At 48.6% G+C, this 280,243-nt stretch overlaps 6 protein-coding genes and 1 long non-coding RNA gene across 25 annotated transcripts; 6 read left to right on the top strand and 1 right to left on the bottom strand.

Annotated features, from left to right (window-relative positions):
* Nucleotides 1-57,318: 57,318 nt before the first annotated feature.
* PSMG3 (proteasome assembly chaperone 3) lies at nt 57,319-59,864 on the top strand. Its single transcript, XM_062588157.1, has 2 exons — nt 57,319-57,580; nt 59,314-59,864. Exons 1-2 carry the CDS (start codon nt 57,365-57,367, stop codon nt 59,464-59,466), a joined length of 369 nt encoding a protein of 122 aa, XP_062444141.1. The 5' UTR covers nt 57,319-57,364; the 3' UTR covers nt 59,467-59,864.
* A 6,012-nt stretch (nt 59,865-65,876) lies between these two features.
* On the top strand, nt 65,877-70,159 carry TMEM184A (transmembrane protein 184A). The gene is made up of 7 exons (XM_062588245.1): nt 65,877-66,042; nt 67,271-67,361; nt 67,453-67,528; nt 68,162-68,253; nt 68,880-69,049; nt 69,168-69,365; nt 69,909-70,159. The coding sequence occupies exons 1-7, from the start codon at nt 65,883-65,885 to the stop codon at nt 70,157-70,159; spliced, it is 1,038 nt and encodes a 345-aa protein (XP_062444229.1). The 5' UTR covers nt 65,877-65,882.
* Nucleotides 70,160-74,839: 4,680 nt separating this feature from the next.
* On the bottom strand, nt 74,840-89,536 carry MAFK (MAF bZIP transcription factor K). 6 transcript variants are annotated; one of them, XM_062588754.1, is made up of 3 exons: nt 89,474-89,536; nt 80,890-80,969; nt 74,840-79,661 (listed from the first exon to the last, which is right to left on the bottom strand). In XM_062588754.1, exons 2-3 carry the CDS (start codon nt 80,923-80,925, stop codon nt 79,227-79,229), a joined length of 471 nt encoding a protein of 156 aa, XP_062444738.1. In that variant the 5' UTR covers nt 80,926-80,969; nt 89,474-89,536; the 3' UTR covers nt 74,840-79,226. The 6 variants fall into 6 exon arrangements, with proteins under 6 accessions (XP_062444738.1, XP_062444741.1, XP_062444742.1 ...); XM_062588757.1 differs by lacking the exon at nt 89,474-89,536 and adding an exon at nt 88,586-88,604; XM_062588758.1 differs by lacking the exon at nt 89,474-89,536 and adding an exon at nt 83,604-83,720.
* Nucleotides 89,537-92,340: 2,804 nt separating this feature from the next.
* On the top strand, nt 92,341-104,431 carry LOC134147540 (lysosomal alpha-glucosidase-like). Of its 6 annotated transcripts, none has more exons than XM_062588750.1 (20): nt 92,341-92,373; nt 93,637-94,174; nt 94,379-94,524; nt 95,396-95,561; nt 96,095-96,191; nt 97,348-97,467; nt 97,659-97,777; nt 97,848-97,979; nt 98,846-98,956; nt 99,982-100,095; nt 100,505-100,589; nt 101,146-101,263; nt 101,545-101,678; nt 101,863-102,014; nt 102,096-102,244; nt 102,565-102,706; nt 103,046-103,144; nt 103,354-103,518; nt 103,646-103,792; nt 104,036-104,431. In XM_062588750.1, the coding sequence occupies exons 2-20, from the start codon at nt 93,647-93,649 to the stop codon at nt 104,096-104,098; spliced, it is 2,787 nt and encodes a 928-aa protein (XP_062444734.1). In that variant the 5' UTR covers nt 92,341-92,373; nt 93,637-93,646; the 3' UTR covers nt 104,099-104,431. The 6 variants fall into 6 exon arrangements, 5 of the variants coding, with proteins under 5 accessions (XP_062444734.1, XP_062444733.1, XP_062444736.1 ...); XM_062588749.1 differs by having other exon boundaries at nt 92,354-92,377; XM_062588752.1 differs by lacking the exon at nt 92,341-92,373 and adding an exon at nt 92,527-92,595.
* A 505-nt stretch (nt 104,432-104,936) lies between these two features.
* On the top strand, nt 104,937-133,890 carry INTS1 (integrator complex subunit 1). 5 transcript variants are annotated; one of them, XM_062588242.1, is made up of 47 exons: nt 104,937-105,019; nt 105,100-105,390; nt 106,156-106,352; nt 106,569-106,706; nt 107,439-107,598; nt 107,965-108,070; nt 108,370-108,556; nt 108,684-108,829; nt 109,092-109,233; nt 109,615-109,791; nt 110,034-110,142; nt 110,762-110,882; nt 111,328-111,405; nt 111,940-112,097; nt 113,306-113,402; nt 113,799-113,890; nt 114,209-114,269; nt 114,646-114,843; nt 115,097-115,226; nt 115,412-115,591; nt 115,687-115,836; nt 116,417-116,596; nt 116,815-116,919; nt 117,910-118,077; nt 118,468-118,579; nt 119,016-119,174; nt 120,042-120,188; nt 120,582-120,680; nt 121,055-121,179; nt 121,885-122,139; nt 122,800-122,959; nt 123,580-123,720; nt 124,131-124,311; nt 124,397-124,520; nt 125,098-125,216; nt 126,175-126,265; nt 126,903-127,129; nt 128,128-128,251; nt 128,705-128,838; nt 129,215-129,407; nt 129,689-129,816; nt 130,423-130,535; nt 131,081-131,194; nt 131,962-132,032; nt 132,555-132,646; nt 132,756-132,865; nt 133,303-133,890. In XM_062588242.1, exons 1-47 carry the CDS (start codon nt 104,962-104,964, stop codon nt 133,416-133,418), a joined length of 6,564 nt encoding a protein of 2,187 aa, XP_062444226.1. In that variant the 5' UTR covers nt 104,937-104,961; the 3' UTR covers nt 133,419-133,890. The 5 variants fall into 5 exon arrangements, with proteins under 5 accessions (XP_062444226.1, XP_062444225.1, XP_062444224.1 ...); XM_062588241.1 differs by having other exon boundaries at nt 119,013-119,174; nt 126,178-126,265; XM_062588240.1 differs by having other exon boundaries at nt 119,013-119,174.
* A 9,860-nt stretch (nt 133,891-143,750) lies between these two features.
* Nucleotides 143,751-176,531, top strand: MICALL2 (MICAL like 2). Of its 4 annotated transcripts, none has more exons than XR_009959970.1 (18): nt 143,751-143,893; nt 150,492-150,540; nt 154,620-154,761; nt 157,484-157,644; nt 158,352-158,473; nt 158,951-159,583; nt 159,796-159,971; nt 160,799-160,874; nt 161,194-161,309; nt 161,788-161,937; nt 164,419-164,474; nt 165,096-165,219; nt 165,827-165,917; nt 166,310-166,383; nt 166,732-166,846; nt 167,817-167,863; nt 167,955-168,228; nt 171,865-176,531. XR_009959970.1 is itself a non-coding variant. In XM_062588205.1 (17 exons), the coding sequence occupies exons 1-17, from the start codon at nt 143,751-143,753 to the stop codon at nt 168,035-168,037; spliced, it is 2,358 nt and encodes a 785-aa protein (XP_062444189.1). In that variant the 3' UTR covers nt 168,038-169,518. The 4 variants fall into 4 exon arrangements, 2 of the variants coding, with proteins under 2 accessions (XP_062444189.1, XP_062444190.1); XR_009959971.1 differs by lacking the exon at nt 171,865-176,531 and adding an exon at nt 168,280-169,518 and having other exon boundaries at nt 167,955-168,171; XM_062588205.1 differs by lacking the exon at nt 171,865-176,531 and having other exon boundaries at nt 167,955-169,518.
* A 38,190-nt stretch (nt 176,532-214,721) lies between these two features.
* On the top strand, nt 214,722-222,357 carry LOC134147493 (uncharacterized). Of its 2 annotated transcripts, none has more exons than XR_009960018.1 (3): nt 214,722-214,888; nt 221,354-221,630; nt 222,190-222,357. It is a non-coding gene; the product is annotated as an uncharacterized LOC134147493 (long non-coding RNA). The 2 variants fall into 2 exon arrangements; XR_009960017.1 differs by lacking the exon at nt 214,722-214,888 and adding an exon at nt 219,215-219,288.
* Nucleotides 222,358-280,243: the final 57,886 nt, after the last annotated feature.

Below are 280,243 nucleotides of genomic sequence, written 5' to 3'. Positions count from 1 at the left end.
GGAAAGCAACCACCACTGGAGAGAGCAGTCAGCACACAGAAAGCAGAGAGGAGCAAGCAGGATGAGGCCTTGCCTCTGGGCAGGCACCAGTCCCAAGCCCCAGCTGCTAAGACACTGATAGTTTCCCCACTGACTAGGGGGCAACTTAAATCCCCTCCGTTACTCGCAAGTGCACAGAACTGGACACAACAGGCATGTTTGCTTAAGAGCTTCAGCCCCCGTTAGGCAAATCCCACTGACCCCAGCCTGGGGAAGCCCAGATCCACAGGGATCCATTTGTGAGGAAATAGCTGAGGTGAAAGGTAGAACGACCGGGAGCATCACTACCTTCCACCAAGGAAGGGATCAGAGCGCCCTAGGCGAGGTCTGGTCTCAAGCACTCCATTTCCTGGACATCATGACAACTCCTTTCAAATCTAACACTTTAAAATAAAAGCCAAAACAGAGCCAGCTGCAGCCACAGTGTGGCTGGAGAAGAGGGGGGGAGAGTCACAGCGCCCACAGGTGACCCTGGCACTGGGGGCTGACAGTGCTGGGGAAAAGCTGTGCCCTCTCGCCAGCACAGCCTCAGCCACTGCACTGCTCACTCGTTACACATCACTGTATACGATGAGCCTCTTTCAAAACTTTTGCAGATGAAATATTTAAATGTTTTATACATTAATATCTATTTTAATATAAATAAGCTGTGATTAATTGCTAGGAATTGACTTGATCTTTCCACTACTTTTTTTTTTTAATACATTTTCCACTTGCAGTTTCAACAGTATGGGCCATGATCCAGCAAGACCTCAGAGGTTCAGCAGCACAAGCTACATTGGTAAATGGATGGGAGACCTCTGGGGAAAGCTCAGATGTCAGAAGACAAGACTTGACTGACATGTAATTCCCTGCTGAAATAATCAGACAGTACCTGAAACCTCTAAGGGTATACAACTGGGAGGAATTTCCCAGACTGTAGGGTCTAGAGAAGATCCTACTCCAACACTCAGGCTTTCACCTTGGCATCTTGGCCAGCTCCCACAGGACCGAAGAAGCTCTGCACAGACATCAGCTTCATTAGCAAACACATCAACTCTGTCCTTTTTGATGGATGATGATCAAAGCACCCAGCAACTCTATCCAAACTTCACTGGCCAAGGGGCAAATTTATTGCTGTGGCATCAGCAGTGATTTTATGGCATACAAGCTGTTGCATGCTTTTAATGTGGAAAGCCCTGAGGAGCTTTTGCTGTAGGCTCTACTTTCAGCTATTTTCTGCAGCTCTTCATCCTTGTTCCTGCTCTCCTTTGGCAAAACTGAAATCTCAGCTCAGCCCTCTGCCACTTCCTCTGAGGAGCACAGGTATCGGTTCGTGTCAGCATGGCTATAACAAAGCTCTCCTCCTCCCCCAAGCTGCCCCACTCCTACCTTTCCCTGTCCCCACAGGTAACACCAGCTGGCAGTAGACTGCCTAGTATCTTTGACCAAGGATCCTCTCTGCAACCTTGACCCAGGCGATATTCAGTTTGGCTGAGCCTTTCTGCAACACATCCTCAAGCTCCCACCTTTCCCCCCATCCCCACAGGGGAGCCTTTTGCTGAGACTTGCCACCGAAGGACCAGGACGGTCTTTCTGCCAATGGTGGTGAGAAACCAGCATGGCTCAGACTGACTCAGGCCATCGCTGCAGAAACCCCAGCCTGTCTCTATGACGATTTCATCTCTCCTTCCCTTGCCAAACGCCAGCTTGTAACCTTCACATTCAGGGCCTCTCAAACCAAGTCTCTCTCATTCAGCACCCAGACTCTCTGCATGGCTCCTTTCACTCCCCAGGTATCCATGATCTTCCTCTCACACTGCTATCTGAGCCCTTGGGACAGGACTTGGCCTTGGCTGGGGGGTTACACAGCACCTAGCGTACCTGGGGCTGGGCACTGGGGCTCTGGCATGCCACAGGGATGTAGGGTAGATTCCAATCCAATACCGGACAGAGTAACCATGCTGGCCAATGTTCATGGCCTACGGTGACCAGGTCCCTAGCCACGGTACAATAAATTCACACCCATATTCTAGGTAACACAGGATCTCTAGGATTAATGCAGCAATAACCAGAAAGCCTTTGCTCTCATCTGAGCTCCTCAGAAGCAAGTAGGGCACAGTGCTTAAGAGTATATTTAAATGAGAAAAGCGTCATGGGAGTCCTTCATGTCCTATAGATAAGCAAATCTCAACACAATTCACTCCATATTCTTGCACTGGAGGCCAGCAGATCTGGTGCTCCTGCCCATGGTGGCAAGGGGAAAGAGGACACATATCCATGGCAAGGGAGGGAAGGGCTCTCATTTGGATTGCAAAAGCCTAAAGATGGAAAGCACGTACAGCTGTGCATGTACAGGAACATCCATATGCATAAGAGAACAGGCCCTGGTCCAGTGCATGCTTACATCAATCTGACGTCACCAAGACTTAAGAGTACATTTAAAATTAAGCACAAGTTTCCTTGCGTTTGAAAGCTAGCAACAGAGAAGGCAAATAGGTCTAGCAGAGCAGAGACAGATGTCAAAGGACCTAGTTTCCAGCATAAGCTCCAGCACCGATTCCCTTGGTAACTCCAGACACACTACTTCAGCTTCAGGTTTTTCCACCAAAAACAACAGTCTACCCTCTAGGTATGATTCCCTGTAATGTTATAAAGGGCTCTCTGATGGTCACCAGTTTTGAAGGCTATCTCTTTGCATGCCATTTGCAGAAAAGCAGATCAGCTGTAACTCAATGGCTCTGAGGATCCCCCAGAAGGCTTGGCTCTGAGGAGCTGCTCATAGCCTAATCCACAGAATAAAGTCAGGATTTGCCATGATAATTAGGATTTTGCCTGCTGAAAATAAAGGCACCAGCATTTCAAAATAAATGGGGAGAAATGTGAGATCACAAGTGAAATGCCCTTATTTTCCAACCCAACCAGAGCTAATTAAAAAGAAAAGCCTATTACTCTGTTTGCCATTAAAAAGTGCAAGGGTTCTCCAAGCAGCAAGAGATACACAACACTGCTATTGGTTTTGTTATTAAGGTTGAGAAAAAAAAATAAATCAGAAGAGCTACTAATTCTTTCAATGAAAGAAGAGAAAAAGCCATGCAGAAAGTTTGGGCTTTTTCTTAAAGCAAATGTAGAATTTAAACTACAATGATTCCTCATCAAAAAAGGATTTTGCTTTAAGAGAGAACTTTTCTGCAAAAGCATCAGCGAAGCTCAAGATTAGCAAATTGACTCAAACAGCAAACAATGTGGAAAAAATTACATCTCCAGCCTTTGATCTGGGTGGCAATGCTTGCTTCGCTCGTGAGCGTTTCCTGGGAAGTTAAGAACTGCTGCTCACAGATTTATTTTTCCTTCTTTCTTTAAATGTGAAGCAGTTACACAAACTCCACAGTCTGTTTTCTGCTCCTTTGTGAGTTGCAACAGCTGTTGAAATGCAGTGATTTACTGAAGTTTTCTTTTCTTCCTCCGTGGTAGACAGTCTCCAGAATGGCTGCGTTATTCCTGGGCCTGACGCTTTAGCATTTTCCTAGACGACGTAAATAGAAGCCAGGCCAAGCGAGTGACACAGTCCCCTTCCAGCCAGGGAACAGCCCAGCTCATTTCTGAGCATCAAAAGAGACAGGAAAGGCAAAGAAGTTGCTAATGTGCTCAGCATCTCCAAGAAAGCTCTCCCAAGGGAATTACATCAGCAGGGCAAAAAGGACCAAGCCCCAGGCACAAGGGGGGGTCTGGACCACAGCAGAACACAGCAGCTTCACTCTCCTTTCCCACCATGCACCCCAGCCATGAAACCCTGGAGGGAAGGTTAACCCCAGGTTAGCTGTTCAGAAAATCCTGACAACAGCACAGAGCTGCCACTCTTGCTCTCACTAAGTAGTGAGAGACACAAGCTTCTCTGAACCAGGATGGTGAACAGAGATACCAAACCCCACAAGTCCAGGGAGACACCTGGAAGAGTCAGGCTCAGACTCACCAGCTGTCCAGCCTGGAGAGGGAAGAGTTAATTAAGGGTCACAGGGTGAGCACTCAGGTGAACTCGTTGTATTTAATAGAAACCCACAATGAGATGAAGCAAAGACATTTATTCTTTGCAATGCTCTATTGCCACAACTTTATTTTGACGATACCAGATGATTAATGCTTACTGCTGCTGTCATTTTGTTTGATAGATTTTGGTGCGGTGGAGTAACATTTGCTCAAGGCACCATTCTTGAAAAGCTGCACTCATACGAGCATAGGAGAGAGGCCCGGTGCATCTGGCACTCGGCAGCCAGCCACTTTGCAAGCAGCAGGTGATCATGAGAGTTACCAGCACTTGGAGGAACAGGGGGTTGCTGTGTGGCAAATTCACCCAGCAGAAGCTATGTGGTGAGAGGAAGGTGCATTAAACAGCCAGTGCTGTAAGAAACGGCAAGAGTTTGTCTTTTCTAGCAGAAAGAACAGGCCGCAAGTTATAAAAATAAGAGCTGAGAGCTGTAACAGCCCGTGCTCAGTTTTGCCACAAACACGCTGGAAGACAGAGCAAGTTGCACAGCTCAAAGCCTGAGCCGAGGCGCTTCAGAGCTGTTTCAGCCACACAGAGCTCTCGCAACCGCTCTTGAAGAGAAAAAGCACCCAAAAAACCCCCAGATCTAACAGTCAGTAAGAGACACAGACAATAGTCTTAATTGTAGCACGCACTAATGGCAGAAAATTGGAAACCTTGGTCTTAACCTTTAAGTCCTCCCCGTCTTTGACACGAGGGCAGCAGTCTACCTCGCCCGGATCAGGTAGGGCTTTCCCAATCCCTCAGCTCCTCAAGTCACGCAAAGCACTGGGCAGGCAGATGGCTTTACACGGAGTCTGTCCTGCAGCGAAGCGCGTCCACGCTGCGGCCTGACCCCTCGTCGCACGCGGGTGCCGGGCCGGCTCGGGGACGCCCGCGAGGCCGCGCGCCGGAGCCTCCCCGGGTGCCGGCCGTGCCCGGGGCCGCGGGGGATTCCCTGCCCGGAGCCGGCCGGCGACGCAGCTTCACGGGGCTTCTTGCGGATTTGATTTTCCATCTTGTCATATTTAAAAGCTGTCTCAGAAGCGCGATGATTTTAAATTCGCTCACCGCTGCGGTCAATCAACGGAGCAGCTGCCGCCGCCTCGCGCTGGCGGGCGGCGACGAAGGGGTCTTCGGAGACGGCCCCGCTCGCCTCCGAGCGGAGCGCGGGCAGCGGGAGGAAGAGAAGCAGGCCAGGAACAAGAAGTAAAAAGGCAGAAAGGAAGAGGGGGGCGGTAATCCTAACCTACTCACTGCAAACATGGGACATGTTCTCCACTCCTGAGAAGCACAGTTGGTGGCAACTGTTTTTTGCCTTTACTGACCATCGGACATTTGTCTCTTTCTGGGGTTGGGTCAGCATGCTGCAGCCTGCTAGCATAAAAATATTCATAATATGCAAGTCCAATATTATCAAAGAAGCTGCGATTCGTGGTCTGAACATCACAGCTGTGCACTACGCGTCTCCCAAGGCAGAGAGGGGGAAGAATCAAAAATGAAATCCACGAAATAAGCAAAATAGAGGCAGTAAAAGTAAATTAATGGTGTTGCTCTAATTTGAGGAAACGCTAATTAAGGATATGTAATTGCATTAATGTATTACTTAGAAACCTAGCAAATCCTGAGCAGGGATATAAATACCTTATAGGGTTCCTCTGACATCACATATCTTGCACCTCACTGTCCATAATTTATTTTAATGTCACCAGAATCTCCAAATACATTTATATCCTTGTCACTCACAATCATTTTGTATTTATCCTGCATATCTACATCCTCTCCGCAACATCGTGCGCCCGTATAAGCCATATGGGGCAGGAATGGCCAGATAAGCCACAAAGCTGCATGATGAGCTAGTTCAGCCCTTCAACCATCTCCCCTCCGTGTGCCCAGTAACCACCATCTGGGCATTATTCAGAGCCCGAAAAAGCTTCAAATGCTTCATTAGTAAGTCCAACTTCTAGAAATACGTTCTTTCTGTAGTCTCAAGCATCACTTTGCCTCCCATTACACCGAAAAACACCCAGTGCAAGCAGTATCTAAGCCTGACCCAGAAGAGGCCAGTAAACTGGCGTGGTCACACCTTGACATGGGGCAAGGGGCATCCCAGGAAAAGAGGAAAACAAAAAAAACAGAATAAACTTAAATCAGCCCCTCAAAAGGTCTCACAGCAGCTGCTGGTATCCGTGAAAGGTCCGGGATAGCGCGCTTGCAGCTGGGGTAGTTTACGAGCACTGAGTATTCAGCGAGAGGCTTTACATACATTGTTCTTCTCTCCTTTTGAGTCCTCCACTGCAAAGCTTATGGTTTTTACTACATCTGGGTTTCTAGGAAGAGATACAAACAAAAATACCACAAAAGGAAAGAAGAAATACAGTAGGATTGTTCAGCTGCTAGAGACGCTTATAAGAAAAACAGCATGTGGAAATAGCGCGGACATATCTAAGCTGATGCATGCACACAACTGTAGGAGAAAAGAGGCAGCATTAAAGTGTCCTATGCTTAGGTACAAGCATATACTGTAGCAAAATATGTGCGCCATTTATAAAGCATACTGAAGTCTTTTCCATAAAAGATGCCATATAAAATTTTATACTTTTATTATCTCTGCCTGTCCATTTTACAAAGATATACACAGAAACAAGTTGCCAAATCTGCCTGCAGTTTAACTCCATTAAATCCAATGAATGAATTTGGCCCACAAAAACACCCTATGCACTTACTGTAATAAAGCTAGAAGCTGATAGCAGCTGATACAGTAAAACACATACATTTCCATACACTCATTACTGCTGAGTTCAAATTATGAGAGCCCTAGAGAATGTCCTTGCCCAACTCTTAAAGAAATGCAAAGGTGCAGGGGAACAAACAAGAGGTCCCACACTAAGAGGAGGGTGAAAGCACCGGCGCTGTGCACCCTCCTGGGACACTCGCTGCATCCCAGGGCTTGCTTCCAGGGCTGCCCTTTCCCATCCCACCACTGCTCTCTCCCCAAAGGCCCCGAGGCAAGAGCGTGCCCCAGGTCCCCCAAGGAGGGATGTGCAATGTCACACCCCCAGAGGCACCCCCTAGGCATTTCCACCTAGGGCTTTCCTCCTAACCTGCATTTCATAGGCCACAGTGTCATCTTGACTTATACTTCGGACAGGACGTTGCAAGGGGAAATGTGCCAGGCTGTGCAGAGACCTGACCCAAACAGCAGACTGAAAATCTCCCCTGAGGGATTTTTTTTTCCCTCCCCCTCCTAAATGCACATGGCTTTCTCTTGGGCTGCTGTCCTAATTAAACCAGCTCCCATCTCCACCTCCCAGGTCTCCTCCCCCATCTCTCCAGACCCTTACAGGCCCTCTGCACCACCTTCTCCAGCCCCAGCTCCTCATGGTGCAAGGAGGCTCCAGCTCCCCACCCTGGAGCTAATCCTTGCACCTCCTTTTCTAGGAGGGAATTTATTACCATTACAAGGATAGCTTGGGGAATCAAAACCTCCTGGTGCTCTATACTATACATATATTCACCATCTCACATATTCCAAGTTTTTCCACTCCAATCTCCAAACAGCCCAGCTGACAGCACTCTCCACAAGGATGTAGCAGACACAGTAAGTTTCCACTCCAACCTCTTCACTTCAAGGTCCCTGTTGCTTGTGTCACCCCCAGCAACCCCCACTCTGGTTTCACAGCTCTGCACTCTTTTTTCACCTGCAGACAGCTTCAGGCCACTCTCCCCACACAAGGCTCTGTAGCCACTGGAGCTCCTCAGACCCTAGCACCACCACCTTGCTGCCAACCAACACACCACCATCTCACCCACCACACAAAGCTGGGGAGAGCCAGGGCTCTGTCCTGGGGTCTGCCACACAGGATATCCAGACTCCAGCCTCACAGTCCCCAAGAAGAAAGCTTTTTCCCCTAGCAGCCATACAGACTCACACAAACCCCACACTGGGCTGCGCTGCCTGCCCATGCCCCCTCACAACCTTTTCCCCTTCACCTCCCCAGCATGTCCCAGCCCAGCCAAACACTATGCCAGCTGCCCCCATGCACCACCAGCTTCATCCTGCAAACAGCTCAGGGAGGCAGAGCCTACCTGCACCAAGCCACCAGCCCCATATCCATGCCTCCCCAGGCTCTCACCTGCCTTGCACCAGCTCCTTTTAAGTCCCTCTGCTCCACTGTATTTCCCCTTGCTGAGCAACGATGTAATCCCAGGCTTTAGCTACACCTGGGATTAACACTAGCTCCGTAACTGAGTGCCGGCAGCTGGGCGGGCTGTGAGCTGTTGCTGTGCTGGCTGTGGTTCTCCTCACCAGCACTGGAGGTGAAATCCTGGCACCGTGGTGGCCAGCAGTGAAACTCCAGGGCTCAAAGCCTGGAGCAGCACAGCTGTCCTGGGCTCTGGCCACCTGGTTCTGTGTTGCAGAGGGAGACATGGCTTCAGTGGTGCAACCCATGGCTGTCCCAGTGTGCCTAGCACATGCACAAGGAAAATGAAGACTCCAGAAAAGTCTTTTTTCCAGAATAGCCCTGGAAAAAATTACCTGAGAATGAAGTTAGGACAGGTGGAACAGACTTCTCAAGAACAGCTCTGGGCCTTCCCTGGCCAGTGGCTGAGTGTCCTGTCATCGTCCTAGCAAAGGTTGGAAGTTTCTCTGACCTAAGCGTTACATCCAGAGTTTGACTCAGAAATCTCAGGAGCACTGACCATATCTTTCTGTTTGCATGCACTGTGCAATCCTATATTTAGCATAGGATGGGAAAACTGAAATAAATAATCCATTGCTCATAATAATAAACAGTGCACCTTGAACAAGTCAAAAGCCTGACCTTTCATAGTTAATCTGTCCTAGTGAGAGGTTAGATCTTGTGTTTTCTGATCATCAAACAGAAAAGCATTAGCCAGACAGGGAGAACAAGCTCTTATCTAGACCTGATTTCTCTCCCCTCCAGGGGATCCTGTAGGATATTTCAGTTCTCTCTCGCACGCTGTATGACTCTTCCCTCCCCCGGTTGCTTGAAATCAGCCAAATTCACAATCTAATCTGGCTGGGAGTCAAAGGGGAGAAAATCAAGTCCTAATGCAGTGACTACTTTGAATGGGGAATTGAAGCCAATCAGAAAATCATTATTGATCAATGCTCAGGGTGCCTCGGTCAGGACGAGGAAAGCTGTGCGTAGCCGCAGAGCTGCCCTCCGCAGCCAGCCCTGCTCAGCCCTGCCAGGCCTGCGGCTTTCCCCGTGTTAACCCCAGGGTGGGAACTGGTGGAAGATGAGAGACGTGGCCGTCCAGGATGACCTGTGCATGTGCACATGTATGTACAGAAAGCGCATCCCTCCGCGAGCGTGCGCGTGCTTCAGTGTGCCCACAGCAGAGCCTGCCTGGCGGGCACGAGTGGGCATGAGAGCACAACTAGCATGTTACCCACTGTGGCGTGCACGTGTGTGTGCAAACACTGCCTGCACGTATTACTTAGGAGCAATGCGTCTGCAAGAGCAAGGCTGTTACATCAAATAACCCGTGTGTGTGTGTGCATGCCTGTGTGTAGCGAGCAGTTACAGGCACAAGCGTTAGTGCAAGGTAGCTCTGTGCGAGAGGCAGAGCGCAGGATGCAGGGCAGGGGAAGGGTGCGTGAACGTGTACGTACGTGTGTGTACCCCCTCCACCTGCGTGATGTGCAAGCACCATCCCTGCAGCAGGCAAGGGATGGCAGGTGGGAGAGGAAGGCACAGGACAAGCTGTGCCTCACCATGGGCAGCAGGGCCAATGCAGCCGGAGAGCTGCCGGCCCGGTCCGGCACAGCTATGGGCTTCCCTTGGTGAAATCCCCATCCCTCAGCCATGTTAGCACTGGCCACACACACCTTTGCCTTATGTAACTACGGCAGCGACGCGGCAGCAAAGAAGGGACCAAGACGGAGCTCCCCACCGCACCCCCTCTCTGCCCCAAGGCAAAGGGGGCCGGAGCTGAAGCGGGGTCCCCGGGGATGAACCTCTCGGAGGGTCTAGATGCCAGGCCAGGGAAGTGGCACTGCCACCCGGCTGGCTGGGCCCTCCTCGGGGCTGCCTCCATGGCCCCCCGCAGGTGCCGGGTCAGGTGCCACTGCCGGCGCCGGTCCCCGCCGGGGGAGCAGCCGCCCCGCTCGGCTGGGGAAGGACGCCGCTGCCCTGGGCGCTGCACCCGGCTGCAGCGTGCAGCGCCGAGCACAGCCCGGCCGGCCTCTGCCCCGGGGGAGGCTCTCGGACCCGCTGCTGGCGCCGCTCGGACCCGCCCCGGCGAGCCCCCCCCCGGAGCCGCGGGACACGGGGCCGCGGGGAGCGGCGTCCCGGGCAGTCTGGGAAATTCCGCCTCTTGGAGGGAGGAAGGGAGGGAAACACACACACACACCCCCCCCCCAAAAAAAAAAAAAAAAAAAAAAAGCCCCAAAGCAGGCGGGGGGGCGACGCTGCCCCGAGCGCTGGCGCAGCCCGGCCGCGGCCGCCCCGGCGGGTCCTGCCCTTCCTCTGCCCCGACGCCGGGCTCGGCCCCGCGCCGGAGCCCCAGCCCCGCTCGGCCGTCGGGAGCCGGCGTCTCCTTACCTGCCGGTTTCACGTTTGCTGCCTGCCCTGCTCCGGCTCTTCCTCTCCTCCTCCTTCCTCCTCCTCCTCCTCTCTCTCCCTCTCCCCGCTGCTTGGGGCTCTTTATGGAGATTCATTCATTCATGCCTTCCCATCGGTCCCTCAGCGTTTCCCTGCCTCCCGGAGGCAGAGCGTGTGACGCCTCGCCCCTTTCCAACCACTTTCTCATGTCAGAGAGAGGCGCTGGCCCAGCTTGGCGGGGCGGCCGGGCTGGGACACGCGTGGGAACGCAGCCACGGCGGCTCTCCCGTCGTGGGGGCGGCGTGGGGAGGGCACCGGCCCTCCTGGGAGAACCCTCGGTGCGCGGGTGGGCAAGCTCTCCCCCCGCGCCCATCACCGGAGTGTCGGGTCTCCCTTGGGTTTTTTCGTGTTTCTCCCTCCGCACTCCTGATGCGGGGCGTCCCTACCCGCCCCGCGCCCCCTCATCCTCCTCGCGGTGCCGTTGCCCATCGCATCGGCTTGATTTCTCGCTCTCAGAGGATTTTGGAGCCCGCCGTGTCCCGCGGCCCTGGCCCGCCGCCCCCGACAGCCCGAGCCGGCCACGAAGGGGCTCCACGCCGCGGGCGCGGGCGGACCCGCTGCCTGCCGCTCCCCGCCCGGCCAGCCTCCAGCTCCCTCTGTCCCGCTCTTTCACTTTCTGCCCCCGACACACACCAGCCCTCGCCCGTTCTAATCCCCAGCCTTGATTTCTCTGTACCCACGGCACGATCTCAGCCTCTCTCTACGAAGCAGCCGGCCGACTCCAGCGGCATACGAAAGAGCTGCCTCAACCCGGTGACAGCGAGCCCGGCGAGCCCCGGCCGCGGCGAGCCGCGCCGGAGCCACGCACCGGCTCCCTCGACGGCTTCGCCCCTCTGCCCCCACCCCGCCGCCCGCCCTCCCCAGCCGGGAAGGGTGCCTTATCCCGGGAGGCGCTCACTTCTCCAGGTCACCCGCCGAAGTTTAACTCCGCTCCGACCTTTCCTTTTAACCACGCCAGCCCCCCAGGACCGGAGGGGGGGGGTCTCTCCGCCTCCCCTCCCCCCTCCCGTGGTGCTTTCACTCCCGCTGTGGCTGGGGATCGGCTCCCGGAGCCCCCGCAGGGCGCTGCCGCTGCCCCCGCTGCCCGCACACCGCGCTGGGCCGGGGGCCGGGGCGGCCTCGGGGGCTGCTCCGGGGCTGCCGGCAGAGACTCGGCAGCAGGGAGGAGGGGGCAGCAGGCCGAGGGGCTAGTTTAGGTGCTAAACTTCAACTGAATTGGCGAAACTCCTCTCTGCACAAGGCACGGGGTTATTATTTCCAGCCAGGCAAGGCGGCTCGATCTGTTTTCTCCGCTTAAAGACATCGTTGGAAATTTGAAGAGCAGCGTCTGGATTTGGGCGCTGCCGGAGCCACCAGGGTGACAAACCATTAATTTGCGGTGATATCATTTAAAATGCTCCCCGAAGGGCCCTGCCCGCTCCCTGGCGATCCGTGCCGTTCCTATAGGCAGTGACGCCCCCTTTGAAATGTTGCCATCTGTTTATCTTAATGACCGCTTTATTCACCACTGCAAACTTCTAAATATTTAATACAGTGCAAATTGGCAACGAAATGCATCTTGCTAGCAGTAGGAGGTTAGTCCTCGGCTAGGGGAAGGCGTGTGCGGCCGCCTCCCGGCTGAGCCCGGCAGACCAGGTGCCCCCGCACTGGGGCAGCCTGTTGATACCGAGTCCGTTCCCTGCTCTGGGTTTTCCAGTGGCCGCAAATCGCAGCATGGGGGCGAGCGGCCCAGCGGGCAGCATCGCGGCCGAGAGCTTCCTCCAGCCTCCCTCAACAAGAAGCGCTAGGGAACGACAGCCGGCGCTGGCCAGCTCCGGGCTGGCGGAGGCAGGTTTCTCCTGCTCTGCCAGGCGCTGGGAAGAGCTGGAGGAGAGGACGGCGGGGGGACATGGTGTGCATGCCTCCGGCGCAGCCGGGTCCGGGTTTGGCGAAGGTTCCCGCTCCCGCCCCGTCGGAGCTGGCCCCACATCCCTCTGCCCCACCGAAGGGACGGGCCGGTTCCCGGCGGGGTTTGGGCTCGCCGGCGGGCACGGACAGGCGGGCAAGGACCCGGCCGCCTTCGCGTCCCGAAGGTCACCGCCGCTCCCGCAGTGTCCGGCACTTGGCTCGGCCAGGACCCGGCTCCTGCCCGAGGGACCCCCGGGAAGGAGGGGCAGCGGGGCAGCCCCGGAGCGGCGCCGGGCGGCAGGGCTCGCATGCCGGCAGCGCCGAGCCCGGCGCGGGGCTGGCGCGGCCGGCGGGATCCCTGCCCTGCCCGGCTCCGCCGCAGCCCCAGCCGTCTGGGAGGGCGCCGAGGGGGGCGGGGGCAGCCCCGACGAGGGCAGGGCGCTTCCTCCCTGCCTTCTCCCTCCTCCTCCTCCTCCTCCTCCTCCTCCTCCTGTCGGGAGCCGGCACAGCCGCCGGAGCTCCTCGGCATCCTGGCTGACAGCATCCCGGGCCCGTCTCCCCCCCCCCCCCCCCGCCCCCAAAGCAGGGAGAGGAACCGCGCACCCCTCCTCGCACCGCCCTGCACACCCCCGGCTCCGGACCGGGGGAGGGCTGGGGAATCATTATCTGCGCTTCATTAAAACGCAATCAAGAAAATTCTTTGGCAACTCCGGCTGCTGTTTAACAAAGGCTCTGCCTGTTGGCAAGTGCCCCCGTCCTCTGGGCTTAGCAAAAATTTGGTAACTGAGACGGAACTTTACAGCAACATCTGTCATTATAATTAACGCCGCCACACATCCACCGGGCAGAAACATGCTTCCTCCTCCCGTCCTCCCCCCACCCCCCGCTTTTTTTTTCAAACCACGAAAACGGCTCAGACTTACAGGCGAACATCTACCCCCCCAACTCCCCCGAGCAATCAGTGCGATGGGAGCCCTCCATCTGTCCGGTTCGCATCAGCACCAGCCCCGCATCCCCCGCCCAGGACGAGGATGCGGGACCGGGGGCTGGTCCAGCGCGGAGACTTTTCCCACGGGCCAGCCCTCGCCTGACCGCGCCGCCGGGCCGGGTGGCGAGCGGGCCCCCCGGCCGCCACCGCCCTCCTCCACTCATTTTCTTTAATTAAAGCTCTATGTGCAGCACGTTTCGCGGGGACAAAAATAGCCGATGAAGAAGAGCATGTGGGGAAGCAGGTCCACATTGGCGGCGTGGGAATTTAGAAGCGATCGGCGAGACCGGGGAGCCGGGGATGGGGGGATAGCGACCGAGCCGGGAAGCGGCTTTGCCACAGCCCCCCACCCAGTCCCCCGCCATCGCCCAGGGCCACCCTGGCTCCCCCGGAGCACCCTGCGAGAGTGCTCTCCCCGCAGCGCGGCGTGCGCCGGGGGCGAGCCGCAGCTCAGGGAAAGCCCCCTGCCCGGGGCGGGGGGGGGGGGGGGGGAACCCGGCCGCCTGGCATCGGCACCTCCGCCGCAGCACAGGGGCTTCCCGGAGGCAAAAGTTGCACTGAAGCTTTCCAGCGGCGGGCAGAGACTCTGCGGGCTGCCCCGGCGAGGACGCATCCCTCGCTGGGCGGGCGGCGGCCTCACCCCTAGCGGGGAGCCCCGACGGGCAGGGGCGCACGGCAGCGGGGCTCCCCAGCCCGGCCGGGGGGAGCTGCTCTGGGCCTGCCCCCCCGCCCCGCGCCCTGGGGAAAGAGGGACCGCGAGCGGGTCCCCTCCAGCCCGGGACCCCCCCGCCGGACACACACAGACACCCAGTCTTGCCCGCCGGAGGGGCGCCCCGTTCCCACCCGTCAGCCGCCTCGCTCCAGCCTCCGCCGAGTCCCGGGCCAGGCTACAGCTGCGAAAAGTTTGGCGACACGGAGCGGCCACCCGGGGCTGCGCGGGGCTCTCCGGGCGCCCGGTGCTCCCCGGGAAGCGCCGGGCGCCGCCGCGGCCCGGAGGCACCGCGGGGCCGCGCTGGCCGGAGCGCTGCCGCCGGCGGCGGGGTCGGGCGGCGGTGGGGGCGGCTCGGCCGGGCCCGGGGCCGCGGAGCCGGGGCCGCGGGGGCCGGGCCGGGCTGCGGCGGGGCTGCGGGCGCACCTACCTGCCTCGGCGGCGGCTCCCGGCGCTCGGCGGCGCGCCCAGCCCCGAGGCGCGGTGAGGGGCGGCGGGCGCACCCGCGGCTGCGGCTCCGTGCGCCCCTCCAGGCGGGCGGGCCGGGGGCAGGAGGCGGGCAGGGAAACGCAGCCGGAGCCGAGCAAATCCCAGCGCTGGAGTCGGCCTCCGAGAAGAGAAGGGCTGCAGCTCCTCACTGCGTCAGGCGGAGAGCCCTGCCCGTGCAGGCGGCGCCGGGCAGCGCTGCCAGGCCCGGGGGCTTCCATCGGCGCGGCGCGGCATGGCTCGGATCGGCACGGATCGGCACGGCGCAGCTCGGCCCGGTTCGGCACGGATCGGCGGTGTGGGTCGGCCGCAGGTGCGCGGCGTGGCTCGGCACGGTTCACTGCGGCCCGGCTCGCCTCGGTACAGCCCAGCTCGGCTCGGCCCAGCACGGTCCGGTTTGGCACAGCACGGCTCACCTCGGTACAGTCCAGTCCGGCAAGGCTCAGCTCGGCTCAGCCCGGGTCGGTTCGGTTCCTCTCAGCTCGGTAGAGCCCAGCTCAGCCGGGCACTGCTCAGCTCGGTATGGCACGAATTGGCTTGGTGCAGCCTGGCTTGGCCCGGGCCGGTTCGGTTCGGCACGACTGGGCTCGGTTTGAGCCAACTCGGGTGGGTCCAGCTGGGCAGTCACAGCACGCTCACTCCAGGAGAGCGGGGCTAGCACCAGGGAGAGCAGGGGAAGAGCCGGGGGCGGTGGGTGTGCATGGGTGGGAGTGGGAGTGTGGGTGGGTGGGAGTGTGGGTGACACTGTGTGTGTGTGTGTTTGTATTTGAGACACCTTGTGGGACTGGGGGGGTGATGAGGAGTGTGTCTGCATGTCAGTGTGTGTGAATGTGTGTCTCCGTGTACGTGTGTGTGTCTGTGTGTGTTTAGGAAGGTGAGTGTGTGTAGCTGTGCCTGTAGTGCAGGAGTCTGTGTGTATCTCTATTTACGTGTGTGTGTGTGTGTCTCCATATGTGTGTGACAACACCCCCCCACCCCCAAACTGGAACTCCTGTGGGCCAAACTTGGCCCAGCCAGGCTGAAACATGCCCAGCCAGGTCATGGGGGGACCGCACATGGCTGGTTCAGCCCTTCTCCAGGGTCCAGGAGAGCAGGTTGGGCAGGAAGTGGAGAACCGGGCCAGTGATGGGGCTGAGCCAGGACCCTGGCCCACACCACCTGTAGCGCTCAGGACCCTCCAGCCTGGGTGACTGCCGGGATCCCCTGCACTTAGCCCTTCCCAGACCCCTACACCTCCATGGACCATCACTCTGCCCTTCCTGGGGACCCTCCCTCCCCAGGCCATCCCTTCCTTGGCCCAGAGACTTCGATCCCAGTCCCTGCGGATGTTTGTAATGCTATTTAAGCAACACAACATGGAACTTCAGGGTGATTAAACTATGGCTGGCACTGAGCCGGCCCTTGGAAAAGTGTTCTTCCCTCTTCCCTAGCAGTATTGTTTCAGGAAAGGGCTGGCCAGCGTGGTTCTTGTGATAGCCTGAGGCCTCGAAAACCATCCCCAGCACTTATCCAGGTCTGTGAGTGCCTCCCTGCAGCTCCAAAGGGATGTGTGTGGGGGGAGACAGTGGAGGTGGGGTGAAGGAGAGAATTTTCACTCCTTTCAGCCTAATAACCACAACAACAACAACAACACAGCCAAAAAAACCTGAAGCGTGAAGTAATAGAGCTGGGAGACAGCCTGGGAACAGGCAGGGCCATGGCCCCTCTCCAAACGGCAGCTGGCAACCTGGCGCGGTGCTCGGCTGTGTTAAACACACAGCCCTGGGGAAGTGCCTGAGGAAACGCAGTAGCAGCCCGTGAGCGACGGGGAGGACGGGGCAGGGAGGGATGCCGCAGCGTCTTCTGCTGCGCAAGGCCCTGGCTCGGTTTGTGTGCGAGTTGGTGGTTCTGCAGGTTTCTCTCCCAAGTACTCTGGGGTCCAGAGTTACCGGGGGCAGCAACCCATTGGCCAGGGTTTGTCCAGTGTCAGGAGCTGGAGGCCTCGTCCAGCCCTGTGGCTCATGCTGCGCAGCAGTGTTGCCCGGCCAAAAGAGCACGGCTGGAAACCAGGCAAGTAGTCAGGGACACGGGCCTTTGGGTAGGAGCAAGGGCAGCAGGTGGCTTCTGATACAAAGGACAACTGGGAACAGGAGGGTTAAGGCCTGGGGCAGCACACATTTTTCCCTTCTCTGTTCTTTTCTTCTTCCTCTTCTCCTCTCACCACCTGAGCTTATGCCCATGAAGCATGGGAAATGCCCTCCAGCCCTGGAGCAAGGATATCTCATTTCTCCCATATCCCATGGGATGTGCTAAAGTCAAGGAGTTCCTCTTGGAACTGCTTTAAATTAATAAAGAGCATTAACATGCTATATGCAATTACAAAAAAGTCACCAGGCCTCGGAGACCATGAGGGTGGCTCCAGGGTCAGATGTCTTACCGGGAGGCTGGAGGTGTGAGATCTGATCCTTCCTCTGCCTTTGCTGGAGAAGGAACTTGAGCCCAGGGTTCATATTGCTGAACTGGTGTTCCCTCCCTTCCCGGTAAGTTAGGCCAAATCCCTCCTAACTGCAGGACAAGGGTGCTCCGCCGTGCAGCCTCTGTCCATGGCATGCTGGTGTGCAGCAGGACACAGCTCATGAGGCAGCCAGGCAGCACCAGGACCCCAACACACCAGGCTGCTCCGAGGAGATGGCTCGGGCTCCATGGCACCGCGCTGCGAGCTCGTGCCAGCCGTGGAGCTGGCTCTGTCTACTGGCAGCTAGAAAAAGAATTGCCTGGAGGGGACAGGGATGCCACTGGGGCTGCGCTCCGATCCAGGCCTTTGCCCGTGGAGATCAGCAGCGTGGGGAGGGAAGGTTTCCAAAGGCTTTTTGCAAGTCTCCTGCCCACCGGTATTAATGCTCAGCTCCCCCAGGGCTGCGTCGGGAGAGGCAGCCCCCCAAACCGCCAGGCTCTCCTGTACCTCAAGGACATGCTTTACAAGAGCATTGTCTGTAGAAGCTGCCAGGCCACCAGGGGCGGGGAATGGGGCTCCTGGTGGAACAACCTCTTTGCAAATCAAGATAAATGAATTTTTTTAAAAAGTAAGAAAAAGTAAGTATTTCTAAGGAAGCTGTTCACTTTTGTCTAGGAGGAAGTGATGCCACCACAGTCTCTGGCTCTATATTTAGTAAAAATCTAAACCAGACATTGATAATATTATTAAAGACAGGAAGGAGTAAAAGATGTAGTCTTGCTTGAATGACTGATCTGCTTACATGAGATGGTGGGAGGAATGCTGTGATAAAGGTGTCCGAGGTCAGGAGAGTCTCCGCTGGCAGTTCCCCTTTACCAGCAGAACAAGACAACTGACACAGCAGGTTCGAGAAGTCCTAACCTAGTTTAACAAGCAGTAAGAGAGAGAGGATGGTTAATAAAACATTGGCTGCTTCTCCCGGGGATGTGGAGGTGGTGTGGGAACGAGAGCTCTTCTGCTGCCTTTTGTAGCATCACCTGGTAGAGGAAACGCTGGCCGAAGGACAGCCTGTTTGTTGGCTGGGCAGCGCTCCATTTATCTGTGCAGAACCGCGGGGATGTTAGGTAAGATAAGGACATAAATGAATCTGAAATGTGGTGTGACCTTGGGCAAGCAGCGTTCCTCTTGGCCTGGCTCCTTTTCTCTTCAAGGCAGGGACTGAGCTGCCCTACGTGCGGGGCCCAGTGTGGTGGGACTTGACACCAGATTTGGTTTGTGTCGCAGCGTCCCGTGATCATGATGACCCGGCATCCCCCACAAAAGGAAAGCATCCCCCGAAACAGAGTAGTCCAGGAAGGAAAGGTGACAACATGAAAGCTTTATCTCTGCCACTTTGCAGGGCCTGGGTGAGGGTCAGACACCCCCACTCCAACATTAGTGGGACCTCCATGGAAGGAAAGGGCAGGAAGGAAAGGTGACAACATGAAAGCTTTATCTCTGCCACTTTGCAGGGCCTGGGTGAGGGTCAGACACCCCCACTCCAACATTAGTGGGACCTCCATGGAAGGAAAGGGCTATACCACATTTTTTCCCCAAAAAGCAATGGCTTCAAATCTCTTAAAAATAAGTGCCTGAAGCCATCCGAGTGAGGCCTGTTACAGTAAACTCTGAATTGAAGTGAAAGTCAAACCAGCCTTGCTCCATTTAGGGCTCCTGAGAGGTTTACGCTTGCTGCTCCCCTGGTCCTACCGCAGCTATGTGCAGAGGTGGCCACAACAGAAAAAGAGGGACAACTACTCCTTGCGGTAAGTGCAAAGCAGCCTGAGAGCAACTCTGGCCTCTCCAGTGACACAAAGCGGGGCCTCACAGCTCCACGCAGGGTCTCTGGTAGGCACCATCAGCACCGACTTCACACCAATTTCCGCTAGCTGCCATTTGGACTGATTCTCCTCCCTTTGCATCCCTGCAGCGAGATGTGCCCAGAGCAGGTGGCTTTCTCCAGCAGAAAGGGTGACTAAAGCCTGCCCCGCGGCTGAATTTCCTTCTGGCAACAGGAGGGGCTGCTGCTCCGCCAACCGGCTGCCGCGCAGCTCCCAGCTGTGGGTGACTCGCCATCCAAAGGATAATTTTTCGCAGCCTTAGATGCTTTTTAGTTGTTGTTGTCAAATCCTATCTAAAAATCGTCAGGCTAATTAGAAAACAAAAAATGACATTTTACGGACTGTTAGTGCTGTAAGTGGACTAAGGCCTTATGGTATTTAGAGAATGTTTGGAAAACAACTGCGGTATTTACATCTGGGGAAAGAGTTACTGGGATCAGGCAGAAGCATTTCAGAACATTTTTGTTCAATATACCCAGCCGCGGTGACGACAATATTACTGCACATCATTGCCCCAATTTTTCAAGCTGCTAATACCATATCCATTGCAAATTGTAACTGCTATAGACTTCACAGCTTGGATGCATTTCTATAGATTTCCTTCTTTTTTATTATTTTATTTTATTCTTCATTTCTGCCTTTGAAACTTTGAAAAAGTCAATTTTGTGCTAGCAAAAGGTATCAGCAGTGGGGTGGGGTATTTCTGGCTGCTCACAGGTTCGGTGCAGGCAGGGTGTGCATCATGAGTTGCCCTGATTAGAGCTTCCTACATGGAGCCAGGGCAGGCTCCTGGCCCCTGGGAGACCTGATGTTGTTGGTGACCACAGCCCAGTGTGACTTGGCTCTCTGGAAGAGAAGGCCCGTTCCCGACACTACATGCTTCTTTCATTGACCATTAAAGTTTGAAAACGGGCTTGGTTTGGTTCTGCTCCTTCTAGCTGGCTGATCACTATTTCCCTACCATACCTGCTTCCCCGTAGTGCATGGGGGATCCTCACCCTTCTTCTCCCTATTCAGTGCAGCAAAGGTTGGATGTCCTCCAGAGGAGCTCTCTGGGACTCATTACACTATCACTGAAATCTGTGGTGGTGTCTTTTAATCCCTCTCAACACCCTAACATGCTAATCACAGATTATATAGCCCCTTCCACCTGAGGACCTCCAAGCAAGTAAACGGAGTGAATAATTCACAATGAATAATTTATTTAATGAATTTACTCTTTTTCTCCCTCTTGTTCCTCACAGACATAAATTGTCCGTGAAGAGAATGAGAAAAATCTCCAGTGTGTTTATTCAAAGCTATTCACAAATTTCTTCAGTGAATAACTCTTGGCTTGTGGGAGCTTTCAAACCAGGGACACTAATATCAAATCTCCAAATTGGAATTTGGGTTGTAGCCTAACAATACATACATTTCATACTCATGTCAGGGCAATGTCCAGAATCAAACCCACCTGCTTTAGTCAACTGTGAACACCAATGAATGTACAGAAAGGACTTCTCTCCACCTTTCTTACCACTGCAGAGATCCAAGCACAGACATTTTGACCTTCATTTTCACAAGTGGCCACTGATTTTGGGCCTCATTTAAGACATTAAAGACATGCTCCCGGTATTCAGAGTTTAGCCTTCTTTGGGATAGTGATGAAGGCAAAGTAGCCCGAGTCTGAAGGTCTTCACAGCAAAACCTTCCCTCTGCTGCTGTGCCTTCATTTCTCGTGCACTCCTAGTGTCCACTTAGGACATCTCCAGCAACCCTTTGCTGACCTAGTCTCACCTTGTCAAGCAATGTGCACGCATTTCATGTCCCTGAAAGCTGATCCAGAGAAAGAAGGCTTGAAAGAGAGCACATGCCTGCCCGAGAGACAGGTAGATGCAGCATGACTTTCTTTTTATTTACAAAGCATCAGATTGCACATTCCCTAAGAGCTCTGATTCATCCTTCCCCAAACCCTAGAACAAATAATCCAAAAATCAGCCTACAGTGGGGACAGGCTTTGTTCAGTGCTTTGAAAGAGAGCAGGTAAAGTCATTACCCTCAATTTGCATAGCAAAAATGATATGCATAAAACTGCAAAGAACAGCCCTGCAAAGCTCAAAGGAAACAAATGGGCAACTTGCACCGTGAATTTCAATGGGACTTTGTGCAGCCAGGATAATAGCCAGCAAGACAGTGAAATATTGTATAGAGAGACATTGGGCAGTAAAAACAAGTTCAACTTGCTAATGCAATAGAATATCCTGCAATATCGCATGGGGGAGATTGCAGAGCAATTGCACGGTGGCCTGCAGATCACCCTGAGAGCTAAAGCAGTTTCTGCAGGACATGTATGGGCACAGGGCAAGAATAGCTTGGAGGGTGTTTCTTTTAAACATGCCCAGTTACCCTGCAGTTTGTTGCTGGAGCTTTCCCCACTGGCTTGAAGGGCTCTTTACCCAGGAAAGCTTGCCTTGGAGCCAGCACTTGGTTTTAAGAGAGGTGTCCATCCAATTTTTCACATGGTTTAGCCACAGCCCTTGGAGCACCTGACCTGCTGGAGGCCAGCAGCAGCTGAGTTACTCTGCTGGGATGTGATCGCAAGTTCATGGTGCCATCTATAATCAAGTTCCTTATTATTCCCAATAACTGCCTCCACCACACATCCCTGTCTACCAAACAGTCTTGCCCCAGGTTCCTGCTCTGTTGTGGTTCCAAGCAGGACAGATGCAGCAACCTCTTGTCATTGCTGAGAGATGGAGCTGGAGGAACGTGCTGGCTTCCCCCTGCCCAGTTCTGGTTGAGCCCCAACCAGCCCTCCATTTCTCCCAGCATCCAGCCTAATTTACCTGCAAATGGATTTCACTTCAGACATTTGCACCAAGTATCTCCACCATCATCTCCCTGCTGCACAGTCCCCTTCCTAGTCTAGAGTCAAATAGTCCCCACCAAGATTCAACTGTTCACAGCTCACACACAACCCCTGCACTTCCCAGGAGACTTTACATTCTCCCACATTTTCTACTTTTCCTTCCAGCCCCAATGAGCTCTGCACCTCTCCTAAATTGCTTCCCTCCCCTTCTACACCTGGCTTAAATCACCTCCCTGCTCCCAGGCAAGAGCCTGGGCTCCTGGCAGGGAACGCTAAGGGAGATGGCTGGCGAGGAGGCAGCACTGAAGGGGATGTGATAGGCACTACGGAAAACAAGAAGCAACATGCAAATTGCCATGGCTCCTTTTTTGTCCATTTTGCAATGCAAATGCAAGCTCCCCTCTGCTGCTCCCTTCCCTGGGCCTCTCCGCGATTTCAGGAAAACTCTGAAGCGGAGTAGAAGGGCTATCGGAAGCAGGTATCGCTGGCCTCGGCCAGCCCCGCCAAGGGTGCACTTGGAGGACAAGTGTCAGTCTGACAGTGAGGGATCGGATCGTCCCCCCCTTGGCTTCGTGTTGCCTGTGATGTTATTGGGGAGCAGGGTGGCAGAGAGGATGCTTGGAGACGCGGGGCTTGGAGCGTGCTCAGGCCTCGTTTCTGTTTCGAAGGGGCTGCAGGAGCAAACCACGAGCAAACAGCCAAGCGAGTGCAGCTCTGAGCTGGGAAACCGAGCGAAGCCAAGCAGTGAGCTGTGGGGGGGAAAAGAGCTGCGCTGGGTTTCTCTCTGCTCTCTGGGTTCTCTATGCTTGTAGCAGCCTCACCTCTACCCAGCCTCGCTGCTCGAGGTGGCAGGTATTTTCTATAAAGTAATTGTGGTGAAAAAATCGGTTACTAAAGCTTCAGAGAGCAAATGAGAGAGGCTAAAAATATGTATCTGTTCTCCTGCCTGTTTCTTGAGCTGCTCCACTCACAGGGCCTGAGGCTGTTGCAACTAAGACCACATTTGCATCAGTATTTTCTCATACAGTCCCATTTATAACCTCCCTGGACTTTGAGGACTTGAGCCACAGGGCTCCCTGTTTGTAACCTTCCGGGTTTGAGATTAGCTGAGTTTATTCTCAGGAGAGAATAAGAGAATTCTCGGACACTAACAAGCGGCTTGGCTTTCCAGCTCGGGCTGCTCTGGAGGGGATTGAGGTGCTCTGGCACTGTGTTTCGGAGCAAAGGGGAGTAAGGTGCAGGTTTGAGTCCTGTCCTGGCCATCCTGAGCTCCACCCCTTGCATTTGCCCCACGCCACCCGCAGGCTTTTGTCCCCAATACAGCAGGACACATGGTGCAGCTCTGGCGGGGTGCGAGTGCTGCCGGCGTGGGCGAGTGGTGCAAAGGGGCTGACCCCAGAGAGGGCGGGGGAGGTAGCTCGAGGCATGGCACCATCCCAGCTCTATCCTGGACCCTCTGTCCCGAACCGGCTCTTGCTCCTGTGAGTGCTGCCCTCAACCTTGGCAGGATGCTCTGGAAGGCAGGTACTCACTGAAGTCTCTAAATATTGCCCAAGGAAATCATCCTCCCATTTTACATGCAGTGAAAAGGAGGTTTGCGAGTATTCAAATAACTTGGAGTGGTGCAAATTAGCATGCCTTAAATTAAAGAGCTGTTTCTTCAAACAATATCTTCTCTCCAAACTCCAACTATCTCCATTTCAATAATTATGACAAATACCCTGCAAGCAGACTTAGAGGAAAAGCAGCAAGAGAGATGAGTCCAAGAGGACAGGCAGTGCTCCACCACGAAGGGAGGTGGCTGGAGAGCGCATGGCCATCCCAGGAGCAGCTGCTCTGCTGTGAAGGCAAACACTTTAAGGTAAGCAATTCCCTAAGGTGCCCTGAACTTTTATAGATTGCTGATGATGAAAGCAATAAATGAAAGGACACCTTTGAGTGAGCGTTCATGTATTAAAACAGTCCCTGAGGATGTCCCTGAGCAAAATAGAGTGTGTCTTTCAAGGCTATGTAACTCCATAGTTAATGCGTAAACAAGGGATACTAAACCCAGAAAGGGAAATCTTACTATATTGCATTTTTTAAATACCCACAAAAAAACACAGACTAGGAAAAACATCAAGGCAATAGTCTGGTTGCCACCATAGAGACTGGCTCCATGGGCTGGTTCATGCACGTGGCCACAAGGTTGTTTAAGGGTCATTTGGGTTTCAGGCCAAAGGGAGAAGGGATAAAGAAGAAAACTGAGACATAAAGGAGAAGTTACAAGACAGAGCTGATTAGGTCACAGCTTTGGGTACTTAAACTCAGCTTCCTCTCTTATTTTAGGACTGATCAGAGAAACAGCCCAACACTGACATGTTCAGGAGGAGATCTGGAAATTCACTTAGACTAGGAGTCACACAGTATGACTCTTTCCCTCAGTTTTCCCCCACAGGATCCATGGATTGGAGACTTCCAAGATGTTAATCTTCTTTATTTGTCTCAAGCCAGGCTGACTGTAGTCCTTAAATAATAGTGTGGGGAGTTACTCTCTTTCCATCAACAGAAAACTGAAGTGCCAGGCTCTGAATACAGCGCTCGGGCAATTTCCTTTTTACTGACACGGCGTTCAAAATAGCAGAGCTCAACACGGCTCCCAGCGCTGCTGACTCAGAGGCGTGCAGGTAGGGAAGGAGATGCTGGGGAGGCTGGGCAGACGCCGAGCAGATCCCACGACCAGCCCCAGCCAGGCGGTGATGACGCGGAGCTAAAATAGCACTTTCTTTCCCAAGACTCGCAACCCCCTTGGGAAGGGAAGTAGCTGCTATTCACACCACTAGCAATGCTATCAGACCCTGGGGGGTCGTTTTGCCTGGAGAAAGGGAGTTCAGAGGATTTCTGCAGCCTCTCTTCCCAACCTTGATTTACCTCGCCAAATTAAAAGCAGTGTGGGCTGAAAATGATGTTAAAAGGAAAATGGAGACAGAAAAATCACACTGAGTGTATTGTTCTGGATAAATAAGACATAGGCACGTTGCTGAAGGTAGCTAAACCCATCCCACAAATGGTCTTCTCCTGCCAGGAAGATGTGACAAAAATAATTACTGGGGCTATACATAATTATTGTGCTGCTTTGAGCAACAGCCTGCCCCCAGAGCACCTAAGGGAGCCTTACATTAATCTACATTAACCATTAGCCCAACAATCTCCTGACCTGTAATGGAACCCAGCAGGGAGCAAGTAATGTAGCCGGGTCACCCCTCTTACTGCCTGTCCCCTCCACCTGCCCTGGGGATGCGGCTCCCCCTCTGGCTGTGCCCACAGCAAGGGGCTCTGCCAGGCGTGGGCAAGGTCAGGTCTTGAAAAACTCCTTCCTCCCACAATCCCAGGGCAGCAGCATCGCTCAGCTGTTTTGGGAGTGATGCTCCTGGTTGCCAGTCCCAGCCACACCAGCCAGTCCTTTCCCGCAGGTGGGGAGACCTTCCAGTTTCAGTCCAGCTGCCAGAAAGGGACCTGTTTCATGGGTCACTTGGGGAATCCTCTCTGGGATAAATTAAATGCTCTTCATTTAATTCTTCCAAAGGAAGAAACAAGTTTTACAACCAGCTGTCAAATGCTCTGCTGCTAAAATATCAACAAAGTATGACAGAAGCAAGATGGAAAAAGCCTCTGAGGTTTCCTTTCATTAACTGGGAAGTCTCTGTTTCTTATCTTAATATCTTTCAAGCTAAACAGATACGAACTCTACACAGGAATTTGAATATGCTTATTGGCAAAAACCATCCTCTCCCCAAACCAACAGTACTGATGAATACCTGAGAAGACCCACCACTCCCACACGGTGGGATTTAACAGAACAGTGTATTTGATCTCTGTCCTCCCAACCCTGTCGACAGAGGTGATGGAGACCCAGGCATCCTGCATTGCTGATAGAATTATCTAGCAATAATCTAACACTTGGGTCACATGAAGTCAGGTCTCTGATTTATAATCGCATAGTTGAAGATCACAGGCTATGAAAATTATTGCTGTGCTGGCTGGAATAAATTATGCAAAGCAATGCGTTATCTGGAAGCCTGCAACACGCACACACACACGCACACACACTTCGGTGATCTATCGCTCTCCATGCAGATGTTCTGCTGCAAAGACATTTTAATTAATACATTGAAAATACATTTCCTGCCTTGTCTGAACTGGAGATGAGCCGGGAAATGACACTGAGTGGGGGAAAAAGCCCCCACCACAAAATACAATGAAGACAAATGTGGTGGCTTCAAACCAGTCAGGACCAAGCGGCATCTGAACTGCCGCTCTTGCTCTCCTGAAAGCATGGTCTTGGCTTCCCCCATGCTTCCAAGCACTCACTGCCTGCCCCAGCTCAACACCTGCTCTTCAAAGCAGAAACTCAGACTTCCAGCAGGAAAATGCAGCTCTTTCCAGAAGTGACACTGAAATGGAAAAGCCCGGTTGAGACATCATCTACTCCAGCAACATCTGGATATAAAATCCTTTCCAGTCTTGACTGGAATAGAGAAATAATTTGAGAAAACCTCCAAACCTCAAAGCAAGCTGGATGGATGGGACACTTGGCTTCATTAAGGAAAGGTTTTCTGCCTTTCTTTTTCTCCTTCTCCTCTCCTTTTTCTTTCTTTCTCTCTTTTTTTTTTTCTGACTCTCCTGCCTTGCTCAGGAGACTCTCCCATATGGGCCAGTCAAGGACTGTAGAGGCAGTAATAAATAAAACTAGGTGATGATTGACCATCTGTCTGCAGCGTTTGTTCTCTAGCAGAGGCCCAACCCTGAGTCTTCATTAGCTATTCTCTCTCTGAGCTGCTGCAGATGCTGGAGGTGGCTTCATCCACTGGATCATGAGGAGGAAGCTTAAACCACTCCAGCAGAAGATGGAAGAATAGACCACACAAAAGGATGGGAGAAGAGTTGGGGAGGGGGGAGGGTTAGGCACCTACCAAACACCAGTGGTGATCAGAGCGAAGAGAAGGGCCAAGGGATGTAGGGATGAAGAGTGGGAATGAGGTAGGACAAGCCAGACAGACGCCGGCCTCTGCCAGGTGATAACGGGACACCTTTCCCCTCGCAGGTGTAGGGTCGCTGCTCCAAGACATTGCTTTGCGGGTGCTTGTGGTGAATCAGGGCTGGGTGATCCCTTCCTTCTCTGAAGCAGTCCTCAATGCAGCAGAGAGGAGATGTTCAGCGGGTGGAGGCCATGACCCAGCTCTGTTGTTCACTCTCAGTCTCTGGCCGCAGCACAGAGTAGAATGGAGGAAACATCTGCAAAGTGGCTGCTGCAAGAAACTTTGCGGTACTTTCCAGCCCCACACAGCCCTGGCAGGACTCGGCGCGCTGTGCTTGGGCTGCAGGGACCCGCCATGATCCTGCTGGCAGAGCCATTTCACACCTGTGACAGCAGTGCCAATCCCCAGGAGAATTCCCAGAGTCCAGCACGAAACGAGCTACCAAGGGACAGCCAGGATCCAAGCAGTGTGGGAATGAGACAGAGGAGAAATGTCCTTCAGGGCTGATGCTGAAGAGGTAGCGATGTCCCCAGGGCAGGTGGTATAGTCATAGGATCAGGCAGGTCATAGGCCTCAGGAGCAGTAGCCCAGGAGCGCAATTGTCTCCCCAGATCGATGTGAATGCTGAGACCACTGTGGAGACATCAAGGATGGTGGAGGCTTAGGCCATGTCCCATGGGCTGGACAACCTCAGTGAGCAGTGCAGAAGGGAACAGGACCCAGGATACTCTGCAATGGGCAAACGGGGACAACTGGAGCTAGGACACACCAACACTGTGCCCAGGCTCACTGCTGACATTTCTTTGGCCACAACGAGTTGGTGCAATGACTTGATGTTTCCATCTTGTAAAGCAAAGCTTGGCCACAGGCCAGGATTAATCTGAGCGGGAACCCGGAGCTGTGTTTCCCAATGGGGAGGAAGACATGCCTGCAAAGGCAAGTCAAGCAGGAGAGTAGCGGGATCCAATGCAATGAGACAAGTTGCCACCACTCTCTGCATTCTGAAGGGAGAAGTCCTTGGCAAGGTGATTCACAGCCTGGGAGGCATGCGGGACATGGTGCAAGCAGAACCACACTCTAGCACACCTCACCGTGCCCCACGGACAGCAATAACCAGATAACTCAGGATGAGTGTAATCAGTCTGTGAGGGCTCCAGCCTCAAGCAGGGAGAAGCCCAGATGTATTCCTGGGAGAAAGCAGATCTGCAATTAGCCCAGCCAGGCTAGGGAGTGCTTTTAAATTGCAACAGAAACACTTGAGAGAGAGCTCTGCTCTCCACAGGAGCTTCTCCCTATCCTTGGGATTTAAGTCTGTTAATAATAGAATATAATGATATTATCTGTTTACATTGCACTTTTTATCACAAAGCAGTCCCCAAGCGATTTGCTATCACATCCTCAGAGAGCCACTGAAATACAGGCCCTGCTGGGAAGCAGCAGTAAACCAGCCAACTTCACACTTAGGGGGTGGGGAAGAGAGAAATTTGGACCAAGGAAACCACGTTCTTGGTTTGTCAAGCCCTCACAGACCAGAAAAGATGTGAGGTTTTGTGGTCTTACTCAGGATGCCTGAGTACAAGAAACGGCACCCTGTTTAATCTACCTTGGGGAACGCAGCTGACATCTGCCCCACCGGCCGGCCATGGCACCATCCCCAGCCCTTGCGCGATAACCCACAGAAACGCGTCTCTCTGCCCCTCCTTGCTGAAAGACACTCACATAGCAAAGCTTGGGGGTACTCCGACAATCTCTGCTCAAAAACCCGTCTTATCTGCCAATATTATAACGTACATGTGGGAAAAGCTGTGTTAGTGGGGAAATGGAGATGCGAGGTAGAGAGAGAGATGAGCAGGAGGAGAGAATAAGGTGGAGGAGTGAAACTAGGAGAAGGAAAGAGAAGAAAAGGTTTACACTTTGTGAGCAAAGGCCAGGAAGAGCAGGAGAGGGCAAGGCAATCATTTCAGCCGCGCTGCCCCCCCACTGGCACGTTGGACTAGCCAAGATGGGCACGTGGCTGGGGAGGATGCATGCAATCCATCTCTCTCCAAGGACTGCTTTCACCAAAAAAGCTGCAGGCAAGATCCTTGCAGCTGCAAGCAGAAGTAGCAGGATAAAATGCAACAAAAGCTCTCTGCCAGCTGGGCAATTTCAGCATTTCTCATTCTCAAATTGACTCCGAGATACTCAGGTGTCGGCATTTGCTTGCTAATTCTGGCCTAAAGAAGGGAGGATTGTGGGGGTGAAGCTCTTTGGGGGAAAGCAGAGGCTCGTTACTGAGTTTGACCTTCTCCTGTTGTGGCTGATGGTGCCCCAGCTCTGCAGCCATGGAGCTTCTTGCTCCATACACGTATCCAGATAACCGTCTCAACCTGTGTCCAGACATCCTGATTCTGCATATATGCACTTACTGCTTTTTGGTAGAATTACCCTTGACAGCCCCCATGCCCCTGCCTTGCGTAGGGACGTTGCCGCCCATGGCACTGCCGGGGACGTGCTCAGCCTGCACGCGGCTCCCAGCGTTGCAGCGAGAGCACCGGCGTGCCCTGCACAAGGTCTGGCAGCCCTCCTGCATCGTCCCCCACTCGCCCGCGGGGGCAGGTAGCGCCTGCCACTGCGCATTTATCGCAGCGTGAAGAGCAGCGGGAGATGTGCCAGGCACCTCCGTGTGCGCGCGGGGGAGCGCGGTGTGGCTGGCGCTGCAGGTAAATCATTCCTGGGGGCACCGTCGTGACATCACTCGAGACTGCAGGGGCGAGAGGAGCCAGGCATGCAGATCCATGCCTGCAAGGAGGAGACAGCGGTGGCTGCTAGGGAGGGGAGATGTTCCATCCCAGGGCCAGCCGGGAAGGTCCGGCCAGTCTGCAGGAGCTGCAGGGGGCACCTGCTCGGGCTGTGGGGATGGAGGCCTCGACACAACAAAAATGGAAATAAGTTCAGTGGAGGAGATGGGAGAGGAAAAGATCAGGTTACCTGGGCTCTGTCTGAAGCACCTGGACACCAAATTTGAGGGGTACAGTGTAGTTGCCTGCAAGCATCATCTGGCAATGCATGTAATTTGGACAAGTATTAGTGTGTATTTAATGCAGGAAGACAGGGAGCTGCTTTGCAGAACTGTTTCTGCCCTTACGAGGAACTGCAGGTGCTGTGCCCAGTTCTCTTTTCCACAGCTACTCTCAAATCAGATGCTCCGGGCACACACAGACCTCAAGAAACGGCTTGGCAAGGAGCGAGCCTGGAGCTCCATGCTGGGAATATCGCTGGAGAAGCAAAGCGCTTTCGTTCGCAGCCACATCACCGGCTGATTGACACCCTATAATAAAGAGATTCGCCACATAATTATCATGCATTCGGGATGCAGCACCATTATCTTTTTTTAACCTAGTGACAGCTTTAAACAGCAGTTAAAGTATGTGTTTATATTAATGTCATTAGTTATTCTTGTGTATTTAACTAAAAAGGCTTTTCCTTGAAATGGTGATGCAGTAAACAACAACTCGGGTGTCTTCTGGAGACATTTCTGCCTCTACTTTAAGATGAACTGTTTAAGTGAATGGGAGGGGAAGGAGCTGAGCTCGCGTTAAGAAAGCAGCCTCTCAACTTGATGATAAAAAGAGGCCTCCAAGCTGGGCAGGTCACAGCAGCTCTTCATGTCTGATCTCCAGCAGCAGCAGCCGGCACCTTCCACCTTGGGTCTTCCCACACATCCTGCTGGCCGTGAGCTGAGACCTGACCTCTGTTAGCACACCCATGGCCAGGTGCAGCCAGCACTGGAACATGCATCCTCATGTTCAGACACCTATTCCATCCTCGCCCCAAAAGACACGAAACTAGGCTTATAACAAATGAGACAAGGAATTTGACATTTACTGAAAGGGAAAGATTGTAATAAATGATGGTTTTTTATTAAGAAATATTACCTAGAAAGTTTATTTTTATTCCAAATGCCTCCAATAACCAGAAATGTAATGCAGCAGGAAAAAAAAGAAGGGAATGAGAAAATTAGAATAATGAGGATGATTGAATAAGAATACACAGATATACGCTTTAAATCAATAACATCTAGATTTCGTGGTTGGGTTGCATTTTTCTGCGGTGAAAGAAGAGCCACATTTTGTAAACTGATACAAATTATCCTGGAACCAAAATGAAAATGGGTATGAAAGAGAGGTGGTGAAATATTACCAGTCAAGAATGGGAGAATGGGTCCCTCCATCACTGTCACCAGGACGTTCCTGGGCCGAGGGGGCGAGCAGAGCTCACGTCGGGGCCGGGGCCTGCTGCTCCGCCGCGAGGGTGTGTGTGGCCAGCCAGACGCTGGGGAGGCCCCACGCGTGGCTCGCTGGGTCCCCGGGTGCCTCCAGATCATCTTCCCGCAGTGCCTTTCTGCAAATCCCATCAGCGCCCCAAGGCGATCGCTGCCGGCCCCGTGCGCCCCTCAGCTGGCAGTTTGCAGGCACAGGGCTGCGGGTTGCACCAGGGACAGGTCCCAGCCATGGCTCGAGGGATCACATTTTTACTGCTACCACCAGACATGAGTTAGAAATGGCCTGACTTGGAGTTTGTCTCTGGGATGTCTCTTGCTGAAGTCTGGGCTCCTGGCCGAGGAGCGGCTCTTTGCAGAGACAGAGCCTTTTGAGCCAAAGAAGAGCTCATAGGACGAGGTGACTCAGCTCCGGCACCGTCCTGAACATCCTATCAGAGCACCTCATCTGCAACGGTTGGTCCTTGGATGTGGTCTTGGTCTCAGTCTGAGCTCTCTGTTGTGCTTGGGTATCGTCTGCAGCCCAGCAGCGAGGCTGGCTGCTGCCAGGCACAGAGGCGCGGAGGAAGCAGCTGCCGCATGACCTGCCTCAAGGAGGGAGATTTCCCCCCATCTGCAAAGTGAAGCATTTCCTAAGACATGCCTAAGTGCCCCTCCTTCCAGATACATGCAGTGCAGATGCAGCTGGAGCCATCAGAAGGTGCTTTATACCAGTGCTCCTATTTCCATAGGGGAAGAACAAAGAACAGCATCAATACAAAGCTAGGATCCAGGCTAGGATCAATTTATCCATGCTGTGACTTTGCTAACAGAGTGCTCACAGAACATTTCTCTGAATATTTCCAGCTGCCAGTTGCTGTCCCGTCACACCCTGTCCTCAGAGGTACCAACATGGTGGCCCCAGCCCTTTTAGGGACCCTGCAATAGCGTTTGGTGGCACCATCCACAGTGTTCCTACACCTCCTGCCATGGGAACATTGCTCTGCTGCTGCTCCTGGGAATGAGTCTCCATGTCCTGCTTTGATGTCCATCCACCTCCCGCTGCAGTACCAGGGGCCTGGCAGACCCCTCTCCACGGCTGGGCCATGTCTCCACAGCAGTAGTCACCCATCATTAACGTGCTCATTCAGACATGTTTCCTTGGCTGACGAGTCCCCAGCTGATAGCAGATATTCTCGTTATCTGTCCTTACATGTGCGACCTTGCACTGTTGGTGCTCTTAGATTTAATCACTTCTCTGCTACTCACACCAAGATCACCCAGGTCTTCTGGTATGATGTTATGTGCCTCTGTTTTGAGGATACTTCTCAGCATTCTGTCTCCAGGGCATTTCATTAGCATAAGCCTAATTTTTATACCAAGGTCATTAATTAAAACAGTATTTGATAAAAACATTGTCATTCTTGAAACCTGCCCTTGAGAAACTTGGTGAGCAGTCAGCCCTTTGCTCTGTATTTCCCTGCTGCACACCACTCAGCCTTTTATCCCATTTTATTCCCATCTCTCAGGATACCTGATCGGTGAGGCAGCCTAGGAGACTGCCTAGAGAGGGGAGTGCATTTGGGGGTAATAGCTGAAAAAAGATAACGCGGCTTAGGAAAGAGGCTGGGCTGCATGAACAGATCTTGCAAAGTTCCCAGGCCCCGAAGCCTCATCCTCATGGGAAGGAGGAGACAGTGCAGCCAGTCTGCAGCGCGGAACCAAAGCGTCCATCCCCGAGAGCATCCTGGTGATGGCCAGGCACAGCAGGACCTCCTGTGCCCGTGTCCTGCTTGTTGCTCCCTTCATAGGCGGTGAGACTGCATTAAGGACCAAGTGTCCCAGAAACCCTTCTCTGTGCAAATACCCTTCCACGATAAAGTCCACACTCTGCATCGCGAGCCTTGGAGAGATCATCTTTCCTGATGGGTTTTACTCTGGAGAAGAAAAGTATTGGTGAATAGCAACATCCCAGAGGGATGTCACTGTTCACACTGCTGGGACGTGGATCACTGAGGTTAATATCTATATAGGTGAAAAAAGGAGGCCTGTGGAGAGGATGCTGAAGTGCATGGTACAAGAAGGAGAAGGTCTCCAGCTGAGGGAAGCTGCAGTGTCCGCTAGGAGCAGCTCTGGCGACAGGAAGGCCAGTGCACCCCTCCGCATGGTTGAAGCCCACCCTCGCTCCTGGCTTGGGCTGAGTGGCAGTCACGCCAGGCAAGAAGTAACCTCAGTGATTGCATTTCTTTGTATGACCCCATCTAAAACTTTCAGCATCAGATAAACAGCTCCCAAGGGTCAATTAACATGTCTTGAGATGATTAGAGTCTGACACTGATGAAACCCAGCAGTAATTAGCAAATTAAAAAAAAAAAAAGCCTTTTGATTAGTACTCAGCATAATTCCCTCCAATTATTCAAAGTTCATGACTACAGGGGGTGGAATATCTCCAGGAATATTTATTTATATCCCTATTTTTTTCCAATCAACTTTGTGAATCTAGTTAATCATCAGAACTTGAACTTGTTAACTTGGAGAGTTTCAGAGCTGTCACTCTGTCTGATTGCTGGCCTAGGGAAGAGTTTGGGGAGCAAAGAGAATCCAAATACCTGTCTCAGGCAAAGAAAAAGCAACAAAAAAAAATTCCCCAAAAGCAAAAAAAAAAAAAAAAAAAAAAAAAAAATCCAACTCACTGCAGCAGCAGAGAAAATAAAAATACAGTGTTTTCCCTCTCTTTGTTTAGAGTCACAGCTTGGTGCTGGCATGTTTTGCATCAGCCTGTCACACAGTGCTTCGCAAAGGCAAGCAATACACCGCCTTCTGCACAGGGACAAAGCTGTCTTCGAAGAGACACTTGTGCCAGCAAAGCCCAAATATCTGGGCAGGAGCAGCCCAGGCAACGAATCTTGCCCTGAAAATACGAGCCACAGTAATGCCAGCAATGAATGGCCTCCAGCTATGAAGCTCCTTGGCTGTAGGCACTGCAAATCAGCCCCCAGGCGCCACGGTTCATGCTGGGCCAGGGCTGACTTTCCCACCGCGGTTCCATCCTCTCCGGTTGGGAAGCAAGGGCAAGCCACTGAAAGGCCACGGTTGCTCTGTAAGTCCTTGTCGCCTGCAGGGAAGCTCTGCTAAAGCATTTCATCCCAGCCTTCCCGGCATGAGAGCAGCTCTCCTGCCTTAAATTCTCCCACGTCCCTCGCAGCCAGCAGGGCAGGGATGAGGACCACATAACCTCTCCTGCCACTATGCCCCCACCACGCCACCACAGCAGCCAGTGCTTGCGGCTGCCCAAAAGCAGAGGTGGGGGGTGGGTCCAGCATTTCCCCCCGCATCCTAGCCCACGCTGCAGCCAGGGCAGGCACATGGTGACTCCATCCTGTGGCCCCTTCCGCCCCAGGATGGCCTCTGTGTCCTCCTTGGCACTGATGGAGGAAGGGGAGAGGAAGGGAGATACTAGATGCCAACACTGCTTGGCACCTCCAAAGATCAAGGTGGTCAAAACCGAGCAGGAAAACCACCTCCCCTGCCATCAGTGCGCCACGGTCCTCTTCTGATGAAAGCCTGAGCAGAGCGGGAGGAGAGGGCTCACACATCAGCCCCCTGCGACACTCGCAGAGAGGACGGACAGCCTCTCATCTCTGCTGCTTTCATTCCCTAGATGCCCCATTGCTGGTGCAGAGACCTCGACTGTTCCGGTAGCACCTGGGCCTCACCAGCCTAATCAGGCAAGCGTCAGGAAGCCCGGAGATGTGCCCTGCTGCGGGAACGGGCTTGCCAGGCTCTGATCTGCAACTTCGCCACCCTTTGCTTCATTAAAACCTTCTTTCCTGCCTGAGCGAGCCCGTAGGGATGGAGAAGACTAGTGGCAGATAGGAAGCTGTATGCTTAAACCTTTCAAAGCCATTTTTCATTGGACTTTTCTATATTCATCACTGCAGACTAACAGAGATTTTCTCTCAAGTTTAGATGATTTTTTTTTAATTTAATCCTATCCAGCAAGAGCCCTCTAGGGAGCTCCTAACCCTGCTTTAATAACATGCTCATTAGTGAGGTTATTCAGGGAGTGGTTTCTATCTGACACTCCAGCATCTTTCCAATTAATGTTGCTTTAAAACAAGCAAACCCTAAAAAAGAGAGAATATCAAACAGTTCAGAGCCAGCACTACAGGAAGCCAGCAATTTCCTCTGGATTTTCATCTAAGTTCTCTCCAAAAATTGGTTCTTAGTTGCTCAGCCATCTGCTGAGACAGGACTAAATTAAGAGAAGAGCAGGTCCTGGCACTGGGGCAGCTCGGGGTCCTCGAGCCACCAGCCAGCGCAGACAGCCGTCGATGGGGACTGAGCATGGCGTTGTGGAGCTGGGTCAGTGTGTGCCTCAGTTTCCCTTCCACGAAAGGGAGCTCTACACACAGGCTGGCAGCCGGGTGCCGAAGCATCTTTCCTTTGAGCTTGAGGAGGGGGAGAGCCTCGCACGGCAGCTGCCGCAGAAGCCTTATAACACCAGGAAACGAGTTACCGAAAGTGGAAACGCGGTCAATTTGCCCACAGTAAACGGGACCAAACTGCTTCTCTCGCTGCCCACCGCTTCCCCTGCTGCAGGAATGGGGCCCATTAATTTCATTTTAGATTTAGAAAATTGAAATCTGAGTTGGAAGCAGGAAAAGCAGAGGCACACACAGTCCAGCTGCAAAGCAATACTGCTGTTGGCAAGGCGGCAGCTGTGAAGGGAGAGCTACAGGGCCAAATCCTGCCCCGTCAGAAGGCCAGCACCACCCTGCCACCTCAGCGGGGCTGCAGCCATGGGCACCTGGGCTGAGCCTGGCCCGCGGAGGCTGCGCGCCAGCACGACCCACGTCGGGAAAGAAACGAAAGCGGTAAGAGGCGAACTGCACAGGGCATCCCTCTGTGCTGTCCTCAAGTTGTTCCCCACGATCTGGGCTGGAATATACGGATAACTGTGTCGTGCGCCGCAGCTTGCCGACGTCTCTGCCTGTGATGCTGGGATTAACGTTGGCATTACCCATGTGCATGGACAGCTGAAGCCTGAGCAGGTCTGCTGGCATCCTTCGCTAGTACCCCAGTCTCCCCTAGGCTCTTCTCTTCGCCCTCTTCACTCTTCTGCAGAATTTTGGCTCTTTCCTCATTAATTAAATGACAAATGTCTGCAGCCAGAGCTTGAATTACACCTGTCTAAAGCAATCGCAGTGATTGGAATTGTCATATTGTTTTGATTGCAAAGATTGCCATCCAAGTCAAAACGAGCGGGGAGCGCAGGCATATGCTGAGTGTTATTACCAGCGCTGTGAAACGGCTTTCCGTCCGCTGACACGAACCCAAGGCCTGTCCCAAGCTTTCCTCTGCACAGGCTTAGGAGCAAGGCTGAACAGAACGGTTCTTCCCTAGGGCTGCGGCTCCTTGCAATGGTGCGAAATGAATGTTTGCACTAGGAGAGGAAGCTGCTGACGCTGACCCAAGCCGTTTTGGGAGCCCCAAGGCTGTGCTAGAGATGAGGCACAGCTCACACACATCCAGCTCTGCCATTTCAGGATTATTTCTTTACATTAAGCTCTAAGCAGCCGGCGTTTCCCTGTCTTGGTTTATGGCTGTAGTGGAACAAGAAAAAAGCCTGTGAAAGGGATATAACTGAAATAGGGTAACTTAGAAGCAGGCACATAAAGATGAAAGAGCACGGATCAGTGAGGCTCCCCATAGCCCCAGATAAAATATTTTCAATAAATACCAGGTCAGACACTGAACAGGCATTCCAAGAAGCAAAATCAGGATGAATTTGGGAAAATTGCAATGAAAATCCCCAGGTGAGGCAAGCCAAAGGAGGATATCACCCTTTTGCAATTACCCTTTGGTTTCAGGAAGCAGTTTCCCTTGAAAACCAGCCCTCCTTTAAAAGTGAGGCAGAAAGAAGGCAGGAAAAGTTTTTGACAGGCTGAACAACCTAACGCAAAGCATTTCAATCCAGACGCAACGAGCCAGCTGTGGTTCCCATCTGAAGCATGAGGGGAGACAAGAGGGTGCCCTGAATTAGATTTCTTTTGCCCTCTGATTTATTGGATCAAATATCCATTACAGTGGCACCACTCCGTGACTGCAGGACCCTTTGCTGCTGCTGTAGAAGCAGCCATGATGCCATCACCAGTGGATGAGATAGTGGCAGGAGCTCCTGGGAAGGGCAGGGAGGTCGGGCAGGATCACAGCCTCCTGCCAAGGTCAGGCTCGCCAGCCTGGAGCACGCGGAGGTGCAGGCAAGAGCTGCAGGGAGGAGGTGAATGGCTTTGGGTCCTCACAAAGCACATTTCAAGCTTTCCCTAAGGAATACTGAAAAGCCACATTTTTTTGGTGGTCTGGAATAGATTCTCGGATGTGTTTGTTTGGAGCAATAATGACATCCAGTGGCTGCTTAGCTCAGTCCTCACGGGGAACTGCGGACGAGCCTCCCCGGGGAGCGGTGCCTCTCTGTACCCTGCCGGTGCATGACTTCTTCGGGGATGGTGGGACAGGCAGGAGCAGGCAGAGCTGTTTTTCAGGATACTTCTGGCATCTCTAGCAGCTGGAAGTTACAGCAGCTGGCTTAGTGCAACACCTCCCGCCACGTCGCGCCCTGCCGCCGCTGCCACGGGCACGCTGCGGGGAGGCTGGGGCAGCTGCCGTGGGCTCTGCCTCACGGGTGTGGGGCAGATGTGTTCCCATCTGCCCCTCGCTGGCTTGGCGCATCGCGGAAGTCAGAGCATCTCAGGAGCAGCTGCCTTTGCTCCAGATGATTGGCACACGGAGCCACTCGTCTCAAAGGAGCCCCGGAGAACAGCTAAGTCGGTTACGGTGGTACTCATTGCAGAGGGCCTACGGGCACCTCTCCCTGCCCTGGAAGATGCACAAGGCCCATGAATCGCTAGGGTGCCCCACAAAAGCAGTTGATTTAAGGAATCAGCTGTTAAAAAACCTGCCAGAAGAGCCTCATACTTAGCCCAGAAGTAAGGCCCTGCCTTATCATGTGATCTGTGCTTTCCACGGTGGCTTATGTTTCCCCAGGGCTGGTTGAGCAGGTATCTATTGCAACCTGTGAGCAGTCATGTACCTTTACATTTCAGCGAGCTAAATACCCCAGCAGCTTGCTCATGCTCCTTACTCCTCAGAGTGCCCTGGATCCGATTAGGATTGCCGGGGGAAAGTGCCACGGCAAAAGCCATTAACGTTAGCAGGTGAAGCCCATGGTTAACAACTGAGCAGGCTGCAAATCTGCCTTTCTGCGGCTCGCTGGGGAAAGGCACGGGGTCGATACGGTGCTTCTCCTTTGAGTGTTTCAGCCAGGTGATTAATGAGCAGGCTTGTTGTTTTTTTCTGTTGTTAAACCAATATAAAGAGCTCAGAGTTGCATCTGCGTGGGAGATGCACTGTAGAGTTCAATGTGCCTCTCTCCGGCTGTTTCTGCCGGGGCAGCAGTGCTTCAGCAACACTGGGAGCACAGAAGCCCTGGGGCTCCCACCTTGAAGCGCCACGTGCTGCTGTGCACGCAGAAACCTCTGCCGAAACAGGGGAGGTGGTTGCAGCCTGGCAAGGGGCCGTTGGCAGGACTGAAGATCGGCCACAGCTGGACTGGTCCTTACCTTGGCTAATGCGCCAATGGGATGGGAAAGAGGAAAAAGGAGAGAAGGAAAAAGGAATTAAAAAAAAGGAAAAGAAAAAGGAGGGGGAAGAAAAAAGAGAAAAGCTATTCAAGACCCAAAGGACCCTTCCAGCATAACATTTAATAGGCTTTCTCCTGTTACATTAGCACTAGATGATCTAACTGTTCAGCACAAGGTTATTTCCCTTCAGGATAGAGCAGTGACTTGGCAAACGCTTAAAGAGATCTAACAGACACGTTATTACATTCCTGAAGGCTATGGGATCGCCAACGACCCACGCTGGTCTCTAAATGCCTCTGGGCTGCCAGGCTGGGAAGAAGATGTGAACCAGATGCCTCAGCTGCAGGGCGTCCTGCCGCTGCCCGGGCGGCCCCGCGGCGTGGCCAGCCCCGACGTCACGCAGTCCCTGTCGAGCCAGCACTCCTCACCCCCAGGAGGCCGGTTTCCTAACGCCCTCCATCGTGTCGCCAAGTGCCTCAGGAATACAAAATACGATGGCTGTGGCCGCTGGGCACCCGCAGCAAGGCACTGAGTGCCGGGCACCTAGCGAGCCCACTGCCAAGTCCTGTGCTGCTCCCAAACCCGGGCTGGTCTGACTCCTAAAAGCTTATGCCCATTAGCTACAGCTTTTTCAGTCACTAATTAAGGAAAATAACTTCTTTCCTTTAGGCGGTGGTCCTTATAGCCTTGCATCCTATGTTGAATCAACTCTAGTTTCCTGCAGACTTAGCTTCTTTAATCTTCTGTCCTGTAACTTCTCATTACACCTCCCCACTCCAACGCGCTATTGCTATACCCCAACGTGAGGCAATTCCCATGCAACCTCCCTTGTGCTGCCACATTTCCTTCCTTCCTTCCTTCCTTCTTTCCTTCCCTTTCTTTCCTCTCATACCTCATTTGCTTCAGACACTCTGAGCTCAACTTGCAGTCATCATTTCAGGTCTTTTGTGCTACTGGCCCCCCTCTTGCTATTTTTCATTTCAAGCCTCTAATTTACCCGTATCGAGTTACACTATCCAGAAGAAAAAATGCCCATGTAGTTAAAGCTCTGGGTCTGAGAGATACGGGTTTAATTCCTAGTCCTGCCACACTCTGTACAGCAGTGAGTCCCATAGAAAATCCTTCCTCAGCTTATTTACAGAACTGTAGGATGCAGTGCATTTGAACAGCTATTCGCTACAGGTGCACAGATGCTAAATCCCACGTTTTCTTAGGTCGTGGCTCTTCTGGACAGTTTAGAGACCTCAACATCCTCCCAGCCTGGCATTGCTATGTTGCTACCATAAATCCCAACTCCTCTGGGCAGCAGCAAGCCATTTAGAGTTCTTTTAAGTGGCATTACCTTGTCTTTGTATATTTTTGATCCAAAGCACAGGAGAAAGCTAACAGAGAAAAATCAGCATTTTAACTGGATGACATGGCAATTCATAAGCAAGTCAGCTTATACATGGGTTTGTACAACAAAGAAATTGGCTAGTGGGAAGAATATTTACAGGAATCTTTCCCCAGCTTTGGAATTAGAGAAAATAATCCTGCTAAATTAAACAGAAGTGGTAATAATATAAGAGAGTGCTTCTTAAATGTAACAGCTTCCATCCTTGCCAGCAACACAGAACTCAATGTTTTCAACACTTGTATAATGCATTTTTAATGTAAACAGCGGGAGGCATAATTCCAGCATAGGATGTGAAATAGAGAAATTGTTCAGGAAGGGAACTGGGGAAATTGCTAACACCACGCACAGAATGAAACTTTCTTGAACTCCCGAGCTCTGTCTGTAGGGCATTACAGCATCAATACCTTTATCACCACACACCACGGACAGCTTATTGCTATTAATTATGTTAGCAAAATAAAGGATCTTCTGTGGCTGGACTGGATGGACAATGTTAAGCCATGCTGGAAGAGCTGGATAAACCTCATTAAGGAGAATTTGGCACTGGGATAGATAACACTGCAGCGCTTGTAGAGTTCAGGATATTTCAGAGGAAAAAAATGGCCCGTGATAATGGATTTCTCAGGAGTGAGGACATGACTGGACATCTTGCTCATCCTGCAGGCACATGACCACAGAGGAGGGAGGTCTGCGGGGAAAGAGCCCTTCACTCCTGGTGTCTCCCTCCCAGCCACATGCTGTAATGGGTGCTGCACCGCAGCCCTGTGGTTATGAGCCTCTGCCCCTTGTTTCGGGGCCCCTCGGTCAAAGAGCATGTGGGGAAAAGGCTTGGCCTGGGCACATACACAAGGGGGTGGGAGATCCCTGCGGAGCGGCTCAGGGCCCATACCACTGGCTGGGCTGAGCGCTGTCCTGCCTCCAGCTCCGTCTGGTGCTTACACAAATGAAGGATCAGGTTTATTATGCATGCAGACAAGTGCTATCAGGGAGGCAGGGCAAGGGCATTTTAGGGACAGGGCTAGAACTCAAAATGATTTAGACCAATTGTATAAAATTGTATGAAATGATCCCCAAAAATGAGGTGAACGTGAGCTGGGGACAACAGCAAGACGATGCATTTCAGCAGGAGGCACTGACTGCACAAATTCAGGATGGGAATGAACGGAGGCACGGCTTTTTCTCCAGAATGGAGATAGGATGACGGCAGACTTGGGGCAAGGGTGCTACCTGTTATGAAAAGACACAAGTCCTTGAGCTCTGCACCATTCAAGGAATGAACACTCCCTTTACTTAGCCTAAGAAGAAATGGCAGAGGAGGGATGTTAGCCCTGTCTCTCCCCTAGCTTAACAGCTAAGTCTCTAATGCCTTTAAAAGATAACCTCCAGGAGGAGGGGAACAGTCTGAACTCCACGGCCCTGGCAGAGAGGACAAGATGTCAGGGGTTTAAATTGTACTAACAGCAATTCAGGTGAGACACAAAGGAAAAGTTTTTAACAGGGTTTTGGAATAGATAACGGGCACTGGGGTGTCTCCATCAAAAGGCTTAACAGCATAAAAGTTGTAAACTTTTCTCTCCCGCTAGCGGACAGATCTTTTTTTCTTTCTGTTGTATCAAAAATGCGAGTGAGAGGAAAACATCTCACTCACCCATCTCTGGCAAATGATGCTGGTTTGGGCTCCCCTGAAGCATTTTCCCTAGCTTAGCAGAGGCAAGGCCAGCCCATCTTTCTATGTAACTAATACTGCTCTGAATACTGCAAAAAGATGTAAGCAATGCTATTTTTGAAGGCAATATTAAACATAAATAGACATGGCAAGGCGCCAGTTTCAAAACATCACCATTTCCAGTAGAGCTGGGAGAGCTGTTCAAAGAGTCTTTTGAAAAATCCATTAAGGTTCCACCAAAACAAGGAGCTTTTCATGATGTCAGACACATAGGTGCCTTCTTCAGCTCATTCATCAAAATAGAAAAATCAGGCACATTTTCTGCTCATTTTCCCTCATTCAGATTCAGCCCCTTCAGGAAAAAAGTCATTACAGTTTCCATCATGGAGAAGAAGGCAGCAGCACTTCAAGTTTTAACAGATCTTTTACAGATTAGGCTTAAACCCACTGCATGTGGCCTTCACTGAAGTCCTCGGCTCATCTGCGCTGTTGCTAACATCGAAAGGACTTAGGCAAGCGCAGAGCTCACCAGACCACGACCCTCATTCAGTGTTCAGAGCTTGCATGTGTAGAAGCCTTTCAAGGCTGAAAAGCCCAGGCTTTTGCTTTTCCACCAGTAAGTCTTTGAACACCTCTTGGTCTTCATAATAGCAACTTCTGCTTCATCATTTCAATTTCGGCATGAGTCACAGTTCCCCTCGTGTACTTTTTCTTTCTCACTCTGCCTGAGTGATAAGCTTTCACCATGTCCCAGAGCAGAGATTTGAGAAACCTCAGGCAACAGATTCATGTCCAGAAAAAAATGAATCTTATCTATGACAAAAACAAAAAAAGGAATGGGGAGAAAAAGGAAAAAATGGGTTTGTAATAATATTGTTAAGAGACCAAAGCGGTGCTTCTTAAGGATTCCCTAGGATGTAAAGTACCAATTCATGTGCACATGATGTGAAATATGAATAGGCCAGAGTTTTGACTCATCCTTCAACAAATACCAAGTGAAGAGCTTCAGCGGAGAACACAAGAAACAATTTCAAGAGGGAAAAGGAAAATCTTTCATCTTAGTCTGGATGTACCTCCAGCCAGAGCTGAGGGACATAAGAAAAAAATACAGTCAGGAAGTGCCCATATCCACAGAAGGGAGTTGAGAGTGCCTCAGACGCATGCTGGATGAAGCCCTGTGTCCCCACAATCAGTTCTTTCCTAGTCATGAATCCAACAATTGTTGCAAATTTGTCCGTATAACCAAGGACCTCGGACTGAAAAGGAACAGCAACAAGTTTCAGCTGCGGATCCCCAAGCATCGCACAGCACTAATCAATCCACTCTGTGCCTTTGGCGTTGAGGTATTTTTAAAAGACTGTATTAGGAGACAAAACATGTGCCAAATTATTGAGGAGGCCACCAGAATCGGTCATTTTTTAGTTCAGAAGATGCTTGCTTCACAGGCTTGCGAGGGAGCTGAGCACTGGGGAGAAGATGCCCTCCGTGGGCAAGGCCCTCAGGCTGTGCCAGGCCAGACAGCACCAGTGCCCACGTCCTGCCTGGCAGACTGATGCTCTGCACCCAGCAGGGTTTGTACACAGGTGTGAGGACAAACCAAAGCCATTTTTGGTGTCTTCTCTATTTACAGCTGCAGTACAATTACATCCATCAAATGGGAAGAGGAGGTCAGCTGTCACTGTCACATTCGGGAGGAAGGCTGGCCTGACTCAATTAGAAGACATAGAGGAGTATTGATTAATGTCAAGCATAAATTGTCCTTCTCTCAACTATGTGGTACGCTGGTGGCTTTTTTTGCCCCCTCCAGGTTATTCTTAATTTCAAATAAACGTGATCCTTGCTGTTCCAAATGTACAATACAAATTGACAATATAATTCTGCTTATAATACTGCAGTCCCTACTGGCCTCTGATGAGTTAGTAATTCAGCCATCTGATTATCTTGTTTTATTTTCTTAGTGCTTGTGGATTCCATACTCTCTGAAAATGTATTTCTTGTTTATGTTCAAAGCAAAGCCATCTCACGGCAGCAGGCTGCCCTATAGATTTTTCTTGCTTTTGGCTCCACCATAGAGGAGGCTGGATGTGCTCCAGAGATCTCCTCCTGCAACAGCCGCTATCAGTCGTTTATCTCATTCCCAGTGCAACTTGTAGCTGAGGCATCAGTGTGTGGTGAGAGGGGGTTCCTAGGGCCTGACCCCTCTCTGTGAGCTGGGAGAACTTGTTCAGAACGGGCAGCAGAGCCAGGGAGCTCCCTGCCTCAGTCTGCCTGTAAAACACGCACGCTGTTCCCAGGCGAGGAATGGCTGCAGCAACCTCAGGCCTGCCAGGGTAAACCGAAGAAAGTGTTAGATCTTCATCAAATGCATCTGACTGCAGATCTGTTTCTTGAAGTGAGAATACATCACCACTGCCTCTGGGAATCAGGCCATTTGAGAACCTTGCTATAGTAAGGTTATAAAGCTATAACCTTATAAGCCTCAGCAGGGTCTCCCACAGCTGAGAACAGACATCTCAAGGGCCTACAGTTGAATCAGAAAAACAGAAAGGGTCAGCTTTCTACACAGGCATTGGCATTCTCTTCTGCTGCTGCTGCAACTGGGGAGCCAAACTTCTACCGCATTTGCAGTTTCTTGCACAGAATTGGTGAAATACAGCAACTGCATTGAATAAATCTGGGCACTCAGAGGTCCTATGATCTCACTAGAAGATATTAAAATTCTCCATCTTCCTTTTGCCTGATGGAGGAGGGATAAACTGTGCTTGGGCCAGTTAGAAATTAAACCATTTCAAGTGTACCACATCTATTGCTCTCCTTGGGGATGATTCAGGATGTAAGCTACGCAGCTCTGGTGGGATGGCACTAGAGAGGACAGAAGGGCCAGCATTTCAGCTCTGTATTTATGGGTATCATCAGACGAGCTTTATTGCAAACATATTTTGCATCTCTCTCTCTGGAAGATCCAACTGACTTTCACAATATCTTTGTTCAGTGGCAGGAGATTGTATGTGTGTGCATGTATATGTATATATATATATGTGTGTGTGTGTGTATGTGCACATATATATATATATATGCATTTGTATGTATATTATATGAGGAGGATTTTGATAAGACTCCCTCAAAGTATAGAGAAATGGAGGGTGTTTCCCATTTGACATAACCCACTCTGGCTGCAAGATACCTGTGATGGGGAAAAGGTCTTCTAAATAGTTACTTAGAGGCTTCAAGTGGTCGAAAGCTTTAAGTTTCTCCAATCAGAGTGGGCTCTACAGAGCACCATCATTGTGGCATCCAGAAACATGAGTTGCCCTGCCTCCTTCATTCCTTGCCACATAGGAAATGACAACACTTTCCTCTTCCTTGTTCTACCTGGCTGTTTTACTGTTTATTTTGTGTGCCCACAAGCCCAGTTTACAAGGTGCCCTGCTTGGGTGATGGATGCTCTCGTCCATACCTTGCAGACACCTTCCTCTAGCCAGCTCAGTGTGGACCAGGACCCAAGCCCTCAGCTCGGAGCAGAGTCTCTCCACAGCTGCTTTTCCACCTGCCAAAGTGGGAGAGACATCTTCTCTCCCCAGCTCCACACACAGCACCAACTCCTCCCTTTGAGTTCAAGGCTTTTCTCCAAAGACGACCATGTCCATTTCTTGGAAAATCATAGAATCATAGAATCAGTAAGGTTGGAAGGGACCTCTGGAGACGATCTAGTCCATACCCCCTGCTCAAGCAGGGTCACCTAGAGCATGTTAGATAGGGTTGCATCCAGGTGGACCTTGAAGATCTCCACAGAAGGAAACTCCACAACCTCTCTGGGCAACCTGGTCCAGTGCTCCGTCACTCTCACAGGGAAGAAATTCCCCCTCACGTTCAGGCGGAACTTCCTGTGCTTCAATTTCTGCCCATTGCCTCTTGTCCCGTCACACGGGACAACTGAAAAGAGTTTGTTCTTGTCCCCTTGGCACCCTCCCTTCAGTTACTTGTACACATTGATAAGATCCCCCCTCAGTCTTCTCTTCCCCAGGCTGAAGAGGCCCAGCTCTCGCAGCCGTTCCTCAAAGGGCAGATGTTCCAGCCCTGTTTTACAGCATAAGCCTGCTTCTCTTCCTTCAGCGGAAACCTTGTGGCTTCCCTGCCTCTGAGACCTCACTTAAACAGCCTTCCTCTTCCAAGTAGTTGCCTCTTGGGTGAAGACAAACCCTCAGCGGGGCCTGAGGCACAAAGCAAATCAAGGGAAGCATGGAGAAGTGTAAGAATGGCTCATCTCTCATCTGTGAAAGCCACATAGGGTTTTAGGGAGAGAATATGGAGCTCCAGCCTTGCACCGAAGGCCAAGGTGGCTGGACTGAATCCACCCCTTCTACCTGTTACTGCAATATACTTCCTTCTTCTAAAGGAGAACTGCAAAGCACCTGCCTTGCACAAAGGCTGCCTACCAAGGCTGCCTTTTCTTCCAGCTCCCTGCCAAGATATGCTGCTTTCTCCATTTAAGACACCTGTCAAAGGCACCTGAGTGCCCTCCCTGAGGATTTATTGCAAGAAGTGCCAGGTTCCCTGAAGGCTAAATGCCAAGACATACTGCCTCTGCCAGTGATCCCTGTCAAGGCGTCCTGTGTTGTGTTTCAGAGGGCATAAAGTCTTCAGCGTGTGCTCCCCAAGGCCTGCCTGTCAAGTATGAAGCACAGCTTCCCCCAGGGACAGTGGTACTGGTTCACGCCATGGCATGACCAAGACATCAGAACAATAGTCTGAACAAGAGACCTTTCTGTATTCAGGTATAAGAGGAGATGATTCAGTAGCAGCCCTGGTTCAGCACCTTGATTTTGGCCTCAGTACCAGACGGCCTCATCAGAGCTCATTCTCCATTCTCCAAAAGGATGAGAAATTCCATTTTTTCCCCTAAATAGGAAAAAGGAACCAACATTTTGCAAGTTTTCACAAAACTGGTACATCCCCTGGGTAGTCTAGGTGAATCAAATGTTTTCTTTGCTTTCTGTTTTTCCAGGTAAAATAAAGTGTGGATGGAAAAATTGACATGACATGACAGATTGCAGCTTTGTTCCAAAAGTCTTCAAAGCAGGACACTGCAATCTAAAAACTACCTTTGAAAGGGAGTGATCAAAATAATATAGCCTGATTTGTCAAAATGACATTTCCAACACAAATCTCTGACAACATTTTTCTCAATAGCTCCTCACTGTACCATCCCCAAAGGATTGGTCCTAGTGACAGTACGATACGATCATCTGGGCATTTTCCTGTCTTATATTGCCTCTGATAGCAGAGGCTAAAGGCTGTGTATGGCCTCTCCTTTTCTATTCCTGTACCATCTTTGAGACTTTAAGCCTTTTGTTCAAAGGTCTTGTGACTAGTTTTGGACATGGGGAGGATGTGTGTGAAAGGCACAACACTGCAGATTTCACCACTGTACCATCACTACCTGCAATAACAGAGTTTTGGGCTTTATTGACACAGATGGCCTCAAGACAGCAGTGATTTATCAGAAGCATGGGCAAGTGAAGGGAAGTGAGCCTAACATGAAGGTTGTGCTACATGTTTTGGTCCATTCATATTCACAAAGACAATGTGCATCTGTTCGCTGATGCACATGTATATATTTAGATATGACGGTGTCTGCTTACTCGCTCGTCAGTACAGCATTGGGATGGCCGGCACACAGTAGAAATACATATAGGAAATGAAAGTTGGAGCATGACTGTGCGAACTGTCTCTGCCTGAGATAGTACACGCCGAACTCTGTCCACATGCCTAGAACGGTACAGACCTGAACAGAGGATAACGAATGCCCTTTCTCATCACACAGGTGTCAATCTCCTGACCCAGATTCAATCACACTTGTGGAGCTGGTTGTAGATTTCAGCCGACTCTTGCATATCAAGAGCATATTCAACGTTCCAGGGACTCGATGAAACAAAATGTCAGCACATGGTCTTCCTTAGAGCCCCAGCGTCTGGTTCATCCCCAGTGGAATTATACACAAAGAATGAAACTGGCCCATTTGATTAGAAGCAGGGATATCTGTATGTTGAATCCTTTATGTCAGGCTATCTATCTCTCCTCAGCAAAATGCATCTGTGATTACTTCTCTGTTTACTGTTTTTTTTTTTAATACAGAATTATACAATAACCCTCAAACAGAAGGAGGGGAAAATGAAAATGTTTAATTTAAAAGTTTATCTTGTCAAAGTAAAGTTAGGGAAAGCATTGAGCATCTCAGGAGCCGGCTAACCTATAAATGGAAAACAATGAAGACAGGGAGAAGAAATATTAAATGATTGAGGGAATCATGTCTTGGCTCTTATATAAGTCAGAGGTGTTGTAGGAGAGGAATGGGAAGGTTGGGCTGGGGGAAATGGGACAATCAATGGCTCCCATGGAAGACGAGGGAAACCTGAGACATTTCTAGGCTCAGATAGGATGCAGAATAGATCCACTTATGAAACAGCCTAGGCCAAATTCACACACACGTGCACACACACACACACGTGTTGATGGGTTTTTCTCAAAAATAAACAACAAAGCACATCCCATACTCACACAGAGCTTAACTGCACATGCAGTTGACATACAGCCTTGTAAACATTACTCCTTTAGCATGGAGCTCCTGTCTTACTGCAAAGAAGTGGCTGCAGAGCAAGGGAATCACTGTTACAGAGGGAGTTACGCACTGCTCTTTTTCCTCCAGACACAGATCCTGTCTCTTGGGAACAAACACTAGCTTTTCCCACATGCAGCACCTTTCATAATTTGTAGCAGCCTCAGTGCTGAGCAACAGCTCCTATCACATGACACCTTGATGCCTTCCTTGTGCCCATGCAGGTATGAGAAACTCAGGACCAGTGCAAGGAACGCCAAACCGGCAGCAGGCCACCTGTCCGGCAACAAACACAGGTACTAACATGTCTTTCTTGTAGTCCAGTCTCTCCAGCTTCCGTGTCAGAGCTGAGACCCCTGTTGTACTGTTGGGTAGGTAAGCAGAAATCTCTTCTAAAAAAGCTCTGACTGGGCTTCCAAGTCAACAACAAATAAACTTCTGCAATGAATGTTGAGCTGTAATGCATAACGTCCCAGCAGGTTTTGGGAACATTATTCTGTTGGAAACCGTATTTCACAGTATGCAACTGTGACAGGAGGTTCTGAAGAAAGCCAAAGATGTGGGAATATTTCTCACTCCTTGAAAGTTAATGGTTGCTCCTCAAAAAAGGGTTTAAACTTAATTGAAAAATGGAGAGCAAGAGAAGAAATGTGGATTAATGCTGCTATTAATCATCAAAGCTTTCACTGGGCACCACCTAGTTCAACCAAGCCATAACCTGTATTAGAGAACTGTCTGTAGAAACATATAGAGGGGAAAATAAACCAAGGAAGAAAGAGGTGAACTCTCATCTTACTTGCTGAGAGTAATTATATGACATAAGCAACTATTTCACCTTTATGCGGCAGCAAGAGCTTGGCTTGGCCCAGTGCCATCTCCGTATTGAACATTTTTTCCTGGCTTCTAATCTTAAGGACCTTTCCCCAGCAAGCACTGCTTCAGGCTCCTATTTGTAATGTTTGCATGATATCACAGGAAACATCTAATCACAGCATGTCTAAAAAGAGACATCAGTCTATGGCATAGAATCCTCACTGGGAAATTATTTGCTGTGCTTCAGGCTGTGAAGGAGAGATCTGTTACCCATTCAAGAGCTGCCCAGTTCAAAAACTGCTGAAGCCAATAGCAAAAATTCTCTGAGTCAACCTTGAACCAAAGTCCCAGCCAATATCAGAAAGCCCTATTCTGTAAGAAGAACCTCTTTTCAGATAAGACTTTCATCCAAGGTTATCCAAACACTTGCAATCAAGCGGCATTTTGTGCTAACATTAATCCTGGTGTCCTGGCCATGTTCCAGCTCGAGTAACAACATTCTACCAACCTAAATTCCTCCAGAGATTTCAGCAGGATGCGATTTTCTTCTTCCTTCTTGTCTTCCATTTCGGCATAGTTAATTCTGGACAGAGTAAAAGACTGACTGTGTTCCACCCCAGAGCTGGCAGCATTTCACTGGTGGCGAAAGTGGACCTTGAAGTGAATAGAAGCTCTCTGCAACCAAAATATTGTAAGCCTGGATTGTTAATAAAAAATTACTTTTTAAACATATTTGTACTTTTAACTCTAATATCAATTTAAACTATAGAGCAGGAATATTACTGAGATCCCCAAGTAAGATTATTCGCAGTCCCAGCAATCAGAACAGAGAAGTATATTATAAGTTGTAATCAATACACTTATGACACAAATGAAAGGGAGATATTATATAAGGATTTTTTCCACTGGAGAGAGCCCTGACAGCCAGTTATTGCAGTGAGGAAAGGAAGTCATCCACATGGACTCTCCGTCACACTAATGAAGCCATCTCATAACTGTAACAGAGACCTCATGTATCTGCTGTGACACTTAGCAAATCCGGGCATGAATAAATAACCAAAGTCCAATTGAATTAACCTCCAGCTGATCAGCACTACTAAACAAATTATCCTAAACTCTGAACAAGATTAGAAGGACTGGCACAGGTCAGAATCATGTGGTAGGAGTGTTAATTCAGTTTAACAAGTTTAAACCTAGTCCCCCAGAATTCTCTGATCTCATGGTTTCAGGGAAAAAAAGTGGTTCCAAAATGCTCTTGAAGAAGCTAGGAAAGGAGGCTTAGATCAAGTTAAGAACAACAACAGGAGCTCAGCCTAGAGTCACCTAGAGAAATAAAAGAAGAATTGTAAGTAGAGTGCAGAGGATGAGTTATGCAGGACACTTCTTACAGAGACACAAGAGAGAGCAGGAAAATGGCATTGATTTCCTTATGGGATATTCAAACCTTATTTCCAGGATGAAGCTTAAAAAGTTCATAACTTATCCACTTTTCTTGATGATCATCTTTTTTGGATAGAAATAGGAGATAAGTACCTGCAAAATAAGAAACAACGCTTTATTCTAATGCCATTTATTTTAATGCCATTTTCCTCAGTATATAATTGTATTTTTCTCCTAAGAGTACATTTGTATCGCCCATCAAATGTACAATTCAATTATCACAAACTTCAGTTCATTACTTAGAATGGTACTTATAAACAATTTCAGTACTTTTTCATTTTTATGTTGGTTCACAAAATTCGTTATGCATTCAATTGAAATTAACTTTAATTTAAACCTCAGCTTTAACCGACTCAACATTTTGTCTGCCTCCAAAAGAAAATAGTTATTCTATTACTCTCTAGAGATAGGAACAGACATAAACTCTACAAATTTTAAGAAATGGAGATAACTAGGATTTGCAGATAAATACTGAAATATTTCTAAGTACAAATTCCTGGAGCATTTATGCAAGCTTCACAAAATCTTTCAAATTCTTCATCAATCTGTTTCCAATCTTGGAAATGTCATACATGTCATACATAAGTTCCTCAATAAGGGTTCTGGTTTCCTAAAATCTCACATTTTTTTCAGAGACAGTAACTGAATCAAGTTAGTGTAGGCAGATGAAGACAGGGATCTGACAGCTTACACGTACTGCTGAAGGAGATCTGTTTACATTTTTTGCCTTGCCATGGTATGTCTTTATGCAGGCCTGGCGTGTATGATCAATATGTTGTTCATTCTTTGTTTTGGTTTACAACATAATTAATGTTTTATAGTCTAACTTCAGCATAAAAGAGTATTTTAATTTTGACTAGATGACAAAAAAATTAATGTACTGTGAAAGACAAAGCATTCAGATACCAGGCATTTCCACCATAGCCATCTTCAACATTCATAAAGAACTTAAAAATCAGACTGGGGCAATCTTCACCTAATATGCAAAAGTAATTTCTAATACCCCAAATCCTTTTGCTATTGTTTCATTTGAAAAGCAAAGAGACTCTCACTTCACTGGGAAGTGCCTAAATGTTTCCACATATTTAAGTGTGGCAAAACAATTATCTCCTGTAATTCTGAAACTTCTGTTACACAGCCCTCAAAATCAAATCATGACTTTTCTAATGCGTACTTTGCTGTTATTTATGCAGTATATGAACTAGAAGCAAATATTTATTCTCATTTTCCACTGTGTGCGCTGACTGATATCTCCCGAAGTTAACAGTAGCATTATCAACTGCAAATGATGATCCATTGTCAAAGTTGAAAACATTTGATTGTAGGCATCTTACATTTTCAAATATTCCCAGTGCAATCTCATAACTGTCTTGAACATAATGAGACAATGGATTTTTCCTCTTTCAACTGTGTAATAATGAACAACTATCAGAAACACTTTATTACTTCAAGAGTTTTAGGGATCAGTGGCTACAGAGAAAATATGCCCTTTTCAACCAAGTTTTTAATTGTTTTCTCAGTTGAAAGAGGAGCTAATATATTGCTGGCAGTGCACAAAGCATTTGTCTCATCCAGATACATCATTTTAACTATGGGTGAATTCTCGAAAACAACACTATTTAATTTGTTGTCACAATTAAGTGATTTATACAACCGACTACACTATTAATATTATACTAATATCCTGATATTCTCTTGTTGTTTCTGCAGCAGCTTTGTTGTCATTTTTTGTATTTTCACACATCTTAGCAGAAAGAATAATATGAATTCTGTTCTCAGAAGCTATGCTACAATTATTTTTATGATCCACTCCATTTGCATGCTGCCTTTCATCAGACAAGACCACCACGAGCAGCTGAGAAATTCCTGCACAAACTGCAGTAAGCTCTGTGGTGATTACTGTTGCCTTTTCTGATCCGTAGAAAACAATTCCTTCAGCCATTCCAGAAATGCAACGCTTCTGCTGTTCCTAGGGTGGATCTGTTGATGGATGATACCATCCATAGGCGCTGTCATGGTCATGATCAACGCAGGACTGTTACTTGACAAACAAAAATTATGTAAACGAGGCTCAAACTTAATCTTGGACTGTGATGACTGTCTCTGCTCTGTACCCCCTGGCTACAACGCCCAGTACAGCCAGCTGTTATCTTACGATAATTTCGAGGATAAAATTATCCTTAGATAGCAACAAATTGAGCTCACGAGGTAATCCTGACTCTTTTAGGTAGCTGGTGCTCTTTTAGTTCTTTTAGGTAGACTGGAGCTATTCTGGAAGTATATTTCACCTATTTCAAAAATGTCATTTTCATTTCAGTGTCCGTTGAAGTCATTTCTGGGTACCTTTTGCTAGGAAATACAGGATCCACTGGTTTTAAAGGCACTGAATAAAAGTAAACTAGATGTAGATCAAACACCCAGGAAACTGTTTTCAGCGAAGTCTTCGTGCAGGTGTGACTGCCTCACTTTTGCCAGGTACTGCAGTCCGAGCAGCAGCTCCCTTCCGAAACTCAACCCAGCATCAAGGCAGCCCATTTCTCATCCCAGACCTGTGGATCTGAACTCCTCCTTCCCCAATCTGCACAGCAGCTCAGAAAACACAAATGACACAGCACAACAAAGTTGTGTAAGAGTTGGAGTACTCCTCTATTTATAGACTGCTAGAATTGAAATAAAATTTCCAAAGAGCTCTAGTCAAATTACTACTTAGATACTTCCAGGCCCAGCCAGAGCACACTGGCTTACTGCCATGTTTCAAAACCCTACCCTGCTTTTGCAAGAAAATACCTTAGTGACCATACATGGGCACTTCTTATTTGCACAGACAATAACGACCATTTTCATACGATTTCTTTACTGAATCGCAAATGCAGGAAAATGAGACAGTAGCATGATTCGACAGTCTCAGGCACACAACCACATTCAGGATTTCAATTTCAGATGTGTACGTAAGGGCAGTGTGAAGACTATACAGAAAGGGAACAATTTGGTTTTGAGCTTTGTGTTTCGTTTTTGTTAAAAAATTGGGGTTTTTTTTCATGCTGAATCCTACCCCCAAAACAAGGTTTAATCAACAGATAAAATAGGTTGGAGTGGATTTGCAATGCCTGATTGATCGGCTCAGCCTTCCTCTTACGCAGCAGATGAAACAGATGTCCCGTACAATAAGAGACTTGTGGCCAACCTAAGGACAAAGCAAAGCTCTTAGACTGGTCTCTTAGAGTAAGAGATGATGGTAGGCACAGAAGAGGGCCCAACGCACAGAAGAGCAAGAAGCCCCTCATCTTCCCTCAAAATAGGAGCACATCAAGTGAGAGCCTGAGCTTTAACTCTGAAATTGCTGCTCCGCACACACCTAACCCTGGAGGCGCCCAGCTCTTCAGTCGCTCAGAATTTGACCTCAGGCTTCCTGGAAGCCCGACATCCTGTTTCTGTCCATGTGCAGCAACCGTTCAGTTTGGGTCTCATTTGGCAGTCCCACACCTCTGTCAGGCACAAACCTCACTGGGATCTAGAAACCAGGAGACATTCACAACAGTCGGCTTCTGCCCTGGCAAGCTTTGCTCCTGCCTAGATAGAGACAGATGCAAAGCTGTGTTTCTGCTCTGCATCGAGCAGTGACAAAGCAGCTCCCTGCTGCCCGCAGAGAGCCAGCCAGGGTGACCAGGCTGCAGCTAGGCTTTGGGAGCAGCTTAGGACGTGCTCCTCTGTTTCCCTAAGAGTAGCATTTTCTGAACGCAGCCACTCTCAGACTCCACTTAAACACCGTGGGAACTGCTCGAAAACCCCATGAGGTGAATTTCTGCCATCTCTCCTTCCCCGTTGAAACAACAGCTCCGCAGAGAGAGCACTCACCTCTGAAGCGAGAGGCACAGCAACCCCACACCACCCACGTCCTCCAACCTTGTTGTGGTATTAATAATAAGAGAGGCACTCTGCTGTTCTCTAGCCAGAGGAAAGTACTTAAAGGCAGCTCTGCTTCACGTAACTGATTTACAACATGGGCCAAAATAATTCCCTAGCAGCTCTTGCATCAGGGAGCAAACTAATTCCTTTCCTCTCTCCTTGGCTGCACAGAACACAGCCCGCCTGCACCTGAGCTTCCAGCTCATAGTCTATATTCTGCATCATAAAAGATACAAGAGAGAAATCTAAACTAGAGAAGTAATAACCTGTAAACTAATAAACCAACCCAGCACTTTGATAGCGAGGCGCTCCCAAGAGTAGGGATTATTAATGGATGTCCTGAAACAGTGTGTCTAGTTTTCGAGAGAAGTGGGAAACATTTCTAATGCTCTGCAGATCTTACGCATTTTCTCTACAAAATCACTTCAGATAAATACAATTATTATAAAAAGCAGCCTCCTTTCAGTCTACACACAAAGGCACTTAAGCATTTTAAAAAAGAAAGAGTACTAAGAAACTACCCAAATAATAATAAAGGTATAAAACTGCAATATTATGGGCAGTTTTCCTTGTCAAAGTATTGGTTTGCATAGCCATTGATTTTTCACAGTAATTGAGATTGTGACGTGCACATGACTTACATTTCTTTACTAGTGAGTGCATGAGAACGGAAGAAGCAATCCTGGACTCCTGCACAATCTCCAGCCAAGGATTTGACAGCCCCTGAATTGCTGGTCTCTGTTCATTTTTCCCTCTGACCACAAAATGGGATGTATTAATAATTTCCTAGGTCAAAAGAGAGTTTATGAAGTTAAATGCAGTAATGCTTGCAATGTGATTAAGGATCTCTGGATGAAAAGCACTATAGACAACCAGGGCGTAGGTGCAGATACAAGTCCTTCTCAGCCAGAAAATGATCAGAAACAGGTGGCAAGCAGAGAGACCCCAAGAGAAAAGTCCCGTTATCTGCCATGGTGCATTCTTCTGCCTGAGTCACACGGACAACGGGAGCCTTTGCCTCAGTAACAGCTCATAAACATTTTTAATGTATTTATTCTTGGTGATGAAGATGCAGTGTTCAGTTGCCTCCTACTGTCTGCTTGATGTAGTCAGTTTGCTACACTCTACCTCAAGTCCATGCCAAAATGAGACTTCCAGTTGTTTGAAGGTGTTAAAAATAACTCCTTGGTCCCAGGCTAATGAATAACACTGAGGTACAGGCAGTGGAGCTCTTTCCATCTAAGGCTGAACTCAAACAGACCCTCTTCATCCTCCTGCCATATAAAAAATAAAATGGAGGTTGGCAAGCATGGCAGGAATAATCTGGCCCTTTGTGTTTCTTGAAGTAAAATTATTCTCCAGAGAAGGTACAGTAGGAATAAACATCTTTAAGAGCCAGGAGGCTTTAGTGACTAGAGCTGCCATTATCTCCGTAACACGCAAAGCCTCAAATGATGATGGTGAGCCAGAAAGAGGAAAGTTGGTTTTTCACAGTGCTGGAAAACGGTATTTGCGAGATTGCAAGGAGTGCTGAAAAGGGATCAAGCCTGTCCATTCGTATTAACCACCGGAATAACCTGTGCTGCTAAAAGCTTTTCCATGGACCTCTGCTGCTCTCTAATGGTGCCTGAAAGCATTCTCAGCACAAAGTTTGTGCGCTCTTCCTAGAACCGTAGCTAGAAGTCTTAAAGTGTTTAATGCAAAATCAGAATAAATTAGGCAGTCTTTAAAGCGATTATCCGAACAGACAACCTGAAATTCAGGTCGCTATTGCTGCAGCCTGAACTGGGACTTTTTTACCTACGGTAGACAGAAGGTAAAGCAGAACTAATAAAAATGAAGGTTTGGAGCGTATTTCTTTTAGACGCGTTCACAGTACTTGAAAAGGCGCAGAAAGTCACACAGCCCCAAGAAATCTCAATTTTCATCACTTTTGACAACGTGGCCAGAATTACTTATTCATGACTGTTTTAAAGAAAGAAAAGAAGAAAAGAAAACAAAAGAAAACTCTTCGCATCCGAGAGGTGCTCGCCCCCCCCGGCCAAGCGGCGCGGGACGCTCAGGCGCGCAGCCGGAGCGCGTTTCGGCGCCGCCTTTCGCAGCGGCCGCGCACGGGCCCGCCGGCCGCGGGCGCAAAGGCAGCTCCGGCCCGAGGGGCGGCCCGACCCCTCCTCCGCCGGAGCCGGCAGCAGCTTGACCGGGGGCGGGGGCGAGCGCGGGGCCGGCAGGCCGCAGCCGCCGCGCTCCCCGCGGGCGCTGTGCCGGGAAGCGCTTCCGAGGTGGAAACGGGGGCGGCGGGGCGACAGATAGATAGATAAATAAGTAGACAGACAGACAGACAGACGGGTTAAAGCTGGCCCCGAAGTTCCCCGTCCGCCCCCCGGCTCGGCCCGCGGCGGCCCGCTCCCGTCAGGGCAGGCCGCGGCGCCGCCGCCATGTCGGCTGCGCCCGGCGGAGGGAGGGGAAAGAGGCGCCGCTTCCGCCGCGGCGGGGCGGGCGCGGCGCGGCGCAGGCGGCGGGCAGGGCCGGCGGCGGCGGCGGCGCAGGAGGCCGCGGGAGACCCCTGCGCGCACGCTCCGGGCCGCGGCGGCGGCGGGGCCTGGTCTGTCTCCCCCCAGGCGGCTGCAGCGCGGCGCGGCCGAGCCTGGCCGGGCGGTCGGCGCGCCGCGCCGCGCCCCCTCGCGCTCCCCGGGCAGCCGCGGCGTCGCCTCGCCGCCATGGCGGCCAGCGCGGCGGTGAGCTCGAGGCAGCGGGCGGCCGTGGTGCGCGGCGTCCCCACGGAGGTGGTGTGCACGGCCTTCTCCAACGCCGTGCTCGTCGTGGCCACGCAGTACGGCAAGATGGGCACCCTCGTCTACGTGGAGCCCGCGCGGGCCGGCGGCGGCCTCGCCCGGCCTGCGCTCGCCACCAGAGTGCTGCTGGGCCAGGACGAGGTAACGACCCGTGGAAGCGGCTTGGGAAGCCTGCGCCGAGGGAGGACGCGTTGATCCGGAAAGCACGCGCCCTCGCTCCCCAGCGCAACGAAAGTCCGGCCAACTGCGCGCCGCGCGTTTTCGGGGCCTGCTGTCCGTGCCTGACGGGACGCGGCGTGCTGGGCCACGGTTGCGGGAGCCTTCATGCAGCTCCTGCTGATTTAAGAGCAAACACGCAGCCTTTGATAACCCTTTTTGGGGCTCCTGTTCCAGTCGGTTTCCCTTTCCCAGTCCCCTTTCTCCTCTGCGTTTCACTGTGCCAGCCCCATAGTGGACTTCAGTTGCCCTCTCCCAAGTGTGCTGCCAGCACCTGCCTTTGATGCACTTTAATTTGTTTGCTTCAACAAAATGAGTTTTTATCGACCATTTCACGAGGCTGGAGAGAAAACAAAAGAAAACATATTTTGCAAAGCGTCAACTAGTCAAGCATTAAACAAAAAGTTATAGAGCTGCAGGATTATGAGGCTTTCCATCAGGGCTGGAGCTATCAAATATTACTTGCTAACTTTAACTAGAAAAACTCTAGCAGCACAAGTTCCTGATTCTGTGTGCAGCTTCTCTTTATGGAGTTTTTTTTCTTCAGTATTAGCCTTCCTTCTTTGGATGCGAGATGCTTTGCTTTCCCTGGTGTGATGACTGTTAATTCAAAAAAAAAAAAAAAAAAAAAAAAAACAGAACTCCAGCCTGCCCCAAGCTGTTTGTGTTGTGTTTCATTGGAAACAGGAGATGCCTTAATTACTTACTTTGTTACATAGTATTTTAAAATAATTTTAGCAAGTTATTCAATCTAAACTTTAAGAAAAGGCTTTTACTAGTTAGCTAACTTCCTGCTTTTTGTTTGGGATGCTGCAAATTCTGACCCATGCTGGTAGCTAAAATCAAACAACCTAATCCTTCAGGTAAAATGTGTAAGAGTGTGAGTGTAAGTGAAACCTGAACAAGCTGTATGTTCTTGTTAAAGAAACCTCATTAAGATTATATCCATTTTCTTTCTTCCTTTAGCCTCACTGCTTATTTCTCATTTTCATTATTCTATTAAAATCTAAAACAAAATGGATTTCACACATGGTGTCCAAAGGCTGTGTATATAACACCATTCCATGGTCTCTAAGAATTGCTAAAATAAGGTAATTTTTTTTCCTGAGTTTCTCAGCAGAACACACCCTCTTCAGCAATAAATTTTTAAATGAAAGTAGAACTTAGAGACTTCTTCATAAATTAGTTTGTGATGGGAATAGAAGTTTTGGATCCATGGTATTTCATGTAGTTTGATACTTGGTGCTGAAGTCTGGGGGGAGAAGGATTAGCAAAAGGAAAAAATCTCCATACTGGCTTTCCAAGTTTTCCAGACTGATGCAAAACTTGATTCAAGTGCAACTCCAGTTAAATTGTTTCAGGGTGGTTTGGGTGTCTATCAGTCATGGGCCCAAACTGTTTCATTTTAAGCTGGCTGAGGATGTGCTTTCTAAAATGTCTTGTACCATGATTTGGCTTTGCTGACTGGCTAGACTGTGAGTCTGTTTCAAATCATGTTTAAACTGTTCAACAAACTTGAATGCTAGGACTGAGTCCAGGATAGACAGGTTCTCTATGTACTTCATGAACGAGTCATTGCAGGACTTCTCATCTGCTGGCTAATGTGGGAGGGTTCTCCCAAGTGTAACAATACCTATCCATATACTCTTGCTTTTCAGCCCCTCGTCCATGTTTGTGCTAAAAACCTGGTGGCGTTCGTCTCTCAGGAAGCTGGGAATAAACCTGTCCTTCTTGCCATGGCTTTAAAGGACAAGACCATGGAAGGAATACAAGCTCTACGGGAAGTGATCCGAAGTTGCCAAGTGTGGTGAAGTTGTGCCATCTGGATTCAAGGAAATGAGTCCATGACTCATCACCATTTTTTAAAAAGAACAAAAAAATGAAAATGATGGAATGTCTTTATGCTGGTTTTGGACATGATGAGGAATTTCATGAATTTTTCTCTACTGTGTAGAACACTTGAGGGTTTTGTTATTGTTACAGGTTTGCAGTCCATACAGACAGGGATTAGATGAGAACAATTGTCTCGACGTACAAGAGAAATTTTATTTTTATCACATTGGGTGGGATGAATATTTGGAAAAGTGCACAGCTCTGCATTTGTGTCCTGATAAGTGATAGATTCCAAACTCTGTAGCTATAAAACACTGTACTGCAAAGGGGAAACACCCAGCGCGGAGCGAATAAAAGAAACATTGATGAATACTGATTTTACCGTGGTATTTTCTTTTCTTTTTTTTTTTTCTATGTGAAAATCACGTCAATTGAAATATAAGCCTCAGTCGCAAATCAACAGCAACTGCATAATGGGAAAGATTTTGTTGCTTGTTTTTTAAGGAAGTGAGTCCTATATGACTGCCTTTATCCTTGGGTCAGTCCCTTTCTAATGCATTCTGAACCCACTCTCCAATTTCAGTCAGGTTTTAAAGAGGGGTAGATAATTACCCTCTACAAGTTTCATGAAAGCTGACATCAGGATAGAAGAGAGGAAAACATATTACTGTAAGGAAAAATACGAGAAAATCTCATCTGTTTATGTATTATATACTACCAGCCCATCAGAGAGTCAGCACAGGCACAGCACCTGCCACGTGCTGCCCCTCTGCTGATGTACCCGTCACTGGGCTTCTCGGGAGGGAACCACGGGGCAAGTTACACAGTGCTGTTTCTCCAGAGTTCGTCGAAAAAGAAAAAAAAAAAAAGCGTCTGCATGAGGTCATGTGAATTAATGCAATGTTGGCTATTCCAACTTTTGTCTGGAAAGCCCGTCTGTTTTTACCTCTTGTAACAAGTAACACCAAGTAGTACGTTTCTGAGTAACTTATTAAACACTTTTGTCACTTATGAACTTCACTGAGCAAACAGAGACCTGCCCTTGCATCTAGATTCTGAGCAATGAAGATCTGTGCTGTGTTTAAGACCTATTCATAAAAGCAGAATTAAGAACACGTGTGTGTCCTACACAGACCCAGTTGCTGGCTTGTTTCTGTTGCTAAAAAGTCCCCGAAGAGTGGAATAGCAGAGAAAAATTCTTTTCTCTGAAGTGAGGATTATTTACATTATTTAAAGCATTATGAGAAATGAAACTTTTTAAAAAAGCAGTTCAAAAACTGCAGGCTTGCAGCTGCCCTTCACAAGAAATTTCATCTAAAAATAATTTTCCGAAATGTGCTTCCAAGAATCAAAGATTTGCATCTGTCAGAACTCCAAATTTTCCTTCTATGATTCTATGATTCTTTTACACTTTTTTTTTTTTTCAGTCTAGGAGGGTTGGAAGAGGCATATTGAATCTGTTAATGTTGATCCTGGTTTGCTGGTAGAGATTCTTTCCTGACACAAAATGAAAAGCGTTTCGCCAGCGCCTGGTGCTCTTACGTTGTCCGTAGCTTCAGCAACTTGTGGGAATCATATGTTAACTAGAAAATTGAATGTAAAGCACGTCTTAGACCATGGCGTTATAGTATACTACCTGTGCCCCAAAGACTAAGAGAGTGTTACCACTGAAAAGCCGACCGGGGTGACCGCTGTCGTTTCCTGGTTGTGTCACCGGATCCGCGCGCGACGGCGGGTATGGAAAGGACGCGGAGATCTCCCCTGCCTGGTGCTCTACAGCCGACCTGCCTTGCTGCCTTTCTACGGGCAGCAAATAAATAACGCAGCAGACACTGGACTTGACGCTTAGCTTCCGCTCTGCGGTAGATCTGCCCCAAAAAATAGACATCCGAGCCTGGCTGTTTGTACGACCAGCTCTCTGCCTTTTAACCATCGTCCTCCTCCTGCGGAAGGATTAGTTTGCAATTACAAGCGAAAAGCCAGCTTTTGCCGCCCGGGCGGGCGGCGGGGCGCGGACCCAGGGGCGCGGGGCGGCCGTGGCAGGCGGCGCCGTGGCCTCCCGGCTGTGCTGACTTTCCGGGTGCCGGTGCCAAGCGCGGCCGACTGGAAAGGTAGGTTTGGTCACTTTTCCATCGGAAGCGAAGCCCGAGCAGCCCTGCGGGCCGCCGCGGAGCCCCGGAGGCAGCCGGGCCCGGGCGAGGGTGAGCCGGGAGCACGGGGACGGGCCACGGGGGGCCGCGGGGAGGGAAGGCGGCCGGAGGAGGAGTCTGCGCCAGCGATGCGGAGGCAGGTGCACAGCGGGCGGCAGCTCCGCCGGCTCCCGCGGGGGCCAGGGCGCGCAAGGGGAAAGCGGAGATCGCGCCGGGCGCAGCGATCAGCCCCGTGCACCCAGCCCGAACCCCGCGGGAGGCTTTAAGGAGAGCTCGGTGCTGCTCTGCCTTTGGTTTTTTTTATAGGTGTGTGCTCTGGGGTTGGCGCGGGGAGGCTGTTGCAGGTAAGTGCCGTGTGGCTGGGCTTTGTCCGGCAGCAGTCAGGAGGAGGGTTATGCCTCCTGCACCGGCAGGGCTGTACCCGGGCCGGGGGGAGCCTGGCCGCTCGCTCCCTGCACAAGCTCTCCCCCGGCCGGGTGCAAGCCTGGGTGCAGCCAGCGCAGGGCTGGAGAGCACTGGGGGGGGGGGGCAGAACATCATGACTGGGCGGTACTGGTGGGTGCCTGCAGGCACCTGTGGTTTCTTCCTGGCTGTTTCCAGCCGTAGCTCCGTCCTGCCGAGGTGGGGGAAGCGCTCCAGGTGCTTTGCAAGGAGCCCTGGGCGCAGGCTGCACACGGGGAGGGGACGGGAGCCAGGAGTCCGGGCGGGCCGCTCTGTGCTCTGGCAGCCTGCCCGCCAAGGGGAATCCCTGAAAGGAAGTGAAAAATCCAGTTTCCAGGTGGCCTTCCTAAGTAAAGGTGTCACCGCTTTGGTTTGGCCCGTTTGGGGCTCATTTAGCATCTCTGCTATCACAGAGATGTACCCGGTATAAGCAGCCAAGCTGCAGCCCCAGCGCAGCCCCACCGAGGGGCTGAGTTTTGTAGCTAATATTATTCCCCTCCGCTTTCGTCTGGGAAGCAAACGGGCCTTCAGCTGCACTGAACCGCCCGGTTACCTTGCACAGCCGGGATCCGGTTACCTCGGCAGCGGGGCCCTGTCTCCGAGCGGCCCCGAGCCTTTTGTTTTTACTGACTCGCACGGAGGCGTCCGGAGCCCCGCGGTGCCGGAAAGGCTGCCGGCCCGGGCTGCCGGTGCCAGGGTGGTCGTTCCCGGAGAGCCGCAGCCGGGCGGTAAAAGCCGCCGCGCGGTCGGTGCGCGCGTGGAGCCGGCGCCGCGGGGCTGCAAACGGAATAACAGCGTCTAGCGGCTAACGCGGAGCACGGCCTTCCCGGCCACAAAACTTCGGCGGCGTCTCCGTATTTTAAATGGCCTTCCCGGTGGGAAGGGCCGGCCGAAGGCACGAGGCGAGGCGAGGGAGGGCGAGCAAGCGGGGCGGCGCGGGGCCCTCGCCCCGTCCCCGCGCGCTATCTCGGCCTCCGGTTAATGTTTACACGGCAGGTCCGACGCCGCGCGGATCCGTCCAAAGACCGGCGCTGCCCCGCGCCGCGGCTCTGCCGCACGTCCCGCTTCCACGTGGCTGGGGGAAAAGGCCCCAAAACCCCACGGGCGGCTCCGGCACGGAGGGGGAAAAACAAAAAAAAAAAAACAAACCCAAAGACAGCTCCGCCGTCGCCCGCCGCGGCTCTGCCCTCGCGGGAGCGCTGGGGGCTCGCCAGCGCCCGGCAAGGTAGGGACTAGGGAGGGGGTGGGAGAGGGGCCGGGCGAGGGGCCCCGGGCGAGGAGCCCCGGGCGAGGAGCCCCGGCTTCGGTTTGCTTTCTGCGTTTAACCGGATCGAGGTCGTTCCCTGCCGCCCTTATCTGAGGCAGATATTTTTCTGCCTCTCACCAGGCCGAGTTTACAGCTCTTCCTCCAGGCGATAGTTACCCGGCAGCTAAAATCTGTGTTTATTAACAACGCACTGAGAAATGTCTATTTTGTTAGAGAATCAGTCGCAGGTTTTTTTCTTTTTTTCTAATAAAAAAAAGAAAATAAAAGTAGTGTTACACTCTAGAAAAAGCAGCTTTCCGTAGATCGGCGGAAGGAGAGGCCAAACACGGCAGCTTTGGTGTGTCTTTGGCCTTGAGATACGAAGCTGCCCTATAAATGAGAGCATGTTATCGGGTCGTTCCTCGCTGCCCGCGGATGCGGGGTGTGCGGTGGCTGGTGCGTCCCGGCCACCCTCTGCGCCAGGCTTCGGGGCAAGCTGCTTCGAGACGGGCGAGTGCCTGCTTGGAGGTGGCTCTTGAGCCCACCAAAGCCTTGTCCTGGGGGCTGCTGAGATCCGAAAGGGCTGCAGGATGCACCAGGTGAGCAAGCTGGAGAGATGCTGAAGCACCTCGGTGTCCCTGGGGAGGCGGCGGGTGCTGCCCGGGTCTTGGCTGCTGGCCTCCTCCTTCTCTCCCCGAGTGGTCTCCACCGGCAGGAGGAACGAGGCAAACGGGACCCGCGTTTAATTCAAGCGCAGTGGAGGGAGGAACCACTGGCTGCCTCTGCCCTTTGGGGTCCCCGAGTTGGGTTGCTGGGGCTGTTGGTGGACGCCGCGTCTCCCACAGTCCTGAAACGGCTGAAGTTTGCCTGCTGGCTAGAAGCCCGGGGTGATGTCGCAGCTCAGGCTTCTTGAGCAGCCTCAGTTTTTACCACTAGCAGGAGACTGACCATGACAAAAGGAGCCAAAATATGGGGGGACCTCAAGGGTCTTGGTGTTTTCTGGGCTTTCTAGGAGACAGTGATGTGTTCACGCTCAGTCTGCAGGGTCCCCATGGGTACAGCAGCGACTTGATGGCTCATTGATAAGAGGCTCACTTTGATCATGGACAAGGGGTGATTTTTATCCCTTAAATCTCTGATTCTTGATGGAAAAGGGTCCTGAGACACAAGTATGAATTCAGAGGAGCACAACGGCATGTAGATCTTTCCCTAAGTTAAACAGAAGGAGAAAGGCTGGGGAGAAGTGTGTGTTTTGAGGGATGCAAGGACCACATACAAATCCTTGGAGAAACGAGGGTTCATTCTCAAAGGATGGTTGAATTTTCTCGTCGGGAAAAGCGGACCTGGCTGTAGTGAATAGTTTGGTTTGTGAGGAGCTCTGAAGGAACCAGAGGCGCCCTGCAAAAAGGTGTGGGGAGGAGAAAACCGGTCGGTACCTCTGTGCTACGGCGGCTGCCGCATTCACCTTTGCTCTCCCCTCCCGCAGATGAGTAACGCCACGCATGCCCTGCCCTCCACCGTGGCACCCGGCCCCCTGGCCCTCACCGTCTCGGACGGCTCCCTGCTCGCAGCCGCCCGCAATGACTCCCAGGAGAGCAGGCAGCTCTTCCTGACCACCGCAGCGGCACAGGTCATCTCCGGCCTCTTCGTGTGGTCAGCGCTGATCATCACGTTCCACCAGGTACCTGCAGCCCTGCGGGTCTCAAGCCCTTAGTGCTTGGATTAATATTAGCGTAAAACCTATTGACTGCTTGTGGGCTCATTGCAGTTGCCGTTGTCCCTCCCTCAGCCCCGGATAAGTATTTCCTCGTGCCAGTGCTGGTGGTCTAGCACTGCTGGCTGCAGCCAAGGCAGTCCCAGGCCAGGTTGCTTCCTGGAGGGGTTGTCTCCGCTGTCAGGAGGCAGGTTTTTGCAGCTCAGGAGGGTGCACTTTGCCCAGCGGTGCTGCTGCAGGAGCTTCCTCAAGGCAGGAGATGATAGCCAAGGCCTCAGTGCTGCCGGGAGATATGCACCAAGCCTGAAGCTCTGCTGTGTTTCTCCTCTCGTTTCCCTTGCCTGCCATGTGACTGCGTGCTGGATCTGAGCCTCTGGGCTCCCTCTGTGGGGTGCCCTGAAATGTCATGCCAGATTGCAAGTTTTTGGTATCGCTGTGGATCTGCACGCTGAACCCAGCAGGACTATGCCAGAGCAATGTGGACACCTCCAAGAGCCAAACTCAGCCTGGACACTGCAGTGGCCAGTCCTTGGGATGGGGCTGCCCTGGGGTTGGCACCAGGGGTGGCACACGCTGGTCCTGGCAGCTGCGAGACACTTCCCTCCCTGGCACTGCATGGCTCTGCTCCCTCCTGGCCTCGTGGGCAGTGCTCCAGGGCAGGGATCACCCTGGGGACTGGGATGGAGATGAGCTTGGGTGTCTCTTCCCTGATACAGGTCTGAGGTGGAAAGCTAGCCAGAGGAAGGCAGCATGAGTGGAGCCTCCTGCAGCCCTGAGGCTGAAGGCAGGGTATTCCTCCTCCTCTCTGCCTGCTGGACGTGGTCTCCTTCTTTGCAGATCTACATGCACCTGAGGAATTACACCATCCCCAAGGAGCAGCGCTACATCATCCGCATCCTCTTCATCGTGCCCGTCTATGCCTTTGACTCCTGGCTCAGCCTCCTCCTCCTTGGGAGCCACCAGTACTATGTGTACTTTGACTCGGTGCGTGACTGCTATGAAGGTGAGCATGGGGGGAGGCCACTGTGGCAGGAATGCTTACAGCAAAACAGGAGTCATCTCCTTGATGCCACTGCCTGTGTCTCTGGTGCATCCAGGATTGCACAAAGTCTTCTTCACCTCTCTTACTTCTTTAAGTCAGGCTTTTTCCATAAGGAGGCTTTACCCTTCCTTGCCCCTCAGCAGCATGTCTGATGGTGCAGGTGTGGTGAGCTATAAGAACTTCTCCCTCAAACTCCTGTTCTCACAGTCCTGCCCAAATGTCTTTTTTCACTATACAAAATTGAATCTCTGGTGGCATTTGGGGCAGGGAGGGAGGCAGTCCGTGGACAAACACAAGCTGCTGTCTCTCAGCTGCCTGCCCACAGGCTTGAGGGAGTGCAATGTCTGTTCATGCCCTACAGGGAAGGGGTTTTCTGGCTCTCCTCGAGGTAGAAAAATCTAAAGCAGAAGGCAAAGTTGTCTGGAGATGCATAGCTTTATCTAAGAAATTGGGGCAGCTGAGATGTTTTGAGGTGCAGGGGAAGCTTGTGAGAGTTGCAGCTCTTTGACTTTGTTGCCCTCCCACTGGACAACAGAATGTTGTGGGCATGTGTATTATGTTGGATTTGGAGCAAGGGATCATGAAAAATAAATGATGGGGTCTAAGAAAACTCTGTTGAGGTCTCTGAGCAGGAGGAGAAATGAACTAACTGCAAATGAGCTGTGGAGAGCATCCCAGAGCCAGTTTCTCGCTTCCCAAGACCACACCATCTGTTCTTTGCTGGGCACTAGCTTCTCAAGCTGCCCTTTGGCATTTCTGAGGTTCTTCCACAAAGACTGTCTCTGGCAAGCGGGTTTCTGCCTTGCTTTGTGTGGCTGTGCATGAGGATTGGCACTGCCGGAATATCCAGCTAATGCATGTGCACAGCATGAAGGGTCTGTGCGCGCAGGGCAATGCTGCTGTGTCTGCAACACAACACACCCACTCTGAGCACATGGGGCTGTGTGTCTGACCCTGCTTGGAAGAACTTGCCTTGCTGAGCAGGTGCCGCATATTTGACCTGCTACTCCTCTCACTGAGTTCCCACCCACGTGGAAACACTGACCAATGTCCCAAATCCTCAAACTGCCAGGAGGTTGTGCTGGGGCGGGTGAGAAAACATCTGAGTAGAAAGGGATGTGCAATGTAATGCAATAGCTCCCTGGTTCTCCATCAGCCCTGCTGATCCTGTCTGTCTTTGCCTTGCCAGCTTTTGTGATTTATAGTTTCCTGAGCCTGTGCTTTGAGTACCTCGGCGGGGAAAGCACCATCATGACAGAGATCCGAGGGAAGCCCATTGCGTAAGTCACGGAGTGCCATGAGTTCCCTGGCCCTCCACCTGCTTTCCCCTTCGACCAGCCCCCATGGCTTCTCTATGGGTTTTCCTTCCAGGTCCAGCTGCTTTTACGGGACTTGTTGCCTGCAGGGCATGTCCTATTCCATTGGGTTCCTGCGCTTCTGCAAGCAGGTGGGTACCTGGCAGCGAGCTCTCTGGGTGAGGTACTTTGGGCAGCTGCCTCCAAGTGAGTCTCTTTCCTGAGACCTTACCAAGGGGGTTCTGCTGCCCTGCTCTTTGGAGCTCTTTGCTTTTTTTTCCCGCTGAGGGAGGCAGCTCACCCAGCTCCGCAGGCACCTGGCCAGCAGCAGGACACTGCACTGGCTGTCCCTGCTTCTGACTCACTGCTGAGTCAGGGTCTCCTCCCACTGCAGAGCTGAGATTTTATCTCTGTCCAGGCTCAGGTTAGCCCTAACAGCTCTCCAGAGCTCTGCTGCAAGCCAGATCCTGGCACGGGTCTATCCTCAAGCCACCAGGTCTCACCCCTGGGACTGGATACGCTGCCCTTTGTGGCAGCTCCAAGGGTATAGCCCTGCTCCTTCGCTGCAGGGCTGCACACCAAAACTGGCTCGTATTTCCCACTGTATGTAGCATTGGTCACTCCTGCCCACTCAGTCTAAGGCAGTGGAGAACCCATCTTCTCTGTGTCTTTCTGTCCTGGGAGTAAAGATGTTGGCTGGTGGGTAGCAAGCTCTGCTCCCCACTGGGAGCGCATCAGCACATCTTCCCACCCAGGGTTGTTCAGTGTCTCTCTCCTCTGTGCAGGCCACACTTCAGTTCTGCATTGTGAAACCCCTCATGGCCATCATTACCATCATCCTGCAGGCGTTTGGGAAGTACCACGATGGGGACTTCAAGTGAGGAGGCTGGACCTGGGGGGTCGGGAAGGAGGATGTTCATCTCTCTTGGGTGAAGGGGAAGGATGGGTCCTTGATGTATCCCCAAAGATGGACACCCTTCTGTGAGCACCTCCCTGGGGAGCTGCTCCACCACTGGTGGAAGCACAAGCAGTGCAAAGCACAGAACACTCTCCATCCTTAAATGCACCAAGGACCAAACTCCCATGAGCTGTGATAAAAAAGGCCCCTCTAACACAGGAAACATCTCCTGCTGCTACCTCCTGTCTCTTCTTCCCTGGTTAAGCTGTGCCCTCCCTCCAGTCCCTGGAATGAAGCCATGCACTTCCCAGAAGGTCCCTGTCCTTGGCACAGTGTCTGATCTTCTATTGGCTGAGAGAGCCCCAAAAGCCACCAGGGCTGCCCTGCCTTACCCTGGCTCCTGCTCTGCAGCCCAGCCCAGCTCTGCGTGGCTGCCAACCTCGAGGAGATGCTGTTGCCAAGCTTGACCAGCATGTTTGTGCCTCTCACCACAGCTGCGGCTTCTCCTGCCGCTTCCTCCTTCTTCCCCCTTCCACTTCCAGCGACTTGGCCACCAGTCACAGTTGCTCTCTGCAGCCCAGGACAGCAGCACTCTCTCTTTGCAGTGTCCACAGTGGTTATCTCTACATCACCATCATCTACAACTTCTCTGTCAGCCTAGCACTTTATGCCCTCTTCCTCTTCTACTTTGCCACCATGGATCTTCTGCGACCGTTTGAACCAGTCCTCAAGTTCATCACCATCAAAGCAGTCATCTTCCTCTCCTTCTGGCAAGGTGAGTCCCTGCCACGGGTGTCCAGTGCTTCTCCTCTTGTAGCACTATGCTAGCTGGGATGCAGCCTGCAGCCTAGGGGTGCACAACCAGAGCTGATCCCCTTCCCTCTGCCTCACAGGGACACTACTGGCAATCCTGGAGAAATGTGGTGTAATCCCTGAAGTTCAGGTTATTGATGGAAAGGAAGTGGGAGCTGGGACAGTGTCTGCTGGCTACCAGAACTTCATCATTTGTATTGAGATGGTTTTTGCCTCGGTTGCTCTGCGTTATGCGTTTACTTGTCAGGTGTACAGAGAGAAGAAAGAAAATTCAACAGGTAACGCTCCCTCTTTTCCTTCCTTCCCTGGTGAATAAGGAAGGAGGAGAATCTCCTCACAGCATGGTAAAAACCACTAGAGGAATTTCCTTCTCCTGCACTCCATGAGATTCCTCTCCTTCCTCCTTTGTGACATTTGTGAGCCACAGTGAATGGATAAGAAGAGAGCCCAGAATAGGGGAACTGGTATTATGGAACATGCTGCTGGAGAGGGTTCATCCTCTTAAAAGCAACTCAGAAACATGGAGCTAGGGTTGCCTTGCCACTCCTCTGTGCTTGCCACCTCTGTCCCATAGGGAGACATGGCCCTTGATGGGGCTTTGATGTCCAATTTCTAGAGAAATTAGGCTAAAAATGTTCCTTCGGTCAGCAGGCTTGGAGTACTCAGGCTGTTACATGCTCCTCTCTGACCGTGTCCCAGTGCTCTGATGTATCCCTGTGTTCAAGACCTGTCTTCATCCTCTCCTGTACTCTAGCCACCTATGGCCAGCGGGCAGTGTCTGCTCTCTCACCACTGGCCCTTCTGCTCTCCTTGTTTTTCAGCAAACCTTGCCCCAATGCAGAGCATCTCGAGTGGGCTGAAGGAGACCATGAGCCCCCAGGATATCGTGCAGGATGCAATTCACAACTTCTCACCCACATACCAGCAGTATACCCAGCAGTCGATGCAGGAGTCAGACCGCAAAGTGCCTGGAGAAAACGGGCACGTGGTGTCCAAGGCAGAGGGACTGAGCAGCAGAAAGAGCAAAAACATTGAGAAAAGAGTTCTGATCCTATCAGACGAGGAGCTGTAGGAGACACCAGAGGGGACAGCGACACTGGAGAGGCTTAAAGCCATGCAAATGGAAACTGTCTCGAGGCTGAGACAACCTGATCTACTCAGAGCACAAAGAGAGTGAAAGAGGTAGGCCAGGATAGCTTATTAATCTCCTCAAAAAGCCAGTCTCTTGAAGTTAAGATGAACCAAGGGAAAAGTTAAATCAAATTGTGCCAGCTTCTACTGTCCCACCTCTACTGGTTTCAGAGATTTGGGCTGTCTTTGCTGCTATGGCTGTGACTGATCACCCACACCTTGGTCTGTTTTGCCTGCCCTACTGTCAGTATTTTGTTGTCAGTCTCATGGACTCGCTGCCCTCATCCTCCTCTTGTCTACAAAGAGTGTTGAGGCCTGAAAGAAATGCTTTTCTCAGCACAGTTCTGCTCTAGTTTCTCTTGATTTCAGTAAAAATGATCTCTAAGGACCTTGTGGAGAAAAACAGATCAGGAAGGTGACTTCACTTCACCTCAAAACCTGGTAATGTTTTAAAGATGTTATTCCTTACTTTTATATATTCTGCCTCCCCCCTTCCCCCAGAAAAGTCTGAGGAGCTGTGTAGAAGACCTTTACCGGGGCTGGGGGTGGGGGAGGGTGAAGAGTTGATCATCCTCTTCTCTCTCCTGATGGGGATGCAGCTGCCTGAAATAGTAATTCCTCCATGGAGTGGTGGTAGGACCATGCTCAGGGCTAAAGCAAGGTCTTGCAGCTGCATTTGAGGGCTGTTGGTGACAGAACCTCTTGTTTATGTCTAAACTGACTTATCTCCGAAGCGATCAGAAGTTAAAAGGGATTCCAGTTGCCTTATCAGCGTGGTTATTAGGGAACCAGACTGTGACTGGTGGTGGTAGGAATGTACTTGCTGGAAACTGTCTGTTCTTCCTAACCTCTTTCTAAATAATGTTCCTATCCCTGCGTTCAGAAAACAAGCACTGCAGCTAGATGCCTTACAGCCATGCATCTGGGCTGAGCGCTAGAAGAATTAGCTGATGTTGGAGAAACCTATGAGTGCGGTGGCACTAGGGCTGCACATGAGCCATTCCTCAGCCTTGGCACATCTGTGCACCTGTGAAGGAGGCTTCGCCCAGCTGAGGGGGGCCAAGACCAGCTGGGCTGGCAGCGGCAGGGACAGGCCCGGCTGCTGCCACCACGACTCAGGGGCGCACTGCTTGCAGGGAGGGAACTACACACTGTGCTGAAGTGCTAGAGGGGTTCCCCCCCCAACAGTGGTAAAGAACACACATTCTGTTAAACTTCCTCTGTGTGGGTTTTTCTTTTTTTCTTCAGGCTAGTCTAATACGTGATACTGTTAATCAGGTGATTTCTGGGAACTCATTTGAGAATGGGCTAGAGTATTGTTTGGGGGTGGGCGGTAGCTGGGTAGTGAACGGACAAGGGCAAGTCTACAACCTCAGATTTGCAACCATGTGGCAAACAAACCTATGGGTAAGGCTTATAGCCATTTTACACTCAGCTCCTAGTGAGTTTTTTTCTCCCTGCTCTTGAGCTGCAAAGTGTAAATTGTAATCTGAAATTATTTTATTTATGAATTTTTTTCTAATAAACAGCAATTTCTATTGTGGACTGAACAAGTGTTTTCACTTTCTTAGCTCAGAGAGCAAAGCCCATCATCTGCCTGATGCTCTTAAGCTCAATATACTCCCTGCCTCTTGATGCTGGGGCAGCAGAAATACCTGTACATGCAGTATCCTGCACATCTCAGCATCCCCGAGGGTTTTGTGCTCTTCTTTCTCACTCCACAAATAGTAGTGTGCTCTCTCTTTCCCTCCTTGCATTGCACCCAACCCTCTCCTAATCTGTGGATGCAGAAGTTCAGAGATGCTGAATCCTCTTTAGCCAGGCTGAGCACAGATTCTAGCAGCAATGAGACAAATCTATCTATTATTATTGGTGAAATCTTATAATGCCAGAAGACCGGGATCAACAACACTGGCAGGCGGCAGCTAAGCCAGTCTTACAAGTCCCTCTGCTCTGAAAAGCCACTATTCATACCTGCTCAGCCGGTGAGGCTGCTCTCACGTTTTCTGTGACCGGATCTGTAAACAAGAGTCACGCACTCTGTAAATCCAGGGTCTGGGAGCAGGACCCTACTGCCTACGACACGCAGCTTCAGTGCTTAGGGATGAGGCTGCTTGGCTTTCTAACACAGCCATCAACAAAACAGTGAAGTCTCTGAGCTGAGCATCTTGGTCTTCTCTATGCCTCCGGAGAATTTGCACAGCTGCAGGGAACAGAGGCTGCTCCATCTCATGGGGCAAGGACAGATTGCAAAGGTGACGATGGCACATCTGTCGGTGTGCTCGCAGCCACCGAGCTAAAGACTTGCACAAGAACACAGCAAGAAATGTAGTTGTACTTCATTGCACAAATGTTCAACTCCAGTGCATAATGGGCCGCATTCATTGCTCTTGCCAGCAGGTGCAATTCCCACTGCAGACAATAACAATTGCCTATTTATGTCAAGCACTGATTACTGTGTTATATGTAAAACAGGTCTTTCTCACAAGCAAAACATGGGGGAAAAAAAAAATCAACTGTGACTCATCCAAGGCAGCAGTGTGATAACAGCCTGAAGGAGCCGTGTTGAGCTGGACACCAGCTGGCCGCTGTGCTGTGCAACAGCAGGCGAAGCTGCCGTCTCCAGCCGGCGCCAGCTTGGCCGCCTGGCTGTTCTGATTCTGGGAGAGGTGAGAGCTTGCAGACCAGCCTGGGCACCGCCACTGCACTCGGACTGTTCCACGGCCATATAATGCATCAACAGAGCACAGAAATACTAAAGGTGTCTTAGGCTGAATATATCCCCTAGCAGATAGGGGAAACGTGTGTTCTCAAACTAAAATGCTTCCTTTTAGCTATTTTTATTAAACTACAGCAAAAGCCGGAGGTAGCACATGCGGATGACCTACACACGTTCGCCTCTGTGCCTGGCACCAGGCCAGCAGGCAGCTTTGGAGGAACAGGCTTTTCACGCTGCCAGCAGCAGGCTCTAGTGGTCAGCAGATTTGTTTTCCAGTTTTCACTCATCCTCTGCTTTTCCCTGAGGGCTGGGCTGTGGCTGCTGGTACTTCCTACCCCAGCTCCAAGGCAGGCAGCTTAAGAACTCGCTCACGTCAGACCTGCCATCGGCCTGCGTCCTCTGGGGCACATCCTGCCATCGGTACCCGCGAGATTGGGCCGACCACATTTCCTATGCATTTGAGCACAGAGGAAGGCAGCCGCTACTGCCGCGGCAAATCCAGCGTTTTCGCACCCCGGCTCTTGCCTCAGACTGGGAGCTGTGACGCGGAGACACTTCTGGTTTTGGGGTGTTTGGTACCTACCAGGAATCCCTGGGCCAAGCTGCTGGTGGTCCCTTGTGGGGAGCAGGCTATCAGACCTGCAGCTGATAGCGAGATTCACACTTGCTCAGGCCTATTTACCAGGGCTCTTCTCACCCCAGCTACAAGATTTTTCCTTTCGTAAGCACAGCGAAGGTTACTTTTCCTTTCACTGAAACTTTCCGCTGGCTGATCACTACTGCCCGTTTCCTCCTGAGCTAACACTCCTCCATCTCTCCAAGGGTCACAACTGTCCCACCTCCCCCTCCTCTCTGCAGTCATTGGCTCCTCGCTGCCTTTTCTCAGCCCAGCAGCTGGAGCAGATGATGTTAATTTTCTGTAACAGGCTAAGCACAATGGACTGCAATCAACCCCCAGGCTGCCTCAGTGTCCCTGCTTACCTAAGGCCTCCCAGTCCCACTTCTGGCACCCACCAGCCATCTATTACCTGCTTACATGTCCACCATCTCAGTCCTGTTTCTCTCCAGTTAGAAGTTATATAAAGAAAAACTCCAACTTTGGCCAATGTACCCATCTCCAAGATCCTCAGCTCGGCACAGGCCAACTATTTTTCCCCATCAGCTGTCCCCTGAAGAAACCGGCCACTCAGAAAGGGGATCAAAGATAACTTGGCTCCTAGGCTCTCTCTGGCACATGGTACCACCTCTTTAACAGGCCCTGAGTAACAAATAGGGAGAAACAGAAATATTGATTTAAGGGGTGTAAGCAGTTTATTCACAAGTAGTTGCATAGGAAAGCAGTGAAGGGATACCTCACGACCCCAAAGAGGAGCGGGGAGTGTTTCTCTCAAACACTGTGAACCCACAGCACAAGGTTTTCAGGACAAGAGTAATTTTGCACAGCAGGCTCTTGGCATCATGACTGCAGGTAGGCACCTACTGAACTACCAGCCCCTGCTTGCTCACAGCAAGTTATCGCAAATACCTAGTGATTACACATTAAGATGCAGTCTGGTTCAGAGGAACAGATATACGTGGTCTAAACACAAGATCCACTGGACAAGCAGTTTGGACAAGAGTTATCAATCGAGCATATTCCATAAACATCGAAGCACCACCAAACTAAGGCTTGGAGATGGACGAGCTGGCTACACGCACGCTGGACTAGTTCATACACTTCTAAAACCCTGTGCCGGCACCATGCTTACCTTAGCACAGCTTCCCTTCCAAAAATACATCTTTCACAGGAAGCATGGCAGCAGACAGCTAGCCGTACACTACGCAGGCTTCAACAGACAAAAGACAAGGAAAATATTCCACTGAAAATCAATTCAAGCTCCAAAATGCTGACCATACACCAGGGCAAGTCTGAAACCAGAAAATGCTTTATTGGAAAGGTACAAAAAAAACAGTCACTGCAGCTAAATTTACAGCAATAAATTACGTTGTGGCTGTCAAGAGAAAATAATGGACACATACACAGGGCTACTCGCCTTACAAACAGGAATCCACATTGCTTGGTATATCAATAATTTATTTTATAATAAAAAAGCAGCACAAAAATAAATATTGAAATGAAATTACTGAGTAACCACAGAGGATAGAATGAGCTGGTGATAAAAAAACAACTTTAAACAGAAGACCTCTATCATTAAAAAAATGAAAGCAAGTATCCACCATCTACGGAAACACCCCAGCAGACTGAAATACAGACAAAGGAAAACAAATCCACATTACAAAAGTTTTTGTTTTGTTTTTAAATAAAAACAATCATGACAATGAAGTTTAAATGATTTGAGAGAGAAAAAAAAAAATGCCTTCTCCTCCTCCCCAGGTTTGAGTTGTTCAGTAGCCTGAACGCTTCTACAGCACGACACCCAGCCCTGCCACGGCTCGCCCCCGCAGCGGCTCGCCCGCCAGCGCTTCCTCCCCTCCCCGGCTGTCCCCGGAGCTGCGGCATCACCCGGGCCTCTGCGATGGCATTTGACAGCCTCCTTGGGCAGACGAAAGAGCTGGGCAAGAGCAGAGATGCTGCCTTGCTTCGAAGGGATCTGGAGCTGCCCTAGAGGGAAAGGTTCCCCGCTCCCAGCAGAGAGCACAGCAAATGCATCTGTAAGGACAGAGACGCCCCTCCTGTCGCTGCCCTGTCGTGCCCAGGAACGTGCTTCGCGCCTCTTCCAGCTTCCCACCCGGCCCGCGGTTCCCACGTCACACTGTGGATGGGGAGCAACCAAAGAAATGCCCAGGCCCAGGGGAAGAGTATTTCGGTGTTCAAATACCCTGCGCAAGGGCAGGGGGACAAATTAAGAGGGGGAGAGATGGGAGTCCCAGCATCCAAACTGCTACAGCAAAAAGACAAGCGAGAGGTACTGCCGCAGAAGAGCGCCGTGAGCCAAACAAGCGCTCCTTACCGGGGCTGCCCTTGTGGTTGCGCGGGCAGTAACCGGTTCCCCACGCGATGCTTGCCCTGGGTGTCACACTTGCAAGTGCAGGACGGAAAGAAAAAAAAAAAAACAAAACAGGAAAAAAAACGGACCCCAGAGGAATGCAATGTGATAACCCCAAGCTGGAGGGCCCTCCAGTCCGGAGGGTGGAGGAGCTGGGTCTCCAATGTGGTCAACAGCTTTCGGGTCATTCCTCCCTCCACGTTACCTTGCAATTCTGATCCCTCTGTGGAAGTTTATCCAGGACATTTCATTCCCCTCCAGGTCACCACCCAGGGAGCCCTGGACTGGCAATTTCTTTTAATAAAGATTTACAGTATCAAACTTGGAAAAAAAATTATTTTTTTACGAAAAATCTGTACGATAAAATGTATATAATTATATATTTATATATATATTTCTCTCTCTTTAAATATTTCCACGTGGTCCTTATGGATATCCAATATGGATTACCTACCATGGCTATGGTATCAACAGCTTTAACAACACCCAGGCCTCTTGTTCTTTATCGAGTGACCAGAGATTTAAGTGCCTACCAGCACAGAACTAGCAATCACTTGGACAAGCCTTTGGCACCCTTTCAAGAACTGGAAAAAGAAACTTGGCCACAAGGGAAGTGCCACATAAAGATATGTTCCTCAACTCATTCCAACAGCATGAAGACCCCCCACTGAGCAAAGTTCTACCTCCATCCCCCTCTGCACAATTGATCTGAGTTCCCTGGCAGGGAATGAGGACAGTCAGAGGGGTGTTCCTATCTAGCTAGGAATATTATGGAGCTCTGGAGCTGTTTTAGAAACTGGAAGCATTTGGGCATTTTCAAGTCAACTGGCCTTTTTCTTTAAAGTTTTAATTTAAAGCCCCAATGGTGCCAGAAGTCTCCATTTTGCCTGTTTTGGGGGGCACCTGTAAGGTCTGGGAAAGTTTCCAATGTTTGCGAGTTGGAGAACATGAGAGGACCAGGAAATGACAGTAACATCTTTCTCTTCCTCAGCTTCTGCTGTGGGAGTCAATAACTGGTATGATACACAGGACATCAATCTGCCTGTTAGGAGATAGGGAGGGAGTGGAGGAGAAATGAGGTAACACTAAGTGTTGTCCAAACTCTACACGTTGGAAAAAAAAAAATCACTTGAAGGAAACTCCCTGCTCCCCTCCGTAACACGTGGATCTGGCAGGAGTAACAAGCCTTAAGGAAGCGTTTCATTTGCATCCTTTCTGGCTCAATAAGGTCACGAATGTAGATGTTGAGGACTGAACGAGAATCAAATCTGAGGTTTCTCTTTTCATTAACCTATTTCACAAAGGACCCTCTTGGGAAATCCTGAGACTCCAAGGACAAGGTGGGGGGGGGGAGGGGGGAAAAAAAAAGGCAAGCTGACAACTTCTTCCAGAGATAAATAGGGCTTCACTAAAATTTAAACTTAATGCCATTCAAGACGAGACAAAGCCTTGAAAAACATAGTATACTGAGCCTTGGATGCCGGTTCACTGTCCTTTAAAACAACAGCAGAACTTGATTATTCTCTTTCAGTCCAGAACACTCATGAATTTTGTTTTCTGTTCTAGAGGCAAATCCTCCAAGTTCTTCTCACCTTAAACTTCAACAATCTCATTCTCTTCTCACCTGTGTGACAACAGGCATCGTCTATTCCACAAGTCTCTGACCTGCCCTGCAAAACTCACGATCCCTTTTCTTTCCTAGTTCAAAAAGAAAACAGAACAAAACACACAAACACCAACATAGCTATTTTTACAGTGACCTGGAAACATTCGTCTTTTCAGTGCTGTTGCAGAACAGCAGAATCTCTTTTTGGCTTCCCACTTCCTGCCCATTGCTGAGCCAGAAATCCCTCTTCTAAACCACTGCTCAGAGCCATACGTACGACTTCTCAATCCCAATTTTACCATCCCCTATACACACTGATTTTCATCCTGCCCTCTGTGCATCTCTTGGGATAATTCACAGATTCCCACGAGAAAGTGTCAAGTTTCAGGATCACATTCACACAGGTTGTCTGAACACTGAGGGTTGTAGACTGTACTCTTTGGATCCCAACTTCAGCGCCTGACACACTACAGAGAGGAAAGACTCTTACAGCTCCTATCCAACCACCCCATAGCCCCTCTCTGGTCAAAGACTGGTGATCTCTCCAGCTGGGATAGTCATTGCTTACCTACCAATGTTTTTGTCAAAGAGGAGGCTCTACAACTTCTCTCTTCCTGTCTTTATGCTATTGCCCTCTAGTTACACTTCAGTGCTTTAAAAACATCTTTCTAAAATACTCTGTATAAACCCCTTACCATAGTGCTGATCCCAGCAGTATGCTCCTACCTTCTTGCAGTCAGTTCTGCCTCCTCCTAATACTACTTCCAGCACTTCTCCTCCTCACCTCCCCTACTCCTCCCCATCACACAGTTCTTCACAGCATTTACTGTGCCTCCTTCCCTTAAGCTTCAGGGAATCCACAAAGAAAAGCTGCTACTTCAAGACTGTGGATCATTTGGAAGAAATAAACTGCATAAATATATCCAATTCACAGGCACACCTTAGGGAAGGAGCTCTTGGGGAACTTGGTTTGGAATAAAGGAGGCTGCAATGTAGTTTTCATAGGCCACACAGGTAATGGGGCATATTAGAATACGTAAAATATATATTTCTCCATATTTTAACAGCATGGATTGAAAACAAAATGTTATTCCTAATGGGTGTGATAAGACTCAAGCATGAGTCTCCATCACCCTCCTAGTCGCATCCATTCATGGCAGGATGAAATCCACTTCAAAAAGCCTATTTCTCTGCCCTCATAATAGCAGATGGAAGTAGGGAGGGGAGAGGAGATCTTTCTTACAGGGAGTAGGATGCCACTACAGGAAACTCTTTTCCATACATTCATCTCACATGATGATTTCTACGGTCCATCTGTTTCCTGCCTCTTGAGCATCATTCAAGACAACTCCGGAGGCTTCTCAGGTATCTTCTCCCAGATGGAAAGCTGCCCACAGCCTAGAAGGAGTTGAGGAGGCAAGGGAAGGAGGAAGCAGATCTTGCTATTTGTACTGCATATGGAGCTCAAATCCTGGACACGAGAGGTTGATGGAGCCACCGAGTCCAGGGAGAAGCAGCCAGTTAAGTTCCCTTTGTAGATTATTTTTTCTTATTTTTTCTTCTTTTTTTCTTTTTTGCACTTTTGGAAGAGAACTGTTAAAATGCCAATTCTTGACGTGACCGAGGACTCTGGAACAATGCATAAAAGCCTTTTCCCCTCCCCTCTGAAAGGCTGCTAGTTCCCCCACCGAGAGCACTAGGATGCTGCTGAAAACGGCACAGAACTGGATGAGATTTCGGCTGATTTCACGATGGTGATGACACTGGTGGTGGCAACTTTGGTCGGGGTAATAGGCCCTCGCGCCACAGTACGAGCAAAGGTCTGGAGTGCTTCGTACTTGGAGCGCAAGGCGTCCAGCTCGAGCTTCATGCTGCTGTTTTCTCTGGCCAGCTTTTCCACCTCTTGCTGCAACTCAACCCGCTGCCTCTCTAACTCCTCCTTCTGAGTCACACGTTTGATGCGGCAGCTGGCAGCGTAACCCCTGTTCTTCAGCGTGCGTCTCCGCTGCTTCAGACGGATGACTTCCTCTTTGGTGAGACCCCTCAGGTGCTGGTTCAGCTCCCGCACGGACATTGACACGAGTTCATCATCACTCAGCACTGGGGCATTCTCTCCTGACTCCTCCTTTACCTGCAAATACCAACAGCACAGGAGTAACAGCAACCCTACATGAATGGCTAATCTGGACAAAGGAGACAGGCTACCTCAGCAACATAACCCCCCTACCTAGAAAAAAGCCCCCAAAGGACTTTACAGACCACATGCTCCACTAAAGCATAGCCACAGATGGTTAGAACACGGCAGAGATCAGAGCACTGTATCTCCTGGCTTTAAGAGAACCCTCTTAAGTTAGGAAAAGCAGTCAGCCTTATGCATCCAGTCTGAACTGACAGACAGATGAAACAGTACTTTTATCTCCTTCAAAATCTTAAAGTGGACTGAAGTGCTCTGTGTCTCTTGTGTCAGGACACAGAATTTATACTGAATCCTAAAAATGACACCTTTTCTCAGCGCCATGCTGGGACACATCATATGCCTATTATATTCTGGTACACCTTGACACTCTCAAAAACAGAACAGTCATTTGCACACAGGGTTTAATTAAGCATCTGGTAGCTTTTCATTGAAGATGCTCATCCAAGCACTGACTAAAACCAACCCTGCTTAGCTTACAGGCCAATAGCCTGATTTGCTTTTCTGGAGCAAAGTCCAGACAAGTTGCATGAGAGCAACATCAAGGAATTGTGCCTTCTTATGAATGTTTGCTGGCACAATTATTTTCAGAACCTTTAAGACATCTCTCTCTCTTTTTACTTTTCCCCCCTTCATTTCTTCACAGATTGCAGGATACCTGGAATGAAAAGCCAAGACACAAGAAAGAAACTGCAATGAAGACTGAACAAAGTGTGCAGGGACAGCCACAAAGCAGGTGTGTCCCAGATGTTTACCATCTCATGCACCTGTCAGAAAGCAGCTTGAACCTTCTTTGCCCCAAATCATCTTAATTCTGAGAGCAGAAGTAATGCATTCTCAGGCCTGGGATCACAGGTTTCAGGATGCTGCCAATATCTAGTATAGTCAAAAGTCTCTTGGGTAACAACTGGGATACTCTAGCATTCATGCAATCCCAGAGTCTCCAGACTTCTGTCTAGATATCACCTGAATTCTTCTAGCCTGTCTTCTCAAGAACTTTACAGTAAATAGTGGGAAATTATATTGGCACGCATTTGCGAGAGTCTCTCTGAAGGAGGGGAAAATTATATACACATATTTCATATATGACAGTCTTCACACGGAGTATGGCTCCTTGACATCTTCCTCTGCCATCCAGCATCACTCACTCAGTTTTTCTCCCTACCTTTAATGCCTTGTTCGGTTTGGGATTAGTCGTCATAACCTGAGCACAGTCTTCTGGACAAAACTGCTCAGAAATTGCAACTGAAAAACAAAACAAGATTTTCAGGTTTTCAGTAATCTCAGAGATAACAGCAGGAAAAGAGACATCAATGCAGTCCAAAACCCCAACTCTAAAATACCATTGAAAGAAATAACATCACACAACTTTTCAAAATGCTGGGAAGGATTCAGTCATTAGTTTACCCTTTTCAAACAGAAGGAGAAATTTGCATTGACAACAAGCGCCTTGCTTTTTAATGTTTAATACCTAATATTTTGCTTTTAAGTTCATCAAGATCAAGCAAGGAAGACAGGGCTAGGAAGGGGGAAAGGATACCTGCTCCTGTCTGTAAACAACAGTTTTGCTAATAACTGCATACTACCTTGCAATATGCCACCTCTTCTCAAGAGAAGAGCAGAGTTTGGCCTCCCAGGCCCAATTACTTGTTCACCTCCCTCTGGAAGAATCCCAGACGTACAGAACGGCCTATTAGGGACTGAATTAAGAGTTACTTCTGCTCATAAAAGGCATTAAAAAGCCACAAGACAACAACTCCCTTCATTCTTATTTTGATTATTATTAACTTAGCTTAAAATTGAATCAGCAACTCAGAAATAAGCCGCCTAGTTTGTAACCTGCTTTCAGAACTGTCCCCACCCAAAAGAGACGCTACTAGAAAACCCAAACTGCAGAAACGAAAGCCCCCAGATAACAAAGCAAGGCAGGCATTTGCCTCTCCCAACACATCAAGGCTGTTGCTTCAGGATCCTCTCGGCTCCAGGCTGAGAGCACCGACCTGTCTGATATTTGTCACGACGTGGATGCATGTCCACTGACAGAGACTGTCCTCTGTCGAGACGCTGCCCTTTTCTCTCAGCTTAGCTGGCGACTACACCCCTCCGACCAGCGCTTTGGAGAAAATCTACCTGCCTGGACTTCCATCAGAAACCTTCACCCCACAGAAGGGCCAGGACTGAGCCCGGCATCATCGCTGCCTGCCAGGTACCTACCACGAGAGAGGCGACTGCAGCTGTGACACCATCACAGCCTCTGTTTATCGCTCCCCCAGCATCTCGGCTACCCCTGCAGAGAGGGCGCAAGGCACCGGCTCCCCCACCGAGAAGGTGCGCCCGACGCACAGCCGTGGCGGCTTCAAGGGCTGCGCACCCAGTGGCACCGCAGAGCGCGCAGCCTGTCTGTCGGGAGTCCTCTCCCCCCACCCCACCCCAAACCCTCCCCATTCCCACGTCTGCATCGTGTCACACATTCTAATCATTCATGAAAAATCCAGCCAAAGCATCCCAAGCATGATTCCCTTCTGATAGTTGCCATGGTGACCTTGGGAAAGTAGCCAACCTTGAGACAGTCACCATGGAAACAGAGAAGCCCAAAAGCAATAATGACTTCAGGTCATGTCTGTGCAAAGACATCACGAGGTCGTCAGAGAGTAAACAAACTCATTCATATCTGCAAACAAGGGGTGGAGGGACTTGGGGGGGACAAAGGTGGGATAGGGGAACAATAGGGAGCCATGTGGATAAAGGTGCTGGCTCAGCCTGCGCTGCTCTCACTTGAATTTTACCAGTCAAGACACCTCTTTGTCATATGACTTGCAGAAAAATCACGATAAAACAAAGAGAACAAAACCCAAATCCCGTAAACGCAAAGCTACAAGATACTATCCTAGATATTAGGGTGTGTATTTAGGCGCCTCCTCTATTTTTAAGTCTGAGACAGCACAGCTTTCCATGTCTGCTGGAGGAGGGACAAGGACAGCCGCACAGCACACAAGCCAAGATGCTTTGTGATGAATGGACCACTCACAGCAACTGGTGTGCACTGCGTTTTCCAGAGCATCACGCAGAATCCTTCTCTCCCCTCCTCCGGTACCAGACCCCACCCTGGGCGCACTTCCAGCAAGCAGCCCTTGCCTGCACCACGGCAGCAGAAGCAGGCTCGGCAGAGGCAAGGAGAGCACCCTTAGCAAAACGCAGTCCCTCGCTGTTAGCGCAGCCCCCACCTGCCCACGAAAGCGTTCTCAGTCACCGAGGGAAGAGGCCGCGTCTGACCTCTGGCTGCCGCAAAACTGCGTTATTTCGCACGGGAGTCGACGGCAGGCAGCAACACTCTCCCGCGAGCGTGCAAACGCGGAGGCGCCTTTTCAGATCTCAGCGCTGCCCTTTCGCTGTCCTCCTCTCCATCGCTTCCCCTGCACGCTCCACGTTCACCGCCCGCCCCTACCTCCAGGCCAGAGGCACACACATACACGCTAGCACGAAGGAGGAAGGAAAAGCTCCTCGTCTTGGCCAAACGGTCCCAGCGAGTTAAGGAGAGCAGAACGCTGCCAGTGCGTAAAGGAAACGGCCTGCAGCCCCCTCCCTCCACGCGCACAGAGCCGCGGGCCTCGCAGGCAGTTGGTGCCATAGTTATGCAGTGAGTCACCAGCTGTTTACAGAGTTTGAGAGCTCACATTCCCACAGCATCAGAAACTCTTCCTTCCCTCGGCATGCCCCCCTCCCTCGCCGCCCCCATCCCTACAAGGAAAGGGGCACACTACAGTCCCTCCGGCGGCACTTTGCACAGCTAAACCGGAAAAGGAAAGTCAAAAAGGAGGGGGAGGCCGAGGACAGACCAGTCACACCCACCGATTACACAAAAAGCCTTTTGATCCTCACCCAACGTGTCTTCAAAGCACTTTCTACACCAGCCGATGGAAAAACTGAACAGGCCGCTTGGCTGCGCAGAGGTGGAAAGAAACGTAAAATATTGTGGAAAACAAGTGCCGAGGGTTGAGATTCCCTCCGGTGGGGGTCACTGTCTGGGCTCGCCTGCCACCCAAAGCAACGCCGCTACGGCGTTAATAAGCTGCTCCGACTCCACGTGATGAATCCACTTCTGGTCACCTGTTGCTCTGTGTCGCCAAAGCAACATCTCCTTACACTGCACATTCCTCTGCGGACAACACAGGCTCCTCCACGTTTGGTACAAGCGCACAGTTGGTACCTGAATTAACTGGGGTCTTGTGCTTTATGTATGGCTTCCCTCGTGTACGGAAGCACAGGCTGGCTTCCCTCTAAAATGAGATCGATGCTATTTCATCGGGGCGAGACGCCAGAGCCCTTCCTGGCTCGGACAGGAGGAAGGAATTCAAGCCACCATCGGGAATTACAACGCCTGGCCACCTTCAAAGCGAGCGGGATCGGGGCCACCCCTATTCTTAAGGTCAAAATTTGGTAGTATAAATAGAAATGCTCAAATAGACTCAAGTTCTTCACTCCAACATGAATGCCAGAGTGAGGCTTACCGCTGTACCAGGTGAACCCACAGGTGTGGTCTGAGCTCAACTCGAAACCGATACACCACCACTTGCAAACCTCATTGACTGCGGCCTTGGGCGTATTACTTAAAATCTGACTCCACCTCCCATCTGTACAACCCTTTCTGTCAGTACTATATAGGACTACTCAGCTAACAACTAGAAGTAAATATAATTGGTGCGGCACTTCTTACAGATAGGAGGCAAAACCCCACAGTAAAATAGTAAATACTACCGCAAACTTGTCGTATTCAGTGGTGTCCCCTAAACATGCTGCACAAGGGTTTTCTGAGACTCCAACTCTGATTTGATTACTAGAACCCTTTTAGTCTTTACCCTATTTCTGCCCTTCTTTTCTTAATTGCATTTGCTGCATCATGTCTAAAATTAGGAGCTAAGCTTTTTGGAACAAGGACTGCATTACATCTTTATTCTGTAAGCAGTATGACACACTTAGGATGCTACATAAATAAAACAGTGAGTAGTAACATACCAACGGTAAGGGGCAAAGGCTTTCACAGTTCGGCTCCTTGCTTGTACTTAAAGCAAATGTTTTGACTGTAGGTTACACAAAGAGCCCTTGTAATTCTACAATAAAGTTATCCACTGATAGCCTTGCCAACGCCCTCATCCTCTCTGAGGCAACTCTTAAGTCACTCACAGCATCTTCTCAAAAACCTGGTGTTCTCAGGCTGACTTCTTGTTCTCCACTGGGTCCATCTAGCCATCTCCAATTCCTTTGCTTTGAAAGGGAATACCGGAGAAAACCTGGCCAGTGCTCTGAGGTAGGATAGAGGTTTCTATGTAAAATTTGCAACCAAGAAAACACGCCTGGACGAATTTCTACGTTACAGGGCTCTCAGAACACGTTACATGTTAACAAATTACTATAAAGTCATTGCTAACACCCAATAACCGTCGATGAACTCACATTTTAAAATCCATTCTGTATCGAAGACAAGCCTGGCCAGAACATAAGTATCTGGCAGACAGCCCTAACAGTATCGAGCTTCCATCCTCAGACAGCTACAGCAAACTGAAAACATGCAACTCTCACCTTGAGCCAGGCCAGCAACGACTTCTAAAGGGTAAAAACACAACATTCAGTTTAAGCAGTGAGAGCATCTCAGCCATCGAGTCTTAATTCAGCAAAGCTGTTTAAGCAGGGAATACTCTACTCAGATATTCCAAAATGCAGTATACAACTCCCCAGCAGCTGTTTTAGCAAGTTGCCTAAATTTCTAGTTTATCCACAAGTTATTCCCAACTCCTGAACAGTAGCCAAATGAATATGCTTACCAAGGATAACATCAGATCTGACAGGTGAAGGGAACTACAGATGCTTAAATGTTGATCTCTGTGCCTCTGTCCCTCGGAGGCATGACACGGATTTCCAACATATTGCAGCATGGTATGCAGAGCACCAGCCCTCCCCCATCATTCAAAGACCATTTTTCCTGCTCTAACAATCTTCACACGTCCTGAAAGACAGACTGATGCTTGTCATTCATTTGTAATTTATAATAAGAGAGGGGAGGGACAGGCTGATGGTGTGAATCAGAGTAGAGGCATATGCAAGGCAATATATTTGACAGGAACAGAGAGAAGACACAGAGGAGGGGGTGAGTCACTGTTTACTGTTCTAGAGGAGCTACACACAGCCCTCGCCCAGCTGGCCAGCTTTCCATTTCCCTTATGGATCGGAACCAGCATCCAGCAGCAAAGCACAGACTCAGGAACCTTCAGACCGAATTTGAGAGGTGCCAGGACACAGCTCTCTGAGGCGCTCTCTGGGGAAGCCTGGACAGAGATCAGACAGTCCTCAGTGGTTTGGTAAACAACCTAGTCAGATGCTGCAGAGAGCCTGTGGTTAGAGAGCAGAGGATACGGGAGGCCACACTTGTGTGTCACATCAGAAACCCTGGACTTCTGGGGAAGAGGTGGCTGCAGGAAAAAGGTACGCTAAAGACAGATAGCTCAGGCACAGCATACACCACTTCTTTCCATTATGCACTTATAAAACACAGTGACAGAACTACATCAGATTTAGGTCTCAGCATCACTAGCCTAGAGATGTGTTCTCCCTCAAAAAGGGAAGTTGAGTGACAGAGCCACCAGTAACTGTCAGATCTAGGGACAAAGCTCGGATCAGGATTCCCGACTTCACCGGTCCTGATCCCACGTGCCAGCCGTTAAGTCAGATATCTTCCCTGATTGCTACTAACGGAACACAACAACACTGCTATTCAGGGTCCTGTAATATTGCAAAGCAGTGGGATTTGCTATGCAATCTGTCCCTCCACTTCAGAGCTTAGCAGCAGGGTAATTGCTTTCATTACCACTTCCCTCTCCCCCCCCACTCCCCGTTCTAGTCTTTACAGTCACCCAGTGCTGCATTGCTTTGTGCTTGCTTCATGCTTGGAAGACTCTTTGCCCGAGTTTGAAGATAGCCTGAAACAATAGCTCAGACAGAAGTGGAAATTGCCTGCTCATCTCAACAGGGTGCTGAGCCTGAAACTTCCTGATAATTGAAAGTGCTAGCGCTGCTCAAGTATTTCACAGCTGGATGTTTACAAGAATGATCAGCGAGCGAGCTTATCCCACAAACCCTAACTGCCGTGGGGGCCCGCACTCCCAGCTGTCCTTTCTTCGGTTCCCAAACATCGAACACAGCTAGAGACTTTCAATACCAAATTCTGCAGCGCATTCCACACCATTAATCATTTTTCAATGTTGATGGAAATAAGAGTGCATCAAGCTGATGTGTATTTTTATTCTTTCAGAAGGCACACAGTCATTCTAAACTCCTTGCTGCAACAGATTGCCAAGATGGGAAAGAGCACAGAAATGAGATAAAACACGACAAAGCACGCTGTCCTTGACAGGCAAGCAAAAAAAGCTAGTGAGAGTCTGTCTCTGGCTTAGAAATACTTTCAAAGCAGGGTATGAGCCCGCCCTAATATAGCCAAGAACATTTAACACAGTAAGGCTCAAGTGCAAAGCCTTGACAAGTTGAGAGCCTGCAAAGACTGGGAGGATGTCCTGCTAACGAAAGTCACCACGTGTCCCAACCTCGCAGCAATCGCCTCGTGAATAACATCTTCCAAATCGTCATCGTCCAGCACATCTTTCAGGTACAACGAGAGTTAATTCTCGTGCCGCTCAGCCTGCCACTGCTGTGCACTGCTATTGGACAACAATAGTGTCCATCACGTTTAGGAAGTGACTGCACGAGGAAGGTTGCTCTGCATTACAGTGTGTACACGGAAGGAGAGAGAAAGAGCAGACCAACAAGCACCGGTTTCATCAGTGCGAAAATAACAAGGTAACTTAATTTGCTACTAAGCCATGACAGTACCACACTGGAACGCACTGGCCGGGCTGGGGTGCTGGGTTATGCTCCTCTACAAATGAGACTCCCGGGGACTCAAAACACAACACACGACTTTCCACCTTGTAGATAGGAGCGTTTTCTTCCTAACAGCTCTGCCTGTCTTTCCAGCCCCAGTGTGGCTTTAGGACCAAGCTAGAAAAGAAGGGGATGGCCAGGTGAAAATGAAAACAGAGGCCTTTCCATTTTCTGTAACATAACTTTGCCCAAAGGGGGTTTGGTCCTAATTTGAGATCTCATGGCCTGCTTTCAGCAGAACCGGTAAAATGGATCCCCTCCTCCACAGGGCAGCACACGAGGGAGGGGAGCAGACTCGCAGCAGCCTTGGCAGGAGCAGGAGGAGAAGGAAGGTCTGTTTCAAACCGACTGTAAAACACTTTTAGAGTTCAGAGATCTCAGTTCCCCTCCCTTGCGGCCTGGACATCTCTCTAGCTTATGCCACCTTCTTCCTTGTCTTTGAAAGGAGTTCGGAATAGGGTTTCCCCACCCCCGTTTCTGACTAAAAATCCAAACTGATCTGTATCCACCAGACAGTCACGTGGCTGCGGTGCCAGCAGAGCCGATTCGGAGAATGTCACGGTCCCCTTTCCTCCCACAGGCGTGGTCTCCGGCCGGCTGGAGATTACCCTTCTTCCCCCCCCCCCGCCGCCCCCCATGTTTCCACCCTGCAAAGAGAGCCCTCAGCAGAGGCTCGAGACCAGCCAGAGGGCCACCGCGCTCCTGCTCCTCTCCGAGTCCGCGGAGAAGTTGTGCTGTTGGGAGATAAGCGCTCCCTCCCCGGCAGGGCCCTCGCCCTCTGCCCGTCTACCAGGGACGGGAGTAAGCAGCGGAGCCTGCGTTTCCCACCGCAGCACGGCGCGCTGCTGGTCGCGCTCGATAACCGCTTCTGGGCGCCCAGACGCGCGCAGGGGCTGAGAGCCGGAAAGCTGCTAGCTAACGCGAACAGCCACACCTCGTTACCGTGCACGCTGTTCCCACACGCTAGAACCGTCTTCGGACCGACACCGACTTCTCCGTAGTTCCCGAGGCTCCGTCAGTACTACAAAAGCAGCTATTTTTAGCACCCCAGGCGCACAGCGTCACAACAGGTTTCCTCAAATGTATTTTAAGGACCGCTCAGAGCCCGGCACGGGCTGCACGCCGATCGTCGGCAGAAGCACCGCTGCATCGCTGACACGCAAACCCAGCATCCCCTCCCGGCGCGGCGCGGCCGGCAACTTCTGGCGAGTTTTAGCCAGAGGGCTGCGAGCGCGGGGCCGGTGCGGGCGGCGATGCGCCCCCCGCCCCAGCGCCATGCGAGGACCGGGGGGGGGGTCCCGTGGGCAGCGCCGCGAGCGGCCACGTGGGAGAGGGCGATTGAGCAACGCTCCGCGCTTCCGCGCGCCCAAACGCCCGCGGCGAAGGTGCGACCGCCTGCCGCGGCGCGGGCACCGCGGCGCCCGCCGCCCCGGGGCCCCCGCCGCGGCCAACGCCCCGGGCTGCGGGCTGCCCCTGCCGCCGGGGCCCGGCCGCAGCCGCCTCGCCCCACCGCACCGCGCGGCGCGGCGCGGCGGCCCGGCGCGGCCACGTGCGCGCGGAGCGGAGCGCGGGGCGGGCGGCGCGGCCCGGGGCGAGGGGCGGCGGCGGCACCACGTGCCCAGGGCGATGGTGACTCAGCACTTTTACCTCAGCCGCGCCGCTGCCGCCGCCGCCGCCGCCCCCCGCCCGGCCGGACCGGACCGAACCGGACCAGGCCGGGCCGAGCCGAGCCCGCCGGCAGCGGCGGCGCGGGGCCCCGCGCGGCGCGAGACGGCACCGCCCCACCCCACCGCCCGCGCCGCGCCCAGGCGGCTCCTTACCTGGGAACCGGCGGGAGCGCGCGCGCGCGCCCGGGGGAGGGGGCGGCGGCGGCGGCGGGCGGCGGCGGCGGCGGCGGCGGCGGGGGGGGGGGGGCGCTCCTCAGCCTCCCTCCTTCCCTGCGAGCGAGTCCCGCGGACAACAACAAGCGCGGGGCGGCCCCCCTCCCCCCCGCCGCGCCGCGGACCAACCAGCGCCCCCGCCGCTTCCGGCATGGCGCGTCACGCCGCGCGTCACCCCCCCGGCCCCGCCCCTCCGCCGCCGCGTCAGCGCCGGCCACGCCCACGCGGTTCATTCATGGGGAAGGGCGCGGGAGGGGCGGGGCGCTGCGGCGTCACGTGGCCGCCCCGGCTCGTCTCCCAGCCCGTGCGCAGCGCCGAGCACCGCGCCGTAGCTCCGCGCTCCGGGCGCGCCGCGGGGCCCGCAGCCCGCGCTCTGCGGGCCCGCTTCTGTTTCGTGCCCCCTCCCCCACACAGCGCAATGCTGTGGCCTCCAAAAGCAGCGGGCGCGGTTCCCGTCGCGCTGATATCCATGAGCTCGCTGAGGGAAGAGGAGGCCTGCCCCCCTCTCCCGAACCTTTCAGTCCCGCCTGTTGAGAGCAGCCCTGGTTAGGGGTGGACAAGACGCAAGGCTGGGAGGGGAGGCCGTGAGATTTTGCACGTTGCAGCGTGGTAGGTTTGCGGCTGCGATGTGCCTTGGTGGCCACGTGGGCTGAGTCAGGTGGCAGAGGTCGTGATACTTTCCCCCTTTTCCAAGCCCCACACTTTTTTCAAGACAGGGAACGAGTCTTAGAAATCATGAGGTTCTCTATGATAATTGCAGGCTATTTTGGTTCCCTGTTTTGATTACAAGTGTGGTCGTTGTTGGCAAGATTTTCTGCTGTCTCTTGAGCTACACAAGCAGCTTTCACCCAGGGCAGTGCCCGGGTCCCAGAGCCTCCCATATGCTGAGGCAGGAGTCGAGATGCTCCAGATATTTGCTGTTTGCAAATACGATTTTGAGGATGGCTATAAGTGCCATAATCTCGATGGCGCAATTGGTGTTTGAGATACTAGCAGCATCCAGGAATGATGAAGAAGATGTACTCGACTGAAGTAACACAGTCTTTTGACCAAAACACACAAAGAACTGCTTCTGTCAAAACCAGACTTTGCCTTTTCTTGCAGCGGAGTTCATGACTATATTAGAGCGTACGCGTCTGCCCAGGCCCAGCACTCTTTATGTTTTGCAGCCCAAGGGCCAAACACCTCCTTTGAAGCAATCCCTGCTTCAGTACCAGGGGTATCAGTACCGGGAGTGAGATCCCTGCCGTGCGGCTCCCTTTGCTCAACGGGAGCTGCAAGGCGCAGGGTGGCTGCCCACAAGGTTGCTGCTGGAGTTCCCTCAGGAACAGGCAAATCTCCAGCGGGTGCAAAGCTGGTGTAACCAGCTGCTTCAGCCCTTGCCGCGCGGCTGAAGGGGTGCCGGGTCGCGCCGAGCCCTTTCGTCTCCGTCCCCCTTCCATGTGGAGGCTCTGCACCCCCGTGCCTGCGGCTGCTGGCGCAGCTGGCCGCGTTCGCGTGGCGGCAGCAAGCCCTGCCGTGCCTGCCCGGCCCCTTGCTGGAGCAGGGATCTGGGGAAGCACACCTCACCGTCATTAAGAAACCCGGTATTTGGAACCGAGCTAATTACGTTGGTGAAAGCTCCCAGGTTACAGACGTGAAGCTGCCACGCGGTGCGACTGCAGTGCTGTTGGCATTCACATCTCCAAAATTTGCAGATTCTGCTTAAACAGCTGCCCTAGACCCTGGGATGGGCTATGAAGCGAGGCTCGGGGGTCGGGGCGGGTTTCCACCATCCCTGTGGTCCCTGCTGGTGCATTGGAGGTTCAGCTCCAGCACGGCTGGTATCTGGTGGCTCAGTGAGCCATCGTGGGATGGGAGGCCCCAAGGGTGCCCTGGAGCCACTGGAGCATTCCTGCAGCGCCCACGGCTCCTCCTCGAGATGCTAGGTCCCACCACCCCTCTCCACTGCCCCCTCACGCAGCCACGGTCCAGCACGGGGAATTTTCCTCTGGCTTTGCAAGGGCAGTTTTGGACCTGTCACATATGGCTTGGTGGTGGGGTTAGCCTGAAATTCTATTTCTGTGTGAACTAACCTGTTCACAACAGCTCCCCCTTTTTGTTTTCATCCCCTGGAGAAAGAAACTCTGCTCCAAAGGTCTGTTATCTTTTACTGCTGAACTTTAGACTCTGGTGGCCTTTGACAGTAAACAAAGAGAAGCTCTCACTCCCCTGAGAGCAGGAAATCCTGGGCAGGGAACGTGCACTTATATGGATTTATTTAAACAGGTGAACAGGAGTGCCTGGGAAAAAGAGCTCTGGTGGAAACCTGGACGTGAGTAAGCTCCTGCTTAAGGAAGCGTTGATCCAGAGTTTGGGGGTCTGGCCCACCCGCTCCGCACCCACAACACATGACGCAGCACGGTTCCCCAAAGACACCAGTGCAGGATTCAGAAACCCAGCTTCTCTTCCGCTCACAGCTTTGGATAAGGGGCTGCAACTATGAAAAGGGGGATAGAAGCATTAATATGTGGTGTTTCGAGGTGCCTGGTACACCCAGATGGTGGAAAATCTCCTAAAAATTCATTGACATCCCCTCCATTCTGCACCACAGGGCTTTATAACAGCACTGATCATATAAATATATATATATATATGTAGATAGATGGGGGAGAAAAATAAAAAAGTGGAGTTGAGCAAAACAGGGAAAACAGGCAGACGCGGCCCGGGAGAGGCGGGTGTGGTGGCGCTGCTACTAGAGAGGAGCGGTAGGCACTGGGCGCCTTGTAGGGTTTTTACGGCGGAGCGGCCGCAGCCTGGGAGCGCCGCCGCCGCCGCCCCAATGTCAAGAGGAGACACGTGTGTGTAAGCGCCCGGCGCGGGGCCGGGCCGGGCCGGGCCGGGCCGGGCCGGGCCGGCTGCCCCCCGCTCCCCCCCCCTCCGCGGCCCGCCTGCGGCGGGGAGGTGGGGGGCAAGGCTGGCGGCCGGCTCCCGAGCGGCCCGCGGCGGGGAGGGCCCGGGCCGGCGGCGCCCGCGGGTGCTTGCACGCCTTGGGGGGGACGGCGCTCGCCCGGCGGCCCCGCGTGTGCGTGTGCATGCGTGTGCATGCGTGTGCATGCGTGTGCATGCGTGTGCATGCGTGTGCATGCGTGTGTGCATGCGTGTGTGCATGCATGCGTGCAGCGGCAGGTTGGCGCTCCTACCCCGGGGCCGTAGCGGCTCCGGGAAAACGCACCGATTGCATAAGGCTCTTTCTGTGCGTGGGGCGAGGGCTGCCGCTTACGGGGTCATTTCACAGCCCGGCCCGAGCAGGCCGAGCCGTTTTGGTGCGGGAGCCAGCGGGGGTGTTGGCTGCCGCTGAAAGCCGCTTTGCGAGGAGAGCCGTTCTGCCGTGCTTTTGCAGCGTGCGGGCTGGAGGCGAGATGGGTCTGAGTGTCAGTAGGTTCAGCAGGAAGCGGAGGAAAGAAAGTTGTGTCTGTTATCTAAGGTGCTAGAGGTTGCTCCTTGCAGTCCGCACGGGGGGGGGGAGGGGAAGGGGGGAGAGCTGCTTGGCTTACAGGAGTCAGGAGGATTTTTGCCCGAGAGCTTTCTAAAATCGTATTTTAGCAGTGGGAGGCAGAGGGTAATGGCAGGTTCCTTGCAATCCCACCACCCAGCCCTCCCCGGGGCTAAAACCTCAGGGTTTGAGTGAGAGCGGAGGATGCTCAGCACCTCGGCAGCCGTGCCGCGGCTCCTGGAGCAGCAGCGCTGCTGTGGCAAGCAGAGGGGCGCTCGGTTTTGCTTGCACCTTCTGGAAGCTCTGCAGCCCATAAATTCAGATCTGGCCAAAAACGGCTTGAGGGGGGTGCTCTGCCACCCCCATTGTGGCGGGCAGGCTTCAATCTGCTGGCGCTCTGCCTCCTCGGTGCTGCAGGGGAGTTGCATGGCAGCGTCTCCAGAGTCCTAGCGTAGGCAAATACCAAGCAGCGGGTCCTGGCAAATCCATCTTCAATGTCAAGAGTTTGCAGCGCGAGTCGCAGCTGCGAACGCGGGGCCGGGCGCTACGACGGCAGCGGGCCGAGGCAGGGATGCTCTCACCCCTCGTGGGTCCCTTCATTCGTGCCTCCATCTTCCCCTCGCTGTAGCGCCAGGAAGATGAAGTCGTACCAGAAGCTGACGACGGCCGTCCCGCAGCCGGCGGGGTGCAGGGCGGAGGAGGAGGGGGCCACCCCGAAAGCCGCCTGCCGCGGGAAGCTGGCCCCGTGGTGGGTGGGCAGCGGGCTGCTGGTGGCGGCCGTGCTGCTGAGCGCTGTCACCGTGTGGGTGCTGCGGCAGGTGTCCCGGGGCTGGCATGTGCCCGCGCCGCCCCCGAAATGCCTCCTGGTGCCCGAGAGCCACCGCTTTGACTGCTACCCGGAGAGGCGCGTGGTGGTGACCCAGGAGCTCTGCGAGAGCCGGGGCTGCTGCTTCATCGAGAGCCCCTCACCGGCGGGCGGCAAGCGCGGGGTGCCCTGGTGCTTCTACCCCCACGACTTCCCCACCTACACGCTGCAGAGCCTCAACCAGACCGCGCTGGGCATGGTGGGCCTGCTGGTCCGGAGGGAGAAGGCCTACTACCCCCGGGACGTCGAGACGCTGCGCCTGGACGTGCAGTTCGAGACGGACACGCGGCTGCGCCTCAAGGTGAGCTGCCCCCGGCTCGCTGTTGCTGTCACCCTCCCTCGGCCAGGCTCCTTGTCCTCCTGTCCCATGACGCTGGTGACTGTCCTCTGCTCGGGCCGCGGCTGGCAGCAGCTTTGCTCCTGCCGTATGTGGCTTGGTTGCTGTCTTCAACACTCTGCCCGCCTGCTTTGCTGGTCTTTGAAGCATGTTTTCTCCCTTTTGCAGATAACCGATGCTGCCAACCCTCGGTACGAGGTTCCCCTCGAGGTTCCCCAGGCGATGAAGAAAGCAGAAAACCCCATCTACAGTGTGGAGTTCTCCCGGGACCCCTTCGGGGTGCTGCTGCGGCGCAGGGCGACAGGCACGGTGCTGTAAGGACCCTCCTTTGCATCGGGGACATCTCGGGGGACCCTCTTTCCTCCCCAGATAGACTCCCGCGTGCTTTCCTTAGCCTGGCGTGGGGAAACCTCTCTGGGCAATAGTCACTCTTCATCACTGTCTGTGCCACAGAGACCAGCACCAGCACAGTGCCCGGGACCGTGCAGCTCCCAAACACCACGTGTGCACTAAGGCAGAGCCGCGGGGTGCAGGTCCCCGCAGCGGTCACCGATGAGGGACCCGTGGCTCTGGGGAAAGGGCTGCCTGAGGGCTGCAGCTTTGCTTCTTTTTGGCAAAACTCCAGCAAGCACTGGGCTCTGGGCATTTGGGGGAAAGGAGCCACGTTTAGCCTGGCTGCACTGCTCTGGTCACTTCTGTAGCTTTGTCCATGCAACGTCTTTGGCCAGCTCTAGCAGGCCTCTCTGTCTATGGATGGGATGTTTTGGCAGCCTCATGCTATCACGCTGCCTTCCTGCTCTTCTTGCCCTCGGTTTGCTACGGCCTGTGGTCTGTCCTTTACTTGGAAGCCGTTTATCAGCAGCAACAGGCTGAGAAGCTTCACCGCTGTATTGCTTTGATGGTTAACAATAACCTTGGTGGAAACTTCTGGTGACCACGGAGAGGCCGTGCTGTCAGGCTGGCTTTTAGGGTCAGGCCATGCTTTGCACTGAGCCAGATCCAAGCACCCATCTGCTCCCCACCTGCCTCCTCAACCAGGCCGACGATGCCAGTGGGAAATACACTGCTTTTGCTGGCCCTCGAGGCACTCCTGGAGGGAATGGATAAATTGATGATAGACAAATGGACTAACATCAGCCCAATGCCCTCTCTTCACCCTCTTTTCCCCTGTGTCACTACTGCCAGGCTCAACACCACCGTGGCTCCCTTGATCTTTGCCGACCAGTTTCTCCAGATTTCTACTGCTCTCCCATCGCCGTTCCTCTATGGGCTGGGGGAGCATCGCAGCAGCCTCCTGCACAGCCTTGACTGGAGCACCTTGACGCTGTGGGCCCGGGATGTCTCTCCCACGGTACCCTTTCCTCCTCCTCTGCAAGCATGGGGCAAGGATGGGGCTGGAACTACCCAGCCATGGGACAAGTCCTGGGAAAATGGCCCCGGGGCTTGGCGGTGGCACTGGGGAAGTCTGGGGCCAGCACGGCAGCTCGTCCTGTGCCACTGCGGGCCATGGCAAAGGGCTCAAAGCTGTAGTGTGTGGATCCTGCATGATTCCCCAGGCCTGTCACGGCTGCCCTGGCAGAACCAGCATCCCAGGGAGGACGCTGAGCTGCCACAAGGCTGGCAGGGAGATGCATACCAGGAGAGGATTTCAGAGCAATTGCAAAATGCTCAGGGCCCTGAAGGCCCCAAGCACCTTCTGCTCCATCCTGACATTCATGCAACAGGTTGCAGTGAAGCTGCTTTTGGGCAGGAGGTTTTCCTCATGTCCAGCACAGCTCAGCAGCAGACCCTGAGCACGGACTGTCCAGGCAGGAGGGTCTGATGCAGCCTGCAGGCATTATGGCTGGGGAGCTGCTCCCTCAGCCAGGCAACTCTCGTTTGCAGGAATCGTTCAACCTCTATGGAGCGCATCCTTTCTACCTAGTGATGGAGCAGGGTGGAGATGCTCATGGTGTTTTCCTCCTCAACAGCAATGCAATGGGTAGGTGTTTTGGGCTCCTCAGTCACTGATCTTGCCTTGCCTTGTCCCTGGAGAAGGGCCTTGGTGGGTCACGGAGCATGGCCTGGCCAGATGAGGGGCTGACCTGAGCGGGTGGTTCAGGAACTTGGGGCAAGAGGAAGCCATAAAAGGGAAAGATGTGGTTTCATGGCTCCGTTATTGAGCTTAGCCATCTGTTTCCTGGCTAAAGTGAGGCTCTTTAGCAACTGCCGAGCAGTTTAACCACATGCCCAGCTGCCGAATTGCTGTCGGAAAAGCAAGCCCCTTGTGTGCTGGTCTCTGCCTATTCCCTGCCCTCATGAAGGGGCCTTGCCTCAAAGCTTGATGGCGTGCCTTGACCCTGGTGCAGGCAGGGATAGCAGCCTCAAAAGCCTGCTGTGCCCTGCCAATGCCAGCTGTGGCCTGTGCAATGTGCCACTGGAAAGCAGGGGCCTGGCACTGCCAGGTGGGATCCAGCTGCATGTGCGTCCTCCTGCGGGTAACGCGGCAGGACTGCACTCCATTAGGGTCCTGCCGTATCGGGGAGGGCACCAGTGCTGTCACGTTCCTCCCAGCAGCCGCTGCGTAAAGCCATCTGGGTCCGCACGGCTGTGAGTCTGCTCACACCAGGGTGCTCAGCTCCAGCTGCACTACGTTTTATTGCTGTGATGCTCCCGAGGATGAGTCCTCAGGAGAGTCTTGTGAAAAGGCATCAGCTCTAGCGGAGGTTTGAGGACTCATTCATGCAAAAAGCCTTTTCCGGGAAAGCTCTTGGTCCCATATGCTCTCTCATACAAGTAGCTCTCAATTTAGTCTGCACTTAGGAAGGGATTTGGGGGAGGATGTGAAGAAAAGCAGTGCACAAATGTGGCCTTTAAGTGGAAGTTGGGAAAATGGTACAGCTTTCAATATATAGAACAGATTTTTAAAATAGAGAATTTTCTAACTGTATAAACCAGAGGTATCCACAGGTTGCAATATTTGAAGCCTCCATGCACCCATTCAGCATCTGAAGAATCCAAGACAAGGTTTTCTCCTTGTTTCCTGTCAAAGATTGACTTTACCTGAGACACTGTCTGATCCCAGCCTGTGCCTCAGGTCTCCCATTGGTGCTGTTGCTCCCCTGGGTCTCACTGTCTTTTTCTCTCCTCCTTTGAAGAGGTGGCTCTGCAGCCTGCCCCAGCCCTAACCTGGAGGACCATTGGGGGAGTTCTGGATTTTTACATCTTCCTGGGGCCTGATCCCAACATGGTTATTCAGCAGTACCAGCAAGTGATAGGTAAGTGACCATCCTTATCCCCATCCCAGCCCTATATCACCTCTGCCTTGCCACCTTCACCCCATCTCCTCCCAAACCAACCCAGGACCTCAGATGTAAACGGCTGCCCTCTCTTTCACTCTTCCTCTTCCTTTTCTATCCCTTCACAACACTGCTCTTGGCCTCCCTTGGGTACATCTGTCTTGCTCCAGGTTTCCCGGCCATGCCACCCCTCTGGGGACTAGGTTTCCAGCTCTGCCGCTGGGGGTATGGATCAAGCAATGAAACCTGGCAGACTGTGAAAGCCATGAGGAATTACCAGATCCCACAGGTAAAATCAAGGCACACTGCAGGAAAGCTGGGGCTCTGCCCGTGTGTTGCTGAGCCTCTCTTTCCTGCAGGATGCGCAGTGGAACGACATTGATTATATGGACGGATACCGGGACTTCACCTTTGATTCCGAGAAGTTTGCCTCCCTCCCCTTGCTGGTGGAAGACCTCCACAAACATGGCCAGCGCTACGTTATGATTTTGGTACTCCAATTAGTCTCCCCCTCCTACCGTGTGTTAGGGGATGTCTTTCACTTCGGAGCCGGGCTGAGTGATCAGGCTGCAAATCAGACCAAGACAGTGGTATAAGTACTGCTCGTGGGCCCAGCTGGCATCTGCCGGCGTAGCATCTGCGCTGTATTAGCTGGTTCTGGGGCCAAGGATTTTTATCTGTGGCTGAGCCTGGTGCTCGTGCCAGTGCTTGGCAGGAGTCTCTAAGCTGTACAAGTGGAAATCCCCCTAATGGTATGGGCCACTTGAGACACAAGCCAGGTTATCCTGCTGTCTTCACGTGTGGTTCAGGAATAAAAGAATCTCAGGGTCCCAGTTCCCCAAGGACGGACAAACAGGACTGTGGGTCGGGCTGCTTAACTCCAACTCAGGAGTCTCTATTTCCCTGCAACTGTTGGGATCTTGTGACCCAGCTGGGATTTCCCGTGTTTGTAAGTGAGATGTGGGTTCTGCATGCTTGTGGCAGCAGAGACCAGGGGTGTCTTGAGGTGGAAAAGGGTTCTCGAGGCAGGAAAAGTTGGGTTCCCTGGGTCTGTTTGAACGGCTCTATTCAAGCATTGCTGTCACCTGACATTTCTTGCACAAGTGCATGATTTCTTATATTTGTCCCCCCCTCCCCAAAACACTGTAACGAGCCCTCGGTACTTGCAGAAGTGACATTTTAGAAAGTATGCCTGGAAGTGCTGAAGCAAGTTTCTGTTCCTCTTGGTCAAAACAGCAGCCGTGTGTGAGCCTCGGCTGACCTTAATTTGTTCATCTTCTCTGAATCACGTTGGTATTGCTGGGGGAAGGGGCCAAGATCTGTCGGGGAAGACATTTTCCTTCTATTTTGTTTTCAGGATCCCGGTATCAGCAGCACCAACCCTCACGGCTCCTACTGGCCTTTTGATGAAGGCTTGAGACGAGGCTTGTTCATAAATACCACCCAAGGGCAGCCGCTAATAGGGCAGGTAAGAAAATCTCTGGTAAGGAACAGCTGGGAGAAAGCCCAGTCCTATCAGAGTTTGGCATTACCAGTGCCAAGTTTTCTTCCTTAATGCAAGAGGAAAAGCCAAGTGGTTGAGGGACCTTGCTGGGCCAATTGCCAGAGCCTCGCTCTGTCCTGAACCCTCCCAGCTTTCCTTAGCTCGGGGGCGTATTTCATCTCATGGCCTCTCTACCACCTTCCAGAGTCTGTTCCTGCCCCAGTGGGAGTCTGCAGGGACCCGTGGAAGTCATATGAGCTTAACAGATCAGAGCCTGTGGTGCTGACTGTGGCTGGTCATCTGATTTCTCTCCCTTCCTGTTTCTGGGGTGAGGAGAGGTTGTCCGTGATGGACAAGTGCCTCAGGATCTGCTCCTAACTATTCCAAATTCGCAGCAATGCTTCTCCAGTTTGCTCCATCTTCTAAGCTATTTGCTCTTTCCAGCTGTCTCTTTCTGTCTCATGACTTTTAACAGAGGCTAAAAACACTGGGGAAAGTTAATTGTCTCTGAAGCTAAAATTCCTGGAGTGAGGCAAAGCACAGTGAAATCACAGCTCTTCACTGATTCCCAGCACAGCACCAGGTTAGATTGTGTAAGTGATTATGCAAGTGGAAGGCACTGAAGAACCAGCCCAGGAGAGCTGGGCTTGTTCAGCCACAGGCTTCCTGTGTGCCCCAAAGTGTGTGCTCACTTTTGTGCCTCCGTTCATCCGTTTGTGGCATGGAGATGGCCTCAGAGGGACACCGAGGGCACCTGAGCATGGTGACATCCTCAGATACCGCAGTAGGATAAGGAACTTGAAGTAGTCATCCCTGATCTGCTGTTTTACTGCTTGTCTTGCTCCCTGATCCTTCAACGTACTTACAACCCTGCATGTGTAGTAGGGCCAGGAGAGCAAGGGCTGCTCTTCCTGCAGCTGGACTGGCCTCCTCACATGCACTCTGTCCCCAAAGCAGTGACCCATGAGAGGTCTGTCTGCTGAGCGTGCTGTTTCCTGGCCTTTCTGCAGGTGTGGCCTGGCTTCACTGCGTTCGCAGACTTCTCCAACCTGGACACCCATCAGTGGTGGCTGGAGAATTTGCAGCGTTTCCATGCCCAGGTGCCTTTCGACGGCCTCTGGATCGTAAGTCCCTCCTCACCTCCTTAGGTTACCTCCAGCTAGGAGCTCACTGTGTGCAGCTCGCAGCCAGTGCATGTTTCTTTCACCAGTCCTTGGAGGATCATATGTCCCTCCAATGCTGCTTCTCCAGCTTTGTTGCATTTGGAAATTTGATTTATTGTGGGTACTGGATGGACACTCACTTGCATGTGCCCTGGGCAAAGAGGAGCTCAGCTGTTTGCTGCTCCTTGAATGGATCAATGATGCCTCTAGCCTTTTAAATGTGAGATGGATTGCAATCCCCAGTAGTTCAGACAGGAAATACAACATCAAGTTGAATTTGGGTTGTGCCATCTTTAGGGTTGGAGGGGACTGAGCAGTGTCTGCAAATCCTAAAACCTCCTACCTGAAACTGCACCTTTAATTTTCTTAGGACATGAATGAGCCATCCAACTTCATGGATGGATCTGCAGACGGCTGCCCCCCAGGAGACCTTGAAAACCCACCGTACATGCCAGGTAAGGACAGAGATAAAATGAAGGCTGTGTTGATAGGTACCACATGCCATGAAATTGCCAGGAGCTGAGCACTATGAGGGAACAACTATTTTTAAGAGACATCACATCTGTATTTTACACCCTGAACATGTCCATCCACACTTATGTGGACAGGTATCCATACACAAGTGTTGTATGCTCACAGTCTCATAGGAGATTTCTTTTCTCCAGCATATTTTCCTGTCTGTCTGGCATTTTGGGGAATCTGTGGGGTGCAGGTGGATTCAGGCACTGTGCACCTTCTGAGACACCTCCACACTCCCATCTGGTTCTCAGCTCTTAAATCAGTGCTTGCGCACAGCAATGTCAGGGTGAGGTAAAGGACCAGCGCTGGCAGTGGGAGCTCAGCGAGGATTGCCCCCATGCCGTGGTGAGCCCTTGGTGCTCTGCTTGGAGCCGTGGCAGGTGGAGGCCTGGCCCAGGGCTAGCAAGCGTGGGAGCCTGTGCGTGTCGGTATCATATCTGTCCCCCCGCCACGTGTGACACCTTGTCAAGGGTGTCTCTCCCTCTCTGGCAGCTGTGCTGGGAGAGTCACTCTCCGCAAAGACAGTGTGTGCCTCAGCCAAACAGAGCGTTTCAGTGCACTACAACCTCCACAACCTCTACGGGCTGATGGAAGCCAAGGCAACAGCGAGGTACCCACATCCCTGCTTGAATACCCTTGTCCTGCCAGCTCTGAGGCTGGAACGAAGGCAGATCCTGCTGGTCAGGGGCTATCACAGCCAGGCCTATCTGAAAACAGCTGGATTTGAGTGCCTGACCCAAAGGGGAGATGTTCTGGCTGCTCCCAGCCTGTGTGATGGGTCAGAAGGCTGTGGTGGGGTTGGTGGGAGCCATAGCTGTGCACCAGCCTTTGAAGGGTGAGGCAAGCCCCTGAAGTCTGCTCTCACCTCCTTGTCTACCCCTTGTCTTCTAGTGCCTTGGTCCAGATCCGAGGGAAGCGCCCGCTCGTTATCTCTCGCTCCACCTTCCCCAGCCAGGGCCGCTACTCAGGGCACTGGCTGGGCGACAACCAGAGCCAGTGGAAGGACATGTATTACTCTATCCCAGGTGAGTGCACAGTCTCACAGCACTGTCCTTCCCCTCTGGAGATACCCCGACAGTGCCTAGGACTTTCTGCTCATCCTGGGCAGACGCCCTGACATCCGGAGATGTCCCCCACCTGGGAGACTGGGGCAGAGAGATCCCCAAACTTCCTCAACCCTGCTGAACATCCCTGCCTGCATGCTTGTAGGGGTGCTGAGTTTCAGCCTCTTTGGGATCCCACTGGTCGGGGCAGACATCTGCGGCTTCTCTGGCAGCACCTCGGAGGAGCTGTGCACCCGCTGGATGCAACTTGGCGCCTTCTACCCCTTTGCCCGGAATCACAACACCCAGAACGAGAAGGTGGAGGGGAGCGTGTCCGGCCCCAGGATGGGAAGGGGAGGGTGCAATGGGGTGGCTGTTAACTCCCCACATCTCCTACAGGCCCAAGACCCAACGGTGTTCAGCCCTGCAGCACGGACAGCCATGAAGGACGTGCTGCTGACCCGCTACTCCTTGCTGCCCTTCCTCTACACGCTTTTCCACCGTGCCCACCTACAAGGAGACACTGTCGCCAGGCCTCTGTTCTTTGAGTAAGAGCCAGGGCATGTGGGAGCCCAGGTGCCCCCTATGACCATGGTTTGGCTCTTGTCCTTATTAAGCCATTGGCACCCCCTTTCATGGGCCAATGGGTGCCACTTCCACCAACCAGTGGGAGGGTCTGTGCCCCTGCCCCATGGCTGTCCTGGGGCCCACAAGCCAGGCCCTTGGCTGTTGCAGTTGCAGACATGAACACGTCCTCCAGCTGAGAGCTGGTGAGAAGCTGGCTTTGGCTAGCAGTTTGGAGGAGGTCCAGATTGCAGCTGCTGGTGGAGAAGTGTCTGATCCAAGTAGCGTTCCTGTCCCACTGCAGGTTCCCCCAGGATGTGACCACATACGGGATGGACAGGCAGTTCCTGTGGGGACGGAGCCTGCTGGTAACACCAGTGCTGGAGCCCGGAGCAGACTCAGTCATGGGCTATTTCCCCCGAGGCGTGTGGTACGACTTCTACACGGTGAGGAGCACCATGGGCTGAGCCAGCTTTTAGCTGGTCCCAGCACTGCAAGGAAGAAGCTGTCTTAGGCTGTGCATTGAAAGCCCCAGGGAGCCTGGGCGATTGGGGAGATATGGCAATGGTTGAGCTCAGACAAGATCCGGAGGAAAAGGGAATGGGGGAAAGGGGCGGTAGGAGGTGCTGGAAGAACCTGCCACTCTCAGAGGCTGCAGAAGGGTTAGAGCACCTTTTCAGCGAGATGTGGTGCTTGTGTCAGGGCTGGGAGCCCCTGACCCATGCCTGAGCTGTCCCAAATGCCTTCGCCCCTCCTCATGCCCGTGTCTCCTGTTGCCTGCCCAGGGCTCATCCGTGAACAGCAGCGGGGAGATGTTGAAGATGTCGGCTCCCCTGGACCACCTCAACCTGCATGTCCGGGAGGGTGCCATCCTCCCCACCCAGGTGAGGCTCCGTCTTGCCCAACCTGGCTGCCCAGTGTCTGGGCAGGTGTGTGCCCTACATGGGATGTCTTCTCTCCCCCAGTGGGGACCAGATCAGGGATGTGATGTCCCAGCTAGTGCCTCCACTTCCCTGTCCCATCACGTGGTCCTTCCCCCTCCTTCTCTTGGGTGCTTGCCTGCTGTAACAACACCTGTTTCTTTGGACCCCAGAAACCCGGGATAACCAGCGAGGTGAGCCGAGAGAACCCCCTTCGCCTGATCGTGGCCTTGTCCCAGAGTGCCACTGCCTGGGGTGACCTCTTCTGGGATGATGGTGAAAGTCTGGACACCTTTGAGCGGGGCAGCTACTCCTACTTAGTGTTCAACGTCACACAGGTAGGACCCAGCTAGGAGGGCAGCGGGGCTGATGTCCCACTGCAATACCCATGGCAGAGATGATCCCTGGCTGGCTCTGCCAGGGGCACCTGGCCGCCTCGCACTGATGTCTTCACCTCCACTCCAGAACATCTTCATCTCCACTGTCCTCCATGCCAGTGCAGAGGCCACGTACGTCACCATCGACACACTGAGCATCTTTGGTGTTCGGGAGCCCCCCAGCAAGGTCATCCTGAATGGCCAGGAGAAGCCCTTCTCCTACCTGGACAACCAGGTATGGTCTAGGGTCTCCATCCCTTCTCTCCCAGCCCTTGTACCAGGGGTTAGAAGAAGGATGGGCAGCATGGAGGAGGGTTGGGGACTCCTGGGTCTTTTCCCAGCTGTGGCGATGGGGAGCTGGTGTGAGAGGCACCAGGATTAGCTCAGTCAAGCTCGATAGGGTAAAGGATGCTCATCCCAGGCTGTGTCCGCATCCTCCCGAGGCCATGGCTCATGGGCCTCTCTTCTCACCCTGCAGGTCCTCACCGTGAGCGGCCTCGGCCTCGGCCTCAGCCAGGGCTTCTCCCTCCGGTGGCTGTGAGCGCCGGGCGTCGGGGGAGAGGAGATGCTTCCATCCCGTCCTGCGCCATCGCCAAGGGCCGCCCGCCCGCCGGGCTGCCCACCAGGGGACACTCACTCTTTGCTTCGGCCCTCGAGGCCGGGCTGCCACCGCGGAGGAGGCAGCGCCGGGGACTGTGGCACATCACGACGCTTCCACGCGAGCACGGGGGGGGGGCCGCCGAGGGCCTCGGGGCTGGGCGTGCAGGGGGACGGGCGGGGGGGGGGCATGGCCGCCGCGGCGTCCCCCCACGCGGCCCGCGGCGAGGCCGAGCCGCGAGGCGCCATCCACAATAAAAGCACGTGGAGAGCTTGAGGTGGGAGTGGTGACGTGGGGCGGCCGTGCGGAGATGGGGACGGGGATGCGGCCGGGGTGGCGGCGGGGAGGGGGGGTTCGAGCCCTGGGCCCCGCCATGGCCCCGGGCACCCGCAGCCCCGAGGGCCGGTGGGGCAGGAGACCCCCCCCCCCCCCCCGGCCTCCGTGCGGGCGCAGCGTCCGATCGCGGGTGCCCCTATCCCGACGCCCCAGTAGCAGCCCCAGGACCCCCCAGTCCCGACCCCCATCCCGGCCTCCCCATCCCGGCCCCCTCCCCCCGCGGGTGCCCTTCCCCGCCCCCCCCCCCCCGCGCCCCCTGCGCCGCGGCCTCCCGCCGCCAGGCGGCGCCGCCGCTCAGCGGTGGGGGCGGGGCCTCCTGCGGCGATGCCGCCCCGCCGCGGCAGGTGGCGCCGCGCTTCCGCCTCGCACCAGGCCGGGGGGGGGGGGAATAACTTCCGCTTCCGGAGCGCGGCCGGAGGAGGGGCGGGCGGGGGGCGTCGGTGCCGGGGGCGGCTGTGCTCGGCGGCGCCATGAACCGGCCGAAGGCGGCCGCCGTGCGGCGGCCCAGCGCCGTGCCCAAGCCGTCCGGTGAGTGCTGCGCGGCGGCGGCGAGCCGGGAGGGGCGGCCGGGCCGGCGGGGCGCTGTCACGGCTGGTTTCCCCTTGCAGCTCACCCGCCGCCGGGGGACTTCATCGCCCTGGGCTCCAAAGGGCAGAGCAGCGACTCCAAAGCCGCCGTCACCTTGCTCAAGCCGGCCCCGTCCGGGCTGCCCTCGGAGCGCAAGCGGGAGGGCGGCGCTGCCCTCGGGGGCGCCGCGGGGCTCACGGGCCTCACCAAGCGCCCCAAGCTCTCCTCCACGCCGCCGCTGAGCGCCCTGGGACGCCTGGCCGAGGCGGCCGTGGCGGAGAAGCGAGCCATCTCGCCCTCCATCAAGGAGCCATCTGTCATCCCCATCGAAGGTGAGAGCCGGGCCGGGTTTTCTCGGGGGGCTCGCAGGGCAGCCAGCGGCTTGAGAGAAGACGCAAACTCGACGGCTCGTTTCCTCAGACAGAGCTCTCCTCTGAGTCTTTACGTTGCCATTTACGTGCCAGCCTTAAGGCTTTTCAAAGCTTTCCCTGTTTTGTTCCTGGCAAGTGAGTTACGAATTTTTAGCAAAGCAGATGGTGCTTACAGCAGGCAAGTGCACGTGCAGCCTTTTGCAGCCTTTCTGGGCACTTCACAGTGATTCTCCTGTGCTGGAATTCACCTTCCTGCAGCAGCTCTGGCCCTTGCCCCACTCCGTACAGGATCAAAGACACGATTCTCTCTCCTCTCGTTCCTTTCCCATCTGTATCAGGTTGTTGTGCTCGGCTTGTCTGACGACTGCCCAACAGCAGCATTTGAAAGATCTTTTTGAGAAAATCTTTGAAATTTAGATTGTGGTCATATATCCATATACCTTTAGCAGTCTCTGCGTACCCATATGTTTGTCTTCTCAACTGTTGCTCAGTTTCCTGGTGTTGGATGTATTTGCGGAAGGATGTTCTAGCAGATACCAACTAAAAAAAGGCGTATTGTCAGGCATGAAACAATTCTTAATAGCGTTTTAGTTGGGGGAGGGGGAGCCATTGGAACAGGTAAAGACAAGCAAATGTATGCTTTGCTTTCCAGATAACCGACCCCAGAATGCCTGAAGTCATTTTGCATAAATGTAGAAACTAATGCCTATGTATTGGCTACTGCAGTTGTCCCGACAGTGCTGCTGGATGAAATTGAGGCAGCAGAGGCAGAAGGCAATGACGACCGTATCGAGGGGGTGCTGTGTGGAGCAGTGAAGCAGCTCAAAATGAATAGAGCCAAACCTGATACTACGCTGTACCTGAGCCTCATGTACCTGGCAAAAATCAAACCCAACATATTTGCAACTGAAGGGGTTATTGAGGTGAGAGCCATCACATAGGACGCTTGGGCTTGCTAGCAGTATGGTTTTTGCCAGCCTGCAAGTATAGTTGTGATTTTTTTCAGGCCAGAACATAACCTATATGTGTCTGTAAATATCTTATTTGTGTCAGAAATTACTGTAATTTGTGTATCTTCTGATGTTTTTCTGTGTAATTTTCTGGTAGATGGTCTGACTTTCGTACGTGTGATCTTGCAGGCATTGTGCAGTCTACTCCGAAGAGATGCCTCCATCAATTTCAAAGCCAAAGGGAATAGCCTGGTGTCTGTCTTGGCCTGCAACCTTCTCATGGCTGCTTACGAGGAGGATGAGAACTGGCCAGAGATCTTTGTCAAGGTTGTTGAACCAAGAGTGCTTCTGCTGGATTGGGACAGTGGTGGGCAGACTGGGTGAAACTGGCCAAGGCTGGGAAGTGTGTATGTGTTTGTGTGCTGGGTGCAGGATAAGAGCAGAGGATTTATTCCTACTGCAAGAAAAGAGTGTCTAGTGACCTGTCACCAAGCATGGGTGAGAAGGAATTAAATATCTAGAGTCTGTCTGTCTTTTTCTTTCTTTTAAGAAAATTCTGCACTCATGATTGAAATGCTATGACCTCTTTTACCTTTTGCTGCCTTATCTCTGCTTTTCTCAAAAGTTCCCTTGACAGTGTTTACTGATACAGCAATACTCCAGACTTACTGGAGTAGTCTTACTCTCTAGATTGTCTGTAGGAACTGAACACTTAACCTGTTGATTTAAAATGAGTGAGCTTTTAACAGGCCAACTTCTTTATGTTGGAGGTGGGAACTGTTGTAAAATCTTTGCTGAAGTAAACCAACTGTGCTCCCAGATAAGTTCAGTGCCCAGCATAGCTTGGGATGTTTGTTAACCTGCTCTTATGAGACTTGCCTGCACTTACATGGTCTTAGTGTCTAATCTTTGCAATGCAGATGCTTTTTTCTTACGTCATGGCAGTATTTTAAGAGCAAACAAATAAAAACTCAGCAAACTCATGAATACTCTTGTCATTAGCCTGTACAAAACAGACTTTAACATGGTTTATGTTCTCTACTGCTTCCTTTCCTATAGGTTTACATTGAGGATTCCCTTGGGGAACGCATCTGGGTGGATAGCCCTCACTGCAAGACATTTGTGGATAACATTCAAACAGCCTTTAACACGAAGATGCCCCCTAAGAGCATGTTGTTGCATGGGGAAGTGGGACGTAGCGGAGGGGACCTTAGTGCTGGTAAGATGATGTTTGGGAAATATGAACAAAGCAGTAGGGAGAGGATGGAGCTTTGCAAGTTTATTAACAGATGAGTGATTTATTACAGGATGAAGTGACATAGACCAGGTGTAAGAGTTCCTGGCATTGCTTTTTTTCCTAAGAGAAATTTCTCAATGTCCACCAAGGAGGACATATTTCAAGGCATACAGTGAAAGGAATTCGAAGCTTTGTGCCTGTATGTGATACAATGAGAAGTGACTGGTTGTAGCCTCCAGTATCGGTGAAGGGATCCTTGAAAGAAGCTGAAGGTTTCAGAGTAGAAGCGAGAGATCTTTAGGAAAAATAGCGGACTTATGAAGTGTGCTGGGTGTTGGTCTATTGCAGGGAGTAGCCCGCATCCCTCCATGACAGAGGAAGAAGACAGCCAGAGCGAGTTGCTGATTGCAGAGGAGAAAATGAGCCCAGAGCAGGAGGGCCAGCTCATGCCCAGGTACAGTGCCATCTCTTCTCCTGACCTAGCCATGAAGCAGATCTGTCTGTGCTCTTCCACTGTCAGTAGACCACTGTCATAGTGCAGCAGCTGGGAGCTCCTTCTCTGCACTAGCTGTTTTGTGACACTGAAGGATGTTGAGCATCAGATGCAATTGGCTTTTAGAAACAAGAAGTATGAGGAGGAAGGGTTTTTGTAACCATATTGCAAACAAGAAAGGATGCCGATCTCTCTACACAGTGAAATGTGGCCTGGCTGGCTTGTGCAGAAGTGAACAAAATGTCGTTTGTATGGCCCAGGTACGAGGACCTTGCAGAGAGCGTGGAGGAATACGTCCTAGACATGCTGCGGGACCAACTCAACCGCCGCCAGCCGATGGATAATGTCTCCAGGAATCTGCTTCGTCTGCTGACCGCAACCTGCGGCTACAAAGAGGTCCGACAAATGGCTGTGCAAAGGCTGGAGATGTGGTTGCAAAATCCAAAGGTAAAGATAGCAGCTGTTGGGCCATGACTGGTCTTGGACTGGAGTTCTGCCAGGAGGGCCACATGGATACAGCCCAGCTACCTGTGACAGTAGGTGACTGTAGAGTCTTTCTGTTTTTCCCCTGCAGTTGACCAAGCCAGCACAGGACTTGCTAATGTCAGTTTGCATGAACTGCAACACCCATAGCTCAGAGGACATGGAAGTTATCTCCAACCTGATCAAAATTCGTCTCAAACCAAAAGTGCTTCTCAACCACTACATGCTGTGTGTTAGGTAAGGCCTAGGTCCTTTACTGTCTCAGTGCTTCTGCAAAGTCTTTCCCAGCTCTGGCCCTGAGATGTTTTGAGTACATCTGATTTATTTTCATTCATCTGGAAACCTTTCAGTGGTCCTTTGACACTGCTGGGCATACATGCTGCCTTACTCTCTTCACTTTTGTATGTTCAATATTTTGAACTGAAATCAGAACAATTAGAACAGTGGTTATAGCTGCAATGAAAACTGAAGCTCTGATACTTCTGGTCTTCCTTTGTAGAGAGCTGCTGAATGCGCACAGGGATAACCTGGGCACTACAATTAAGTTCGTAATTTTCAATGAATTGTCAAATGCAAGAAATCCCAACAACATGCAGATCCTGTACACTGTGCTGCAACATAGCTCAGAGCAAGCTCCAAAGGTAGGTGGAAGGTCTTGCATGACTACTGGTGTTCCCAGACCCTTGCCCAAGAGATTTAGCTGAACTGAGGCTCAAATGAAATCTCTCCCCTAGAAAACTGTGCAATCTATATTGTACTATTTTGAAAATCGCATTACTGTACTAGTTAGAAAATGCCTGTGCACATTATTCTTAACTCCCGTGTTCTGGGTGACTGACCATGCGGTAATGAAGTTTCATGAGAAGCATCTGTTAGAGCTCCCCAATGTAATCACGCTAACATTGCTGGGGATCTGAAGGACAAGGATGTTGCTGATATTGTTCCTCACGCTTTTTCTTTTATTCTGTGGATGCTAATATATTACAATACATTGAAAACTTTCTCTTTCTGTATGGCCTCAGTACCTGGCAATGGTGTTCCAGGATCTTTTGACTACTAAAGATGATTACCTGCGGGCTTCGCGGGCGCTGCTCCGAGAGATCATCAAACAAACAAAGCATGAGATCAACTTCCAGGCCTTCTGCCTGGGACTCATGCAGGAACGAAAGGAGGCCCAGTACTCAGAAATGGAATTCAAGGTACCACTTTTTTTTGACCAGTATGCTGCTGGATGTACCAGAGGTGTACTGGGATTTTATCTGATTTTCTGGTAATTTTTTCTTTTTTCCCCTTTGTCATTTGAGTGATTCATTGTTTGTTTTGCTTTTCATAGCTATTCTCTCACATCTCTGTTTCCAAACACTCATGACTGTCATTTTTGATGAACTCCTTTTTGAGAAAGCACCTTAGGATATTGCTGACTCTGCTGACTTCTTTTCAGGAGCGGTTTGTTATCCATATTACTGATCTATTAGCTGTCTCCATGATGCTTGGTATCACAGCGCAGGTGAAGGAAGCTGGAATTGCTTGGGACAAAGGAGAGAAAAAGAGTAAGCAGAGCAACCTGGATCCCCTTTAAAAATGAACAGCTTGGGTAGACATCACCTGGTAGTGCTGAGACTGGGGGAGTATTGTGGATGTGATTAGGAAGAGGTGTAACTCTCCATTCTGATTAGTGGCATGGGAGGGCTTAATTAACAGAGTTGTGTGATGTGGCTTTTGCATGGCTGGGTAATGATACAGGTGCTTTTCATGTCTGTGGAAGCAGTGGGCGAGACCCTCAAAGGGGCTGTGTGTGGAGGGCCTCAGAAACAGGGTTCTATATGGAGGGATAGCTTTAAGAATTACCAAATACATCATGCTGAGAGGGCAGACTTTTGGGGTAGCGTTGAAGAGACTGCCTAAATGTTTTCTTCCCCTAACCCTGACTTTTCTGTATTGTATCTCAGGATTTTGTTACACTTCTCCAGTGTGTACCATAAAGCCAAGCATGCGTGTGTTCAGGGCTGGAAAGCTGAAGGCTGTCTGGTTTACGTTTCCCCTCTAGGGTTCTGGTTACCATATGCTCTTGAAATGGCCTCATATGCCATTTTTTTCCTCTTTTTCTCACCAGCTTTGTCCCCAGCAGGGCTCTGACATGTGCGTGTTCTTAATCTGACTCTCTTTCAGACCTGGAAGTGCTGCGCTCTTTCCAGAATCAAATTGCTGCAATCCAGCGAGATGCCGTCTGGTGGCTTCATACGGTTGTTCCATCTATCAGCAAGCTAGCTCCAAAGGACTATGTGCACTGGTAGGAAAGTCAGCTTGGGAATCTGCCCTGCATATCCAGCCCATTTCCCAACACTACATGATGTCTTATAAGGACCCTAGGTATACGCCAAGGGTTAATTAGATCTCTCTTCCCCCTATAAGACAGGCAGCAGGAAAAGTGTTTTCACAAGGTACAGGCTGGAACTATTTCCCCCTTAGGAATCTGTGCCTGATGCACCACATTACCAGAAATAGGTGATAATGTAAAATGCTTTTGATATATATTGTGTCCACCATTTTAGTTCAATAGGGAGTTTTGCTGTTACTTTTGCTAGACTAGCTTCTTAGAGGCTCTTTCATATGTAGGATGGGAAGCATTAGCAGGAGTTTGGGGTTTTCTTGTGTGGAGGCTGACTGTGAGGGGACAGGATTAAATTTGTTCCCTGGTCTCACTCAGATTGTTTACTGTTTTCATGCCTCTACAGCCTCCACAAGGTGCTCTTCACTGAACAGCCAGAGACGTACTACAAATGGGACAACTGGCCCCCTGAGAGTGACCGCAAGTGAGTGTGCACCACCACTCGCAGCCAATTGCCTTGGCAGAACTGCTGTGGCCAGAGGCAAAGCAAATTAGTGTTTTCTGATGCTCCTAATACAACTGTGTGTTGAAAGTCTTGGAATTGTGCTTAGACTTTCATTATTTGTCAGACTACCTTTAAAATCAGAGGATGTTGCTCCAGTCTCCATCTGTTCCTCTTCACTGATTCTTCTTCCCTGTGCTAAGCTGTTCTGTATCTTGATGCTGTAATGTAAGATTGGCAGCCCTGCACTGGATGGTTTGTCCTGGGGTAATATTACAGGGCTCAGACTCAAGCAATTAGGTCTGAATTGCATTTGTGTAAGGCAATACAAGTGGTATTCTAGAAAAAAACTTGTTTCAGGCATTTGCAGTTACAGCTGAAGACCAGAGAAGTGGTTGTAAGCTGAGCTGTGACTTATTCTCTGCTCAAATGAGCTTTTGGGTCTATGGAGAGTTTCTGCAGCCATCGTGCTGCTGTCAAAAAAGAAGCATAACTGATGTCTTCTTTCTCATGCAGCTTCTTCCTTCGCCTCTGCTCTGAGGTGCCCATCCTTGAAGATACACTGATGCGAATCCTTGTCATTGGTTTGTCACGGGACCTTCCTCTTGGCCCTGCGGATGCCATGGAGCTCGCTGACCACTTGGTAAAGCGGGCTGCGGCTGTGCAAGCAGATGGTAAGTCTGCATAGAGCTCTAGGCGGCAAGTAGTTCCTTCTGACTACGTACCCTCTTATTGCCACCCAGGGCTGAAGCAATTTTACCCAGTACCCTAGTGTGCCAGCAGCATGTACCAAAGAGCCCTAGCATCACTCAAAGCATATTGTAATGTTGATGACCAAGCAGAGCCACACTGATGTTGCTTTCTCACTTTTGAAAAGCTTTCTTTTTTTTCCTGCACTTTCTCCCTGTTCCTTATTATTGTCTATTGCTGAGCATGGGAAATTACTGGTTGTGTTAAGGATGAGGAGCTGTGATTAGCCACCTAAAGTTTTTTGAGTTAACATCTTCAAATCAATAATTTAGTCTGGATTTTTTATTTATGGCTATATAAAGGACTACCCAAAAATGAAAGGGTTGGAAGTAAAAATAATTTACCCACTTTTCTATGGTGTGTCTCAGTTCTGTTATTCAGTCAGTGTTGGAGACAGAACTTTTAACTCTGACCCCTCTTACGAATTCATTCAATGCTTTCTCAGATTCGTGCATGTTTGGGAGAGTATATTGTTTGGCAAAGCTGTGTGTGTTTATGTCAAAGTTAAGGGGGTTGTTGGAGCATGACTATAAAGCGTCTTACATGCTTTTACTGCTGACTGATAAATAGTAAAGTTGAATCCAGATCTGGTCAGTGCAAGTGAAACAAGCTAAGTTTTGCTGTTGAATATCCTCTGAAAATGTGCCTGACTTCTCAGTGTAGTGTTTTAAATGCTGCACCATTTCAAATACTGGAAGATTCAGGGTTAAGTTAGAGGGAGTCAGAAAGCTTGCAGCAAATTTGAAATGTGTTTTTAGTTCCTCTGAACTAAAGGAAGGTCTGAACAGATATACTCCTTCAGATAAGCAGTGAATTTGCATACTGAAAAAGATACAGCTATCACGTTGGGTATATTTGGAAAAAGAAAACAAAACCTGCCCTTACAAAGAATTTTAAAAAAATAACAAGACAGGATATAAGGATATATTGAGCTTTTCAGCTGCTAATTGCTTTAAGTGTTGCTTTTTTTTTTATAGCTGTTACTGTCTTTTGATCCTGTGTTATCATGAGAACAAACCCACAATAATGTAGTTACTTCAAGTTGAATTTTTAATATACTTTGTTTTTTTGAGAAGGACTTTCAGCCAGGTAGGCAGGTCAATAACTTGCTTCATCTTTCCTATTCCTCCAGATGTCGAGGTCCTGAGGGTAGAGAGAATCCAGCTGATTGATGCAGTCTTAAATCTGTGCACTTACCACCATCCAGAGAATATTCAGCTACCCCCAGGGTAAGGCTTATCACACAGACAATATCAGTGTGATCTAGCTCATTTTCTCCTTGTGAGTAACAATACTAGCCTGTAGATTTTAAAATGCTTTTCTCTGTATAATTTTTAATAACTGTGTCATGAGGAGACTCTTTCAATGGCATGCTGAGAATGAGTGAGAATTTCTCCAGGGCAAGTAAGACCTGAGTCATGGAATGGATTTTCCTGTGTAAGAACTGGTGTTTCTGCTCTAGAAATTTTCAGCTGAATCCTACTGTGCCTCCTGAGAAGGATTCTCTTTTGAAGGCCCTTAACCACAGTGGCTGAATCCACACAATGAACAGTTAAAAGAAAAAACAATCTTGAGATGAGCACAAGTAACCAAATCCAACCACTTTCTCTTGATGACTTTTGCAGTTACCAGCCTCCAAATCTAGCCATTTCTACCCTCTACTGGAAAGCCTGGCCCCTTCTCCTTGTAGTGGCTGCATTTAATCCTGAAAACATTGGTAAGTGTGGACATTTCTTGAGACATCAGTTCTGCTGCAGATGGGGTTTTCTGTGTTCAAGGCATGTGCTAGGATGGCAGGATGCTGCTATTGCCTAATGATGCTCTGATGCATAGTCACTGTGTGAGCAGAAATACACCGCGTGGGAGTTTGGACAAGAATGTGGCTGCGATCAGGGAGCTTGTACTCTGTTTAAATGTGATGGGCTGTTCCAAAGTGAAATTAGTGTATCTCCCCACCTTGGAATGTTTTAGAATTTCTGCAAATATTATGACTTTTTTGCTGAATCTCTGACTGCCTTTCTCTTCTTTTTTGCAGGCCTGGCTGCGTGGGAAGAGTACCCCTCTCTAAAGATGCTCATGGAAATGGTCATGACCAAGTTAGTATGTTTAAATCCCTCCATAAGTCAGATGGGCCACTGAACACACATTTCTGAATGAAGTAGATGTCAGCTGGCACCTTCCTTTCTGTTGGGACTGATGTAAAATAAGCTGGCTGGCTGGCAGTTAGAGAGTAAAAGGAGTCTTCCCCTAACAGAAATATTACCAGCAAGGAAGTAGAGATAAGAGGGAGTGGAGCAAGGGCTGACTACTGCATGACTTGCAGTGAAGGACTCAATCCCCCTGTCCCTACTGGGGAGCTGTCATGCTATTTCTGTGTTGGCCAAGGAATTGCGGTCATGAGGACATTCTGCCTGTTTGTGGTTCGTGAATTTTGAGTAGGGCAAGATAACCATTTTTGACTTGTTTTCTTAGTAATTATTCATATCCTCCATGTACTTTGACGGATGAGGAGAAGTGCACAGAGATGATTAACCGTGAGCTTCAAATCTCCCAGAGGGAAAAGCAGGAGATTCTTGCATTTGAAGGTCATCTGGCTGCTGCCTCCACAAAGCAAACAATTACAGAGAGCAGCAGCCTCCTGCTGTCCCAGCTGACAAGTCTGGACCCTCAGTAAGTAGCCCTCTGCGGTCTAATTCCAGCAAGAAATTCCAGTTGATCCTAGTTGGGAGACCCTACTGCTGGTAGTGCAGTTGATGTAAAGGGGGAGAGCATGAGATCTGGTAGCCTGTGGGATGGATGTGTCATATTTGCTTCCTGTCCTTGTGCTGTAGGCATCTGGCCCTTTTGCATTACTGAATTGATCCTTATTAACACCAGGATGAAAGTGTGTCTGACTGTGGATAATTTCTTGTTTCCCTGATAGGGGTCCCCCACGCAGACCTCCGCCACATGTCCTCGAGCAAGTGAAAAGCCTGAATCAGTCATTGCGCTTGGGCCACCTACTGTGTCGCAGTCGTCATCCTGATTTTCTTCTCAACATCATTCAAAGACAGGTAGGTTCCCTGGTGGCCTGGATAAGTTAGGATTTGAGCCCTAGTCTCTGAAACTTGAGTGGAGTAGGGACAGAAGGGAACTGAGTAAGATGCAGGGGAGTGTGGCTTACAGCTCAGGAATTAAGTGATCAGTGTGCTGCATCTAGGTTCTGCTGGTCCTGCATTGTCATTCTCCTGCTTCCTAGGCCTCGTCACAGTCGATGCCATGGCTGGCAGATCTGGTTCAGTCCAGTGAGGGCTCATTGGATGTCCTACCGGTGCAGTGCCTTTGTGAGTTCTTGCTTCATGATGCTGCTGATGAGCCAACCTCAGGTGAAGAGGAGGAGGAGGGTGAGAGTAAAGAGCAACGTGCCAAGAAACGCCAGGTGAGTGGTCTCTTGTGGTCAATTCTGTTGTGTGCTTTCTGCACAGTCCAGTTCCGATTTCATTTCACTGGAATGGCCAACTTCTCGCTTCACAGAGACAACAGAAACAGCGACAGTTGCTTGGACGTTTGCAAGATTTGCTCTTGGGTCCTAAAGCAGATGAGCAGACAACCTGTGAGGTGCTTGACTATTTCCTGCGCCGCCTGAGTTCCTCCCAGGTTGCTTCACGGGTCCTGGCCATGAAGGTGAGGAGAACAAAGAACCTCTGACCAGGACTTACCAAAAGCTGAGGACTAAGTCAGCTAGGTTGATCCAAGTCCAGAGCCAGTGCTATGAAATAGTTTCATGTCATCCTTTTTCGGTAACTTGTCTCTATTTCCAAACCCCATCAGATACATTTCTACTACTTGCTGCTTAAAGGCCTTTTTTGTTCAGCAGCCAATTATTCCTTTTAAGATGGAGCTGGATTTTGCTATGTCTACTGTGAAGTTCAAGTATAGACATAGCAGATCACATATTGCATGAAGTAGTTGGCACCAGGTTTTTCTGTAGGATGTAAATGAGTATATGCCTCATGCTCCAGAGCATAGTTAAGGCAGGCAGAATTGCGAAGAGTCCAAATGGACTATGCTTACAGAAGACTGAAACTTTAAGCAGGGTAACTGTCAAGTAAACATATAATGTGGTCTGAAGTCTATTGTAGGATCCTTGTGTTGCATTTGGATTGCTCCATAGTGTTTGAAGCTTGTTTCTTTTCAATAGTACGAAACTGGTGGTTTAGCTGTGCCTTCATACGCCCAGACTGTGTCCGTTTGCTTTCTGCAGGGCCTGTCTTTGGTGCTGTCAGAAGGGGGAATGCGTGATGGAGAGGAGAAAGATCACCCCATGGAAGAAGACTCCGGTGATTCTGAACTGCTCCAGGGATATCAATGGCTGCTAAGAGACCTCCCAAGGCTGCCGCTGTTTGACAGTGTTAGAGCAACAACAGCTCTTGCCTTGCAACAGGTAGATGTCAGTAGCTGAAAGGAATTAGTGGCCAGCTCTGGAGCAAGTTCCTGTTCATCCTACTTGTGCTGAAACAAATCTGAGCAAACTGTCTGTGGGTGCGATACAGACCCACATATCTTGTGGGTTATAATATGCTTGCAAAAGAAGAATATTCCTTAAACAGGTTCTTGTTTTTATTGCCTCCTGATTTCTAATGAGAAGAGCTCTCATTCCAGGCCATCCACATGGAGACAGATCCCCAGACCATCAGTGCTTACCTGGTGTACCTCTCCCAGCATGCCCCAGTGGAGGAGCAGGGACAGCACAATGACCTTGCTCTGGTGAGAGACCAGCTGGCTAGGGCAGTGGGATTGCATGGGGGAGACTTGACACTGACCAGTTGAACTCTTTGCTCAGGACTCTGGTAGGCACGTGACTTGCCACACCAGTTGGATGAGGCTTTTAGGACACATGAATTCAACAACTGTATGTGTTCCTGCATTTCACACATGCATATGTGCTGGAAGGCAGTCAGTCTTGGGTTTCATATCTTTCACACAGAAAGCTAGACAGCAATAACCTTTAGTCCAGGGACAGAGCAGCCAATCTCAAATGGTATGGGGAATGAAAGAGTAGATAATGGTTTGAAGAAAATTCCACCGCCTGGTAGTGTTACTTGAATGAGCAAGTGTTAAACCTGCAGTCAAACATGTCTGGGGAGAGAATGGGGGGAAGTCAGGAGCCCTAATGGTGAGATATGCAATTTCCCGTAACCAAAACTGGATTCCTGATTTTTATTTATTTATTTTTACATTTGGTCATCTTGAGTATTTGACTCGTATACAGAGATTTTCTTTTTTTCACTATTCTCTGACTCAGGGTCTTTTCATGGCTTTTAAGTCCATTGAACTGTATCCTTTCTAACAGTCGTCTTGAGATTCAGATGCACTGATCTAGAGGCTCCTGTGCTCTTTCTACCTGCATACATGAGTTTAGATATGTAGAGAATGTTAAATAAAAATCAATAAATCCTGTATCCTCAGAAATGCAACTTTCACTAGGAAAATACCTACAAATGCTCCCATTATAATGGGATGTGTCAGAAAGCAGCTATGCCACAAATAGAGGCACTGTGGGATGTAATAAGAAAGATGCATGCACAGTACTGGCTTTTTTCCCCAGTGTGACAGTTCTACTCTTGAAACCTACGGACTGATCTCCAGAGTAGGATTAACTGGGCAGATGATGGACTGGAACGTGTGACACAATGCAGCAAGAGGGCCTGTCTGTGTTGCTCCGTGGAGAACTTATGGATCTTTTCTCCCCTGCAGTATGTGGCCCGGCTCATAGTGGAGCGCTCTACCATCATGTCTCACCTCTTCTCCAAGCTTTCGTACTGTGCTGAGTCGGATGCAGTGCTTGTTGCTCTCCTCTCCATCTTTTCTCGCTACATCAAACGTATGCGCCAGAGTAAGGAGGGTGAAGAGGTGTACAGCTGGGTGAGTGCCTGCTGCCTTTTCTTATTAAGTAGGTCAAAGAAGAAGCTGGGCAAGTTCACAAGAGACCTATTGTGGGTTACTAAATATATGGAAGAAAGAGTCTTGTTCAAGAATTCCCTAAGCTGAAAATAATTGGAGGTTTTAATATTAGAGCCAAGTGGTGTGTACGCGTGCATGTGTGTATATGTAATATTTATATAATGCATGCACGCATGCACAAAGCATTTTTTTACTCTTCCTTAGGCATCTTTTGTGGCTGCTGTTGGACATGCCAGGCTAGAGGGGCCTTTGGTCTGACCCAGTTTGTCCATTCTCATACATTTGCACCTCAAAGACTACATTTTTCTTTCTTTCCACACACTTGTTGATCCTTTTCTATCATTCTCCTAGTCGGAGTCCCAGGATCAGGTGTTCCTTCGCTGGACTAGTGGGGAAACGGCCACTATGCACATCCTTGTGGTTCATGCCATGGTTATTCTTCTGACATTAGGGCCACCTCAAGGTTAGTGAAGTGTGCTTAGATTGATTCAGTGGGTTTTGGACCAAAGAGGGAGCCTTCCCTATGTCTGCCATTCCCTAACTGGTCAGGCTGGTGTTAATCCTCCTGCTCATGGCTTTGTCCCTTGCAGTTTGTGTTTGTGTCTATAGGAGCCATCAGAATATTGCTGCACTAAGTAAAGGAATTGCAGGCTTATTCGCTGCCTTCTGTAGGCAGCATAGAATAATAAAATGATGGTACAATGAGGACTCAGAGGCTTATTGTGATGTTAGAACTGGGCACTCAGATATGTAGTTCACGTTTCCACTTGATAGCTTGCTTATTCCTGGTTGTTTCTAGCCTTCAAGCAAGGAAGTGTTCTAGTTTATTGATTTGTAAAAGAGAAGGGTTCTAGGTGCTTATAAATGTAGGAGATAATTTTTGTATCCCTCTTAAGCAGGCGATGGTGATTTTTACACCTTATTGGATATATGGTTCCCGGAGAAAAAGCCTCTGCCTACTGCTTTTCTGGTTGACACCTCAGAGGAGGCTCTGCTGCTCCCTGACTGGCTAAAGTTGCGCATGATCCGTTCTGAAGTCCCACGTCTTGTGGATGCAGGTGAGCCTGTGCAATGTTTGCTGGAGTTACCTGAACCATCAGTCCTCACAGGTTAATCCCCACAGCGTTTAAAGCACCATTCAGTGAAAGCTGAGACTGAAGAGGATATCAGTGCCTTTAGCATAGCTCCTTATTGCAATCCTGGCAGCAATTCTTCCCCTGATTCAAGTGTTCAGTTTTGCTGGCTTCACTCAGCAACAATTGTTACTTTTGAAGTAGTGCAGAGGGCCTGCATGACTATATATCGTTTTATGTGTATTTTAAAGGAGTGAGGGACCATGAATTGTCTGTCTTTATGCCCATTCAGATTGAATTAAGCTATGCAGTTATCAGATGACTGGCACAGCACTTCTTCCATAGTGTATGGTATTCTTGCAATTTGGAGAGCAGTGCCTAAAAGATGTAAACTATAACTGTAGTTACTGTAGTTACTTTCACCCTTGCAGAGCTTGTCGATTGCTTTTTTTTTTTCTTTGTATTCATAGCTTTTGTCCCTTTCTTACTAATTAAATGACAGCTCTCTATAGCTAGTGATTGAATTATTCAATAATTCCTGCCTGCAGCCATCAACAGATAGGGTGGAAGTTATTTTTAATACAAATGATTTGGTTCCTGAGGTTTTGATCAAATTAAACAGAAGATCAAATTAAGCAGTGAGTGAATTAACTGGAAAATGCAATAAGAAAGCAATGATTTGCAGAGCAAAGAAAACATAGTAAGCAACTGTCAGACTTCTGGCTTTAGGCTATCTACAGCCCTGTCGTTCATGTGTCACTATCAATCCAGTCAAAAGCACAAAGATCAGGTAACAATAATGACCCTTTGTGAGCAGTTCGGAGGTCTGAGAATTCAGTGTTTGTGTTTCAGCCTTGCAGGACCTGGAGCCACAGCAGCTGCTTCTCTTTGTTCAGTCCTTTGGAATCCCAGTTTCTAGCATGAGCAAACTTTTGCAGTACCTGGATCAGGCAGTATCTCATGACCCACAGACACTGGAGCAAAACATCATGGACAAGAGTAAGAGCTCCATACTATATTGACGAGGCATTTTACTCTTTCTCGAGCAGTATTCATGTTTGCTTATTTCCTTGGAAAAATCCAAATAGTTCAGTGAACTCTGTGCCCAGGCTGCTTTGGCAGCTTCTCAGTCTCTGTAGAGACCTCCTCAAGGCTTGTTTTGATGGATGTTGTCTGCATTTCCCAAAGATGAGAAGGATTTTCTGGGTTGGATTGTGCAGAGTGCAGAAATAATTTGGAATCTAACTAGCAGAAATGAGGTGTGCTCACATCATATTTGCAAAGTCTTTTAGAATAGTCCCTCCACTGTGGGAGCTGTACAGACAGCAACCAGTCTTCTCCTGCTTTACTCGAGAGAAGGAGGTGATGTATTCATATCTTGCCCTTTTTCAGACTACATGGCTCACCTTGTGGAGGTTCAGCATGAGAGAGGAGCTACAGGAGGCCAGACTTTCCACTCCCTGCTCACTGCATCCTTACCAGCCCGCCGAGGTACTGAAAAGCATGGCCTGAACTTCTGAATATCAGAGTCCTTTTCTGAACCTCCTTCCTCTGCTTTTAAGGAATAGAGAATACTGTCTTCCAAACTGTTTGTTTGTGCAATGATATATCAGCAAGTTGTGGATAAACACCAGTCCTTGCCAGAGTGCTTTACTCCTGGTCAAGGGAGGTATTGCCATGTTCATGGACTTTGCTACAATGACTTGTTCTGAGGGAGATAGGATTGGGTGGTCTTTGGCTTAGGAAGAAAAGCTACTTAACAGTCTTCAACTTACGAGAAATTAAGCTGAAGGTAATCCATTCTTGGGGCTCCACGTGCCATTTGTTATAACAGCAGTGTTTTGGTTTTTTTACTCTCCTTGCAGACAGTGCTGAGACAGCACGATCAAAATCTAGTCCTGAGAACTCTCAAAGCCAGAGCCGAATACGGGCCTTGAGTCAGATTCGGGTTCTGGGCCCAGAAGATGATTTGGCAGGGATCTTTCTGCAGGTACTAGTATAACTACTATCATGTAGAGCAGACTGTCCATCACTTGCTTCCCTGCAGCACCTTCACAAAACCCAGAACATTTATACTTACATCTTCTGACCCCTTCTTCCTACAGTGTTTGGAGGCAATGAATAAGAAACCTGTGTATGCAATCAGGTTGCATATTACAGTCTGGGAGAACTGATATGGGAAGGGATTTTCTTCCCGTGTAGTTTGGACATGGTGTGATTTATCATACGCAATACTGACAGTGCCTGCTAGTAGCTCACCCTCTCTGCACCCTGTTTGTTATGTGTATGGTACTGTTCTTTTCAGCATGGAGGATTTGTAAAATGCTTGCAGGGCCTTGATGGCACAGCTATAGGTAAGTAGCTTTTGTACACTGACTTGTCTACTTGCAAAGTCTCTCTCCCTACTGACTCCATAAAGAGCCTGGGGGAGTTAATTGGCCGGGATAGTTGCTTGTATCTGAGTAGTGAGATGATTCTCCCATGGTCTTAAGTATTGATAGCCATATTGGAATTAGGTGATTGCTCTGCCTGCTTCTGCATCAGGCACTAAAATATTGAAAAAACTGTATTAGAAGACTGCTAGTCTATATAATTATTCAAGATGAAATAAGTTCTCTGTCTCAGAAATGTTTATGATGTAGCAAGTCTTCTCATTTGCGCTCTCATAAACGTGTTCTCTTCTATCTCCTATCAGCTCTTCCCACTAAATCCAGACCCACGGTGGCAGAACTCAAACCTACGCCCACTTGCCCTGGCATTGCAGCAAGCCCTAGGGCAGGAACTGGCTCGCATCCGCCAGGGGAATGCTCAAGTGACTGGGATCACAGCACGACTTCTCCAGGCAGTGGCTGCGCTGATGAACTCCCCACACAGCGGTGCGTTGGTGATGGCAATGCATCGCAACCACTTCATCTCCTGCCCTCTGATGCGCCAGTTGTACCAATATCAGGTGAGTAGTCTAGGACAAGACTCTTACTCACAATCCTTTTGTTCACTGCTAGCAAACAGAAAATTCGAGGTGTGTCTGCTCTGCTCTGTGCAGACCCTCTACCTGTGTAATGCCAGAAATACAGCATGGGGAGTGTGATGCATGGGCATCTGGATGGAGGCTGGCTGCTTTAGCTCGGCACTGATGAGGGTTGGGGCTTACATGCAGGGTTGGGTGTACCTTACCTGTATGGTAGCCATGTGGATTTGCAGCTGTTGGTCTCTGCTGACTTTGGGATCTTTAGGCTATGCCATTTTGAATGTGGACATGCCTTGCAAGCCAGGGCACTTGCAGAGAAATTGAGAGCAGAAGTCTAATAATTTCTTAAAGAGATTTTCAGAGCAGACTGAGACTTATCTGGTGAAATACCTTATTTCTTTGTTCTCAATGAAAGAATGTGCTGAATTGCCTTTAGCTATGCTTGAAGAGATATTTTATGTGCAACTGAGCTTTTGGCTTGTGTTGATATGTTACAGGCTGCTGCCTTGAGGTCAGTGAGCCACGGCCCATCAGAGTGGGTGTGCTCTCTATGCAGTATGTGCAACTACCTGTATCTTTCCTGCTGTCTTTACTGTGTTCTTGAAGTGTGCGTAAGCAGATCTCTTTTGCTGCTTTCCTTAGCGCTGCATGCCACAGGACACTGCCTTCTCCTCACTCTTCTTCAAAGTTCTCATGCAGATGCTGCAGTGGTTGGAGAACCCTGCAGTGGAAGAAGGTCCCCTGCGTGCTCAGCTGAAGGCCTTTGCTGTGCAGTATTCCTCACGGCACAGGATCAATGATGGTACAGTCATTGCTACATTGTGCAGCTTGTGGGAGACAGTGGACCATGTGAGACAAAGGCATGGACCCAGACCAGAAGGTGGGGTGGGATGCCCTTTTTAGAGATATGCTCAGGAACAGTGAAGAGAGGAAAACTTGAGTTGTACAAACTCCATGAGGATGCAAGAAGTGATTTGGCTCTGGGCATCTACAGTGGAGTTTTGGTAGCGTCTCACAGAGCAGATCTCAGGAAAACTTGCAATTGCTGAGAGTAGAAATACTGTGCTACCTCTAGCCTGGAAGATGCATGTGCAATAATGATTGAACAAAGTCACAGCATGACTTGTGTGGCTGTTATCTGCTGTCTGTTGGGAGAAGGGGAATATAAAAAAGAGCTTAGGCATGAGAATGGGTTTGTAGTTACAAAGTAGTCTGTTAGCCACATGTCCCTGCAACATACATAAGAGATATCAAGGTTTTCAGTGGGAGTGAACTGTCAGTAGAGAGTAGTGAGTTCATATGCTCAAGTACTTGTGCCGTAGAACCACGTGGTGCATCTGTAAAAGAGAAGAGAAAGAGAAAACTCTGAATTTGAGGAGGGGGCTGACTTGGCCCTCTGCCATTGTTGTGATTTCTTTGCAGTTCGAGGTGGCTTTCTGCACCTTACAGAAGCACTGACTTTCCGTCGTGACACTGACTTGATCAGCTCCACAGTACGTGCCATCATTGCAACCCTGAAATCAGGAGAAAAATGTAATGTGGAGCCAGAGCTCATCAGCACGGGTATGGTGGTTCTTCTGCTCTCCTCCCTCTCACAGCAGCAAACTTAATTTCCAGCCTAGCAAGTGAGTGCCTGGTTTGCAGGGTGCAGGAGACTGCCTTCTTCCTGGACCAGAAAATGTTAACTGATCTAAACTCGGTTCCAGCTTGAATTGCCTCGTACATTGCACTGATATATGGGTTTATACACTGTGATCTGGCACTTGAATCAAGTCTCTCAGCAAGTTGCTGGTTTCTGCTAAATTAGTGAGTAGCAGAAGCCTGTTATCCCGGATAAAGAGGGCTTGCCCCTTCCTTACTGGGCCACATTTCAGGAATGTTGGGCTGAATGCATTCATGATACGTTTGTGAAGTTCCATTGCATCCTCACGACCTCTTGAAGTTAGTGCATGACATCTTTTTCCTTCTATTAGTCCTTCAAGGTCTGATTGAAACTCACTCTCCATACTTGGAAGAACTCCTGACTGTCCTCTTCTCAGCTACTGTTGAGACTACCACCAGGTTTCCTGCCATGAAACCAATTACTGTGGTGAGCTCCTTGTTGCTCCAGGACAAAGAGGAGACACCAGTGAAAAAGGAGCTGGATAGCTGCAGGTGAGCCTAGACAGTGATGAGAATTTACTGGTAAGCCTGGTTTCATGGCATTACCACTGATACACCAGCTTTGTTTTCTCCTCAGCACTGAAGCTACTTGGCTAGGACCCTCTTCTGGCCTTCTCAATGACTGGCTGGAGATGTTGGACCCAGAAGTGATCAGCAGCTGCCCTGATCTCCAACAGAGGCTACTGTTCTCCTGGAACAAAGTAAGAGTTGTTAGGCAGAGGGACTTCTGCACTGAAACCGCCTTCCTTGGGTACCAACTTGCACCTGGAAACAGGGCAAGGGGAGAGTTTATGCTTCGCTGCATATTACACCAGTTCTAGGGAAGTGCAGACTGGCTGGGAGGAAGATCCTGGTGCATTCTTCTCAGTCCAAGGCTTACATTTCATCTGATCTTTATACTTTTTCAGCCCTGTTAATTTCAGGACTTTAAAGCACATCAGAGGCACAACGTAGTCCCATGAAGGCCCAACTAACTGAATTTTCCTTAGTGATTTGCAGACAAGATAACTGTTTTGCCCAGAAATATTGTGCTAAAGCTAAGACTGAAGTTGAGTTTTCCAGCTTATCTAATGCTGGTTAGACATGTACTGTATTGACATACTGTACAATACTCTCTACTAGTTAGATGTAGGGTTTGAATTGCAGTACTGTCTGTGTGTTGTCTGCTTTGCTGTCTTGTCTTGGATCTTCACCATCCTGTAATATATGTGATACTTGCTACTTCTGCCTCACAATATGGGTCTATTGATACATGTCTTCCTTGTTTGGTCCTTCCAGGCAGGGTCGCAGGTGCCCTCCTTCCGCCCATATCTCTTGGCTCTTCTCACTCACCAGTCCAGCTGGACCACACTGCACCAGTGCATCAGGCTTCTGCTTTGCAGAAACAGGGAGCAAAGGTGAGTCTTGCTATTCAGGTAGAGCAAGGGGTTTTGAGTAGGGCAATTCACTGTGTCTGAGAGAGAAAAAGAAGAAGCTGAGAACAAGAGTTGCCATGTTTCACAGTGGCAGGAGATATAACCTAGCCAAAAACAGGCTTTGGGAGAATGCTGACTTCAATCATGTCAATTTGGGTACCATGATACAAGTATTCCTTGCTGTTTAATGGAAGCCGCACACAAAGACTTAGCTGTGTTCTAAACAGGAAGTGCTGATTTCTGGGCAATCCAGCTAGCACCGACTGCCCTTGTTGAAAATCTGTATGAACATGAGGTTTGAAAGATGGCTTAGATAGAGAACTGACAGAAGTCTCCATGTCTAGGCAGGTTCTGCTCAATCTTTTGATTTTTACTAAACTCCATTTCCAATCTTTCATGATGCCATTTATGGTGTTGTCTGACCAGTTCTGATCTGGAGCAGCCTCAGCTCTCAGCTGCTATACTACAGTAGTGCTTTAATATTTGAAAGCTGTGTATCTTGCTTAAATTTATTACACTTGTAGATCAGGGCCAACAATATTCCAGTTTGCATATTATTTTATTATTAATCTTGTGCTCATAACAATTCCATTAATTTCTGCAATCCAAATATTATACTGAGACAGCAAGGTCACTGCTCTGATTCTACCAATTGGTTGTGTTGATGGCCTTGTGGCACAAAACTCTTTCCAGCCAAACACACTCTTGAATGCCGTTCCTTGAGCTCCATATTGTGCACTGTGCTTGTTGTAACAAATCATTAGTCGTAATCTGGGAACAGAACCAAATGCATTCTCGGGACTTAATGGATCCTATTTTTACATTTACAGATTCTTCTTTCTTCACTGTACTTGGGATATTTAGAGACATTACCTTGTTTGTATGCTGCAGAATGACTGCTTTGACTCTAATTGCAAATTTGTAATCTTTTATCTCCTAGCAGGTTTGACCCAACTGCATCCTTGGATTTTTTGTGGGCCTGTATTCATATCCCTCGGATTTGGCAGGGAAGGGACCAAAGAACTCCTCAGGTAGTGGTTCAGTTCCTCCAAGGTTCCTGTCTGGATGTAGTGAAAGGTGATGCTTTCACAGTGCCTAACTTTCCACAGCCAAGGGGTGGCTGGAGTATACAGATGCATCATGCCAAGCTTGCTGCCTGCACCTCAGCTTGTTACTGAGCTGCTCTACTGAGTTACATATTACAGTGACAGTTTTAGGTTCAGAAAACTGATACCAATACACATAGATCTGCCTGCTTGGCATTTCCTCTGCAGCTCTTGCAGCAGTTGCAACAATGTACATCAAAGATCTAGTAATATGGCTACATCGGTGGTGGGTGCACTAAAACTCAGTGTGGGGTAATTTCCACTTTACTAAGAAAGGGTTGTGTTTCTTTTCTGCAGAAGAATTTCTTTTGTTTGACTGAATTACAAATTTTGTCTCAGCACACATATGGGGTTGGAAGCAAAAGAGTTCAAAAGTAGAAGAGGGGTGAAAAGGCCTCATTTGGGGTTTGGGGTGTATGCTTTCAAAGCTCTAGATATTGGGCAGTTCTAAACTCTAGTCTCGAGAAAGATGTTCCCTTAAAATTGGGGAAAATGTGAATAAAGGAACTAAGGATCTAGGGATCTGGTTTGGATTCGTGTTGAGTGTCTTCCTATGTTATAGAAGCGTCGTGAGGAATTTGTGCTCCACCTTAAGGCATCAGAGTTGATCAGCATGGTGGAGCTGATCTTGGCTGAAGCAGAAACCAGATACCAAAACACAGAAGAGGCCTCCTGCACACTCATCCAGTCACGACTGCCCTTGTTGCTCAGTTGTTCTCATGGGGACCTTGAGAACATCAAAAAAGTGACAGAGTATCTGACCAGCTGTATCCAGCAGTGGGGAAGCAGGTGGGTGTCCAGTTGGATCATGCATATTCTAAATTAGATACTCAGGAGCAAGCAGCTACGTAATGATGAGACTTGCCAGCATATCTTTAACAGCATTGTGTTTCAGGGCCCATTTGATAAGTGCATGCTATCCTCTCAGATTTGAGGAGGAAAAATGTCGTGTTAAGTGCTGCTGGAATCAGAAAAGAGACTTTAACAGTGACATTGCAGAGATTTTTTTAAAAAAAAAGTCAGGATAAACTGTAGATGTGGCTTTTTGTTGTTGTTTAAGCAAATGGGTTATTTTTCTTACTGGTTCCTAATTTGGCACTTCTATCTTGTACTCATTCTGTGATTCATCATCAGTAATGCTACTGTTAACCATTTTGATTTACTCTTGAAGCTGAATGGAGGTTAGACTATTTTCTCATAGCTATGTTAGCACTGCAGAAAGAGGATGTTTCAGTCTGTGAAACAAACTGACCTAATCATAACCTCATCTACAGCGGTGGTAGAAAAGATTTACCGAGTTATGTACTCGGGTGCCCTTGCACCATATTACCTTGCAGTACGGAATATGGCTGGGAATTAACGCACGTGTGGGCGTGTGTGCCATGTGAGAATAGAGTGATTAGTCTGAATAGTTGTGCTTTTGACTACATTTGCACTTGAGGTAAGAGATTAACTCAGCATCTGTAACACTCCTGGTGTTGGAGGAACTCTCCTCGCTGGCAATATAAGAAAGCTTGGTGCTCATATGCCTAGGGGTAACTTTGTCAGTGTAGTTTTCTAACTCCCGCATTGAATATGACTTAATGACAGATTGCCATAGTCTGTGCATGACTTGAGTACCTTAAAAAAAACAAAGACTGGAAAATGCTGATTCAGATTAGTAGTTGTCCCTTTCCATATCTCATTTTCTGAGAACGGGCTGGCTGTTACTGATCTCATGAGTCTGGGATGTTTGCTGGTAGAACTAAAGCAATAAGCAAGGGCTAACTTCTCCCTTTCTCCTTCAGCTCTGTGGGAAAATGCTGCCAAGACCTTCTCCTGCAGATCTACCTTCAGCTACCTGAGCTGCTTGTGCCTATGCCTGAGATGCTTCTGACCAGTGAAGGAGCCAGAGATAGCAGCACTTGCAAGGTAAAGTAGAGGGACAGGAAAGACCCCTTCTAATCCTGCACCCAGGGTGCGTGCTACCTTGGTGCATAGAGTGAAGGGAAGAGTTCAGGCAAATGCTGCTTGGGTCATTTTGGCTGCTTCACCTTGTTCTTCTGTTGCCCTTTCCCTACCTGCGTTCTCAGGAGCAAAGAGTTTGGATGTGGTTTATTTTGCAGTGTCCTTTTATAAATACTGTACATTTGCAAACTTTGTGCTAAAGGCTTCTGGAAAGCTCAAGTGTGCAGACACCTGTGCTGTCTATAGGGACTGTGGACTTCAGATCCGTGCCAACTGGAACACTGCATCTGCTTGCAGGTTCTACCTGAAAATAATTTCTGTTAACAATCTGTCTTTGGAAAGGAATTGGGAAGCACAGCTGAAGAGCAGGGGGTTCCACTTTAAACCTTTTAACTGTTTACCCACTGCTCTTTCTAGCTCGATGCCCTGGTTCACAGATTCATCACCCTCCTTGCAGACACCAGTGACTCCAAGTCATCAGAAAGCCGTGTGTGGGATGCTAACATGGCCTGCAGGAAACTAGCTGTAGCTCATCCCATCCTACTTCTTAGGTACTGCTCTTCCTTTTCACCCTCTGTGTGACTGGAGTTCATTGAAAATCATCCAGCCTTGTCCAGAAGGGGTGCTAGTTGGGTGCAATTCTGATAACTGCTAGAGTATGCATTTGTATACAAAGGTCAAGGGGCAGTGAAGTGTCTCCTCAAATGAGGCAGCACCTCTTGGCTCCTTTTGTCTATCAGCTCTCTTGTAGAGCAGAAGATAGAAAATAGGTGGGAAATGGGGCTTACTGATTCCTTGGGTACAGGGATCAAACCTAGAACTCTGGGAGAGGATAAGGGAAACTTTCTTCCAAGGATTGATGGGTAATAACCTGTAATGTTTCTGAGAAGAGGCTGGATATAGATGTTCTTCTGCTTGATGTTTCAGGCACTTGCCAATGATTGCAGCTCTGCTGCATGGCCGTGTTCACCTCAATTTCCAGGAGTTCAGGCAGCAGAACCACTTGACCTTCTTCATCCACGTCTTGGGGATCCTAGAGCTACTCCAGCCGCAGGTCTTCCAGAACGAACACCAGGCGGCACTATGGGACTGTCTCCTGTCTTTCATCCGCCTGCTGCTGGTAGGAAAGGCCCCTATTCCCTTTCCCTGTGCAGGCTTGCCAGCCACTAGAGGGAGAAGCTAGTGTAACATAGGGCCAGCCTAGCTCTTTCCGGTCAGCAGCAAACCAAAACCTTCACATAGCTAAGAGCCAAAAGGTGCATCACTTACCTTAGAGCTTGGAGGGCAGGCTGGATATGAAGGTGTTAGTCTCTGCTCACTGGTGTGCTCCCCCAACAGTGCAGAATGGGGCAGTGCTTCACCATGTTTTTGGTAACTCTTGTCTTCCCTATCCCTTCTCAGAACTACAGGAAGTCTTCACGGCACCTGGCTGCCTTCATCAGCAAGTTTGTCCAGTTTATCCACAAGTACATCACATGCAACGCCCAGGCAGCTGTCTCCTTCCTGCAGAAACACTCGGATCCACTCCAGTAAGCTTCTTGCTCCAGTTAGCCCGTAGTCCCTGCCATGCTCTCCTCCTCTGATGTTGACTGCAGGCTGGCATGAACAAGAGCTTGCTCAGGCAAAAGGCTGCTGTGAGCTAATCAGACAGGAGACAGCAAGAGGATGTGACAAAATAGCTGTTAATATGCTCTTCATCCTTAGCTCCTTTTAAATCTGTATTGACATGATGAGCAGCATTTCCCTTTCACAGCTAGTGAAACTGAGCCCAGGGAAGTCAGGTGATGATTTCAGCTCGCATAATGACCCTAAGTGACCCTATGAGACATTGTAGTATCCTGCACTCATTTCCAGAGAGGCACCAGCATGCATGATCATTTCCCTTAGCAGTGGCTATAGGGTCCCACATGCAGACATGAGGACAAATGAATTGGATTCCAGCTACAGTGAAAAGGAAAATTGGAGTTTCTTTGGCTGCTTCAGGGAGGGAAAAAAAAATCAGCTGTTCCCATTTGTCCCCTATTGTTTCTGCCTCTGAGGAACTACAATATTCTCTTTCTCCTCATTTGTGTTTGGATGCATGTCCTCATGCCCTTATTGCCATTTAAAGCTAAGCAGGCTTTCTCTTCTGCTAGTGACCTGTCATCAGACAACAGTGACCTAGCAGTGCTGAAGTCCCTTCTGGCTGGGCTGAGTCTGCCTAGTAAGAGTGGCATCTTGGACAGAGGCTCTGAAGAAGAAAAGGATGGTGAGTCTGAGTGGCTGAGTCTGATGGTGAAAGTTGAACCTGTGATATGTTTCAGAGCACAGATGTTTTTAGCACAGCACTGTATGCTGTGCTCACTCCATTCCTGATGGCAGCCCAAAGGAAACGTGTTTTGAATGGAGAAAGTGGTGCTTGTATACTCAGTATATTTGAAAAGAGTGTCTGGGATTGGTTAATTGTTTTCCTGTCAGTGGTATCTTGAATGGAAGAATAGCTCTAAAAAGGGAGAGTTTCATTGTGATTTTGTCGCCTTCAGCCTCAACTGAGGATTGACATAGCAAGAGACCCTGCACATATATCCTGTTCTTCACTGGTTCCTTTACAATGTGCATGGGGAGATTATTTGATATGAAAACAGCTCAGCTGAGGGGATCCAGAGATGCAGTAAGGCTGGAGACAGTTTAAGAGCCAGGAAGTGCATGACAGATCTTGTTGGCTCATGCTATGTGATACGCTATACTGGTAGGGAGCACTGGACCTGTCTCCACACAGACTGTCAGGAGTGAGCTGTCCTCTTTCTGTCCTAGATGAAGCAGCTGCTGGCTCTCTCCCTCTTGTCAGTGTGTCTCTCTTCACTCCTCTCACCCCAGCTGAAATGGCACCATACATGAAGAGGCTTTCCAGAGGCCAAACTGTTGAGGGTAAGTGAGGAACCGCAGAGCTGCATGTGGATGCAGGGTAAATACAGACAGGTAACAGCTACAGATCACTTTTCCTGTTCCGGAATCTTGGGTTTAGATGTATCCAGCAGTTAGGATGTGGGTTTTATTATGGCTGAACTTGTCTATAACCTTCTGACAGAGGCTTCCTGTGATACAGTTGTCACTCACAAATTCAGCAGTGCTGTGTCTCCTGCCTGGGAGCTCTTCAAGGATCTTTTAAGTGTTTTGGGAGATAGTATTGGTGATTCAGGGAGTGCTGCAGTTCATGTTGAGCCAGCACTGACCAAGTGCCCCAACTTTGTAGTGTCAATGGGAATGCCTTTTAAGATATAAAAATACTGAAATGATAGGAAGGAGATTTTTTTTTTAAATCCCTAAATGGCCTTCATGAAAGTAAGTTGTGTTAACCTGGCATATGGGAACAACATGCTGCTTCTCTGAAGGTCTTCTGAAATCACAGGTGCGAGTGGTGGCACTGGGGTGACAGTTTCCTTCATTTCCTCCCCCTCTCCCCCTCCACCTTACCCCTGGCAAGAGAGTGCTGGTGGCCTCTGCCAGGGCGATTTGGTATGTGCTCATTCATCAAGTGACCTACCTGTTCTCATTGTTTTTCAAGAATTGCCTTTGTTACTTTAGTTTTATGTGCAGCTTGGAAAACTTGATTGTTTGAGAGGCTGGATCAGCATACCAAATCTTTTGCTGGATTAGTGAATTTTGGTCACCCTCTTCAATCTGTCTGCTTTCAGACATCCTGGAGGTGCTGACAGACATTGATGAAATGTCCAGACGGAGGCCAGAGATTCTATCCTTTTTTGCTGTAAGTATGGAGTGTCTTGGAAACTGCCACTGGAACTAGGAGATCCTTCACATCAGAGTCCATGCTGAAGGATAGTACTATCCTTCAGGTTGTTGTTGCAGCATTTTAGGAGAGATTTGACATTTTTTTAGGCCTTCTGACACCAGGTGGCATTTATTTCCCTACCATCTTTCTACCACAGAGTCCCTTTTGTATACTGAATCTGTCATCATCCAGTTTGAGAGGAAGAACTAACTGTCTACAAGTATTAGGCCATGGAGAAAGCAGAATGGCTCTGTAGAAAATACTGGAGCCTAAGGAAAATTCAGCTGTCCTATGTGGAATAAGATTAGAAAAGAGGGTGCTTTAAAGCATTCAGAACAGGATAATCCTTATTACAGAGAAGGATTTCCTGGCTCAGCCAGCACCTGCTGGATGTGTATAGTGCTGGATTGATGTTGGAAGGGTAATAATGCAAGTCTGAGGATTTTGTTATCCTTGGATGGCCCTGTGATCTTAGTTAATTTGTGCATCCTCTCTCAGACAAACCTGCAGAAGCTGATGAGCTCATCAGAGGAGTCTTGCCGCAACCTGGCCTTTAGCCTGGCCTTGCGCTCCATTCAGAACAACCCCAGGTGAGGACAAAAGGGACTCAGGCTGTCCTGAGTCACTGGTAGGCCCTAATTGCCTATCTTGATCACTTGAGTGATCTGGACTATACTGACACTAATGCTTTTCTCTCAGTATTGCTGCAGACTTTCTTCCCACCTTCATGTACTGCCTTGGTAGCCGTGACTTTGAGGTGGTGCAAACAGCATTGAGGAACCTGCCTGAATACACCCTTCTCTGCCAAGGTAATTTGATATTTGCCTTCTCCGGTGTACCTAGTCTTGCAAGGGTCAGAATTGGTCTCCTGGGCTAGGAACAGCTTCCTGGAAAGTTGCCAAGAGTCAGTGGTGCTTGCCTAGAGTATGCTGTCAAATATGCAGGTGACTATCAGTTACAGCTTGGGTCTGAACATCAGAGAGGGGACTTGCCACAGAGACCAGGAAGGCCTCCTTGAAAGATTTGCTCCTTTAAGATTTTCCTCTCTTGGCTGTGATCCTTCACATGATCACATACCCACCTGGGCAACTAAAGGAAGGACTGTGCCCTCCCCTTATAGAAGGGCAGAATGTCTGGCTTGCACAGCACAGCTGCAAACATTCATCCCAGGACTTACTGGTGGATTGCTCTTGCTTGTATGCTGGAGCACTCAGGCCAGTCCTCATGCTCTCTTTCCCTTTCACAGAACACGCAGCAGTGTTACTGCACAGGGCCTTTCTGGTTGGGATGTATGGCCAGATCGACACTAGCTCTCAGATATCGGAGGCCTTGAAGGTTCTGCACATGGAAGCCATGATATGAACACGTGGTCCTGAGAGCTCCACTTTGAGAGGAATTAATTTAACTGGACTCATCAACTACACTGAAGTTCTGTGAGAAGGCACTTGTGTTTCAACCCATATGCTGGAGGATCTAAGAGATGGAGATGATGTAACAAGGCAGACTGTGCTGGAAGAGGAGGGCACTGACCTAAGAGCTGAAAGCTGCAAGGATAGATCTGGCTAAGATGTAGGAGAAAAATGGCCCAAATATTGTGCCGAACAGGGACCAGTTCCTTCATGGGGTCTCGACCACAGTGTTGGGTAGTAGCTGTCATTCTCTTTCCCTCCAAGAATGCAGAGCTGCTGGGAGAAAGCTGAAGGGAGCATTGACCCTTGCACTTGAAGTCTATGGACCCTTTGTGTGTTGGAGGGAACATGTGGATCTGTCGGGGCAGAGACTTGGGGATGTCATTTCATGATTTTTTTAATTAAACTCCTGTTTTTCACTGGTACCTTTCTCTGCTCCCTGCTACTTTGAGTGTGAAGATTGACAACCCTTTCTTGTTCTTCAGCCTGTTGTTATTTGAGAGAGTGCTTCTCTGGAAGACCTGCTTCCCTGGCCAAATATGGCCAATGTGTGTGTATCTACATATTCTTGGCCTTTTACAGTACATGCAGAAAATGGAGAAGAGTTAGAAGGGTCAATGGGGTATAACAGATGAGTTTGGTGCTACCAAAACCCAATCAACAGCTGCTGACAGGATGACTTCTAGGAGTGAGGATGGTAGATTTTTCTTTGTTAAGAAGAAAATTCTTGGTACCTCCACGAATAGCCCCAGCAGCTGGCCACTGTCACAGTGGAGTCTCTGAAAAAACAACTGAGTTTCCTCTTTGGGATCTGCCAGTTCCTCCTGATGTTTCTTCTGCTGATCACAGCTCTCTTTCTTGTCTGCTGATAGAGATGATGGCTTATTTGCAAGCTGTCTATCAGAGGACAGAAGAGGTGCCTGCCTGCCTTTTTCTGCAGAGAAATCCCCTTCATGCTGGTTCTCCAGTCTTATTCTAATTTTCAGTTTGCTTTCATGTCATTTGTCCCTTTTCATCTCATGCTTTACTTGTTAGTAGAGAGTCTTTCCAATATCTTAAAGATCATGGAGAAACTGTGCAAATAGCTCTAGATAATCCTGTATGTTGTTGCTGGGGAAGGGGCAGTTGAGACTTGATGAGTGGCTGGGTGGAGAAATACTGTCCATTTTTGCAAATAAGGAATGCCACAACAGAGCACTTTTGCTAGTGTGTCAAGATATGAATGAAAACCATTTGCAGAGAGATGGAGGAGCAAAGAGATCTGAACCTCCCAACAACTATAAGTAGTCTCATCTTGCCTTTAAATAAAGAGACTAGAGCCATCACTTAAGGATGCAATATGCTCTTTTCCTCAGCAGCATCTGCCTCGCATTCGGAACCAGTACTGTGGCAATTAGCTAGGTATAAATTATGTGGAGGAACAGCTGAAGAAGATCAAGCCAATGAAATGGTTTTCCTGAGGGTCTCAGTGACAGCAGGATTAACGCCTGTCTAAAGGGTTCCCAGTGAGATTACTGGCTCCTCTTACCTTAGTCCTTTTTCAGACATCATTAAGGTGCTACTCAGTCTGTCAGAGCAGGAAGATATTTCTTCTAGTGCTGCACTGAGCCTGGAATAACTAGGACTTGCTGTGAAGGTTCCAAGTAGAAGGCAAAATGTCTTCAAACTGTGATTGTAGCAGGGACAGTGTGTCAAACAAAGCAGTGGTGCTTTGGTGAAGCTTTTCCCTATAGATGGGGCTTCCCAGAAATCCTGCTCTAGCATTGCAAACAGAAATGCTTGTGTGCAGAAACCAGTTGTGCTATTGGCCCCAAATTCTACTGTCTGCTTTGAGATACCTGCTGTGAGCAGGCGAGGTCCAAGAAGCCCTGTTTGGAGGAGCAGAGGATGTTTGAATGTTGGCTGGAACTGTTTAGCCACCTATCACAGCAGGATGGCAAGGCTTTGCAGAGCAGTAGGAAAAGAGGTACATACGAGAAAGGTGGAAATTGCATGTCTATCACCACCACCACTTTGGGGGAGAATAGGAAACAAAGGTAAAAGGACAGAGTGAGTGGAAGTTGCCCTATAGAGTAGGGCGTTCCCATAGATCTCTCAAGAAAAGCATAGTCTATGATTTGCTAATTTCTTTGCTTTCTGCTGTTTTGAAGGCTCTTTCTGTGTGTTTATTCCATTACAATCCTCTGCTTGGACTCAGCGGAGCTGAGCAGGCTGCCTTGGCTTGGAGCTTGCCACCATTTTCAGATCAAGACTGTTAAGAGGCACATGGATGTGCAAATACAGGTCAGGGCAGGAAGTGCCATCCTAGTGCTGACGGATGAGGCTGATGGCTTGGAGTCTGTCCCTCCTGCCTGGGAAGGCAGCTGTGACAGCTCTGAAATGGTTAGCAACGGTGTTACTGATGCTCAGATACTTGCCTGCCTCTTAATCAGCACTCTAACTTTCATTGCTGCCTGGCTGAGCACCTTCTTCCCTCCCTCATCTGCTGAGCTAACACTGTTATCATTCATAGGCCTGCAGGACTCCTCCCCAGGGCTGGGACCTTGTCTTCAGTCTTTGAGGAGAGCCATTGACTTGCTTGGAAAAGGAGCAGTGAAGAGATGTGTAGGGTAGTTCCTGGCTGAGCTTGCAGGGCTCTTGTGACTCATCCTAGTGAAAATCACTGCTGCTGTTTGTGTGCCGGGGGATGCTTCCTAGAACAGTGCAGAATCACTGCTTGGACGCTTCTATCTCTATTTGCTGTGGTCTAGAGCTTCTCCGAAGAGGCATAGGCCAGCTGACCTACCTGTCTCTGGTGGTATGCATCTGGGGCTGGGCTGCTTACTGGCTTATTGGGAGGCTTTCAAGTGGATCTCAGTTTGCTACTCTGTTTTGCTACCCCTTGCAGCCCAGTCCTTTTTAGACTGTTTCAAGCCAAACTGTCTTGTTCATTAGGTTGATCTCTGCATGTGACTGGGGACTTGAAGCTATCAGGTTGGGGGAGCAAGATGGATGGGATCTGATTACGGACATCTAGATAGCACTCTTCTCTGCTGGAGTGCTGCAACTCTGGTACCTGGCACTATGTCCAGGAGAGCCCAGGGCATGCTAGATGTGGGAATGGATACAGAGCTCATCAGGCTGCGTGCTCTGAGCTGATGTCTCGCTCCCTACTGCGCTGAGTTCAGAGCAGGCCTAGCGAAAGCCCATGCCCTGGATAGTCTTGCCTTAATGCTGCATTACTGTGCGTTGTGGAGGTGGCAGAAGAAGCACAGAGAAAGCTGGGTTGTGGGAGCATGCCTGGAGCAGCCAGAGGGCTGCCGGACACCCTCACATTGGCTGGCAGGGACAGAGAAGGAAGGCAGAAATAACCTGATCCAGGCTGGGAACAGGCCATAGCTTGCCTGCGTGGAGGTGATGGCATGGCTGCTTCAAGGTGGCATCCCCTGTGACTGTAAAATGCTTCCCCCCACCTTGCCTATCTCCTCTGTGGCATGATGGTTTTCATGCTGAGCCCGGCTGCTTTCCTGCAAAGATGACGAGGTCCCACTTCCACACCCCGCCAGCATCACCAGTTGACAAATCTCCCCTGCGAACACCAGGTACTGCTTGTGACAGTTTCCTATAGCAAATTATGTCTTCTGAGAAAGCCTAATGTAGTTCATAACACGAGAGGAGGTGTGTGGCAGAGCCATCTCTGGGAAGGGTGGGGTGGGAGGTGGTGCCTCTCCTTCAGAGTCACTGTATTAATGCAATGTCAGGCCTTGCCATGTGTACCCTTGGCCTGAGACAGCATCTCGTGCTTGCAGCAGCACAAGCGGCGGGTAGTAGCTCGAAGCCATGGGGTCACTTGGTGGCTAACAGTAGTTTCTCAGTGGCCAAGGCAGTGGTATTGGTACAGCCATGAGCAGGGCGTGAGTACCCCGGGAGGCATCGGTGTGCTTGTGACTCAGTGGCAGCTGACCCTGGGGCATTTGTTCAGTTAGGGAACAGGAAAAGAGGTCACCTGGTTCCAAGCTCAAAGGCAAGTCTACCTGACCTGCTATGTCAGCAGCAGGAACGTGGAGAGAGAGACAGGTTTTCCAAGCAACTGCTAACAAGATGGGATTTCATGGTCAAAGGCATCAACATTTTGCTACCCAACAGGGAACGAGAGAGGAGCCTCATTTTGCAAGCAGCAGCATGCAGGAAACCTCATGCGGAAAAAAGAGGAGAGGAAAGCTCCCTTTCAAATCTTTCTTCCTCTGTGTGAGTGTATAAATGTGGGCTGTGGAGTCTATTCCAGTGACTTCTCCCCAGGGCCTTGCTATCCTCTTTCTCCAGCCAATTTCATCTGTGACCTCGGTCAGTGACAAATACAATCCTAGCACTGCCTGACCTCAATTAACTTCCTCCTGGTCATACCACAGCTTAGGGTGGAATGATTCACACTCACTGGGGGAGTTGTTCACCAAAAGCTAGAAATGTTAAGACTTTTGCTAGCTTTTGGTATGGTCTGAGGCAGATGCAAACCAGCTAAGTAGAGCCAGGCTTCTCCAAAAGTAGTACTTGCCTAAGATAGACTGATTTTTAACTCTCTACATTGCCTCTCCTTATACTTAGATAATTTAACCCAAAGGCAGCAGGATACAGAGCCTGCATTTTCTTCTCCTTTTAAATCCAAGAGATCCTAAAATAATATATCTGCCTGCCCTGGGTAGCTGCTGCTGTTGTCTTGCCTTTGGCCTTACCCAGCTTCCTGGGTGCGTGAACAGCATCTCTAACGTAAGAAGATATTGGGCAGAAGAACATCAAGACCCCCAGCAACAATTAAAAAAATTAATTAAACTACAATAGGCCAATCATTTCTGGGTAATTATTAAGCTGTAAGAATTGCTAATTGTCTTATTAGCATTAAACAATTATGCAAATAATGGAAAACATACCATAAAAGTAATAAAATTGCCTCCCTTTCTTTTTCTCTCTCTCTTTTTTAAACCAATAATGAGAGTCTAAATTTAAAGGGATGCTTATGGTTTTACTTCCCAGGTTTTTTTCTGGCATATCTGTAGAGAGGAGGAAGACCTCTGATGACACTGCACAGGGTGAGTAGGGCATGCTGAACCCTGGGGACCGTGACTCTTACTGCACGCTTTGCAGTGCTGCGGCACCAGGGTGCTTCCCTTTCTGCGCCCACGGCAGCCACCCAGGCAGCAGCGTGGGGATATCTGGGTACCAGTGGCTTTGGAGAGCAAGGACAAGGAATCGATCGTGGTGCTCAGCCAGAACTGGAGACAGAGGATTTGAATCTTTGCACTATCACAGACTTTTTATGGCATGTCCGGTCCTGTTTGTCTCACAGATCCCCACCCTCCCCCAAATAAAGCACATAGTGCTTGAGGTTTGATCTGGGTGAAAGCAAGGCAAAGTATAGTTTTTCATGTGAATTCAGAGCTAAAGTGGAAAGTCCTGGGCTTTAGAGTTATTTTATCTCAGAGATTTTTATCTCAGGTTAGTAACCTGAGGTAAGAGCTGGCCTTTCTTCCTTGTAGAGATCTGCCTGGATGTCAGGGTTCAGCTCTATGACGAATGCTGAGCAAGTGGCTTTGTGTTGCTGCGAAATAAGGATAAAAAGTTGTTTACCCACATCAGCAGGAAAAGAAAGCTTAATTTATTCATGTCCACAGTGAATTTGGAAAAGGCAAAGTGCTTCTTTGCTTTAGAACATTATTATGGTTAATCACTAACAAATATTAGCAGTTTCCAGGCTTTAAACTCTGCTCTGCTGATAAGATGCAGCATTTCAAAGCAGCCAAGCCAGCTCCAGCTCTGGGGTGTGTCCTGCTCCCATGGTGATGCCATGGCAGATACGGGTCACTTCACCCAATCTGATGAACTAAACAGGTTTTGATCAGCAAAAGGCACCTTCACTTTTGCTTTCTGAAGCAGCAGTGAAGTTTCTGGCTCGTTGAGGAATGAAAGGCACATTCTGCCACAGCAGGGCACAGACCAAAGATCACCACTGGCCTGTTTCACCTGTATCTGAAGAGGAGTGGAGGTCACTTTCTGAAACAAACGCTTTCCCCAGATCCCCTTGGCATGCTGCTTTTTGCTCCCTGAAATTCTCTGGTGACCCACAAAACAGTTGTTTATGGCCTTTTCATTTGCCCTGCTCACCTGCTCTGTAGGATGCAGGATTTGAGCAGTCTCCCATCTTTGTAGCCTAGCAAGAAGTGACTTGACATCGATCTCCAGCCCATCCTGCACCTCACTGCTGAGGGGACAGTCTCACCAAAAGGTGAGAGGGACAGAGATTTTTCTTTTATGGTCAGGCATATACCTATGTGGCAGGACATACTTTGCTTTGATGCTCACCATTCTTGGTCCTTCAAGGTTTCAGCATAATTGATTTACTACTTAGGAGCTTCTTTGAGGTGGCTATCATGGACAGGTTTACAAAAGTGCCTCTTTCAGTAACTTCACGTTTCACTTTCATCTTCTTTCAGTGGAAATTCATGTTCAAACTTGAACTTTGTTCTAACTTTCTGCTGCTGCTTTGCTGGTCATATGGCAGCCAGGCTGAAGACAGGCTGACATCATGCAGAAGCATTTCTGTGTGAGTAGCTGTTAAACTGTTGGGGCTTTCCTTTCTCTGACTTGGGCCTTTCTGTGTCTGTGGAGTCAGCCTGGCTGCCTCCTGGGAAGAGAGCTGATGAGGCATGTTACTGATGAGACACACACAATTTTTCCGTCTTGTTTTGAATCCCTCAATTTAGTACAAGCCATTGGCATGGGATTGTATGAGAGCTCTTGGCTACAAAACACACTTCCTATTGTTGGGAGTGAACAGCACTGTGTACAGCCTACAGCAAAAATATGAAGTAGCTCAGTTTGATCAACTGATTTCCCAACAATAGTTAAGACATGACTTTTCTGTCTGTGATGTTGCATTCCCTCTCTTATGCAAAAACTGTGTTACTTGATTCTCAGTTTCATGAGGCCTCACACTTTCAAATGTAAGGAATTGACCCTTCCCCTTTCTCTTATCATGCTAACGAAAATTGGTTTATTTTTCTATTGCCTTTTAGGGTGGTCCTAGTCATACACTTAAGCTTTTCTCTACTAACAATAATATGCAGGTTACTGCCTGTGGGAACCACGACAAACTTCAGAGATAATGGCAGACAGTGATCCATACTACTAACCACAACCTTCAGAAAACATTCAACATTTCTGCACTACAGATCAGTATCTAGAAAGAGAGCTGAGAAAGCCTATAGGAGAGAGAGAGAGAGAGAGAAAAGGGAAGGTGTAAGTATAGGAGAATATATCACTTCACATTTTTGCCCTGTTGTTTTCCTAGTTCTCCAATAAGCTTCTGAACGTGTGTCAGAAAGGGATCTAGGCAAGCAGGCACCGTGCTCACAGGACGTGCTCTGCTCCATGAGCCTGCAGTGTGCCACAGATTGGGAAGCCCGACAGTGCACGGAAAAGCAAAGTGAGTGAGGGCAAGGTGCTGAAAATAGGCATGTGGATGTATAAGATTCTTCCAAGGGAAAGATGTAAAAGAGAGATACGATTCAGGGTTCATAACGATCACCCCACAAGGAACATCCTGGGAGAACAGCAGTTGTTGGTAACAGGTAAGCAGCTGCACAGATAGCTCTGTCTCCCTCCCTCCCCAGTTCCTTCCTCTAATGCTTGTTAGTTTACTTTTGGTGCATTAAAGACTCATTATGGCTATAAACTCCTGCAGGGCTCTCCTTAATCACCAACTAAGAATACTGCACAAGTTGCGGATTCCTGCATTCTGAAAAGCCATTACTGGGCCACTAGTGATACTGTTACTGTGTTAGCTGACTTGTTCAGCAACGCTGCTCTGGTCACCTTAGTGTATAACGGGGACCTGAGCCTTCCTGTGTACCAAAAGTTTAGGTTGTCTCCAACCTAACCTTCTCTTGGAACATACAGCATGGAGCCAGCCACTAATAGATTTTTCTTCCGGTGTCTTCAACCCTGGATGCCTTTCTGATATGGTTGTCTCGGTCAAACTCAAATGACTGGGCTCAATACCAGGAGGAATGAGGTGAAATGTAGTGGCCTGTGATATACAGAAAACAGCAGCTGCTCTCATAGTCCATCCTGTCTTTCTGCTCTGTGGATCCATGTCCCCTGCCACCCAGCCCCAGCTGCCCCTTCCCAAAGTGCAAGGTAATGAGAAAGGGCACAGCACAGGGGAAGATACTTAGTTTTTTTAGAGAATATATATTTGTTTAACATGACAATCTTTATTCTAACAAATCTGGCTTAACAAATCAATGTGATTAGTCCTATCTGGGCCATTAAATCTGAAAGTGGTAACTACAGATGTGTCAAAGCTAGACTCAGAAGCTGATTTTTCACTACTTGTACTACTACTGTTTGGCAACAACTCAATTTCTAAACATCGTTTGTTGTTTTTCCCAGTGCTGCACTATTTAGATTGCAAGCACTGCAGGGGGATGCATACTGCCAAACAAAACGGTCTTCGTGACTTAAAAAAGAAACCCCACAAATGCATTTCCTAAACCAATCACATCTTTATTTCCGGTGAAGGCCTCTTCCCTAAGTTACCTGATGATGGAGGATGGAAAGGGCTATTGCCCATCATTAGCCAGTTGGCTTTTAGAAACTTGCAAGTTTTATCAATCTAATTAGAAGATGGTGTGAAAATGGACTGGGATAGCTGAGCTCTGTGGGTTACATCACACCTGTGGTGAAAGTTTCCAATACTTGCAGGGAAAAAAAAGGATCTTGTAATGCATGTTTTCTCAAGAGGAAAAACTAAGTTTAAATTAATCCAGCTTTTTCTTCCTTTTTTTTTTATTGTTCCCTTGATAGTCCGATAAATTTTGAGTGCATGTGTTTATCCCTTGCTTTACAGAATATGTCCAATATTCAAGAGCAGGTTTACTGAGCCACATTTCCTGCTTGCCCCACCATGCTGTTATTGTTATGGTTGTGCAGCAACATATGCTAAGGCCTTATTACAAGAGATTCCTATAAATGGCATAAAGGATTAATAATGTATTTATAACACAACTTTGTTTTAGTATAAAGTGATCTATAAATTTGTAATAAATGTTTTATAATGTTTTTGTAGCCTGTTATAAATGATAAATGGGAGGCTATAGATGCCACATCAAATATTCATGCTGCATTGTGTGCATTATTATGCCGTTACTGTTCAGGAAACCATTAATAATAAAGTGAATGGAGATGTAAAAGTTGCTGACATGCCCAGCAAGCCATTTATAATGAAATGTATAATCCTTACCATAAAGTAAATACATTGGCCAGTGCTTGTTGATGAAATGAAAACACACTGAATTATTTGTAAGGTGTTTATATATTAATGTATATTATCCATATCGTGCCGTAGAAATGCTATTAATATATTATATGTATTATTAATTATCTTTACCTAATTTATAGGCAGCTTTTAGTGTTACCTTGTATCTTCTGCGGCTTTGTCAGCCGAACAAGAACGTATCTGGTGAGTTATTTTGTTCTGATGCGTGTGCAGCGGGGTGATTGCATAAATTAACGGTCCCTGAGCTCTCCCCGGCCGCGGCTAAGCCGTCCGGGGCGGGCGCGGAGCCCGTGCGGTCGGCTGCGGGCTCCCATCACGTTACGCAGCTCTGCCCGCCGTCGGGCTCCCTTGGCCGCGGGCTCCCTCCGCGCCGGGCACGCGGCGCAGCCCCGCCTCGTCCTCTGCGCCGCCGCCACCGGAGAGCCGCCGGGTCTGGGGGGGTTTATCGCGCTCAGACGACTCCCTTCGTCGCGGCGCCCGTCGGAAGGGGCGCAGCAGCGCCCGGCTGGCCCCGTGTTTCCGCCGCGGCGCGGGAGCCCGTCGAGGGGCGCGCGGGAGGCCGCGGCCTCGTCGCTCCGCGGCGGACACGGGGCGGCTGCCGGCCGGGGGGATCCGGAGGGATCCGGGGGGGATCCGGAGGGATCGGGGCGCCTCGCGTGGGCAGCGTGGCCGGCCGGGCTGCCCCACGCGCACGCCTGGAGCACGAGTCCCCTCGGAGAGAGCGCAAAGGCGAGCGGCCCCCCCGCGCCACGCGCGCGCAGCCCGCGCCGCGGCCGGGCCCGCCTCCCGCCCGCCCCTCTGCCCGCCTCCCCGCCGCCGCGCCGGCCCGCGCCCCCGCACGCCGGGCAGCCTCCGGCTCGGCTCGGCTCGGCTCGGCTCGGCTCGGCTCCGCTGAGGGGCTCCGCGTGGCCGCGGCGCGGCGCAGCGCGGGTGAAGGGGCGGGGGGCGGTGGGGTGGGGGTGGGGGGGTCGCGTCATGGCGGCCATCCAGAACCTGCAGCTGTGGTGCAAGCAGCAGTGCGAGGGCTACCGCGACGTGAGCATCACCAACATGACCACCTCCTTCCGCGACGGCCTCGCCTTCTGCGCCATCCTGCACCGCCACCGCCCCGACCTCATGTGAGTACCGCCGCCCGGGCGCGGGGCCCTCCCGCCCCGCCGACCCTCGCTCCCGCCGGCGACGGAGACGGGCCCGTCCCGGCTCCCGCCGAGAAGGTGCTGCGGTCGGGCAGCCGTCGCGTGAGACGGGAGCTTTGCTAGCTGCCAGGCGGAAAACCTCCAAGCAAATCCCCGCTCTCGCTCTTCGCTGGCCTCCCCCAGCCCCGTTTTTCAAGGAGTTGTGGAAGGCCGTGGCCGAAGCATAAACATTTGAAGCATGTCCTTGCTGTTGCAAAACGAGTTCAGACAGCAGTTGGGAAATGTTTCCTTCTTCGCTGTTTGTGTTTGTTTTGGCTCCGCTTTGGTTGCAGAGCCAAATGGCAATTCCATCGGTTATTAGTTAAGGAATAGATGCTATTTAAACAAAGTACGATAGAAGCGCAGGGGGTTTCCAGGCAAGCTGCTCTGCGAAGTGTCTAACAGGAGCTGTTCAGGAGAAAGCTTGCGCCTTCCCCGCAGCCCACTCACTCTTCCATGGGAACGGGGAAAGTGTCGTCTTTTCAGAGGAGCTCGTTGTGAAGGCAGGAGTGCGGTGGCTGCCGGATTCCTACAAATTGCTGGTTTTGCGTTTGGAGCCTGGTCCGTGGGAGGCAAAGTGCCTTGCATTCCTTGCTGGCTTCTTTGCTCATCCTATAGGCTTTGACCTGTCTCTGCCCAAATGTAAGATCTGGGTAGGCGTAATACCAAAAGAAGACACAAATTCTGTTTTCTTGGGTTTTTTTCTGGTCATTTTCACTTTGAGGTGGATCGAAAAGGGAGATCAAGGCAGGGGAGCAGCACAAAGATTTCCCTACAATATTGATTTAAGCGTTAAACGTCTTCCAGTCAAATGTAGTTGGCTCGTGGAGGATCAGATTGTGTTTTCTGTGCTTCACTTTTCTTCCTGCTCCTTGAATTCTGCCTTTTTCTTTGGGTTCTCAAGGCAGCCTGTCACATGTTTTTTTTTATATATGGAGATCTCGGTTGCAGATGTCTCCCTTCCTGTGGAAAGCCAAGGAGAAGACATCCTTCTGTTCTTGCCTCCCTTTTTTTTGAAACTTCTAAGAAACAGGAGCTGGCTTGAGCAGCATGCTAGGCAGGAACTTTAGGCACGCTGTCTGTGTTGTCTGCTCTTTGCTGGTGCTTGTGCAGTCACCATGGTGTTGCCGCATATGGTTTCCTGACATGTTGTCATTTCCATGTGACTCCAAATGTTTCTTTTCCTTCCTTTGATTCATAGTCTATAAGATATGAAATACCGGGGCAGAAATGTTGACGTTACTGGGAGGTGCTTCTAGAAGGACGGCAGCCACTTCCTGACAACTGTGCAGTTGGCCCATCTGGGATATGGATGTAAACAGAGGCTCAGTGACTTGAGAGCTTGAATAATCTTGCTGCACAATTTAACGAGTTGTTTATAATCCTTAAACTGTGCTCTAAGGGTTGTGGCTAGATTTGTCTTAAATGCCTCCCTGCTGTAGAGGGAAACCTTCCTTGTGGCATCTGTCTGTTAGTGCTGAATTGAAGAAAATCCTACCTGACTTTATTCAGGACCTTACAGAAGCTCTTTCTGATACAGAGCAGCTCAGTGAAGAGGGCATAAAGATTAAAGTAACAGAGAGTCTTTTATATGTAACTTCCTTTATCAATGATTGTGGTGTAAATGCAGCAAAACGCCAAGTGTATATATTTGGATGGTCAAAGTCCTGCTGGAAGGGAACCACACTTTGAAGTGGCTGGTGGACAAGGCTGCAGGGTGTCACATGTACCTTGGCTCCTCAGGCTGGATACTTGTGCTAATTCTCTGAATCTTCAAAAGACACTCAGAGTTTGTGGTGCACAAGCTGCTAGCAGGGAAGTGTGGCTATGTGTGTGTGTGGCTGTGACTCTGACTTCGCTGGGGACTTGAAGTGATTTATTCTGAGCTCCAGAAGCTTGCTTCTAGCAGAGATCCTAATTGGAGATTAAAAGCATCATACTGAAAGTAAAGCTAGAATAGAATAACTGGTGTTTGGAGAGCTCAGTGTATTTACTTGCAGAACACAATTCTGTCATGGCATCAGAGTTTTGCAACAATGTGTTTTCTGTCTTGGTTTACATAAGTGACATTCTTGGGCTGAGGAGTGAACAGTATGGAGAGGGGATTCTTGTTTGAGGAGGTTGGAGATGTTCTCAAGAAAATTTCAAGCAATTGCAACACGTGATCATAATCATGTACTTCTCTCACAGAGCTGAGAATACGTGGGTCAGAGTATACGCTGGTATATATCTCTTTCCTCTTTCCCCCTTCTAGAAGGCATATGGAGAATAGATAACTTCTTTCAAACTCGGTTTATGTCAGCCTGTGTGTTACCGGTGCATAGGGCAGGCTGTGTGAAATCAGAAATGCACTTCCCACTCACCCAAGAATTCGCAAATAGACTGGGCTCTGTCAGAGTAGGAACGCACAACCAAATTACTATGGAAATTCGTTTCTCTTTCATTCTAGTTGAAGAGTATTTCATACCCAACCCCAACAGGCATGCTTGCTTTATCAGGCAGGTCTGAGGCTGTTTGCTGGGATGAATACAGAGCACTGAAGTTTCTCTTGTCAGAGGAATGTAAAACTTCTTAGCTGTATGATATGGGCTCTGTTTTGTGGCTGCTGTGTGTGACGGTGTTGGCTGTGAGAGCTCTGACCAGAGGCTTTAGTGGTCTAAGTTTGATAAGTGAATTAGAAGAAGCAGAGGAGCCATGGTCTCATGCTCTTTCAGTCTGAAATAAGTGCCAGATGTTGAGGAAAGGTTTTGATTAAGCTCCTTCTGTTCATCCTGGATCTAGCTCTTTCCCAGATTTGTTAACTAGTGTTTAACTCAGCATTCTGGGAATTCACTGGTTGTGAAATCCCCCTTGGCGGCTGTGCACTCAGACACATTTGGTGGCTGGAGCTGAGCAGCTGCCTCCAGCAATGTTTCCTGGGTCATTGTCAGCCCAACTGGAGAGGAGGAGGCCATGAGCCTCAAACGGGCAGAAAGGGTGAGGAGCACCAGGTCTCCCAGCCACTACTAACCCTATGCTTGAGGTGCTTGCCTTGGCTGCGTTGAAAATAGGTTACCCGGGGTCTCCACCTCCTCAGCAAAGGGCTGAAGTGAAGCAGAGCTGCCTCCTGCTTGGCTTCTCCCAGGCTGTGTTTCCTGGGGAGGGTGGCTCTGGGATAAGGGAGACTCATCCTTTGTTAGTCACTCCCAGCAGCATGTCAGCCCTCCAGTGAGGTAAGCTGTGGAGCAGGAGTTACTGAGAGGAGGAAGAGAGCATGGGAGGTGTCCTCTGCTTGGGATTCCCAGCCCTCTCCTCAGGTTGTCTGTATCTCCACAAAGCAAACTGCTGAAAAGCGCTGTTCCCAGAAGAGCAGACTGGACTGAACCCTCTGTTTGAGGACGGTGTGCAGGTAGAGGATGCTTTTCTGTTTTTCAGTCATCCCTGGTACCGTTAGAGGCAGTGAGATTCTTTGGGACCTGCTTTGCCTACTCTAGCCTCTGGGCCATTTTCTGTACAGTCTGCTCCAAGGTAGCATTTGCCATGGAGTTAGTGCTCCAGAAGCAGCAGAGATCCCTCCCCGGGAAGCGTGTATGATCGGGAAGGACTGTGGCATGCTGTGTGAGCTCTGGGTCTGTGCAGCTGACGCAGGGGGTGGTCACAGAGATTTCTGGACATGGGAATTCCTTAGCCACTTTTTGCTAAAGAAGGACTGGAAGCTAAAAACTTTTCTTCTTGTCCTGTGCTAGTGAACATCGTTCTGCTTTGTTTCCAACACTGAGGCGCTTTCTTGAGTCAGATTTATGTTACCTCTTCCAATTAATTCAGTTGTGCATGTTTTCTCGGTGGAAAACTCCTACTTCTCCATTTGTATTAACTTGGCTTTCTTAGGATTACATTGGTGCAGAAAGCATTTGATATTCCAGGATAGGAGATGCACTGGCAAGATTGATTTCCTAAAGAAATATATGTAAGCTGTTCACCTGACTAGCCAGGGAAGGAGTGATGCTGGGGGGTCAGGAGGATCTTTAAATGGCTGTTTGCACCCTCTTTTGGGAACAGAAGGGGATTTAAAACAGTCACTATCAGAGTTTTAGGTTTTTAGGACTCTGTTCCATGCCACACAGCTGTGAAGCTGAACACTCACTGCTATAGCAAAGTGTTCAGCAGTGCAGGAGTGAAAGGCGCTGATGGGTGATAAATAGGTAGGCTCAGTATTTTTTGAGAATCTGGCACTGATCGTTTTCATACTCCTTCTGCATTTTGACGTGTTATTGCAGAGCAAAGCCTGGACTTGTCGTGGCATTGGATACTTTTCCAGTGCTCAGCCCAGTTTCACTGTGCTCACATGTGACTTCTTCCATTCCCTGTGTTCCTCAGCAGGGAACAAGGAAGCTGGATTTTCCCTTTGCTCTTCCAGGTGTTTTCCTATGTTTCAAGATATCCATGCTATGGATGTGCAGAATTTGGGAGCAGGATAGGGAGTGAGGCAGAAAGCTGCAAACAGCTCTTTGACCTGGCTCTTAAAAAAAAAAAAAAAAAGCTATTTTTCTTGCCTGATGCCCATTGTTTCACTGAAGCTTTTTAACTTGTGATTATTTTCATTGCTGTTTTTAATCTGTTGTCTCAGGGAAGGGAGATCTCCAGGCAGGAGCCTTTCTAGAAGAAAAATCTCTTAAATCCTTTTTGATTTTGCATAGGAAAGAATATGTGATTTAGAGCTGGGATGTGCCTTGTCTTTACATGCTTCTTGGAGGAGTGACTTTGACTTTGAGTCTTCTCCCTCACTTCCTGTTCACTCTCTCCTTATCCGGCATAGTGGTGCCTGCATCTAGATATGGAAAGCAAGGAAGGCGCTGCAGCCTGTGGCACGATAAGCAAGCCTATATTAAGGGGCCTCTTTTATTTATAATATAATGTGCCACTTTCTGTAGCAAGTAGATAAAAGACCTAGCTTGCTTCATAGTGTTACAAGTCATGGAAAAAGCTCCCCTGCTGCAATACAGATCATGTGTTTGCCTCATGAATAGATCACTTTGAGTCAGCTTTACCCTGGCTTTTCACACTGTTATCCTCCTCCCTTCAGAGCTGAGGGCACAAGGAGAAATCTGAATTTATTATAAAAATGTTGTTTGCAAAAACAAAAGTTAGTGGCGTGTTGTTTTTCTATTTCCTAATGGGAATTTCCAGTCAATGATACAAGCCTTTTGCTCCAGAGTTTCTGGCCTCTAGTTTTTGCTCTCTGCCAGCAAGTGCAGGGACTGTAAAGTGAAACTAGGTTATCAGAAGGAATTGACCCTGCCTGCTTGCTTGAGAAGAAGGAAGCAGTGTTGGGGAACAAGGCTGCCAGCTGATAGTTGGCTTTATAGTCCCAGTTTATCAAGCCATGGTCAATTTAAAAGAAATCGAATGGTAAATATTTCCTAAGCAAGGAACACTCCTTGCTATGGGTGAGGGCAGACCGAGGAAGCCAGAAGTGCAGTTTTGTGGCTCTACCTCCAATGGCATGAATTCGCTTTCCCCCTATATTTTTTTGCCTTTCCTTCCAGGTCCCAGTTCCTGTGTTCCCAGGATAGCACAGTGCAGAGCAAGAAGTGGCACCTGGGTTGGGCCAGAGAAGAGGAGAGCAAATCTGAGGAGGAGAGAAACATGGGGAAAGGGGAAGAGAGTAGGTGATGTCTGGGGACAGCAGAAGGGAAGAAGGATTGTTGACTTTGCAATCAGTAACTGGCTCTTTGTTTTTGGTTATTGGTTATGATTACAAGCCAAAGGTAACAGCCACAGGGAAAGGAGAATTAGATTTTTACAGGCAACTTTAATGTTATCATTTGCTACTACAGCTGTGTAGACAAAGGTGCTTTTCATGCAGGTTTTTGGTACAAGTTTTGTGGAGTTATAGCAGAGGAGGGAACAGGATTTGAAACCAAAACTTGGACCTGCAGCTTCTGGGATCAGAGGATGCAAGTTCATCAGAGAAATCTGTGATGCTTGTGAAGTCTGATGTATCCAAACCTACTTTGAGTCTTGAGATCTCTTTCTGAGCAGGCAACTTTGAAGAAAGGAGAAGGATATGGATGTGACTCTTTAGAAAGTACTCAAAAGTACTTTCCAAATTGTTGCAATTTGACTGACAGGCCTCAGTTAATTCTTTTGATGTGGGAGCAGAGCAAGGATTTTGTAAAAACGTGAGTTAAAAGTTGCTCCTTGCTGTCACTACAGGAGTCCTGAATCTGCATGCAATATTTTTGCATCGACTTGTCCTGACTGCAGGAGGCTGCAGAAGTCATCCCTGTGTGCTGAAAATGTGCTGTGGTGCCCGTCAACAGACAGCTGTGCCTGCTGGGTCTCCGGCGCATTTATGTCCCAGGAGATGCACCAGGGCTGGACTGTCTGGAGGCTCAGATGGGATCAGCTGTGGTACTCCCTCCACAGCATCTCTGAAAAAGCAGGGTGGAAGGAGGTGTTTCCTTAGCCAGTGAGGTTCAGAGAGGTTTGTGAAGCTGGAAATGAAGCAGCTTGCTCTGTATCAGCAACTTTATTTTTTTCTCCTCTTTCTGTATTTCAGAAACTTCAACTCCCTTAGTAAAGAAAATGTGTATGAGAACAACAAGTTGGTAAGTGAATTTACTGTTTTACCTCTGGTCTGCTGTACAACCTGGCACCTTACCTGCATGGTTTAGCAAAAGAAACCTTGCAAATGCACTGTGTTAAGTGTGCCATGTTCAAATCATTTGACTTACTGTGCATGCATCCAACCTTTTGACTTGAGTAGTAATGTCCAGGCTTGTTGGCTAAGCTAAAGCACCCTTAGACTGCTCACACTTCTTTGTTGGCTGTACAGAGATGGGTGTTTATGACTCTAGTGTGTCTGGTTTCCTCAGGGACCAGCTTTGTCACTGTCTCACTTTGTGCAGATCTGATCGCTCTGCTCAGAGAGCCCCTGTTCCTGTGCGTTGTTCCTCACCTCTTTGGTAAGCCTATATGCTCCAGTGCGATCTGTGAATGGAAGGTGCTTTTGAAATCCTGTCTGATCTTGAAATGGGCATAGACTTTTTCCAAACGGAGCCAAGGAAGAACCTGGGATGTTGTGAAGGGATACCAGGGGCGAGGCTGGTGCTTGTGTTGCTTCTCCGTCTGCTGTTGTGATTTTGAGCTGTGCTCAGGTTAGTTGTGGCTGGAATAGAGCGGGAGGATCAGTATTCTTATAACACCAATCTGGTCAGGCCTCAGCTGTGGGAATAACAGGGTGCAGAGAACTGGCTTTGAAGGAAGTGCTATCAACAGAAGAGAGAAAAGGGAACTGACTCCAAGCAATGAGTGTAGTCTCTCCCTGATCTAGCTGGAGGCAGCAGCAGTAACTGAGGTTAAAATGCTGGAGGTCAGGATGCAGGCATTAACATATTGAGTACATGCCACTTTCAAGGGATGGAGCAGGAGCTGGGAGGTAGCTGGTGTGAGAGAGGAAGTATAGAGAGTCTCCCTCCACTTCCAGTCTCTCCCAGTGCTGGGAATGAATGCTTCTGGATGCTGGAGAGGTCTTAAAACCTTGTCCTCCCTGGACTCATCTCTCCAGGACATGATTTGGGTTTCTCTCCTTCTTTCCATGAAGGAACTAGAAATTGGGCAGGCCAGCCCTGTCTCTGCCCTGGATTCAAGCAGGGGCTGAATGCTTCCAAGGAAGGATTTTTTTCCTCCCACTCTCCCTCACAAAGACAGAGGCAGCAGATCAAAATGCTGCTCTTCCCTTGGCATTGTTCCACGCAGCTTCATGGCGACTTGGCAGGAGCCTGGGATGTGAGCAAACCACCACAGCTTGCTCTTGTCTGAACTGGAGAAGTGATATCCTCTGATGCAGTGAACTGTTTGAGGTCATCCTTGCCTCCAGGAGAGCTAAGCGTGGTGGTCTTGGGCCCCCTCTCCCTTTCGGCCCTGGCATGGGTCACACCTCCTGTGGCGGGTTCTGTGCAGTTTCCCCTCTGTCCCCAAACTGGGGCTGCAGCATATAAGCAGTTATTCAGACTCTCTTAGGTTCAGCCCTGCATGTTCCTCTCTCCTAGGTGAGATTCACACTGAGCTTTTTGCCTGCAAGAGCTTTGGTATTTGCCAGGGGTCAGGGCCTTTCCATCATGGACTGTCACCCTGGCCAGAGTGCTGTGAAGCCCTGCGTGTTTTTCCTTCCTTGAGCCTGTCTGATAGTGTTTCCTCCACATGTGACTTTGCTTTTCTCTGGGCGTTGAACTGTACAAGCCACCTCTGCTGCTTTAACGAAAAACTTCTCTGAACCTATCATTAAAACAGTTGCTTCCCTCCCTTTTGTCAGCCTGTGCTTCCCTCCCTCCTTTTCCTTTGTTTCTTAGTTTGTCTTTTATTTCTGTGTACTTTCTCTTCCTTACTTTGTGTTGTAGGGTGATTTGTCCATGTTGCTCTGTCAGTGCTGGTATCCTTGTTGGTGTGGCTCTGGTTTAAGTGGAGCGACATCTCCCTCTCCCTGTGATACTGGGCATTCTCTACCTGAACCACTCTTAATCATAGGCTTTTTCCGTCTGAATGTCCTTGGGACATGAATGGGTCTGATTGCTCCCAGGGCTGTTCCTCTGCTACTATTTAGACCATCTTTGATGCCTCACTATTCAATAACTTCTCTTCAGGAGCTGTATTACTCAACTAAAAAAAATATCTTGTACAGGCTGCAACTTGCCATATAAGGTCTTTTTGCTGAGGAAGAATGTGTCACTCCTCAAATGCCAATAATAACAATAACAAAAAAAAAAAAAACTAAAAAAACTGTGGGTGGCTCTTTTGGTGAAGGTTTCAAAAATACATAAATACAAGAAAAATTTATAGAAGCCTTCGTTCCGGTTCACTTGGGGGAGTGGCGGCGTGGTGTAGCAGATGCAGCAGCAGCCTGGCATCTGGCCTGGAGAGCTGTGCCCGACCTGCTCAAAGGGCCTCGAGCATACTGCTTTGCTTCCTCTGTGCCTCCCTTTGCAAAAGGGGAGCAGGGGCACTTACCTCCCTTGTAACTGATGAAAAATGTGATGCAGAAGTAAGGTGTCCTTTCTTTAAAGGCCAACCTTCCCAGACGGGTAAAGGGGGACAATTGGCCCACGTTAGGTGCTAGTTTGGTTAGGTCTCCAAGCAAGAGCAGTTCCCAGGAACACAAGGCAGCTATAGGCAGCGGTGACACTAAGTCCTAGTGCTACTATTTGCATTGCTCACCTGGTCCTGGCCAAACCAGGTGTGTTCACAGGGCACCTTCTTTGTGTCCAGGCCTCCCCTTGTGCTTTTTCTGTGCCTTTTGCGATCTGGTATAGTACAACCAGTGGCACCATATGGCAGAAGGTGATGTGACCCGTGTTCCCGCTAGGCAGCACACTGGGAATGCCAGCAAGAAAACCTCACTGGTCAGATCAGTCGTGCAGCCAGTGCAAGGGGGAACACTCCAAGGAATATATTAACTGCTCGGTTACAAATAGGCAAGTACCATGCTGGGCTGGCAGCTGGGATGATGCAGCCAGAGGTAATTGACTGAAAGAGTACTTAGTGTCCATTCAGTTACATTTTTACTGGGATACTCAATGGAAAAAAATGGTAATTATCTTGCTAAAAAATAATGGCTGTTTGTTTCTCTTAAGCAGGGATAACTGGCTTGTACACCAGCTCTGTTGTGTGTCTGTGCCAGAGGTCAGATGCGGAGGGTTTTAATGTGTTCAAATCTTTCTTTAACTCTTTCACTGTGGGTTTTTGTGGCAGCACTCTTGCAGGTGCTATTTTCCTTTGCTGTGTTGGCATTTCAAAGGGGATGTTCCAACGGCAAAAGAGAGAGATTTGTTCCTAAAGTCAGGAAGGAAGAAAGCTGAAGAATGTCTTTAGCAAAAGCCCTGCAGTGAGTTGAACAAAGGCAAAGTTGTTCTAGGGATCTTGCACTTTTTTGCCCTCTAGTAAAGGGTCTTGTTCAGAGGCAAAAGAAAATACCTATTTCCTTCTTTGTCTGACTTTGCTCCTGCAGTTCCAAAGTAGAGGACATTACAGAGAGGAATCTTTGCTCCAAAAACATGTTATGTTAGATGGTGCAGAAATGAGTAACCTGGAAGGGAGTTGTGTATCAGGAAATCTTCTGTCTTATTCCTGTCTTCCCGCTCTCTAGTCTGGGAGAAATGGTTCCCTTTTGCAGACTGAGATTTCTCACTTTTCAAATGGAGAAGAGCAGTCAGAGGCAGGAATCGTTAACATTTGCACAGTGCTTGGAGAAAGCGGCATGCAAACACCTAGCACTGCACTGTTAATTGGGGAGCACTCCAGGTTGGGCTGGAAGCCTGGAAGTAAGTCTGCCAGTCTGGACTGACGCATCCCCTTCGGTTGAGCCTCACTCTCCATCTCTGCAGCTGTGCATATCCAGATAGAGACAGATTCAAGGAAGAGCAGGGGAAGCCCAGGTGAGTTCTATGCACTGAATTATGACCAGCTTGCCAGGCCAGATTTTTGACTCCCTGCCTGAATTTTTCAGCACTGTGGCTGGAAGCCATGACTCTGTTGGTTCCTGTAACAGCCATATGATGTAGGAGTTAAACTGGTGCAGCTGTTCACCAGTAGAGCTGTTATCTGAGCGGGTCTGTTTGCTCTGGAGTTTGAGGAGGAACGGCTCTGCTGCCTGGGTTGGACTAGACCCCTTTTTCTTTTCTTCTTTCCCTAGGCATTTCGAGTGGCGGAGGAGGAGCTGGGTATCCCAGCCTTGCTGGATGCAGAGGATATGGTTGCTCTCAGGGTACCAGACAGGCTGAGCATCCTCACCTATGTTTCCCAGTATTACAACTACTTCCATGGACGGTCGCCTAGTAAGTACTGTTTTTCCTTGAAAGGGTGGGCAGGACTGGGACTTAATTTTATGCTTTCGCTTGCCTCCTAACAAACTTAGAGAATCAAAACAGGTTGCACAGAGGTTTTTTGTTACCAGAACTATTTCAGTGGGGGATCTCACCTCTTTGCACCATGGCCTGACAGTAGCATCAGTGCTTTTGGAAGGGCACGGTGCTGTCCCTTGCCTTTAGTGCCTTAAAATTTAGAATTCAAACTAAAATTTCTTAAAATGCGATCTAAAATTCAAAGAGGAGTACTGAAGGTTCCCCTCTGTACCTCCCATCGATCATTTCCTTTCTCAAGCCCTTTCTGCCTCCAAGCCTGTTGCTGTCCTTGCCACACTAGGAGGCTAGTGAGAGCTGGTGAGAAATGCTGCTGTTTGCACTGCGTACTCTAGTCCTAGAGAAACCAGGCATGTTCACAGAGCACCTTTTTCTTTGTGGTCCAAGCCTCCCCTTGTGCTTTTTCTGTGCCTTTTGTGATCTGGTATAGTCTGACCAATGGCACCACAAAGCAGTAGGTGGTATGGCCTGTGTTCCCATTAGACTGCACACTGGGAGTGCCAGAAAGCCTAGGGCAGCTGAAGCTTATCCATGAGGCTAGTTACACCAGGATAACAGCATCTGTGGTAGGGCTTGTACAGCAAATCAGTACTGGTATAAGGAAGTAGAAGAAAACAACCCGCTAACTGACATAATGGTCATAGCAATTCTTTCAGACATAAAACAGGCCACAGGGCTGCCAAGACATTATATTCATGTACTGGAGAGTTTATCTGGGCTCACAGGAGCATTATTATAGACTTGGTTTATATTTGGCTTTAAGCTCACACTAAGTGAAATAATACGATAAGCCAATTTCACAGATTCCTCCAGAGGAAACTTTAGAAAGTGGGACAAGAATGACTTAACTGGTTAAGGTGAATCTAGATGGAGAATGCAGATTCATGTTGAAAATGCCCTACATCTTAGAAAGGAAACACAATTCTCTGAAAGTTGCCTCTAGTACTTAAACTCTTACCCCTCCTCCACATCTTCACACATTTGAGCACACTCTCTCTTCCATTCCACAGCCTCCTCCCTCCCCCATCCTCATTTTTTTTTTATTTCTTATTTTAAATCTATGCTGATTGAACTATAACTCCATCATGTTTGTGCCTGGTGGTGGGATCTGGGTCAGTTTGGAGTCTACCCCTTCCCACAAACATCTCTTCTACTACATCATCAAGAACTGTACATTTTTATGCCCTCCAGTGTCCTTCAAAATGCTTTGGTTGCGTTCCTGTTGCTGGGGTGAGTGTGTGTGTGTCTGAAAGTGAGTCCAGCTAAGAATGTGCCCTCTGACACTGAGCAGACTCCAAATACCAAACACCATAGTCCTGCCCTTCAAGTGGACTTCAGCAGGACCATGAAATAAGCAGGACGCAGAAGGCTGGAGAGGGAGAGTGGCTGATGTTTTATTGATGTCATGCATTTACATAGGAGTAGAGTTGAAGATACCCATCTTAGTGGCTTTGGAAATTTGATAAATGGAACAAGTGGGAAGTGAAGGCACAATCTGAGCCTAAACAGTTTGCAGGGTCAGATGTCACCAGTCCACTGGTCCCTGTAGTGAAAGAGCCCTGGCTGTTTATTTGGATAGCAACTTTTCATGAGAGAAGACTGCTGGGAACTGAGCTGCCTCTCTGCTCCCTTCACCCTGCCCAGACTCCTCCTGTATTTGCTTAGAAGGGTATAATCTCTTTTCAGATGGATGGTCATTTAGTTGGTTGTACTTAGAAGTGAGGCAGTGGCTCAGATAACTCTGAGTTCCTGTAAGGAATGCAGAGAAGTCTAGTTCAGAATAAGAAGAGGCATAAAAATAGCATCCTCGTGAGCTGTATGGGATCCTGTCTATCATAGTTGTGCATGAAGTCTTATTTTCTGGGAAAGCCTTCTCCTGTACTTCCCAGGGCATGGAGCAATCATTCCCTGCTCTTGACTGAAGTATGCTGGGGATTCCCTTTTCTCTCTTTCCAGCCTTCTGTGACTTTAGAGAGATTCTTTCTTCTGCAAAGAAAAGAGGACTGAGCATTTCTAGCCCTTCCGTGGGGAGTCCTGTTGGTTTCCGCATCAGCGCCACCATGGTACCACAAAGCGCCTGTCATATAATTGCCCATTTTTTGTGATTATTTCTGTTTCTTGACAAGCCTGTTTGCTCCAGGAGGATCTCAGCTAGGAAGTGGCTAGACAACTATGTCAGTGAAGGTTCAGAGTCTCTAGGGAGCCTGGAGCACAGTATATTGAAGCAAACCCTTTTTTACTTCAGTTCCTTAGCTGTGATACATAACAGCAGTGCCTGTCTCAGTGCTGTTCAAATCCAGCCAGACTGTTGTCCAGATACATACTGAAGTTTTCATCCTTACCATTGAGGCCTGATGTTTTGTATTTTTGTCATGTTCCCCCCACTATGGGATTTCCTCAAGAAGGAAAAAGCAGCAGTTTCAGCTGTCAGCTGCTTCCAACATACATTGTTACAACTCACCTGTCAACTTTTGCCCCTTATTCCACTGCAGAACTGCTTGTGAAGGAAGTCTGTGTCTCCTTGTATGTTTTGTACGATACCCATCAGGACCCTCTTGATCTTGTAAAGTAAATGACTCCTAAGCCCGTGAGTTTGCCTTGTGTTCCCTTAAAATCCTCCATTTGTCCTTTCTTCCAGTTGGAGGCATGGCTGGAATCAAGCGTCCATCCTCCGAACCTCGGGATGAGCCTCTTGGGAAGAAAGCCATTTCAGAGCCTGTTAAACCAGTCCCTCCAAAACTGCCTCCTGCCCACCCACCAGCCAGGGCTAAGCCAAAAGAAACATCTCCAGTCACCACAGTAAGAAATGGGGTTTAGGGCATTCTTTATGTCTTAAATTTTTACAACGAGCTGGGGAGTATTATGCTAGTTCAAAGCTTCCTAGTGGTAAGAACTCAGTCTCTGAAGTTTCTGCTCCCTGGTTATAGGATTTAATCCAGAGGTCTGGTTGACTGCGCAGCTTCGGTGGGAGTCATTGGAAAGACAGCAGCCAGCTAGCATTCATCTAGTGGTAAACAGGAAATGGTTGTTTGGGGACATGGCTGTGTTGTTCCTAGTCAGTAGATCTTGGGAATGGAGGTTGTTATTTAACAGAACTTATTATTTTTGCTGGAAAGCATTGATTAAATTTATGGAAACGGTTTCAAAGAAGAGCAGGGATGAAAACAAGGTGGAAGAAGGGAAGCTCCTCTCTTAATCTTAGAAGGACCCTTACCAGCAAGTTCAAATCAAGGACCTCTGAACCTCAGTTTCCCTACATGCAGACAAAATACTCTGGTTCTCTGGCTTTGTGTGAGAGAGTCTCCCTTGGTCTGTCCTGCCAGGGGCTGTTGCAGTTTGTATGATCTCACAGGTAGCTGAAACAAGTGTTTGCATATCACTTCTGTATGTTACTAACTGACTTTGTACCTTGAATGCCCAGCTACCTGGGAGGTTCAAAGCTGTATGCTGGGTCCCGTAGGGCATTGCATGCATTGCCTGTTCACCCACTGCTTCCTCCCCCACAGAAACGGATCCTGGCAGAGAGTGGGAATATCCGCAGCAACAGCTGTGCTATGTGTGGAAACCATGTCCACCTGGTGCAGCGCCACTTGGTCGATGGGAAGCTCTATCATAGGAACTGCTTCAGGTACATCTCTTCAAAGTGGAGGCAGATGCATGTGTGTTTCAAGGGCTTCTTTGGGATTGGAGGGGGCATGTTGCTGCTCTTTTCAGCTTAGAGCCTGTAAACTCTGGGAGTCTGCTTTTTTTTAACCCATAGCCAGCTCTCGGGAGCTAGGCTGACTGTGTCCTGGACAGCCAGAAAGTTCTTCAGAGGGGTTGGAGGCACATGTGCTGCTGGAGATGTTTGTCAGAGAGGAGGCAGGTTGGGCCTCATCTTAGCCCATGCTTAAGAGGAGGTCTTTGCCCAGGTCTGTTCTCATCTACACCTTTCATACTTCAGGCCGTGCTATTAGCAATTCCTATTCTGGTGCCTGGAGAACATGCATACATGGGCTGCTCACTGCCAGTGTGGTATCTTTGTGCTCCCCATGTTGGCAGCAGAAGTGTCCCTGCACTCTCCTAGTGCTCTAGAGGATATTTTCTGAGATTTTCCTATTCACAGGTGCAAGCAGTGTTGGAATGTGCTTCTGTCTGGGGGCTACAAAGCTGGGCCTGAGCCAGGTACTTTCATCTGTACCAGTCACCAGCAGCCAGACAATGTCTGGAACTCTGGACAGCAGACTTGGAACAAACCTGAGAGCACCCCAACTCTTACTCCTGCTACAGCAGTCCAGAAACCAGCAGAACCCAAGAAGCTGGAACAGGTGTTGAAGAAACCAAGCCAGGAAGGCCTTGCTAGTTCAACAAAGCTATCTGTTTCATCTTCTGGAAGTTCTGGCTTCAAAAGTCTAAATATGCCATGGTCCTCTTCAACTGTAAATAAATTGGATCACCATGAAGGTACCCCACCAGGACCTCTTTGGATCACCTCCACAACAAAAACACAGCAAGCTCGAGCAGAATTTTTTCACTCATTGGAGTCCCCCAGCAATAAAACCCCTGACACCAAAAAACAAATCCCTTCTTCCCATGGCTCTGCTAGAACTGCCTTTGCCAGAACCACTCCTGTGGTCAGTCCAGTGAATGCTACGAAGGATCAGGCACGTAACCATATCATGCAGGCTTTGGCTGGATCGAACACCTCTCCAAATAAACCAGGAGGACTCAATTCTACTGGCTCCCCAGCATCCAGTAGGTAAATCCTATTTCACTTTCCCTCTTTATTCCTAAGATGACCCTTGGGATAATTTGGAGAAGTCTCTGCATCTTTCTTCCCTTCTCCCTGACTGCTTTTGTGGGTGCAATTTAAATACAAGTAGAGGGGCTCATCCAAATGTTTGGAAGAGAGGTCAAAAAAGGTCTGTCCTTTCAAAAAAAAAAATTTATGGGAACTTTTCTTTTTTGCAGTGGCAAGTTTTCTCCCGTCAGTTCTCGATGGCAGAATCCAGATCCAAAAACACAGCCCAACAGAATAGGGTACACAGCGCTGAAACAGGAGAAGGTCACAGAGCCTCTGCCCAAGAGCCAGGCTGCAAGAAAACCTGTTGACTCTGTGCACAAACCGGAGTCTAAAGTCTCCAAAGGTAAGGATGGCAGATTCACATGTGGTTTTGTATGGATACAGTACACCAAATTTATGTCCTCCTCTTGGGCTGGTACAATGAATGTATCAGTGACTGCTGTACTTTCTATCTGCATAGGGGTTTTCTGAGTTTTGGGACTCAACACAGCTCCATCAGTCCCTGTGTAATTGCTTCCTCCAACATGGAGAGTTTTTATTCTCTGAGGTTCTCTAGGTATTTGAAGCAGTTCTAGCTGTCATGAAATGTTGAAATCATGATGGATTTCAGAGGCTTAGGTAGACCTAAGGAGACCTTCCTAGGGTGGTGGTTATTAATAAGGCTTACTTAACAACCCTATTTATTTTGATCTGAGCTTACATCATGGTGACCAAGCACGATGAGGGATGGCATTCTGGCAGTACACTATGTCTCAACTTCCTGGCTGCCTGGTTCTTTCAGACCAGGAATGCTATCTATCTGGTGCTCGTTGTGAGCTTGTGTTCCCCTCCTTCCCCCTGCCATTTTGGCTCCAAGATCTGAATTGTTTGTGGTGGTGCCAAATGCATGTGTATGTTCATCTCCACTGTGGCTGTTTCTCCCGTGTCTGTGTAGGGTTTAAGATGTTTGAGTTGAAAGGGGCAAAATGCCACCAAGGTTATTTACTATCTATTGCACAGGAATCTGTCCATCTTAAGCTTGTTGAACTGTGGTTTGCTACATCAACATTACTACAGTATCTAGCCCAATGCATGGCTTTTGTCCCCCACCCCAAGATCTTCCTGAAATGCAAATCTGGCTTATAGCTTTCTATCAGATCTAATATTTTTCTGCTATGTCTCTTCCTTTAGGAAGCATGAATGTTACTGAAGACAACTCTGAGAGCCCAGCTGACTGGAGATCTCTGTTGAAGCCTGTGGCCAACAAGTGAGTGTCTTGGAGTCAGCATGTTTCCATGAGAAGTAAACAGATATGTCCATGTCTGCAACCATGTTGCTGCAGGCCTTTGCGCATGCAGGAGACGAGCTCTTGTGTTTTGATGCATCTGTTTTAAAATATTTGATGGAAAAGACAAAGGCTTTTGTTTCTGGGGAAGGAAATATGCTTCAGATTGGTGGACCCTGATGAGAAAAGTGGTGACTGTTCTTTCTTCTGGATGGAAATCCCAGCCCTGGATGCCTGGATTCCTATTGTGGACTAGTTTGCTGGAGGGATGGTTTTCTATCTTTGTTTTTCCTCTTTGTAGAGACCAAGGTGGCTCTAAGAAACCTTCTGAGAATTCCCAGATGAGAACAGAGAGCCCAGCACGGAAGGAGATAAAGCCAAGTCCATCTGTTGTCCCATCAACAAAGGAAGACTCTGGTATGAAGGATATAAGCTTTGCTTTGTTTTGCAAGACAGGCAAGGCACAGGCATTAGTGCAAGATTAGGATTATGCGGGTGATGCTTGCTCCTTGCTTTGAGGTATTCTTGATCTCTGCACCCGCTTTGGCCATGCAGTGCCTTTATTTGGAGAGCCAACCCTCACTGAGAAGAGGGATTCAGCCTTCATAGGCTGTTTCCTCATCTACAAGACAGGAGGCAAGATTTTGCTTATGTTGTCTTGCATAACTGTGTAAAGGTGAGAAATTTTGGTCATTGCCCTCAACCTTTCATTCTTCTCCTTAACCCTTTTTTCATACTCTTGTACTGCAATTGGTGGTTTCTCTCACTGTAGTCAGGAGAGGAGAATTAGGACTAGGGGTGAGGGTGTCTGATGGTGAGGGTCAAAGACTCTGGGATATGAAGGGATTTTTTGTGAGATGAGTTATCCAGGACCTATCTGTGCTTCTTAATCTAGCTTCATCTGGTGGGTTCATGAAGAAGAAGCTGCTTCCCAGCTCAGATCTTGTCAGGAGCTGTCAGAATTTGAGAAAAGGCTGGGAAGACTGTGGAGGCTCTTCCAAGAAGAAGGAAGAGGAGGACCAACAGAAACAGAACACTGACACATGTAAGGTCATTTCTACCTCCTCAGAGCCGTTGTCTTCTGCACTGTCAGATGATCAGGACTCAGTGTGGGAGACATTCATCCCAGTTTGCTGTGGCTAAACTTGTAGTTGTTGTCATGGGGGGAAAAATCTGTGTCCTTAACCCTTGTTAACTGAGCTGGGTGAAGCAGGAGCCAGCCAGGGAGTTCAGTGGGTAAACTTATTCCAGGGTGGAAAGGGAAAATTTAAAACAGGGATTTGTCAAGATCAATCCTTTGTCATTCTTTGACATAAAACGGTGAAGAGGAACATTTGGGGAACTGGGATCTAGTTAGGGCTCTGTTCCTCTTCAGTTGAGTGGCTTTGGAAAATGAAAGGAATATAGAGAACTGTCAGCAGAGACTTTGCAGCCAAAGCTGCTTCTTGGACATTCAAAGAAGTTCTGAACAGTTTTGACCAGTTCTGTCCTTACCCTTAAACCATTTTTTCGTACTTCTGTCAGTTCAACCTTACCTTTGCTGTGTACCACTTCTCCTTTGCCCAGTTATCTTGCTCCTTTCCCTCCTGCCTAGCCCACTGCAAAGCAAATGAAATGTCATGGAACTAACCTGATGTTTACTGCTGTCTTGTTTGCTCAGCTTGTTTATTTTACCCCTTCCTCACACCATCTGGTTCACTTCTTCCAAATTGGACTATAAGCTCCTCACAACAGGGCTCAGCCCTGACTCTGATGTTTGTATTGGAAGAAGCAGGATGGGCCCCCAAGATTGGATGACCTCATCCTTTACTGTTAGCTGTTTCTTACCCTGCACTTACTCTTCACCTTTGACAGCTGATAAGCTTTCAAACTCCAATCACCTTGTCTGTTTTAAGTTTAGCATGCTTCTGCTGCCATTATTTTACCAAAACTTTCCATCCTGTTTTTCCTCAGACCTAATCTTGTGTGTATTTCATGGGCTGTGGATGGTGACCATTTCTGTAGATTATTAATTTTCTCTGGCATAGGTAGTATTTTCTGTTGGGAAAAGGGACTCCAGGTTGTCTTGCCACCTGTCCTGTTTCAAATTTTCAGGCAATCAGCCAACTCGTCTTGGGTCTGATGAGACAGAACCTGAGAATTGGATTGTGATGCTGAAAGAAGGGGATATCAGCCCCTGAGTTGGTCAGGAGAGTGCAGTTTTACTAGCTATTCCCCTCCAGGCACCTCATTATTCTTACAAGCAATTATGAAGCTTTCTGCTTTGGTTGGAAAGATGCAGACATCACCCAGAAGGAGCCTGGAGATGCAGGGCCAAGCTGGAAGAGAGAGGTGTTGCTCAGTAAGCAGCAGGCTACCTGCAGCAGGCCAGTACCCTGTGAGAGGAACCTTTAAGAAAAGTGAGAGTCACAGGCAGCATAGAGGCAGCAAGCCACCTATGCTCAGAGGGGAGAGTAATTTGGAGACCAGCAGTGCACAGACAACACCCAGCATCTCTTCCTTTTGCACTTGTCATAGAAAACTGTTACAGCAAGGACTGGGCAATTAAGAGCTGTCCTTGAGCTCTTCCATGAATTACTCATCAGCCACAGTCATTGTGGTTGCCAGAGACTCTCAGGAGGCTCCCCAGTCTCTCTCTCTCTCTTTCTCCTTCTCATATGTGTGCTGAGCCTGCACCACTCCTGCCTTTCTTACAGCCTTGCTCTTTTGATACTATAGATTTTCCTTCTTATCACATCATCCACATATGACTGTATTCTCTCTTTGTGGTAATTATCCAGCCCAGCCCCTTGAGTATCCAAATACCTCACACTCTTCTGTAGTTATCCTTGCAGCACAGTTGGGCAGAGGAGGCTGAGACACAGTGGAACCAACATACATTGCTTAAGGATTGATTTTAATAGGTGTCCGGGGCCTAAATAACACTGTGTAGCTGGGCCTAAAGGACTTCTCACCTAGGAAGTGTGTTGTGGAAGGAATTGGACCTTGGTTTCCTGAGGCCCACGTTAAAATCCCCTAGACCATCTCTGTTTCATCAGTGTTTACTGATACCTCTCTGTACATGAGTATTAGAGGGGCATTTTTAAGTATAAGGTGATGTTTCCTGTGGTGGTAATGCAGTATTTCTGTTCAGCTTTTTGGCAGCTTAATAAGGGATGGATTTTGCCATGATAAATATCATTGAGATTTATTAAAATAGTGAATGAACACCGAAGTTGGTATTCCCATCAAGATGGTGCTTGCAAAGCAATCACCCAGATCACACAAGCGTTAGGTGACTGCCTATGTCCTGAGCCTCAGAGGCAAGTAGCATCCTGTGGTCTAAGAGTATCTGAAGGTCCATTAGCAAGGAGTAAATCAGGGCTGTCTCATCTTCTGCCAACAAATTGCTCATCTCAGTTGAGGCGTGCTGATGCATAGATGTTATCAGCGCCTTCTGGGTGCAGGAACCTGTTCTGCTCTCTGGCAGTGGCCCACTGCACAAGGTTACTGAAAGTTTGTTGTGGAATTTTTTTTTTCCTTCCAGTTAAGCCCTCTGCTCCAAAAAGTATCCAGAAGCCTGAAGCAGTGTCTCCAAGCAAGGTACGGCTGGAAACCGTGTGTAAAAGGCACAGGCCAGGAGTGCTGGTGATCTTGCTGGAGTGATTGCCCTGCAGAGATGGAGACTAGCCCTTTTTCTTCATTGATATGTCTCAGATCATTTTGTTGGAGGGTTTATTAAAATTCCCAGGAAAAGGGTGAAAGGCTCTGGGGCAGAGACAAGATGGAGAGACTGCAGATTTTCTCTCATGCAAGGGGATGGAAAGGGCTGGAAAAAGCTGGAATATGACAGTAATAAGACACTTTGCTGCAGTAAGACACAGACAAATGGAAATTAAATTTCTGGCAGACACAGTCCCTCCCAACAAAAGAGCAGGAATGTGTGTGGATTGACTGAGTGTGCCATGGCCAAGTTACAGGCCTTGTCTGTGAAAGACAAGGAGTGGGTTGATGTTATTACCCTCAATGAGCGTGTTACAGCGCTGTAACATTCCAGTGTGATCCCTGCTCTGTTGTGAACAACTAGCCCTGCATCTTTGACTCAGCCCTTCCAGGGACTCTGCAGTCCACTCCCTTTGTCACTTCCCAGCTCTCTCGGAGCTGGGCCCTCAGGGGCAGTCTGAGGAGAGTAAGCTGTATTTGCTCCTAACTTTATTTTTCTAGCTGCACCCAGACTATCTACCTGAGGAGGAAATCCAGGAGAAAGTGCGTGACATCGAGAAGCAGCTGGATAAGCTGGAATTGAAAGGAGTGGATCTGGAAAAGCAGCTGCGGAGCTGCGAGGGAGGTAAATGAGACCAGAGAGCCAACTCTGCTACAGTGGGGAAAGTGTGAGGTTCATGTCCTACCCCTGTGCATTCTTGGTTCCTTTTCTAGGAGTTCATCACATATGTGGAAAAACAGGTTTCCAAAGGTACCTGGAATAGCAAGAACTTTCAACCAACTCTTATTGTTTCCTTATGAGTTATTTCAAGAAGGTTTTGATACGTTTATTTGGTTGAGGATCAATAAGTTTGGGGAACAGAAAGCTGCTGTTGATCTGGCTTTTGGATTCCAAACCATACTGGCTGTCACAGCTGGCTCTGATTTCGCAGGGCTTAGTGAGTTCATTCAGAGTGGCAGAGTTGAGCTGGCCACATGAAAGATGAACTGAATGCCCTGCGATAGAGTATCTGTGTGTAGTTTCCTTGCATCTGCTGGGGGAGTTGTGCATCCCTTCCCTAGTAATACCCTAATATTCCCTAAGAATGCTAAGGATGAGTTGTTTTCACTTGAGTTTGCCTGTGGCTCATACAATTTATCCTAAGCTTTTCTTCAAGTGATTGTGTTTTTGAGCCGGGGGAGCTGAACTAATGCAGCTTCTGGAGGTGTCTTGGCTTTTATCTCCTTTGCAGATGAGTCTGAGGATGCCCTCATGGTGGACTGGTTCAAACTGATCCATGAGAAACAGCTGCTGCTCAGACAGGAATCAGAATTGATGTACAAGTGAGTGCAGCCAGACACTCATCCATCTGTCTGTGCACCTACACGTGTGAGCAGTAAGCAGTAAAGGAGAGGAACTGGGGCAGTCCAAAAAATAATGTGCCAGTTGGTGGGGTGCGAGAGGCGTTGAGGAAGTCTCTGGGAGACCTGCCAGCATCCTGAGGCATTAGCTGATGGGCTTTTGCCACCTTGGATGGGTGGAAGAGCTCCCTCCTCACAGGCTTATCATAGAGCCTGGGAAACATTACAAATACGGTAGAAGATGATCCTCCCTGCCCCACCAGCCCCTGCCTTGATAGTGGGCCATACAGAGGTGAGGCTTCAGTATGATATGAGAAGGGTCCAGCCCTGGGGCATGGAGATGCAGTAACACATACTTCTGTGGTCCCTTTCAGGATGAAGCAGCAGAAGCTGGAGGAGAAGCAGTGGAGCATTGAGACAGAGCTGCGGCACCTCATGAGCAGGCCAGGTGAGAGCGAGCTGCTGAGAGAGTCCTGCTGGCCCCTGGCTATGCAGAGTCCTCACTTCGTGCATCAGCCCCAGGATGTCCTTCAGATCTGAATGACACTGTCTGACAGAGATTGCAGTTTCACTGGGTGATCTCTCCTGATTAAACTGGCAGGTGCAGTCCCTCTATTATACCTCACCCACCTGTGTTTTCTGAGAGGATGTAAGATGTGGCCCTAGGGATAATCAAATCTGAGCCCATGAGAGGGATGTGTTGGAACAGGGTGGGAGACAGGAGAACACATGGCCTGAGCTACAGTGGGGAAGTGCCCCCTGTAGCTGTGAGATAGGCTTCTCTTTTCTTGTGCAGAGGAACAGAAGACACCGAGGGAGAAGGAGCGAGAGAAGGAGCTGCTAGAGTCATATCTTAACACAGTCAATGATCGCAATAATATTGTGGAGTGCCTGGATGAGGACAGACTCAGGTGAGATGTCTCAGGTGGTGAGAGATGAGCTAACAACAGGGACAGTTTGTGCTGTGCTCTCTCCTCTCCCCAGACTGTAGGGGTGGATGAATGACTGTCACTCAGATCTCTGCTCCATCAGGGGTTGGTGGTGACTTGTCAGCCAACCATCTTAAATGCTGCTGCCATTGCTTTCCTGGCAGCTAGTAGAATCTACAGGGGGTCAGGACTGCAGCCACATTCAGTGCTCTGAAGTTAATGCTGCTCTGAGGACAAGGCCTGTGAAAATGAGTAAGGCAGAGGGAAGAAAGGGAGAGACTGGAGATGAAGCCTTGGGGAGGATGGAGGAGACATAGGAACTCCAGGAGGACTGTGGGATCACAAGGATATGAGTTTGTTCATCTGCTGTAGAAAGTGAAAAGAACAGCCTTAGACTCTCCTGTGCTGAGAGCTGAATCCTCCAGAAGTTGGAAGGAAGGCTGCTGGGTCAAGTTGTTGAATATGTGGCTTGTGCTGAGAGCAGCCTCTGTTACCTGCCCTCAGGATACTGACTCTGTCTTAAAGATTCCAGGAATGCCCAGGCTTTTGGCTCTGGCCTCACTCAGGCTCTAGGAGATAGCAGTGTGTTTGTCCACGACTGCAGTGCAGACGCTTCTCCTGCACCATAGACTACTGGTCTCAACCTTTATTCATCTCTTAGGGTGTGATGTTGCCTTACAGCATGGTGAACTCAGATGAATCATATGCTAGCTGGGACTAGCATAGCGTTGAACTGCTATGGTCTGGCAATCCTCGCATAAGCCCATTTTTAAAGGAGACTAGGTGCAATTTGCTAGTGTCTAGGACTCCTCTGTCTTTCCCCTGCACTCTTCTTGAGGTGCACTCTGGGCATCAGTCACTTCTGAGTAGCCTCAGGCCTTCACATGTTGAAGTGTCTCCCACTCTGTTGTGAAAGAGAGCAGTTTTCTAATGCTATTCTCTTTCACTACAGAGAGCAAGAGGAGGACCAGATGTTGGCAGACATGATTCAGAAGTTGGGTAAGGGCCAGTTCTACAGTTACGGAGCAGCACTGGGCTGCACTGAGGCTGTGAGTTTCAACTTGCCTTGTGTCTGCTCCCTCTCCTACAGATGGACCTCGTGAGAGCCAGGAACCAGAGAAGAAGAATAAGTTCCGCTTGCCCAAAATATGGAAGCAGAAAAATAAGAACTAAGCTCAGGAGTTATGTTCTCTTGCCCAGAGCCTCAGAGAGGACTGTTAAAGAGATGTTCTTTCCTCACTACTGCTTTCCTGAAGTCATGCAGAACTGTGATCAGGATGCTCTTCCCTCTGACATGGAGACTGCAGGTTTGCAGACCAAAGGGACTGTGTGAGCCCCCTCTGTCCCTGATATCTGGTCTGAGTGTATCTTTTCTGGATGATGGACTTTTAAGACCTCTTTTTTCTTTCATCTAGTTGACAGCTCAGGAGGGCAGAGCTCAACTCACTCATCCACTTTCCAGGGGTCATTACAGTCCTGAATGCAGACGTATGGCACTGCGTGTCACCGCACAATGCCACACTCCTGCCAGATAGGGCTGTGTCGATGACCATGTGTTGGTCCACAAAGGGGCAGTTCTTCCTTTCTCTCTGCATGTGCTATGGCTTTTTGGCCAGGTTCAGAGACACAGAGGCATCAAGGACTTCCCACTTATTACATCAATGCAAAGTGGAGCTGCAGATCCCACAGCCAGGGGAGGCAGCAAGCAGAATCACCTCCTTGTCTCTGAGGTGGGATGTCCTAGACCCAAAGAGGTTTCAGCAGTAGTGCTCTGTTTTTAGACCTCCTTTTGGGAGTAGTTGTAGGCTCATTTCTCAGAGTTGTGAGGGGTTGCTCACTGCTTTGTTCCCTCTGTGGGGGAGGTTTGTAGTTTCTGTATTTCCCTAATGACCGCATGGTGAAGTAGGGTTTTCTTTGCCTGTGGCCCATCATGCCACACAAGTCATCTTTTAACAAGCAGGTGCTAACCAAGAGCAGAAGGGAATAATTGGGTTTGCCTCACCCCCAAGTTTGTATATGGGGACAGACACTCATCTCCCGGGGCTCTATTTCTGGGCAGCCAGTGCCCTCAAGGGGTGTTGGGGTTCACTGTGATGGGACCAGGACAGTAAGAGCAGCACAGGGCAGGTACTGGGCTGCAGGTGATGAGGCTCTTCCCTCTGCATACCCAGAGTGACTGCAGCCAGGCACCTGCTGTACATGGCCAGCATCCTGTCTTCCCGGTCAAGCTGGGGAGCAGGAATGGAGACTGGCAGGGAGAGATCAGAATTATTTGTGATGTCTCTAACTCTGGTAAGCGTGGACTCTCCTTTGCTTGCTTCCTCTCTCCCAGGCAGGGAACTTTGTGGTTTTTCCAGGTCCTGTTTTCCAGCAAGGCCCAGGATTTTGCAGGGCAGTTTGTTGCCCACTGTGCCTGATGGCAAAGCCGAGGCAATGCATCCCTTACCCACGAGGTGGCAGTGGGACTCTCTGTCCAAGGCAGCCCACTCTGGACATGGTAGGTGTGTGCTCAATGAGATATGGAGTGCCCGAGGAGTCTCCTGGTACCTATGGTATGTGCTCCTTGTGTACGTATAGCAGGGCACCCTGTACCGGCATATGCTGATGTCTAATAAAAAATTACTGGAGCAAATCTCAGAGTTGAGCCAGCACGAGTTTGGATGTGGCTTGCCCTGGATGCTGTGATCACTACCAAGACCCTCTCCTGAGACACGGGCACCTGGAACAGTGCACAAAAGGAAGAGCCCTGCTTTGTACTTGTGTAATGGAGGGCTTCCCTGCCCAGCACCTGCAGGCCAACCACAGGTCCTGGGAGAACTGTAGGGCCAAAAGGTTTGTCAGTGGTTTGGTTTGTGTGTCAAACTCTTTCTGGCTCTTGGACAGATAAGAACATTTTCCTCCTTGGCTTAGTCTTGTACCCATCCTTAAGCCTCGCAGGATGCCAGTACAGTTGGTAGTTTGAGGGACCAGACTGGCTGAGTTGCAGTTCCATTAGGTGAACCAGTAATGTAGGAAGCACTGTGCTAGGCCTGTCACTAGCACTGTGCTCTGAGGTAGCCCATGCTCACCTAGCATGAAAGGAAGCTAGCTTACAGGACATGCTAGCACAGGGCCTGGCACACTTTGCTTCACCATCCCAGTTGTCGACTTGTCTAGAGGATGGAAGTGCTTCCTTCCCTCTTGCTATGAGGGGGAAGGAGAAGGCCCCACTCCTAGACCTGGGCAGTAAATCCCCAGAATTAATATTGCCTGTGTGGGCTGTTAGCTGAGAGAGGAGGCTTAACCCACCTGTACTCAAGGAGAGGAATATCCTTTGTAATGAATGGGTCCTCCTCCCACAACTACCCTAGGCTTTCATCTTTTGAGGCCCAAATTCTACCTCGTGGAAGAGGTTAGTCTGCATATATTTGGAGGTGGCAGCACTGATCAGGCAGCTTGCTTGATCCTTCACTCTTCAGGAGACAGAGGACAATTTAACCTTTGTCCATCTTGAAAGCAGGCAGGAGCTTTGTCTAGATAAGAATACGATCAGAAGTTCCTTAAACTAAAACCTCCCAGGACCCTGCGGTGGCACTAGCTGAATGGTTTGGCCTAATACAGAGTTTGATTTTATGAGAAGGTTAACTGCTGCCAGAAAACAGGTACTCATTATGCCTTGTTAGTATGTGCTTAAAGCACCTGCCTCCAAGAAAAAGGCTTTGAGGGGAAAATTTCACCTCCCTCTCTCATCTATAGTCTGTCTGAGGTGGTAGCTGCTCCAAGGGACAAGGCTCACCTGGAAATGCAGTGTGGATTTATAAGATTTAAGTAGTCTTGATAGAGAAATACTGAGAACAGGAGTGGAGAAATCAAGCCGACAAACCCTTCTTTGCTGTATTACTTGAAATTGGGTGGTTACAGACTCATACGAGGCCAACTTCAAGACTCTCCTCAGTTACTGCTTCACCAGAGGTGAGTGAGTAAATAGCAGAGCAGTGATTCAAACAGATCCTGCCCAGAGATCGAAAGATTTGTCTCTACTGTTATAGCACTGCCTTGTTGTGGCCAGGATCTGCTTGTACAAGACTCTGTACTGCCTTGGGCTTCACAACTCTTGCACACCTAGACAGCAGCTAGTTACAAACATGAGGACAACCCAGCTCATTCCTCCTTTCTCTGCCTTGAATTAAGACTCACAGGGATTTGCATTTCCACCACTCTCCTAACCCAAGGCTCAAAATGAGCGCTAGACAAACTAAGCTACTGGCTAAGGTGGAAAAAAGGAGAGGCTTTTCTCCAGCTGGCTGCTCTACACTGAACTGATTCCCCTGCCTGAACTCTGTTTGCTATCCTCGTGGAAGCAGCTTTACTTTTGCTGTGGAAGTGGTCCAGGAGGCAAAGCAGGAAAATCTGGCCTTCAGGAGGGAGAAGCTGGGAAACCAGCTATTGACTGTTTCTCTCCCCACAGTGGTCACCTGTGCATAATTTAGGCAATCCAAGTACCTTCCTGTAACCAGCAGGAATCATATTCCTCTTTCTCCATTGTAGAGGACTGTTTGTGCTCTGTTCAAACTCCATGAGATACCAAGCCCTGAGGTCAGGTTAGCCAGGATTGGTCCGTATGTTGCTATGTGCATATGGGTGCCTATATTTTGGCAATGGCTGGGAGTTTAATTTCTGTTTTAGGTCATCTGCTTCACTTTTAAAATGATTTTAAAGGGACTGGATGTCTACTCAATTAGGGGTTATGGCCTCATCGGCTCCTGGATAACCAGAGCGCAGCAGTTGCTTTACTCGTAGCTGAAGTAGAGTGCGGGGGGCTGTACAGTGCTTGAGGGCTGCATTCTTGGGCCTCCATGGTTAAAGAGTGATGCAGGTCCTGCTGCAGGTTGGGGTGAAGGGAAGGCTGTTCTCTGCTTCAGCACTAAACGGCTTGCAGCTGAAGCCAGGAGTAGGCTCTGTGCTTGTCTGTGTGTGTGTGTATCTCTCTCGTCTGCTGTTTTCTTTAATTACAATCTCAGAGGTAATTTCTGACGCATCATTAACACTTCTGAGTAAACAAGGGGAATTCTCCAAATTATTCGCCATGAGCACAAAGGGAAATTGGCTTTCATCATCTCCCTCTTCATCCAAGGAAGAAACTGATCTTGAACAGGCATGGGGAGGAAGGGAGCCTCATGGCTGCTCTTGTGTACTTTGAACCAACTTGAGATGAAGAAGCAAGACAGTCCAGCTTACCCTGCTGACTGCGAGGGCAGCAGTGCCTGCAGCTTTGTCCCTACTGCTGAGCTAAGTGGCAGGTGCTGGTAACTGTAAATGCAAAGTGCCTCGTGAGTATGGGAACCTCAGGCAATTCTTTCCAGTGGTCACCTCCCATTTTCACCTGGACAAGTCTGTACCTGAATTGTTTGAGAAGAGACTGGGGACAGAGCAGTTACTACCTTTCTCAAAACCATCTAGAAAGTTGTGTTTCAGCACGGAGGGTGACATCCTGGTCCTTGGTGGTTTGGGGCTGAACGGGTAATTTCTGAGGCCAGCCCAGGTCTAGGAGGGAAGGACAGAACTTGGTTGATATGGAGGGCCACACAGGTAGTCCCTGGGGAGCATTTGAGATGCTTTTAGCAGCTGGGGTGGGAGGAGATGGCTGGAGAGGACCTCTTTGCTCGGAGGTTGGCATTTCGGCTTAGTACAGAACTCCAAGGAAAGAGACTTCATTAGAGAGGTGGCACATGGGGCTTTTAGGTGAAGCAATTGCACCAGTCTGAGCACCCAGGCATCTCCCCTTGCTGTGCACCACACTGACAGCCAGTTCACCCGGCCTCGAATGCGGTGCCAGAGTGTCTGCGGTAGCAACCAATAGAGCGAAGGTTATTTATATTCATGTTGCGGCTCTGCCAGCCGTGACTCTGTTATCTGCCATGCATGAATATTATTTGAATACAGAGTTTGTCGTGACTATTCTTCCGCGTGAAACAAGGGATTTGCTGTGGGATAGGAGCCCTCCCTCCAGCTGTCAATCAGGAGGGGTTTCCTTTTCCTGTCTGGTTGGAAGCTGCATCCCCAGCAAGGTGAGACAGTGGACACTTTTTCTGTTGTTAATATCCATGTCTAATCTCCTCTCAGAGGGGCCCTTTGTCCTATACTGTAGCCAAGATGAGTAATTCAGGGATAGATGAGACGCTATAATTGGTTTGTGACAAATTAAAACATTTTTCCTTCAGAGCTGAGAGCAGGACTGTGGTCTGGAGCTGTCAAGCATCACGGGGGAGGGTGATTTTTGGAGTAAGCGCATTGCAAATTGGCTCCAGATATGCCTTGGAGTCTGAAATTAAACTCCAGCTGGTGACTTCTCAGTTGGGATTTTATTTTTGGAGTAGGGAGAGAGGGACAAAGGGATCGTGTGAGGGGGAGAGGCTGATCAATAAAGAGAATGCAGGGAGGATGTGGCTTTTTTTGCATTGTTCAGAGAGCCATGGTTAGGATGCAGGAAGCCTGCAAAGGTGTGATGGGAGTGAGCAGGCCAAGAGGTGGAGCCCATCTTTGCCTACCTTTCCTCTACACTGCTCCCTACTCATCTCATCCAAGCTGGTCTAAGCGGTTCTTCCCCCTGCCTCCTTCACATCCCATCAAGGAAGAACCATGATGAAAAGCTGTGGCTAGCACATCTGCACTCCTTTGGTGTAAAACAGTGTCCAGTAATTTGCAGGCTGGTCCTTGCCACGTGTTGCTTTAATTCCAGCATTAAGAGAAGATCCTTTGTCCACATAGAGAGCAAGGAACCGGCTAAAAGTTGGGAACATAGAGGTGATCTGATAGACAGTTTGATGAAGTACCTGGATGTGCTTCCAAGGTGTTTATAAGCCAACTTTGGACAAAGTGATGGAGGCAGAAGGAAAACCACTTCCTGATGCAAATGTTCGATGCTGTAATGGAGAATGCAACAACAGCATTGTCTCCATCATTTGATGGAGATGGATGGAGAATAAAAGTATATGAACAGCAGGTTTGAGAAGGATGTGGATCTGCAGAGGACACTTAAAAGAGGTAAGAAGAGTAGCTTGGAGGGATGATTCATATTTAAAAACTAGAGTGGAAGAAAGCTCTGAGATGGGAAGAGTAGACAAACTCCAAAGGACAGGGCTGTTAGGGGCTGAGCCTTGCCAGACTGGCTGGATGCAGAGCAGAGGTAAATTCAATAAGAGAATGGGTCATATGAGTGGGAACAAGGCCTTGAGTTGTTTGCCTCAAGATTTTTTTATCTGATACTGAAGAGACAGGACAGCCAAGGAAAGGGTGATGTGAATTTTCCAATAGAGTATAACTTGAAATGAAGGAAAGAGCTCTGGTAGAGAAACTTGTAGGTATCGAAACAGGAAAAGCACAAAAGCTTTCAGGGGTTCGGAGTTCAGAGCTGGGAGGTGTTAGATGATGACATAGGGCTGAGGTTTGGGCATCTCCTAGATATGAAGGGTGTAACTAGCAGGCAGGATGGCAGGCCCAGGGTGACAAGGCATTGGAGGTTTTGAGAGGAAAGATCACGGGATCTAGCTTAGCTATGGAAAGTGTAGATGCTGCAAATCCTGAAAGGCAGGATCAGATGGCGAGCTGTGACTGGTGTCACTTGTATTAAGACGTTAGCTAATCTGGTTTAAGGGGATAAGCCCAAGAAAAACTGTAGAGATGTAAATTGGAGCCTGTCACTCTTCACTCTCCTATGGAAAGCAGACATGGGGAGGAGGATATGCTGACAGAGACCCTGGATAGTTGATCAGAAGCATAGGCCAACATGGAGGAGTACTGTGAAGATGAAGAGTCATGAGGCATCAGGTAAGAAGGAATGACAAGAATTGCCAAAAACTACAGTCATGTAATCTGGGTAGAGAAATGTAGGCCTTCAGCTCTGGCAGTGAGAGGCCATGGGATGGCGTCAGTGGGGCTGACACTGGGGTGGCCACAGTCTCTGCCAGGGCAGAAACAGGGGTGGAGATGATGCTGGATGTGTGCAAGAAGGGAAACCACAATACAGAAAGTATGTTTACAAAGAGGAAAGAAATTTCTGTGCCTTAAAATGCCAAAACATTACAAGAAATCATTTTTTTTCGGTAAATGCCTAGGCCTAACAAGAGGACTAGCTGGTTCGAAGGAAGGTTTGTGTTCTTAGATGCAGTTACCTGAACAGAACCACTGAATTTTTCTACTGACCCCCTGTACATGTATACAGTGCCTTATGGAAAGGTGCAATTGCAATTCGTACTGCCAGACATCCTCCTCAGAAACAGGGTATTTTCCATTTCCATTTTGGTGATAGGTAGTTGCTGTCTTTCTGTGGTGCCCTCCTTTGCAATGAGCTTCTGCTCATTTCACTGCTATTCTCAATCTTCCTTGTCTTCCTGGCAAATGGCTAATGATAAAAACTAGGTTAAGCATAAATTGGCTTTCTGAATGTCCCCAACTTGCTGAGGACTTAAATATGGGAAAAGAGCCTGTATGTAACTGCTGAAACTTCCCCACTCTCTGGCTTGCCAGGAGTACATCATGTCCAGCAGTCTGTAGACCACATAATTCTTTCAACAACTCAGACGCCAATAATATTCTTGTAACTTGCTGAGACTTTGGGATCTGTGATGTTGTAGAATATTGCAGCTAAATTGTTTAAGGACGGGGGAAGGAAGTGATGAGAAAAAGCAGGCAAAAATCTGCTTAAACAAAGGTTAGCTGCAGCTGAACGAAGTGGTTAAGTGGAGGCACTTGAGTGTTTCAGTTCATATTACTGAAGTGTTTGCTGTATTTCAGAATTCGTGCTCAACTTTACTGCCCTTTTACAAGCATGATGTTGTAACAGCAGAAATCTCTTCCTTGAGCAAAAGGATAGCTGGAGTTCAGTTTCCTTGCTGATGAGGATAGAATCCCATGTGCTAGGTGAAACTGGTGAGGCTAGTAGTAAATCTATAGAAGTGCAGCGATTATGGTCTGGGAAGCTTATGTGATGCATATCAAAGACAGTATGTGAATTGTGTAAGTGTGATGTAGGTCTGGCACTAAAATGATAAGAGTCATATCAAGGGAATAACTTAATTAACTGGTCTTGATCAAAGAACTATATGAATTCAATAGCCCAGTTTTCAGAGCTAAATGATGAAGTTTAGAAAAACTGTACTTGACGCAATTATCAATTTTCCTGTCCAAGGAGCTTTGAAGTTGTATTAAGAAGGGACAGTCTATTGTTCCATTTAGGACAACTTTTTCCCTTCCCCAAGTGATCAGAAGGCAAAGGGGCTCTGTATCCTTTTTCAAGTGCTCATTTGAAATGGTCGGAGGCATAATAAACAGTGGATGCCAAGGGGAACAGTATCTCTGCTTTCACAAATTAATTGTTTCAGATGGTGTAAATCAGAAACAAAGAGCTGTCCTTTGCCTGACAGTCAGTAAAATGTTTTAATTTCCCTAAAGCTTTCATTTTGCTTAGAAATTTGGAGAGGAAGTAGTCCTGTTTAACTTCCTAGGAGCCTGGACCTTTTGGTTTTGGTCTTTGTAGCATGATTGTGCACCTACAAAGGGAAGGAAGTGTGCTATCTAAATAGGATGATGGATTTCACAGCAAAGAAGGAGTTAAGCTGTAGAAAGGTTTCTAGTGCCATGTGTGTTTACCAACTTGTATGTTGATGTCTATCTACATCATTGTCTGGTGTCTATCCTATGAGTTGAATTTCTTTGCAGAATGATTCTTTAGGCAAAAGAAAGAGAGAAGTATCTGGACAACCTGAACCAAAGTCCTTAGCTCAAGCATTTTGTCCATCTGAGCGTTTTCTTCTTAATGGGTTCCTCAGCTGCTGACTCGCATGGAGTACTGGAATCAGGTTTGTACCTTGATTAACCAGGGCCTATAAAGCAGTAAAGTGGTCTCCGGAGGATGTAAGCAGAGGTGTCCCGCCACAATTCACTGAAGCTAAAGGAGGTGGAATTTTCCCTGAATTTCCCTGAAGGAAGGGAAGTTCAGCTCTTTCATATTTTAAAACTGAATATAGCTACAAGGAAGGAAGCTAAGTAACTGTTCTGCAGAATGAAAACATCACCAATTCCATACTTTGAATTCACTCGTAACCACCAATGAAGACAATGCTGAAACACTGAATTGGAGAGGAAATGAGGTCCTCCGCTGAGAGGATATCAACTTACGTTGCAGATCAAGGGGCAAATAATCCAAAAACACAAAGTTATACCAAGTCCAGTGTTTCCTTATTGTGTCAATGTTTGTAAAGAAAACATCTTTCTAAAAAATGAGAAATTAAGGATGCTGTCCACTGATCTGTAGGCCTTGTCAAAACCCCAGCTCTTGATGCAGTCTTCCAGACAAATAGATCACAGAAAAACACTTTAAGTCAAAAGTCTCTGAATGTAGAATGCGCTTGAGCTTGGAACTGAAATGTTCAAATTCAACTTTCTTCCCTCTTTTCGGAAGTGAGCAGGGGAGAACACTCATATTTGAAACCATGCATAGCTCAGTGCTTTTGTTTGGCACCTTTCTTTAAGGATTAACCAAAAAGACAACAGGCTTTCTTCTTGTTGCAGAAGGCACCTGTCTGTTGTGTAAAATGCACTCACATGCTTTCACAGAGTATTAAACCACAGGCCAAACATCAGATGGAAAAACAGTGAAAGGCTGATTTTCCCAGTGGAGTAAGGTTTTACAGTACTTTCTGAGAAAATCTGGTACATGTATTTGGCCCAGGATTAGTAAAGATAACATGGATAGTCAGTGACACTTTTGTCTGATGAAATCCACTTGCTTGTGGAAGCTGAAGTTTAAACTTCTGCCCAACTTTGTAACTATTCTAGGGGAAACATGGAGGCTGGTAGCCCTGTGTTAATGTCAGCAGCATTCTGTGTGTGTTCCTCCATTTGCTGCTGGCTTCTCTTCCCTTTGTGTGCAGCTGAAATATCCCCAGCTGGAATCCTGGAGACTAACTCTTCTGTGTAGCTGGACTCAGTGCAGGAAAGTTTTCTGCACTGTTACCTGGAGGGACATCAAGGTCTCTCATCAGGTCTTCCAGAGAGATGAGTCTGTTTGATATGGCCTTCTTGAAAAGGATACCTACTTACTCTTTCGTCTGTCAATGACAGTGATGGAAGAAAAGTCCAACTGTTCCCAGCTTCTACTACCTGTAAATATGGTCGTCTTCATCCCCTGGACATTGTCCCCTTTCCACCAATGAGTACTTCATTTCCAAGGCAGGGAGAACTGAGGATGGGTTGTGTCCACCAGGTGCAATGTGAGGATACTGTAGAAAGTTAAGAAGCCTCAGAAAGGCCCTTGGGGAAGACTAGAATTAATTCAGTTTCCTTATGGCTCCAAGACTTTCCTTTGCAGAACATGGATGGACTTCAGGTTTGCTCTCTGCAATTAAGTAGTTCTTCCTCCCAGGCAGAAAAAGGGAATGATTTCCAAAGACTGCAAGCCCTAGGCCCACTCACTCAGTTCTTCCTCAGAATAGGACCAAGTGTTGCATGTGGGAGTATTTGCTCTCTGAGCCATACTGGTGGTTTTTCTTCAGAAGTGGAGAGAAGATGGGTGCTCCTAGCCAGGAGGCAAAGCCGTAGCTGGGCCACGCAGTCTCTGAACAGCGAGGGCAATTAGAGATCAGAAGAACTAGGGTGGCTTCGTCACATTTCCCTGCTGCCGTTCTGGAGGTGATAATATAATTCATATCAGAAGAGTTAGTGGGCTGAAAATGAATTGGAGAAATCAATCCAGAGGGTATAAATGAATTAGCATGTAAATGAGGACACTTGCTCTACATAGTTTAATATTGCCTGCAGCTGTAAATAATTCCACGGATGGAATCAAAAGCTGCAAACAACTTCATTTTTGTGCTCCTCCGCTGTCCAGGAACACCTGCAGCTACGACCGACCCACCCTTGCAGAATCATTGTATTGCAAGGGAATTAAAGGAGATGAGATGTATACTTTTTTTTTCTTCCTGATTGGCCATTATTTACGAAGTTGCTGTTCACCGTTTCTTGCATCAACTCACTGCTTGTGCAAGCAGGTGGCAGTCACTGTCAGCCAGGCTGTGAAAGGGGGAGGCAGAGTACTGGGCTATGGTGAGATCTTGTAGTGAGCAGTCCTAGTCACCATGTGGTGGGTCAAAGTGTGCATGTGAAATACTAATTTCTCACCAAGACCTGAGAAGGGCATGAGAATCATCTTGGAGAGATGACTTAGCCCTCCTGGAGACCTCCTTGGAGAACAGAAGTTGTGTGTTAGTTATGACAAAGGACTTGGCTTTTCTGATCTCTGGGGAGCCCATGGAGGGCACACACCATGTTCCCCTCAGTCCTGGGTGACGGAGTTGGAGGAGGAGTCCACATCCCAGCCGAAGCAGAGGAGGTGATAAAAGGAAGATGGGATGGCAAGGTTATATCCCACCCTGCTTACAAGGGAGAGAACTGGGAATGGACAGTTAGGCTCATCTCTTTGGAAGTCAGGAGTTTGCTCATGGATTTACTGCAACATTTCTTGTGGTTCAACATTACTACACCTGAGTGTTCTTTAAACCTAAAATCTCTTTGTGACCCTGCTCTCCCTATGGGAAGTGTCTGCTTCCCATGCTTAGGGATGGAGAGTCCCCGCTCAGCTGGGGACACAGGAGATGCCTGCCTACCTTTTTAACAGAAAGTGGCAAGCATGCAGGGAATAGGTGCTGTACAGGTGAGATGGGATGTGGCCTGGCAGCTGTGTTAACCCTCTGAGGGGCCTAATATACATGTCAAAGAGAGGGCTTGGTATAGTCCCCACTCAGCAATAGTGTCCTTGTAGCAGAGCCAGGAGCCTAACTCCAATTTCCTAATAGCCAGTCAATGGCCATGTCCTCTGACTGGGTTATAAACCTGAATAGAAGTCAACAGATGTCATTTGGGCTCTCCGTGACTGAGATGGAAATACCTTTGCAGAAATCCTGTGTTGTCAGAGGTTCCTGAGAAGAAAGTCTGTGAGGGGAGACATTCTTGGAGTTTCCTCCCAACCAATGATGAGCCAGCCGGGGGCGAGGCTCATCTTGAAAGTGTACAAGAAAGGCCGAAGTGGTCCTAGGAGTTATGTGGAGAAATGGCATTTCTAGTAGACAGGAAAAATCAGTTGTACTAAAAAAGCAGAGGGACTTTGTCTGGATGCTGCGTATAATGTAGAAAACTGGAAGAGGTACAGAGAAGGGTCAGTAGACTGGGGAAGGCATTGGAAAGTCCATTTATGAATAAGCTGCACTAAACAAGTACAGCTTATTCAGCTTAACAAAATGAAGGTTGAGAGGAGATATGATTGCACACACAGATAGACACAAGGGAGGAGGATAACTAGTTAATCTAAAGGCCAGTGTTGATCCTAGAACATTCAGATATAAACTAGTCATGAATAAATTTCAGTGGGAAATTAGGTGGAAGTGTCTAACCACCAGAGAAGAGTCTATGGACAAACACTGAAGGGTAGTGGGGAATCTACACAACCAGACTGCTCTTACAGTAGCATCTGACTGTAAAATAGGATTATAGGAGCAGGTCCCTTGAGATCACACGACTGTGTTTTGTGATCTGGGAAGTCTTATTTGTTGCCAAAAGCCCCTTTAATATTCTGCCAGTGGAATGATGCAGATCTGAGGATGGCATGTGTCTCGTTGAGTGACTCCGAGAGCAGTTGTTGAAAGCTTTTGGAGTGGTGCTGATGACAGGAGGTTAAAGATGGTCCTCGACACTCTTTTATCAGTGTTTCCCTCTTGTTTTTGACACTGATAGATCACTGAGTTCCCTCTTTCATCAGGTTGGAGTTTCAGGTTCTGCACTAACTAGATCTCCCAGGTGGACTGGAAACACTGATTAAGATGGATAGAGTGAAAGCAAGTCCATTAAATTGTTAATAAAGAATATTACACACATACCTTAATCTGCAGCTAGCCTGACACTTTATAAAAGTACATTAGGATATAATCCAATTGAAGTCACAATATCGAGAACATCTTATCTCATCACAAATTGAAATTATATCATATTCCTCATTTCTTAAATTAAAAAGCTAAAACCTTTTAGTTTGCTCTCATATGCTCATGTAAAACTTAATCAGTGGTTTTAACAACATTATTTTTCAATATGGGCCATTTCTGCTCTCATTTATTTACAAGAAAGAACTTCCTGGTAGGAGAAGTGATTCAATTTGCAGGAGGATACATCAAGCACTTAAGGATTTTGTAGGGATTGATTGATTATTTATCGTGTTATCTTGCCTGGAGACGTCTGATATGGCTGTGCTTTTGCGATCTCTCATTCCACCTAATGCTCTTCCTTTGCGTCTCGCTCCTCTCCAGTGCTAAGGGCATTCTTCCCATGTGTGAGTGCGCACGTGCATATTGGAGAAAAAAGGGAGTCACGGAAGGCAAGGCTTATACTACCTCTGTTGGGATGAAGATACTGGATGAGACTGAGAGGAGATACTCATTTCACTGAAGGATATCGCAGAGGTATGGGAGGTTGAAGGGTAGTTTGAAATTTTTGCAAGATTCCAACAGCAGGCTGCTCTGTTGCTCAGCTGTAGATCTCCAAGCGTGTCACATAAGTCTTCCCCTCGTACAAGAAGGAATTGGGGCACAGAGAGGCTGTATGATTTGCTGGAAGTCCCCACCAACGCAGAAAACAGTCCTGAGTGGCCATCAGTCCAGTTGCTGAGCTGGTTGCCTTGGGCCCCACTTACCAGGCTAGTTTGCTTACAGTGGTGTTGTGAACATCTTCAAATTGCCTGCTAATTGGACTCTGTTTTGTGTTAGCCTATTTTAGGGACATTTGCTGTTTGATGGAGTTGTCCTGGTGATAGATGGCTAATAGTTTACCCAGAGTTTTCATGAAACCACCTTTGTCCCTAAGCTTGTGATAATTCTCTTGTCCCACCAAGGCTGAATTTGCTGTGCAGAGAGGAAAGGGCTACTTCTTCCTGCTTCAGAGGAAAAACCACTCTCATAGCAATAGCTGTGTGGAATGGGAGGACACTCGTGCCAGCCACATACACCAGGAGATGCTGGAGCCCTGCTGGCAGATGCTAATCAGCTCCCACTGCCTTGCTGTGGCAGGTAGAGTTCGTTAGTGGTGGCTTGTCCTCCAGAGACACATTGAGTGAGAGGCCGAACAGAGGATGCATGAGGCCTGGATTCAGCAGGGTACAAACGCCCCAGGAGCCCTGCAACAAGGCTCATGTTTGAGCTTCATCTTGAACATTGATCGCTTTTGCCACTGGGGCATGAGAAAGTCCATCAAGGAAAGATGCTGCCCCACGAAGGCTTTCAGGCTCAGCAATTAAGTGGGGCTTTTAGGCCATCAGAAACCTGTTTCTTCCACTCAGGATTCAGACTGTATCTATAACATCACCACTGAGTAAGCATAAACCTGGAGCCTTGCTCTGATCTCCCTGCAGAGCCTTATTCCCAGTCTAAAAGCAGGTAACTGCTCAGGTGCTCCCTCAAGCAAAGGTGTCGTCCCAGGGCTGTGCATGTCAGGCAAGTAGCAGTCTGATTTCACGGTATGGCTTGGCCTCAGTTTCTCAGTGTTACTTTGGGCAAATCATTCAGTCTGTGCCTGGGTCAGCTTAAGATGTGGAAATAATCTTCCTTGTCTACCATCTCTTGTCTGCCTGCAGTTGGATTGTATTTGCCCATTTGGACTATAGCTTGGGGATGAAGGCTCTTTCTCTGATTACATTCATATAATACCTAGCTCTGAGGATCTTTAGGTGCTACCAGAATTCAGTTGATCTGGAATAGTAGGGATTTACTTGCTTTCACTGTTAGCGTCCTGCATACCTACAGTACAACAGGGAAGAAAAGCTTTTTACTTTAAGCAAGAAAACAACAATGAAAGCAAAAACACAAGCCAAACTCTCAGCTGTTCGGACTGTGATTGTCTTTCTGGCAGAATGAGGAACAGAGAATAAGGATACTTGAGATTTATTCTTTTCACCACTACAGATTTTGGCAGATTGCTCTCTCTGCCACAGTTTTTCCTAAATAGTTTGGAATCAGCTGGGTTTATTCTCTTACAACAATTGAAGTGACAGAATTGATCTCTTCTGGTGAAAATAAATACAGAAATCCTGAAACATGACTCCAAAAAAACTATGAGCCTGCCAGAAAGCACCATGGTCTAAACATAATGCACTTGGTTTCTCTTTTTTTCAATTGCTTTCTGGGTTTTTAGGGTTCCTGTTGTAGGCATTGCATTGAAGTGACAAGGTAGAGAATTTTTAAAAATCGAAACATAATCCCATGACTCCAGGAGCACAGACTTTAAAGAATAACAAATACCTCGCGGTGCACTTGTGAGCAAAGACATAGCAGCTGACTCAGCTAGCATGGAGATGAACAGCTCCAAGGACTAGCTAGTGTCCTGCAGAGTCTTATGTATGTGATTCGCTGAAACCAGCGGAATGAATCCCTGTATAGGATGATGCATGTGCATGAGCTTTTGCAGGTTTGGGGCCAGTGTCTGCAAAGTACTGTGAGATGCTTGGGTGAAACAGGCTACAGAAGCACTAAGTATTGCTTTATTATGATTACTGTGATTATTATCAGTGCTGTCCAATTGTCTTTGTTCAGTGTGAAAATATAAAACCATTTTGGTGCTTTTTAATGTTGTGATACGTAGAAATGCAGAAGGAAAAAAAAAACTCCTCCTAACAGTGAGAGAAGGAAAGCAGTCCCTGTGCAATTTGTTACACATCTCATATGCCTCTGACTGCTAGCTGTAGAGATATTTAGAAAGAGTATTTAGTCAAGCCAGTGCACAGCCTCTGGAGTACACGCTTCCGTGCAGTCCATGCTTGGTTGAACCTTTACAGCAGCTTTATGCGTTTTTGACACAGCATTGCAGGAGAGGCTTTGATTATGGAGGATGCCAACTGCACAGAGTGAGGCTAAGATGATTAATCAAATTATTTGAAAAGAGTTCGCCAGAACTGGGAAGTGACCAGTTTCCTTCCTAATCTTCAGATTGAGATGTCAAGTTGGCCTCCATCTCACAGCACTGAGCTCGCCAGGAGGCAGAGGGTGGAAATAAATCTCCGGCAGTAAACAACCTGGCTAGGCTACACACAGCCGGGAAGGCTGCTGGCTGTCAGGGTGCCGGAGGGAGTGCTCTTAGGTTCTTTGGGTGAGATCACGGAGGACTTGCACATCAGTTAGGAAGGCCAGACATAGTTTCTCTAGGTGCTATGAAGCAAGAATAGCAGACAGTTATGCCTCAGCTGCCTTCCTCCGACCAGGCTATGGGCAGGCGAAGGGAATGGCCCAGATATGTTGCTCTCCTGCAGTTCCAGACTAGCTTCAGGGTATGAGATCCCCTGCTCCAACCTTGATTTTAGGTCCTTACTGAACAGGTGAGGGAAGAAGTGGCCTGGTATGAATAAGCATGAAATTGTTTCTGAATTTGGTGCCTGTGTCAGGGGCTGAGAGGGGCTGGACCTTTGGTTGAGGACTTGTTGGAGAGCTCATGGTGGAGAGGTACAGGCAGGTAGCTGAGGGTGGACAGTGTGGGAGCATGCTGGTGGGGCTGGCAGAGAACTCAGCAAGACAAGAAGTGCGGCTTGGAGCAGAGACACAGCTCAGACTGATGCGCTTTTCTCTTTGGAAACCAGATGGGTTCATCACCCATCTGCTTTTGCTTTCAGTAAGTGTTTTGACTTACTCCCAATTAAAGATGAAGCCAGAACAGAAAACAAAAAAGCATGTGCTATAACACAACAGTAAGATGCACCCACGGACCAGCAAGCCTTGTGTTGAACACTGCAGGGTTAACAGGAAGGGCAGGAAGCTCTGGAAGCTGCCGTGGCTTTTCTGTGCCTCTCTGCGGCCACCATCTGGCCACTTGAGCCCAGGCCCAGCAGGAGGGTGCAGCCAAGAGCAGGCGCGCCGCTGCGTGCAGAGGTGAGAGCCCCGCTGAGCAGAGCATGCTGGCCTCCTTCCCTGCCGGCCCCGGTGTCCCGAGTGCCGCGCTCGTGGGCGGCTGGGCTTTTCCTGTGGTCCGAGTGGGCTCGTGGCAAAAAGTAGATCTTGGCTCTGCTCTTTGGCTAGCCAGAGACCCCGTGGGCAGCTCCTTCGCTGCCACGCTGCAGCGTCGCTCGTGCTCCCCGGCACGACGGGCTGGGTGTTCCTGCCCACGGACCAAGCTCTCCGTGGCGTCAGGGAAGCACCCTGTCTCGGCCGTTCAGCGGAGAGCGGGGCAAAGCCGCTCCCTGCGGGCGAAACCGCCTGCCCGCTTCTGCTGAGACCCATCTGCGAGCGCGGCGAAGCGCCGGGGCTGGTAGAGCCGCCACAGAGCACCTCGAGATGCCCCGAGCCCTCTGCTCGGAGGCGCCGCGGTCACGTGAACCCATCAGCTGACAGGACGGGATGACTCAGCCAGCAGCTGTCGGGCCCCTAAAATAATGACAAAAACAATTAGCAGTCCAAGCAGTAGCCTCTCCTTAATTATCTCCTCCGAGTTTAATTAACTAGCTAAATTATCAGCAGTAATGTAGGCATTAATTATGTCAAATTACAGTGTAAAAATCACAAAGTGTGGAAAATGTCAATTCAGCTGTGCTCACCTGCCGGGCTGAGCTGAGCGCCGGTGACAGAGGCTCAGCCCGGCACCGGCAAAGGGGTTGCTCCCTCCTTCCTGGAGAAAATCGCACCCTCGCGGCCGCGCTTGGCGAGGGGGACGGGGGCCGCCGCGCGCTCTGCAGCCGGGGGCCGAGCCGGTGCCGAGCTTTTTGGTCCAGAGCGGTCGGGGACTGCCTCGACTGGAGCCCGAGCGGAGAGGCTGGAGTGTTTTGGCTCTGGCGGAGGGAGGGGAAGGAGCGTGGCTCCCCAAACCAGATGGCTTGGATGCTGAATTATTAAATTATGAATATTAATACAAATCAGACACGGAAGAGGTAATAATTTTGCTGCCCTACAGAAATAATTAACATAATTTTGATAAATTACATGATAAGAGAATCTCAAAATTGAGGTAGATTTATCTTAATTAATATCTTGGACTTGCTCCGAAAGGTAAATTGTTCCACTGGGGACCAGGGAAGGGTGAAGGGGCCCCTGGCTCCAAGAGTCAGACCCGTTCCCGGGTTTGGCGCTCTGTTGCCGCATTTGCGTGGGGAGGATGGTGGCAGCCGGGTCCCTGTCGCAGGCTGCGTCGCAGGCTCTGCTGTGGCTCCACAGCGCCGGGGTGCCAGGCATGGCAGTGGTACCCAGGCTAGGAAGTATCTCTCACTGCCCTCTATGCTCCCTGGGTAGCTTCTGGAAGCTAGGGGTACACCATCAAATACCACTAGCTTTGTGTGACTATAGCGCTTGCGTGAATATATGAAAGCTATGGGGCTTCCTGCAGGAGAGACCTTTTGGGATCTCTCTTGTATGAATCCACGCCAGCACATCCATGCACACGTCTGTGCTCCCCTGCTCCCAAGTGCACACCTCTGTCCAGTTGTCAACAGCTGGATGATGTTTTACTTGTGTGCCCCAGCAATCCTCGCATGCCAGCACACACCTGCATCCAGTTGCTAAACTGTGTCCGTGCCAGGAGGGAGTTCAGCGTTATTCCCATGCCTCCAGAGGCACAAAATGATTGAGTGGCTTCAAGGTTATGCACATCTGTCAGAGAGCAGAGATTTGAATTTGCACCTTTGAATTCCTGGGTGCCAAGTACCACCCTGCCCTGCAGCTTAACAGGTCCTTTGCATGGGTAGTACAGAGCTTGTGCTGAGGTTTGAGCCCCTTGGATAAATGTCTTTACTAGACACTGGTGCCCAAGTTCCCCTTAGCTTTGCTTGGGGTATGTGAGCTTGAGCACATAGACCTTGCTGCAAAATGCCTGCTCTATACATGCATTTGTGTAACTGGAGATACAAGTGGTTAGTGGCTTGCTTGCTTTCACAGTTCATGAAATAGTGTAGACTTTTGCCTTTGTCCAGCTCTAGCCAAGGACTGTGCTGTTGTGCTGTTGGGTAAAGCTGTGTAGGCTTTCTATGCTTGCACACGTGTTTTTTTTTTTTTTTTTTTTTAATCCTTTCCAGTGTATCATTTGTTAACACCTTTGCTTACATGCTGAGGACAGAGCATCCTGCAGCGCTGGGTGAAGTTCTTCCTCACAGGGTCAACAGAGCAATATCAGTGCTGAGTGTCTCTGATTACACAGCACCTAGGGGACCGGGTATGGCTGGGTACTGAGTGAATGGAGGCATAGCAGACAGGTACTGTTTGTTCCTTTTTTGCAGATGAAACACAAAGAACTGTACGTGGCTGAACTCCTGAAGTCAGCAGGGACCCGCCAGGGTGGATGTTAACTTGAAAGGTAGGAGAACATTGAGTTATCAAGTGATTCTCTTCACCATCCATGATTGCACTGTTTGGGCTGCTTTGCTGCTATACCATGTTGCTGCTTTTCCTTGGCCTGTAACAGCCTGCATGAATCCATAGAGGCCCGTGTCCCACTCCAAGTGTCTGTTCAATGAATGGGCAATGTCCTTCCCCTTTCCCGAGCTGTGGTTATTGCCAGGGTCTATGTCTCAGTGTTGCTGCTGTTCAGCCTGCTGCCTAAAGGTGTAAATCAGTCTGAAAAGGGTATAGGAATGGAGTGTGGAAATTGCTCTTTATTGAATAAAATCTTGTACTCAAATTCCAGCATCATCTGAGAGAATGTAACCCTATAGTTTCAACAGAGGTGCAGCCCAGAGCAGAATCTGAAATAGTGATTTAATCACCAAAGCAATGTACATCCCCAAAATGTAGGCGGTACATATGTTGGTATGGGTATGCATATGGAGATTGTTTATATCTTGTGGCATCAAAACTGCAATTCAAATTAGAGGGCTAACTGCAAAATTAACGGAGATTATGCTTTACAATGACGTTTTTGCAATACTAGTTCAAGCAATCTAGAAGAAGACGTTGTCTGCACATTAATGCTGTCCATTTAAATGTCCTGAATGGTAGTTCTACTGCAGCAGTATTTGTAGCCTGGTTACATTTCAAGTGTGTGTCTGCTGAAGCAGTTTATAGCTCGGTTACTTGATATATTTCTGACATGGGTGAATGGAGGGGAAGAGTACAAGGAACGGCCAAGAGAGGCCTTTCTCAGGAGACTTTGGTCTTGGTCTTAGCTGAAGAGGTTTTTAGATTCACATCCATGCATTTGCCAGCTTAATTGGCAAAAGGTTTAATTTTTCAGAAGGGTTAGAAATCTTGTTGATCTGTTCCCACGGGCAGTATTTAAAGCCTCAAACGCTTTCCTTTTTCAAAGAGCTGTACAAGCGTTAACTAATACAGCCCCAGTTAAGTGTAATCTCTAGATGGGGAAGTAGAGTCACACTCCATATGACTCCTTTAGTTCCTGGATCCCTGTCCTGTGCTTAATCCAAAAGACACTTTCATCTAATTTGAGCGTTCCCTGCTCTTTCTGAATCTCCTGGCCCTACAGCTGTAAAACTGAGCTGAGTTGTGGTATTTCCTATTTTGGCTCGGTAGAAAATAACAAGGAGAAAAATTCCCAGGCCACTGATAGTGGCAAGCCAAGGAGCAAATGTTCCAGCAGGCTAGAAGTGAGGAGGTGTGCAGAAGGGCAAGGAAATGGGAAAGCAGTTCCCTAACTCTTGGAAAATTGATGCAGCCTCAGTCTGAGATTTGAGCTAAATCTCATTGTGGTGGTTGAGTTTGCAACACGTTACCTGCTCCTCCTTTCAGTATTTGTAATTCCTGAATTCCTGGGCCCAGATCACATCCCTTCGTGCCTATGGTTATCTCCAGTGCCTCCTCCTGCACCAGCTTCTCCCCACTTCCCTCCTCTATAGCAGGTGGTTGAGCAGGGACAAAAGTTCATGAACCTGCTGAGTCCCTGTTATCTCAGGGCTGATAAAATAAAGCATTTTGACCCTTCCTGCATCCAAATGGGACTAGGGGTGATGATCTAGGAGTATAAGGAAGATTCCTGGGAACACAAGGAGCAGTAGTAACCTTCACTGGAAATATAATTTATGGAAAATATACAGCAGGAGAGTCTCTGTCTTACTGGGAGCTTTCAAATAAGGACTGAGAGTGCTGCAGCCATAGTTTAAGGAGTGAGGCTCTTTTAAGGAGCTGTTATTGAGCATTTTTCTCTATCAGTGTTCACTTGGAGACGTTATTACTCTGCACTATTTAGTAAACTGAGAGAAGACTTACTGCAATCCTACCTGGCCGTGGCTAGTGTGACGCCAAGCCCCAGCTACATTAGTGGTGCAGAGCAGCCTGGTGGCAGGGATGGAGCAAACCTGCACGGGCCCACCTATGCTGCACAGCTGTCCCCACGGGTGAATGGCTTTTGTTCCCCCCCCCAGATGGCCGTTTGGAGAGAGGGAGGGTGGAGGCTGCTGAAAGGAGGAACTGGTTTAACACAGGGTCCAAGGTCGTGTCTCATGTGCACCTCATCAGACCCACAGTGCTGCTAGTGCTGCCAGCAGCCCCGGTGGTGTGCAGTGGTTCAGATGGCAAAGGCGGATGTGAAACTACATGTCTGGACAGTGCTGAAAATAATGTTAAAACAAGGGGAACCCCACTGAGGAGTAATGAATGTGGCTCTGTTCCACCAGCTTCCCTCAGCTGGACCCTGCCAGGACTTGTCCGGGTTCACAGATCGCCAGGCGACCTGCTGCAGCCAGCTGTGCAGCCCAGCCTCGTGTGCATACTGATGGACACCGCGGCGTGGGCGAGCAGGGCCGGCACCTCGACACCCTGCACAGCAGCAGCAACCTGGAGATTTGGTTACTTATCTAGATGCTGTCCTTGTGGTGGCAAGCTAGTCTCTGGGCTGTAGTCTTGGGGGGAATTCCCTGTGTGCTCCGTACTATATAGTTCCAGAAGTGTTTTGGGGAGCTGAGGGTTGTATGAGTCTCATGCTGTGTATAGATGTATGCATGCACACACGCATGCATGGACGGACGGACAGCAATGCCTGCTGCATCTAAGAATTCAATTTGAATTCAGCCTTAACCCCTTCGCTGCTGCAGTCGACTCAGTAGCCTGTTTGGTCCCTTAGCTCCTGACTTCCCTTGTAGGCTGAGGAGACAGGTCCTGTAGCTCATACTGACTAGACTAGAGATGAAGGAGCATACTAACCACTGTGCTTTGACTATGCAGTAGAAATAGGAAGGATATGACTGGGCCTGGGGAGTTAAATTGTTTGACTCTAAAGGTGGGGGTTGAAGAAAGGAACTCTAAATACAATGAGATAACAAAGGAGGGACTTTATGAGGTCTTAGTGGAATAAATGTCTGATAGATGGTGGGGGGATGTTTGGGATATGGGAGGTTTCCTGAGGGGAGTTATCTAACAAGCTAGCCAAAGCCAGCGTGAGTGAGAGGGGCTGGAAGGAATCCATCCTTCAAACAACAAACCGTGGGTTGTAGGAGGAGAGTGCAGAACATGGAGGACTCTGAAGCAGGGGAAGAGGTGTACACGTATGGAGAAGGGGGTTCATATGTTCCTTTGACTGCCTGCTTCTGCTTGTGCTATGAGGAAAGGCATATGGGGTTAAAGGGCATTTGGATGGGGTGAAGGAGGGCTAAGCTGAGCCACGTGCCGCGTTGCGGGAGCCAGCCCTGCTCCCCGTGCTGCAGAGAGGCTGGGCTGCAGAGCTGTTTCCCTGGAGGGAGCAGCTAGCCACAAGCCCCAGCCTCGCATGTGTGCCAGGGAGGTGGAGGGGAAGCAGAGCTGCAGGGAGGTTTATCCCTGAGAGGTCTCATGGATTGGGACTTAACCCAAAACAGGTTGCGGGCTATCAAGAGAGGAGACCTTCCCCAGGGAGGTGGCAATGGGTTTTGTTCTGGGTGAGGTTTTCCAAAGTCTCCTGTGATATTATTTGGATTTGCACTGAGCCTCAGGACACCTCGGTACAACTTCCCACACTGACGCTGAGCTGCTGGCTTATGTTGGGCACGCTCTCTCTTCTGTCTGCCCCTGCTTCCCTCCTTGCTGCCTGACTCTGCAGCCTGTTCAGAATAAGCTCTCTGGGGAGGAAGGGCTATTTCTCACATGCTGGATGGGCAGTGTCTTGTGGGGTGGCTTCTTGCTGGCAATGTACTGCCTAACATACCACCACAGTCAATGCAAGGTGCCCAGTTCACCCAGAGGTGTGAGACACGTGTCAAGGTCTGCAGACAGCAAGCATGCTAGAGGAGGACGTAGCAGCCATGCACACGCATGTGCACGTGTATGAAAGTGAGCAAGATTACACCTGGGAGAACACGTCCATCTTGGTAGGTGGAGGAAATCCTGTCCCTACCCTTCTCTTTCAACCTCCTTTTTCCTAGGGCTGAAGAAGACTCTTCTTCAGTGGGGAGACTTGTTCTCCTTCTGCCTTTTGTGGTGTGCTATTTCCACTTTGTTTCAGGTTTCTCCTCTGTTGGGACTCTGAGCCTTTCTGTTCCCCAGTAATTATATAATTACTTCACAACATGCTGCAGGAATAGTCAGGGAGATGGCTACAGCTAGCACAACAATGGTGACAAGTAAAACATTAATTTCTGGAGTTCTTTTAATTAATTCATCAGGAATCGTGCTGTGCGGGATGATTACGTTAAAGTGTTTAATTACAAATTTATATGTAATGATGCACTTTAATTACTTTGGACTGGTACAATATTATTGGGCCCTTTTCCCAAGATTCCTGGCACTGGATTTGGGTTGCACATAAGCAGTGCCATGGATGCTTATGCTTCTAAATTATTTACATGGCATGGGAGAAATCCGGTTCTGATTGATGAGTGAAAATTCTCTCCGTAGCTGAATGGAAACAAGTACCGTGGGGAATCTGGAGAAGGAAGGTCAAAGTAGTATGTGTGTGTCAGGCAGAACATCAGGACATTTTTTGTTGGAAGAATCGAGGTTAATCTGGTGGAAACTGAAGTGATAGAGAGCCAGGCACGATAAATATTTATCAAAGGGACTGGTGTCAGGATTCTGGTTCACAGACACAAATATATCCCAGTCAGATCTCACAAAGCGTTAAGAGATGATGCTGCAAGCAGCTCCCACTAAGTGAGAAGGGTCATTTTCTTCCTCTCCAGTCCTTTTGCCTCATCTCCCTTTCCTTTGTCTTTCCTGTCTTTGTATGTCTGTGTGTGTGTGTGTGCATGCTCGGTTTCTTTCCCTTTAGGCTCTCTTTCTCCTCTCATCCCGTCTCTGTTTGCCTCTGTGCATGGGGAGCATCTGTCATTCTTCTTTCCCTTTGTCAGTGCTCTCTCAGGCTAGACAGACCATATAGAGATTGTCGTGCGCTATTATAAAGGCCTGCAAGCTACAGTGCTTGAAGTTAAGTTTGGGGTTGGCCTATCTTTAAGCTGCTGTACATGCAAAATAACCACTAGTACAGTACAATATGTGAAATATATGTAACTGTGCTGCATAGAGTAATCTATACAAACCCAGGGAAACAGCAGTGCTTGTGTTGTCAAGTGCAAAACCCAAATGTGCTTTGGGCTGTGCTCTGTTCAGGGCAGGCAGCACCTTTTTGTCGTGGGTTTGGAGCCTCTGGCACATTGGGCTCTGGAGAGAGTATCCATTTTGTTTTGCTTGAGTTTGGAGTGCAGGATCTAGCAAGGAGCAGATCACATAATTTCCTCTTTAAAAAGAGGAGGGAAATAGAAACCAGCTTTGGATGTGCTATGCTGATGAACCACAGCAGATAAATGGGTGAGATCTAGTGTATGGTCACTGACACTTTTCTTACTGTGGGCTTCTATCATTAAAATTGCAACAAGAATTTGCTGGCAAATAGAAGCAAATGGTCCCGGTGAGATGCTCCCCTTGCTATGTGCCACTGCAGCGGTGACTTTGTACGTTTATTTCTAGTGTAGTTGCATGCACAGTTGATGCAGGGCTTTGCACAGCGTTGCAGGATCCTGAGGCCCAAGCCATTTAGTTGCATTACTGGCTTTCCAAACTAAAAAGTCAGTAGCAGTAGCTAATGTAGCTAATGTCTCTTTGTGTGGCCATAAGTTACTTCTACTGGCTGGGAGAGCCAGTCCCTGATGGGCTGATTGACTGAGGAAAGGTGGCAGCTTTCTCAAGAAGAAGTGCCAGGCCAGAGCCAAGGTGGTATTCCTTCACCGTGGTCCTCTAAGGGGAGCGAGGTCTCCCCTTGCTGCCCTGCTCAGCTGAGCTGGCCCTGTCCGAGCTCACAGCCTCACAGGTGTGCAGAGTGGTTGTGTAAATGCTGCTCGGTGACCGCAGCTAAGACAAGCAGAGCAGCTCATTGCCAGGGTGATTGCGGCATGAACCTTAAGGTGAAGGGTACGGGCTCACCGAGTCCCGTTTGAGGGGCTTGGTGTTAATCTGGTGGATTATCAGACAGGCAATGTGTGTGAAGATGGCAGCAAAATGGGAAGCCGTAAGAAGTAATTTCCTGTGACGTTCCCAACGTGAGATTGAACACTCCGTGCTGCCAGTGTTGTACTGTCAGCTGTATGCAGCTCCCAGGGCTATGACGTTGCCTTCCAAAAGGTGTTTGAGAAACTACAACAGACAGTCTCGGTCTTTTGCCTTTAACAGGGATCACAGGGGGGTTTAAATGCCCTCCTGACAGAGCAGGCTGTGTGTGGTCCGGCTATGCTGTGCTTTGCAGCTCTGACACAGGCCTGCAGCTCGGCTGGAACACAGGACAGAGGGACTGCAGTGGCACCAGGCATTGGTAGGGTTGTTTTCTAGTGTTAGTATGAATCCAGATTTGTGATCTGAGCGTGGTCTGTCCAGAGCTGAACTCAGATCCTGGCAGTCACCACTCACAGTGAAGACTGAAAAAGGAGGTGTCGTGGCCCTGTCCTCCAAGAAAGCTGGGCACATGGGATAAATTCTTGTTTGAACTGCAGCATATCCATATTTGGATCCTACCCCTGCTGCAGTGTGTGGGGTGCCCGTGCTCAGCAAGCAGGTGGCTAACAACTAACGCACACGAGAAGTTTTGGGAAAGTGAGGCTGTCAGTGGTCCTTGCATGGTAAGTAAACCAGAGAGTCTTGTAGGGAGCTAAAATATACATCGCCCTTCTGGCTCACAACAACTGCTACTCCTTAACATGCTATAGGTAGGTAAGGGGGGAATAAAACCTTTTATTTCTTTGGACAGGCTTGCCCTTTGCAAGCCAGCTCATTCTAGAAAGTTTTGTGTCTTATACATCTCCTCCTGTGACAGTCATGCTTTGCAAAAGCCATCCCTGCAGGCAGTCCTCGACGGTGGCAATAGTCCCATGTTGCACGGCAGGGGAGAAACACTTCTCCCCCCAAAGTTTCCAGTGTCTCTTTACACTTGTATTTGTAAAATGTGATGGTATTGTGGCAGGAAGCTGGGAACTTTGGACGTTTCAGCATGTGCAGAAGTACTTCGTACTGGAGCTCAGGTGTTTCCAAACCCGAGCAGCGCATTTGGGAGCACTGAGGTGCTGGTCTTTTCCTGATTGCTGTCAGACCAAAGGGCTTTGAAACCTAGCACATGGAGCAGGACTCTCTAGAGGATGGGTGGGAGGCAGGGCTATGATCGAGGCATAGGCAAAATGTGCAGGCATCAGGAGGAGCACGCCCAAGCAGACTCGCATACATCCCGAGAGCCCGGTACTCCAGGACAGATGTACTCTGCAGATGTTTGCAATAGTGGTGGAGCTGAGTGGTGGAGTTTGTTATACTGCCGTTCAGACTTCAAATGTCTTTTTTTCTCTTTTTTTCTCTCTGACATTGGTCCAGACAGCCAGAAATTGTTTGAGTGCTGGTACTTTTCATGGCAGGAGGAAAAAGAAAGGATGCTGTATAAATTCCCTCCTTTCCCAGGCGTGCTGTGCTGCTCGGAGAAATGCTGCAGCGCAGCCTGACGCTGAGGCACAGGAGTAGGTTTCCAGGGAAGATCTCTTCAGCAGAGAGGGTAACTCGTAACTCTGCTATAAATAACGACTGTTCGTGGCCTTTCTGTGGCCTGTGTTGTGTTGGTTCAGAAACTGGAAGCAGAGGCCTTTGCCTTGCAGCGTACGTTCAAGCCCAGCCAGACCGCGGCCGCGTTGTGCTGGGAAGGTCATCCGCAGCACCGAGGAGCAAAGGTCTCGTATAAGGAGATGTGCTGCCGTGTCCCCACCGCCCCGCGCACCCACTGCTGGGGAAGGGACCCGGTGCTGGAGGAGCTGGGGGGCCGCAAGGAGGGGATGGAGAAGGGGCCCGAGCTGTCGTGCCGTGGATGAGGGTTGTTGAAGGCAGCGTGGGCTCTGCTTCCTCCCGTCCCAGCTGTCGCCAGCACGGTAGCAAAGGCCCAGCAAGACTCCCGTTGCCCCGGGCCCTTCTCCGCATCCCCGTCCCCGCGCGAGCATCTCGGCCGCGGGGAGAAGCCGCCGCCGAGCGGAGCGGGGCCGGCGCCTGCCTGCCTGCCAGCCGGGCTGCCTGCGCGGGTAATGGTTCCTCGGTGCCAGGGCTGCCAATGCCAGATGGTGTTTGCGAGCGGCGCCAGGTCCCAGCTGAGCACTGCCCGGCGAGACGCGCGCAGAAGCTGCCGCTGCAGCCGGCGCTGCCAAACCAACGGCATATGCTCCGCTCTGCCCTACACCTGTCGACGGGCAGCCTCGGCGCGCGTGGCGCCGGCTCGGAGGAAGGAGGAGAATCTCGGCCCCATCTGGAAAGAATTTAATGGATAAACAACAGTGGTGAAACCGGAGGAAAAAAAAAAAAATAAAGGCAATGGCGCAGAGGGGCTCGTGGCCGCCGGGGAGGGTGGCGGCGGGTGCAGCAGCGCTGGGGACGGGGAGGCGAGCGGCACTGATGGCGCGGGCGGCGGGGCGCGCTGAAAGCCGGCCGGTCATAAACGAAAGGGAAACTACTAGGCGATATTCGACTTTTCCTTTTAGTCCGGAGAAGACCTCGAAGGATCACAGACAAAATTGGTGGGGGAATATACTTTCTGCCTACTTTGAATTTGCTTTGGTAAACTATATACTCACCCTGGGCTCCATTCTGTAATTTATTGAAAGGAACCAGACTGGAAACCAGATTCATACTGTGAATAATTTCTAACATCATTGTAATCTATCACTGGGAGACAAGGCACTTCGTTTCTCTGAAAAATTATTTTTATAGTTGGCTTAGGAACAACAAAAATTATTGTTATTAATATTAATAACTACTTATGTAAGGCCTTTCATTCATGGCTTAGAAAGCATTTTGCACGTGAGTCAACAGATATTAGCTGCATCTCAAGGAAAGGGAAACTGAGGCAGGGGTTTCTTCCATGCCTTGTTCTGCCTTACACAAGCAGGCAGCGTCCTCACTTCTAGAACACAGCTTTAACTTCTGGATGTCGCTGCCCTTTCTGTATTTCTGATACATTTCAGGTTTTAATGGCAATGAAGGAGCAGATCAATGTTGTTCTTTGTTTTTTTTTTTTTTTTTTTTTGTTTTTTTTTTTTGTTTGTTTCTTTTTTTTTAATTTGGGTCCAGTTTGGCTCACAAAATTATTAAGAAAAATCCATGAAGAAATGACCCTTGTCATACTATGACCACTAATTCTGATGTCCAGGTCTTCTCCTGTGTATTCCAACTCAGCGTCCTGAGAGAGCAGCGTCACGGAAACAACTACAAAATCTCACCTTGGAGAAAGCAACTGCAATGTTTCCTCCATTTGCTTCTAAGATAAGTGAGGGAGAAATTTAAAAGCCCTCCATCTCTTTCCCAGACTGGCTCTGCAGTGTCCTCTCTGACTGACTACGGGGAAATCTATGCATGGATGTGCAAAGCAGGACCCGTGCTCAGGTGAGCCTCCGCTGCAGCTCTGAACCAGTAGATCCATGGGGTGCCCGAGGACATCCTCTGGCGGTTAGACTGGTGCCAGCTTAGCTCCATGCAAAAAGCTTACCACGCCGGGGTGGAGAAGTGTCACTTAGCACCAGAGAGCAGCAGAGACCTGCCTCTGCAAACACACCGTGGGGGGCCAGAGCCACAACCTGGCTGGAACGGCCAAGCCTGAGGCTTGTGGATCAGCCAAGCTCGTATGGAGGATGTTGCAATGTCTCACAGTCACCTGGAGCTCTCTGCTGTTTAGGCCATGTGCAAACTAAACACGGTTGTTTTTCATGTTTTGGATAGATGTCAATTAATTGTAATTCAGAGAGTGAAACTACTCTAGGTAGTAATTGCATTTTTATGTGGAAATGGTGTAAACTTTATGCATACATTGTTTGAGACACGATTTTACCTGTAATGAAGGAGTTCTTCATTTGAACTTTATCTCTCTGTCTCTTAATTTCTTGCTTTGTTGCAAGAATAATGATATTTAACATTTATAGAGTATTTTGCGTCTTCAAAGTCCATTTGCAGACATTAACTAATGATGCCTTGGATCCCTCCCATGAAGGGAGGAGTATGGCAGCATTATCTGCACCTGCCAATGGAAAACTTGAGGCAAGAGAGGAAGTAGGGCCACATCAGGACTAGAAGTTGGGCTTCCCTGGCCAGACCCAGGCTGTATGGCAAGCATCATCCCTCAGTCTTTCTGCCTTGGCCTCACATAGTTCATTCTTCATGTAAAATGTTCTTTTTCCACAAAGAAAAGTGGGTAAAAGAAATCAGAATGACCCCCTTCAGTTTTTTTTTCTACCAGGGAGACTTGGCTTTTGCAGCACTTTTTTTTTTCTTTTTTTTTTCACAATGAAAAAATTTTAGAGCACAGCCATGTTCCTTAATCCTCTATAGCGGTAATATAATCTACATTTGTACAGAGCCATTCAACCTGAATTATCCCAGAGCACTGGAGATGACATGCCAACAATGCACAGTGAGATATCCGTCCACCCCACATATTTGGCCAATTCTAGCTAAAACACAGTGACAAAGCCCCATGGCCAGGTTGGGTGGGGTGAGCACAGGAGCACATCTAAATGAAGGCCTTTAAGAAAACGCCCCCATCTGCTCAATTTGCTGTGCAGAAGTCAGACATGTAGGATTTACTGTGTAGCAGTTCCAATAAGATCATGCAATGTCTACATATCCCTGAAAAATCCTTTTTTCCACTTGGAAAAAAATTCCAGAAGGAGAAGGAAGGTGCGCTGGAAGAAGCGTGGAGGGTGGCAGTCCTCACTGGCAGTGGTGGTATTTAATTATTCAGTAGCCCTCTGGGACTGAACTGTTACCATTAAATTTGGAGAGATTCCATTTTACATTCCAATGGAAAAGCATTGGAAAATTTTATGGCACTAGGTCTGTCATCTTTGCCTGCAGAAACTGGAGAGGACAGCAGCCAGCAGCTCTGAGAAACTGTGCCTTCTGCGGGAAGAGCCATAGAGATGCAGGGCCGATGTAGCTCTTTTTTCCCCTCTTTTTCTCCTGCCTCCCAGGACTTTCTGGGGCGATGGTTTCACTCCATTGCTGGGTGAGCAAGCCAACAGATGGCACTGTGCTGTTGCCTAAAAGCTCCGACCAGGCTTGCCAGAGGCCCAGGCCCAGCCTGAGTTACACATCTCTCTCCAGGTTGCCCAAATCTTGACGCTGAAAAATCGTTGCACTTTGTGGAAGTTCTTCCCCCCCTGCACAAAGCCAGCCAGCACAGGCCAGGCTGTGCAAAGACAGCACTTCAGTGCTCGGCTGCCTCAGCACCAGGCACATGGGATGCAATGGGCATGGCTTGGCCCTCCTCTGACAGTGCTGGGAGAGTTGGACTCAAATGCCCGTCAAGATAATTTTGCTCCTTTTGTCCTCCGTGGAAGCAGCCACGAGCACAGCAGACACCCTCAGTGCTATTTCTGTGCCCAGCTGAGGAAATCAATTGTGGTCAATCACACAGAGTTGATTAGTTTGGCAGGAATCACTGAGACTTTGTTGGAGGGGTGGCTGGATCAGCTGGTTGCCCTCATCTGGAGTTTAACTTTAGCCCCAGGGGTTCCTGCTGTTCAGGAACAGCAGAGCAGAGGTGAAGGATGGGGTGATGCTAGAGATGGTTCCTAGTAGTAAAATCCTGCCTGTTCTTTTCATCAAGCCTCATCAGTGCAAAAATGCCCTTTATTTTACGTGTCCTAGAGCTTTGCTGCTCTAAGAACAGGAAACATTCCAGAGCCTCTTGCAATAGATTTGTACTTCACAGCAGAATTGGGCTGGTGCTTTGGAGTGAGTTATCTCTACACCTCAAAACACTTCTGTTTTTCAAACTGAATCTCAAATTCATTTCCAGTCCTACGTTACTAAGTCTTTTAAGTCCTGTGGAGGCATTTGCCACTGTTTCCAGCCTTGTGTCCTGGTCAATATCTCCTATAGACGCCGTTCCTGGGCTGTGCTCCCTCATTTCCAGACCTTAACGAAGAACCAGGCCTTGTGCTCCCTGAGATCTCTTCTTCATCCTATGATGATACTGCATCTTCTGTTCAGCTGTAAGGATCTGTAATGGCAATGGAGAAAGCTGGACTCCAGATGCAACACTGGGAACTAGTCTTACCTAGGAGCTACGTCTGAACAGATTTGTCTGTCAGACTGATCATAGGAACTCAGAAACATGGCATGATTTTCTTGCCTTAAGGCACAGAACCTTTTCTAGGGAGTAGGACTGGCAGTAGAGCTGCTCACAGGGTCCTAGCAGTGAGTGTGAACCACATTCTGCATGACAGTATCTCCACATCACCTTCTTAAAACTGGTTGTTCTCTCCCCAACTCCCCACCCCGTTTTTTTTTTTTTTTTCATCTGTCAGAGTCCAATCCAGTAGAGGTATGCAGAGATGACTGCAAAGTCCAGAGCAGCCTCATCTCTTGTGGAGACCCTCTGCACTCCTGTGACGTGCTCAGCATTCCTGCTGCACTCAGCTTCGTCTCCGCACACAGCTGTCTTGACCTGCTGCCATGTGATGCTGCTTTTCAAATTGCTGAAGTCAGATTAGGGTAAGTACGTATATTAGGCTGACCTATACCTTGTCAATCTTTACATCATTTGAAGCCATTTGAGCCTATTCATTCATAACAAGAGCCCTATTGATTGAATAATCTCTATTATTAGCATTTGGGTGAACTTACCCTTTATTTTATTTTATTATTATTTTTGTTGGTTAGTTTAAATCAGCTTCTATTTTGCCCTGCTGTAACTGCAACTGCAATTACAGTAAAGAGCATGAAAAGATACTTGATTAAGTCTTGCAGAGATTATTACAAAACAAGGCCTCTTTCTGAATGTGTATTTTTTCAGAAGAAATAACATAAAGAAACATGCACGTGTGAATTCTTAGAATCTGTGAGCACAATTTATCTTTGCAGGTCAATAGCTTGTATTGTCTGCTCTGCCAAATTGTTCAAACATATATCATACTCTCAAAACATTGCTTAATTAGATTCTAGAGAACATTGACACACAAACAAAAGATATTAATATCAAGGATTTCAGCATCAAATGTAGTTTACACAGATCAAAGAACATTTTTGGTGCAAAGAGGTTATGAATGTGACATGTTGTTACTCCATAAGTGAAGAATATGAGAGGACAGAGAAGCTGTGATCAGAGAACTGAGCAAAAAGAGGAAGGGCTATAAACTCAAGAGGAGTATGGGGAAGATAAAACTGCACAAACAGAAAAAAAAAGAAGATTACCTGAGAGGTAGAAAAAACGCCTTACAGAAAATAATGACAGACTCTGTGGTAACAACCCCTAAAAGAGACACCTAGCTTTTGCTGGGTACAGGATTGTGAATGACAACTGGGGAGTTGGACGGATTGGTTCTCTTTAATAAGGATGGCATATATTGCAAGTAAGAACAAAAACTTGAAATCTGTTTGTAGGAAGCATTTTCAATTAAATTAATGTCTATGGTCTGTGCGAAGATTTTAGTATATGGTCTGATATTGGGAGCTGATTTAGCCAGTTGATGTAGTCTGTGTGCTTGAAACTGGGATGAGTCAAGGGAGAGGTGAAGGAAGGGGATTTGAAAAAGTTTTGAAAATACAGACTTTCTCTTAATGACCTGGAAGGTTTGTGAAGTGACTGGTTTATGTCAGAGGGGAGTTGTCAGAAGACATGCAGGACTTGGAAGTGACAGTGACTGTCCATTTTTGCCAGCTGTGTAGGGCCCTAGCCAGGTCTGAGATCTTGGTGGGCAGTAAGATAGAAAAGGAGATAAATATGGCTAATAGTTGTCTGTCCCAAGTTTCACAAAGGATGCTAAGGACAAGTAACATATCTAAATATGCATGCTGTGGGAGGATTGATGGTCTCTTTGATGTGCAGACGTCCTGTCTCCACCACCTTGGAAAAGCTACAGAGTCTTTTAAGAGCTTCAGGGAGGTATCGGTGATCTTGGAACAAACAGGGCTGCTCTGTATTTACAGCCTGAGCTAGACAAATTCTCAGTCTGATCAGTGTAGTCTTAAGACAGCTAGTCCATAGCACATAGAACAAAAAAGTTACTCTGCTGTGGCTAGCTAGAGCAGAAACAAGGCGCTGGAAAGCAAACATGGAAAATACATGTAAGAGTAGACACCACACAGCAGGCCAGGAAAATGATCAAACAGATAAAGGAGCAATCCAAGGTAAAGTCAACAAAAGTGACTTAAAATACATATGAATTTAAAAAAATTAATAAGCCAAAGCTGTATTTAATGTCAATATTGTTGTAGTCATCTGAGAAATCATGAATAAATAAAACCAGATGGTGAATTGATCATGCAACACCAAGAAAGGCACTTGTGAAGAATATTTTCTTCTTGAGGCACGCAGATTTATATGTGTGTTTCTCATTTGCTTTAATGGGAATCATGTTTGCAAACTCCTATGTATCAAGAAACAGGTAAACCTAAGTGATTAAGGCTTGTTTTGACACAATTATCTCCTTACTCTGCTGGAAAGTATTAACTTCTGTATCAGAAGTGTTTCATCTATATTACACTATATATCATAGCAACCTGCCAAATCCACTGTGAATTATTCAAAAGTATGCTGACAAATCAAGGAGTAGCATTTTAAAGTGTGGATAAATTGTGGCATTATTTAAGGATATCCTTTCCCTTCAACTTTTACCAGCAAGCAGAAAAAGCAAATTGTCCTTGTAGGTTCTGGCAATAGAAGTATTGCTCTACTCTAAAGCTAGATGTGGTCCTGGCAAGGGCTGATGTTGCTGGGATTGTGAACCTTGTTCCTGATAGATGATGAGCACTCTCAAAGCCAGCTGCATTGAAGATGTTCAGTGCCTTGCAGAACTTCCTATCTATTGATTTTTCTAGGTGTATAGTGCATGATAATATCCCATTAAAAAAAGTCATGAAGAGAGGAAACTGTATCAAGATTAGCTATGTATTCCTGGCACAGACGACTTGCTGTCAGGCTGTATTCCAGAAAATTATTTAAGCTCTCGCTTTCTCAAAAAGATAATTTTTTTAGACTTTTTCATCAAGTAGGTCCTTAGTTACACTGCAGTTGCAAAGATCAAGCAATTTGTCGTTTGTCTGTCACTAGTTCTTGTTGCTGTACAATGTGGCCTCCAGAGATTGAAATAATGTAGTTAACATCATCATGAAAGTGCATTATTTGCCTTAAATTGTAATTCCTATTATTAAAATTAGTTTGAGAGCAGTAAAGAAGTTGTTAGGTACAAGAAAAGTCTTCAGAATATGCTCTATTATGTGCCATTTTTAGCCTAAATTTAGTTTACTCGTCAACAGGGAAAACAACAGCTTTTGAATTTCTTCTCAGAGTCTTGAAAGTACATTGCAGTTGTACCAAAACACAGAGTGGGTGGCACATTGCACAGTTGTCTGGGAGGTGTGTAATTGGAGACAGTGCGGAGGCAGAGCTTTGAGGATAACAGCAAAGAAATGGCCCTCGCATGAAGCAGCCTCGTTCAGTTCACGGTCACTTCTCAGACCTCACACGGGAATGATGCAAGGCGAAGAGGGCTGGTGTGCAGCTCAGGGGCAGCTCTGCTTGGAAAGCACACTCTCGCTGTCTGCTTATGCCTTGCTGATCATGTTTTTTGGTGCCTTAAACAGTTCATTTTTAGAAAACTTCTGTTTCATTCTTCAAGGTGGTTGCTTTGCATTTTGATCCATTTCTGAAACCACGGAGCTGTCAGCAAAGTTTGTGCCCCCTGAAGTGAGATGCTGTGGACCACCCATACATGGGACAGCCATCACATACTTAAGGAATGCCAAACTGCATGCTCATTATGGTCTGATCTTGCACATTTGCACTTTGGTCCCCAAGACTGTGCAGAGAAAGCCAAGAGGCTCTTCATTCATCACTGTCACAATTTGCATCTTGTTTCAAACCAGGTTTCTTAGATCCCAACCCAGGTGTTCTTCTGTTGCGTAGTGCCTATTACAGTGAGATCCAATTTATGGCTTGTGCTCTTCAAGTGTTTGACAGTTCTGGTTTATCTGCCCCAGGAGTTTTGTCTTTCCCCTGGAAATGATTCGGTGGTTGTGAATTGACATGAAGAGATATCAGGAGGAATAGGCAAGAAGAACATTAATGGTCTGTAGAAAACACAGGAGACGTATATCAACAGGTATTTCAGAAAGGCATTTTGGGAGTTACTCTCAGCCCTTGTTAAAGAAACAACTTGCAAAGCTATCAGCTAGCTTGTCACTGGACCTCAACCAGTTTATAAAATCCTGTATGATCACAGTGTGCACAGGTACTCATACTTGCCATGTGACTGCAGAGCCAACAGTTGCTCTGACTGTGGAGACCTCACCTGCAAGGGCTGGAATGTGCAGGCTTGTGGGAGAAGAGATGTAGGCTGCCTCTGGCCTTAGAGAAGAGTCTGACGTTCCCAAGTAGAAGCAGGCGTGTGTAGGACGAGTTCTGTAAAACTGAATGAGAATGCTACTGAGTGTTGGTTACTTGCAGCTGTGAGCACCTGGAGCTCCAGCAGTGTACGGATAGGAAACCTTTGTGTTACTTGTGTTAAGATTCAGAGTTATGTTTCAAATCCCGAGCCACCAGCTGGTCTGAGTGTGGTCTCCTTCACAGGGACTATTCCTGGAAGAGATTAGATCAAATGTCTGTGAGCATGACTTCTTCTAGTTTGCTTTGCTGATTATGGACAGTTGCTCTTCTCACTCATCTGCTGCTCAGCCGGACAGTTTTTTGCTTGGCAATTTTTGCAGCACAGCTAATGGGCAAAGTGCAACAAGGAGATGTTCATGTGGATCAGGCACCATCTGATCATGACTTTGCCCAAAATTTCTTGTGAGGTCAAAGATGAAGCAGAAGGAGATGCTTTTCTTAAGCTATTATTTTTATGCATCTAGATAAAGGACGCTTCTTCCAAAAACTGCCTTCAGACTTGCTCTATCCCCAAAAGGAGGATGTGCATTTGTGCAGGCCTCGAACCCCACTGCCTGCCTTGCTCTGTTATGCACAGCAGTGTACAGAGACAAGCACGACAGGAAGCAAAGAGCTCCAGTCTTCCAGGTAAAAAGGCCAGTCCTTGTGACAAGGAGATGTAGACATATAACATGAGTATGGGAAGGGAGCTGCCTGCCAAGCAGAGACTGAAAAGGCTGTTGAGGGATTTGACTGAGGCTGATGAAATCCTGAAGGCAGTGGATAAGCTAGATGCAAGAGTGTTGTTTAACAAATCCCGTAATACAAGAACAAGGGGCACTCGATTGAATATATTAAGAAGTAAGTTTGAGGAAGATAAAAGAAAGCACTTTCGGACACAGCAGGCGGTGGACTTCTGGGGCTTGCTGCAATGGGAGGCCAAGGGGGATTAAACAAACTCATGGAAACAGCTCTATAAATGGCAACTAAAATCCTTGGGCACTGTCCAACATCCCCACTGTGGCAGCTCTGGGTGCAGGGCAGTACAGGGAAGATGGACCATGAAAAGTGACCAAGCTAGCATGCGCTCCTCAAAGATCATCGTCCATTGCCACTGCCAGGGACAGCACCCTGGGCTGCGCAGGGCACTGGTTGGCACCTGAATGGCATTGCCTACATCTGTTTATGGAGATTTGGGGATCTAGCAGCACTGCTGCGGTGTGCGAACACAGGCTTGCACAGGGGCTGGTGTGGTTCCTGCACCAGGAATGTGAAGGCAATAGCCCCCACAGCTTCTTCTGCATGAAGGCACTGTAAAAGCTAAGGGGTGAGCAGCATGGCTCCTGGCTGCGAGTTTGCACCGTGTCCCTGAGGTGGGATGCTCTGCAGTCCTCCCAGGTGTCGTGGCCCTGTTCTTCTTCCTTTCTGCTGCCTTTCTGAATCCCAGTGATGACAGTTGCCCAGGGAGTACCTCACCATTACAACACAAGACGCATGGATCAATTAACTCAGTTGCTGGGTTTCGCTTTTGAATCAATTAACTGGAACTGAATTTAACTAAAAATATCCTTTGCTTATTAACAGACTGAACTAATTGTAATAAAAGGTGAAAAAAAGAGAAACACAGAGATGCTGTTTGTCACAGCGAATCTTTATCCTCATCTTTATCGCAAATATTCCTCATTTAATAGGTGGACTAATGACTGTACAACCTTCAAATCGATGGTGGCATCCTGTGATAAGGCAGCTGTGTTTTGCACCCACTCCAGCACATCCTGGCTCTATGGGGACAGGACAGGGCCTAGCTAGGACTTGCTCTTTCCAGAAGCGTTCCTGCCCCTGCTGCTCTCTGCGGGGCCTGCCAACTCACAGCCCTCTCTGTCTGCCCTTGCTTCCCTTTGTTTCCGGCCCCAGATCTCTCCCTTTCCTTTGTTTCCATGGATTTCCCTCTTTTATTGCTCCTCCGTTCACCTCTCCCTTCTCTTTCCTTCATCCTGGAGGCCACCACTCCTCTCCCAGGGTTTTCCATCTGTCCCCCTGCAGCCGTTTAATTCTACCTGCTTCCGTCATCCTCTTCCCCTTCTCTTTCCCTCCATCTGCAGCCCTATCCCGCTCCTTCCCTCTCTCTCCTCGCTGCAATTAGAGCTAATCAGATACCTGAGCAGCTCTGCAAAGCTATTAGTGGCTCCCCCTCCCCGTGCGGGGGATGAGCAGAGCCGGACGATCAGGCTTTTCCGTACAACCCCGACTCCACCACGAGCAGCACCGAGCGTGGGTGCAGCGGGGACCGCGCGGCCGGCCCGCCGTGGGCCGGGGGACGTCCCCACAACGGGCACTGCCAGGCGGGAGCGCTTCCCGGGAGCGCATCCCCGGCCAGCCGCCCTCCGCCTGGCCGGGGCTGGAGCCGGGGGCTCGCCCCGGCGCCGGGCGGCCTCTTCTCCCGCGGCGCGCCGGCTCCCGCACGCCGGCACCGGCACGCGGGGCGCGCGGGCAGCGAGGCTGCTGCTGCGTGGTGTTTGTTTCCGAGGATTTTCCCTCTCGCTCCGTAGCACGGCGCGCCCCTCCTGCTGCTGGATCTATGAGCTGTGTGTGTGTTTTGTAATTAAGCAGTTAATTGCACTGGAGTTCTTGATTAGCTTTGGGGGATGGTAATGTTCTAGCAGGATGAGATGTTGTGTACAGTTCAGAATCATTTACAGAAATTGGAGCTAATTTTGCTGTCTGTGCTTATTACTGCATTAATTTAATTTGGGTTGCTTTTAGCTCATTAACACATCTAATTAATTCGTTGACATCACTATTAAGATGTCTCTTTGAAATTGGCGTCTCCAGATAATCAGGATGGAAGAGGCTGACAGATCAGGCACGAAGCTGACTGGGAAAATGGGGGGAAAAAAAAGGACGACTAATGAATTTTCCATCAGAATCGCATGGTTTGTCAGAGTTGGTATCAGAGAGGCAGAGACAGAGCTAGCGAGACAGAGAAAGGGCACGAGAGAGACAGGAATGGTAAAGGGAGACTAGTTCTTTCGAAAATATTATATCTGTTATGAGAGTAAGCAAGACACGTGAGAGGGCAATAAATATTCTTCAGTGTATAGACATCAAGCCTGCATATTTCTTGGTTAATTTTCTTCTCTCTCAGTTTTTCTGTTGCATCCGTTTGGCTGTTTTTTTATTTTCTTTGCGCCACAAGTGATTTTGCAATAGCAGCTAGGGGGTTTAGCGGTCTGATCGCATCCGAGGCGCCTCGACACCCCTCCTGCGGTCGCAAGCCCTCCCTTGGCGTGCCGTTGCACGCGGACCCCAGGAAAGGACAGAGCTGGAGGGGAGAGCGCGGGGGAAAGGGGACATCGGCTGTGCCCCGTGTCGCCTTGAGTGCTCCGTTTAGGGGATGGGCGGACAATTGCAAGCAATTAAATTACCATAGTTTAATGAGTTGCCGCGTATCAGCAGAGCCGTGGTAACTGGCTGTATGCTGGCCCTGTTACATCTGTGAAATAAAACAGCTTAGCTTAAGCTTGCTTTCACAGCAGTTGTTACTATAAGAGGAGAAATGGGCTTTTTTGGCTTTAGGGGGGCCGTTCTGGCTCACTTGTCTGGCTGAAAGGCAGCATCAAGACCGCGCTCTGCCTGCGCTGGCCCAGGAGCTGCTAGTGTCATACGGAGTAGCTAGGGAGCATCCTGGAGCCCAGGGCGGCCTACGCTTCACTGCTGCTCTGCAAAAGGGTGTAAAGCAGTCCCAGTGACATTCAGAGGTGAGACTGAACTGGGAGTGGAGGATGGAGGCAGGGAAATAATCCGCAGGGGCCAGGAGGAGTAGAAATGTGAGCAAAGACAGCAAATTGGGACTGGCAACAAGGGGGCAAATAGTCCCGTCCTGCGTGTGCAGCCGGGGAGAGGCATGCATGTGCAGGGCACAAATACACTGCTTTTGGATGCAACCACAAAGATTGTGCCGTGTCCTGAGGTTGGATGGTGGCAGGGCTCTCACGTGGGCTCAGGGATTGGCCTTCAGCGCAGGGAATTGGCAGTTGAGGTGAATGCAGTTGGGTGGGCTGCAAGTGGGCAGGAGGAGAAGAGAACACTAACCTTGCTCCATGAGAGAGGTCGATGAGGATTAAGCACATGCTTAAAATTAGCCATAGGCTTAGGAGCTGCTTTTTGGGGGGGCTCCAGGACCAGAATTTGGAAGGTTGATTTACAAGGGAAGGAGTTAATAGGGCATTGCTGGTTTAAAGGCACCAAAGAGAGAGGTAGATGGTGGTGTTTTTGCAAGAAGAGCTGAAATACTAGAGTTAGAATAAAACCGGAAGGATGCAGAGGGGTTCTTGAATGACTAGTGGTCACTTGAAGGAAGCAAGAAGAGCTCTGGTTTTAGAAACATTTAATACGAGACTAGGCAGCACTCTAGGAGCCCTCAGGGAAACGCTGTGCAGGAGCCACTCTATTTCTTTTTAGCATGTCCAGTGTCCATCTCTGCAAGGTGCTAAGCCTGCGAGCACACCTCTAGAGGTCAGTGCACACAGAGCTCTCCAGCCCTCTGGGTTTTCACTGTTCTCATATTATTTCTTTGTTTCCTCCATATTTCCCAGAGAGCCCGGTCTGCACGTGCAGAGCCTCAGGGAGTGCTGGGATCCATGGGAACCTGAGCCTGGCAGTGCTGTCACTAGCTGGGAAGCTCTCCTCTCCTCTGGCTCCAGAGGTGTCCTCCCAAAACGATGGAGGTCCCAAACACGACAGAAGGAGGGAACAGACAAAGGTACCTTTCAAGGCTGATTATGGTTTTCTATCATAGGTATCATAGATAATCCCCATCTAACCACAGAGGACACAATCTTTTCCCATTCTACATGCCCTGTGACAAGTGGACAGAACAGGTGCCCCAAACCCAACTTCATTCCATGGTTTTATCATTTTTCAATTTACAGAACCCTCAGGTTTTTCTGGTGTATGTGCAGACCCTACATAGAGTCAAAAGTTGTGCTGACTGACAGTAGGCCAGCTTTTCGCAGTTACTTTCCACAGACCTGATAGGTCTCTCTGGGCTCTATAGGCCACAGGTTGAAACCAACCAATCTAGTCAATTCAGCACAACCCTGACCCCATATTGGATGCACTCGAAAGCGTTTCTGTTTCTAGAAGCATTTTCAACAGAGTTAGTAACATTATCTAGGCTACAGAAATAATGCTCCCTTCTCACCCATCCCCCTACCCCTCTCCAGGGAGATACAATGTGGACAGAAGCAAGAGAAGGAATGTTTTCACTGGGAATAGCTGTCCTGGTAGAATGGCCTTTGTAAGATGCCTCCAAAACCATTGATTTTAAAAGAGAAATCTCAAACTGTGATAAGAAAACACCGCAGAGGGAGAGGATGGTTTAAAGGGGCTCTATATAGCACCTGAGTCCGTGGGTAGACCTTGAAGGCAATGCTCCAGTTTCTATTTGCTAAGCATCCAGCTTTGAAATCAGTGCATTGCCCTGCTTGCTGAACCCTGGCAGTCCAACCCCATCCCCCTCACTCCAGGGAAATCCCTGCCCTCATCAGATTCATTGTCCGCGTGCCCTCTAGGATGGCAAAAGCCAAATGGAGAAAGCAATTTCTTCCTCACAAGAATTACAAGCCTTGCTGAGAGTGCAGGGGACTGTATGGCGAGTGAGGGACTGCGGGAAGACCCTGAGCAGGGCATTGGCGGGCTGAGCCCCAGGAATGGAGGCTGGAAGGTCCCTGCAGACAAAATTTAGGAGGAGGTGAAAGGAGGAAGGCAAAAGCTCCACCAGGGCTTTCCTTGCTTGGCTCAAACCTTGGGAGAAAGGCTGTGGTGGTGGATGGAGAGCTGAGACCTTCATGTTACAGCGATGAAGGTAGCCGAGCTCTGGGTTACACACCATGTTTTGGGTATCGGGGGGCTGTGGACTGTGGCCAGGGTTGTCAGCCCTTGCAGACTCATCATATGCAGGCACCTGACTGGTTTTAAGAAACTCCTTTCTAGCTGTCTTGGTTTACCCCACCACCATCGAACTGAAATGCCTGATCTGCCTGCACAGCTGTCAGTGTTATCCTTAAGAAGGTCTATTCTTCTGTGATCTATGGATCAAATCCTGTAACGATCTATGGAGATCAAATCCTCCTTTCAGCCCACCCCAGGAGAGAGAAGCAGAGGGAATATTACCGAATGTTCAGTCAATCTGTCTAGGAAAAATACTTAGCCAAAGGGCTGGAGGTTGAATTTCCTGCGAAGAACTTGCATAAGGGCCTGAAAAGCCACAGGGGTGAATCGCCTTGGCTTTATCATAGCTATCAGACATACTGTGATAAAATGTAGCATGTATACTATGTCATAGCTATGATAAAATGTAGCATATTTCTAGATCTGTTTTCCTACCTGTGATACTGTGATATTGGAGGAAAAACAAAACAAAACAAAACAATTTCACTACCTCCTCTGTGTTCCCTTGTGCTGCAGGCCTCCCATCCCAGGTGAATTAGGTGACTTACTCTAATGTCAGACTGAAATTTCTACTTGGGGAAGAGAAGTTTGCCCCAATTTCTATTCAGTTTCATTCAATGGAAGATATTAGAAACTCCACTCTTTAGCACTTCATTAAACACTTTAGTTTAATAGCATCCTCCAGGGAATTCCAATCTGGACCACATGAGCCAGGAGTAAACAGCTGCATCAATTAACCCCATAATCTCTAGGGTGCTATTAGAAGGTGAGATACCCTTGGAAAGTGCATATGCCTGCAATTAGGCTTAAAATACTTAGGTGTCAATAGCTTTAGTTATTTGTGTTCTCTGCTATTGATCTTGCTTATGTTTTCCACATTAATAGTCTTTCTTCCTTCATCAATAAATTAAGTGCTGTTTAGATTTATTAACTTTTTCTATTGTACAGTGTAAACTCCTGTGCCCCTGACCCTGACCCAGCCCCTGACCCTGGCCCAGCCCCGACTCCACCTGAGATCTGGGGCTCTAATCCTCTTTGGTGGCAACTCCATCTTATTCTTGTTACAGGAGCAGGGCTAAGCAGTGGTGGAAGAGAGGTGCAGGGACTCTCGTGCGTGGATTGACTCTGTTGGTGTAGATCTGAAAGGGCAAAGGAGACATTCAGGGTGGGTTTGCTTGATTGCCACTTTATATGTTTATTGTTTCCTGCCTAGGTCAGATTTAGAGGAGATCTTAAGAGAGGAGCTGCTTTTGACACCATAAACATAATAGAAAAGCAGAGATTGAATTTCTGCCACTGGATTAGGAAGGGTTATCAATACTTTGGATACTGTGTATGGGGAACACTAGTGCGGTGAGTGTTTGGCTGTATTAGCACAACTGGTATTAACACAGCTGGTTGGCTCCCATTGTAAGGAATACTCCTCGTTTTGCCCTAGCTGCCCAGATCCCAGGGCACACTTTGTTATATTCAATCTAGGCCATATTCAGACCACTTATTGCAGCCTGTCTCAAGCAAATGTAGCAGCTGGGGTCACGAGAGACTCCAATTTCTTCAGCAGTAGCTGAAAGGAGATCTTTAAATCCTCTGAAATGGCAACTAAATGGTCAGGGAGTAGTTCTGCTAAGGGGTTGCCTTCACCAGGAACTGCAAGGAGGAAGAGAGTGGGGTAGGATGAAGAGCTAGTCCCCTCTTTTTCCTCCTCATTTTTTCTGTGAGCTTCATTGCTGATTCCAGCCTCTTCTGTAAGATTCTTTAGCCCAGAAATAGATGGATGTATAGACAAAAATGTGGGCACACTCTGCTTTTGGCTGGAAGCTGTGAATGGTGTTCCTGGGTGATCAGAAAGATGAGAAATATTGGATTCATTTGCCTGCAGAGCTAGTTGTAAAATGGAGTAGAAGATGGTAAAAGTTTGATGATAGTTTTTTTTTATATATATATTCAAAATTTTAAATCCTAATTCTTATTCATATGAGAGTGAATATTTTTAACGAGGCTCTCCTAACCAAAGAAGCCTGGAAGGCCCTTGTTGTTACAACTAAGCTATATGCTACATTCCATAACTTGCTAGCCCTTTAGTTTCTGGATTCATTCAATGTGCAAATAATGTCACAAATTGAATATTACTAGACTTCTATTGAGGATTAAGCAGCAGTAAAAGCATATCATGGTGTCTTCATTTTGCTTTGCATGACTGTGGTTTGTCCACCATAGCAAGTGGTTAGTTAACTGCCAGATAGCTCTCCTTTTTCTTCCCCATGTTGTTCTTTCATGTAACAGCCCGGCTATTAAAAGCGAAAAACAGCTATTGTGCATGCAGAAGTGAGGGCACACAAAATGAATCTCTCTCTTTGTTAGGACCACACAGTGTCAAAACTCTTTGCTAAAAGGTGAACTTGGCCTGAGAATAGCCCCTTCACCTGAAGTTGCTCCTTCAAACTCTCTGGCAGCCATCAGTCCACCACAGCCCATGGCTAGCTGATAGGTTGTACCATATTTGCTCCCAGTTAAACATTTCAGCTGTATTATTGCTCGCTGCCCCTGATTTTGCAATGTATTTCATTGCCTCTAATTCTTTGCAGATACAGTGGACTGGGGTGGATTGGTTAAAGCAGCCCAGGCCTCCCCATTGTTGCTACTATGGTCCAAATACAGATTAAGCAGAAAAGCAGGTCTTAGAAATGGTACAGTGTCCTGTCAGAGCTGAAGATCTCCATGGAGACCTCAGAATCTGCCCTCATGAGTTTAATTGTGGGTTTGAGACCCAAAGGTGGGCAGTCAAATACCAACATGAATCCAGAGCTTTTAACTTCTAAGCTATTGGTGGTGTCCATGTGGTGAAGATGGCTCCATGCCACAAGAACTTTCAGGGCATTGCTGAACAAAATGGGTGCAGCCTTCTTATAATGCACTGAAGTGGAGGCAAATTTCAATCTAATAATGTAAAGCGGCAATAACCATTATAATTAATTTATATAAAAGACATTATAAAATTACATTTGATGCATTTAAATCCCATCCAGAAGCAGTGCTCGTTTTCCAGTTAAGCTATGGGCTGTACTAAAGCAGACAGGGAAAGAGGTATTTCAATATTTCTTATAATTTTATATTCTTTCTAATATCTCTCATGCTAATTTCATTATACAACACAGTCAGCACAGTGATGTAATTATTGAAAAGTAATTTTGCAATAAATGGATTTAAATGTGTTCGAGTCCATTGTAAATTCAATCTCTTGGTAAAGGTGGATTGAACAGGCAGGAAAAAGGGAGCATGGACCTTGCTGGGTGAAAGCTGAGAAGTCCTGGGCATCCCATGTTGAGCATCTACTTACATAGACTTACACCAACTAATAACATCCACTTCAGATGGAAACTGCTCACAGAGCCAGCCTCCCTCCCCTTAAATACCCAAAGCAGGTGCCTGCAGATGGCATTTCCAAGCTTCAAGGTGAGGGAAATTTAGGATCCGTCAAATCTGCATCCTCTGGGTTGGAGCCTTGCCCTATTGATGTCTGTAGGAGCTGATGGATAGACCAGGCTTTGGTTGCTGAGCTCCAGCAGCAGGGCAAGGCCTTCTGGAGCAACCGACCACAGTGTACTGGGTATCTGTGCCATTCTTAGCAAAGTGGGTCCTGTGTGGGTGTTTCAGTTTGGATTAAGGGCTCAGTTACTGGGCAGGGACATAAAGATATTTTTATGCATAAGACGTGGAAGATGTGATTTCTATTCCTGGCTCTGTCAGAGACTTCCTGTGTGATACTGGGCAAGCGGTATATCATCTCTATGCTTCCATTTCCTCATCTGCACAATAGGGATAAAGAGTGCTTCCCCAGCTCATCGGTAAAATTAATGTAACATATGTAAAGTGCATGTATATCCCCAGATGAAAGGTGCCATTGTAATAATATTCAAATTATTATGGAAAATAGATAAAGCAACCAACTCCTGCTAAATGATCGTCTAGCTTTTCATGAGATTCATGAGATCCATGTACAATGTGATAAGAAAACCTCAGATGTCAAGTGGTTTAGAGTCAGACTCTGTTCACGAAACAGAGCTTGCTATGCCTTTTAAGTGGAGGATGAGCTAGTGAAGAATTTGGGACTTGGAAAGTTGTTACTGCTTATTAGATGTCACTGTTCATCTAGTGAGGAAGCCTGGGGAATACATCTCCTGTGTCCAAATCAGAACCCAGAACTCAGCAACACTGAAATCAAAGAGGTAAAGCAGGGCATTTCCCCTTTTGTTTTGATCTTAGTGACTGCATACAAGTTCGGGATATCTCCACACGGTCACAAGCAGATAGAAGTGATGGAGGGGAGAGGAATTTGCTTTGTGGGAATACCTAGTCCATGAAGCTCAGGTTAGACCTCCCTGAGGTAGAGGATGGAACTCTATTGTCACTTACAGAGCATTAGCTGACACTGCGGTGAGAGGATGTTTGTGTTCAAGAACTGCAATGATGGTATCTCTTCTGTGATGCCCTTTATGCATCTCCCCATTCTCCACAGGAGTCGCTGAAGCTCTCAGCTGTGCCATGGTTACCTTTGTATCAGAAGATCTTTGGAGGCGAGGATATGTTTGGACAGGAGGGAGACCCCTGCTATGTAAACAGTAGCCATGTTCCTGACAACAAGGTTGTAATTGAGCAAAGACAGTGGCAAGCTGAGATTCGTGTGTTTTATGTGAAAGCTGAAATGAATGTACCTCCTAGAGTTTTATTCCATTGTGAAGGAGGTCCTGGTTTGGCCTCTGAAGGAGCCATGTTGGGAATTACTTGGAACCTGAACTCACTGGAGATTTGACTCCAAAACCCCTGTGCCGGTCTCTTCTGGCACCATTGTATAGTTGCCCGGCACCAAATGCTCAGTTATAGACAAAATTGAATTTACAATTTGCTTTTGGGCAATGTGTAAATTGGCCCTTCATTGATTATTAATGAAGTGCTAATTGCTCTTTGCAACCAATTTTTATGCAAATGATGTTAGTGCTATTTGCACAATCCTGCAATTTACAGTTTTACATTTGGAATGGCCAAGTGAAAAGATGTGAAAAGATGACAGCTTGTCCTAAAAGAAAACAAAAAGGTGGGGGGGAATCACAAAACTTGCAAAACTTGGAGTAGCAAAATAACACAGTTAAGAAGGAGAAAACATTAAAAACCCGAACAAACAAACCCTCTCTCTTTATTGATTGTTACAGATTCAGCGTTGACAGGGGTTGTTCTGAATGTAACAGGATCCCATGGCAGATGGAAACCAGACTCCAGGCATTTGCAGTGTTTTTCACTGAGGAGGTCAGTATATGAATTTGCCTGTGAAAACATTGATGTTAGGCTGCCAGCATTACCCATTCAAGAGCTGGGTGCTTTTCTCAGTGACAAATGATGCGGTGTTAGTTTGCGAATCAAGTGTGGGCAGCTGCTGAACTGTTTTGGCACAGAGTTCCTCTCTGAAATAACACCTTCTCCCAGCGCACAAGGCTAGGAGCTAAATGCGTAAGATCATCTGCACGAGGTTCTTGTAAATCCACAGTTCTCCTGCCCACCACTGGGCAAGACTGCTGCTCCTTTACACCTTCCTGCCTTTTCTTCTCTGTCACGGTAACAACTTGTAGGTGGTGCCAGGAGTTAAATTTTGGCTGAGGAGCTCTGTGTGAGAAGGCTGTGCTCCTGGAAGACAGTGAGCATGATGAATCTCGCTTTGCAGGTGAGAAATTAAAGTTTCCAGTAAGGGCTTGTTTGCAAGTTGCAGATCCAATTTCCTTGGAGGATCTGGGTTTTGCTGCCTGGTCTGAGGCTTCTCAGGAAGCCTTTGTTGGAGTAAAAAATTAGCCTGAGCCCCAAGCTATTCCCTAATCGCTTCCCCTCTGTGAAACTCCAAGAAGGGCCTACTTTTCAGTGTACTTAAACAAAGTTGTTCGAAGGAACAGGGTAGCCTCATCTGCTATTTGGTGACAGTGTTGCTGATGGAACAAGGCATGCTAGTTCCCTTAAAGACATTATTTTTTAATTTGGGGAGAGGCAGGCTATGGCCATTAAGACTTGAGGAAGCAACAGGTAGCCCCTGTGCAATAGGATAATATGAAACATAGTGCTTGTGTGAGCTTCATTGGTCAGGCAGGTTGAAAATAAATTTGCTGTGGGGAGCCTCAAGAGAGGAACAGTGAAGGTGGAAGTCAGCTTAAACCTGTCCATGCCAGAGAGAACAAGATAACAGGAGAATTTATTGTTGATCCACAGCCACTACCATCTTTATTCAATTTTATTATTCATTTTAGTGCTCATATGTTGGAAAGGTATCAATTTTACTTGCAACTCCTGTATTTATACAGCCAAGGATCCTATTTATTCTTTGGTCACAGCAACACGCTGGGAGTTAATGCTGAGTTCCTTGTTCACAGCAGTTCCTGATCCCTCCAGAGCTGTTACTTTTCCAAATGCATCCCTCCATTCTTAGACATTCACTGCAATCTTCCTTCTGACATACCTGACCTTACCGTTGGCCGTATTAATGCCTTTTGCTGAAATGAGTCCAGGTAACCAAGTGATTCACGTTGTACTTGTTTCTATTCTGGTTTTCTATCATGCTCAGCTTTACCAGCAGTGGTTTCAAGTTTTCTTCTGGAGCCTTGATGAGAACATCATTTCTTATTGTGCCTTTTGCTGTTCTTGTGTTCAGCCTTCAGAAGAGGAAGAAGTGAGCAGATTGTTGTCCAAATGTTTTATCCCGATCCAGACCTGGATAAGGGTATCAGCAAAGCTCTAGACCATACCTCTGTTTCACAACAGAGCTGCCGGTTGACACTGGTGAAAGTCTCTGATACCCCAGCTGCAGTCTGTGGCTGCAGCTCCTAAATCTTTCCCATGGTGATGCCTGGGCACACACTAGGCTCCCTGCTCTGTTTCCTCAGGCAGCAGCACAGGAATTTTGCTGCAGCTGCAGGGATTGCTGTAGGCTGGCTTGTTCTTGCTTGGGAGCATGGGAAGATTTCCTCTTGTTTTGATTACAGTGTGAGTTGTTTTCTCGGTAGGACGTAGCTTCTGCTTGTTCCTGATGTGGCTACCAATGCTGCGCAAAATGCAGGTCCTCCCATCCCAACATTACCTAAATTAGAGTGCTGGTGGCTACAAAATAGAGATGCACTAGGAAAGGCAAGAGAAAGAGTCATGACCTTTCTCCCCAGAAGGGCTGCTGGAAATTTGCAGCTACTTCGTGGCAGAGCAGGGAAGTGAGTGTGAGGAAGAGGAGGGTGTCTCTCTGCTCCTTCCCTGCAAAAGGCACAGAGGAGCACCATGTGCCGGGGAAACTGCGCAGAGCCGAGGAGGGAGGTACAAAGGAAATGCTGGAGAAAGGCGGCTGTGCTTTCCCCAAGGAGCTGCTGGTGCTGCTGTAAGGCCTCGCGCGGACGCAGCGTGGCAGTCTTCTCAAGTGCACTGTGCATCCGCTGAGGGAACCTCTCCCCACATCCGACCCCGGTCACTAGCCTCACCGCCTGCCCCTTGGCACGCAGCACAGGCCAGCTGCTCAGGCAACCGCCAGCGTCGGGGCGCAGGGACAGTGATCGTGCCAGGGCCCTGGGCCTTCCCTCCCCAGGAGGGAGCACCCCGCTGCTTCAGACCCTCGTGTCTGTGCCGAGCACCTTGTGGTCTCCACATGGGCACTGAGGACCCCATCAAAGCATCGCATCCCAGCCCTGACTGCTCACCGCCAGCACACCCAGCTCCGGCGACCTCCTGTCAGTGCTCTAACCTGAAGTCAGAGCTTTGCTGATGATCCTCAGCTCAGAAACCTGCAGATACCTAGGCACTCCCAAGGGCTCAGCCAGAGGAAAGTTTTCAGAGGATATTTTACAGCACACAGCTTCTTGGAGTGCATATCAGGGTTTCCCTGTTACACAGATGTGTGCAGATATAAACCATAAATGTTTTATAGATAGATCAGCCAGGAAATAGTTTCCAGAAAGGTAAATCTTCATTTTTTAGTCTTGGGAGAACTCTTTGAGCGTATCTTGGAGATATATTGATTTGCCTTGTTTTAGGGGAGATAAATTGTGCCTTCTCAGGGCAGATGTGACCCTCATCTGGATGAGGACCAGCCATGATGGCTGAGGTGCCAGAGGTGGGAGCAAACTGCCAGGAGCGGCAAAACCCACCCAGCCACCTCCCTCAGGAAGGTCTTTCCTCGCTTCTGAGATAAAATCTGCATTATTCCCAGGGGGAAGAGCTTTCTTAGTGCAGCAAAACCCCAAAGACTTGGGCCCACAACGGCTAGTGATGTTGAACAAGTCTCCTCACGCTTTAAGGTGAGTGCATCAGGCAGTTTCAGTGCACCTCCCCATGAGCAGTGCTCTGGGTGCTAATGGCCACGTACGCAGCCTTGCCACGGCTCAGACAAGAGGCTAACCATCACACCACAAACAGAAACTCAGTCAGCAAAGCTGTTCCTAGCTTTAAGACCTTTTACTTTCTCAGATGTTGACAGAAAAGCGCACTAGTGATTAAAGGAAGCACTTTTTTATGACCCAAAATGAACCTAGGGAACTCACTGCTGTGTGTAGTGCTGTAACAAGAGCTGAAACCAAGAACTTGCAAAGCTTGAAAAATAGTTCAGCATTTAAACAGATAACAGGACCCACTTAACTTTGGCTTGAGTTAAAACACCTTAGATTTGAACCTTAGACCATCTATGGTTTAAGAACTATAGGATGATCTGAGGACCTTCATGTGGTCCTAAGATCTATGGTCTAAGGAGCAGCAGGATGGGATGAGGCTGGAGCTTATTACCGGTATGGAGCCCTGCACTGTTTGGGGATGGCTTCCCTTTTTACTTTGGTATGTCTGGGCCTGGAAACTTGGAGGTGTAGCAGATGGTATGTCCCAAGGGGACTTGCAGGGCTGCACATAGCCTCTGTGGTGGCAGAGGGGCAGGTGTAGGGGAGCACGCGTGGTGGCTGGCCTCGCAGCAGGGCAGCCGGGCAGAGCTCTGCAGTAATAGTGCCTCGCTGGCGGGCTGATGTCACCTGCTGTATTAGCACCGCTGCAGGCATGAATCGCAGGGGGGACCGACCTCAGAGGGTCCCCGGGTCCGGGGGGCTGCTCGGCTTATATCAGTGACACGGCGTCCGGCTACCCCTCTGTCCTCCCGGCTTCGGGCTTCCCTGGGCTGACGCCCGGCCCCATCCCTCTCTCCCAGGATGACTCTGCAGGGCCTGGGAGCTCCCTACAAGGCAGACGTCAGCACCACTCTCCCCTCGCCCTGAGCAAAAGGGTTGGAGCTTCAATTTAAATAATTGTTGCCAGGGTTTCAGTGGTGACTCATTAGTCTCCAAGACAGGAGTCCCTTGTTAGCGGGGACTATCTGGGGAGCTCTCCTCCCCTGTGTTGCCAAGGTACCTAAACCAGAGCGACTTTTTGCACCTCCTTCTGCTCCTTCCTCTCGCATTTTGTTTTGCAAAACATTTGTGCTGGGTTTCCAGCACCCCTCTCTCTGCATGCCAGGCTGAGCGGGCACGGGGGCGTATGTGCAGGTGTGTGCCGTGCACGCCGGGAAACGGCCCTGGCTTTGCTGCAGGGCAGCAGCTTGGCCTTGCTCTTTGCTCTTTGTTTTAACAGAGATGGAGAAGGAGACAGCTGCTGCATTCGCTGCCCTGTGATAGCCGCCCTATTTCGGCAGAGAAGAGGAAGAGCAGAGGAAGGTCTGGCACCGTCGTTCTTTTCCATTCACACCTGCACCAGCTGGGCTCGGCTCTGGCCTAGGACAGGCAGAGGTCTTGGTGCTTGGCCTGAGGGCAAAGCAGAGCTGGGAGCCCACGTGCTCACCAAGGGTCTCCCTTTTTTGCAGCATGCTGGCGTCTTTACCAGCCTCCTGTTAGGCCAAAGCCGGGCTGAGAGAGAAAGCTCCACTCAGCCGTTTTGCTGGGCCACGGAGTGTGTTGTGGGCCAGTTCATGGCTTTTTGTCACTGGGATGTCTGTTGGCTGAATCTTCAGGTATTGGCATGGCAGATCAATGTCTGGGCTTTTCTGAGCCAGATAGGAAACCTCAATGAGGGACAAAATTGGGATGGTGAGAAAGAAGGGAAATAAACTCACTTTGACCATTTAAGCTTTTAAATTCCCTGAAGCTTTAAAAGATGCTTTAATCTTCAGGATTTTTTTCTGTTTTCCTTCCAAATCTAGTCTGGAAGCATCTTCTACCAATGAAATAATAACAAAGTTATGCTTCCTCCTATTCTTTGGCAGTGGCTCCTGCCATTGACAGTGGCAGCTTTCCCTAGGCTGGTTCTCCGCTTCCAAGGGAAGAGTCGCCAAAGAGGAGGCTGCGTTTCCCAGGGAGCTGTGGCAGGTTTTGCTGCAGTTGGGTTTGAGTTACTGGTTCATCCCTCCTTTGTGCCAAGCGGTCTCTGCCGCACACCTGCCACTTCTCATCCCAGGGCCGAGTGCTTCCCTGCACCATGCCAGCATCAGTGACGCCGTGAATTTTGGGGCTCTCTCCTCAGGGTGGTAGGAGACTTTGGTCATGACCTCCCACTCGCTGCGCTCATTGCTGTGACACCAGAGTGCTACATTAGCAGCTGCCAGTCCTGTGCTTGCTGCCTTTGGATCCAGGTTGTTTGTGTTGATAGACAGTCTCCATGGTCTTCCGTGAGCTTTGCAATCAGCCACGGGTTCACCTGACTTTGCATGGGTATATTTGTTCAATTCGTTCTTAGAATCTCCAAAAAGTCCAAGGGAAGCTCACAAGGTGGAGAAAACTCCTTTTGTGCCCCATACAAGAACACTTCCCTCTGTGTGCCAGTGGGTTTTGGTGTCCACAATAAGGCCCTTTCTCCCTATGGAAAACAAAACCAAAAAAAGAAATTGTGGGCCTTATGTTCTGGGACCAGAGTCTGTGTGGAAACTCATTTTAAATCCCTCAAATTTGAGGAATATGTATTTTAAATACGATGCTATAAAAATATAATAAATGTTTAATTTTATTTTTATTAAATACTAAATTGATGATGGCTGACACTTTATTAAAGTGTCAAAGTGAGTGTTCCTACATTCTAATTACTTATTCTAACAAGGAGGCAGACTCGTCGGGAGCTGTGCGCGCTGGTGTGCGCTGGCGAGGGACGCTCCTGTTAAGTAACACCTATTAAACTATCATTTGCACCTAGAGGCATCTCATTAATATCTCAACTGGTGTGAGTGCACTGCCAGTGCCTACCTGACCCAGGGTGTTGACAGAAGAAATGGCTCCAGGAGGCCTTTCCTTACTCCAGGCTCCCCCCTACAAATAGTTCCTATAAAATTAATAACGACTATTCCACTTAATTGAATTCCTGATAAATGAAGATTCTTCCAGATCCCCATTAAATGCATCCAAAAGATGCAGGAGGGGTGCTGCAGCACAGTCTGGGAAAAGTTTTGTTCCTGTTCTTTCTCCCCACCCTGCTTCCTCCTCTCCAAGCCTCTTTTCATTCTATCCATATCTGTGGTTTCTCCTCCTTCATCAGTCCTGTCCTTGTCTGGACTCAATCTTCTCTGTTCTGCAATACTTCCCCTTCTGACTCTGCTATTTGACTCCCTACCACTTCTCCACCTCTGCCTGTATCTATCGTTGTGGCTACCCCCAGTATTAATTTTCCTCCTGGATCTACTCTTTCTTTCCTCCTTTCCCCATCATCTTTTTTTTTTCTTTTTCCCTAGCTTTCTGCCATCTTTGTTTTGCTCTTCATCTCACCAGTAAGACCTGTTTTTCTCATGTTTCCTTTCAGGCCTTAAAAACATTGTCTTAGAGGAATTTCCTCACTAGTGCAAAATCCGTGTTGCGTAAGGACATAGCAGTGCACCTTTAGAGCTGTCCAGGCATGGGGAAGCTATGTCCTCTACCAGTGTGGATACTGTCATCTCCGAAAAACCTCATGGGACATTCAAGGCTCCTTGTAGCAATCCTCTCATCCCACCCTCCCCTTGGATTATGAGATACCTGTATAAGAAGATAAGACAGAGTCTGTGTGGTCACCACCTGGATGTCAGATCATTCCAACAGAGGTAAAGGGGCTCTGCAAGGGACACTTTGGAGCTTGAAGTTTATTTTGAACTGCAGGGCTATCTTTAATCCCCTTTCCTCTACTGCTTGCAGTCAAAACACTGCTTTTTTACTGTTATTCTGTGCAGCTGCACTATTGGCATTGGGATTTGGTTGTTGGGTTTTGTTGGGTTTTTTTTGTTGTTTTTTTTGTCATTCCTTTAATACATACAAAAATACCCACTAAAAAATTCCATTCTATTTTTATTTCATTCCAATTAGAAAAACAAACTAGAAACTACACTTAATATTAAAAACGCCAACTCGAGATTCAAAGCAAGCAACTTAAAAATAAATAAATACATAATGGAAAAAATATCATTAAATAACACATGAATAACAAGTAATGGGATTTTAATCTTCTTGCTAGGAGAGGCTACTTCTTCATCACTAAAGGTGACTCACAAAGAGCATCACTCTGGGAAAGTTAGAAGTGATAATTTGATAAGACTCAGGGGTTGTGTGGGACTGAAAGAGGAATAAAACAACCTTGCATGAGGCTCTCTCTCCTCTGTCTTCTAGTGATGAACGAAGCTGGAAAACCTGGTCAATTCAGAGCTGACAAAAAGTAAAACACAATCATGTCTTTGAGAAATACTCAAGTAGCCTGGGAATCATTGCCCCTGGATGTCCTCAAGGCTGAGAGAGCTGAATGGAGTTCAAAAGGAGGTTTGACGTTTGTATGGATAACTGTGTTCAGAATTGCAGGAATCTTTAAAAAAAAAAAAAAAAGAAAAAAAAAAAAGAAACAGATAAATCAACAATGCCCTCTGAAGAGGTCTGGAGAGTATCTTTGGTGCCTACACCAGCACTTGGCTAACCCTGAGCTATCAGAAGGTAGGAAGAAGTTTCCTCCAATGGTAAGTTACTCCCAAAACAGTGTTTCTTGTGCCAGCTTCTGAGTCCTCCAGTGCCAGGTGTTGGTCAAGAAAGAGCCGTGCGCCAGCTGAGCCTCCAGGGAACTGCCTGGACATCTGAAAGCACCAGGACTGAGGGACACTGGAGGGGTGCCATTGGGAATGACATCTGAGGGGAGCACAGAAGGGACATGGAGGGGTAGTAGCAGACATACTCTGTCTCTAGCATTCCTTTAGCAGGGGAAAAGCTAGAGGAGAGGAAGGGACAATTTGAAATAAAAAAGAAACAGAGGAAGAGGGAAGAAGGAAGAAGGATTTCCCCATGTAGAGGGTATTAGTGGGAAGTTTTCAGAGGCCAGATGCTAGCAGATGAGGACCTCATGCTGAAATACCGTGGCAGTTACTTGAGGAAAGTCTTTTGCAACGTTTTGAAAAAGCAGAGAAATGGGGTCTTTTGGCTGGAGTAAATTGATGACTTGAAACTGGGGTGGTGAGTGAGCTATAAAATAAAACAGAGTGATGGCAAATACGAGCTACAAATAAGAGACACAGGAAAAGGAATGAAGAAAAATTTTATGTAAGTAAAAGAGAGGTATACAGAGCCCTTAGAGGACTTACCAAATTATGTGCATAGAATGTTTTTCACAAATAGATGACAACGGAAGTCTGTGGAAACTTGGAAGAGTGTATACATGCTGGTGTGTTTTCTTAGAGTGCAGAAAGGAAGGAAACATGTGGCAGGGCCAGGGATTTCATTACTGAACCTAGTTCTACCCTTCCCATCTTGCAGCTAGTCATCGTCAGGCGATAATTTAAGGCAGAGTTTGGCCTTTCTTCCATATTTCACATACTCCCATGATTTTAATTGATCCCATTGTGTGCATTAAAATCATTTCATCAGCTTGTGGTGCCTGGTTTCCTAGGTCAAAGGGAGATGAGCCCCGTTCCTCTACCAGAGGGGAGAGGGAAAGGCAGTGTGGTATGTGCATAAGGTTTGGGATATAAAGAGGGCCATGAACATGGGAGCTTCTTATAATATATCTACAGTTGCTTTACCCACCTCGATTCACTCTTCCTTTCCCTTCACCATCGTTGTGCCCAGGATGGCAGGTCTCCCTGACCCACCCGTCAGCGTGCAGGCAGGCATCTGTGGGGCTGGGCGCGTGGCTGGCAGCAGTCCCACCGCGGTGTATGAGCAAAGCAGGTGCCAGGTAGCGCAGTGCTGCACCAGCAAGCAGCCAGGTGTGAGCCCTGCTCGCACCCAGGGCCAGCCACAGCCCCTCCGCAGCACGCACAGGGCAGGCAGGTCGGAGGTACAGCTGCCTGGCTCCAGATTAGTGTTTATTTTTGAGACTGAAAGGAAGCCTGTGATCCCAAAGCCCTTCTGTATTTAGTCAGAGATCTCTTATTCACTTGCAGAGGAAACCCATGTCAGCCTCTCCCCTTTGTCTCTCCTGAGCTATTGCTTTGAATCTGAAAGGATTGGGTGCAGATTTCAAGGGATGTTCAGACAAAGGCTGTTTGAACAGCACTTGTGTAAATAATCCATGAAAAACTCTTTGAATAACCTCAATGATTTTTTCTCTGAATTTGCTATTCTTTTTCTCCAGCAGCAGAAAGAAGTGGAAGTAAGGAAAGGGAGGAGAGTAGGAGGAAGAGAGGGAGAGAGTGGGAGGAAGGGGGTAGGAGAAAGACCAGCACTTTTTTCTCTCTGCCAAATTCTTCGAATGCAAAGAAGTAGCTTGCCTTTAAAAAAATCTCTTTGTTATTTTTACAGCTTTAGGAATAATCTCATACGGGACCTCTATGTCCTCAAACTTCTCCATACATTAAATGTAAGGGGACACCCTTGTATTTAACACAGCAAGGGTAATGCTGAGCCAGTTAATTATTAGCTGTATGGTTTAATGTTCACTTGCTGTACATATGTATGAAACAATTCCCTTTTAGCATGTCGTTTAGTTTGCATTAAAATGGAGATAATTGTTTTGATGCCAAATGGTCCTGTTCCCCCCACCTCATTCCTCTTCATACAATTTATACAAATTACATCCCTGAAGAAGAGGGACAAAAAGTCCTTTGATTTGGTTTCTTTTGAAGATATCTAAATTGAATCCTGCTCTGTGGCTGGGGACGCCTCAGACTAGGCTGGGTGAAACACGTTTTGTCCCGGCCCATGCAGAGATTAGTGTGATGTGAGCTGCCTCCCTTGGCTCCTGCTTTTATGGGTGCTGGGTGCCAGAGCAAGGCACTTTCACCTCCCTGCTGGGGAGGCTCAGACCACATGGGGAAGCATTTTGGGGGCTCTCGGCATTTTGGGAGCTCGTTCTGTGGATGTCCAGAAGATGGAGCAGTGTTTCTGTGGCCTCTACCGCCAGTGCCCCTAACGAGCCAGTCTGTCTGAACTCGGAATGAATTTTGTTCCCTTTTCATCACTCTCTGATGTCCAGCTGCTCCTGTCAACACCTTCTTATAGCATGTAATTCATCGCTCAGACTGACAGCTGGGGCCATGGGCCTGGGACCAGCTTCTCCTGACATCGGCTGCACCCGGAGAGGGTCCCTGGCCTGAACAAGGGGTTTCCCTCGTCCTCCCTCCCCTGCACCTGAGGCTAATGAACTCTCTGAAGGATTCTCCCGAAACAAAACAGGGAGCAGCCCGGCTCTTTCTTTCTCCCTTTTTCCCTAAGCAGATTCTGGCAGGGGACTGCAACAAGTCTTCTGCGGGCATCTCTCTTCCATGCTTTGGGGCAGCGATGAGAAGCCTGGAGGCAGGGGAAGGACCAGCTCCTGCAGAGCAGTGCTGTGAAACAGCCTCATTAGTAGAAGCAGGACTGGGGGAGATGGATGAGAAAAGAACGGTGGAGGGGCTGCGAGGAAGGGAGGCTGTCTGAGGCCAGGTAGGGAGGTCCCATCAGGATATGTTGCTGTGCAACCTTCTTATTCCCAGTTTTAAACTTATTTTGACCGTAGGCCAAAGAAGGAGTGACGTTTTCCTCAGATTTCTGGCCTCTCACCCCAATAACAGGATAGTGGCTGTCGCCCCATACCACCCCCCAGGACTCATTTAATGGGTTAGTAATACCACCATGCGCAACAGCAGGCAGCTCCCAGAGAGCAGATCCCCTCGTGCTTCTGGTTTCTTTGGTCTCAGTTCCCCAGCCCAGATTCCCTCTTCCCTTAAATTCCCTTTGGTCTGCTAGCCAATTTCTAATAATTATCCTTTAACTCAGCACTTCTTCCTTCAGTTCTCCTCCTGCACCTTCCTGCCTTCCCATAATTTATTCCATATTTCACCCATTTCTTGTCCTCATTTATAATTCTTCTTTATTTTATTACTTTGCATAATTTCCTTTTAGGATTTGTCATAAAATAAATTCTGCCACCTCTGTCTTCTCGTTTCTGCTCTCAAGTGTAAATGTGCACTCTGCTGCAGTTATTCCTGATGTCTTCCAAACCCTTTTGCTCTACCTACTCCAGTCTTGGAGGATTTGGAGAGCCGTTTGGAGGGGCCTGAGTTTCAGAAAGACCCTTCCAAATGAATCAACACCCTGGGTGAAGTCTGGACTGAGGATATTGATAATATCTTCAGCTCTAACCTCTGGCCAGATATTTTGCTGTGACAAAATTCTGGCGTGTGCAGATTCATGGGCTTGCCCAAATCTGAGTTAAAAATGCCAATGACTATATGAATGAGGAAGCTGAGGACAAAGTCTACTTACATACTTATGTGGCAACATTGATGTATTTCGTATTCTCACACTCTACAGTCTGTGCTGGAGGATTGGGAGGTACATGGGGAAACTGAGGTGGGGGAATTGAGGCTCTAACAGGGCTCTAATCCAGATTCTCCAAGGTGTTTACATGCTTGGCCTCTCTTTAAAATCCATGGGAATTAGGCATCAGGTGCTTTTGAGAATCTAAGCTGGAGTACCTGTTCAGGGTCATATAGGACACTTGTAAAAAGGTGATACAGAAAACTGAATGCAAATTTTCTGTGATTCAGAACCATAATGTTTTAGCTGAAAGGTTGGTCAGTGTGAGGGAGAGCAGGAGACTCAGAGAAGCTGCTGTATCAGTGCATCCCATCTCCAATGCAAAGGAAAAAAAATTGCTGGGAGCTGGACTCCAGTGTTGTCTGCCTGTATGTCTCCTGAAGGAGAAGGCAAGCCTATTGCATCCATTCAGTAGCCCGGGGAGGAGGAATATCCATTTCCCCCCGTGCAGTGGAAATTTTCCTAGGAACTTTTACCTGGAGCTGAGGGTTTAGTAAAGCTGTAGGAATCCTGGTTAAGAAATGCTCCTTGCTGCTCGGACATACGGAGCTGCCAGAACATGAAGTCGTGAAGAAGATTTCGTACTCAGAAATTCCTTTGCAAGAGAACATCCAAGAAGGAATTGCTCTAGGAAAGGCATTGGAGTCTTAATGCAGAGAAGAAATTTGAAAGGAGAGAAAGTTGTGTTCAACAAAGGTTAAAAAAAAAATCTAAATCAAACTATGGTAATATGGCCCCTTCCTTGAAAGCACCTTTTTCCCTGCAGATGTGAAGAGGTCCCATTACAGCCTACACTTGGAGCAAAGTTTCGGGCTGTTCCCAGAGGTGGCTCTGCAGAAAACAAAGGGTCTGTGGTTCATTGCATTTTTCAGTGAGAGAGTCCTGGCAGCAGCAAATAGAATCAAATTAGAACATCTTCTCTGTGCCCAGTTTGCAGTAGTTTCTCAAGCCGCAGACATCTTACCTGGTTTTGATTTCCATTGCAAATTTCAAATTAGATCATGGTCTGCTAAGGTCATGGGCCCTTTTAGAGATCATTTTGAATGAACTTAGGCCAAAAGATGGCTTTGTTTGTGAGAACCACATGGTCTCATTTGACATTTCTTACATTTTTAAGTTTCATTTAAATTTGAAGCTCAGAGTAAAATTTGTGAGAACAAAATCTCAGACGGATTCGAATGGAAAGCATTCTCCTGGTTCCTTGTGCTGGAAGAAAACCATTGGCTTCTTCTTACTAAAGCGTTTTGTTTTGGTTTGTTTTTTTTCTAACATGGAGAAATCCCTGTGTGGTTTGGGTTTGCAGGCAGGATTTTCCCTTCATGCGCTGCCACAACAATTGAGATCAGCTGAGGCACTCAAGTGAACGGATCCTAGATGTAATTGTCTGAGGGCTGGTGGCCAGTTTTTTTCAGAAAAGGGTCCGATTGGCTGGGTTTCAGTTCCACCTCTGCCTTGACGGAGCCTGTCTCTTTTAATCATTAGAGTTCAATGCACGGCTTTTGCCTGGCACAAGTTGGAATTTCATTTGTTTTGGAGGAAGATTGCTTCTTTTGTTATTTTAGGTCTTTTTCTTTACAGTTGTATAAACTAGGACAAGCCAATCCTATTGGCTCCAAGGAGCTTACATCCGGGATAAGTCCGGTCTGCTATTGAGTTTGTTGTTTTGGTTTTAAATCTTTAAAATGTCATTCTTGTGTCTTGTTTCTGTAATGAGACGCATTTTGCGAACTAAGAACAGAATGAATGTGCCTTTTCCCCAAACTCAGAGCAGTCAACAGAAATTCAGTGCTATAAACTGTGTTCCTGAGTAAACTGAGTTCTGAATTTATTCAAATGGAAGTGAATGTTGGATTATTACATCCTTGCAAAACTCCAGTTAATTTACGGTGGAGTAAAATCTATTTTTTTAATGACTGTGACACTGCCAAAATCTTTGCAGATGCAGAAACAGCTTCATAGGAAAATTTCAATCTAACATCAACAGGAGATTTGGAAGATGAATTGTGGAAGGATCTCCTTCCTCCAAAGATGCTGCTTTGTTTTGCTTTTTAGCATTTGATTTGGCTCTAATATTGTCTGTTTTATGATGTTTTAATTATTGTTGTTTATTTATTATAATCGTATTTTAATTGTTTGTGTAGTGCCTTGAGTGCCTTGGCAGGGGGGCACATTATAAATTAAATTATTATTAAAATGTTATTATTATGTTTATCTACTCCAAACTGAGCTAGAGCAGGCAACACACTCAATTGCCTGGAATTAATTTCCCCCTTTTCTTTTTCTTTGTTTTCCTCTCTGCTCAGGAGCATAGTTCAAAGGGTTGGAGAGAAAGAATGATGTTTCACTGCCTCCTCTCAGGTCTAGGCAAGCAAGGAGAGCTCTGCTGTTGGCTCCCTTGGGAGCAGGATGCTGCCTCACTTGGGTCCTTGGGGAAAAGTTAGGGAAATGGTATGCTATGTGGGCTAGGCAGTGATTGGAGTTATTTTTTAAAGCCTGTCTGCATTGCTCCTGCCTTCTCTTCTAGAGCGCGGATTGCTGGAAGAGTCTGGTTGATACTTGCTAGAATATAATGGGGTTTGCTAATGAGGCTAATTATTCAGGTTGTGATCTGTGCTTGCCTGTGGTGTGCTTGGAGAGAAGGAAAGGGGCATCGCTTCTGGTCACCAGATGAGGACGCAAGGGCAATGCTCTAGGCCTTGTCCTAGTCCTGCTTCTCACATCCTAACTTGGCCTGTTTGCTGTAGATCTGACCGTCTGACCATGCCCACAAGCAGGGGTTTCCAGCAGCCTGAAGACATACATCTGGGGAGTCCACAGCTCTTGAAGTCACAGCTCACAGCAAAGGATTCAGTTGTCAGATCCCATGGGTAACACAACTCCTCCACTTCTGCTTTGACATCTTTGGGGTTTCCAGGTGCAAAAAGCAGTAGCAAGCAGACATCTCAAAGGCAGTAATGTTCCACTAGCCTACCTCAAGTGTCATCGTGTGTGCATTATCCAAAAGGTCAGGAAGGCCAAAGCGTGGAATTAACATACATTTCCACAGCAAGGGGCCCTCAACCCAGGCTCATCCCAAAGCCAAACAGTACCCCTCTGAGATGAAGCTGGTGGGGAGACAGATTCCCTCCGATTCATTTTAATTTATTTCCCTGCAGGTTTTGTCAGACCCTTCTGCCTCAAAACAGTCTGGGTGTTGGAGTTTGTGTCACAAGCACAGATAACCATCTCCTGGGACAGCCTATTTTTGTGGGATTGGGATCCAGTTCTTCAGATGGAAGGTCACTGAGTGCTGCCAACTGGTCTGATCAAGGTTATTCCCTCTGCATGTCACGGAAGGATTATCCCCTCGCTCTTGCCCTCCTCACCACTTGCTTAGAGGGCTCAGGTATGGATTCTGTTGGTTCTCCGGGGATAATCGTCTTTCTGCTCCTCACATGCATGCTGCAGGGATATAAGAGCCTGTGAGGCACTCAGATTTTATGGCCTTGGGAGCCACTCGAGTACCAGTGATAGACTGGTGATAATGCAATGATTCCTGTTTCATTAGCCTTCCACTTGCTAAAGTTTATTAAGAGACAAATGTCATATGAGCATCTCTGCATTTAGAAGCTGGTGGCAAACTTCACACCTACAGCTCTTACAGGATGGTATTTCATTCCACAATACCACCCTTTCAATGTTTATTACACCTGGTCATATAGGTATTGTAAGGTCTCATTTTTTACCTATGTGCTTCATTTTGGATAGATAATGGAAAAATTATCTAGAAGAGCAGCAATTTATTCCTACCATTTAGGAACAGAGCAGTGACTAGCTTACTGCAGTCTATGAACCCCTGAATGAAGTTTTCCAGTGGAGGCACAGACCCCTTCACAATTCACATGTATAGATTGCTGAAAGAATTTGCTATTTTTTATGGCCTTCTACAGACCTGAGTTCACAACCCACAAGAGTCCAGAGGCCACAGTTTGGAAACCTTGGAGATGGGATAAGGAAACGAGTTTGATGTCTCTGTAGAACTCCTAACGGTTCAATAAACCTGCAGGGCTTCACCCACCACTCACTCACGGTGCCACAGGACTGGGTCAGCACAAATACCAGTTCTGAAACACCCCGTGGTAACTTGCAGTTCCTGTGGATATTCAGGGTCTTCTGTTTCCTTTATTCTTTCTGTTTACCAAGAGCCACATGGCCTGGCACCTTCTCCCCCCCTGATATGCATACATTTATCTGTCCTGCTTTGGGAGCTGCTGTTCAGTCTGTGCATTTTCCTTCTTCCCCTCTGGCACGAACCTCTGGGGAGCTTGGGGTTGGGGCTCAGCTGCTGCCCTTCTCCATATGTATTCCCTCTTCTTCAGGACCTTTCTGCCTGTGGTTGATTGGAGTGGAGCTGCAATTCCCCCACCACCCTGTTCTCCTGCAAAGCCCTCTTAATCCTTCACCGAGGGGCTGTTTAGTCCTGTCTGCTTGTTTTGCAATCTCTGCAACTGAAGGGGCCTAATTTGGTGTCATGTACAGAGTGGCTCAGGAGACAGGGCATGACTCCGGAGGTTTTGGTTCTGCTTCTGATTGTGGAAAGGGTTGGCTCCAGTGAGTCGCTTCCCTTCCTGGCCCCACTGATCCCTGCTGTAGAGGGGAGATGGCAGTCCCAACCTGTTGCAGCACGTGTTGAGACATAAGGAGCCACACGCTTTATCAGCGGCGATGGTGGTGTTCTCCCCACTTCTACATCGTCTCCTGCTGGGGAGCCTCCAGTGGAGACCTGTCTGCAGGTGCACTTCTTGCACATCCTTGCTTCACGCTATTGCAGGCTGCTAGTGTGTATGCTCCGTGGAGACAGGTTGCAGTTAGAAGAGGCTGGAAAAGGTTAAAAATGAGCACTCACCAGCTGTGCTGTTATTCTCTGCTTTCCTTCTCCCCCACATCCAAATTTAGGGTTTCACTTTTATTTATTCCTGGTCATCACCAAATTGATGTTGTTTCAGCATAAAGTCTTAAAGTGAGCTCCTCTGACTTGCCAGGGCTGTAGTAGGGCAAATAACCCTGTATTCGATTAACATTTGCTTTAGACCCTCTGCACGACATATTGTCCTATGCATGTTATATTTTATTGTTTCCCTCAGTAGGTAAAGCTTTATTGTGTCTAAGGAGAACATTTACATGTGTTTGGCTCTTCGACACGATAAATATTCCTTTGCCTACTCTCTGCACCTAATTTTGCTATCATTTGTGCTTGTACAGAGCATGGTGGAAGATGGATTAGTTCTCTCTCTTCAGTCTTAGGGCTGTTTATGGCACCAGTTATCAGTGCCTCAAGTCTAGGAGATTTGGAAGCTGTATAACTAACTGTGCAGAGCTGCACACATGCTCTGCGGTGTCATTTCTCAGTGTCATTTCTGCCTGAGCTTCTCAGAGTGGAGTAACACATCTCAAATCTCACTCTTCCCAAAGTGGCATTCCCAAGTAAGTTATTTGACTGCGTTACCAAGAGGGAACGCTACACAGGTTTTTTCTTTACTTCTTTTGCTAAGGAGTTTATAAAAGATGGCTCAGGCTAGGCAAAATACACCGTTCTCTTACCCTTCCTATCCCTCATCTTCTCACTAGGATAACAAAGAAGAAGGAGGAGAGTAGTACTCCTGACCAGGGATTTTTTGCCTTGGTCAGGAGGGCATAAGGTACTGGTAAATCCTGTACTGCATGAGCAAGGAAACACATGCACACACCCCTCCCTCATGTGCTGTTTATAGTGGATATAGCCATGGGATATGTGTAACATAATGCATAACCCTGTGATAAACCACACTCTTATCTGGACTGTGTTCTACTCACTAATCCATCTCTAGTGGGACTTACTCTAATGTTACAAGCCCCTGAGTGCTTCAGAGAATGGTCTTTTTGAAAACAAAAACAAACCAACAACCTGCTACATGTCAGGGTGGTTTCCCTTCCGCGAATGTGGACTTCTCTCCCCAGTTCGTTCCTCTGCCCATGGCCCAGCACACACAATACTCCATCTTGAATGGCTCTAACAAGCCCTGCCACATTTAAGAGACAACCTCCCGCATCTTATTAGGACTTGGACCTAGAGGTTTACATCACAAACCCTTTCAACAGAGTTCTTCTAGATTTATAAAAGGGCAGAATTTGACCTACAGAGTTTAATAATGGTTGTTAACCTTGACTGTGATTAAATTAGACTGGAACACAAGTTGGCTGTTGTATTGGGAGCTAAGTTGCAACCTGCTTAGAAAATACCATCTATCGTTTTGTCTTGCGTTAACATATTTTTTTTCCAACCAGTTGTGATACATTCTGGCTTTATGTATGCTGGGGAGGGATCGGCAGGATAATAGGAATTTTCTGACCCAGATGGGCTCAGGCCTTTTCTATTATGTAGCTGGAGCCAGAGGAGCTTTTCTGAGAACAAATGTTTTTAGGCCCTCTCTGTGCTGCCACTCTTTAAATATGTTTGAAAATGTTTTTCCCAATGCCTGATGTGTTTGTAACATGTTTTAACTTCAATGAGACTAAATGCTAGGCACTTGCAGGTCTGCAGCATGGCTTCTCGTTTGCATGGCTGAAAATGAAATCTGTGTGTGCATTTGCCCACTGAAGCTAGACTAAGATCCTGTCAGCCAGTTAGCTCATTCCCAGTGTAGACAGGTCCTTAGTGTATCTCTTTCTAGACAAGAAAGCCCTTGTGGTTGAGCTGCTAAAAATAACAAGTGTGTCTTTGCGCCTTAAGTAACATAGGCCTTGGGTGGGCACAGCCTGGCATTTAAAGGGTTAAGGAGGCTGTGTCCTTGGTGGCGTGCAATTTATGATCTTGTGAATCCTTTTTTAATTATTTTGCTGTGACAGAGGTGGAAATATCCAACTTCAAACGACTGGCTTTATTGATATGCTGCTATTTGTGCCTCTGTGGAGAAACAATCCCATAAAAGCAATAAATTAGAAAACCCCTTTTCTCATCAGAGAGAGAGATACTTTCTGGCGGTGTGCGAGAGGCCTGGTGCAAAGGCATTTCAGCACCACGAAGGGGCTCCCTGTGATCTGTGGTGAAAAGCCCTTTCTTACTGAACAGGCACATTTTTTTTTTTTTTTTTTTTTTTGTGAGACCTGCTGTAAAGCACCCACCTACTCAGCTCGTCTTTCCCCTCTGAGCCGGGCCAGGCACATTGCACCGGGCTGGAGTTCGAGAACAGAGGATGCATTTTGTTTGCATTCGTAGGCATTGGCTTAACAGCTGTAAAATGTTTATGGCTTTGTAGCTGTTCGTATTGGTTAGTTATTTACCATACTCGCACAGAGGATGATCAGAAGGCACATTTTAGGACAGAAAAGGGGATGTTAAAGTACAATTAACTAATGTTGTTGGAAATGAACTGTTTGAGGCCAAAATGGTAGTGTTTATTTGCAGGCATGAATGACCAGTTTTCACCACAGGGAATGTAACAAAATCCATCTCATGAATCCAGATGAGAGCAAATATGACATTGTATATTTTTTAAGTGTAAATAGTTTCTCATAACAAAGACGTACAGGACTGGTCACAGGAGCACCCAGTCGTATCCATAAAAACACCAGCAAGTATGAAATGATTTGTGCTTCCAGCCGGCTTTGGCAGATACTGGAGCTGAGTTGAGCCCTGGGCACTCTGCCAACGTATGCAGAGTGCCCATAGCCTAGAGTTTGACCCATTTATGGCACAGGAACAAGCTCATTTCCCTCTTCTTAGACAAGCATGGTCACATGCAGAGGAAAGGATAGAGACTGACCATGAGACCCCAGAGACACCCCCCCACCCAAGCGCAAGAGCTCTTGTTAGCATGAAAGCTTCTCAGACTTGAAGCCATGATCTCCCCTGTTTGCTGGAGGGAGACTGCAAGTGGGATCCAGTTCTGTGGCTGTTCTCATTAATGACCTACCTACATGAGCAAGGACTGAGCTTCTTCACTGCTTCTTTTTCCTATATGTATTATGAGGTAAGTAGCCTGCAGCTGAATGGAGGAGTGTGAACGTGTTAAACAAAGACTAGGTTTTGATGGAAACTGGTAATCCAAGAACTGCAACTTTAACTCTGAGTTACTAAAGGGACAGATATCCACAGCATCTCCATATCATACAGGCAGATGGAGAGATCCAGTTTTGCTCCATGTTGGATGCTTTTGTACCAGTGTGCAACTGTGGATGGTGTGGTAACAGCAAAGAAGTGACGATGGCTTGAGTCAGTGTCTGATGTGAGCTATCAGTATGCTTATACTCTTAGTGAAAAGTAAGACCCTAATGGATATTAGTCCTCAGGAGAGTGATGGGCATGGAAGGTGCAGTCCTCTCTCAGGTTCAGCACAGGTTCTGAGTCTTCTCTATCAGCACAGTGAGGTTCCAGCTTCTGGAAATCACCACTCAGAGCAGAGGAGGTTTTTGTATCTGTATCAGTACAGACCTTGCCTTCTCCCTTGTGATGCAAGTAAGACTGTTAGTTGGGGCCAACAACGACACTTTAAGTCACTGTCACAAAGAAATTGAAAACTTTGGAACAAATTGATTCAGTGCTCATTCTTTCTAATACCCCTGCCTTTGATTGCAGTTACAATCTCCTCAGCCCAAACCCTAGAAAGAGAGGAAGACTTTTCCAGGGCAAAGTTTATGTATTTTTATGAACAGAAAATTGTTAGCCCCAAAACTCCTCTTTAACAAAGGACAGACAGCACTTTACCCTCAGCTGGAAACTGTCAGTAGATTTGTTAAAAGAATCTGTGCAATAGCTGATTCTATGATTCTTGTACCATTAGAAGTTTTTATCATACCCAAGACCTTGACTCATTTCACAAGGCCACCGACCAGCTGTTGTTCGGTAATGACTTTCACTCGCAGCCAACCTGGCCCAGTTCTGAAACAATGACCTCAAGGTGAAAGTGCTCCAAATGCCATTATTATTCCTTGGAATTCCCAGTAAGCAGAACGTAGGGCCTGATTCTCCTTTGCACCTAGGCATAAATCAGGACTGCCTTCATACAGTCCCAGGCACTTTACACACTCACTCTAGAGGAGATACAAGAGAAAGATGAATTAGTCGCTGAGTATTTACCTGACGTTGATCTAATCATGAGATGCTGCAGAAAATGGGATATTGCTTTTGACTTAAACAGATGCTGGATGAAGCCTATGGTGATTAACATTCAAAACCTGTACTTCAATCAAGCTGCTTTTCTGTAGTAATATCATTTATGCTGAAACTTCTTCTCCTTCAGTTACTGATCTTTAGGCTTACCTGCCTTAGCCTAGTGTAAATCCAGGGTAACCCTGGTCTTATTGGAGTTATTCCTGATCAGCACTGGTTTAAGTGAAATCTGAATGTGACCCACAGATAACATCATTTCAGGGCCCTGTAAAGATCAGAGCTGTAGGAGAAGTTCAGTAATACTGATTGCCTCCTATGTGCCGACAGGAACACACAAAACAACGTGGCTTTGTGTTTTAGTTGCTTTACATGATAAAATCTGTTGTGCAGGGAGTCTTAAAGGTTCTCCGTTTACAGGAGTTGGATTATTTAGGGGAGTACCACCTACCTCTATGCTGGCCCATCCTAGGTGCTTCTATTCCACTACAAATCCATGAAACTTCCAAATTTGGCATGTGTTATATTGTGTAATTGGAAGAGACCAATTGAAACCAGTCTGAGAAATGGTGATCGTTTCCTTTCTAGGGAGAGAGGAACAGGGCAGGAAAATAATCTAGGCCCTGGGAAACTCTTTACATCCACTGATGAATTGCAGGGCCTGGAGTTTGTTATCTGAGCATCTCTGTGGACAGCCCATCTCCTAGACAGGAAAATTTTCCTGAACATCCAGAAATCTCTGGTTTTTGAGTCTGCAGCTCAGCATTTCCATGGTTTCACATCCCGATAGGCTGGGGCAGTGCCTTTGTGTTCAACTGGAAGATCAACGCTGGCACAGCCCACAGGGTCAAAGCCCCCTCAGGAAGCTTCATGCTGACTACAGAGCACCAGCCCTCCTGGGCTGGAGTTTCAGGACTAGTTTCTACCAGTATCTTGCACTCCCAATGGGAAAGATAAAGTATCACTGCGGATGAACAGCATGGGACGAACCTCAGCCCAAAGGGGAAGACCTGCAGTGCCTCAAGCAAACTGGACCCTTTTCTAAAATGGTTAGACCTATCATTGAAGGTCACTGGTGAGGCCAAACTAGGAGAAACCAGTGTCTGACACCTCCTTGGGTCTCCTGGGCACATTCAGACCTCTGACCTTGGGACCCCTCAAGAAATCGTCCCACTAGAGGGCACTGGGAGTTGGTTTTCCTTCTCATCCTCTTAGTTTCTGCTCTTTATTTGAGTTTCTCCTTGCCTAGTGTTCTCCCCACCTCTCCCTCCTCTTTGCTGGCCAGCTCAGACTGTTTAAATTGGAAATTATTTGTATTACTGTCTGTAAATAATAGATGAGGGAGTGAAGTGGAGTTGGTGTCCCTTCCATAAACTCCTCCTCACTTTAATTAGTGCGAAACAGCCTGGTGAGAATGCGAGCTGCCTTGATGCTGGTAATTAAAATTGAAACCACTGAAAAGCTGCTCTATTTTTTATCGGAGCTGCTGTTAGGAGCCGAGAGCCTGCGGACGGCTCTGCAGTAAAGAGTGATAATGAAGGTGTGAATTCCCGGGGGGAAGAGGGGCAGCTGTAGCTATGGCTGAACTTACACCAGATGAAAATGCAGGAGCAATTAGAGGTGGCTGTGTACAAGCTGGGCATCGGAGATTAGTTGGCACCTTGGGAACATGGCAGGGAGGGACGGAGAAGGGGGAGGGATTTTTTTTTAATTTTAATAATAAAAAAAAGAGGAGGAAACAGTTGGCTGGCAACTTAAAATAAAGGCAAACCTCTGCAGCATCCCTGTCAGGCTGCCTCTGGCCTGAGCAAGGAACATGAGGGAAGCTGGAGGAGGAGGGTGCCATTTACAGAGCCTGTGAAACAGGGCCCCTCTGCCAGGGGAAGCAACGGCACTGGCCAAACAAAGCTCCTCCACAGCACTGTGGAAGCCCTTGGCAGCAAAGAAACTGAGTGTGCTACCTAGGCTACGTGGTACTGCAGGTGGGATCCATGCGTAATTTCGTTGTACATCCTTGCATCTTCCCACGTGATTGAATGAAAGCTACTGGATGTCCATAGCAGGCTTCCTTTCATCTTTATTTAGGTTTTGGATCAGACCCCATTCCTGAAAAATAACAATTTAACTTAGGTATTAGAGAGTGCTCAAAGAAGTGATGGGAGATGGAAGAACACAAGCAGCAACTTGTTATTGCTACTCAGTGAGGAGTTTGGGAAGAGCTGTTCTAAGTAATCACGCTTTGTTATTAATTGCTGCCTGCCCTGGTGTGTTCATCCTAGTTTGAGCTTCAAAATACAGCTGATGGCCTCTCTTCTGCAGCAGGAAAAATGTCAGATAATATTATATACTCAGTCAGATCTGTGAATCTGCAAAAACCTTCCTTGGTCTACAGCTACCGTTGAAAATAAAACACTCACTGTGAAGAAAAGGGCATGAGATAGAGATACTTTCCAGAGTGAGGATCTCCTCCATCCTCCAAGGCCTTCTGAGGGGCTGATGGACCCATCACCCACTGGGAAGCTTGTTCCACCGTGGCTGATTAGCTGCCCAGGATGTAATTAGTGTTTGCACAGGGGAATACTTGAAAAGGCCAAATTACCTTAATTTAGATGGAAGAGAAGTTTTGGAGAAAGGAAGTTAGAAAGTGTAAATAACCATACATCTAATCAGTTTAGGTTTCAGAGTTGGATGTTTCTTTTATCTTGAGAGAAGTAGTTGGTTCCCAGGACTGCAACTTCACGGCAGCCACTTCAGGTTGTAACTTCAGCTCCCATTGCAGCTCCCATTGCATTGGTTTTTGAACTAGCAGAAACTCAGGCTTTCTGTGGGAATTTTCCATATTCTGAAATTTCCATTGCCCTAAATTGGAATGTAAAGCCAATATTTTAAAACAGACTATGAAAGGAAGAAACTTAAAATAGCCTATAATGTTATGATCTTGGCACAGATGTAATATACCTTGTAATACTATGGTTTTTACACTAACAATCCCCCAAAATGCTTAATTTGAAACATACTCTTGGACCTTACTGGAATTAAAGATTCTGGTAGATTTGCTTTGAAAAATTCAGCACTGATAAATTCCTAGCAAACTCTGTGGTGTTGTGGAATTAACATTTTCTGGTGAAAAACTGCCCAGGTTCTGTGGTTAGCTTTGATATGTTTTCTTCGGTCATCAACTCCCAACAACAAAAAGTTTTTACATTTGATATTTGTCACTTAATTTATCACTTGATCTCCTGACACAAGAAGCTGAGGGAAGATCGAGGGAGAGGAGCAAGGTGAGCTGAGATACCCAGGGGAGGCACTTTGATGATTTTGTTTGTTTTTAGTTAATATGATATTCTCAGGAATATGTTGATCCAGTTATAATGGACTGTCTACAGTGCTGACTAGTGCTTTAGCATATTAGTGAGATCTTAGTGATTCATATTTATTTACTCTGTCTTCTGGTACTTACAAGTTTCTAAGGTTTCTCTCTGACTTTATTTTTAAAGTATGCATGTCCCTTGGAGAGACTGCCATAAGCTCTCCAGAGTTTATAAACTCTGGCAATTTATAAACTCTGGAGACTGGCAACTTTAGATACACATGGGGTTTAGACACTCTGAAGAATTGTATTTTCCCTTGTTTTCAGTTGGTTGTAAATGAGACTATTTTATTTTATTATAAAACAGATAGGCCTTACAGTTCAATTAAGTGTTAGTTCACTATTGTATATGTTGGTCAACATTATTTTTCCAGTTAATATGTTCTATTTGCTCAAGTGTTTGGCATGATACAAAAATAGGAGGAAGCTATTTTCAAAACTGAGGTGGAGTTTTCTCAAGTCTGTGGGACATTCATTTAACAACTGGTTTCACATGTTGATCAGTGGTTACTGATATTTAAATGAAAAAGAAGGAAAACACAGTTATATGTGAATTATCTTATGTACAAATATTTAGGAATCTAAATATGTCTTAATGCTTTTCAAAATAATGTTTTCAAGAAAACTGAACTCTCAAAATGTTGGAAGGAATAAAACCCTCTTTAGAAATACTTATTTCCTTTACTGAAAGTTAGTAAATTCCCAGGGGAAAAAAAAATTATAAGGACAGAGCTAAGTTAGAAGATAAATTGAAATTCTTTGATTGAAAGTAATGTTATTAAAAAGTTTTAATTATTGAGAAGAAAATGCAGGAAAGGCACTCAGAGCTAACATTAAAATGATTGGAAACTGGTAATTAAAACAAAATGCTTGAAAATTAAACATCACAAAATATGAAAATGCAAACTTGGCTCTGGGACTGCTATTAAAGTTATGGATGGTTGTTTTGAATTCTGTGGGTCTACAATGACTCTGAAAATTGGGCAAGTGGTGCCGTACTTTGCTGACCGAGGCCTTCAGGTTCCAAATCTAGTCCTATTCTCTCTTTTGCCATTTCTCACCAGCTCCCATTTCCAGATTAAAAATTCTTACTATGTCAGAGAATATCTGTATATTACAATCTCTAGATGTTTTTTAAGCTTTACATTTCCACTCTTTCAAATATTTAAGATTTTATTTTGAATGTAGACCATTAACTTTTGCTTAACCAAGATTGCTTTCATCTGAGTGCAGGCCGTAGCTTTCTGCCTAGACTTCTCCCTGGGGACAACTGAACTTTGAGTCACCAGGAGCGGCACATCCTCAGGATCTTTCAGGACCACATCCATGTTTTCTCAGGAACCCTTTAACAAAGCAGGTGGCATCAGACAGCTCAGTTTCTGTGGTCAGCAAGCTGGTTGGGGAGTTCGTGTATCGCAGACTTGTGAGTCATGCACTAGGTAAAAAGGAATAGTAAACTGCTGTTGACATTTTTTGTGCTAGGAAAGCCATCACCATTTTGATAGTCAGAGCCAGATAAGACCCAACCTGCCATCTTTTCTTACTATTATAATGCCTTTTTAAAATTATTTTCTGCATTATCAGAGCAGAGAGTGTCACTTTGTTGCCCTCTTTTGATGGAAAGACTGCTTCACTCCTGCATTAGTGACATCTAGGAGAAACATCCTCAAACGCAGCTTCGCATAGGCCAGCCTTGGCTCCCCACAGCCCCCTTTGCCCACTGTGCTCTTTTCCAGGAGAGGCTGAGAGAGAGCAGTCTTACACTTAGAAGAAGGTAATTTGAATTGGATGTGAAGTTGTTACTAATTTAATGTTTATCCAATAACAAGGACTTTGCAAAACCCTTTACCTTTTCATGAGCCTCAGGTAACACTGTCAATTCATAATTGCTATGATCCCTTTATCCTGTGGTTTAATAAATAATTTACTTAAATTATTAAAATGAAAATTTCAACATTATTAAAAATTAACCAGGTTAAATGAGCAAACAGTAAATAGTGCTGGGCTTGTCCTGCGTGACAGGAGTCCGAGACTTTTATTGTCTTTTTCCCAGGCACAAAGGGTATGTTTTTCCCTCCCCTTTCCCTCCCTCCCTCTCTCTCTGTACTTTCACTCCTTTACTCTTGTCTTTCACAAACTCCTCTCCATTTGCCTTCTGCATCCCCTCCTCTCTCTGACATTCGTCTTCTTCACGGCCTATTCTTTTGTCTCAATCTCTTCTTCTCCACTGCTAGTTTATTCTTCCTTTCTATGAATTGTCTCCTTTCCTTGCCATACATCTTTGTCTCTTCTTCTCTGGATATTGCATTCATTGCATTCTGCTCTTTCTCGTCTCTTTTGCCATGACTCCATTCTTTCCCCTCTTCCAGTCTATTAAACCAACCCCCAGCTGCTGTGGCAAGAGAGCCTTGGTCAGACCCTACGTGTACCTCGTCATTATGTTGTTTTGTCACGCATATGTAGCACAAGATGCCTGGTGGGCCTTTTTGTGCTTTCTTTCTTTGATCTGTGGCTAACAATCCCATGTGATGCCAGAAAGACATGGATCCAGAAGAACACATGATCTCCAAAGAGCAGAGAGTTTCTCTGGTCTTGAGGATATGAGCTGCCTCCATTTATGACAAATTTATTAAAATCCAACTGTTCTTAAAGGATCATGGCTCTGTCATTTTTAATTGAAACGTTCAGTTCCCCCAAAGTGAAGTGCTCCATCTCTGCAGTCGTATCTCTTGCCAGATTTTTTTTTCTTCTCTGTAATTCCTGCTGAACTGCTCCTTCTGCTGTTCTCTGGCACAATTCCTCATTGACTTAAAAGGGTTCCTCCCTGGGTCTCGTCCCATCCATTTTCCCTTTCGACACATGGAAGTCCTGGAAACAGCCTTTTCTTATGCACTTCCATATAGGCACACCTCAAGGCATGTGGCTGTTGTACCTGAGGCATTAGGCATGCAGCTCCTGTTGAGTTCCAGTGAGAGTTTTGCACCTGCGGAAATGGCAGTAAGCCTGTCCATTTCTTCTCCTGGATGCCCATAACACTCTTAAGAATTCTCTGCAGATATCTGGGCACTGACATGCCCATGTGGGCCTCTTAATATGTTCTAATAATGTTCTTATTTTCTTTCTGCTGCTGAGAGACTGGAAAGTGAGTAAGGCAGTATTTGCAACTAAGATTTAGCTTTGTAGATAGCGAGCACCTCATCCTATCCATTTCTGAGCAACCATTGCATAGTACACAGGACTGTTACATCTTGATGAGAAGCAAAGAAAAATCCTACCTGCTTGCAGAAGGTGGGGGCTGTTGTGTGCTGGAAGGATGGCTCCAGCTGAAATATTTCCAGGAGGCTATATCTAGAGTGTCTGCTCTTACTGTACACACCATGAGGTAAAGCCCACAGGGCCCAGTCAAAGTGAATGGAAATGGATGCACTAAGGCGATGGTGAGACCCAGAGCCTATAAAACACGGTAACTCTGTCAGTAGGGAACTTAGCGATTATTGACTACACTGTCACATGGCGTGGTCCTTTCCTTCCACAGTCAAGGCTGGTATCTGAATTACTTTGAATTTTAACCACAATTAAAGAGCTAATCAAGGTCAACAGCTCCTTTCAAATACAGTTTAGTACAAAATCCTAATGCAGGAATTACACAAATTGATATTGTCAATATAATGGATTCAAACCAATTGTGCTAAACAAGGTTGTATCAAGTCTGCACTCTGTATTAGGTGAGGGCTAATTCTGTCTAGCAGCAGTGGAGGCGAACAGAAAAACAGATACATCAAGCCTTCACAGTTTGGATTTATTACTGAGGTGATTTTTACCCCTCAAAGAATTCATTAGTCTAAGAAAACAGTGCACTTTTAGGGATTTTGTACCACTCAGAAGACAAAATGTGTAAGATGGAATGCACAAAATGCGTTGGTCTAATATATAGGAGATATAAGGAAAGACCTGTCATGAGGGAAAATGAGCTTGGAGAATAAATGTAAGCTGCAGTCTTTTGAGAAGAAACATTTGGTGACAAAGGACTCCTCTGCTCAGGTACCCAAATGTAGTGCACTACTTGAGATATCATAGAATCATAGAATTGGTAAGGTTGGAAGGGACCTCTGGAGATCATCTAGTCCAACCCTCAAGCGAGTGGCCCATACGGGGACTGAGCCCATGACCTTGGCATTATTAGCACCACACTCTAACCAACTGAGCTATATCTTAAAGTATCCAAGACACAAGGCTCAGCTGGCAGATGTGAGAAGAGACCTACAGGAAATTCATCCTCTTCCAGCATGGCAGATACTCTAGAGCATCTCAAATGGACCCTAAGAGAGAGGATTAGCAGACCTAAATTCCATCACCGAGATGTATTTTTGTTCTCTCTTGGATCATGTGACACCTCAGCAATGAAGTAACTACTCCTATTTGCTTTCCCTCTCAGGCACTTCGGTGTTTCACAGATAACACCAACTGTTCAGTGTCCGAACTGGTCCCTCTCTGGTAGGTGTGAGCCTCGTCATCTCCCTTTTAGGCATGGGGATTTAGAGAAATGTCTGCAGTCACTCAGAGAATCAGTAATGCTGTTTTTTCTCTTTGTTTCCCACTCAGATTCCAAAATTTCCACTGTGAAGGGGTTTCTGGGCTGGCAGACTGACATTCTTTTTAAATTGAACCCAATGGTATTCCCATAGTGGCAAGACCCAACAAGGGAGGAGAGCTTTCTCCAGGGAATGAGGGACATCCAGGTGTGCAGGGTAATGCTGCTCGGGAGTGGAGAGCTGCTCACAGCAGATGGTAGAGCTCCCTGGAAGGGGAAGCCTTTCAGCTCCATCCATACAGCTGTCAGAGGAGTGCTTCAAGCCAGCCCTCATGATGACTTTTTCTCTTGCCAGCACAAAGGCAGCCTGATACGATGAGCAAAGCAGCAAGAACCCGTGGGGTTTGGCGCTATACATGAGTAAGAGACAATCCCCATCCAAAGGGCTGCTAATGTGAAGGCACATTGTTAAAAGCAGGGAAAATAGCACTCCACTATGTGGTGAAGAACCAGCTTAGCTTTAATGTTGAACACAGTGTCTTTATTCTCTGCAGGTAATGGGGCACTGGATCACACAGAGAATCACAGAACGGTTGAGGTTAGAAGGGACCTCTGGAGATCGTCCAACCCCACTGCTCAAGCAGAGTCACATAATGCACCTTGCCCTGGATTGTGTCCAGATAGTTGTGAATATCTCCAAGGAAGGAAACTCTACAACCTCTCTCTGGGCAACCTGTGCAGGTGTTCAGTCACCATCACAGGAAAGAAGTTTTTCACTCATGTCCAGTCATAACTTCCTGTGTTTCAGTTTGTGGCCATTACCTCTCATCATGTCTTGGGCACCACTGAGAAGAGTCTGGCCCCATCCTCTCTACACTCTCCCTTAAGATATTTGTAGACACAGGTAAGATCCCCCCTCAGGCTTTTCTTCTCCAGGCTGAAGAGTCCCAGCTCTCTCAGCCTTTCCTCAGATGAAAGATACTCCTTAATCATCTTAGTAGCCTTCTGCTGTGCTCGCTCCAGTAGCTCTATGTGTCTGTTGCACTGGGGAGCCCAGCACTGGACACAGTACTCCAGATGTGGCCTCTTGGGTGAAAGTTTCTTCCCAACTTTGCAGACATGAGCTGGCTCCTTCCCTTCATCTCAGCTTTTACCTCTTGACTCCTCTATTCTGGGGAAATGTATGGGGTGACCACAGTTCTTGTTCCTACCCTCCAGGCTGCTCTTGGAGTGGTGGAAGATGGTAAACCTTTCCGGGGTCCGTGTGAAAGAAACTAAATGGGAACATGAAGGTGGTAATGGAGTGGAAGCAGAGCAAGGAAAGCCTTGCTGATGGATTATTAGGCACTGTCAAAGTTTCAGCAGAGTGGAAAACTTGGAAGCTGGAGTGAGTAGTAACCCATAAAAAATTACCTCTTCCTTTTCCTGTTCATAGCAGGGCAGCGTGTCCAGATCAAAGCCGCCCGTCACTGCTTGGCCTCAGTTGCACGATTTACGAGGCACTGGGGCACCAGCCCATTAACAGCCATGGTAATTCATTGCAAGGGCAACAGGAGGTGTAAATTCCCTCCAAACTTACACATTTACCTAATTGTCCCCTAACTGCTGGACCTGGATATCTGAGGGACTGAAGTTACAAAAGAGGAGGACCATGAAAGCCATGACAGGGAAGGAGAGCAGGACTGAGGAGAAAGTCAGTGGCAGGTAGAATGAGTGAGAGAGGCATGACCCAGGAGGCAGGCCCTCTTTCCTTTGCACCCATTAAGTAGCAAAAAAATCTCATTGTTTTTAATTGCATTTTGACCTTCCGGTGTTCCTTTCAGTTGTTTCTCTTGGGATTGGTGTTGGAGAAGGAGCATGCTTCGTGCTCGTGGGCAGCTGGGAGGCCTCCACGCTTTTCAAGACTTGTGAGACAATGTGCTCTGCACACATGGCAGTCCCCGCCAGCTGCCAGCAACTGCTTCAGGGGAAAAAAAATCATTGATAGCAGCAGGTAACACCAGCTAACGGGAAATACAGGGTTCCAATATGCTTTGGGACATGCTAGTGAGCACCCAGTGTATGTTGTCTGCTGGTGCAGGCCTCACTCACTGAGAAACCCACACGTTCAAGGTTCAGCCATCCCTGGATGGATAACATCCATCTACAGTTCCCTTACTTTACTGATGGTATTCAGGCAGCATGTCTTCTTCTACAGTCTTCTGTAATACATCCAAATTCAGAAAAGCTGTGCAAAGTCTTTGCTGTTCTACAAAGACCAGCTTCATTCTTTATTTTCTTGTTTCTAGCTACTGTGCCAGTTTTTTCTCTATCTTTCCTCTTTTTCCTCCTCTCAGTCTGCCAGTTCCCCTTTTCCATTTATCATCACCATTTTTCACTTAATGCTCTATTTTCCCAGCACCAGTATCCTGCTCTGCTGTGCTTGACTCCGGTTGTTTCTGGCTTTCAAAACTGTGCCTTTCTGTTTAATCTTCCCTGACTTTATTCAGTCTTTGGATGTTCACTGTGTAAATGCTCAACTCTGTAACATTAGCTAATATTTGATATCAGAAAAACTTTCCTCTCAGCTATAGGAGTAGGTTTTACATAAGTGTACCTTTACAAGAAAACTCTGAATTTGAGTTTTCCACTGCCACAGTGGGTAAACTAGAACTAAAGCCTCATCAGAGACGCAGGCCTATGAGAGAAGCAGTGAAGATAAATAGTTTCAGAAACAGAATGAGAATATCACAGGTGATATTCAATAAGGAAGATAAGGTGGCCAGATGAATGGAGTGCCTTCTGGCAAAAATCTTCCTCCCCCTCTCCCCAAAAAAGCTGCCATCTTAAATAAATTCCACTGCGGTTGCTTTCATTTCACTTGTAACTTACCATGCGTCTTTTCTTTTTCAGGCAAAACAAGAAACTAATTGCTGTGAGTCATTTCCCTCAAAAAAACATTTTCTTTTCCTTAGTCAGAGGTTCACAAGAAATAGGCCTGATTTCCCATCCTCAGCTTACAGTGCGCTTGACCCTGCGGTCACGGGAGCAGGCAGATGTGCCGCTGGGCTGGGAGAGCACTGGTTTGGCTCAGCAGGGGACAGGGCTGTGAACAGCTAAATGGAGATGAGAACTGAGTGTTTCCTGTTCGCGTCTCACAGAGCAAACACCAGCCTTTAAAGCATGACCAAGAATGAGAATTGGGCAGCGATCTTTAGTTAAAAGGTAACCAGAAGGAGGGTAAATGGGCCGAATGTAAAGTACAAATGAGAAGATGTTGGCCTGGCTGGGAGAAAAGGGTACTGTTAAGGTAACAAAGTAGAAGGAAAACTTGTGAGATTTAGGTTCATAAATGCAATTGACTCTTGTAAATGAGATTTAGTCCCTTTAGCGCTTTTTAGCTGCAGAGACAACTTCACTGCTAGCTGAGAGGAAGGAACACAGAAATGTAGCTATTCCATGAACTAGGTGTAGTGGAGCAAAGGGAAGTTTAGGACTCTGTCTGCCAGTTGCAGCTTCCTGGAAAGCAGATCCCATCCTCACATGCATCTTCTGCAAGGTCTGTCACCCTGAGAGGAGACAAGAAGGAGAGGAGGAGAGGTTTTTGTTACTGGTATTTGTTACTTTCCCAGAAATAAGCCTGGTAAACATTCTTGGATGTCGCCATGTCAGTTACTTGCAGTTGATTTCCAGCTCACTACAAGCACTGACAGATGGATTGACTGAGGGTTATTTTTTGTATCCGCTTTTACAGGCAGATGGATCATCTTCACCAGTCAGAAAGGATGAGATGAAGTCCTTCAACAGCCAGTGAGAAATGAAGCTGGGCCATGAGACACCAAGCCTTTGATAGTGCAGAAAAGAGAAGTCCAGCGTGTGAAAGGCCAGAACCTCCATCAGGTCTTGTAACACATGTGAAATCAATCATGATCACAGTTTCTGTAGCATTCAGTTGTCTGAGCCATAACATGACACCCTATGGGGAAGGAAAGGCATCCTGTGGGCCAGGGGAAGAACTATCTATGGTTTTAAGAGGTTGACTGGGAATTAAGAGACTACTTTATGGTGGTTACACTCTGAATTTATAGTTTCCTCTTCTTGATTTTTAATGTTCTCCTGCCAAGTTACCTATGGTTTGTCCCATAACTTCAAGCTGCCCTGTGGTCTGACATGTCCCAGTACCACCTGGGACACATAAAAGAATAAAAAACAAACAATCTGTCAAAATTTCAAAGAAGAGAAGGGCCGCACTTCAAAATGTAGGATTCTTTTCTGGATCTAAACACTAGTTCTCCCTACTGTTGGGTCAGAATGTAATAGATTTGCCCTCTGCTGTGGGACAAAAGTGACATTTAGATACAGATTAGAACTTTTTCAGAGATCCAGAAGCATGATTTGGTTACCTGGTTATCCAGAAGCTTTTGGCTGTGGCGTTCAGTAAATGTCTATAGTCACTTAATCTCTCTGATTGCCTCTTTGAGGACAGAGACATTCTACACACATCTGTTCTCAAGAGATGGAAGTAAGTTCATCAGCAATCTCTCTCTAAGTTTCAAAGATCAGGACTGATCAGAGCAGTTCTTTTGAAACTTCCCATTATTTTCCAGAAAAAACTGAAATTGTGTCGCACACTGCTGCTAATAAAACTTCTACTGAGAAACTGCTATTAGTTAGTTGGAGGTGAGAGGCTGCCCCAGAGCCACAGGTTTGGAAACCTATATGAAATACTTCTGGAAAACTGTCCATATTCAAGGAATGCCTAGAAGCTTGAGCAGCTTTTACAGAGCTGTCTAGGGAAAAGCCAAAAGGCAGCAGTGAGCAGGCTGGTTTCAGAGAACAGGGAGAGATCCGGGAAACTCCTAGATGGGAAGGAGGCAGGTGTGCAGAAGAGGAGATCTAGTGCGAACATGAATAACCATACATGATTGCATCATTTTACATACAACAGACCTCTTTGAAGAACAAGTACAACCAATACTTTCATAAATGCCTGCTAAGATGATGTCCCATTGTGTATGAAGGAATCCCAGTACATAATCCATTCCATTTTTGTCTTCCCTTTCCATTCCACTTTAATTTTGAGAGCAAAGAGCCTTTTGTAGACACTCCCATCCCAGTTTATGCCTTTGCCTGGCCTTCAAAGTAACCCTTCAAGTGTAAGGCCAAGAACTCGCAATGGTGAAAGTATTCCAGGTAAAACCACTGGTAGCAGAAAAATGGAAAGAGGGCTTTCCATCGGTGGCATTGTTAACATGATCTTTGTTTCAGAGAGCAAGTCAGGCTCTATAACTGTTTGTGTGTCATGGGGTCTGCCTGTTTCTCTCTTTTCATGAAGGCCCTTTCTCATCTCCCAGGCTGTGTCTCCATCTGTTTCTTGGGCTGCTGACCCCCTCTCTCCTTCTGTGTCTGTCTCTTCCCAGTAGGGAGCTGAGGCTGCCATGTGTGGGACTGCAGCAAGGCAATTCCCTGACACATTCATACTCAACAGGAGCAGAAATACAAACCCAGCAGTGGGAATGAGCTGCGTTTTCTCTTGACTGCCCTGCCCGATGCCATGTTCCAGCAGCTCACTTCAATGGCCCTAAAACAATTAGGAGGTTTGAAGTTTCACACGCCCCAGCAGATACAGACACAACTCATCTGTTATTGCAGCCCCAGCGCACAACACTCTGTAATCCCAGGCAAATGATGTGGGGAGTCATGAACTTGGCAACCCCTCCTTGACCTTTGCCTGAGAGTAGGGTCATCCCTAATATCCGGTATGGATGCTGGTTGAGCTCGGGTACCAGTCTCTTTCAACCAAGGTGTGGGGAATCCAAGCATCCCGACCCAGGGCATTGCCTGACAACTCAAGCATTAAACATTAATCTTGGTAGGATTTTCACTCCTCCACTTGTGAGGCAGAAGCAGATGAGGGATTTGTTCTCTAAAGCTGACTGTATAAAAACCAGGCCCTTGAACTGGCTCCCTGTAGCTTGGCCATCTCTTTGGGGTTTTGCCTTTCATTATATGCTATTACCTCTGGTCTTTTGGGGAGATTTTCTTCCTTTACCTTCTGGCGGATCATTGGGGTGGGGACTTGGGCTCAAATACCTGGCTGCCAGGTCAAAAGAGCTGTGTTCCCACAGTCCTGCAACATCCAGCTCTCAGTGGTGAGCTGGATGTTGCAGTGGCGAACGCTCCCATCCCTTGAGCAGCCAATGTCCTGCAGGACTACATGCACCTTCCTCACAGAGCCATACCTGGAGCTATATGGGTATTGCTGTAAAGTCACCACCAAGTTCACTGGACCTTTCTCTTTTCAGCATTACTGTGGTCTCTACCTCATTCCCAAGGAACCTCATTCCCTACTGTCTTCATTCTGATCTTCAAATTTTGGAGAACTCCAGTAGTGGTGTGGTGGGCACTGTGGGACACCTTCCTAAAAAGGAGGATGTGTGTGCTGCGGGGCTCCATGACCAAAGGAGAACTCAAGGGTCTTCCTTGGGCTGCGAAGAGGCCTGTGTTTGCAGTAGAAGCTCAAGCGGTAGCATGCAGTAGTGGCTATTTTACCTGTGAGCAAAACAACCATCAGAGATGCAAGATAAAAGCAGACTTTGTAAAATGCTCTTCAGAAGTCTTCCGTAAGTGCAAAGGAAATACCTTCATTCTCTGATTCTATCTCATCTTACTATGGCCTAGCCAATGCCTTCCCAACCTCCGGTCAGGAAAGCTCACCTCTCCTTAGCACCCAGGAAGCACTTTTATCCTCTAAGGACAGTGTTTTGAGACAAGGATAGGATTCTCTTTTTCAGAGTCATATCCTAAGAAGATAAGTAAATATGCCACAAACACTAAGTACGGGTTTTAGGGTTTGATGCTAAATGTCTCTCCACAGCCTCCAAGCGAGGAAAGGTGGAGAGGGTAGGAAGAATTACCCTAATAATGTTCATTAACCATGCCCTAGCCTGGAGGACTGCTTGGTGCTATGATTGGCACAGCTTGGGATAATGGTGTTAACCAGAGAGGAAGAACCTGGGTGCAAGTCTGGCCAGCTGCTGAGAATGAAGGAATGAAGGAATGCTGGTTACCAGCATGTTATGAAAGAACTCACCTGAGGAAAGAGCTAGAACTGGCAAAGGAGAATGGATGGTGTCAAGATGACAAGGGGAAGAGGGTCTTCCCTTAGCCCTATAGCTACAGGGATACAGGCTCTGAATATCTGCTCTCTCATTTACCTCTGGAAAGGCCTGCCTGCCTACCTCTTCTGTCCTTCTCCTTTCTGCTGTGGATATTCTAGTAAGAACCTGTGCATCTTGGGTCATTTGTCTCATGGGGGTCTGCTCTGTGCCTTATGTGTCTGGCTGGGGATGAAGAGCTGAGAGAGGCAGGATAAGACCTTCACATCTAAACAGCCTTGTAGTCAGGTAGGAGAATGAGACAAGGAAGGGAGGCTGCTGTGAGCTGATAGTGAAGGTCTAGAAGGGTTTCTCAGCTCCAGTCTTCAGGGCTAGGCTGCTGGTTTGGTTTGATGTTCTAGAGGTACAAAACTGCCTGCTTTGTCTGGCTTGGCTCTCCCTCCCAGAGGTCTCCCAAGCATGGCCAGCTCTGCATCTCCTCCTGCCTGGCAGCCTGGGTGAGGACAGCGGAGCAGCAGCTGTGGGAGGGATTTGGGAGCACAAGTCTCAGCAGAGGGGAGGATGAGAAGGCACTGGGTACCCCATAGATGCTGCCAGCCCCAGGCACTCAGAAATGAGGATAAATCTCTGACTTGAGAGCCTGCAGTTCTCCTGAATTAAAGGACCATAAAAAGCCTTTGAATTTCTTAAAGCCTTGTGCCTGCTGTCAGTTATGTTGTTGTTCTTGGTGCTATAGTTAGGAGCCTTTTTTTAAAGGGAAACTCCAGTATTGTTGTACAAACCTCTGCCTCCAGGCTCAGAGTCTCTAAGCTAAGCACTGAGTTGTGCTCACCTCATGCTGAGCCGCACAGTCCTCTTGGGCTGCTCTAGAGTCCATGGCCTGGAGGCAAGTGCAGCATATTGTGCCCTGCCCATGTCATAAAAACCTTCCAGTAATCACTGAAGAGTTATGAAGAGATACCCTGGGGTTTCTTTGCTTTTGTTTCAGAAACTTGAAAGATGTCACCTTTTGACTAAAGACAGAGAAAGGCTTAAACCCTTCCTCTCCAAAAAAAGAAAGAAAGAAAAAAAAAAAAGGCATCCTTCACTGTGTTGCCTTCAGGAGCTGAAAGCTTTTAGAAAAGAAATAAAAAACACCTGGTGTTAAGCAGGTGATGACAATATCTTAGCATTATCTGGCAGGGTCTTCTACCTCTCCACTACTAGTGAGCCTCTGGTTTGATCAAGGAGAGCTTTGAGATGATACATCTCTCTAGCAATTGCTTTCTAGATAGATGAGGTCCTAAACAACAGGGGAGGTCTTCCCATGCCCTGTGCTGTCCCTTTTCCTGTCTTGCCACAAGAGATACAGCATATGCAGAGATGGAGAGAGGAAGTTTTTTCCTGTTCCCACCTTCACTATCAGAAAAACGTGCCGTGAGAGAAAATGGAGACCCAGGGCCACCATCAGACAAAGCAGGGTCTCCTCAAATGCAAGCCTGAGGAATGGGAAGCAAAAGCATCTGTCATCAAGGGCTGCTGCTGGCTGCCAGGCCCCAGGAAAATGCAATTAAAGCATCTGAAGTCTGGGAAAGGCAGCGAGCTGAGACTATGTTGAAATGAAAAAGGAACGAAAGAAAAAGAGTGAACTCTTTCCGAGATCTATTTTCTTTGGGATGTGTACACTGATGGTTTAGCAAGATCTTCTGGTTGTTTTTCCATGTTGCTGCCTTTGGCCCCTTGTTCAGAGCAGCTGAGCTGGAGATACAAGAACACAGCAAACTCCAGGGAACAGAGCCGGCCTCTGAGGGCTAGCGCATCCCAGTGCCAGCTCGCCTCTGCAAAACCCACTGGGAAGAGCAAGGCCTTGCAGGAGCCGCTGCCTGGCTTTCTTCTCTTCTGACTCCGACAGCCCAGTACCCGAGCTCAATGTCCATGTGAGCAGTGGGTCTTGCTCCAATGCAGAGCCCGGTGAGGGAGCAGCCAACCCAGGGAAATGGTGCCCCAGCGAGCCCTTTGACTCTTGGCCTTGCATGCTCTCTGCTCTCCCAGACCTTTGCTGTGGCCTTCACTCTGTAAAGGTGCTGCATGCCAGCTGCAAACAGAGGTCAGAAGGAAGAAGTACTTCCCATCTGCCCACTGCTTTATTTCATGTGTATTGAAAGCAGAGAGGCACAAGCCCTCCATCCTACCTCCTCGTGCTGGCCTGCTGTGTTCCTGACATGGTGGAGAGAGTCAGCCTCCTGAAAAGCACTTGTGAAGTGGGGTCAGGTCCCCATAGGGTCTTCCACTGCCACAGGTCGGTCTAAGGCTGGGACCGTCCTGGTTGCAAAACCTGGCTAGCCTGGTGCCACATGGCCACAGCACTGTGTACCCTGACAGGAAGGTGGTGGGGGTGCCAAGCACAAGGCAGCGTTTAATCCATGTAGCCGTTCTCTGCTGACAACGCCTCTCGCAGGGATTGCAGAGTAGCCAGCATGCTGCGGTTGGATTGAGCAGACAGATTTAATTAAGTTGCGATTTAATTACCTATCAGCATCCCTATTTAATAAAGCTCAGGAGGATTTTAGTTTAAAAAAATAATAATAAATGATGTGGCCTGTCACAAAGCAGCAACAGTGGTGTCCAGTCCAGGCACCTGGCCTGGGTAGCCTTGGGATAGCGTTTGCAGGCAGAGCTCATGGCCTCCAGAGATGAGGTGGGTGGATGTGGGAAGAGCTGGATCATGCCACTATGGCATTGGCCTGCAAGAGCTGGTGCACGGTGGCAGATTGCAGGAGGGGGAACACGACCCGCTGCTCAGCAGCCAGCAAGACACCCCAGTGCTCCAGGCTGACCTCCAAGTGCTCCCTCTCCCTTCTCCATTTGCTCGTTTTGCCTCTCTCGTGCAGAGAGTGAAAGGGACTCATAAACTCACACCCACTGCTGGCAGCCATGTGTTCTCCTGAATATGGTCTGTTGCTTTCGCCTTCTGCTGAAGGTTTCTCCCCATGCTGGGAGACTGGCTTTTGTGGTGGTTGGCATCTCTCTGGTATTCTTGTTAGACTGCAAAACCAAGGTGGGGATGCTGATTTTGAATATCTAAGAAAGAGCTGGTGCGTTATTTTCACCTGACCTTTAATTTTGGCTCCCTAAGCCAAACTCAAAGTGCATATCCAGAGCTGGGTGTGATAGTCAAAGGCATCAGAACTGGGGGAGGCTTGGAGATAGACATTTTGCTTTGACTTGGCCCTTATTTCTGCCTAACCCAAGCAATTCTTCTTCTGCAATCACTCTTAAATAAAAGAGAGAGAGAGAGAGCAGTAAGTTGGGATGTTAACTCACAGACGTGCCTAGAGTCTGGCAGAATTTCCACAAAGAAGATTTTCGGCCACTTTAGTCACTATCTCTTTCTAAACTCCTCCTAGTCTCCTAAACTTGTTCACAGCATTCATCATGCTGTTTTGCTGAAGATGTTTCTTAAGGGTTTAATGTTGCCCAAAGTTTTGTTTGTTTGGGATGAGACCCAGCACTGTGGTGAGCTACCCTGGGATGAAGCTCCCTGGCTCTATGCAAGCTTGGTGCTGGCTGGCATGCTCTCAACTTTTGTCACCAGTAGGAGTGGATTTCTCCTTCTGCAGCATATGTTTGTCCTGTTCCCTGGTTTAGAGTTTTTCTTCAGTGAAGGCTCATCCAGACCTTGTGCGCCTTGCCAAACCCCACCACATCTCCACATTGATTAGGAAATATCAACACCAGGTTTAGTATTTTGAACTACGGTAATTATAAACACAATATTAAAGAAGCAGTCTTTCTGAACAGTGAAAATGAAGCAAACTCTTAACTTTTCCCTAGTCACCAGCATCACACTAGAAAAGACCTTACCTCCATCCTAAAATAATTGCGTTACTGCACCTGTACCTGGAACCTTGTGTGTGGCTTCTCTCGCTCTTGCTCACACCTCTAAAGACGATTGAATTCGGGTCACCCACCACCAGAGCGCCTCAGCTCGGGCTGAGCGGTCCTCTCTCTCCATCCCCCTCTGGACTGCCACTCTCCAGCAGGGATAACTGCTGGAGCCAGCAAGAAACAGACCTTGATATTTCTATTGTTTCTGGTAACAGCGCCTGTCCTGAGACCCCAGGCCTGACAGATTGACATAACAGGTTAATAAGTGCTTTCCACTTCTCCTAAAGGCTAATTAAATATTAATCCACTTGGTGAGGTCAGCAAAAATAACAAACAATTGGCAGAGTGAAATTCGTTTAATTAATTCTCTTGTGGAGGTTTTTCAAGCATCTTCCTCCCCTGACACACTGCTGCCTCGGCTGTGGTAACCTACAGTGAAATTAGGCCTTATTCGTTCTGGGCCTGTTTTTCTCAGTTATTTAATTTTGCTTCTCTTTTGTTTTTTAGCTTCTGAATGCTTGTTGGGTATTGTCAAGGGCCCTAAGTGCAGAGAAGTGAAGAGAAAGAAGAGAATGGAGAAGTAAGGTGAAAAGAGGAGGAAGAAAAGGTAAATGAAGTCTTCTTAGAAGGTTTCAGCCTTCAACTGCCAAAAGCATGAAATACTTCTACTCTTTGCAAAATGAAATTCTGGCACAGTGTTTTGAATGTTAATTTTGTTGCCAGAAATATCAAGAAACAGGTAGCTTTGCTATATCTAGATAAAAAAAAGAGGGTCAAATAAATATGGTTCCCAAATGAAAGCACCAGCAAATCAAGATCGGGCAGGGGCTCTGCCCTGGTGCTTGTAGTTGCTCCCCAACACCTGTAGCCCCCAGTGCTTGCAAACCAAGGTGACTGTTTCTTGCTGAGTGTGACCCTCGCCAGGGAGGCAGAGGCAGAGCCCTGGCACCTCTGGGTGCTGGGAGAGCCTGTGGCTCCTGAACCTCTTCGCACAACCAGATATTTTAAGCATCTTTCCTCTTCTCACTGCCGCTTCCCTTAGGGATAGCTAGACCATTTGCTGCAATAGGATCGCTGGAACGTCCATTCCTTTTGGTGGCTGGCTGAGTCTTTTATCAGAACAACTTACTTTTTCTTCTGTAATGAAATTCATCTGACTAACAACCCCTACTCTAACGACCCCACAGCCAGACCTTGTTTGCTTTACTGCTGTATGCCCCATTGTAGGGGATGCTGTGGGCTGCCCTAGAGACAACTCTCTTCCATGCCCACCATATTTAGCATGACCATGTAACTGGCCTGGCCGTTTTTCTTTTTCTCGCTTCCAAAGAATGTCCCTAAAAGTGCTACCCGTTGGCATTCAGTTCCCATATTGAACATTTTTGGATACCGCACCTTGCTGCACTCTTTAACAGTGAAGAGGAATGATGAATCATTTTGCTGTCTCTGTAGGAGTTGTCAGGGCACATCATGGCACTGCTGCCTCCATCTTCCAGTCTCTGCAGGTCAGCACCATCCCTCCCTCCGTAAATACCCTGAGCCTGCCTGGAGAGCCTGCTGCTGTGTCTGGCCCTGCACTCACAGGAATCGCTCTCTGAGCAGAGCTGAGAGGATCCACAGCTCCTGGATGCAAAGCTTTTCCCTCAGCAGTCATGTAAATTGCACAGCAAGCACCCCTTTGCTTTGGTAGGGGTGGCACAGTGCAAGTCAGCTCAGCTGGCCCCTAGGGACACCAGGACATGGACCTGCCTCATGGCTCTAAGTTCAGGAACAGAAGGAAAAGTGATGATGCAGAGGACAGTGCAAGTGGAGATCAATGAGCAATTCCAGGAAGGAAACCAGAGCTCTAAAATGTGTTCTTAAAAACAAAAAACAAACCTCCCAAAGAATGAGGGTTCAAAGCAAAATTCTTCAGACACAAGAATTGCTTTGAGTCTGTCTGCAGCTTTTTCTCTAAGCATTTGCATCTCAGGAGGAGGGTTTCCCCATGGATACTGCATGGCTGACTTCCCTGTGCCTCAACTTGCAGCTCATGCTCACCTTTCAGCATGACAAGAGGAAGCATCTTCAGGCATCTAAGTCTTCCAGACATCAGCTGTAACTGGAGACAACTGAGGGAGGGTAGAGAAACTTCCTTTGGTTTACTGCTTTAGTTCCACATTAATTTTTTATTTATCTGAAAGTGGCACTGGAAGGGTTTTCAAAGTGAGTCTAAAGTAATTAGGCGTTCTTGCTGATGGATTGCACTGGAGAGACATGTGGATTATTTATTACAAAGTCACTTGCTGGAAAGGTTAGAGGCTGAGAAGTAATTATTTTTTCTTTTTCTTCATTTTTTTCTTTTTTTCTTTTTTTCTTTTCTTTTTTTTTTTTTTTTAAGTGTCAGAATCAGCAAGGGATAGTAGCTGAAGTTCCTCTGTGAAATATTCCCTCCTGGCCAAGTCCCCCTATAATCCCTTCTTCTGTGGTGGCATATAGGTGGGCCTCCAGGGAGGGTTTGGAACAGAAACTTATTAAATCTCAACTGCTGGACTTATATTTTGGGTTGAGATCCTACCCGGCACCCACCCTTTTGCACCCCAAGGCCACTCACAAGTTCCCCACTCTTTGACCCGAACAGGACTGTGATCTGCAACAGGTTTTGAAGCCACCAGGCTCACTGAGACAAGCCCACGAAGACTCTGAGGATCCCTGGTTTGCATGGCATGTCTGGCGCACGTCTGGTGGGTGTTGTGAGCAGTACTAGGAGAATTCAGTGCTTCCAGCAACCTCAGCTACCTTCTCCTCTTCTGCCTTGTAATCTAGGTCTAGGATGGGAATTGAATCCAACAAAATACAATCCTCGACCTTGAAAAACAAAGCCAGGCTTGGCTTAGTCTGTAGATGAATATGCAATAGCCCTAATCAGGAATCCTTCGTGAGGGAGGGAATAATTGTGGCTAACAGCATGTAAGCATAGCTCTGGATCTTTAGGCTTCTTGCAGCTTGCAAAATCAGAGTCCTTTTTCATTGGAAAAGCTTCTCTAACAAAGACATGCTGAAGCAATTAGTCACCTGAGAATTCAGCTCGTCCTGCTTTAGCATTGTGCAAACCACAAAAATTCCCGCGATATTTGGAGGGAAGATGTGGGGTAGAGTCAGGAATAAGAGCCTGGTCTTGGGGGAATGGTCTTGACAAGGGAAGTTGGGTGGATCAAGTATTAATAGCTTGTTCTGTTCTTGTTTCTTAAATGGTGCACATCATCATGGTATCTGGGCATGCATTATCTCAGCTTTAGGCAGTATTCCTATTCAAAGTCCTTGCCAAAAAAAATATTGATCGACCCTTGTCCCCTTGCAGGGGATATGTCAGTCCTGTTTAAGATGAGGACTGTGAAATGATGTGACATGCTCAAGGCGAGAGGGGAGCTGGTACCAGCACAGGGAGGGGCTGGCAATCAGGAGTTCCCATCCCAGCATCGTGCTCTGGTTGCTTGGCCACACTTTCAGCTGCAGCTAGCCCTGCAGCCGCTCAGCTTCTGAAGGTCCTGCCTCTCATCCTGCCAGCTCACCACTGGTCACATCTCCCCCAACATCACAGTGGGGAAGGAGCCTGTGTTGCCCAAGCTTGTTGTCCACAACTGGCTGCTGCCTGGCCTCCAGGCCACCCAGGCAGAGCTCGCCTCTTGACAGCAGTAACCCCCAGCTCATGGTATTTATAGATCTCGTCCATGTCCTCGGCTGCAAAGGCATCCATAATCTCTTACAGATGTTGGAGAGAACAAAGCCAGCCAGTGACTCGAAGGAACCACTTGGCAAAGTAATGGATGGAAACCTCTTTCTTAATCACCTCTGACATTCCTCCCCCTGCCCACACTCACCCTTCCCTGGGAGGCCCATTGGGGGCTGCCCGGAGCTCCCAGTGCCTAGAAACTTTCCCTCAGGCATTGCCTCATCCCCACAGTTTTCGGCATGGGGACTCTCCAACAACTGTCCTCCGGCCTTCCCCAAAAGGCCAGAGTGTTCTCCTGGAAATCCTAAAATCCTTGTGAATGTGGGAGGCAGCAGAGAAGGAGGATGCTCCCACTTGACAGGGAAGCATGCAGCCACTGCCTCAAGGGCAAGCTGCTCAGACCAGGTGGCAGCCACTCCACAACACTTACCACCAGCTCCCTCCACAAGCCGTATGTACCTGCAGAGCGGTGCCCGCCCCAGGTACCTGCATGCATCCTGCTTGCCTGCGTGTCAGGGTGTATCACTGTCCCCCAACTCCCTGAACATCTCCTTGCCTCTCTGCTATCTCAGCATTTCTTCTCCAGTTATTGATATCTCCTGCATGGGACCAGACAGCATCTCCAGTCTCTCCAGCTCTCTATCTGCCCCTTTTTTAACCCAGCATCTCTGATTTCCCCCTCATCTCTGGGCCAAGCCTATACCCGAATCCTCCCTTCTTTCTCTTTCACAGTCTCCCGATCTTTTCTGCAGCTTCATCCAATTTCCTTCTTGTCCTTCTCTGAATTCCCGCCCTGCCTTCTGCCTGGCATGGTGGGTAATTGGCAGTGCTGGCACAGGGCCACCCAGGGGCCTTGCAGAGCATGTCCTGTGCTCGTTTGCAGGTTGATGGGCCTGTCTGCCAGGAACCCAACTGTTTATCTGGCAAAAAACAAGGAGCAGATCTGATTAGGAATCCACTTCCCTGGACTTGCCTTCCTCCTGCCTGCCGTGGCTATGGGACCACAGGCCGTTGGCCAGGTTGTCCCACCAGGAGGTCTCTGGGGAGATTTTGGGGCTAGGTAACCATAAGTGAACTCCTGGGCTTACAGGTGAACTCAAAATAGCTTTAGCAAGAGGGACAAGAGCCAGCTCAGTGGAAAATGAAGTGCGTAGAGCTGCCTGACACAGTCTTCTGGCAGCATCTGTGGGTAAGAAGGGTGCATTGGCTCGAGCCGTTGGCTTAGGAAGGCAGCGCAGATTCTTGTCCCCCTGCATTTAATTGCACAAGGCCCTGTGTCAAGTGTCTTTTAACAAGGATCCAAGTCATAACACGTGCATTTTCCTTGAGTCACTGCTAGAACCAGCTTTAAGGTTGTATGTCCTGACTGACCTTCTGCTGAGCTGGGCATAGTCTTTCAGAGGGTGCAGCTATTTCCACATTTTTTGGAACCATATGGGAATATGCTGAACAGCTACACTCCCTGGCCAGGAGTCCAATCCAGCCTGCTCTGATCAGGAATGAGATACAGAAGGGAAGTGACACCTAACTACAGCTGTGTTGGGTTTAATCCCATCATCCATGGTACCTTGCACTGTTCAAATAATTCTCTGCAGGAAAGCCAGCAGCAGGTCGAGGGAAGTCAGGTCCTACTCTTGCTTTGCTCAAGTCTTGAATCTTTTATTGCCCAAGCTGTCTGGGTCAATGCCTTGCTCCTTGCTGCAATGCATGGTAGAAACATTTGCACTTCAGAATTAGGCTGTGCAGTGGAGAACCTGTTTTAGGGCTCCTTGCAGGCACTGACCCCTTTCCTCCTCCTTGGGGCTGGAGGCCACCATAGTGTGAAGTGGGTTGGCAGCACCATGGCCATGAGCTCCTGAGGTTCGCTTGGCAGAAGGGCCCTTTGTGCCAAGCTGTGAAAGATCGGCTGAGTCCCTTTTAATGAGTTATTCTGGTCAGGAGCAGCCTGCCGTAGCCCGCCAGGACAATATTCGCATTGATACTCCAGCTAATGGCAAAACCGGCTTCATAACCAACAGCCGACTGAGGGAGGGAGAAGGGGGCCACCACTAGAAGCAGTGGCAAGGGGACGGGAACAGCCATGGAAAGGGGAGGCTGGAGCAAAAAGAAAAGCGGGGAAGGAAGGCATCTCTGCACACCAAGATGGCAGGGTCACTTGTGCTGATGTCCTCTGCAAGAGGGACAAGCTGCCTGCTTTCACCAGCTTTTACGTTTGCTGGGTTTTTTCCCCTCCTTCCGTGGGTTTAGCCAGTGTTGGCTGCCCCCTCCCCAGCCCCTTCCAACTGCAGCAGCTCCGGGAGGGGAGGGCTCCAGGCAGCCGCTATCCCTGCCCAGCCCTGATGTGTGCGTGGCCAGAGACGTTTCCTACAGGGCTCTGCCCCTCCGTCTGTGGCCCCCTGAGTCCGTCGCCCCGTCCGCCCCATCCTGCCCGTCTGCGCAGTGTGGGGCCGGGATGTGGCAAGAGCAGCCAGTCGCTGGACTTTGTCAGGAACCAAACACAGTAACTGTTTAACGATTTAACTGCACTAATGAATATTGGGCCAGATATTTTCAAGGCCTGTTCAGACTGATTACTTGGAGAGCTGAGTATGTCTACCAATTACCCAGGCAATTAGGCAACTAATTAAACACTTACCCTCAGCTTCATAAACAGGAGAGAGAGAGAGGAGGGAAGGAGGGAGGGAGAGAGCTGGCTCTGGTTTCTGTGAAATATTAGCTGTCAGAAATTGCTGCTTGCAAGGAAAGGTGCACAAAGGCAGACGGATCTAGGCGGACAGAAAGACTGACGGCCTGCGCAGGGGAGCACAGCCCTGCGTCTGCTCTCTTTGCGCATGCCGGTGGCTGGGGAAGAGTGCAGAGCCGCTGGGCTTGTGCTGCCCAGGCAGGTGATGGGCTCCTGGATGCATCCAGCTAACGTTGTCATCTGTGCCCGCCTCTTCCCCGCTCGCCTGTGGCCACCAGGGGTGCAAAGGCAGCGCACATATCAAAATGCCGTCATCCAGCGCGAAGGGGAGCAGCGCAGAGGGCAGTGGTGCACACCCGCCTGGCCAGGGGTGCCTGGACACGTGGGGAAGGAGGAGAGCGCAGTGGTAATGCAGTGAAAAGCAAGCGAGATGATTCAGAGAATTGCTTTGCAATAGAGGATAAACAGATATGGCTCCATAGTGTGCATGCAAGGGTTTTTCTAGCCATTTTAAGACACCTTGGGTTTTAGTATTTTGGACATTTTCAGGACCCACCCAATGCGCATGAGCAGCTTGACATTGTGCCAAAGGAGTGAGGGTGGAGGCCGTGCGCCGATCCAGGCTGTGTAGCATCTGCTGCGAAACAATTTTATGTTAAACCCAAAACTGCTATGACAAAGTAAAGCAATGTGAGTCTCTCCAAGCAAAGCAGCCACAGAGAAGGGCCTTTCACATCAAACTCACCCCTTCGTATCCTGCTCAGAGCTGGTCTCAGGGCTCAACCAGCTCCTGCTACCTGCCTGACTTCAGATGAGACGTATATTTTCCTAGAAATAACGAACTCAGGAAAGAATGTCATTGAAGGGCATTCAGAAACACTCATGGCTTTGCAGCATATTTTGACAAACAGATCTGGACTGAAAAAAAATGAAACCATTGGAAAAAAAATTGGAAATACTTTGCTTATTTTTTAATTATTTTGATAGACATTTTTTCCTTTTGAAAATGTGCATGTTTGTTTTCAAAGATGAACTTTGAAAAATTTAAAGACATCACGGGAGCCATGCTCCTGCCTGATACAATATCAGCCCTGCAGTGGTGACAAACCTACTTGGGGTTTAAGAAGCAATCACAAACTCATTTTAGTGTGTTGCAAGGATGTTTGTCAGTTTTTAGATGCTTCAGATCCTCAGGATCTTTCTTTGTCCATCTGAGTACCAATCTGAAACCCGGCTCGGAGAGATGCTCAATGGTAGCTTATTCTACACCACAACTGATGAAAGGTCGCTATCAGGTTCTCTACCTGACTAAGGGGTTCATGCTGTATACTTTTGGGATGCTCTCAGAGCAGAAGGGACAGAAGGGAAATGCTGAAATCTCTCCAACAGTGTAGACCTATCTACTCGCTTTTAATACTATTCATTTTGAAGTGATGTTGCCTTCTGAAGACCATAAAAGGTAGACCAGATTGCCTGGGATAGTTCAAATATTTCAGAGGATGACTTAGAACCATCCCTGTGAAGATGAGATTATACAGGAACAATCTTGACAAACTGTGTGTTAGCACTATGGACAGATGGACCTCATCTTGTTCGTGAATATTCAGATAGAGATGTACCTTTGCTGAGTGCCGTGATGGAGCTGGCTGGAATAAGTGGATGTGACACGTGGTTGATAAAGCACAGATGGCATTTAACAAGGTAAATGAGTGAGCTGATAGGCTTCACTGGAGCCTTCAGACAAGGAAGAGAAAGAGTTTGTATAGCTCTGGAGATCGAATAACCTAGTGATTCTTCACAAAAGGATGCTTGCTGTAGCTCTGATGGTTCAGGGCAGTTCCAGCTGCATGTTTCCTCTTTCTAAGCTCTCCAAGGCTTTTTCACTCTGCATGGCACTGTGGTGGCCATCTTAGCCATCTGTGACCCAGCTCCAACAGCAGATCCATCCTCTGCTGATACTTCCACAGAATAATTAAAATAGGTAAGATTTACTTGACTGTCCTCTGTGCCCCCGACTTCTGACTTATTTAATGGATCAAGTGTTCAGATGCTATATGCAATTATATATTGCAATATTATATTGCAATTATATATATCCAATATATATATACACTGCTCACCATAGTGTGAGAAACAACCCATCTTTGTATAATGCACATACTGAACATAACAATTAGTGATGAGCTGTTGTTATTTAGATCTTACTAACTAAATTTAATTTTGTTTCTCTTAGCATGCATTAGCTTCCAAATCTTAAAGTTTTCCAGCTGCTTTCTGCCTCCTCTCGTCTCCTCTCCAGCTTTCTGAGATATAGCACTGCAAAGCTGAGATTTCTGAGACCCCAGGGAATATGGTTCTGTTCTCTGGCTTGTAGATGTACAAGTGACATGGACAAAAGGTCAATCAGCTGTAGGACATTGCAAAACTGTAATGGCCTGCCATCACAGATCAGCTTATAGCAACATGGTTGGGTGATGCCAGCTTCTGCCTTGCATTTCATTGGGAAGCTGTGATGTCTCCACCTTTGTGTAGGTGGAGCCATACGAAAACGTACTTGAGCTGGTTATGCTTCTATAAGGAAAGCACTATCTCCCACTTCTCAGCCAAGCGAAATACTGTCCTAGTAACAGTGGTGTCTCTAATGTTTTGTCGGGCTTTCTTGGATTCAGGCCCACTGGGGGCAATGAGAGTTTTCGCACTGGCTCTGGTGGTGCAGAATGGGACCCTTAACTATTACTCCAAACAAAACAAGCTGTCCTAGTAATTGGGGTAGGTCTGCTCTCACGCCAGAGAGTTGAAATGTTTATTGTGTGAAACATCAGAAAAAGGAAAGGAATCTGCTGGGAGCACTTGGTTCGTTCCCGTACAACATGCCCTGAGTCTCTATTTGAATGCAGAGTCTGTGGCATGGAGACAGAAGCTTGTTTTGATAGGTTCTCTGCATTCAGAGCCATGAACACTTTACAGTTTTCTGTTTAAATGACCCATTTCTGAGAGCGGAAAGCAACAGCCAATAAGCGCCCAGGCCCCTCTGTATGTATCCGGAGTTTACAAACCATCCCCACCGATCCGTGGTAGTTAATGGACACTCCTGCTGCTTAGGGGGGCTGGAAAACTGTTCCAGGTGACTACCAGCCTTGGCTAGAGACAACTCGGTCCCCAGAGGTCTGAGGAGACACATGAGAATGAACTCAGCGTTTCTCGCGAAGCATGACGTTGATTAATGACGGTACACAGCTACATCCTGCTGGCAAGCAGCTTGGTTGATGCAATCTGCAGGGAATAGCTGTATATAAAGGAACTGAGCACTAGTGTTCACAATGAGCAAATCGCCGACTGTCCACAAGATGCTTTCAGACATAAAATTGGCAAGCAGCTTGTAACAGTTCCATACCCAGAGCCCATCTCTGCCTCTTCTTGTCACACGCTTGCCTGTCGTCACCTGGCATTTTGGCTCTGACTTAGCTTCAGCCACTGGGCAGACTCCCTGGGCATCTCCCTCCTTGGATGCTGACCTCTTTCTGGATCTGGTTTTGGACAAAAAAGTGCACTGGCTCTTAGGGATCTGGAGTAGTTTTTCTGCCAGAAAAGCCGTTTGTCCTTCTTTTTGTTGTTTTGCTTCTTTCCTGGGCTTTCATGGGTGAAGTTTGATGCCAGAAGAGACCATTACAAGATCTATTCCATCCTTGTGCATAATACCAGTCACAGGAGTGGAGAAGTGGCTTTCTCCACTCTAACAAGGAGTTTGATGGGGAGCTTGCCAAATCTAATTCTTTGTGGGGGTTTAGCCAGTCATACCTGTTGCCCTAACGCTGTTCAAATGTGGCCCAAAGACCTGTGCTCCACCACTCTCTCCCCAGCGGAGAGAGTTGGGCTCATCTGAAGTATTAAGTGGATTTCAGGTTACCCAAATGTGATCCTTCTGTCTTCCTTCTTCATTCTTTCGCAGAGGAGTCTAGGAGTCAGTTTTCTCACCCACTGATGTGCGCATGGAGGGAAGGTCTATAGTATGATGTGCTATTCTCTATGTGGAGAATATGTTGCTTTCTGCTCATTCTCTGGCATTGACTTGGTCTGATTAGTAGGGGAGCTGGGATTAGCCTATGATAGAAATCCTCAAATAACAATTTTTATATGAAATAATAGTTTGGTGTCTAGGAAGATCTGGAAACCCTTCTCTTCCTGCAGAATAAGAACAGTCTTGAGAGCAGTTTCCTCTAGACCTGCTTCTCAGCTCACCCTGGAAGTGCTGTGCATCCCCTCTCTGCTCCTTCATGAGGAAGATCTTAATGTCTTTGCCATCTAGGCTGAGGGCAGACATTGAGTGAAGAGTGGACGTCTCAGCATCTTTCATCCCATGTGCTCCCCATCTGAAGCTTCCCAGGAGTGCCTCGTGTAAAGCTGTGAACATCTGCAAAAGCAAAGGTTAAAAAAGCTGCTGGGGATTCATGTTACCTTGTTCCCAGGAGGACCCTGCATCTCCTGTTCACACCACTGCCAGCATAATCAAAAAAACAAACCCTAAACGCCCGAGAATGTAACTTCTCTCAGGGGCAGGACACACTGGTTATAAACCCTTTGTAAAACAGCAGGTCTCTTTGTAAAACTCACTGGCTGTTTCCCAAAGGCATTGACACTGACTCTACAAACCCGAGAGAGAATCACAGTGCACCCATTACGCAAACAGCTGCCAGGGCAGCGGTGGCTTGGGGTGATGAGAGGTGGAAACCAGTTCTACTCTCAACTGGGATGGTGGGTGAGGACGTGACCAGTCACCCTTTGTGTCCTGCTGTCCTTGACGAACGGGAAGACCACAATGGGCCACCAGCCTCCCGCAGGCAGGGAGCCTGCCAAGGCTGCAGCTCGGCCCCAGGCTGGCTGCAGGCTCTGCCGTGCACCTTCCCACAAGGTTCCTTTTGATACAACCAGAAACAAACTGGAAGGGGAAAGGGAAGCCCAATACACTTTGCAAGAACAAGGTATCAAATCTGGAAAATGCCACCAGGATTTGCTTTCGCGAAGATCACATTTACTGGAGTAATCTGGATCAAACTCCCAGCGTGGGGCTTATGCAGCAGGCAGTATATGTGGGCTTGGAGGGTGCTTTTTTAAAAGCTGCATATTATTTTGGGCATCTGCTGTAATCTGGGGAGACAGAAATGAAATAGAAGTCTGTATGTCTGCTTGAAATAGGCCAAGTTGTGTCTACAGTTAAATCAAATGCATACAATATAAACTCAGGTTTCCGTAACCTGCACTGTGGCGTGCTGCCAAAGGCGAGGTGTCCCATTTACCCTTAGGTCAGCCCATGCCTAGGGATGTCCACAGCTTTCCCTGACACACAGAAGGGAAACGCGGGTTTCTTTCTTCCTGAGCAGCGGGTTTTCTCCGGGATGCTGTGATTGATCCGTTGTTATTGATTCAAGTGGCAGCTGGGCTGGACGCAGGGTGCCCAAATACGAAACCGAGGGGAAGGCTGTGCACGAATCGCAGCCGTTCTGCCTCCCGTTTCAACCCAAAGCCTCCTGTGAAGCGTGACCCGGAGCGGAGCACTGCAGTGCGGCTCCCGCCTCCCTCCCCAGCCCAGCCCAGCCCAGCCCAGCCCAGCCCAGCCTGGCCGGCTCGGGGATGGAGGGATCCCCCGGACGGTGTCTGGAGGGGCCGGTGGAGCTGCTCCGGGGGCGCCGGGCTGCGTCTTGGCCTCAGCGCTCCTCCTGCTCTGTCGCGGGCCGCTGCGGCTGCATGCAAACAGCAGATAGGCTGGGCTGGGAGAAATGTGCAGGGAAATGCAAAGAGCCAGGTGTGGGATTCGGGGATGGGAGAGATGAGGGAAACCTTGTTCTTTTGAACACCTTCACCCATATTTATTCCTGTATTGATTTCCCCCCCCCCCCCAAAAAAAAAAAAAGACAAAATACTAGTCAGAACAAGGAGGGAAGCAAGTATAAATGCTGCCTCTTAGAAAACAATTGGCATAAAATAATGACTGTGGGAAGTGGAGAAAATAAGGTAATTTGCAAAAATCACATGGGAAAAGTGAACACTGCAAAACTGCACGGGCTTTTTTCCTTCCCTCTCTCCAAGAGAGGCTGGTTGCAGAAGTTTGGGATCCAGTTCTCCGTTTCTGTGGAGCTGAAAGCAAGGGAGGTCCCCGCTCCACATTTCTAGCGTGAGTCCACAAACAGCTGTCAGCACGGTGGGCTTGATTTTATTTTTGTCACTCCCCCTGCTCCCAATTCCTTACCTGCACCGAGGTGTTTCCATTCCTGTATTCTCCTGGTGCAGAAGGAATATACCAGTGTTTGGAAGTGAAGTATGGCAAAGTTTCTAGAGAGCAGGAAAGAAATTCCCCTCGGAGTCTGGAAAGACCCTATCATTTAAATTAAATGTTAGCCTTTGAGAAGACAAAAAGAGCACTGTCTCCAACAGGGCTGCCTGGCGACATGGCTAATATTTATTACAGTGAAGGTAGTTTAAGAAAACAGAGGCATTTCACTGGAGATTTGGATCTTCAGCATAACCAGGAGCTTGGGCTGGAAAGGTTCAGTTGCTAATTAAATCTAAGTTGGACACTGTTCCATAGAGGGCAGATTGTAACTATAAGAGGATGTTAATGTAGATTTTAAATATTTATTATAACTGAGGTAGGTTATAAAAACAGACATTCTTCCTTTCAACACTCTATAATGTCAGATTTAGAGGTTTGTCTCGGGCCGTGAGTGATTTCCCAGCAGCTGTCAGGGGCTGGAGGGCGATTTATCACCCTCCCGGTGAGAGATCTTGCTGGACAGTGAAAGATTAGAGCGCTGATTTATGGAACGCGAGGAAAAAACAACGTTGGTCTAACTGGTGTCTGGGTGCTGATTTTCGCACACCTGTTCCCGGCTGGGCCGCACCAGTAAGTGATTTCACTTCTCCAGTGGCATCTCCTGGATCTGAGACTTCCACCATCCCAGCGCTGCCCGCCGAGACGAGCGTTCCGCGCCGAGGGGCGGCGCAGGCTGCACGGGGCAGGCAGCCGAGCGCGGGCGGCGAGGCTGCGTTTAAGGGCTTCACGGGGACCCAAAAGAGATCCGAAGCTGGCGGCTGCTGCTGGGGTTGCGATTTCTCTTTGCTGGGACGTCACCGCGAGGAGCTCTGTCCAGCAGAGCGCCTCCAGGCTGCGTTCTGCCGTTGGCGCTGGTGAGCCCGGCGCCTGGCCTCGCCTGGAGGGTTCCCTCTCCGGGCCGCCCAGCCGGGGCTTTTGCAGCAGCGCAGGCAGCAAAAAACAGTCGGAAACACTTTGATTCTGTTTTCCAGTGGGGAGGCAGTTTTTAACCGGCATCCGTAGCCAGACCTGGGTACGCTCACAACCTGGCCCCATCGACCCTTTCCCGGTGCTGCCCAAAGCCTGCCGGGGTCTGCCGGGAAAATTCATTTATAAGGACGCCTGCTCTGTTTAACTTCTCCTCCTCCCTCCTCATTATCTCCCCCCCCCCATCCGCTTGTCTCCTCTTTCTCATAGGCATATCCTCAACACATGTTTAGGGGCTTTAAAGCCCATCTTCAAAGAATAAAGGGAAGAGCCAAGAGGGAGCTGGGGAGAGGGGAAGGAGGCAGAGCCATGTGGGAGGTCAGGTGTGTGAGGAGCCTGTATTTAGTTGTTAATGATGCCTTATTCCAAAAGCAAGGTCGGGGTCCTCAGTCTTCTCAGTTCTGATCAGTTTTTGGCAGAAGTTCCTCACAGGTGGCTTTGCTGGGAGGAGCCACCTGGACTTGCTGCCCCAAAACACTGTCCCATAGATCAGCTGCTGACCTCAGCCACAGCAGGTCTATGGAGCACAGACCATGAAGGGTTGATGAGAGAGGAAGGTGGCAGCTCACCGGGATGAGTGGAAGTGGCAAGGACGGGAGAGGCGTCCCAGTGAATCTGCTGGTCTCCTTGTGACCTTGGGCTGCATGAGAATGGCAGGGAGGGACAAGGAGGGGAGTCCCCTCACACATCTGTCGCTGGAGCCCAAGAGCTGAGCCCTGCCAGTGTTGGGATTGGTATGGAAATGCCTTGGGTTTGCCAACCTTGGAAATGATGTGATTCAAGGGAGCTGGAGTACCAGTTCTGGGGAGAAAACAGAGGAGATGGGCAGGCATGGAAAGCAAGGGGTGACAGGTAGATGGAAATTTTTTAAGAAGTCACCTCTGATAGAATTGCATCAGAAATTTGATTTTGCAGACTTTGTTTTGGGTGAATAGCCCTTAAAACCAGATGAATCCCAACATTTTCAGTGAAAAAGGTGCTTGCAAAAGGCATATTGGTCCATCCTGCGAGCAACATCTCATATCTGTGGAGGCCGAGTCACGCCCTGGAGGGTCATCTCTCCACAAACCGTGCATGCTCTCAGCATTAATGCAACACCCAACTTTCGTACGCCTGAAGCTGGGTGGCCCAAAAGCCCTATTGCCCCCCGTAGAGGCTCCCAGCTTTGTTATGCAGCAGTGGCAGATCTCGGTGCCTGGGTCGACTCCTCCGTCCTTCCTCCCTTGGCCTGGAATTTATTGACGGCTTCGCAAGCTTTGCCTTCCCCCAGCGTAGCACAGCTGATGCCCACATCCTGAGATACGGATACACTTGTTCAGCTCAGTCAATTAGAGGAGACCGTGCCATCATCTGATTTGTTTTTTTACTTAGGAAAGGCAAAAGTGAAGACAGGATTGATTCAATAGTCAGTGATGAAGCTTGGGATGCTTGAATAAGGGGTTCTGAGTAAGTGTTAGTGATTGGTTTTAAATCAGTCTTCCTTCACTCTGGATTTCGTATAGGGGGGGAGCTGGGATTGAAAATCCTGTTGCTAGAGAAAACGTGCTAAAAGGGCAATTTACTCACTCCCTGCATTGCCATCCAGGCTCAGCAGGGCTCTGGAGCAGTAGGAGGCCTTCTAGTTAAACACTTAGAGTGGAAAAAACAACTTTCAGGTATGGTTTATGATGTATCAAAAATGGTTCCTGCAGACTGGCGTGTGTGCAACCTTCTCCAGGAGCTGCAAAGCAGCCGGAGTGCCTGGAGCCTCTGCAGGACTGAGCAGGTCCCATCTGGGTAGCACCAAAGCTGACACCAAAGTGACAAACTCCCGTCCCTCCCTGCCTCGCCACACACATCCTATACTGTGAGATTTATCTCCACTGAAGCTGAGAACACTGGATTAAAGGCGTTTGTGAAAAGGTGAATTTAAAGATGTCAATCTTGTTGAGCAAAATATGATTGAGAAATTCAGGAAACAACCTGATTCCCCCTTCCAGAAATGTCGCTAGTCACAACCAAAATGATTTTAAATCAAAGGTGCCAAAGAATTCTATTAAATGGGCTGAAGTGGAAAAAAAGAAGCTGTGTGAGGAAAATAACTGCATTAGCCACACAACAAAACAAACATAACAAAAGCCTCCAAACAAAATTACATTTCACAATTAGAGAATGAATAACTCTTCAGACAAAGGAAGGCAATGGAAAAAATTCTAGCATAAACTAACGCTTCTAATTGTCTTTCTTTTAGCTCCTCTGTTCACTGATCCATTGAGCAATGATAAAAGCATTAAATTTGGTGATTACATTCAGTGTTTCTAATGACAGTGAGAGCTGCCTGCGACTTGACTGGCTGTGCTCAGGTGCCGGCTGGAGGAGCCGCGCGCGTCTCTGCATTGCGCTGCAGGTTGTAACTCGCTCTAAGAGAGAGGTGAATCGAGGTAAAGCATCTCGAGCACATCAGTCCTTCGCAACTCCAGCGAGATGCTTGTCTCTGAGCTAAAGTAACGCACAGGGCTGTTAGCGTGAAGGCAGACTCCTGCCGGAGACGGCTCTGGGCATGTTTAGCCCTGACTGCAGCAGTGACCTGGCTGCAGATGCTTGGACTTGGCTGCCCCAGCGCCTGTGCAAGGTGCTGAGTGCTCGAAGTCGAGCTGGCCAGTGCACCACAAGGTGCTCTGGATGGGACAGCACCACCGTCACGGCCTGTGATTTCCCCATTTATTTTTGTTTTTAGCTCCAGGAGCTTGCTTTCCCTTCCGCTCCCAAAGCACATCCCTGGTTACCGATAGCCTGGGTTTTCTTCCGATTCAGATCAAGTTCGTACTTATCGCTTTGATTGAAATAGGCGTGTGATCCTATTATCCATATGTCCGCCAGGGTGCACGTCACAGCTTGCCTAGCACATGGTAGTGCTTATAATATCATTAACAATGTCGGAATAACAACTGTTAGTTGGAGTCAGCTTTTATTATCACATGGGGCTTCGCCGGGTTTTTCTTAGATTATTATTTTTTTCCATCTTGTTGTGAGTGTCTCCCATTTGGAGCTAATTAAATGCCCACTGCCTGTACAGCCATGCAGCAACACCTTTTGGTGCTGCTCCTGATGACCTCGGTAAGGGTGAGAGGCAGGGTGGGCTTTAAACATGATGCCTGGTCCCCAGCGTGCCAATGCCATCTCTGGTACCCAACCCAGCTCTTCAGCCTATCTGCTCCTTCCAAAAGGGATTAATGCAAAACCTGATGACCAAAACCAGACTTGAACACCTTCCTGATGGAGTTTTAATCTCCGCTAATGTCTTACTTTGAGACAAAAAGACTTCTCTGCCTGGGGCTGCTCTCCGCTCCCACAGCTCTGGTTTGTGGTGGGCAGTCCTCTCCTTCCCATTCCCAGCAGTGGGACTCAGGAGTGGGCAGGTGGGTGGATGGTTGCTGGAGCCAGGAGGATGGCGGAGCGGGGTGACAGCTCATCAGCACGGGCCAGCAGCACATGGGTGCGAGAGGGGACTCATGAGGTGCTCTGCACTCCTGGAAAGTCCTGCAGGCCATGATTTAGCAGCTGGGATGGCTGTGGAGAATAACAGTCCCTTTGCTGCAGCTGCAGAGAAGGATTGTGGCAAACATTTTGCTCTCCAACCTGTCTGCTCCTGCCTCGGATGTTCCCTCTGCCGGTTGCTTCGTCGCTGCGGCTTGCCGGGAAGGCGGCTGGTGGCAGGAGGTGAGCACCACTTTAACCCGCTCAGGTGCTGAGCGAGGCAGGGGATCAGCACCCGAGCAGCCCGGCGTCGCACTCCTGGCCTTGCCACAGGCGGTTGTGCCAGGCATTTTGCACATGCATAGCGGAGAGATGGCAGTGCCTGGAAGGGCTTTGGGTGAAGGAAATGCAGAGAGGGAGGTGACTTGCCCAAGGACGCTCAGTGCGGCAGTGTCAGAGCCAGCACCCAGCTCCTGCTGAGTCCCGTCGTCACACCCGCAGCTCTGCTCGGGGTTATTTAGCCTCTTTCTTTCACATCCCTCCATGCCTTAACCGAGATTCCGAGCTGCCATTAGCATCCTAAGCCTGGGAAAGTTCCCAGCCCTGGCGATGCCCTGAGCATCAGGGGAAACGGAGCAGAGTTTAGCCCTGCCTCAATGACACCAGTTTTATGCCTGTTCCCTTTCATCTGTATGCACTGTGATGTATTGACCCGCTGTGTTTTTTCAGTTGTGTTGCGGTTTGGAGAAAAACAGGCCTGCTCTTACGAATGAGGCAGCTCTGGGCTGGGGCAGCCGAGGCCAGGCAAGCTCATAAAATTCAGCCTCAAGTTGTGATAGATGGAAGGGGAGGAAGAAACCCTCCGAGGTGAGGGAGGAGCATGGTGCTGCTTTCTGTTGCTGTCAAGTTTATCAGGCACAAGTTGCCAAGTGCCAGTGATCCCCTTGCAAGCCCCTTCTTGCTTTCCTCAATTCAGCCCGAGAGCCAGACTTACCAACACCCTTGGCTCGGGGAGAGGCAGGACAGAGAACAGCCTCTGCCTCTGCCTGCCCTCAAGAGCCCAGGAAGAAAATATTTCCCCTTGTCAAACTGACTGTGTAAATGGGCACGGCTAGGCTTGGCCAGAGCTGGAGGCACCACTGTTGACCATGCCCCCTTGAAGGAGCACCCCTGGCCTCTCACCCCTGCTGGGCTCATCACCAGGGTGGACCCACCTCCAGACCCTACCACCCTGGAATGGTGTTTTCCAGCTGAACTTGCTGTCCTGATCCTGCCTTTGGCCTGTCCTCGTGTCAACAAATCTTTCTAAACTTTCCTGTTTAATTTTGACGTGAACTTCTGAGGAAAGGGGCAGCTATTGAGAAGCAAGCTAAAAACATGAGATCTGAGGAGCTGGAGAAATAGAAAGGGCTGCTGGCCCAGGCCCAGGCAGGTCAAATATGCCCATGTGCTGGTTTGTACGTTGCACTTGTATTGGCCCTGTATGGCCCCTCACACTTCTCCAATGAGCAGGAAAGCTGTGCTATGTGCTTAACTAATGAATTAAACAACTATAATTAATTCTATTTATAAGATGCCTCTAGGTGTATTTACAACAAGAACAATAAAAATAATGCATGACACGATGCCAAGCAGCACTAGTTAAGGCAAACAGGAACATGTTGCAACCAAGTGCTGAAGGTGCAGAGTTGGGGTGACTCCACTCAGCGCAAGCTGCAAGGGGCAGCACTGCCCGCAGGCCACATCCTCCTGCATTAGGCCAAGGCTGGAGCAGCGTGACGTTCTTACTTGACTCGAGTGAGCTTCTGCCTTGCAGCCCTTCTCTTTTCATAGCCTTCATTTCTCTACTTAGTGTTCCTTGCCTCTGCTCTAATTTCAGATCCTCTTTCACTTTTGGGTATGTCCCAGTTCTTTTGGTTGAGGTGTCTCTTGAGTGTAACAATGTTCAGTTTTAAGATAGGTCTTCCAGTCTCATCGGGGACTTCTGATGAGCCAGGCAGAGACTTTTCATAGTGGATGAAAGTTGGGGCTTGAGCGGTATCGGGAGCTACTAGGCTAACGCAAGTGCTCTGCAGCGTTATAGCCCGCAGGATAACCCTAGGGGGAGCCATCAGGGCTTGCAGGGGGTTTTCCCCAAATTTAGAGGTTTTAAGACCAGATCTTTCTCCCACTGAGATCGCAGGACATTTTGTCTTACTGCTGCTGTTGGTATGGCTTTGGTCATTTTATCCTGAGCCTGGGGTAGAACATTGCCCCCCCCCCTTCTCCTGCACACTGCCTCTCTATGTCTAAACATTTTGATGGCTGTTAGACTTGGTTAAACCAATACTCCCTTTTTTATTATTTTTCTGGCAATAAACATATGGGCTGTAACTCTTTTTGTCAGCACTCCAAGAAGGATTTAACACCTTCCCTATAGAGGACAGCTTACTGATTACCTGCTGCTCTACTGGGATGTCTGCAGCCTAACTCTGAATGTATTTACAAATCCAGCATGCCTGATTTCAGGGAGAGGGCTACAGCCCCCTCCTTAGCGTGTGCCTACGGTGGTCTGCACTCCAGGAGAAGACATGGCATCAGAGCCTGAGCTTGGGGGCAATAGCTCTCTAAGTCTGCACTCAGAGGGAAGGCCAGGGTATAACAGGCAGCCTACATCTTCCCAAGAAACCCTGCATGTTTCTTGATGGGTCATGTGAGAGATGGTTAATGCTCTGGGTGAGCATTTCATAGAATCATAGAATCAGTAAGGCTGGAAGGGACCTCTGGAGATCATCTAGTCCAACCTCCCTGCTCAGCAGGGTCACCTAGAGCATGGTAGACAAGGTTGTGTCCAGGCAGGCCTTGAAGATCTCCAGAGAAGGAGACTCCACAGCCTCTCTGGGCAACCTGGTCCAGTGCTCCATCACTCTCACAGGGAAGAAATTCCCCCTCACAGTCAGGTGGAACTTCCTGTGCTTAAATTTCTGCCCATTGCTTCTTGTCCTGTCACATGGGACAACTGAAAAGAGTTTGTCCCCATCCCCTTGACACCCTCCCTTCAGGTACCTGTACACATTGATCAGATCCCCCCTCAGCCTTCTCTTCCCCAGGCTGAAGAGGTCCAGCTCTTGCAGCCGTTCCTCATAGGGCAGGTGCTCCAGCCCTCTGGTCATCTTGGTAGCCCTATGCTGGACTCTCTCCAGAAGCTCCATGTCTCTCTTGTAGTGGGGAGCCCAGAACTGGACACAGTACTCCAGATGAGTACTGTGTCCAGTACTCCTGAGTACTGGAGTACTCCTGATCACCCTCTTTTCCTCCATATGTCTGGAGATTACATCCAGAATGAGCTGTTCCATCACCTTACCAGGGATGGAGGTGAGAATTTGGCTGCTGAAGTCCTCTTTCAAGACATCTCTGGATGCCCTAGGCTGCAGAGGGCTATGTTTTCCTCCCCTGTGGATCTCGGGGCTGCCTGGCTATTGATATGTTGAATGTTGGGAAGGGAAGTGGTCAATTAATGATGAGAGACTCCAAAGATTTGTTGTTTCACTTGCTGCTATTGGGTGTGATATCTGTGTGCGACGACGCTCTTGAGAGCCAGTATCGCCTGCCAGAGATCTATATCGCATGGCCCCAAAGGCAGTGCAAGGCAGGGCTGACTTCAGCTCCGGTTTGGGGCTCTCCTCTTTCATCCGAGATGGTGCTGACCTGGCTTCGCACCTTGCTCTGCTCTTCCCGGGCCCTGGCACAACCCCATAGCCAAAGGCAGGTTCACAAATGTGGCTTCTTGCAGATATCCAGCCTTCGAAGCGAGCATGCCAGCTCCCGGCCTTCTGGTGCCAGCCCTTTGCGAGGGACCAAACCCAGGACTGCGAAAACTCCCGTACTTGCTTGCTTTGGCAGTGGTTTCCTCGAGCCTTCAGGTTTCGTTAGCTCTTCCTGGCAAACTGCCAGCCAGCTCTACATTCCTCCTTGCTCATCAATCTCTCCACCAAAACGCGGTGATACGCGCTGTGATATATACTGATCAGTGTCCCCACGGGCTCCCGCGACAGCGGACAAATTACCAGATTATTTGTGAATTTTAGCCATCCAATGGGAATTCAATGCTTTGACTGTAAATGTGAAATCAGCTACTTCTTACAACTTCAAAACAGGGAGCTGTTAACAAGTCAGGTAAATTAAACAGCAGACTCACTCCACTAACAGGCAAAGCTGTCAGGCGAAGACAGATGTGTGCAATCAGCGCGGAGCTCAGCCGGCTCCGCAGGATCCGCGCTCCCCTTTCGCCAGCTCCGCGAAGAAATCACGGAGCCGCCCCGAAGCCGGAGGCCAGCGGGAGCCGGGGCGCCGGCGGCGGCTCCCGCAGGCTGGAAGGAGCCGTGGTTTCCCGCGCTGGCTCCGCCGCCTGTCGCGGCGATGCTCGGCCCTGGCGCCTCCGGGCACCGCGGGGCCGCAGCGGACACCAGGCAGCAGATGAAGAGAGAGGAATCGCGATTAATGAAATGCGGACGAGGGGCAGCGCTTGGCCTTCGATGCCGAGTGAAGCCACGTCCCCCACCACCTGCAAAACGGGGTTGTAACTGCTGGTTGTCTCCTGCCAGCGAAGCTGTGACGAGGGGGAAATGCAGCTACACTTCATTTTGTTGGGTAAATTTATTATAGGTAATTTAAATACACCGCAGAAGTTGGCGTTCTGCATGCGCCCTTTGATAGGGCTCCACAGTGCTATAATCAACTAGTGCTGACAATGGGAAATGCAGATTTATTAATTCTCATTTATATATTGGTTGAAATACCATAACGTTAAATAAGTAGGTTCTTCACTTTTTTTAACTCCTCCTTCTTAACACATGGCAGATCAGGTTAAAATTCTTAACAAGAGTTGCTGGCATGAGTCAATTTATAGAAAACTATTTTGAAATGTGAAAACTATTCACCATAATTAATATTGATCTTCTTTGGGGTCAAATCAGGAAAAGGTATCAGGGCACAAGATGTTTCTGACCCTTTGGAACAAAGTTGCTGCAGAGAAACATATGCCATCCTTCTACCACCCTTGAAAAATTCCTCTATAGCTTATTTAAAATATTTATACTGGTACAGAAGGAATTACTCTAAGCTTTGTACCTAGAAACAATTCCCAGAAAAATCCTGCAGGAGGCTTTCAAGGTTTGGGCCTTTTTTAAAGTAGTTAGGAGTCCTTTGCATAAATGTCATATGGTTTTATTGTTTTGACACTTCTGCAACGATAAATATTGTTACTGAAAGTCAGCAAAACAGATGGATGGCTGCCTTGGCGAATTTCATAAAATCTCATGCTAATTAAGGGATTGTCAGAAAAGAAGAAATTTGAGATACTGCCTTCGATTCTCCGACTTGGTGTGTAGGGTAAAACACAGCAGCCTGCTGAGTAAAATTGCCAAGCCATTGCTCGATCAAGAGGTGTGGTGTGTGCATCGATTATGTGCATGTTTCTGTGGTGTTTCCTGATTTTGTTCTTAAAGGAAGCGTTCTTAGATAGCAGAGACTTTGCTCTGCGCCCAGATTCGTTTCTATGTCTCAGTCTGAGCTAAATATTGGGCTTTTTGCCCACATGGTCAGGCAAAGCCACAGGCTCCGATGTGGTCACGGGAGGGTTGTGGACTCAGTGACAAAAAGCAGCGAGCAACGATCCATCCGACAGGGACCCTCTGTAGCTGAGCGCCCAGGACAGGAATAGGATGCCACCCTGCTTACAGCACCTGGTTGTCTTTAACCAAAACAGCCACAACATCAGTAAAAAGTTACAGGCTGGCAAGAAATTGATTGGTTCTAGGAGATAAAGATTGAAAAACACTGGTGGACTCCAAGGGCCGGTGGGAATGAGGAGGACTGGCCCAGGGTTTTGTTTACACTTCCAGTTTCCCACCATTAAGCGCAGGAGCTGCAAGGGTTGTTTTCTTTCCAGCAGCTTGAATTCATCTGTTTGTCTTCATCTCTATTTGCAAACAAGAGACTCGGCCCAGCTTTGCTTTCACTTTATCTTCAGCAGCAAGGAGAGCAGCAGAAACCAGAGCCGCATCCTACCCAGCAGCATGAGGGATGGGAAACAGCTGAGCGGGGGGAGCTGCGAGCCCCCGTGCTGCCCAGGTTAAACAAGGTCAAGCGTGGGACCCGTGGCCGTTCCCGACCCTCCCTGCCAGCGGGAATTAGGTGTTGAAACGTGGCACAGCGTGTGCTGTCGTCACAGGCCAGCCCACACCTGGCCAGCCTCCTTGTGAACACGCACCTGTAGAAGCCTGAAGAGGGTTAGAAGATCCCAGTTATGTCCTTAACAGTCTCCTAAATGTGAATACTTTCTATGACCTTAAATTTAATGGGCTGGCCATCAGTCTGGACCCAAGACCTGCTTCATTCCAGATCTGGGTCTATTACTGACTTTTTGGCTGAGTTAGAGATAGTTTGTCAAGGATTATCAATAAAGTTAGTCTTTTCCATCATGTCAGCCTTCAGCTGGTTCCCCCCATAGCAACCTGTGCAGTGCCAAAGCAAACATAGTCTACAGTAAAAATCCTTTTTTCCCCTGAAAGAAAGAACCACGCATCACTGGATGCTGCTGCTGTTCTGGAGAGACACAGGGGTGGTTAGGAACAGCCTTTGTTCATCTCTCTTGTCCCTCCTAAAGCATTCCTGACCACGTGTTTTAAGTAGAGCCATCCCAGGCCTGGATTTGTGTCAGTCCTGGAGAGCCTTGCTGGGAGCTTCAGCTCTCTGAGTTTCTTCTACAGCCAGGGCAGAGAGGGAGGAGTCTGGGGAGTAATTTCCATGACCCAAGAGGGAGGTTACTCTCTGGGATGTCTTAGCAGCCCTGCACAGGTACCGACCTGGTGAATGGCCTCCCTGCAGCAGTAATGGCTATCTCACAAGTCCAGACTCTTCCTCTGCAGCAGCATCTTGGCTGTCTGGATGCACAATAGGTAACTAATTTTCCACTTTAATCCTGATGTCCTAGACAGCTCCCTACTTTGCTTACTGAAGAAATCCAATTCTAGAAAGACCTTCCCAAGGAAGTCGAAGCTCTCTAGTCCAATAAATGGTTAAAGGCCTAACACAATTCACTTAGCAGTGAACCCCTGAAAAGAAAACCAAGCACCAAGGAGAGAAACTAGGAAACTAGGTGCCAAGAAAAGAAAGTGCAATCATTGCCCTTTCATTCGTCAGTAAGCATCTCCAGACCTCCAGAGGACTCAACCTTTGCAAGCTTGGCCAAACCTTTGTGGCCTTCACACTCATCTTGCTGTAACATTCAAGACTTCCTTGTAATTTTAAAAACTGATATTTTGCATCTTTCTTTTTTTCATTTCTCAGGGTGATAATATTCCTTTCAACAGACCCTGATTAATGGCTAAAACCTCAGGAATATTCCTGGTATTCACTTAGTCAGAGCAATTACACTACAAAGAACAGCATGAGGACCCCAGTTTGACATGCAAATAGGCATGTTACACAATTAGTTGATGCACAATTAATTGGAATAACGACAAATACAGTCAAATAAGGCTGGATTTAGGCTGTGTAAATCTGAGTCATACCTTAAGGTTATACAATTAAGAGGAATAAGGAGACAACAGCAGAATCCTTCAAGGACAAAAAGCCTATTCCTGAGAAAAATGCGTTTCTCCTTAGATCCAGCCTGGGAAAAACTAGCAGAACAACACACAAAATGATCTGGCCATAGCAAAGAGTAGACCAAGGCTCCCCTTAGGTTCACAGCAAAGCTATTTCTCAAAGGTGTTTGACAGACTTTATCTGTGATGGTCCCAATTCTGCAGAGGCATCTTGGTACCATCCCAACCCAGCCTGTTCGTGGTTATGGAGGAAAGCTTCACACTCGGGGCTAAGTGCATTTGGCATGATCAGAAGCAGAAGAGGGAGCGGTCCCCAGGCAGACACTCATTTTAAGCCTTTCCCAAGAATTGGGTGGGCTCAGCTTCAGGTTGGCAACACTTCCATTGACCTCAAAGGCAGCAGGACCCTAACTACACCAAATTAAATGTCTGTACCTTACCTACACAGGCTTGCACTAAGTATTGTCCCTGCCAAGGGATGACCTCCCAAAACCTGATGCAGCTCAATGTGCAGAGAGGTAGGGCCTCCCACACAGGTGCTCCTGGTCCTCAGTTCAGCACCTTGACTGCTCTAACCATCCTCAGCACCTACACAGGCACAACTGGCACTGGGCACTGTAATAGGTCTCACACTGTGACCCACCAAGCCCATCACTTAATGTCCGCTTTCCTGCTGTTCCCAACCACTGAGTATCTTGGAGCATTTCTGCCCCAGGTATGCCATTTCTGGAGCCTCTCAGAGAGGCTATTTTTACCAGGAGGAAGAAGGAAATGAACTGTAGGAAGACAAGAGTTCTCTTGTTTTTCTTTAAGCAGAGAGAATGGATTTTTCACCTGCAATTTTTATACTTGGGTTTGTCTTGCAACATTTTAGCTTGTGATACTGCCCTGGTCCTGCCGTGCTGCACACAGGGACCCTGTACAAGCTCCTTCTCCACTGGCTCAGCAAGTGGGGGAGCACCCCAACACAGGCCCAAGCCTCATAGGACAGTTTGACTAGTGTTTCTCATCTTTTTTTTATAACCCAGGAACCACTGAACTTTCTTGGAAGAAAAATAATTCCAGGAACATCTTGTGCAGTGTTGCTACAACGGTCTCCACTACGACCTACTAAAAATGAGGATAAACTTTGAATGTTCATCTGTCATTTTTATTTCTCTCCCATCTGTTTCCCCATGGTTGCAAGCTCAGAAATGGGAAGAACAAGTGGGTTGAAAACAC

Source organism: Rhea pennata, chromosome 15 (genome assembly GCF_028389875.1).
Source record: "Rhea pennata isolate bPtePen1 chromosome 15, bPtePen1.pri, whole genome shotgun sequence".
Lineage (NCBI taxonomy): Eukaryota > Metazoa > Chordata > Aves > Rheiformes > Rheidae > Rhea > Rhea pennata.
This window is presented reverse-complemented; position numbering and strand designations above follow the sequence as displayed.

Coding starts and splice junctions, on each gene's coding strand:
- PSMG3 (XM_062588157.1), top strand. CDS start 57,365: ATGGCGGCCAGCGCGGCGGTGAGCTCGAGGCAGCGGGCGGCCGTGGTG. Junction 57,581..59,313: donor TGCTGCTGGGCCAGGACGAG/GTAACGACCCGT, acceptor CTTGCTTTTCAG/CCCCTCGTCCATGTTTGTGC.
- TMEM184A (XM_062588245.1), top strand. CDS start 65,883: ATGCACCTGAGGAATTACACCATCCCCAAGGAGCAGCGCTACATCATC. Junction 66,043..67,270: donor GGTGCGTGACTGCTATGAAG/GTGAGCATGGGG, acceptor TTGCCTTGCCAG/CTTTTGTGATTTATAGTTTC. Junction 69,050..69,167: donor CTTCCTCTCCTTCTGGCAAG/GTGAGTCCCTGC, acceptor TCTGCCTCACAG/GGACACTACTGGCAATCCTG.
- MAFK (XM_062588754.1), bottom strand. CDS start 80,925: ATGACGACTAATCCCAAACCGAACAAGGCATTAAAG. Junction 79,662..80,889: donor AACCGAACAAGGCATTAAAG/GTAGGGAGAAAA, acceptor TGGTATTTGCAG/GTAAAGGAGGAGTCAGGAGA.
- LOC134147540 (XM_062588747.1), top strand. CDS start 92,686: ATGCGTGCAGCGGCAGGTTGGCGCTCCTACCCCGGGGCCGTAGCGGCT. Junction 102,015..102,095: donor ACAACACCCAGAACGAGAAG/GTGGAGGGGAGC, acceptor CATCTCCTACAG/GCCCAAGACCCAACGGTGTT. Junction 102,707..103,045: donor TGTGGTACGACTTCTACACG/GTGAGGAGCACC, acceptor TTGCCTGCCCAG/GGCTCATCCGTGAACAGCAG.
- INTS1 (XM_062588240.1), top strand. CDS start 104,962: ATGAACCGGCCGAAGGCGGCCGCCGTGCGGCGGCCCAGCGCCGTGCCC. Junction 107,599..107,964: donor CGGAGGGGACCTTAGTGCTG/GTAAGATGATGT, acceptor GGTCTATTGCAG/GGAGTAGCCCGCATCCCTCC. Junction 122,140..122,799: donor GCCAGTTGTACCAATATCAG/GTGAGTAGTCTA, acceptor TGCTTTCCTTAG/CGCTGCATGCCACAGGACAC.
- MICALL2 (XM_062588205.1), top strand. CDS start 143,751: ATGGCGGCCATCCAGAACCTGCAGCTGTGGTGCAAGCAGCAGTGCGAG. Junction 157,645..158,351: donor AAACATCTCCAGTCACCACA/GTAAGAAATGGG, acceptor CCTCCCCCACAG/AAACGGATCCTGGCAGAGAG. Junction 159,584..159,795: donor GGCTCCCCAGCATCCAGTAG/GTAAATCCTATT, acceptor TCTTTTTTGCAG/TGGCAAGTTTTCTCCCGTCA.